Source organism: Ictidomys tridecemlineatus, chromosome X (genome assembly GCF_052094955.1).
Source record: "Ictidomys tridecemlineatus isolate mIctTri1 chromosome X, mIctTri1.hap1, whole genome shotgun sequence".
In the NCBI taxonomy this organism is placed as follows: domain Eukaryota; kingdom Metazoa; phylum Chordata; class Mammalia; order Rodentia; family Sciuridae; genus Ictidomys; species Ictidomys tridecemlineatus.
In genome coordinates, this window is record NC_135493.1 from 87,051,987 (window position 1) to 87,340,344 (window position 288,358).

The 288,358-nt window shown below is 39.1% G+C and overlaps 1 protein-coding gene across 4 annotated transcripts; it reads right to left on the reverse strand.

Moving 5' to 3' along the window:
* Positions 1-21,783: 21,783 nt before the first annotated feature.
* Shroom4 (shroom family member 4) lies at positions 21,784-230,484 on the reverse strand. 4 transcript variants are annotated; one of them, XM_040280777.2, is made up of 10 exons: positions 230,095-230,484; positions 119,234-119,385; positions 68,507-68,641; positions 63,716-66,188; positions 58,298-58,359; positions 36,943-37,785; positions 32,083-32,232; positions 31,049-31,229; positions 27,200-27,469; positions 21,784-26,285 (listed from the first exon to the last, which is right to left on the reverse strand). In XM_040280777.2, exons 1-10 carry the CDS (start codon positions 230,209-230,211, stop codon positions 26,016-26,018), a joined length of 4,653 nt encoding a protein of 1,550 aa, XP_040136711.2. In that variant the 5' UTR covers positions 230,212-230,484; the 3' UTR covers positions 21,784-26,015. The 4 variants fall into 4 exon arrangements, with proteins under 4 accessions (XP_040136711.2, XP_040136732.2, XP_013219889.2 ...); XM_040280798.2 differs by lacking the exon at positions 119,234-119,385 and having other exon boundaries at positions 230,095-230,483; XM_013364435.4 differs by lacking the exons at positions 119,234-119,385; positions 230,095-230,484 and adding an exon at positions 72,838-73,215.
* Between the last annotated feature and the right edge of the window lie 57,874 nt (positions 230,485-288,358).

A 288,358-nucleotide genomic window follows, 5' to 3' on the forward strand; every position in this document is an offset into this window, starting at 1 on the left:
TAATACAAACTCTCAACTGGGGTTTGCTTGATGTTTTTCTAACGATTACACTGGAGTTATTGTTTTTTCAGCAAAGACCACAGAGGTAACCACAGAGATTCTCACAACATCATATAAGGGGCAGATACTGTCAACATGATTTTTCACAGTTGATGTTAACCTTGATTATCTGGCTGAAGTAGTGTTTGTCAAGTTTCTCCACTGTAAATTTAATCTTTTTGATTCCATTTTATACTATACTCTTTGGAAGGAAGTCACTATATAGACTTAAAAAGTGGTGAACTCTGAGCCATCTCCTTGGAGGCAGATTGTCTACAGAAATTATTTTGAATTCTTCTGTATAGAAGACTTGCTTTCCCCCATTTCTTTATTTATTTGACCATTTATTTATGTTAATATAGTTATATATATATATAACTTTATATATGTATTATATATATTTTATACACAGGGTGACAATACAATATTTTGTTCCTCAAATTGCTCCAGCTTTGGGTATTGGGAGCTCTTTTGGATTGCCTCCTGTGTTCTTTAAAACATTTCCATTTTGAGCACAGAATTGTTAATCTGTACCCTGTGGGAGGGGGCATTTATGGTAAATCATTTATATACAGTTCCATTTGTCTTTAGTCTTGCAGTTTCTAGTCCTTTTCAAAATTACTTAAGTCAGCACCTCATTTATCCACAAATTTCAGCGAGGTTCTGTTATACATTGTAATACAGTTAAATTGTTTTATTACAATCTACATTCTATCCTGAGATTCCCCACCTTCCTTATTGACTTTAAAATTTTGCATGCATGAAGGTTTAAACTTTATGTTGTAAGGTTTTGTGAATTTTGTCAAATGAGTACAGTCATATATTTACCAGGGCGATACCATATAGAATAGGATCATGGCCTTATAACCTTTGTGGTTACCCAGTTAACTTTTGCTTCTCCCTAAACCCTTGACAAACACTCATCTGTTTAATCTCTTCAGATATCCCTATTCTAGACTATTATATAAATATGTAGTATGTAACTATTTGTTATGATGACATCACCCCTGCTTGGGCCACTAGAGTCAATGAGAATCTCTAAGAGAAGGAAAGAACTCTGGCCTACAAGAATAAAAAGCATTTTCTCTAGCCAATTGTTATTGGAGCTCACACTTGATCACTCTTTCCAGTATCACTGGGCCCAACCAGACTTCCAATTGATCTGGAGAAGGCATGAGCCTACTTTATTCACTTTCATCTAATATGTTAGAGTCAGGAGATGCCAGGTTTGGGTTGCCTTCTCTTGCTGACATAAGAATTACAAGATGCTGAACAGCTGTGTTATTCCTCCAATGCTGGAGTCCCTAGCCAGTCTCCCTTCTTTTTCCACCATTCAGGGTCCCCTTATGGTTGTCTCTTATATTAGCTGTACTTAACAGGAAGAAGCAGGGAGAGATGAATCTGTGCCATGTTGTCTGAATCAAAGTCTCTAGACCATTTGAATTTAATATCTATTGATATGTGAGGCTTAGGTCTTCTATTTTGTTTTTTTGTTTGTTTTGTATTCTGTTTGGACTCTCTGCTTTTGATTTCTCTGTTTTCTTCCCAATTTCTTTTGGGTTGCTTCAACGCTTCTTTTTTTAGAATTCCATTTTGATTCATATATATTGTTCTTGAGTGTATCTCTTCAAATAAATTTTTTAATGTTTTGCTGTAGGTATTTTATTATGCATGCATAACTTATCAAAGTCTATAGAGGTGTAGACATTTTACTAGTTTGGATAAGGTATAGAAACTTTATCTCCCTTTAAATTCCTGTGCTTTCTCTCATTTATATTTTTGTCAAGTATTTCCTCTAGATATATAAAAGCCACATCATACAACATTATAACTTTTATTTCATCCATCAAACATAATTTAGAAAACTCAAGAGAAGGAAAGTCTATTGAATTGATCCATATTTTACTCTTTCATTGTTCTTTCTTCCCCCTTGATGCTCCCCAGTTTTTTTTTTATTTTCTCATTTCTTTCACACTTCAGGGACTTACTTAAGCCATAGCACAGGTATACCAATGACAGATTTTCTTATTTTTTCCTTTGTCTGAGAATGTCTCAATTTCTACTTCATTCCTGTAGGATATTTTCACTGGATATAGAGATTGCCCTGCAATACTCCCGTTATTTTTTTTTAATTTTGTCTTCATTTTCCTTTGGAGTAGGACTCAAATAATTCACAGAGCTTCATATACTACAACACTAGAGGTATAATTCTCACTGTGTCCTGTGCTGTGTTTTAGGACTGCCTTCCACATATGAGAGGGTGAATACAGAATTATGCAAAAGTTCTATTTCTCAGCCCACTGCTTAAAGTGGATTAGAGGGGCTTGAAGATTATCGTTGAGATTTGAATAGACACTGATAGAATGGGAGAGAAAACTAAGAAGCAAAAAGACTATTCAGAGGTGTTGAGAAAAGAATCCATCATTTTGTGCTGGCTTCAATCTGTCTTGGTTTAATTGTTTTTTTTTCTTTTTTTCTTTTTTTTTTTTTTTAGAAGAGGGTAATTGGAGACAGTAGTAAAATGATAAGTTTAAAGAAAGGTTTTAAATTTTTGTTCTTGTCTCTCCTCCTGTTACCTATATAACCTACCCCTTTACTACAGAAATCAATAAAAATATCCCAAAGCACAATTACCAGTGTCTACATGTATATGCAGTATATCAGGACCACAAAAAAATTCATGCTTGGTTGAGTGGGAGATTTTTGAAAACAGATGAAGTCTTCCCTGATAATTAGGCATCCACTCCTCCACCCCTTGCAAATCGTCAAAGCTGGTCATTACAACCTGGAAACAATAACTCCTCTCAGTGCTGCTTCTTTCAAAGAGTTTCAAGATGAAACCTTTATCATAGCAGTTGCTTGCAGATTGGCAGCAAATGGGATTGATTGACATTTTCTGTGCTACCTGGGGCTTTCTTTTCTCTGCTTCTCAAACATGTTGAGGCTGACACTAATTAATAGAGATAAGGTAAATCACATATGCACTATCATAGGATTTAAGAAAATCAAACACAAAACTTCTCAAATCTTCCAGATTGAAGAATCAAATTCTCCACAAGGGAAAAAGTTAAATTGATAACAGGCTTCTTACTAACAACACTAAATACAAGATGACAATTACGTGATATTTTTAAAGAATTGGACCTATAATGTTTAATATGAGTTTGAGCCTACAATTTTATATTCACCTATTTTTTGTTTAAATCTATCAGAATAATAATAAAAAAATTCTGGTGCATGCAAGTGTATTAGAATAATAGACCTACAAAGACCTTCCCTGAAGAAAAATTTAAAGGAGGTCATCAAATGAGGAGAGAAAAATACAAGAGATGCTGCAAAAGACATGGGAAGCTGGATTGTGTGTGTGTGTGTGTGTGTGTGTGTGTTTTATCGTTGACTTAAAAAATTTAAAAATACTGAGCTGAAAGAAAAGAAAAAGTATACATCTACAATAATCCAAAATATTTTAATATTTTAAAACATGAGGCTGAGGGTGTAGCTAAGTGGTAGCAATATGTGCTTAGGATGTGCAAGACCCTGGATTCAATTCCCAGCACTACCACCATTAAAAGCAAAAACAAAAAGCAATTTAATGTATTTAAACATGATCAAAATGATGGGAAAGATATGGTAGATCTCAAAGGACACAAGAACATTTGCATGCTATGAGTGCTTGCATTGTAATGAGACAAGTAGAGGTGTTGAAAATTTTAATGGAATAATATAGTTAAATAAACATGGATACTAAGAAAATCGCAATAAGAACAAAAATAGAAGGCATCACTTGTAACCTGGAGAAGGCAATTCCATCTATCTGAAAAAATTGGTAAAGAATAGAAAACAAATGAGTCAAAAATGATTTCCAATATTTATTTCTTCTAAATGTGTCCAAAATATCTAGAGCATGGCTGTATAATGTCATCATTGGCTGAAGTGAAGTAGAATTCAGGCATTCAATGGAACTGAGAAGTTAAGGTACTGGGTCACATATCTGGATGGATCCATTGCCGAAAGTGAGAAAAGCTTGACACTTCTGTCTCTGGGTTTCCCTACCCTTATTTTCAAACCCTCTGTTTTGAGGGAAATAAGTGAATTAATTGATTTCTTCAGAGAAGACCATATGGGAAGAAGAATCTTCAGGAGAAATACCAGATCTCAATTAAGGAAGGACGTGGAGGACACATTTGAGTAAGAGTGCCTACAAGAACTATTACATTTGCATGGTTTGAGCTTGTTTTACTGTATAATAGTGGTATAGGGAGAACCATGGAAAGGCTTAAGAAGAGAGGAATAAGAGTTGGAAGAGAACTGGAGGAATTCATGATTAGAGTATGAGGGTATAAAGAGGGTAGGTGATGGTGTAGGAGGTGTTTGCCTTTGGGTATTGTCTGGATGGATGTAGATGAAAAGCACAGATGGTATTGGTTGCCCATGAACTCCATAACATGGCCTCAGATTCTTTTGTACCCAGAATGAGCTGAATTGTTAGGCAGTAAACAACCTGATACCAGTACCTCCAGAACACCACCACTAGTTAACTTTCTGTGGTTCAAAGCAGAGATAGAGCCTCTCCAGCCCCCATTTTTCTTCCATCTCCATCTCTTTTCTTCCTCTCATATCCTACTGCTCCCTCGCATCTCCATATCACATCATTACTTACTACCTCTGGACAATTAGGTGGCTAGACCAAATAGACCTACTGTAATCACTGGTCAACTCACAGGACTTTAGACAAAGGTCGCCACCTTGTGGTTGTAGGCCAAAATAACCCAAAATGGGTCTTGGTTAAAAAAATGTGTGACTTGAATTTAGGGTCTCAAATTTGAATGTGCATCAGAATGGCAGGGAGGGCTTGTTAAAACAGTGTGCTGGGATACACTTCCTTAGTCTCTGATGTAAAAGTTGTGGGCTGAAACTAAAAAAAACTAGCATTTTTAACATGTTCCCAATTGATGCTTCCATTATTGCTTCAAGTGTGTTGAGAACCACTACTTTAGACATCCCTCTTTGAGCATGCGCAGACCTTCATTTGGCCACCTACAAGTGGTGGAGTTAGAATTTGAACCTAATAGATCTGTTTGAATTAGGTTCTTGCTACATTTTTACCGGGAAATGCATGTGCTACTGCTTGGGCAACAGTCTTATTTGTTTCTGTGTTCCTGAACTGGATGACCACTTAATAGAGGAAGGAGTGGCATCCATTTTTCCTGCATGGATTAGATGTACCATGGTATGTTTAACAATTTCCCTACTGTTGGATATTTAGGTGGTTTCCAAATTTTCACAAATTTTAAACATTTTAAAGTTAACCCCTTTTTTCATAAGCCCCTCTTTTTCCATTTACTGATGACCTCTGATAGAATAAATTTAATGATGTTTTCTGATACCAGAAGCCTCTTTTCCCATGAGGTATGAGATGGGCAGGAACAACGGGCATAATGGGAGCCCAAACTCCAATTTTAACAAAAAGTACTGCTATTAGCAGAACTAGGTACAGGCTTCTATTCTCCTAGAGATAGCAGGTTAGCACAGGACTTGAATATTCATTGGTTAGTCATACAAATAAATGTAAACCGCTATGCATGAAAAGTCAACAATATGGTAGTCAGTGAGCAATGCTTAGAAATTTTGTTCCCAAATTATGTTAAATTTTCTAAAAATTGGCTACTGATATAGGATAATCAATTTGTTATAATTAATAATTTTTTGGCCATATACCAGAATTCAATGTATAATGAGGATTTGGGAGTTTGGTTTTAACTTTGGCCAAATATTGATTTTGAAGGCTGTCTAAGCATTCGGCCAAACTATAGATTAGGTGGACCTCTACCACCTAACTTATAGCATCATGCCTCCTTGTAGGGCAACCTTTGAAGTGGCTTTCATGACTTCCATGTCTTGGTATTCACACCTCTGTATACCCTTCCCCTTGAGTGTGAGTAGGATATGTGGGTTTGTTCTAACCAATATTATATAGCAAAGGTGGTAGGATGTTGTGTTGGTGCTTGTATTAGTCTCTTACTAGCAGACTTTAAATTATCTTTTTCTTTCTACTACTGTTTCAAAGAAGTAACCTGCTATAGGTCCTAAAGCACAAGGGAAGGAACTCTGACTGGTAAAGGTAGCCTTGAAGTGAATACTTCCCCAGTAGAACATTCAGATGAGAGTCTAGCCTTGGCCAAGACCTTGATTGAAGCCTCACCAAGAATACAGCCCAAGCTGTGTCTGCAGTCTTGACTCACAGAAACTGTGAGATAATAAATGTATGTGGTTTGGGGGCTGGGATTGTGGCTCAGCAGTAGAGTGCTCATCTAGCACATGCGAGGACTTGGGTTCAATCCTCAGCACTACATAAAAATAAATAAATAAATAAAGGTATTGTTTCCAACTACAACTAAAAAATAAATATAAAAAATAAATTTGTGTTGTTTTTATTTTTTATCATTTATTTATATTTGTGGTACTGGGGATTGAATTCAGGGGTGTTCTACCACTGAGCCATATCCTCAGTCTTTTATATATTATTTTGAGACAAGGTCTCATTAAGTAGCTGCAGGCCTTGCTAAGTTGTTGATGCTAGCCTTCAATTTAGGATCCTCCTGCCTCAGCCTCCCAAGTTGCTGGGATTACTGGCCTGTGCCACCACACCCAGCTTGTGTGTGGCTTTAAATAATTAAGTTATGGCAGCATGGTAAATACAAACATCTTCCCTTAGCACTTCCATCTCTCTTACTTGTAGTCAGCATTCTTCTTCTTTCATACACCACTCCTTCTACCTGGAATGTTCCTTCCCCTTCTTTGCTCCAATTATGCTTAACTGACTCCTTCAGGTTTTAGTTGAATTTTTATCACCTGTAGAAAGATTTCCTTAATCTTCATTTTGGAGATTTTTTCTTCCTTGAAAAAATTAAGTGGCAAAATTGACAAGCTAGTTTTAATCCATCCTCATAAAATGTGAAAAAATCCCCAATATATTTTTTTCTTGAAATAATAATGGAATTAATTAGCCCAAAATTAAATATGTATTTAAAGGTTATTTTGGTGAGTGTTAGGAATACCACATCTCAGACAAGTCTACTGTTTAGAATTACAATATACTAAACAATTATTTGACTTCTGATTTTTCGACTTTATAATGGTGCCAAAGTGATGTGCATTCAGTAGAAACAAAAATACCTCTAGGGCTGATGTGAGGAATTATTGATTTAGTCCATGTAAAGTACTTAAGACTGTGCCTGGAATAGATTAAACACTCAATGTATTGACCACTATTATACAAACTAAAGTAGGTAATAAATGAGATCTTTGGTAGAGCTGCACATATGGTAGGTCCTCATAGCCAAGGATTCCCTTCCTTGCTCACATTGCCCTATGCATCAGGTCAAGAGCTCTTCTAACTTATAAAGTAAGTAGAATTTTCTGGCAGACTCAATACTACCATCTGATGAGCACAATGTAATCTATTAGCTGCCTTAAAGTTGATTGCTTATTCTCCCAAGAACACACCTCATTTAGAGCACTAGAAAAAGAACTATAAATGTTCCTTATTTATGATGGTTTGACTTAGATTTTTCAACTTTGCAGTGATGCAAAAGTGATGAATGTATTTTTAGTAAAAACCATACTTTGAGCCATGTGTGATGGCACACACCTGTAATCCCAGAAGCTCAGGAGGCTGAGGCAGGAGGCTCTCAAATTCAAAGCCAGTCTCAGCAACTTAGCAAGGCCCTAAGAAACTCAAAGAGACCCTGACTCAAAATATTTTTTAAAATGCTGAAGGTGTGACTCAGTGGTTAAGCACCCCTGGGTTCAATCCCCAGTACCTAAATAATTAAATAAATAAACAAACCATACTTTGAATTTTACCTCTTTCCTTGGGTTAGCAATATGCTCTATGATCCTCTCTCATGATGCTGGGCTGCCATCAGCCATGTGATCATGAGGGGAAACGACCAACATCTACAGTGTGCTGTGTTGTTAAGCTAGGATGCTGAATAGATTAGGTGTATTGGATGTATTTTAGAATTACAACACTTTCAATTTATGATGAATTTATGCAGACATAATTTTCTTTATTTCCCATAAAAATATGAGGATCATCTATACTTGGATTTCTATTATTTAAATTTTTAAAAGACTTACTGGTTCAAAATTGATATAATATTGTTTCTGGCAATATAGTGGGTACACTTTTTCAAAATTTACATTACCTCTCAACTATTTGGACATTGTTAAGTTTTGTGGAGATAAAAATGAACAGTTCTTAAAATGGACATTTTTTTTGTCTTTTACTCTCGAAAGGAGAGATCTTTATTTTTCAACTGATTGGTAGATTTAAAACATATAGAACATATAAGATTTTTCTCTGCAAATTATTTTAGGAGTACTTATCTAAGTTTGAAAGTGAATATTAAAATATTATCAGTATGACTTCCAGTAGAAGTATTACTTTCATTGTTATGCTCATGAATATGGCACTGGTTTAGGTGAGCATATGATCATCGATCACACACATTTTAAAATGTCAGAAGTAATGTGTTTTGTAGAATAAAATGTTATTTTGTTAAAAGTTATTCATTATTACCCTATTCTATAGGCAGAACATAATTTACTGCCCCATTGTTCTTTGGATTGAGTGGCTCTAATCAATAAAATGTAAATAGATATGATATATAGAATCTAGGATGACTTCCAAGATTCTCATCTCCTGGTGTTCATGCCCTTGTACAGTTCCCTCCCCTTGAGTGTAGGTGGGACCTGTGACATTCTTCTTACAGATAGAACATTATGGAGTTGATACATTGTCATTTCCATGATTACATTCTATAAGATCTAACCTTAATAGCAGATTTTCTTTAGAGACTTTCCTTGACAGCTAGATGAAATAAGCAGTTGTGTTGTTACATTGCAAAGAACCATGGGGAGGCCTCTAGGAATTATGAACAGCATCTAGGAATTTTGGGCCACTGCTAGGCATTGAGGGTGGACTTTGTGACATGAATCCAGTCTTGATCTGACATTTTGCAAGTAGTCAGTACCCTCATTTCTACAACCACAAAGAAAGATCTCTGCCAACAACCTGAGTGACCTTGGAAGTGGATTTTTTCCCCAGTAGATCCTCCGTATAAAACTGCACCCTGGATGACACCTTGATTGCAGCCTTGAGAAAGCTTTAAGTAGAGGACCCAGTGAAGCCATGTCCAAATTTGACCCACCAAACCTGTGTGATAAGAAATAGGTGTTTTTCCATAAGAATGGTATCCTAATTAGAATCAGTTATACTCCATGTATGCATAATCTGTCAATACACACTTTGCTGTCATGTATATCTAAAAAAGAACAAATAAAAAAGAAAGAAATATGTGTTGTAAGCCACTAATTTTAAAGTAATTTTCAATGTAGCAATAGACAACTGATAAAGCAATCATGATATATCCCCTATCAGAGCAGAAGTTTTAAATATCCTCTTGTGGTTTGGCTTTGACTCCCAACAAGAGAATAGTGTGTCATTTTGGGAAAGTAATAGTTCTTTCCATTTCAGTCACTGAAGGAGAAGATCTGTAGAGCCACCTGAGCCCAGACAAGTCCAGCAAAAGGTATAGCTAGCCATTAGCTTCCATATAAATGTAAAGGTAGTGTTTATGGTTGTAATCCACTGAAATTTCAGGGTTATTTGTTGCTGCAGCAAAAGCTAAAGAATTTGGTATTCAAGAAGATATTGGTCATTTGGCTCTTAAACATCAAAGCCGATGACATAGCTGAACCTGACAAGCATATTTGGCCACATAATGAAGCTAAAGCGGAAGTTGTGGTTCATTATACCTAAATGAGCATGCAGAGCCTCATAGAAATGGAAAGGACACTGGAATCTATTAGAGTGACTTAAGTAGGAGAAGGAGTGACATAACCATAGTTGGCTTTTGGTAATATCACCATGGTTATAGAAAGAAGAATAGAGTGTAGAAAGCAAGAAATGACATAGAGAGAATAGATGGCAGGCTAATACTGTAGATCAGAAGATAATAGTTGTGGAAATAAAAGTAAACTGATTTGAGACATATTTAGGAGACAGAATTGGCAGGGCTTTGTGATAGATTATATATGGGAAGAATGAGAGAGGAGAATGTCCAGGATCACTCTAAGACTTCTGGATTGTAGTTAATTGAACAGATGTATCACTCATGGGAATATGAAGAACACTAGAAGGAGTCAGGTTTAAGAAGTGAAGATAAACTGTCCAATTTTGGACACATGGGGTATAATAGTCAGCTTTCCATCCTGTGATAAAGTATCTTGTCAGGAGGAAAAGCTTATTTGGCTCATGGTTTCAGAGATTTCAGGTCATGGTTGCTTTGCTCTGTGGTTTTTGGGCCTGTGGCAAGGCAGAACATCGTGGTGGAGAGCATGTAATGGAACAAAGCCACTTTAGTAGCTGAGAAGCAAAGGAAGAGAGAAAGGAGAAGGGACCAGAATCCCCATAGCCTTTAAAAAGCATGCCCTCAATGACCTAAGTTCTTTCCACTAGACCCTACCTCTTAAAGGTTCCACCAACTTCCAGTAGTGCCACAGGCTGGTAACCAAATCTAGCATATGGGTCTTTGGAGGACATTTCAAATTCAAACTATAACATGAATTTTGAGGTATCATTGAACCATCCAAACAGATATAAAGTTTTGGAGCTAAAAGAAATATGAACTGGAGAAATAAATTTGAAAATTGGCTTTATACAAGATATAAATTTGAAAATTAGCTTTATAAAATGTACCCATGGGGATGGGGGTATGGATAAATTTTGAGAGAGAGACATAGAAAAGAGAATAATGAGAAGAGGGTCTAGGACCAAGATTTAAGACATTATAACACTTGATAATTGTGTTAAGGAGGATAAGTCAGTGTAAAATTATCTCCAGAACTTTCAACCCATAGCAGAATCTTCATAAAATATTTCTGCCTGTATTTCTGAAGTGACCTACATGCTAGGGGCACTGTTTTAAGTGCTCATGGTATACATTAGTTTCTCCCTTGAGGAAGTTTTCAGTCTAAAAAGCAAGACAGAAAGTATAAGCAATGATCATACCTGAATATGATATACTGCTATAGTATAATAAAGGGATATTTCTGAAGGGGGTAGTTTCTGCGTTGACACCATAGTATAAGCTAGAAATAGCTCAATGGGGAAATCCTTGGGAAATCAGTGAAGGTGGGATGATTGTCAGGCAGAGATCAGCCTTTGAGAAAGTACACAGGGATGAGGCTGCATGACGTGTTTGTCGAACCAGCTAGAGCTAAGGGTCAGTGTGAGAAGGTGTCAGGAGTAGTAGCTGGAGAAGTACAGGAGGCAAACCACTAAGGGCCTGATGGAAAGGGTAGGAACTTCAGTCAACAGCAAGGCTAATTAGAAGGAGCCACACTGGTGTGCCATTTGGGGAGCCAGTTGGAGCATCTTGTGTCTCTTGTATCCACAGCTTGGAACCAAGGAGGGTGTTGATAAAAGAACACCAGGTCACAGAGTGAGAGCAGAGTTGGTTTAAGGGGTTTTGAGTGCCTTTCCAGCAAGGTCCAGAAGACACAGGGTCTTCCTCATTCTGAAATTGTTTCCATACCAGGAAGGATTTAGGTTAGCTTTTGTCAAATCAGTATTTGTTCATAAAAGCTTTTATTAACTCTCTAACTCTTATGACAGGCTCACTTGATAAAATAAAATAGCTACCAGCATGCGGGAAAGTGACCAAAATTATGTTCCAAATGCAGTGTTGTTCAATTTATTCACCATCTCATTAGTCTTCTCTGTTTGTCTCTCTTCCCTTTTACTACTGACCATTTTTCTAAAAGATAAGGGTTCCATATCTGTAAAAGGTGCTTAAATATATAGTCATTTATGTGACTTTTAAGCAGTAGCTATTTAAGCTTAGCCCACATAAGAGATTTCTCCCAATTAGAAGTTATCATTTGTTGTCTCCGCTAATGAGTTGAGTCTGCTGCTTCGCCTTTATCAAACTGAAAAATGAGAAACCAACGTACAAATTGTTATATATTGTTTTAGCACTTTGATTTATTCACATTTAACCGAATGCATTTCCAAGTTGGAAAAATTTTTCATTCATGGCCTTTTCCCAAATTATTTCCTCTGCAAAAATTATAATCAACTCAGTACCCGAAGAGGCAATTTCCATTAATTATCCCCTTTAGATAGAAAACCAGTAGCTGGGAAGAAAATGGGAATTCAAAGCCATGCTATTTTACTCAGTTAACAGCAGTGTGCAACTCCAAGATGAAAGCCATATTTAAGAGACTTAAATTAGCAGTTTATAAACAAATTTCAAAATACATGACACAAATCCTATTATTAGAGGTCTTACATTTATGATGTTATGTCCTGAGGTTTACATTGCCCAGTAGGGGAGAAGCTTTTTCAGATCTTTTAGCCATTGGCCATGTTTCATCCATATGCAGGATGGCAGGATTTCCATGTGATGAAAATTGGTTTCCTGTATCAAGAGTGGAATTCAAGCTGTCTAAACTGTCTTCGAGTTGAACTTCTTTAGTGATAGTTTGTCATCCCATAGTTGTTAGACAATTCTTAAAAATCTCAGTATGAATTCCATTGAGTTAGAAAATAAGAATAACTGTGGTGAAATTTTTATTGTATAGATTTGAGGTGTACAACATGATGTTTTTAAAAAATATTTATTTTTTAGTTGTAGGTGGACACAGTATCTTTATTTCATTTTTTATGTGGTGCTGAGGTTCAAACCCAGTGCCTCATGTGTGGTAGGTGAGCACTCTACCACTGACACAACTCCATCTTCACAACATGATATTTTGTTACACATATCTATAGTGAAATCTTTACTACAGTCATGCAAATTAAATATCCATTTCCTCACATAGCTACCTTTTTTTTGGTACTGGGGATTGCACTTAGGGACACTTGACCACTGAGCCACATCCCCAGCCCTATTTTGTATTTTATTTGGAGAAAGGTTCTCACTAAGTTGCTTAGGGTCTCGCTTTTACTGAAGCTGACTTTGTACTTGTGATCCTCCTACCTCAGCCTCTTGAGCCATTGGGATTACAGGCGTGGGCCAGTGCACCTTGCTTATCTTTTTTATTTTGTTGCAAGAGCATCTGAAATCTACCTTCTTAGCACAGTTCTAGCATACAATACAGCATTATTAACTATAGTTCTCTTTATTTACATTAGATCTCTGGACTTATTCATCTTATGTAAATGAAGCATCCTTTGAATAAGATCCCCCTGTTTTACCCATCTCCTCATCCTGGTACCTACCATTCTACTTTGTTTTGATATATTCAACTTTTTAAGATTTCAGATATAAGTGAGATCATGCAGAAAGAATTTTTCTTTCCATTTCTGACTTATTTTACTCAGCAAAATGGCCTCCAATTGCATCCATATTGTCACAAATGGCAGGCTATTTTCAAAGAGACAAGGAAAAGCCATGCACGGTGGCTCATGCCTGTAACTCTGGTGGCTCAGGAAGCTGAGGCAGAAGGATCCCAAGTTCAAAGCCAGCCTTAACAATTTAGTGAGGCTCTAAGCCACTCAGTGAGACCCTGTCTCTAAATAAAATACAAAAAAGGGCTGGGGATGTGGCTCAGTGGTTAAGCACCCCTGGGTTCAATCTCTCGTACGAAAGAAAGAAAGAAAGAAAGAAAGAAAGAAAGAAAGAAAGAAAGAAAGAAAGAAAGAAAGAAAGAAAGAAAGAAAGAAAGAAAGAAAGAAAGAACAATTGATGTTGGCAATGGTATAAAGAAAAGAGAACCCTTATACACTGTTGGAGAGAATGTAATTCAGTACAGACACTTCAGAAAACAATATGGAGGTTCTTCAATAAATTAAAAGTGGAACTACTGGGGCTAGGGTTGTAGCTCAATGGTAGAGCACTTGTCTAGCATGTGTGAGACACTAGGTTCAATTCTCAGCACCACATACAAATAAATAAAACAAAGGTCCATTGACAATTAAAAAATATTTCTAAAAAATCTACCATATCAACCAGAAATCCCACTTCTGGCTAGATAACTCAAAGAAAGGAAATCAGTATCTTGAGGAGATATCACACATCCATGTTCATTGCAGTATTATTCTCTGGTGAATATTAATGTAAAATATTTCATTAATATAGTAACAAAGAGATTTATGAAGGGATTGAATGTGTAGCTCAGTGGCAAAGCACTTTCCCAGCATCAAAAAGAGAGGTAGGTAGGAGATTCATGAATTTAGTCTGTTCCTAATAGCTGTGGAAATCAAATTTTAAATATTTAACTGCTGTACTGAAGTAAAAATACAGTGAATGTATTTTTTATATAAAGTGTTATATAATTGCATATTTATGCTTCTCTATCACTTTCATTAGGATGGAAATTCCATGACAGTGGGTCTTTTTCTATCTTGTCCACTTCTGAATATCTGAACCATAAAACAATGCTTGGCAGATGAATGAATGAATGGCATTACACATTTACATTCTCTTTGTTTCAATTAAAACAGCAAACATGATGCCATAATTTTAAATTTCTATTTAAATAAATTAAAGCATTTAAAAGTCACTGTTGTAAAGATTAAATGGGGGTTTTGTTTAAAAATACCTTTTTCAATAGAGAACAATTACTATTTTAAAGATCAAATGAAGATTTTGGTTTAAAAATGTATATTTAGACAGAAAAATAGTAGAAGAAAAGATATGTGAAAACACATAACCCCAGGGTAGGAAACTCAATAGGACTTAAGTTGACTAGAAATGTGAAGATGAGATTGAGGAGGAAGAGAGAGCTTTCTTGAACTATCCTCAAATTGGGACCCACATATAAAGTAGGTAGTTTTTTTTTTCCCCTATTGCTCTGAATGGCGTTTTCTTTGGAGTGTAGGCAGTCATCTTGCAGGCAGCTAACAGTTTGCATTGTTCTCAGATGGGCATATTGATGATGGCAGTATTAAACTGCCAGAAAATTCTTACTATGGGGAACTATGTAGTTTGTAACATTTTATTTGCAAGCTCAAGGAAATCTTGGTTTGGTGTACAGATAAAGGGTGGGAAAGGAAGGGAACTATCATCTGCTGAGGACCTGGGACATGTCCAGCCCTACCAAGGACCTCATTTGATTCCTACTTCACTTTTTAAAAAATTAGTTATTGATGGATCTTTATTTTATTCATTTTTATGTGGTGCTGAGAATTGAATCCAGTGCCTCACACATGCAAGGAAAATGCACTACCACTGAGCTACAACCCTAGCCCCACTACTTCACTTTTATGACAACAGTTAGCATTCATTGAGTACTTTGTGCTAGGTACTGTCCTTGCACAGGCTTTGTCATGGATTAACTCAATAATTCCCAAAAAAATCCAAGGAAGTAAGTATTTTTTTCATCATTAACTGACAAAAAAGGTCACCGGGGTACAGGGAACTGACATAATATGCTCCATGTAATACAACTCATGAGTGTTGGATCATGTATGCAAACCTAGGTGGTGCAGGTTGCAGTGTCCAGACTTGGAACTGACTCTATAAGAGAAGGATTAGTATTCTCATTATTACAGAGGATCTAAGGCTCTATAAATAACCTCCAAAGGTCACATTAACAGAATTGTCTGACTTCAAAGGTGAGGATGCTTTACTTTTCCTTATATTGTTTTGCTTCAATCTCACCTTAATAAAAACAATATATCTGGCAGCTAACATTTATCAGATACTATATGGAAGGCATTAAGTGGTTCATATGGATAATGTCATTTAAACTTCATAGTAACATTTTGAGGTAATGTTTTTATTGGCCTCCTTTTATGGATGAAGAAATTAGAGAGGAACCAAGTAACTTACTAAGGTGACATACTTAGTAAGGCAAGTTGGTGGGATCAGGATTCAAACTCTGGCTTATTTGCCTAATAAGCTGAAGTTCTTAACCACTCTACCACAATACCTGACTAGAAAAATTGTCCCTCCTCCCCAATAGGTTCCATACTTCCTATTCCTGCCATAATCATGACAAAGTGCTGAAACTCTTCTTCCTTCTTGTGTTGTTGAACTTGCTAGGTCTGCAAGGGGAGGGAGATAGTGACAAGCTCACCCCCCAAATTAAAATGCTATTAAAATTGTAGCTTTTGGGCTCAGGAATGAACTACATGTTCACCATCAATTCAGATTTTTAAAAATAAGAATGAGATTCATAGAAAAAAGCAATGCTTTAAAAAAAAAACATTAAAAGCCAGAAGCAGTGGTGCATGCCTATCATCCTAGCTACTCAGAAGGCTGAGGCTGGAGTTTGAGGCCAGCCTGAATAATACCATAAGACACTGTCTCGGAAAAAAAAATTGAGAAACAATTTACACAACATTTAGCATGCCCATTTAAAGTGTGTAATTTGGGCTGGGGTGGTGGCTCAGTGGTAGAGCACTTGCCTAGCATGTGTGAGGCACTGGGTTTGATTCTCAGCACCACATACAAATAAATAAAATAAAAGTCAATTAGCAACTAAAATTATTTAAAATAAATAATTAAAGTGTGTAATCCAGTGGTTTTTAATACATTCAGAGAATAGGGCAACTATGATGACAGTCTAATTTTTGAATGTTTTCATCACCTTCAAAAGAGACCCCATGCTCATTAGCAGTTACACCTCATTGTCCTATTCCCCCAGCCCTTGACAACCACTAATCTATTTTCTCTTTATAGATTTTCCTATTTGTGATATTTCATATAAATTGAATCATATAGTATGCAGTATTTTGTAATTGACTCCTTTTATTTAGAATAATATTTTTCAAGGCTTATCCATATTATACCATGCTTCGGTATGGATAAAGATCCATATTTATGGCTGAATAATATTCTACTGTATGGACATATGAAAGTGTGTTCATCTATTCCTCAGGTGATGGACTTTGGGTTTGTTCCCACTTTTTGGCTATTATGAATAATGTTGATTTGAACATTCATGAATATTTTTTGAACATTGGTTTTCAATTCTTTTGGGAATATATCTTGAAGTGGAATTGCTGAGTCATATGGAAACTTAACATTTTGAGAAACTGCCAAACTATTTTCCAATGTGGTTGTAATAATTTACATTCCTATCAACGATGTGTGAGTGCTACAATTTCTCTTTGTCCTCACTGACACTTGTTATTGTCCATGTTTTTAGCCACCTGAGTTTATGTGAAGTGGCATCTCATTTGAATTTCACTATGAACACTTTTCCATGCCTATTATTTTAAAAAGAATGTCTGTGGCCTCCTCAAATTCATATGTTAAAGCCCTAACCCCAAATGTGATATTTAGAGATATGGCCTTTGGGAGGTGAGGTAATTAGGTTAAGATGAGTTACAAGGGTGAGGTCCTTATAATGGGATTAGTGCCCTTATAAGAAGAGGAAATGATTAGAGCCTCCCATTCTCTCTGCTATATGAGGACATAGCAAGAAGGTGGCCATCTGGAAGCAGGATTCAGGTCCTTACCAGACATGAATCTGGTAGCACCTTGATCTTGGACTTCCCAGCCTCCAGAACTTTGAAAAACAAATGTTTGTTGTTTAAGCCACCCGATCTATGGTATGTTATGACAACACAAGCAGACTAAAACATATACATTATTTGCAGAGATGTCTATTGCAACCCATTGCCTTTTTTTATTTGGTTATTTTCTTTTTTATTATTGAGTTGTAAGAGCTTACAATAGCTTCTGAAAACAACTCCATTATTAGACATATGATATGGATATATTTCCACTATGTGATCTTCTCATTTTCTTAATAGTGTCATTTGAACGTGAATATTTTTAATCTTTATGTACTCCAATTTATTATTTATTTGTTTACAAATATTTTTTGTTGTTGATGGACCTTTACTTATTTATATGTGGTGCTGAGAATCGAACCCAGTGCCTCACACATGCTAGGCAAGTGCTCTATCACTGAGATACAATCCCACCCACTCCAATTTATTTATAGCCTTTTGTTACTTATGCAACATTGCTTGACTGAATGTCAGAAAGATTTACTCCTGTATTCTTTTTTAAAATTCTTTAATTTTAACTTTTACATTTAGGTTTATGGATTCATTTTGAGTGTATTTTTGTGTGTGGTATATGGAAAGGATCCAACTTCATTTTTTGCAAGTATATACCCAGTTGTCTCAGCACCATTTGTTCAAAAAGTATTCCTTCCCTGTTTTATTGTTTCAGCACCCTTGTTGAAAATTAACAGACCATAAATGTGATGGTTTATTTCTGGACTCTCTATTAATTTCCATGTCTTATTCTTGTGCCTATACAACATTGTCTTGATTACTGTAGTTTTGCAGTAAGTTTTGAAATTGAGAATTGTGAGCCCTCCAATTTTGTTCTTTTCAAACATTGTTTTGGCTATTCTGGGTCTCTTGCAATTTCATATGAGTTTTAGGATGAGCTTGTCAATTTATGCAAAGAAGTCTGCTGGTATTCTAATAAAGATTGGATTGAATCTGTAGATCACTTTGGGGTATATTATTATCTTAACAATATTAAGTCTTCTGATCCATGAACATGGGATGTCTTTTCATTATTTAGAACTAATTTAGCAATACTTTGTGGTTAGCAATGTAAAAGTTTTACATTCTTTTAAATTCATTTCTAAGTATTTTTTGATGCTATGGTAAATTGAATTGCTTTCTTTTTAAGCTTTGCATTTTACTTTTATTTTTAATTGACACATAAGAGTTGTACATATTTATGGTACATATACATAAAGTGTGACATATATAATGTGTACAATGTAATGTATCAATGACATACGTTATGGTTTAGGTATGAGGTATCTTCTAAACACTCATATGTGAGAAAATGCAAGAAAGTTTAGAGGGGAAATGATTGAGATTTGAAAGCCTTAGCCTAACCTGAGAATTAATACCCTGATAGGCATTAACTAGGTGGTAACTGTAGGCAGGTAGGATGTGGCTACACGTGGTAGGTCATTGGTAGCATGCCTTTGGGGTATGTATTTTGTCCACAGTGAGGGAGGCTCTCTCTTTGCTTCCTGGTGCCATGTTCCTAGCTGCTTTCCTCCACCACACTCTTCCACCATGAAGGCCTGCCTTACTTTAGGCCCTGGGGAATGTAGTCAGCCATCTAATGGACTGACACTTCTGAAACCATAAGCCCTGAAATAAACTTTTTTTCCTCTATTTTGATTATAGTAGAAAAAAAGCAACATGTATACAATGTATAATGATCAGATGAAGGTAATTGGTATAGCTATCTCTTCAAATATTTATCATTTCTTTTGTGGTGGGAACATCCAGGGATTTTGTTTTGATTTTGTATACTGCTATGGTTTGATCGTGTCCACCAGAAAGTATGAGTTGGAAGCTTAATCCTCAATGCAACAGTAATGGAAGGTTGGGACTAGTGGTAGGTGTTTAGATAATGAGGGCCCTACCATCATGAATGAATTAATAGTTATTATAAAAGGGATTGAGGTGGTAAGTTCAATTTCTTGCTTTCTCTAACCCACTCTTTGCTCTTCTGTCATGGCATCACATAGCAAGAAGCCATTCAGCAGATGCTGGCCCCTCAAACTTGAACTTGTCAGCCTCCAGAACCATGAGGTATTTTTCTTCATTATAAATTATCCAGGGCTGGGGATGTGGCTCAAGTGGTAGCGCGCTCGCCTGGCATGCGTGCGGCCCGGGTTCGATCCTCAGCACCACATACCAACAGAGATGTTGTGTCCACCGAGAACTGAAAAATAAACATTAAAAATTCTCTCTCTCACTCTCTCTCCTCTCTCACTCTCTCTTTAAAAATAAATAAATAAATAAATTATCCAGTCTTAGGTATTCTGCTACAGCATCACAAAATGGACTAAGACATATATTAACCTTGTGTCCTGCAACTTTGTCCTGAATTTATTTAGGCAGGTAGTTTCGAGCAATATGAGAAAATCAAGAATGTGTCTGGATTAAGCAAAGAAGACTGTGGTAATAGTTACCATGTACTGAATATGCTTGTGATAGGTCAGTGTTTCTCTACCATCAATATGCAAAGGAATCTCCTGGGAATTTAGTTAAAATTGAGACTGTTATCACTGAGTTTGGGGTAGGGCCAGGGATTCTGCCTTTGTAACAACTCCTCAGTAGATAGTAGCTTTTATTATTTTCAAGCTTAAACAACCTTGCTATGCAGATATTAATGTTTCCTTTTTACTGATAAGAAAATTATATTGGAAGCTGAGCAAGTAACCCAGTTCATAGAATAGGCAGAATAATGATTTGAATATAGTTCCTTCTGATGCTAATGCTGGATTCTTTCCTCTATCACACTGGATAGCTGGAGTATGAGAAGGACAGTTGAGAAATGAACAGAGTGTGGGTTACGAAAAAAATAAGTTTTTAACATCAGAGCTGCTGCCTAGAATACATTTGGGTCTAAATGTACTTTCAGGTATTCTGGAGAGCTGATTAGATCCTTTGCTCTCCAGGGAGCTCAGGTGAAGTTGTTAGACTAGACAACCAGCTAGAAGTAAGATGATATTAGCAGACAGAACTCAAGATTGGAAGAAGTCTTGAAGGTGGTTTATTTCTGATCAGGTTAGACTCTAGAACTGGAATGTGTATACTGCTGAGATTACTGTTATTATTGAATCTTCAATATTGAATACTGAGTGTTAGGTTATATTAATTATAATGGTGTCATTGACTAATGCTATAGTTTGAATATAGTTTCAGTTTGTCCCCTAAGGGTTCGTGTGTTTGGAGCTTGGTTCTTAGTGTGTGGCAACAGAGGTGGGGCCTAGTTGGAGATCCTTTGGTCATTGGGATCATGCCCTCATAAGGAATTACATTAACTTTTATGGGACACCTGATCATGAGAGCACATTATAAAAACATGAGCCTTATCCAGGCATAGTGGTGCATGCTTGTAATCCTAGTGGCTGGAGAGGCCGAGACAGAAGGACCACAAGTCAAAGACAGCCTCAGCAACTTAGTGAGGCCTGAAGAAATTCAGTGAAACCCTGTCTCTAAATAAAATATCAAAAAGGGCTGGGGATGTGGCTCAGTGGTTAAGCACCCCTGAGTTCAATCCCTAGTACAAAAAAAAAACAAAAACAAAAACAGGAAGCTGACCCCTGATTCACTGTTTGGCATCCTGATGTGATGTGATCTCTCTGTTACATGTGTTCTCACTACTGTGGCACCATCCACCATGAGGTCTTCACTAGAGTTAAACTGATGCAAATATCATGCCTTTGAACCTTCTGAACTGTGACCTGAATAAACCTCTTTAATTTGTAAAGTTACCTATGCTCATGTATATTGTTATAATAATGGAAAAATGGACCAATATAACTACCCAAAGAGCAAGAAATATATCAGTGAACCAAAGGACAGAGCTTGTGGTCCTGAACTTCTAAGTTGAAAAATGCCTTGCTTCAATCTTGTTGTAACAAGAGAAATTGACCAATGGCATAAACTCTGTGTCTCCTAGTCAAGTTGTTCTTAGAATAGATGTCTAAAAGCTGTTCCTTTTAAAAGGCTATGTCAGATCCTGCAATTTTACTAGGGATAATATATGGTATAGCATCAATATCATCCCTAAGAGCTCAAAGTAGAGGTTTAGGAATGTAGGAGGGCTCTGCTTGTCAAAGCTCTCTATGACAGACAATAGATAGGTGATCAAATTCCTTTGAGATACTTCTCAGCAGAATATTAAGGAATTTTCATAACCTGAGTCAAAACACATGAGACAATTATTTTTTGTCCTTAGCACCTTTTATTAAAATATGACCCTTGATGACAATCTGGCAGGCATATCTATGTCAGCCAAGAAGGGAGTGGTGGAGGACACAAATATAGAGACAGTAAGATTCAAAACAATAAGCTTCACCTGGGATTGATCCCCCCACAGTTGTACAACAAACACTGATTCTTTATCTATACAAATGGCCCATGACCCACCCACCCCCTAAAGATCTACTAATCTTCAAATAGTACAATATGCTGTTACAGAAATATTATTGGCATAGGCAACTCCTCTGGCCAAGACAGCAGGAGTTGCCAAGCTCCAGATGGGTGGAAGTAGCCAGAAATGTGCCCAGCTTCCTCTGTCTGGGGCCTGCTACTGGCAAAGCAGCACCCTCAGGGAGGCTGGGGTTCAGGATGTGGCTCTGATGACCTGGGGAAGCTTTTTGGCACATGAAGTTAAATGGAAAACAGAATCTGAACCCAGCCTTGAAAGAGCCATTTCATCTTTTCACCCTCTGTCCTTCCTTCCTTCTCCTATTCTCTCCCATGCTAGGGCTTTATTTTCAGTATCTCTGTCTCATTCTCTTGGACTCCACTTTGGCATCTACTTCTAGATCCTGGATGAGTGTCCAGCTGTGAGACAACAGTGGGACTCACTGCGGGAGATTCAACTATCCAGAGCCCTGGGGATGAGGGAAGTAGAGGGGACAACTGATAGTAACTCATATACTGGACTCCTTTCTGTCAATCCACCATCAGCTTTCCTTTTTCCCCATGGGGGGCAATGTAAATATTTGAAGGGAAAGAGCAGAAGTCAAGACCAATAACTGTCTTTGGGGATACCCTCTGGCCTGTCTTCCAAACTGCTACCCCCTCAAAGGCCTTGGAAGAAGGCTGAGCCCCTTACACTAAGAATAGGGGAGAACTATTGCATCTTAGATAATACTGGCAGCTTTGTAGCACTATCTCTCACAAGGGGACTGCCATGGCAGGCAGGTGCTATATGCCAGTGTCTGTTTAGTAGTTCACCTTTATCTACTAAACTTCTACTGCTCAGTAGAGTTTGGGGGTTACTTTTTAAGTACTTTGGGACCTATGATTCTATGTGAAAATGAGCATCCTTGTGTTCTCATTCCAACTCTAGAAACTAATTTGAGGTGGGATGTGGTACAAAAAAAACAGTGTTAAGGTTGGGGTTGTAGCTCAGTGGTAGAGTGCTTACCTAGGATGTGCGAGGCCCTGGGTTTAATTCCCAGCACCATAGAAACAAAACAAACAAACAACAACAACAAAAAACAGACTTAATATTTTTGGTATCACAAAATTAAGGTAAAACCAAAGTAATGATGGCTAAAAAAAATAAAACACACACACACACACTCTCTATCACACACACACACACACACACACACACACACACAAACACACTAGCTATGCCATGGTGACCAGTTAAGTTGACCACTTTTTTCCCTGGGTACATACTTCAAATATCTATTCCAGATGGGCGTGGTGTCGCACACCTGTAATCCCTGTGACTCCGGAGGCTGAGACAGGAGGATCGCAAGTTCAAAGCCAGCCTCAGCAAAAGTGAGGCACTAAGCAACTCAGTGAGACCCTGTCTCTAAATAAAATACAAAATAGGGCTGGGGATGTGGCTCAGTGGTCGAGTGCCCCTGAGTTCGATCCCCAATACCCCTGCCCCAACAAAATATCTATTTCAGCCAAAAAATTTTGTAATGATGGAACATATTGGCATCATCTCCTAATAAAAGACATTTCAACTGGGCTTACTATTTACCTAGGGCTTCTGTTTCATTTTGAAAGGTGGCAATAATGGCCTATATTCAAAGCACTCTCCCAAATTTCTCAAGTTTCACTTGGGTAAATCCAGTCCTTTAAAAGCCATCAACCCTCCTGAATAGAGTAGAATCTTCCACCAGAGGGGAGAATGACAAGGTTGACATTCTAACAGTGGTCTTGGCATTGGCAGCAGTACTAAGAGCATACCCAGGTCCCCACATAAAGGATTACCACCACCCCCAGGATACCCTCCTGGCCAAGATTTTCCTATTGTTTTCAGACACAATGTAGAGGAAACGGAAATTAGTAACCAGTATTTGTAACAGCAGCAAAGTTCCTTGGCAAATTCTTTGGTTGAGTGAGGTACCCCTGCTGCTACAGTTAAGTTGCAAGGGCTCTGAGGAACTCAGCAGTAACAAGATGCCATGGCTTGGCTGGGATGGGATTAGATGGGCTGTGTAATGCCAAGGATTGACCCTAGTTAGCAAGCAATGGGGACAATGATCTGGGTAATAGGACACAGTTTGGTTATAATTCCCTTTCTGCCATTGCCCAATGACTAACTTTTCCAGGGTAGAAGCTGGCTACAAGTCTCAGGGCCTTGGCAATAGCAGCAACTTCAGTTCTTTGTATAGTAGTCCCCCCTTATCTGCAGTTTTACTTTCTGTGGTCAACCATGGTCTAAAAATATTAAGTGGGAAATTCCAGAAATAAGCAATTCATAAGCTTTCACTTGTGTATCATTCTGAGCAGAATGATGCAATCCTGCTACATCCTACCTGGGACATACCTTTGTCCAACATATCCACACTGTATGGGCTACCCTCCCTTTAATTACTTAGGAGCCATTTCAGTTATCAGATTGACTGTTGCAGTACTGCAGTGTTTCTGTTCAAGTAACCCCTTTTTAATTTAATAATGGTTCCAAAGTGCAAGAGTAGTGAAGCAAAGGAGACACCAGGGCATAAAACAAGGAAGATAGATTAACTCTGCTACTATATGGCAATGCTGTAGGAAGTATAGGAAAAAACAGTACATATAAGTTTTGGTTACTACCCATAGCTTCAGGCACCCACTGGGGTTCTTGGCACACAGCCTGCAAAGATAAGGATGGATTACCTTTGCCTAAGATCCTGGCTGGATCATAATTTGTTCCCAGCTATCATAGTCTGGGTTCCCTGAGCCAGGTCACAGGCTGAGATAAAAAGTTGTTAGAGGAGTGCCTCCACCCATCCCATGACTTGGAGATGCTAGAGAAATGGGCAATTATTGTTAATTGGGGGAAATTTCTTTGGTTTCAAATATTAGCACAAAAAAAAGTTGAACTGTGCTGGGGTATGCTAAGTTCATGGTCATCTAGATTTCAAAGGAAGAACATGGGCAGGCCATGGTAGGGTAGCTAGGAGTTCAAAGGAAGAACTCCATTCTTAGACACTTGTAGCTATGTGGGGAAGAATTCAATGCCTCAGTACTTGCTTACCTAGACTCAGTCTGATCTGCAGAAAATGCTCTTCTTCCCCTCTTTTTCTTTCCCCTCTCTAACTTCCCTCTCCTCACCTTATTAGTTCAAAAAATGAAAAAAAAAAAACAACAATCAAGACATGAAAATAAATACAATCAAAAGGTCATTGAAAATATAACAAGAACCCTCTCCCCCAATAATGAGACCTATATCTAGAAGTCAACTGGAGTAGCTACTAAAAGCCCATAGTGTGAAGTCCTGGAATAGGCACCTGGAACTCCCAGTGATACAAGGGCAAGACCAAATATGAGGTGATAGGCCTAAGGTCTGAGGACAGGAAGAAGGCCTCACTAGTCAAGGATGAGAGTAGGCCTCTTCCCCTCAACTAGCTTCTAGGAAAGATAGAAGTGGAGCCAACTGGTTTAAGCCTGGCTTTTTCCTGAGGGCCACCTAAGAATGCCCTACTTTTGCCCATCTTCTGTCACATACAATCCCTCCTTCTATACCTCCCACTACAAAGCTTGGGTGAGGCTCTGAAAATGGTGGTAGATGAATACCCTCAAGTCAGGCAGTTCTCTGTGGGAGATGACTGGGCCCTAAGCCCTGGAGCACAATGGAGCTGCACAGATGGGTGGGGAGTTCTTGGTCTTTGGTGTGCGGGTACAGAGAGAATAAAGGCACTTTGGTGATTCTGTGGGCAGTGAATGCTTGCCCACATACACTGTGGGAAGGAGAATGTGGTTGTGTGATCACACCTTGCCGCAGCTCCCTGCAGAAGCTTGATGATCCTCTAGGGTCCCCGCACTGGTTGGGACCACTGCTAGGGAAGAAGCAGTGAGACAGAGCCAGGGTAGAGGGCTGGGATGAATCACTAACTTGTTGCTGTTTACTTGTTAACAAACCACTACTGAAGATCGAAAGCACTTCCTTCCCACTGTGGCCAGGCAGGGATGCTGTGGCAGTCTGCTAAGAGAATTAGAAATTGCTGGGCCCCAGGAGTAGGCTCTCCCTGAGACATTTCAGCTGCTCTTCCCCAAGCTTGATCTTCTCTTCCAGCTCTCGCTGTTCAATGATAAGAGCAGATTTCATCTTGACAAAGTGCTGGTAATCTTGGAGCTGATCCTGAGGCAGGTAGCGGGAGACCATTCCAAACACCAACTTCTCCCGGCGGTCCACGTGCTCCTTCAGCTCCTTGGCATCTGCTAACTGGCCCGTCAGCTGCTGCTTCTTCTCTATCAGAACCAACTGGAGAAGCAAAGGACCAATTAAGTGCTCTCCTAATTATCAGGCATCTGCCTAGCAGTGCTCACCAGGGAGGCAGCCACCAAGCAGCTACCCGTTCTGCTAATTGATCACTCCTAGATTTCCCAATGTAAAGGCCACCGCCATAGAAATGCCTTTCTCTCCTGTAGCTGGAGGAGCACAGACGTCACAGCCAATATGGAGAGGGGGATGTGCTAGAACCTCTTTCCTTCTCTAAGGCTGTCTTTAATCTGTGAACTGTTACTGGGCTTGGCAATCGGGGAAGGCTCTAACAGAGCAGCCTCATGAACCATCACTGTGGTAATGCTTTCTCTATGGCATGTGCCTCCATTTGAGTGGATGTGCACATGTATATGCATCCCTTATTGTGGTGATTTCAAAGCCATTTATATAGAGAAAGGTGCTGCAGTTTGGTTCAGGAATGGACACAGTGTGTGACAACCTGTGAAACTGACAGTCTCTCCATCTCAACTGCTTGATGAAAACTCCCTTTCTAACTCTAGAGAGAGTGAGGCAAAATTGCTGCTGCTGCTCCTGCCATTACCACCATCACTACTACTGGCAGCTAACACCAACTCGGTATTTACCCTGGATTGCCTCAGTATTTAACATGGATTATCTAACTTCATCTTCACAACAACTCGACATGGCAGGTAGTGTGTTCACCTCATTGTACAAATGAAGAGATTGAGAGAGAGTGAGGTTAAGTACACTGTCCACAGTTACACAGCTAGTAAGTGGTAGAGTTAGAATTGGGGGACACTTGAAAGCCAGTGCTCACACTGCTAACATTCTACTCTTCTGCCTCTCATAATAGCCAAACACGAAAGAGAGAGTCCTAAGAAGAAACACCTGGCATTTCTCTCCATCCATATCCCCCAGGACCCCCATTCTACCTTCTCTTGATTGGCCTCTGAATCAATGCTGTTGAGAGCATTCTCCACCCGGGCCAATCGTCCAGAAAGTGACAGCAACAGGTTGACCACTTTGTCCAGGTCCCCAATAAACAAGCGGTATTTTTCAAACTCATTGGATTTGCAGACAGCTTTTAAGTTAGCCTCCACTTCCTCCCCAAGGGCAGAATTGGCATTCACATCCTCCAGCAGCCCTCGCTGTGCCTCTCGCAGGACAGAAAGTTTTCGACCAATGCTTTCAATAAGCTGTATCTAGGGGAGTTAAACAGGAGAAGACCAATGATAAGCATGGGTACCAACAGAAACGGATCAGAGCCTGTCACTCTTATATTGGGATCCACATAACGGATGGTAGGCTCTACCCCAGTCATTGGAAACCAAGAAAATCGAAGCAAATGGTGAGCAATTCTGGTGCTCTGGACAGGCATCTGCTGTCCCTGTCTGATAGGCATCTCCATGTCATCATCAGATTTCTTGGCATTAGACAAGTGCTACCCAAGGGCTAAGCCTTATTTGCTCAATGCAATTGAACATTTGTTGAGACTGTTTGATAAATAGGAGTGAGGTGAGATGTTTGTGAGATCCTAGGTTGGAAAAGCATGTGTCGTCATTTTTGATCACTTCATTCATTCTCCTTCATTCCACTGAAGTATCTCTCTGTTTATAGCACTGGGCTAGGTCCTTGCCCCCACAGCTTGGCTTTTGTGATGGAGCTGGGAATGGAACAAGGGTCTTGTGTATACTAGGCAATTGCTCTACCACTGAGCTACATCCTCAGCCTAAGATCCTTCTTAGGTTGGTTGGTTATTTTTTTATCATGTGCTAGGGACAAAATCCAGGGCCTTGAGAATGCTAGGCAAGTGCTCTGCCACTGAGCTACACTCCCAGCCCTTTATGTTGGCTTTCGAGGCCTTTGGATAGGAGTGTACATTCTGGAGTCACCATGACATGGTTTGACTTCTAGTTCTGCCACTTCCTAATTGGAACCTTGGATGAGTTGACGTTTATGAACTTCTCTTTATCTGTGGAAGTTGTGAGGATATTTTCAGCACCCATTTCACTGGGTGGTAATGAATCCGTGAGATAATACATGCAAAGGGATTAGCACAGAGTAAGTGCTCAATAAAATCTAGGCTGCTGTTATTAATATTATAATACTTCCATCTTGTCCCCCCCTATCATTCTAATTTCACTCCTCAAAATCTTTCAGGATTAGCTCCTCACTGTTCTCTATGTTCCCCATATTTACCCCTGTGTTCCTTTGATGCTTCTATAGTTCTAACCGCTCATTCTTCCCCTTGGGTATTATGATTTTTTTTTTTAGGGCCCAGCTTTTCTCCCACCTTCACTATGGAAAGCCCTTCTCTGGGAGCTCTGGAAGGATTCTTTCAATGATCTTCCTCTCTTTCTTATTTTTTATCCAGAACTCTCAAGTTTTCTAGAATTACAACCCTTCAGAATAATTTGAAGTTGTTCCTGTGGTATGTCATGTGTGTGAGTGTGATCCCAGTTCTGGGACCACAGGAAGGCAATATAGAATTTTATAGTTAGAGACACTTGGATTCCAAATCTACCTCCTCCAAATTTCTGACCTTGAGCAAGATACCTAATCCCACTAAGACTTCTATTTCCACATCTACAAACTGAATACGTACTCCCTGCACCTGGTTGTTGTGATAGCTGTTGAGATAACAGAGGTAAAATATTTACTATTGTGTCTGGAACATGAAGTGCTCAATGCATGTTAATTGATGCTGCTGTCACTGCTGCCACCACCACCACCATCAGCAGTAGTAGCATCACTACTACTATAAGATCCCCTAAACTAAAGGAGACTCACCTAGCTTTAAGCTTCTGACAGGCATATAGGCAACTCAGGTCACCTGTAGCTTTTTTAGAGAGTATTGCAAGTGGTTAGGAGTATGCACTTGAGTGCCATACTACTTGTGTTTGAACCTCAGCTTTGCCACAAAGTAATGGTTTGAATCTGGAACAAGTTACTCAATCTTTCTGTGCTTCAATTTCCCCATCTAAAAAAAAAATAGACTAACCATAATACTCATCTCATAGAGTGGTTATGAGGATTAAATGATTTTACATGTTACCTGCTTGGAATAGTATCTTGCATGTAGGAAGCATGCTTCAGTGCTTCTTTTTAGTATTATTCCAGCTCAGGTATTCTGAGACCATTGGCTTCCAATTTTCTAGAATGTGTTCCTCACTGGTCATTTATTTAGAGAGGTCCAAGGTGACCAAGACTAAGAGAGTTTCCTCTGGGTTCTAGAGCCTGTTGTTATATTTTAGAAGTGTTCAAAAGGCAGGAGATGATGATTTCGTCAGAAGTGTTATAAGTGTGCATTGGGGGGGAAATTCTAAAACCCACCAGGAACTGGGGATTGGTGATGTGAATGAGGCAACATATGTAGATATCAAAAGATTCGCAGGTATTGTACCATTGTCTGCACCTCCACATAAAACACAATGCCAGGGACACTTAGAAAATCACCTACCCACCCCTGCTGACAGGCTCTGATGGGTGGAAGAATGAAGTGGAAGAGCCTTTTGTTTCTCAGCACTAGGACTCTGCAGCCTGAACCTCAGCCCTAGGGAAAATGCAGTATGTACAGCTGTGGAGTTATACAGACCCAGCCATAGATGGCTGTTTTTCCTCTGTGATATTGCAAATTGGTGACCTTCCTCACCTTTCTTCCTCAGAAACAAAAAAACTATCCAAGCCCACCCACAGTCACTTCAAATCATTGTCTGTTGTTCTGTGCTTTGCCATTTCTGATCATCGCTATCTTCTCCTGGCTAGACTTTTATTAGGTTTGCCCCTTGACAGGCCAGGCCCTGAGTAAGCGTGGAGCAGCCCTGTCATGCTCAGGGAACATGGAATCAAAGGAGCAATCAAACTTCGATACCAGCATGCTTCCATTTTTTTTTCTCTGACATTTGCTTCAGATGGGAAATTGGAAGGAGGACTTTTGCAAATGGCCCTGTACCTTCCTACAGGTCATGTCCTGAAAGGGAAATATGGGCAGAAGAGCAATTTACATTGAGTTCACATGTCCACAAAACGGTAAATTGGGCTTTTTGAGGTTGCCATGGCAACCCTATTTGCTTATGAAATAAAATGGGTAAGTGCAGGGAGGGCAAAGTGATTCCAGGAACTTGATTTAAAAACTAGGCTAGTGGTATTTAGAGGAAGAAAAGGAGGTTTTGGAACAACAACAACATCATCTCCATTTATCTATTTTGTATTTCTAAGAGATAATTGACCATCATTGCAAATAAATACCAAAGTCTGCCAGCCTATAATTTCTCCTTATTTTCCTTAGTCAAGTCTGTTCTCTCTCCCAGAAAGTTACACAGAGAATAAAAATCAATGACACTGCCATTGGCTAGAACTCACTGGCAGAAACCCTTATGTGCCCTGGGCGTTGAGTTATCTACAAGGCTGACTTAACTCAGAGGGGTAGCTTGGTAGAGCACAAATCCAGAGTCTTGACTTGAAGTCCTGTATCTATCATTTAGAATATAACCCTTGGGAAAATCAATCCCCTAGCTGATTAAACAACAACAACAACAAAAAGATAGCAATTCCTATCTTATATGATGGTCTTAAGGATCGGGGAGACTGATTTGATTACTATGACTGCTACGATTTCTTCAATCAAAAAGAAGCTGGAGTTGGATCCATGAGAAACCCAGAGAAACTGTTTGATTTCCATACTGAAAATACAGGAATGAAAGTTTTAGAGGGCATAGAGAAGCTGGTTACCCTCCAGATACAAATGTTAACAATCCCTAGGGCATACTAAGAAACTTTACCTTTTTTTGAGCCAGTTCGTGATCCACTTCCTCCTCTCCCAGGCCAATTTCTGCCATCTCTGGCTGGTCTTTCAACTTGTTCAGCAGCTCTGCTTTGGCCACAGAAATATTGTAATAAGCTGAGTAAGAGGTAGGGATTCCTGAGGTGCCTGGAGGAGGTGAGAAGTGCTGAAACTCTTGTCTGTGGAAACAAAGAGAGACCATTTAAGCAACTCTGTTGAAAAAGACTGCTGATCTTTCTACTTCCTTAATTTACCCATCTGTAAAATGGGACCCTGCTTCAGCAAAGAGTTGTAAAAAAAATGGAATAAAATGCACTGTTCATATGTAAATAGGCCATACAAGGGCTCTCTGGAAGCCAAGTAAAGGCATACTTTAAGAATATTCTTAGAAGGCTATTTCTATAACCATCATTTTAGCAATTAGGAGGACTTTAGAGATAATTTGGTTTGATCATTAACACCCTACTAAAATCTAGAAAAAAACGGCAGGCCCCAGAAGCTCTGGGCTTCTGATCATGATTCCTATTGGTTCATGGCCCCAGTGGAAGGGAGAGATGGTGGAGAAGTACCTGAGACCTTAGCTATGGGTCGTCCAAGTCTGTTGGCCTCTGTACTAGCTATTCATGGATTCCCACCCACTCTGGGGCTCTGTCTAATCAACTTTCTTACAAAGGTGTCCTATGGCTTTCCTGGATACTCTCATCATTTCTCCTTTCCTGATGCCACTCCTATTTGAAATACTCCCTCCATTGCAAATCTCCCACAGCAAAGAGGTCACCTATGACCTTGGCAGTGGTCACTATCTTCAAAGCTGGGGTTAACACCCCTGCAAGTGACTTATCATGGCCAACCATATCTCTCATGAGCTCTTCTGAGACTGCCTGCTATAGAGCAGCCCTTTGGCCTAAAAAGAAACATTATCTCTCCACTTCTACCATATCCTCAATGGCCCCAGCCTCCTGCATGGCTGTAGAGTGCAATGGGGAGAAAATGGAACCAGTAACACCCAGGAACTTAAGTAGAGGAGCAGACCCTGTTGTTTTAGGTTCACCAAAGCCTGCAGGGCTGGGGTGCTGCTTCTCAGAGCCCCAGGCCATGAAAGCAAATTTCTCCTCAGGAAAGAAGTAGCGTTGGTTCCATGCTGGATTAGGTTTCGACTCTTCTGCCATCGAGACTTCTGGTCTGGTGGGAAGAACAAAAGAGAAACGCTACAATGTCGGGTTTCTCTGATGGAGCAGTAAATAATTCTGCCTAGGGTTTCTACAAGGGGGAGGCCCACCCTCATCATATATATTCTCTTTGCCTACCAGCCACTCTCTCCCACCACCTGTCTATGTCACTACCCCTTTGCTAACCTCTAGCTGTTTGAAAGGGAAAAATAGGAGAAACTCATTAGTCATTTTTGCAGCTATTTGCAGCTCTTAGATAAAGGTCAAAAATAATGGCTAAAAGGCTCCACAGCTATTTACTGATTCATGCTATGCTGTCTCCTAATTTATTGCACAAAAGAAACTTTGGCATGCCAATATTCCTCATCCTAGGGAAATTCATTTTACATGTAGGGTTTCAAGCTTATAACACTGATATAAGAACAATGCTAGCTAATAGTCACACAGTGTTTACCATGCGCCAGAAATGGTCCTAAGATAGATACCACACATATGTACACATGTGTGTATGCATACACACATGCACACACACATTTGCACATATAGATATATAACTGAATGCTCATCATAACCATTTCATAGATGAAAAACATGAGGCACCAAGAGGTAAAGTAATTTTTCTCAAGGTCCTCAGCCAGTAAACAGCAGAACTGGGTTTGCCCAGGCAACATGAATCTAAAATCTGTGCTTTTAGCCATTATACTATACAGGCAAAAAGACAACTTGACATCTTATAAAACCGTATACGTAAGGAATTTTCTAATTGAAGTTTATTTTTGTTAACAGAGAAAAGAGAACATTCTAGGAGGAATAATGAAAATATGAACTTAGGGAAGTCCTATCTGTGAAAAAAATATTAGGGCATGTGTGAAAGTTCTGAGTCAGAAATTATAAAAGAAAAGAAAGGATGCGCTAATTGGGGACACAGTCCCTCAGCAGACACAGCCCTGCATCATATTAAAGTAGATCATGTTTCACACTGTGCTCTAGGGTAGCGCTCCTCAGCACCTCCATGAATAGGGAAGGAGTTACAGGAGATGTGTGAGAACATATTCAGAATTCGAAAGTGAACATCAAAGCAAAAATCAGAGTCCTTCCACAGAGCCCTGGAAGGAAGTGCAGAGAGTCCCTAAAGCAAGATATACCTACCCTTGACTCAGAGCCATTAGACGTTACCAACATTTGATAATTCTGCTAATTTGCTTCTGTGTGTGTCGCTGATATTTTTAGTTGAATGGTACATGGGTTACAGAGACATAGTGGCTTAGCTTGGCTGAAATGTCCATGTGTTTGTTTGCATTTCAGAATAAAATAGTCTACATGGACTTGCCTTTAATACTATGCTTCCTTACAAAATTGTAAAGCTGCTTCCTTACAAAATTGTAAAGCTGCTTCCTTCTGGTTAGCACTCTCTGCCATCCTAGAGTCTGGAACAGCATCTCCTTCAAGAGCCCAGAGATCCTGGGATGAAGAACCCAGGGAGTCTGGTTACCTGTGATCTTGTCATGAAGTTCTATCATTTCTCTGGGCCTCACTTTTCTTGTCTAATAAATGGAGGAGACTCGCTGTCACTACTCCCTAGGATCATTCTGGAGATCAAATCAATCAATATGGTGAGGTTACATCTTGATAAAGTCATGGTACATTGAAAATATCATAAGTTGAAAGTGTCTTGAATACACCTAATCTACGGAACATCAGAGCCTATCCATGCAGTACAGCATAGTCTTGTTTGTTCCCCATGTAATCACGTGGCTGACTGGGAACTGCAGACACTGCTGCTGCCCAGCATTGGAACAGTATTATACTGCATCTTGCTAGCCTGGGAAAAGAAAATCAAAATGCAAAATAGGAAATACAGTTTCTGTTGAATGCATATTTTTATTTGCACCATCATAAAGCAAATTATCCTAAGTCAAATCATCCTAAGTCAGGGACTATCTGTCCATGAAAATGCTTAGGATACTGCTGGGCACATAGTAAACAGGCAAAAACTGTTAGCTATGTTGGGAATGACGCTCTTCCTTAAATTTCCATTACTCACAGAATCATCAAGAATTTATTTTTTGCAGCCAAAGCTAGGACTATAAGCAAATATATGTATGTATGTGTGTGTGTGTGTGTGTGTGTGTGTGTGTGTGTGTGTGTGTATATATATATATATTTTTTTTTTTTCCCCTTGTATCCCACAGTCAGTAAAGAAAAGTCTCCAGCCAGGCACAGTGGCACACACCTTACATGCCTGCAATCCCAGCAGCTCAGGAGGCTGAGGCCCGATGATCATGAGTTCAAAGCCAACCTCAGCCAAAGGGAGGCCCTAAGCAACTCAGTGAGACCCTGTCTCTAAATAAATTACAAATGGGTCTGGGGATGGGGCTCAGTGGTCGAGTGCCCCTGAGTTCAATCCCTAGAACACCCTACCCCCAGAATCTCTGGACCAGTTTATAAGATCTGTAGTAACATCTCTGGGTCCAAAGTGCCTTGGTGAATGAAGGTACATAAAAGAGGATGATGGAGGTCCCACAAGTACTGCTCTACAGGAGGGAAGAGGGTCTCCTGAAGACCTAGATGACTGGAACAATAAGTCCTCCCTAGAGAGGTTGTTGAAGAAGATAAAATACTCACAGGTTTTAGAATCACATAGATCTAACTTTGAATCTTTGCTGTATAACACCAAATTAGTTAGTCCCTCATTTGCTAAGCTTTTGTTTTCCTATTTGTCAAATTGGGATAATAATGGCCAATAGAGCTATAGGGTGGATTAAATGAAATAATGGACAGAAAATGCCTAGCAGTGTCTAGCACATAGCAAATGCTTAACAAATGTTCAATCATTCATTTAGTCATTCATTTACTCATTTCTTCTGAAATGCTTAACCAGCACCTATTATGTGCTGAGCTACTTTCCCTTCTCCCAGCTCTGATGAGTAACTATTACAGTAACTTTCTACAAAGTGTTTTCTAGCTGCAATAAGTATGCTGCCCAACTAGACAGACATTTTGAGAAGCAGCCACATTGGGACCTGATAAGGGATTCTCAGTGCCTGGGAGCCAGGCCCTGTACATGCTCTGTGTGTGGCACCTTGGACTGGAAAATTGCTCCAACACCTCCAGATAGCCAAGTGTTATGCTTTAGATATGAGGTGTCCCCCAATGGCTTATGTGTGAGTCAATGAAAGAAGGCTTAGAGGTGAAATGATTGGATTATGAGAACCTTAACCCAATCAATGAATTCATCCCTTGATAGGGATTAACTGAGGGTAACTGAAAGCAGGGAGGGTGTGGCTGGAGGGTGTGTGACATTGAGGGTATGCCTTTGGAGTGTGTATTTGGTGAGCTGAGCTTATTTTCTTTCTGCTTCTTGGTGCGCATGTCCAGACCTGCTTTACTCTACCATACCCTCCTGCCATAATGTTCTACCTCACTTTGGGCCCTGAGGAATGGAGTCAGTTACCTATGGGCTAAGACCTCTGAAACCATGAACCCCAAAATAAACTTTTCCTCCTTAAAATTGTTCTTGTCAGGGGCTGCAGTTGTAGCTCAGTAGTAGAGGGCTTGCCTGGTATGTGTGAGAGGCACTGGGTTCAATTCTCAGCACCTCATAAAAATAAATAAAATAAAGGTCCACTGACAACTAAAAATTATTTAACAAAAAAAAATTGTTCTTGTCAGATCCTTTGGCCACAGCAGTGAAAAAGCTAACTAAAACACCAAGTAACAAGATTTGTCTGTCAATCAAAGACACAATAACAACGTACTTCCAATAACAACATGTCCCTAGCAAGTTCCTGCTATAAAGGATTTAAGGAAAGCACTCATAAGATATCTACCTCCTGGCACACACCTCTTGCAAGAGTGTGCATGTCTCCCCTCAGGAGGGCAGGAAGACATGAGAGCCAAAGCACTGAGCAATGGTGGTCCTGGGGTTTTGCTTTGCTGCTAAAAGGACAACCAGGCACTGTGGGGTATGCAAACGAGCAATGTCACAGTGCAGTTAGCAGACACTGGAAGTCCTGCTCTCAGACCACATTCCTACTTTGACCTCCCTGCCCAGTCAACCTAATTACCACCTGTTGCCCACCAGAGCAAATATGAGGAGGCAGGGAAACAGAAAGGGGAGAAAGTAGAACAAAGAATGCACTTAGCTGTCATAAGGACAATGTACTTAGCTGACATAAGGGGCTGGGGACAAGTGCCCAGCCCCAGGAATACCTTTGATGATAGGGTTGGGGGAAGAATTTATAGGTGCAGGCTATTTATCCTAAAGTAGAGGCAGGTCAGGTTGCCAGAAGCTGGGCTCTTGTTCTGGAGAGCAAGTGAAAAAAAAAAAAAAAACCCTGAACCAGATGTCTGAGAAAGGCCTAGTAAAGGCAAGAAGGGTTTCATGGCTTCAGGATCAGGGCCCAGATACTGATGTATATTTTAAAGAAAAACTGAGAAATAAAGCAGTATTTTAATAATGATGTAAGGGATAAGAATGTCAACAACTCTCTTTTTCTGAGCATCTACTAAGTGCTAAGCATGTATCTGTGTCCTTCACATAAATTATCTTAACATTCACAACAACCATAAGGAGCAGGCATCATCACACCCATTTTCTAGGTAAGAAAACTGAGGCTAGTAATAGTTTCCTTTACCTGCCCAGTTGGAAAATGGCAGAGATGGAATTCAAACTAATGCTGCCTACTTCTTCAGGGACCCAATACCTTTCACAAACACTTACTTGGGGGAATCAGTGGCCTCCTGCTCTGATGTCCTCCAAAGTCCACCAACACCATAATAGCAAGGGGGCTGAGCCTGCTCAGGTTGAGAACCCGGGTGGCCTCTTATGGGAGGCAGGAAATTACTGGAATGGAGAGCAAAGGCCTCTTGATCTGGGAGGCTTTGTGAAGCCTGCCTTGAAGCCTCCCGGTGACCAAGGGGTTGTGGTTGTTCTAGGACCTCCTCAGGATTGGGAGCACAGGAACCAGTGGTTTCTGAGCTGAAATACTGGGGTGGCAGCTCTTCTTCCACTTCTTCTCCCTCTTCCTCTTCTTCTTCCTCTTCCTCCTCTTCTTCCTCCTCCTCCTGCTGCTGTTGCTGCTGCTGCTGCTGTTGTTGCTGCTGCTGTTGTTGCTGCTGCTGTTGTTGTTGTTGCTGCTGCTGCAGCTGCTGCTGCTTCTGCTGCTGGGCTGCCCGGAAGAGCCTGTACTTCTCCCAGTTTGGAGGAGGAGGGCGAGGAGGAGGAAAGGCCTTCTTCCTGGCTCCCAGAGGATCTGGCTGAGTCTCATCCCCTTTGCTAAAGAGCTCCCTTCGAGGCTGTCCCCAGGCCCGGGTACTCTGGGGCTCCAAGCTGATGTGACTCTCTGAGAAGGCCCGGCTGCGCAATGGGCGGGGCATGGCGGCCAGGGAGCTCCCCTCCTCATAAACGGAAGTTTCCTCCGTTTTTTTCAAGGCCTGTTTGAAGTCTCCAAGGAGATCAAGAGAAGAAACTGCTCGATGACTTGATAAATCCAGTGATGGGTTCTGGAGGCAAGGATGGAAGGGGGTTGCCCATGGGAAGCTAGTCTTGGAATGAGCCATTTCCCTGCAAAACAGCAGATGAAGGTTAAGTAACATAAGCATGTGGTGGACAGGTCCACAGTTTGGATGCCATTACTTATGTAAATTTTAAAAAATATTCTTTTAGTTGTCAATGGACCTTTATTTTATTTATTTATATGTGGGACTGAGGATCCAACCCAGGGCCTCACATATGCAAGGCAAGTGCTCTACCACTGAGCCACAACTCCAGCCCTTATTTACATTAAATTTTAAATGGCTACAAAACACTGCAATATGTGTAAGAACTATAATAATCATACTACTAATAACAACTTGTAACATTTATTGTGCATATACTAAGTATCAGGTAATATTTTAAGTGTGTTTCTTATTTTAATTTAATTAACCCCCATGATCAGCCTAGGTGGTAGCTATTATTATCATGATTTTACAGAGGGGGAAACTGAGACATGGACAGGTCAAGTCACTTTCCTGGGGCCATAAAATTAATAAGTGGCAGAGCTAGAATCTGAACTTAAACTGTCTAGCTCCAAAGTCGAGATACACACATACTACCTCAGTTTGTTTATACCACTTAGATTGGATAGGCTGTGTTCTGGGATTTACAAGACTATTTATCCTGTCTTATCTGTTGTTTTTGTGGATTTTTACATTATGAAGATTTCAAATATTTAGAAATGTACAGAGATTGCTATAATAAATAGCCACATTTCCAAGTACCACCCAGAATTAGCACGTTTGATATTTTTATGCATGCTTTGTGCATTTTTCTCCACAAATAGAAATAATATGCTTTGTGTCCAGTCCCCTGCCCCTCAAGATGCAACCTATATCATGAATGGGATGTGCATACTTTCCATATTCTTATATTTGTAACAAAAAACACACGCAGGTCATTCATACATTTCTGTTCATTCATACGTTTGTGGCTCAGTGGTTAATCATCTCTGAGCTCAATGAGTTTTATAATATATCCTACTGCATTTCCAATCAGAATTTTCAAAGCAATTTTCTAATATAGAAAATTCTCAACTTCTATTTTTTTTTTACTTCAACTTTTTTTTTTTTAACATTGGGGATTGAATCCAGGGGCATTTTACCACTGAGCTACATCCCCAGCCCTTTTGTTATGTTTTATTTAGAGACAGGGTCTCCATAAGTTGCTTAGGGCCTCTCTAAGTTGCTGAGGCTAGATTTGAACTTGTGATCTTCCTGCCTCAGGCTCCCAAGTTGCTGGAATTTCAAGGTGAACACCATTATGCCTGTCTATTTTTTTTAAAATATAAACTTGCAAAAAAGGAAAGGATGTTAAAGAATGTTCTGCTATAGAAGAAATGGGAAAGGGGATAAGTAAGTCATCAAGCATTTTACAAGACAACAATGATTGAAAGTGTGTTCTTGACAAACAGAACAGTATAGAAAGACCAGAAACAACAAGACCGTCTATCAAATCATCATATATGTGTAATCTTCCAAAACAAGGAGCTAAAGAAAGACTATTTAATAAATGTCTTTGAGAAAACTGCAGAATGGCGCTATTTGGAGCTAGACCACTTATTAGACACCAAAATAAATTCAAGCTCAAGAGTTAAGGATGTGTGCGTTTATATAAATTTAATGTACTACATATCTGATGTGTGTATATATATATATACATGTATAAATATTATATGAATATATATAATATACTTATAAGGAAAAACTATCAGAAAATTAAAGACTACCCCTTGTGAGGTGAAATAAAATTCTCATAAGTGATAGAAGAAAATCTCTAAGGAAAAAAGTCCAGGTTTATTTGAGTGAGTGTCAAATGCCAAACTTCTTTAAAATAAAGAGTGACCAATGTTTAAAAGACATCTTTTTGACTTCAGGGTATAAAGAGTTAAGCCCTCTAAACTACAGATCGGGTTTCCTGCTTCAGCCTATGAGAAAATAGCCATCATTCTAAGTCCTGCCCAGTGACAGGAAATTCTGTCATCAGACAGAATATCCATTCAGTGATCATAATGAAGACTAGGAATATTTTTTTTAAAAAAGTAATAATACAGCCACATGCAGTGGCACACATCTGTAATCCCAGTGGCTTGGGAGGCTGAGGCAGGAGAATTGCAAGTTTGAGGCCAGCCTCAGCAACTTAGCGAAGCCCTAAGCAACTTAGCAAGATCCTGTCCCAAAATAAAAAAATAAATAAATAAGGGCTGGGGAGGTGGCTCAGTGGTTAAGTGCCCCTGAGCTCAATCCCTGGTACCAAAATAATAATACTAATAATACAAAATAAAAAGATAATACACATAATGAATGATAGCCAAGCTCAGACAGAATAGAAAGTAAAATGGCCTTCATTCCCCTTATCTCCAGCCCCCATCCTGGCTAGGTGTTTGTTCACTTGGATCAGAAATTCATATCCAGACATCCCTACTGTTCTCATTTGGGCATATCTCCCAGAAAAATAAAAACCAAAAGTAGTGAGTAGAAAGTAAATGATGACAAATGAATATCAAGCAGAGAGGCCTTTCTTGATTAGCTGATCTAAAATAGAGATGACTAATCCTTAATCATCCTTATTCTACTTTGTTCTTTCTCAGAGCATTTATCACAGCCTACTGATATTATATTACATACTTATTTTTACTTGTTTATTTTGGTATTCCACTCTCAAACTGAAATATAAGCCCTATGAGATCAGAGATCTTGTCTGCCTCATTCATCTGGTCTCTAGTGCCTGGCACATAGTAGGTGTTCAATAAACATTTGTTTAATAAATTAATTACTGCCAAAACTTTAAAATGCAAGTCATGATATTCATATCATAAAAAGTTGAATTAAAGGAAAAAGAAATGAATAAGACAAAGAAGGACACTATAATGTTAATGACTATAACACATGTAATATATGATGAAGATCTAAGTACCCTGAATCTTCTTTTCATTTTCTTTTTTTCTTGTCCTTCTTTCTTTTCCATTATTGTAGTACTGAAAATTGAATAATGCGGGGGTGTTCTACCACTGAGTTACATACCAGCCCTTTTTTTGTTTTTAATTTTGATACAGGGTCTCACTAAGTTGCCAAGGCTGACCTTGAACTTGCAATCCTCCTGCCTTCCAAGTTGCTGGGATTATAGGTGTGCACCTGTGCATGGCAATATTCTGAATCTTTAAAAAAAAAAGATTATTTTTAAAGAGAGAAGAAAGACTAAAAACAGCGTCAAAATTCATAAAGCAAGGCTGGAGTGTAGCTCAGTGGTAAAGCACTTGCCTAACATGTGCAAGCCTCTGGGTTCCATCCCCAGCACCTCACAGACAAAAAAATCATAAAGTAAAATCTATATAAAATGCTAAAATATTAAAAAGCAGAAACAAAATGTAAGATGGTTCTATTTAAAACAGACCACAACAGTCAAAAATCAAGATAATGGAAAAATCTAAATTTCTTCATATGCTAAAAGCAAAGACTATAAGTTTTTTCCAAAGGCCCATGGAATACTTTTTAAATTGATGTATATTGAATGAGAAGGTGGAAGTAGTACAGGTCATATTCTCTAATCACAATACAGTAACACTGGAAATTACTAACACGACACATGTGAAAGTAAAAAAATCTCCAACGTATAGAAAGTAAACAAGAAAAAAAAACCTTCCACTTCAATCAAAGAGGAAATGTAATATGAAATTGCAAAATGCTTATAAGGTAACATTAACAAAAATATCTAAAGCTGAAGGATATGGTGAACTAAACGGTAGTCTAAGGAAAGTCTGTAGCCTTCAATACTTGTATTAATACATAATAACAAATTAAAATAAATGAATTAAGTATTCAACAAAAGTAGTTAGGAAAATCTCAAAAATAAAGCTAAATCAAGCAGAAAGATAATAAAACTAATGGCAGAAATAATACACAGCAAAAGACATGAACTAATAATGAAAGCCCAAAGCCAGTTCTTCAAAAGAAAATATAAAACAGGAAAAAAATTGTTAATCTAATTTTAAGAAACCCAAACACCCAAAATGTAAAATGGAGAAATTACCACAATTATAGAGTAAATGAAAGAATAAGTGAATACTTTATAAAAACTTAGATTGAGTTTCTAGACAAACAAAAATTACCAATACTGATAGAAGAAAAGAATATCTAAACCCATCAGTTATTGTAGAAAATATTGATAAATTTGACCCCCCCAAAAATAGCACTTTTATTAATTCTACCAATTTCCCCAGAACACATACAATATAAAAATTATATTATATACTTTCTAGACCCTGGAATCTTGAGAACAGAGGAGACAGGTTCCTGTATAATATTCCTGGTTTAACATAGCCAAACCCAACAACTACAAAATATATAAAGGAAAACTAGAGACCAATCTCATCTAAGAACATTGATGTAAAATTCTTAAAATACAGCAGAGATTGCAGGAGGATGTTAAGAATATAATGTATCATAAAATATAAAGCTCATCCTAGAAATAAAAGACTGCTTCTGTACTAGAAAACCTATTCATATAAATGACAACATTGATAAATCAAAGGATAAAAGACATAAAACAATCTCCCTAATCCAAAAATATATTTCAGGACAATTCAATACTCTTCCAGATTAAGAAAAAAACCTAATAGGAAAATAAGGCTATTTCCTTAACACCATCATTATCATTATACATTTTTTGTAAATATTTTTTAGTTGTAATTGGACACATTACCTTGATTTTATTTATTTATTTTTATATGGTGCTGAGGATTGAACCCAGTGCCTCACATATGCAAGGCAAGCACTCTACCACTGAGCCAAAACTCTAGCCCCTCTTTATACATTTTTTAAAGACAAAAGTCAACATTGTACTTAATGGCAAACTACTAGATACATTCCCATTAAAATGGGAACAAGGCCAAAGTTCCCACTTTTCCCACGAGTATTTATATTATTCTGAAAGTACTAGATATGCAATATAAAATAATAAATAAGTAAACATTGGAAGAAGGGCTATGTTATTATTATGTATAAATTATAAGATTGTTTACCTGGAAGTTTCATGAGAAACAATTCCAAAACCAATACCAATAATAAGAAAATTCAGTAAGGTGTCAGTGTATAAAATTAATCTATAGAAATCAACAACTTTCTTATATGTGCAGCAATCAGAAAATATACTAGAGGGAAAGATCACATTTACTACAGCAATTGAAAAGATAAAATGCCTAGTAATAAACCTAAACAAGAAATATGCAGGAACTATATGCAGAAAACTCTACATCTCTGTGGAGGGACGTAAAATAAGATATACATAAATGAAATAACATACCCTTTCCTAGCAATATGATTTTATATTGTAAAGATGTTACCTCTACCTAATAATCTATAAACTTAAGAGAAACCCAATAAAATTGTCAACAGATTACATTTTGGAACATCATTCTAAATTTCATATGGGAAAATAAAGTTGTGAGAACAGCCAGAAACAGTTGAAAAAATAGTGATGGAGAGAACAAGCCCTACCTAAAATACGTTCTAAAGTTACAGTGAATAAGGCAGTCTCATAAATAGAAAGATATAGCTATGGAATAACACACAGACCCCAGAACTTGGAAGTAAACCCAGATATATTTGGGAAGTTAGAGAAACTTCCCAATAAAACTTGTGATAAAGGAAGCACTTCAAATAGTGGGGGAAAGATGGATTAGGCAATATTATTTTGAAACAACTGGGTAACCATTGGGAGCCAAAATAAGGTGGAATCCTCTTATTACTCTTTACAACAAAATAGAGTTCAGATCATTGAGTCTCAAATGTTAAAAAAAAAAAAGTCACCATGAAGTTTCTAGAAGAAAAGAAAAACCATGGGAAAACTTTAAAATTATCTTGGCAGGATAAGCTGTGAGACACCAAATAAAGAGGCAATAATGGAAAGTTGATAGATTAGACCTCTTAAAAATTAAAAATTGATGTTCAGAAAAGTATCATGAACAAACTGAAAAGGGGATGATACACTGGGAAAAATATTTATAACATATACAAGAGGAAGTGCCCTTACAGTGTGAAACACACTTAACAATCCATAAAAGGAACCAACAACTCAGTAGGGAAATAGTTCATGGAAAAATGAGGACGACTTATAAACATATCAAAGGTATTCAATTTCACTTCAAGAAATACAAATACAAACAATAATGAAACATTTTTAATAAAAAATAAAGAATTGAGGGCTGGGGTTATGGCTCAGCTGTAAAGCACTTGCCTTGCATGTGTGAGGCTCTGGGTTCGATCCTTAGCACCACATAAAAATAAATAAACAAAATAAAGCTATAAAAAATAAAGAATTGATAAGGAAACACGTGATCTCCTACATCACCCTTGGGAGTCTAAACTGGTGTAGTCTCGGTGAAGCACACTTTGGTAGGCAAAATGTGTGTAACCTTTCAACCAGCAATTCAACCATGAAGGATTTATCCTACAGATGTATTTTAACATGAACACAGAGAGATATTCATAAGGTTATCCACTGTAGCTTTCTGTGTGCTCACAAGAGACTAGAAACATTCAAAATGCCTTTTTAAAAGGGAGGGCTCCATCTGACCTCCCTGATAGAAGAGGCACTAGAAGAAAGCCAAGGAAAAGATTAAACCCTTGGTAATCCAGGAGTGCACCATTAGAAAGCTCAGGTGACCCCACGTCAGGGTGAGGGAATGACCTATATGCATTATATTATAGGTGTCCATTGGATTAGACAAAGAGGAATGAAGGGAAGGGAGGGGGAGGGGAATAGGAAGGACAGTAGAGTGAATCAGACAGAATTTTCCTAGCCTTGTATTTGAATACATGACCAGGGTAATTGCATCAGGTACAACCACAAGAATGGGATCCTAGTTAGCATAATTTATACTTCTTGTGTCTGTAATATGACAAAATAAACACTACTGTCATATGTATCTCAAAAGAACAAATAAAAAGAAAAAAGAACTAGTTAAATAATATAGGGAATACCTGAATATGAAATGCTACATAACTATTAAAATAAGGCAGTGGATCTATATGTGACTTATGGAACCATCTACAGAACTATCACCAAAATGAAAAAGCAACATGTAGCAGAGATATGTCAAGATCATTGTACTGTCTAGTGTAACTAATTAAAACAAATTTAAAAAGCCCCCAAAACAAACAAACAAACAAAAAACATGTAGCAGAGAAAACAATGTGTGGTATGAATGTGCAGCTAATTTTAGGAGTGCTGCCCCCAGATGTTGCTCTTGGAAAAGAGAATCTGGTGGGACTAGGCATACTGGGCATTCCCCCACCCTGACGTGTGGTCATCTGACCTTTCTGATGGTGCACCCCTGGGTTACCAAGGGTTTAATCTTTTCCTTAGCATTCTTCCAATGCCCCTTCTATCAGGAAAATAAAGAGCTTTGGGAAGATGGTTGATGTGGGGACATTTGATAGAGCCATCCATCCATCCATGGGAAAGGCCAATTAATGTGAAAACTAGGACCTAAGAGGCCAAAGATTTCTTCTGGATTTACATAAAAATGAAGACATCTTCCCACCCTACTCCAGCTCTAAATCACCTCCAGCCTTATTTTTCAAACTAGGTCCCAACCACTGTTTTTGTTGTTGTTGTTGTTGTTGTTTGTTTGTTTGGCCAGGTTCTTGATTTTCTAGTCTATAGCAAGTTTTTACAGAATCTTAATAATTACTTTTCTCATATTTCTTGCATTTAAATACATTAGGATATTTTTACCTATAAGAAATTGATAAATAAACTACCATCATATGTTGAGGTTCATGTTCAGAAAATTCTTTCTGGGATCAGAGCATGTTCCAAAAGTTGGAAACTATTGGTCTGGGTTAGCAGTTCCTAATCTAAGTGACTCCTAATCATTTGCCTAGAAAGATTGTTTAAAATGAAAATAAATGGGCCCCATCCCTTGAAATTGGGATTTTTAAACCTCTGTAGTGGGCCCTGGAATTCTGCATCTTAGAGAATTAACACATAGGATTCTAACATAAGTGGTTCAGGGACCATATTCTGGAAATACATGTTGATCTGGCCCAGATGATCTCATTAGGGTGGTCCTTCCCCTTCCTGGAATCCTACTTTCTTCTGCCATCCTGTTCTGCATGTCTCTGCAATGTTGAGGCTGGCCCTACTCAGACAAGTGAAAGGGAGAGCGTTACTTTTAACTTTAGGGTTGACACTGATTATAGTAATTTTCAGGTTGCCTTATTAGAGCCCCGTGTCTCCAAAAACATCACACTGCCATAAATCGGGGTATCAGATGTCCCTAGAAAGGCACATTGTTTTCTTTCAACTGATTTTGAAAAGGGTCAGTTTTATATACCACTGACACAGTGGTAATTACCTAAACAAGACACCTTTGAATCTCTAGCCCAATGGATCTTCTTAAGCTGAAACTTGATTTTTATTATCTCTCTCTTTTTAGTAGGTAAGAAGAGTGAACAAATGAGTCTATGGATAAAATCCTTGCTAATGTGGGCCTCCTGACTAGGCAGAGCTGGGAGCTGAGGTCTCCCAGTTTCTTAAATATTGAGCAGGGTTGAATATTAACCAGGGAGCAGTGCGTTACAACTTCCTTAACAGAAGCAACGAGTGGGCTTGAAGCATAGAGCTGTAAAGATTACAATTTGCACAACCATAGGCCATGGACTTCCCTCTAATAATAAAGATTGTACTGTCATTTATTAGGCACCTTGCTATGTACCCAGCATCATTTCGAGGTCTTTTTATAGAGTTAATCCTCAAGGCAGTTCTGTATTTTACTGAAACAGAAATAAGTACCTTGCTCAAGGTCATGCAGCTTTTGAGTTATGGAACCAGATTTTAAAATTCTACTGGAATTCAAACTCCAGTCACTCTGACAAAGTGTCCTTTCTGCAGGACTTTGACCCACAGGCTTCCATTGGCATGCATTAGGTTCAAGCCAAGGGCATCAGCCTATGGAGGTTCCACTTTGAAATGCTAAGGACTCCTAAATACACAAAAATTGACAAATTGACAACACTTTGGAACCGAATAAGGTTATTCTCCCTGGAATGGAAGGCAGAGAGTTTCATTGAAAGGCAGGCACTGTGGTTTCTTCCTTCTTACTATGTGTGGAAAACTGTGTTAGACACTTCCATGCATGTATTTCAATTAATCTTTACAACAACCCATTGAAGTAGGTTCCACGATTGGGGTACTCCAGTAGGTGCCATTATTGCCAGTTTGCAGATGAGAATTGTTAGGCTCAGAAAGGGTAAATCATTTTCTCAGTAGGTAAGAAGCAGTAGTTTCCAGACTGGAACTTGCCTTGTCTGGCTCTGAGGGAAAATCCCACTGAAGCAAGAACTCCTGGGGTGGAGCAAAAAGGTACTTGCTCCATTAATCCCCAGGTGTCCATGAAGACTTCAGCTCCTCCCTGAACAAAGGGGAAGAAGCATGAAAGATAAATAGGAGAAAGGGCTTTGTTGACACCAGCAAAGAGTCTACATCTCAAAAACAAAAGCAGATTGCCTGCCAAGGCTTGGGCTGTTCTCTTCCTCTTGGCACAGGCTTCATTTTCTTCTGATGAATAGATTTTCCCCTTCTGTTAAAATATTTTTTTGGCCTAATAGTAATTGAAAATGAAAACCAATATTTGCAGAGACTAAAAAAAAAAAATCTCCTCCTGCCTCTTCCTTGCCCCCTTTGAAGTTTTCTTGTTTGGAAATTTTATTTTTAAACCACAATAGCTTGGCATTCCTGGATTTCAGTAGCAAGAGCACAGAGGGCCAGTCCCTCTTGCCTTTTCCTTCTCTCAGCAGTCCAAAGATAAGACTGCTCCAAGAGAAACAGCCACTCCCAGGTTAATGCTGAAGGAAATATTTGTAAGATTCAGGAAGTGAGACACAAGGAGGCTACACAAAGAGGGGAGGAGGACCCAGAGAGCTTATTGCTGTCATCTCTCTTCGCCCCTGGGTTCACAGAACTTCCAGTAAGGAATGATGAGTCTGGCAACAATAAATACAAGTGGCAGATTCTCCCTGAGCATTTTCCTGTCCTCAAGAGATTGGTGCAAAGTGCTCTTTAAGAGACCACAGAGGTCTTTGCTTTATTGGACATTTTCCAGGTGAAGATTAGCTCCCCATTCCCCAGTGACCCTCATCACTATTTGTCATCAAAGTATCCATACAGATAAAGTTACTAGGATAGAGAGTAAACATGCTTCTTTGTGAATAATGGTACCAAAAGGCAAACTATCTGCAAACTACTGCTGATGATGGAAGTAAAGAAAAATGGAAAAGTTGAAGAAAGTGATGGTTCTGAGCCAGAGAATAAAATGGTTATTGGCATGTGGGGGTGGAGGGTACCATATCAAAGCGGTGGTAACAAATTTGGAGTTTCACAAAGGTCTAGTGAGGTACCACCTCAGAAATGTCAAAGTTCACGTGGATTTAGATAAATAGAGGTGCTGATTGATGGGAGAATTCTAGCAAAGTGCACTCTTGCTAGCAGTGAGATCAAGCATGTCTGGTAAGTAACACTGTCTATCATTGGTTTGGGGATTTTTTTTACAAAGCCCTTAATCTCTAACTTCCCAGGCCTAAATTGAACCAAGGAAGACTGTTCTTCTTCAGATTTTCTTTTTTATTAGGATTCTCAGCTTCTTGACATGTCCCTAAAGAACATCATGTGCATTCCAGGCCAGCTATTTATATTTTATCAGATTTTTTCCTGAAGCTACTATCAGATTCAACATGTGCTTTAGGATTTAGCTTTTGGGGGTTAAATATGATTACAAATATCTATTTCTGTGTAAGACCCTATATTTGTATAACCACCACTATTAATGGGTCTTCTATCATGATGCTATTAGTGGCATCATGATAGCATATTAGATTGGCAAGCCTTTTCTATGATCAAAAAATGGCACTGCTAAGAACATCTTTAAAGAAATTATTTTTCTCTTTTAATTGATTTCTTTAAGGGTAAAAGTAGGGGAAAATATTATAACACTTGTTACATGTTTCCAGATCACCCTATAGGAAAGCACAACCTGTTTCCTCACAGCCTTGCCAAGGAAGGGTTTTATAATTTCTATTTATCATTTCTATTAATTGTTGATCATTTAATGAGAAGGTCATGGTACCTTGAAATTGCTTTGTATTTGCACTATTTTAATTGCTACAGGGGTTGTACTTTTCCATTCGATGATTTTACTGCCTTTATTTCCTCACATGTCAATTGACTGTTTATTTTCCTTGCCCACTCATGAATCCAAATCTTCAACCCAACCTTCTATATCTATAGCCATTCTTTATGCTTTGGGGACAGGCAATTGTTATCAGTGACATTGATCTCAGACATTTTCCTCATTCTGCTGGTTAGCTTTTTATTTTATTGTTCAAAGGTTTTGGTTTTTTTGAGCTTTTATATATATTTTTATATATTTGAACCCATCCATCTTGTCTCTGATGATATCCTTCATTTAACAGACACAAAGTTAACTTCCATCCACAGCTGGAATAAATAACTATTCCACTGGTAGACCTTCTGGACAGTATGTGCTATGGATCTAACTAAGGCAAGTGCTATTTAAATTATTTATTCTCCATATTGATCTATAAAATTTCCAAAATTTATGAAAGAAAGAGTGATTGCTTTCTCACATTTAGCATTGCATCCACTGTGTTTTATATTCTTAAAATAGCTCAAATCTATTTCTAGAATTATCTTTTTATTTTACTATTTGACTTTTTAACCCAGTACAATATGTTTTTTTGACCACTGTCACTTTATGATAGGGTTTAAAACTTGAGATGGTAAGTCTACCATCATTACCTTTGGTATTCTGGCCCACTCCATCCAGATAAATGGCACTATGAGTTTGACAAATCTATAAAGTATCACATGGTGATTCTAATGTTAGTGCATTACATCTATATATTAATATAGGGAGGATTGTATCATTACTATATTTAGTCTTCCCAAAATGAAGCAAAGTATAGTTATGTGTTTACTTATATTGTTATTTATCCAATTAGATTTTTTTTTAAAAAATTCTTTTGTAGTTGTAAATGGACAGAATGCTTTTATTTGTTTATTTTTATGTGGTACTGAGGATGGAACCCAGTGCCTCACACATGCTAGGCAAGCACTCTGCCACTGAGCTACAGCCCCAGCCTGAACATTAGATTTTCATAATTTTCCTTGAAAAAGTTTTGTGTGCCCAATGTTATATTAATACCCAAGTATTTAAATTCACTTTGTCATATTTGTGATGTTTTTTGTGCTTCTATAGGTTGGTTACCTTCTTCTCAGGTGATAAAGGAATCCTGGGAAGTGTACTCTTCCTAATGAAATCGGATTCAAATCTGAATTATCCATTTTCTTTTAATCAATCAGTAAATAATAAATATGTACTCTATATTCCACACTTGCTCATGATTTAGTATGACAAAAGGGACAAAGAGAACCCTCGACTGAGAACTGAAAAGAAAACTAGGCAGAGTTCTAGTTTTGTCACGTACTTGCTGTATAAACCCAAAAGTAATGGACTGTGGAGTCAGATGCCTGATTGACCTTGGGAAAGTGATAATTATCTATTTGTGAGTCAGTATTCTCAACTGAAATACTGGATCAATAAACAGTAACTATCTCATGGGGATAAATAATAAATAATTCATATAAAATATATATGACAGTGTCTGACACATAACAAACACTCTATAAATGTTAGCTATTATATTTGTTCTTGTTGTTAATAATATAATAATATCTTTCCCAAGACTGAGTTTCCTCATAAGTACAATGGGAAAAATAAGGCTTAACTTCACAATGCTGTAAGGATTAACTGTGTCCTACGAATATAAAAAACACCCTACACGTTTTAATGTTCTTTGCAAAGTGTGAAAAAAAAGGAAATGGAAAGAATCACAGCAGGCAATCATAGGTAGAGAAAACCAAGAGAAGTAATCCAAAGAATAATTTCTTTGGGCTTTTAAACACATATACTTATATAACTTTTTCTCCCAGTAAATCTACTCACCACATTTTCCCCTCCTGCTAATATCAAAATGATTTTGCATTCTCTGCACACAAACCAAATAACAGTGGAGAGAGACAACCAAGAGTGTAATACCTGGAATTATCAATTCATTGCAGGCTTCTAGGCAGAGAGAGTGGCTCAAGATTATACATTTGATTTTCCCACCTACACCCATCATTCCAGTTGTGACGGAAATGACATAATAATTGTTAAAATGCATGTGTGTGGTGGGGAGAGAGCGTGAGGGAAAATTCCTTAGAATTTTTTTCTCAAAAATGTCATCTCTTGCCTACACCATTCCAAGTCCATCTTGTCTTGCCTGAGATATTGAACTGTCATCTGCCTCTTCTATGTTAAGTAGCAATACTTTTCCCCTTTCTTTTGACCTTTCCTTTCTGTTTTTAAACTTAATGCAGTTTTGAAGATTCTGACCAAATCTTCTCTTAAACTAGTGCTTCTCAAACTAAGCTTGTATCACAATTGTCTAGAGGGCTTAAGAAAACACAGATTGCTGCTCACATCCCCACTTTCTGATTCAGTAGGTCTGAGCAGGGCCTAAGAGTTTTCATTTTATTTTTTCCCTCAAAACAGCTCTTTATTAAAGACTGAGTTAGAACTCTTTTTTTATTTTTGGTAATATTTATTTATTTTTGCATTACAATTCTTAATTTTTTAACAAGTTCTTGGGTAATATTGAGATCACTGAGCCTGGAAACACATTTTAAAAATCACTAAATTAAACTCACATGTCCCCAGTTTTCCCTTTCTTTCTCTAGTCAACTTTTTTATTTTTAATTTTTTTTAGTTGTAGATGGACACAACACCTTTATTTTGTTTATTTACTTTTATGTGATGCTGAGGATTGAACCCAGTGCATCACCCATGCTAGGCAAGTGTTCTATCACTGAGCTACAGCCCAAGCTCTCTAGTCAATTTCTTTTGAAGCATTTTTAATGTTTAAATTTATTGTTGTTGTTGTTATTATTATTATTATTATTATTATTTGCCAAGGCTCAAATCCAATGCCTCACACATGCTAGGCAAATGCTCTACCACTAAGCCACAACCCCAGCCCATAAGTGTCTTTTTAAACATTCTTCATTTAAAACATTTTTTAAAAGTACACAGTAAAACATCATATTATTAAAATCAGAGAAAAGAAATGAGGTCCCTCCTACATTGTGGGTGGGAATATAAATGGTACAGCTGCTTTGGAAAACAGTTAGTTCCTCAAAAAGTTAAATGCAAAATTACCATACGGCCCAGAAATTCAACTCCTGAGTGTACACCAAAGAGTTGAAAACATGTCTACACATAATCCTGTATATGAATGCCTGTAATAGTAATATTCACAATAGCCAAAAGGTGAAAACAGCCCAGATGTCTCTTAAGGGATGAATGAACGAACAAAAGGCTATCTAACCATGCAATGAAATATTAGTTGGCAATAAAAAAGAATAAAGTACTGAAACATTCTATAACATGGATGACCTACTACAGCATCATGCCAAATGAAAGACATCAGAAACCAAAACCCACATTTTGTATGATTCCATTTATGGGAACTGTACTGAAATGGCAAATCTATAAAGACAGAAAGCAAATTAGTGATTGCTTGAGGTTAAGGGTTTACATGGTGAGTGGCTTCAAATGGGTATAAGGGATCTGTTTTACACTGATAGAAATGGTCTAAAATTGGATTGTGGTGATGACTGCATGTCACTGTAAATTTACCAGAAGTCTTTTTATTTTTAATTTATTTATTTTTTAATTGGTGCATTATATTTATATGTAAAAGTAGAATTTACTGTGAGATGTTCATATACACACATAGTATAGTTTAGTTAATTTCATTCTGCTGTTTCTCCCCTTTCCTATCCCTTTTCCTTCCCCTTTATTCCCTTTCCTCAATGCCACTGTTCTCCCTTGTATTTTCATAAGATCCCTCCTCCTCTTTTTAAATCATTTTTTCTCTCTAGCTTCTGCATATGAGAGGAAAACATTTGACCCTTGACTTTCTTTTTTTAGTTGTTTATTATTATTTTTATTATTAGTTGTTCAAAACATTACAAAGCTCTTGACATATCATATTTCATACATTTGATTCAAGTGGATTATGAACATGGATGTGTAACAGATGTGATTCTGCGATCTGTATATGGGGTAAAAATGGGAGTTCATGACCTTTGACTTTCTGAGTCTGGCTTATTTCACTTAGCGTGATGGTCTCCAGTTCCATCCATTCACCAGCAAATGATATAATTGTACACTGAAAACAGGTGAAATTATGATATGTAGAGCTGTTTGCATTTCTTCTTTATGCTTCACCCTTATAGACAACTGTGCCATCAGCATTAGCCAACCCCCCCAAATCAAATGCTGAATGATTTCTCTGATTTCAGGATGCTGATCCATAATATACTGCATAGGGGAGGGGATTAAATGAACTCTAGATAGGGCAAAGGGGAAAAGAGGAGGGAGGGGAAGGAAGAGGTCAGAGGGGTAGGAAAGATGGTGGAATGCAATGGTCATCATTACCCTTAGTACATGTATGAAGACATGAAAGATGTGACTCTACTTTGTGTACAACTAGAGATATGAAAAATTGTGCTCTATATGTGTAATATGAATTTTAATGCATCCTGTTGTCATATATAACAAATTAAAATTTAAAAAAATTAAAAGAAAATAACTTGTGATTTCATACTGTCAAAACTATTAATGGTCATCTCTATGTTCTATGATGGTAGTACATTCACAGATTTCTCTTTCTATTACTTCTACTGCTTGATCCTTCAGTTTCCTTGTCTGGCTTGTCTCCCTCATCCTACCTGCTGAGTACTCCCTCCAAAAAAGAACTCACTTGTATATCTCACTAACTTCAACTACAACATATGCCATTTCTAACTTACTTTCCCCACCAAACTAGCTCCCATTTATTGATCGCCCCATATATGTTAGCAACTTTCTCTAAGTCACCAGAGATCAGAGTTATTTTAGACTTATCTCCTGTTTCCTCCAAAGCTCTAGTCACCAAGTTTTTCTCTGTTTATCTCTCAAAAGATGTTACACATTTGTGAGCAAGTAATCTGAACAGACAATTCTCAGGAAAAGCAATACTAATATTAAACACATGAAAAATGTTCAAAGTAGAATGATCAAAGTAAGTAAATTAAAATAGTAATAGGTACCATTTACACCTATTGCATTACAAAAAGAAAATTTTCAATGATGGCAAAATTTAGGGGAAACTTATCCTCATATATTGCTAATGGCAGTGTAAAAACCCTTCCTGGGGAAAGCAATTTGGTGAAATCTACAAAGAACTATAAGAATGTTCATATTCTTTGAACTAGTAATCCCAACTCCAGATAATTGTTTTTAATGAGATAATTCAAAATGAGAAAAAGGCTATTGCTATTCAAAATGTTTCTGCAGCATTACATTATAATAGCAAGAAATTGGAAACAACCTAATTACCCAACAATTTAGGAATGATTAAGCAAATTAGAACACATTAAGCTGGTGAAATATTATATAGCCACTAATATTGAGGGAGTCTGTATAGCAGCATGAAAAATTGTTTGCCATACTGCATAATGCAGTTTGGTCGGGGAAATCAGGCCACAGGAAAGCACATCTACATAGTTATTATAACCATGCCAAAAATAATCTCCATACCTATAGATGATGCAGGCAGGGAAATGAAAATAATCAGAGTGCTAAGGTGGTAGGAACAAGTCTCCTTATTCTTCTGTTTTTAATTTCCTGTAATATTGTTTTCATCAAAACAAACTTTTTCTCCCCAAATATCTCACATATTTATCTATGTCTTCTGCTCCGTTTCTATTGTATCTGTACTTCCCCAGTCTAAGCCATGCCACACTCTTCCATGCCTGTATCATTGCCACAACTGGTCTCACTTCAAGCCATCTAGGCTGCAAATACTGCCAAGTTCCCTAAGGTACCACATTTATGAAGTCACTTACCTGATGGTTGATCTTCTAATTAATGTTAATTCATTAAATTTTTTCTAGTGCTGGGGATCAAACCCAGGGCCTCTTGTGTGATACGCAAATGCTCTACCACTGAGCTACAGCCTCAGTCTCTCAATTTATTTTTTAATCTGATACATAAAAACATAAAAGTACATATTAATGCGTGCCATGCAATGTTTGATACACATACGCATTGCATACTGTTGAAATCATGTTAAACGTAGCTATTTCCTCAAACATTTATCAGTTCTTTATAATGAAAACCTTCCAAATCCTTTCTTGTAGCTTCTTGAAATGCACAATTCATTATGCTTATCTGTAATCACCATATGGTGTAATAGTACCCCAGAATTTCTTACTCCTATCTAACTCTACCTTAGCACTATTTGTTGATCGGTGATCTTTAATTGCGCCCATGTTTGTGATCCTATCTAGTTCTGAAGGGCTACCCCTCCTGGTCCAAGGTTTTACTAGTCACCTTTCTTATCTTATTGCTGCTGAAGTTCCTCTTGCTTCTCCTTAGTATCACAACTAAAACTTGCCAAGGGTCTCTAGTGCCAGATTTTGTTCTCAAGAGTTTACATATATAAACTCATTTAAGACTCAACAATCATTTGATTAAAGGTACTCTTATCCCATTTTGCAAATGAGGGGAGAAAGAGATATATAGAGAGAGAGAAGAAGGAGGGAGGGAAGGAGGGAAAAAAGAGACTGGGAGAGGAGGGGAGGCACTTGTCAAGGCCACATGGCTAGTAATTAGAAGAACTTGGATTTGAACTCAGGTAGGACTAACTGAAGGCCAAAACTCAACCAGTGATGTTGTTTCTTCCAACATACTCTGCTTTAGTCTTCTCTATGGGCCTTTCATCCTGTAGTTCCTAACCTTCAGTTTCTTGGCCTTATAGTGAATTTACACAAGGCACAATAATACTTATAATGTACTGACCCTTTAACATGTGCCAGGAGCATCTTGTTGAAACCCTGTATTTTACAAGGCTTCATCTTCCGTCAATTGTGTAAGTAAAATCTGGGCTTAAGTATGAGCTTGCCTCTTTCCTGCCTGTGAGACATTGAGTAGATTACTTAGCCTCCCTGAACTTCAGCTTCTTCATCTGAGTTAGTATTTCTCAAAGTGTGATCCCAGGACCAGCTGCATTAGCATCACCCCGAGAGCTTGTTAGAAAAGGAAATATTGAGCCTCATTCCACACCTGCTGAATCAAACTCCCTGAGGGTGATGTCCAACTAGCTCCCTGTTTTTCTTTAAAAAAAATATTTTTAGTTGTAGATGGACATAATACCTTATTTATTTCATGTGGTGCTGAGGATCAAACCCAGTGTCTCATATGTGCTAAGCAAGCACTCTACCACTGAGCCACAACCCAGCCCAGCTCCCCATCATCATTCTTCAAACTCCCCAGGTGTTTTCTGTCTCACAGTCTCAAATCTGGGACTCGCGGTCATAGTGTAATAATACCTACCTGGAAGAATTGTAGGGAACATAAAACATTACATAACATGTGTTATTCCGTTCATGGCTCATAGGTCGTTTTGCAAGTGGTAATATATTATTATCATCATTGCTGTTGAACTTTCAGTGGATTGGTCTTCCTTGCTGAAGCTGTGAGCAGGTCCTATGTGTCTTGCTGCTCTTTCACTAGTATTTCCCACCTTGCCTACCAAAATTCAGAATATACGGCAGGTTTTAAATAAAGTCCTCTTACTTCATTTCACTAGGCAGCAAGAGAACCATTTCAGAGAATTACTGTCATGCACTATAGTGTCTCTGAAGCTAGACTGACTGGATCTAGTCAACTTACTAGCTGTGAGACTTACTTTGTTATGTCAAAAGGAGAAACTAATAAGTACCTACCCCATAAGGTCAGAGAGATAAATACTGGTAAAATGCTTTGAATGGTGCCTAGAACAAAGAACTGAATTTAAGAAATGTTAGCATTATTGTCAGACACAGAGAATGTGGCTATGTCCATATCTAAGACATGGTCTTCCCTCTCAAGGGTCTCAGTCTAATATAGGAATCTTGGCAGGCTTGCTAGATTGAAGTGATTTCCACAAGGACATGGTACAAGTCAGCCTAGAGCTGGAGAATCAAGGGTATCCCCCCAAATCCCACAGAATCTCCACCCAAGACCTAGACCCCTGAGAATGATACCAGGGATCTGTTTGAAAGGTTTTCTTAGGGGTCCTAATTGAAGCAGGCAGAATGGAAAAAAGCATGAGTTTCGGGCCATACAAACATTTGTTTGAAATCTAGTTCCATCACTTGCTAGCTCTGTAACCTCAGCTAAGTTATATGACTTTTCTCTGGATCTCACCTACAAAATGGGCAACAAAAGAAACTATGGTTGTCAAAAGATTCAGTCCAGTGCTTTGTGCTTAGTAGATGATCCACATATATTGGGTTCCCCAATTTCCCATTGCCAACCAGAAAACGAACAGGTTTCCCAGACTTTGGAGTCAAAGAAAAAGCAAAATAATTCCTAACCATGCCATCAAATCACAGGGAATAATACAGAAACCTAGAATGAACTCTAGACTCTTCAGGGATCAGAAGCCTTAGATTCTAGTCCTCTCTCTTGGTACCTTCACCTTGGAGAACAGAGCACAGCTTGTACTCTTGTTTATTTTGGAGTTCGAGTTAAGAATCAATACAATTTAAGTGCCCTTTGTATCATTTCAGTTGAGAAAAAACTGGCTGAAAGAGTATGTGAAATTTTTACCTAAAAGAGCTTTAGCCGGGAGATGGCAACTGCCTGTATCTCATAGTGACTTAGGGCAGTCACTTAGAGCACCTCATCTCTAAGGAACATGAGTGCCCGGTGCCATGAGCCCCATGTTACAGTGGTAGACTTTCCACACTGGGCATTTTTTTCCTTAAGGAAAAGCAGCTCTTTTCTCTTTATTCCAAACCACATGCCCCATTCATAAAAAAATATCCCTGTTTTCCTCCAGGAATTATAACCTACAGTCCACATGATCTGGCCCCAGACTTTTAATGAGCAGACTTTAAGTTTTCAATGAGTCTCATTAAAAGAAAGGTGGCAGAACCCAAGAAACAGGTGCCCCAAACAACTGTGGGGCAAAGGCACCACAGTACCTAGACAGTCCTCCCTCCTCTCTGCCTGTTCCAACTGCCCCACGGCCAATGTCAAGGCAGGCACAATTTATGCCTTCACATTTCTTTCAGCAGTTTTATCCCAAATGTCCTTGGACATGGTGAGGGCTGCCTCAGGCCTTTAAGCTAATGGGCATAATGCCTCACAATATACTACCTGACTCCTCTGTATTCCAAAATGTTCTAGCACACAATCGGTTCTGTATCCAGCTATCAGGGGGTTGGGGAGCAGGCTGGATTACATCTCTGGCACCAAGTCCTTGGTGTGGATACCAGACCAGTTTCCTCAAAGGAAACTAAGCACAATGAATGAAGATCTTAGCAATTTCTGTTGAAGCCTCAGAGGCACTAACTCATCCCAAATCCCTGAGAGGTCACTTACCTCCCTGACTGGCTGGTCTTTCTGTTTCCTGTTATTGATTTCCATTTGTCCCCAGGAAATTCCTGCAAAGCAAAATTCTGATAAGTTAAGGAACTCTGAACAACCAGGTAGCTAGATGGTTTCAAAACAGTGAGGCAGTCAGGACCTTGTCCCTGGCCAGGTCACCGCAGTTGGTATCATCTACAGTCCTAGGCAGGCTACTGAAATATGTACCTGGAAGGCTGCCTTTCTATCAGGAGGCCTGCTGAGCTGCTGCAGGCATGCAGAGACTCAGAGAGCACTCAGGGACCTGAACGCTGTAGTCTAGAAATACTGCATTTCCCTCTTTCTGCACTCCCTCCCAAACCACCTTGAAAACCAGTTTAGCATGTTTGCTGTTTGCTCTGGCTCTTGCCAGCATTGAGGGATGGAGGTCTTTTTGTTTATTCTCCTAGATGAACCTTCTTGCTCCTCCTGCCTCTTCCAATACAGAAAGCATCTTCTTGGAAGCTCTGGCCTTGAGTGGGCTTTGAGGGTGGGAGCTTCTGCTGCACCAACCCTCCCCCAGGGTGGGCAGAGGGAGGCAGGCATGCCAGCACACCCCTGTCCTGCAGAGGCTCTTTTTCCTCTGCTCACCCAATGGCAGGAACTGAGGTTGGCTCATCTGTGGGGAATATAAATGTCAGATGCCATCGTCCCAACTCTACAGGAGTAGTTTCTACACTGGACTTTTTTTTTCTTAAGGGTTATGACCAAGCAGCTATTTTCCTCCCAGGCCAAGTCATAACGAATGTGCCATTTGTTTAAAAAAAAAAGTCCCTGTTGTCCTATTCTAACTCTAAACAGAATGCAAAATTGCCTTTCAGGCCTGTCCAAATTTTGTATCCAGGACCCAGGGCCTAGACTCAGAGCTTGCTCAATGGGGATGACAGTTTTCCCTAAACATCACTGATCTTCCAAATTCCTTTTTCCCAACATTATCATTATTAGTCCCATTGAAAATTTTATTACTTTTGCCCAAGTAGGCTTCCCTTTTGGGGTTCAGACGCCTGGTAAAGTAGAGCAAACATAGTTCTTTGGTGTCAGACATATTGGCTAAGACACTTATTAGCAGTATTATTTGAGGGAAGTTCTGCCACCTCTCTGGAACTCAGTTTCCTATCTGGCACATAGGGATTCTGCTATCTAGTCTTGCTGGGTTGCCAGAAGTGAGAATTAAATGAGAAGTACAGAGAATACCTAGCACAGTGGTTGGCATGTGGAAGGTTTTGGATGTTAGTAGTCACAGATAAAGATGAGGTTTGTTTCCTGGTTCTGGCTTTTTAAAAGACCAAAGCAGTCCTTACCCATATCAGGGATATCAGAGAATCTCTAATCACTTGTACCTCAGACTGTGCCTCAACAATCTTGTGAGATGCCCATATATATACCATATAGATGCCAATAGATACCACAATTTGTTCAGCCACAGTGGGAGGTAGGGCTTCCTGTCCATACCCTGTAATATGTGATCAGATTATGGAGGAGCAGTGTGGCATACTTAGGAACTTGGCCTCTGAAACTACATAATATGGCTTCAGATCCCACACCTGCCCTTCACTAGCCAGGTAACTTCAACTTCTCTCTGCATTTCCCCAGCTATCTAGTAGCAAAAGAGAACTTATTTCTTAATTGCTTGAGGTCTCAATGAGTTGATACATCCAGGGCACCTGGAATGATATATCTGGTGCCCAGTGGGCTCTCAAATATCACTTACTACTATGTCATTCAAATCCCATCTCTGCCACTTCTGAGATGTATGACCTCTCTGAGCCTCAGTTTCCTTTCCCATAAAATGAAGATCCTATTATAAATTATCTCATACTAGTATTAAGTGAAATCATCTAACAATGTATGCAAAACTAACTGGCATGAGATATGGGATGTGAATGTGTGCTGTTTGCAGTTCTCCTAATAACACTGAATAAGAGCTTATTAGCACCCTGACCTTCTCCAGGGGCAGAAGGAGCAAGATGTCAGATCTAACTTCAGAGAGCCACCACAACTACCTTTGTCACTAGAGCTGGAGTTTCTTAACTCAAGCTGCAAGTTCTCCCCAGGTCCTGCATGGTTGGGGTAGAAGGTTTAGGTGGCAGGGATAGAAATAGGCACAGAGTAACTCCTAGATAGCCAACCATGTGTTTGAAAGGCTAACGTCTAAGCAGACCTGCTTGACCAGTCTAACAGGCACTAGGAACCCAATGTGTCCCTCACCCCCAAGGACAAAAGGAAAAGCATGGTATAGGCACAGGCTCACCTACATTGCTGCTGCCAATTCTGCACCTGCCAATTACACCTCCTTTCCTTAAAGAGTCACTGGTCTTGAGCTGACATCTCTACAGCCACCATCTCCTCACTTCCTGCTTGTCTTTGGCCCCTTTTCTCTATCATCAACTTTGTGAGTCCTTCTTTTAGCCAAAATCTCTCAAGCTAATCCAAACTCTCTCTTTACCTTAATAGCTGCCTTATAAGTTAATCACTGTCTGGCAGTCACTGTTCTAAATGCCTTACACACATGACATCATTTAATCCTCACCACCAACTTTTGAAGTAGGTGCTGCTATGGACTCCATTTTGATATGGGAATGTTTAGGCACTGTGAATTCTGGGGAGGGAATTTGAATCCAGGAAATCTGGTTCTAGCTTCAGGACCCTTCTAGTTCCTCTTTTCCTTTTTTTCAACATTGTGAATATTTTGAAAAGCTGAAAGGAGTTTATAGTGTATAGAAAGCACGCATATACTCATCATTTTGATTTTCCAATTAGCATTTTGCTACAATTGCCTTATTGTATCTGTTTATTCTTCTATCCATCTACCAGTCCATCTTAAATTCTTGATACATTTCAAAGTAAGTTACAACAATTTCATTCCCCCCAAATTTGAAAACTTAAATGAAATGGACACACTCCTTAAAAGCCACAAACTACCAAAACACACTGAAGAAGAAATAAATAACCTAATTGATCCTATTCTATCTGTGAAGTAAATTAAATTTGTCACTTAAAACCTTCCCACAAAGACAACACCAGGCCCTGATGGCTTTGATGATGAATTCTACCAGACATTTCTGGAAGAAATATTACCAATTTTATATGAACTCTTTCTGAAAATATAAGGGAAGATAATACTACCCAGCTCATTCTTTAAGGCCAGCATTACTTTGATACAGAGACCAGACAAAGGTTTATCAGTCTAAAATCCCTGATAAACACAGAAAAATCTTTAACAAAATACCTACAAATCAAATCTAGTGACATATAAAAAGGATACTACATCATGACCAAGTGGATTTTATCCTGGCAATGCTACATTAGTTCCTACTTTAAAAACCAATCAACATAATTCACCCATACCAGTATACAAAATGGGAAAAAAAATATATGGTCATCTCAATAGATACAGAAAAAGCTTTTAAAAATATCCAACATCTGCTCCTGATAAAGACCCTCTGAAACCAAGAATCAGAGGGTATTTCCTCAACCTGATTAAGGTATCTACAATAAAAGTATATAACTAACATTAACAATGAAAGATTAAGAACAAAGCAACAATGTCTGCCCCAGCCACTTCCTCTAAACACTGCATTGGAGGTCTTGACAGTGCAATAAGGCTCCTTTCTCCACCATGAAAGGGCACATGTTGGAAAGGATGATATAACATTCTTTCCATTCACAGATAACATGATTGCTTATGTACAAAATATTTTATAACCTACCAAAAAGCAACTACAATTAATCAGTGACTTTGGCAAGGTTGCAGGACACAAGACCAATAATTGCATTTCTATAGGGTAGTGACAAAGAATTTTCAATTGACATCAATAAAGCAATACTGTTTACAGTAGCATCAAAACCCATGACATCTTAGGGACAGGTATAACAAAATATCTAAGATTTCAAAGCTATAAAAAGACTTGTACATATCACTATACTTCAAAAGCAAGTTTGATAGTCACTTATAATATTTTTTTAGGTAAAACTTACTTCCCATGACAGGCACAGATATTAAGTGCACATTTTTTGAGTTTTGGTGAATACACCTGTGTAACTCTAAACTTTATCTAGTTATAGATAGAACATGTTCCCATATCCTTTTCCAGCCCATTGCTGAGCCATATCCCATTTCTAAGCCCTGCTATGAAATTTTCCCCTTAGGAACAGCTATCAGAGAACTTCATATAAAAGAAATTGTAGGGTCTGTACTCTTTTGTATAAGGCTTCTTTCTTTCCTGAAGTTCCTTTCTTCAAATAATACATATTAAGCATTTTCAAACATTAAAAGTCATTTCAAAGGTCTGCTATGAACAACAATTTGACACAGGAATGGACTTCTGGTTTAACAGCCAAAATGTGTCACTAGGGATGTCATGGGGGAAGGAATCTGGCAGTGAATGGGTGGGTAAGGACTTAGGAGGTCCTCCCAGAAGAACCCTGGGGGATGGTAAGGCCTTGTGTTAGAGTGATAGGTCATGACCAGGGCAGAACACCAGACAGTTTAGACATGGGTCTCCAATAGACACAGTTTAGACCTGGGTCTCCAATTTTGCAGCATCAAATAATTTTAAAATAGGAAATTAAAGGCAGTTAGTGCTGCTCTGTATCATGCCCTGGGCCTAGCACTCTATAAACTGCTCTTGGGTTCTCCTCAGAATGGATCCATGAGGCAGCCATGATTTTCTTCTGCATTGGAGATGAGGTGATAAGATTTTTCTTACTACTGGAAATAAACATTATTTTCCCTTTTAAAAAAATCATGAAACTTAGCCAGGTTCTGTGGTGCACACCTGTAATCCCAGTGGCTCAGAAGGCTGAGGCAAGGGGATAGAGGTTTAAGACCAGCCTCAGCAACTTAGTGAGGCTTGAGCAACTTGGCAAGACCCTGTCTCAAAATAAAAAAAAATAAAAAAGGCTAGGGATGTGACTTAGTGGTTAAGCACCCCTAGGTGTGACCCCAGGAGGAGGAGGAGGAGGAGGAGGAGGAAAAGAAGAAGGAAGAAGGAAGAAGGAAGAAGGAAGAAGGAAGAAGGAAGAAGGAAGAAGAAGAAGAAGAAGAAGAAGAAGAAGAAGAAGAAGAAGAAGAAGAAGAAGAAGAAGAAGAAGAAGAAGAAACAGCTTCAAATTGTGGTAGCTGAATGACTCACTTAAGGTCATCCAGATTCCAATTTCACAGGATAGAATCCCAGTCCTGTTCATTTTGTGAACCAAAAGTTACTGTATCTAACTCTCAAGATGCGCAGGTGTGTTAAGATGTTGGTGGCTAAGGGTCTTGCCCAAGGTTACTAAGTAACCATCTGGTGGAAACAACGGCTATCTCATTACCAGGAATTACAGCTATCATATTTTCAAGGTTCTAGTTTCAGACAATAATGAAGTTCACCCACTCTAGAACCAGGTCCTCACCTGCACTGGTGGCTTCCTGGGATTCCAAGCGTTGCCAGGTGCCAAGCTGCTGTCCTCAAGAGTACTGTGCTGAGGATTATGATAGCAAGCAGAACACCGGATACACTGGTGGTGGTGGTACCTGCAGTTGTAGCAGTTGGACATCATATTTCTCTTTAGCAAGGCGGGACAGATTTCCCCAGAACAATAAATGCAAGGGTCATGGACTACAGCTCCCTGAACACTGCAGGAGTAAGAGCAGGTCCTGTGGTAATCAAAATCACCACAGTGCAGTGGCTTACAACACATGGAATTTTCTAGACCTTTGCTTGCAAAGCATTCTGAGTAAGTAGGAGTTTCTGACTGAAGGGGTGACATGGAATGAAATGGTTGATCTGTGGCATGATACGGTTGTTCTGTGGAGTGATATGACTGGTCCATGGGATGGCGCCTCAATTCCCGATAGCTGGAGCTCATTGACTGAAAGTTGGGGTCTATAGGTTTTGGTCTCTGGCTAAAAGTCTTGTTGCTCTGAGTGGTTAAACCTGGCAAATGAGATGTGGATAAGGATTTGCTGCTCTCTTCAAAGAACCTTCTTCTGTCTGCAAAGGGCAAAAGGATGGCTTCCTCCCCAGCTTGGACAGGAGAAGTCTTCAATTCCTTGTTGTCACCTGGGCTGGAAGGGCCTTCCATGGCTAGTGCCACATGTGGCTGCAGGTTATGCTCTGGAGACCATCTCCAATGACCTCCATGGACTCCATGATGAGCATTTGCTTTCTCAGAGTCTGAGGATGTGTCAGAGGCTTTCCACCAGGAGTTTAGGCCCAAAGAGGACTGGCCAGACCTCCGGCCAGGGCTTTTTTGTCCCTCCGGGCCTATCCTAGATTCGTGGCTCTCAGGAGCTTGGCTGAGGCACTCTGAAGACCGAGCCCTGAGTATCATGCTTTTGTTGAAGAGTTTATCTCTGGGGCTAGGGGGTTTTTTATATGAAGATAGAAGAGCTGAGTTAGAGGCAGGGAGTGGAGGACTTTCAGGAGGCTCCTGGGTCTCTTCCACTTGCTCCTTAGTGTCACACAGCTGTGACAAGGGGCCTTTGCTCTTCTGAAGCTGAGCCTTCCTCCTCTGAATTTCATTGCGCAGATTGGTAGCGAAGCGCTCACTTTTCCGCCGATTCTGGATTGAGCGACCCCGGGGACCTCCACTTCGCCTACCGCCCACCCGGCCACATTCTTTGGGCTCACTGTCCTCTTCTTCAGTTGTCTCTTTGCTGCTAGCTACTTTAGCACTTGAAGAACAATCTCTGGTTTGAACGATAGAGCCAGAGGCAGAGGGCTGCTGGCTGGCCAATTCACTGCCTGCTTTGCTTGCTCTGCTTGGGTCTAAGAAACCTTGTTCTGGAGGGTGTCCATCAGTCTCTCCATGTGTACAACTGCTTTGGCTCTGATGTCCTGAACCCAAAGGCCTATCTTCCATTGGCCTGGTTTTTCTTTCTTTGCTGGGCTGGTCCTGGGTTCCTCCTGGAGGGGAACATGGAATTTTCTTCCCTTTGTGGCTGTTGTGCAAAGGGGACAAAGTCCACTGGTGTCCATCCTGCCCAGTGGGAAGCTCTGTCCCTTTGCTGTCCCTGGAATCGAGGTGCACATGCTGCAGGTGGGATGCCAGCAGCTGTTCAGGGGCACTGTGGCGATGCCCTGTGGGTCCTGTGAGGTGTGGAAAGTGGCCAAAGGAGGAAGTCTTAGGTAGCTCTGCTGAAGCCTCACTGAGTGGGCTAGAAACTCTGCTGGAAGCTTTCTCACAGGCTTTGGGGGAACCAAGAACATTGGCTGAAGCCTCTGTCAGTAGATGTTCAGAGCCCTGCTGGCTGGCTTCGGGAGACTGGCTGAGTTCACAGTTCTGATGGCCCTCCTTTGTCATTTGCTCTTGTCCACTGAGGCAGCAGAACCTGTTAGGGTTCCTGGGAACCATCATTGTCTCTAAATTCACTTTCTCCTTCTGTTGCAAGGAATCCACAGGCTCAGAAGCCCTGCTCTGCTCTCCATTGAGAAGTTGGGCTCTGGAGGCCTGAAGACTGTCCCGCCTCACTGGAGGTTGTGGTGGGCCCCTGACCCCCTTGGCAGACCCTGGGTGGTGGCCTTCCTGTGAGCGAGACGACGTCAAATGGCCCCCGTTGGTGCGCTGGCTACCTCCTGAGGTTTCAGCCACATTAGGCCGGACATTGGGGACCTTACTTGGCCCTGGGCCTTGTGTGATGCAGTCTGTGGAGGTTGGCTCCTCTGGCCTGAGGGAAAGAGCACAGTCAGATGCATTTGAGCTGGCCGAGAAGGAGCTATAGGCTGAGTCACGTTGATTGGGGTACATGTTCTGGTCAATGGGCAAGAGGTGGCCCTCATAGGTGGCTTGGCCTGGTTGCTCCAGGCTCTCCATGCTGCCAATAGAGCTGCTTTTCTCGGTGCTACAGTGCCGGGAGAGGGGACACCACTGCACACACACGTCACTGTAAGACACAGGGTACACTGGTTAGTTAGCCGAGCCACCAGATCCCTTTACTACCTTGGCCAGCCCTGCCATTAAAGAAGGCAGGCATCCCAGAGCTACCCATGTCACAAATGAAAGGGCAATAAAGCAAAAAAGTGAAATGCAGAAAAAGATGGATAGTGGAGTGCCATAGGGAGGGACAAAATGACATATAGAAGAAAGATGAGCAAACATCCTTACAACTAAAAGTGGGAGAAAAACATGGGGGCTATGCACTATTTCTTTGCCATGAGTAAGTCTGGAGTTACTTCTGGGTTGTCCCTGTCCCTTTGGAATCTGTATATGGCTCTCTGCCAGGAGACACACTCATGGAGTATCAGCATTTAAAAAGGGCCCTAAAGGGTTGATTCAATTTCAGTCAGACCATTTCATAAATCAGCAGTTCTCAAACTTGAGTGTGTACCAGCATCACCTGGTGGGTATTATTACCACACCAGCCGCTGGGCTTCATCCTTGAGTTTTAGGTCTGGCTGGATTCTGAGCTAAGAATTTCTCAGGTGCTGCTGATATAAGACCTATGCTTTTGAGAACCACTGATGTCTATAAAGCAAGCCCTGCAAAAGAAAGTACTATTGAGAAGGTGATTTTGCCAGGATCACCTAGCTCTAACTAGTGGAATAGACTGGAAGGAATTAGGCATTCCCCTATTCTATTATTATTATTATTGTTGTTATTACTATTACTTTATTAGGTGCTAAGGATGAAATCCAAGGCCTAGCACATGCTAGGCAAGTACTCTATCACCAAGCTATAATGACAGCCCTACTCCATTCTTTTCTGAGGACTTACAATATGCCAGGTACTTTACAATAGTCCATTTAAGCCCAATGGAAGAGATTGCTATCCTCTGCTTTACAATTGAGAATGCAGAAGCTTAGAGAGGTTCACTAAGCTCTTAAAGAATCAGATCTGCAATTTGAATCCAGGCCTCTATGAATTCAATGTCTGAGATCTCTGATAATCTCTTTTAGACAGGAATAAGAGTAATATCTATATCAGTGGGTTGTTGTATAGATGAAATCAGATAATAAATAACACCTCAGGTGCCTAGCAAGGGTTTGCTACAAGGCAGTAGTCACTGCCTCAATTGTTGTTATTATTATCAGCATCCTCTTTACTACCAGTATTGATACCAGGGTGGCCTCTGCCCAAACATTACTCCCTCATCCCTTACAGCAGAGCCAAACCAGGGGGATCAAGGAGCGGACACGATCTTGAATTTTAAATGCCATTTCCCAAACACATAGCCAAACAGAGCCAAGTCATGCCAGTAACTCCTTTGACTAGAACCCAGGGGTTGCAGGCTGATTTCAGAAATGCTGTTGCCCAGAAACCCACAGCTGAGCAGCAGCACACGAGAGCCTCCGTCAGTGTCTCTTAATTCTTGCTTTCTGCCTTGCCCCTTAGTCACTCTGCTCACTTGTACTCTGGGCTAGGAATCCATCAATTTCTTGTTGGCAAGAGAACTTGCTGCCCACCGCACCACCCTTCCTGCTGAACAAAACCACACCCCTACTCCAACAGGAGCCAAGCTCAGAATATGTTTCGGTATATTCTAGAACAAACCTGCCTCTGCCCTGAGCCCTTGACTTCCAATGCCAAATAAACTCACTGAGTCGGGGAAAACTGTTAGTTTCTCTGAGCCTCCTCAACAGAAATTCCTTCTTGGAGGGAAGATTTAGTTGCAGAAAGGAAAAAGTAGTTGAAAGCAACACTTTGGCTCTGAGCTGGTCAAAAAGTTGGCTGTGTCCTGAGCAGCTGCTTCAATAACAACAGACAACACTGAGGTGCCTGTATCAAGTGATATTCCAGGCAGGTAGGCCTTGTTATCAGGGAGGTCCCTGTTTTGGAGACTTTGGCCCCATGATCAGCTGATGGACTAGGTGGAAGCCCCAGTGTATCATCATAGATAGAGAAGACCACCAGAACAGAACTGTGGGGTCCTTCTACATTATGAGAGCAGGAGGATGGAAGGAATCAGAGAGATGGACTGAGAAAGTGCAGCTAGTGAATAGGGTGAGAAGCAGGACAGTGTGGTGTCTCCCAAGCCAAATGAGGCATTTCAAGGAAACACTGTCCAGAAGGAAAGGGAGAGCTCAAAGCCACAGAGACTTAGCAGAACACTGGGAAAAGAAGCCAGGTATTCTGGACTCCCATGCCATTTCCCATTGTACTGCTCTTAGTTCTAAAACATCCAAGAGGGACCAGGTCAAAGGAGGGGGAGTGGCCAGGCTGTCCACACTCCAGCACACCTTGAAGGGAGGGCTCTAGACTCACCTTGTGCTGCAACCAGAATGCCAGGACAAGCTGAAGGCTTCAGAAGGGAAATGCATGGTGGTGGCCGCTTCAGGGCATCCCTCCAGCAGCTTGGCCACATGCCATGAGTGCGGCCTACTGACAGGGGCGTTTCTCCTGCAGTGAGAAAGCGACAGGAAGTTGGCTAAGGGAACCAGGGCTGAAATCACTTCCCAGGCAGCTTTCGCCCCACCCCCTCTTTCCCTTCAGCGAGGTAGAACATCTTGCAAGGAGCTGGTGTGGGAATCTGAATGGCCCGTGTCAGCCCCCAGTACCGAAATCTTCTTTATCCAGTGGGTGACCCCTGGAGAAACAGCATGGCAGCTTCACAGGGCTGTTTTCTTCATAGGAATATCCTAAGTGTTTCTCATAGTGCTGGGCATATATAGTAGATGCTCAATAAATACTTGTGGACTAAATGAGAGCCAGTGACCAATGAACAGTGAGCCAAACTCCACTTCTTTTTGAGGGGAAACATCAATCTGGCCAATCTTTCCCTTTTTCTCTGAGAAAGGAAGAGTCAAGTGACTGAGATATCTGAATGGATCAACACTGCGTGCTGTGGATTCTCCAATTTTTACTCATTCATTTAATAAGCCCTGTTGCATGTTTACTTACTGTGTGGCATGTATGTTGCTCTAAGGGTACAGATATGAACGAAAGTTCTCTTTATCCTAGAGAACTTATAGATTTGTGAGAGACACAGACCTCAGTCAAATAAAACATGGTAAAGACACTGAGAGAGTGAAAGATGAGATGTGCATGGAGCTGAGACACTTGAATTTGTAGGGAAAGTGGTGGCAGGGAATCCCAACTCCTGCCAGGGGATGGAGGACAAAGTGGTCAACAGCACAGCATTAGGCTGGCAGAGGAGGCTGGCTACCCAGCTGTCAGGAGTGAATAAAGGAAAACAGGTCTGAGGCGAAGGCCCCAGGTGCAGCCTGGGGTTTGCCAGGTACCTGAGGCTACAGCCACAAATCTCGCACTGACTGGCTTATTCAGGACCTGTCCCTGTCTCCTGGCATACTTCACATGAATAGATGCCATTCTTGAAAGTGGGGAAGAAAATATGCAGGGTATGGTTAATGCAGAGACAGACAGACAGACAGTTCACAAGAGTAAATGATAGAGCAAGAGTCAGGAAGATACTTCAGATAAGGGGGAGAGAGGAGAAACCAAATGTCAGAAAGGGAGAAAACTCTGAGAAAAGAATGTAGAGGAAATACATAGTTGAGAGAATACTACAAAGAGAACCAGGTAGTATTCTCTCAACTATGTATTTTCTCTACATTCTTTCTCAGGATGATAGATTATTTGATAAGTTATTCAGTCATTATTTACTAATTTATTCACATTCACTGTGCTGGGCTCCATACAAGGCACTCATGGTACAGATCTAAATAAGATACACATTCCTGTTTTCATTCAACTTTGTTATAGAGTAGGATAAATCAGCTCTCTACTTTATAGGGCAGTGGAAGATTGCAACCTAGCTAGAAATGTCCCTCCCCACAGCAGAAAAACAGAAGATCCAAGTAGTGTAAGGCTAAGGCCTGGAGAGGGAGTCCTGGGAGCATGGTCTTACTCGGAGTATATGGATTGAGTGCTAACAGGCCAGACCCAGAGAAAGTGGTACACAAGGAAGGGCAGAGAAAGTTGGTTGACAAAGATGAGAGCCACCGGTCAGCAGCAGTGACCTTGACTATCCTGTAGTCAGATGGTCAATAAAAATTCATCAAGCATCTCCCAGTAATGTTCCTGTGTACTACTACGTCTCTGGGCTATGCTTTTAGATACTAAGGCTGTAGTGGCCAGGGCACCTGTCCCATTTGGGGCCCTTTTTCCACATCCTAGATTCCTGAAATTTCTCTGGGTCCAGGATATATGGATAGTCAGCCTTGCTACCTCCTTTTCCCTAACTGTCCACCCCTCGTACTGAGTTCTACTGTGTCTTCTTTTATGATGTTTCTCTAATGCCCCTCCCCTCCCCCTCCGTCTCCCTCTCTCCCTCTCCATTCTCACTGTGACCCTTACACAGAATTGCACCACTCCTTCCAGAATCCACCACCACCACATCCTGTTCCAGTTCAGGCCCTTAGAATTTTGTGTTCAAACTACTGCATCCGCTTGCTAGCCAGTCTCTTTGAGTTCCACCTCTGGTCGCCGCTTTATGACCATACCACACTGAATACCAACTGAATCAAGGGCATTCTCCTACTCAAGAATCTTCCCTGGCTCCCTATTTCTTACACTGTCCTGCCTCACATTTAAACTGGACTAGTTTTTCAAAGACTATTTTACTCACCCAGCTCAACCTTTCATGTCTACTCCAATCACACACACTCTCTCCCTTTCTGATTCTGTGCCTTTAACGTTAATTTTCTAGTAAAATCTAGTACAGACTCAGGAGTTGGACCACCTTGATTTGAATCCCAACTGATTAGTTTCTGAGGCATTAGGCAAGTTTCTTCACTTCTTAGAATCCTTGTTTACTTGGCAGTAAAGTAGAAATACGAGTATCTACCCGCTGGGGTTGTTGAAAGATCAAGTAAGAAAATGTATGTCAAGTGCTTAGAACTGGGTCTGGCCAGCCCTTCAAACAATAATAGTTATCACTATGACCGTTCCCCTGCCTAGAGTGTCCCCTCCCTTTTGTTAACCTAAATCCTACCTGTTCTTCAAGGTACTGCTCAAGTGCCATGTCTTCCTGGGAGCTTGTCCTGAGACAAAAACAAGTGAGAAGGATCTAGATTCAAATCCTACCTCTAGAATTTGAGATGTGTGATTCTATGGGAATCACTTGAATCATCTGAGCTTTAGTTCTCGGATCTAAGAAAGGGAAAAATAATCCTTACCTGGATAGGTGACTGGAGGGATTAGAGAGAGTATTCTCCAAGCAAATGGGAAACAGCCTGGTCCATAGCAAACAGTCAGTAAGTACTAGGTACTATAATAATGGTTATTAGCTCAAACTTGTCCTGATTGGAAGCTCAAGAGAACTCCCACAAAGGGCACCTCGATTTAATCATCTACTAAGGTTTTGCTATGACACTCCCTTGCCACACTTTGAAAGGTAGCTTACAAAAGGAACCTTGGGATTTCTTCAGAAGTAGGAATAGTAGGGGCTTTGGAGATACTAAGAGAAAATGAACCGATCAGAGAAGGAAAATTTTAACAGAGGGAATTGGAGCCTTCTAACCTTAGTTTGGGAGAGGAGAGAAAACTTTGTCAGGTTTTGGCTTATTATTCCTGATTTGACTAAGCTTAGAATTAGTCCATGTTTATATTCAAATCCTAGCTATGTGACCTTAGGCAAGTCATTTCTCTGAGGTGCAGATTCTTCCTTTTGAGGGAGGGGATGCTAGGAGAGCAAACACTTTACCACCAAGTCATATCCTTAACCACTTGAGTGATATTCTTTATATATATTTTTTCAGTTGTCAATGTACCTTTATTTTATTTATTTATATGTGGCGCTGAGAATCAAACCCAGTGCCTCACACATGCCAGGCAAGTGCACTACCACTGAACCACAACCCCAGTCCCTGAGTGACAGATTCTTTATCCCTAAAATGGGGAAAGTGACCATCTCCTTCTTATGAGTTATGATCTGAATTAATTGCAATCCCGGGTGTGAAATCAGTACCTGAGATAGATATTTTATAAACTTAAAACAACTCACAGAGGCCATTTATTGAACAGTTATGATGTACCAGACACTAGGAACAACAAAGACCTTAGCTGGATTATTCCTCATGCTAGCCTTATATGGTAAGAACTATTATTACCCCATTTAACAGATGAAGAAACAGAGATGCATAAAACTGAAGTGATTTGCCAAGAGTACACAGCTTGTAACCAGATGAGTTGGGATCAAGACTCAGATCCCCTAGCTCCTATTAAGATACCACACAACCCCTCCTCCCCAAAGGGGTCTGACTAAGAAAGCTTGTATGCCCCAAACCATTCCCTCAAGAAGCAGTCAGAAAAGGGACGTCTCAGTAGTCCTAGACTGGAAACCACCCCCTCCTGGGCAGTGGGGAAGGCGGGGATCATGAGAAATGAGCAGAGAGGTAAGACAATTCCAACCACCCACCGCGCAGCCCAGACCTACATGTGGGGGCAATGACCTAGCACTTACTCTTTCCCCTAAGGCTGGCTCAGACACTAGCATTGAACACACACTCTATCATTCATTACACCAAAACACCTTTCTTAAGGAGGCCAAAAGAAAAGAAAAAGGCATTAAAGAAAGAAAGCAGAAGAGAAGAGGGGTGGTGGCCTTGGCAGCCATGGCTATAGGCTGTACCTACCATGAAGTTGCCCAGAGCGGAGAGATGGCTTAGGAGAGAATGAGGTATCCAGCTAGCTCAGACTCTCATCGACAAACCCCGCAGCCGGTGTCCCTTCCTTAACTGGGACCCATCTGCCTTCCAGTTAAGACCTCCTGGGATGAGGAGCCATCAGGCCAAGATCCTGAATGTGGTCCAAGGGGCTCAGACACAGTCAGGTCCCAGTTGCAAGAACAGGAAGGAGTAGCACTGAAGGCAATGTGTGGTCATCGGCCTAGTTGGGCTTCAAAGTGACCACAGCCTTAGGGAACGAAAGGCAGTATGAAGAGCTAGATAGGAGTGAAGACAGTGCTCCAGGAACTAGCCAGGAACCCTGGTGGCAAAGGGAAGGATGAAAGGCAGTTCCAACAGCATAAACAGGCCCCCTGTTCCCGACTCCCACCTCTTCTGAGCCCTGGTCCACCCCCTCCACAGCTCAGAGGCCAATAAGGAAGCTGGGCCCCCAGCCACTGCTAGAACTCAGGAAAGGAGCAAGGAAATGATGTTTGGGAAAGATAAAGCGGGTGTCTAAAAAGAATTTTTAAAAATACACGTAAGTGAGAGAGAAAAATACCCCAGACACATACACTTAAAAGAATTCCTGAGCTTCCTGGACTGAGTTGACCCCACCCAGTCATCTCTGTAGGTCTTCAGGGTCCCAGAAAAGGAAAGCTCAGATCAGCCAAGCTGAGCAGCCTCCAGGTCCAGAGAAATGGCACCACAGCTGATTGTCTAAAGCTGGGAGCAAGTGAATTAAAACCTTTCCAAGGTGAAGGTCTTGCTGAGAAATAAAGCCTTATGATCATTCTGGGTCTTATTTACAGGGTCTGCATTTCTGTACGAACAAACCCCAAACAAAACAAAACAAAACCTCAATTTCACACCAGAGACTCCAAGTCCAGAAAAGGTGCCCATTAGCAATGCTGAAATAGTGGCATTTGGGGTCAGTATTTGTGGACCTGCCATAAATTTACTCTGACCTCTGGCAACTTGCTCCCCCTTCTCTGGGCTTCTGTTTCCTCTCTGAAAAATAAAACATTGAACTTAATCATCACAAATGACCCTTTCAGCTACAGCATGCTATGATGCAGTAGTCCTGAGACCCAGCCTGGGGCTCCAAATTATGTTCTCATTGACCAATACACTAGCCACAACTCAGAGTGCTTCACATGGGTTTATTGCACCCTTTAATCCAGGCTAAGGCATCAGAATTTAATTTCTCTTGAGAATTTAGAGTTAGGGTTTTCCCTTCATAATGTTTCTGATCCTACTCCCATTTCCCTTGGCCTCTAGCCCCAATTCCAGTAATTTCTGGCCCCTGAGAGAGCTTACGCAAACTCCCTCAGGACAAAAAGTATGCTAGGCCCTTTCCTCTCTGGGGAAATCATGTCCGGAGGCCCCTTCTCCTCTCTTCCCTGTGGACCTCATAGAGAAGTCTAGGTTGACTTTTACCAACTATATAGGAGTACTGTATGAAGGAAATTTTGAGGTTTTGTGGGGGCATAGGGATCTGGCTTGGTGCCTCATCTCCATCATTCACTAGTTGTTTGGTCTTGGACATGACCCAGAACCTCAATTTCCTCCTGTGTAAAATACACCTGGCATGTGACAGGCATGCAATAAGTGGTATCTGTTATTAATACTACCTTCTACCAAAAATAACAATGGGCAAGATACTGTATTTAGTAAGAAAATGGATATCTTCAATCCAGAGATAGAAAAGAAAGGACTACTTAGGAGAAAGAACTTGTCAAACTTTCATGGGCATGTGGATCACTTGGGTGTCTTGTTAAAAGACAGATTCTGATTCAGCACTGGAGCTCAAACTCTGACTTTTTTTTTTAACCTCAACCCCTTTTCTGCTCTCTCTCTCTCTCTCTCTCTCTCTCTCTCTCTGTGTGTGTGTGTGTGTGTGTGTGTGTGTGTGTGTGTGTGTATGTGCTGGGGATTGAACCCAGGGCACTCTACCACTCCCAGCTCTTCTTATTTTTTATTTTGAGATAGGATCTCACTCAGTTGCTGAGGCTGGCCTCAAATTAGAATCCCCCTGCCTCAGCTTTCCCAAGTTGCTGGGATTACACGTGTGCACCACTGGGCTGGGCTTCAGGTTCTTCTTTCTAATGAGCTCCAGGGTGGTGGTGGTACTGCTGCTACTGCAGCCATAACCACATTTAGAGTGGCAACATACTAAGTAATAAGCCTTGCTCTCAAGAATCACCAGGCCTGGGTGCCCAGCCTTCCCTAATCTTTTCATTGCCAAGTGCCTTCCTCCATCCTTTCAGTAACCTGGCCCATGCAAGTGCATGCTTGATGAGGCTTGCAGAGCCCCATTTCCTAATAAAATAAAGTGCAATGAGTTTGACAGCAGCCTGACCCTGTCAGTAGCAAGGTGAGGCTGAAGAAATAATACCTGGAAACATATGCCTGTTGATGGAACTGGCTGAGAAGTTCCTGAGGTGAAAGGTGTCAATAAGAATCCATCAGATTTAACTGGAAGTTTCTGGGAAGGCAGGATGGAATATGGGAGATTTGGGCAATCTTCAGATGAGGTGATAGGCAAGTGGGCACAGACAGGATATACTCAAGAAATCCTTGTGTAAGGGGAGAGTTCTTGGACAGCAGTTAGACCAGTTTAGGATTGGGGGAAGAGGCTGGAAGATGGCATGGGGAGAAAAGGAGCACTCTGCCACTTAGCAGAACTGAGTTCCAGACAACGTGACCAGGTATAACCTCCTATGATGGGGACAAGGTAAGGATAGCTGCCTCTTTCCTAAGCACTCCAAGGATAAGAACTTGGCATGTGGATGGAAGAGGGTGGATGTATGCCAGCAAAAGTGATGGATCCACCATAATCAACTCCCAGAAGAGTCTTTGTAAAGTTACCTTGAGAGGTTAGGAGAGGAAGGTAGAGCAACTCTGGAAGGAGTCAATCTCCAGCAGCTCCTCTTGGCTGTTTTCCTGATATCCTCTGATGGTACCACTTGTCTCTGAACCTGGCTTTCAGTGGACCTCTCAAGAGACACTTATTGGGAGAGAACAATCAGAAAGAGAACCAGAGCTCTGCACAACCCAGGGCAAGAAGAAAATGTAACCCCTGTTACTTGGGGCTGTGCTTAGCAAGAAGTCTGGGCCATAATGGAGTGTGGGCTCTTTCCGCTTTTGAAAGTGTTTGGATAAGGAGAAGCACAAAAGAGTATCCTTGATTAGCTCTGTTTACTTTCTGTGACTCTTCCAGCCTCCCCCCAAAGAGCACATTCCACCTGCCCCACATGAAGGAGCCTAAGCTCATTCTGGCCCGCCTGGCAGGAAGGGAAGCCTGCAAACAGGCGGAGGGGACAGAACAATGCACAGCTTGTTTATCTAACAGAGGAGGGGAAAAGCTGCTTGGTCACCATGGAGGGACACAGAGCTCTGAAGGCCCACCCCCACTTCACTGTTGGCTGGAAGACCTTGAAGCCTGGTGATCCAGATACCCTTCCTTACTATACACAAAAACCAAGGGGGAAATTGTGTGTGTGTGTGTGTGTGTGTGTGTTTGTGTGTGTGTGTGTGTGTGTGTGTGTGTGTGTGTGTGTGTGTGAGAGAGAGAGAGAGAGAGAGAGAGAGAGAGAGAGAGAGAGATTTTAAACAGAACTTTCAGGACAATGGCTGGTGTCATTCTGGGAAAGCTATAATCTGGGACATACGAGAGATGAATACATTTTGGAGAAGGGGATTTTGGTACTCAGTTCTACCTTCTCATCCCCTTCCCTCTGAATAGACAGGTCAAGTTCTTCCATGAAAATCTGCTGGATCCTCATCTACACCTTCCACCTCAGGATTCATCTCTGGCTCTAAAGAAACCCAGATAACAAATAAGAATAAGTAGGGAATCTTGTGATGAAAATAAAGACCCTCTGATTGTTAGAGCACGCATAGCAGGAGGGTGTTTTCTGACTTTCCAAGAAAGGAGTGATCACTTCATCTGACTGGGGTCATTACATTTGACATTCTGTTTCTATTACTCCATTTATAAATGGGAATAAATCTTTATTCCTTCCTTCCTTTCCTTATTTCTTTTTCATTCTTTCTTTCTTTCAGTACTGAGAATGGAACCCATAGATACTTTAACACTGAGCCACATCTCCAGTCCTTTTTGTTTTTATTTGTTTATTTTGTTGTGTTTTGAGGCAAAGTTGCTGAGGCTGGCCTTGAACTTGCAATCCTCCTGTCTCAGCCTAAGGAGACCACTTTTTCCAAAGAAGGTTGGAAGGAAGTAACCATACAGATGACTTAGGAGAGCTTTGCAAATTCTGAGAACTAGAAAATGCATAATAGTTTAGAAACACAGTTCTTGTAATTCATTTTTCCTGTAGGCTAGTGAGTAATTTGTAGGCTGTTTGTTGTTGTTGTCATATTTTGGGGGGTACTGGTTATTAAACCCAGTGATGCTTTATCAATGAGCTACATGCCCAGTCCTTTCATTAAAATGTTGATACAGGGTCTCTTTGTTGCCCAGCCTGGCTGGGTAATCTTACTGCCTCAGCCTCCCAAGTTGCTGGAATTATAAGGCATGTTCCACTGTGCCTGGCACAAATTTGACATGTAGACAGAGGAGGGCGGGCATGTGCAAGCAGGAGTCATGGATCAACATGTTTTTCTAGACATGGTCTGATGAAATATACCCACCATTGACTATTTCTTGTCAATGGCCCTAAAAGCAAAAATATAAATGCTGCAAAACTTTTGCAGCTTCTAGAAGGAAGGGGATCAAATAAAATCTCTGAATAATGAAAAAGGGCTTCCCCTCCCCCACCTCTCCAAAAACTAGGGAGGGTGGGATTGGAGCTCTGTGGCAGAGTGCTCACCTAGCACTGGGTTCAATCTTCAGCACCACATAAAAACAAATAAATAAAATAAAGATATTGTGTCCATCTACAACTAAAAAAAATCGATACTTTAAAAAGAAAAGCTAAGGATAAAACATGAGAAAGCTGAAAGAGACTTCAGAAGAGCATAATGGAATAAAAGCATCAAGTACACGGAGAACCATCTGATTTAACAGATGACCTTAAAGCTTTTGCCATGATACCCAATTTCCTAAACCAACTCCCAAAGTGATAAATAAGGTGGAGGCTGTTTGTCCTCCAGCTTGGTTGCTACCAGTTATGTTTATAGCCTCCCTTGGGAAGGAGGCAGCAAGGGATAATACAAACTTTCCTTTCTTCCTCCTTTAGGCCCATTGTTTTCTTCAGCTCACACCCAGTGTTAGACACAATGTTTCAACCATCTGATGGAATCTACAAAGGTTTCCCCAGAGTCATTTCTCAAAGTCCTCAGCACTACTTCTGGCCACTCCCGAATCATCTCTGTTACTAAAGACATGGAACGCTAGAGTAATAGCCAACAATGGCTAAGACCCCAATTGAAATAAAAGAATCTACTTACTCTGCTTTGAGCAAATATGATAATGAGGACAGGCCAACCCTCAGCAGAGTTGGATAACCATGAGGAAGATGGCCATCAGGAGAGATGAGATTGGTGAGATACCTAGGCATATCATGGAGTTTTCCAAGACCAACGAAGGCCATCAGTTTGAATTGTATTCTCAAGGAACTAGGAAGCTGTGGGAGGTTGTTAAACGGGGCTAACATGATCTACGTTTTGTAAAGATCTCATTTGGCTGATGGATTTGGTAAAGGTGGAGAGGGATAAGAATAGAAACCAGGCAACAAGTTTAAAAGGTTCATGTAGATAAGAGAGAATGGTGGTTTGTTCAAAAAAGGTAGAAGGAGGCATAAGGAACAGAGGTTTATTAATATTAGGGATATTTTGAAGAAGTAGTGCCAACAGCATTTATTAATGGGTTGAATGTGGAGAGTGAAGAAAAAAGAATAACTATGACACTAGGGTCATCTGGCATCTGTACCTTCTTAGCACAGTATTCATTCCCGAAACTGAGTCATTAGTAGCTCTTAAAAAAAAAAAAGAAAGAAAGAAAAAGAAAAAGAAAGTTGGCAGTCATTGCTGGGGTTTTTTTTTCTAAGCATTTATGGAGCTTCTATCTACATGTAAGGTGCTTGGAAAGGTATTCAAGAACACATCAAAATGAAGAAGTTATCATCTCTGTGCTCAAGGAATTTATAGCATAAAAGGGGAGAAGAAAAAGACCTAGATAACCACTAAACAGGAAACAAAGTCAAAAGTTCCAGAAAGAAAATGCTAACCAAAGGAGAGTTCAAAGGAGAATGCATAGCTAGCTGAATCAAGGAAGGCTTCACAGAATCTCCAAGCTAATTTTAGAAGACTTAGTACAATTTCAACTAGAGAAGACTAGGAGAGAGATCCTGCCAGGTTTACATGAACAAAAGTGGGAAAGGCAGGAATGTGCTGAAGGAAGAACATACTCTTTCTATAGGGCACATAGGAAGTAAAAATAGAATGACTCAAGAACATGGGGACCTTGAGTTATCAGGTTGAAACACTGGCTTTTTATTATCCCATAGGCAAGAGACAGGCATTGCAGGTTCCAGAATAGGAGAGAAACAGAATGAAAAGCAGAATTTCATCCAGGTTTATATATATATATATATATATATATATACACACACACTGGGGATTGAAGCCAGGGGCACTTAATCACTGAGCTACATCCCTAGTCCTTTTTTTTATCTTTTAATTTTGAGATAAGGTCTTGGTAAGTTGCTTAAGGCCTCACTAAGTTCCTGAGGCTGGCCTCAAACTTGCAACCTCGTACCTGAGCCTCCCAAGTTGCTGAACTGACAGGAGTGCACCATCATGCCCAGCTAGAGATGTGTTTTAACAAGTTTTTATATGATTCTGATGCACTCTCAAGTTTGATAACCATTACTCTATTGTACATTTTAGAACAGATATTCAAATGGCTTCTTCAAAATACTGGCAGAGGCTTTGACGTTGGTGGGTTCTGGCCTACTAAGATAGGCTGGAAGCCTCCCTTCAATTGCCAATACTACATATATAATACAGGACAATATCTTGAAAGGTACATGGGATCCCTCAGGGGAGGGCATGGATCTCTGTATGGTAAAGAAGATTCTACAACCAAGAAGGCAATTCCTGGGTCACAGATACATTTGTCAGGGAGAAGTATTGAGCAGGTAAGCAGGTAAGGTTGCTTTGGATCCATTCCCGAAAGTGGAGATAGTTGAGTTTAAATTCAATTATTTTTTTTTGAGTACTGGGAATTGAATCCATAGCTTGTCACCTGGTAGAGAAACTACCATATATGTGCTTCCCCTGTGAGGTATACCCTCATAAAGATTCTTACCTGATTCCACAATATTTTGCATGAACCTCTGCAAAATGTCCCAGCCTGAGGCATTCACATTCATAAACCTCTAGTTCTTCAAGCTTTTAGGTCCTTAGTTTTGTTTCTTTCTTTTTACAGTTTTATTAAAGTTTAGCTAATAAATAAAAATTGCATTTATTTATGCTGTACATGAAGCTTGAATACATGTGTACATCAAAAAAATGCTTATCAGGCTAATTAGCATATCCATTACCTCTATTGTAGTTTAGATATGAGGTGTCCCCCCAAAGCTCATGGGTGAGACAATGCAACAAAGCTTAGAAGTGAAATGATTGGGTTATGAGAGTCATAACCTAATCAGTACATCCACCGACTTGAACAGATGAACTGGGTGATGATTATAGGGAGAAAGGGTGTGGTTGGAGGAGATGGTTTCCTGGGGCCATAACTTTGGCCTTTATATTTTGTCCCTGGAGAGTGAGAGTTCTCTCTCTGCTTCCTGGTGGCCATGTTCTAAGCTGCTTTCCTCCTCCACACCTTTCCACTGAGATGTTCTGCCTCACCTCAGGCCCAGAGCAACAGAGTCAGCTATCTATGGACTGTGACCTCTGAAATCATGGATGACAAACTTTTCCTCTTCTAAAATGGTCCTTGTCAGGTCTTTTGGTCATAGAGACAAAAAAACAACCCCACATAGCTACTGACTAAAACAACACCAGAGAGCTACTCTTTTTTTGTGGTGAGATTATTTAAGGATTACTCTTATTAGCAATGTGCAAGAATACAATACATTATTATTAACTATAGGCACCAAGCTGGATATTAAATCTCTAGAAATTAATCATTCTGCATGACCAAAGCTTTATATCCTTTGACAACTACATCCCCATTTCCTGGTCCATCCCACCTTCTGGTACCACAATTTTATTCCTATGAGTTCAACTTTTTTAGATTCCAGGTATAAGAAAGACCATGTAGTATATACCTTTCTGTGCTTGACTTATTTCACTTAGCATACTGTTCCTTAATTCCATCCATGTAGTCACAAATGAAATAATTTCCTTCTTTTTAGAGGTTTAACAGTATTTCATTGTGCATATATATCACATTGTCTTTATTTGTTCCTCGGTCAATGGACAACTTAGGTCAATTCCATATCTAGTTATTGTGCATAATGCTGCAATAAACATAAGAGTGCAGATATCTCTTCATGATACTTACTTCATTTGTTTTGGATACATTCCCAAAAGTGGAGATTGCTGAATTTAAATTCAATTATTTTTTTTCAGTACTGGGAATTGAATCCACAGCTTGGCACATGGTAGGGAAGCACCCTGTCACTAAGCTACATCCTCAGTCCTAAATTCTAACTTTTTGAGGAACCTCCATACTGCTTTCCACAGTGGCTATACTAATGGACATTGCCACAAAGGTTTCCTTTTCTCCATATTCTCAGGAGCACTTGTGATCATTTTGATAGTATCCTTTTGATAGTAGCCATTCTAACAAGTGTGAGGGGATGTCTAATTGTGGTTTTTATTTGCATTTCCCTAATTATTAGTGACATTGAGCTTTTTTTCTCCATATTCTTTTAAGAAATGTGTATTCACCTTAGAAAATGGAAAGATCTCCTTTGTTATTGGATTGGCACAATTAATATTGTCAAAATGACCATACTACCAAAAGCACTATACAGATTTAATGCAATTTGAATAAAAATCCCAATGACATTCCTTGTATAAATAGAAAAAAGCAGCCATGAAATTCATTTGGAAAAATAAGAGACTTATAACAGCTAAAGCAATCCTTAGCAAGAAGAGTGAAGCAGGTGGCATCACTATATCAGACCTTAATCTATACTACAGAGCAATAGAACAAAAACAGCATGGTATTGGCTCCAAAATAGACTTGTAGACCAATGGAACAGAATAGAGGACACATAATTAAACCACATAATTACAGTGTCTTATATTAGACAAAGGTGCTAAAAACCTATATTGGAGAAAAGATAGCCTCTTCAACAAATGGTGCTGGGAAAACTGGAAATCCATATGCAGCAAAATGAAATTAAACTCCTATCTCTCACCATGTCCAAAACTCAACTCAAAGTGAATTAAGGAGCTAGGAATAAAACCAGAGACCCTACATCTAATAGAAGAAAAAGTAGGTCCAAATCTCCATCATGTTGGATTAGGCCCCGGTTTCCTTAATAAGACTCCTATAGCATAAGAAATAAAATCAAGTATCAATAAATGGAATGGATTCAAACTAAAAAGCTTCTTCTCAGCAAAAGAAACAATCAGTGAAGTGAATAGAGAGCCTACAGAATGGGAGCAAATTCTTACCACATACACATCAGATAGAGCACTAATCTCTAGTAAAGAACTCAAAAAATCTTAATGCCAAAAAAACCCCCCAAATAACCCAATCAATAAATGGGCCAAGGAACTGAACAGACAGTTCTCAGAAGATGAAATAAAATCAATCAACAAATATATGAAAAAGTGTTCAACATCTTTAGTAATTAGAGAAATGCAAATCAAAACTACTCTAAGATTTCATCTCACTCCAGTCAGTGTTGGTGAGGATGTGGGGGAAAAGGCACACTCATACATTGCTGGTGGGACTGCAAATTCATGCAACCAATATGGAAAGCAGTATGAAGATTCCTTGGAAAACTTGGAATGAAACCACCATTGACCCATCTATCCCACTTCTTGGTTTATACCTAAAGGACTTAAAAACAGCATATTACAGGGACACAGCCATATCAGTGTTTAAAGCAGTACAATTCACAATAGCTAATAACTGTGGAACCAACCTAAATACCCTTTAGTAAACGAATGGATAAAGAAACTGTGGTATACATACACAAAGGATTACTCAGCATGAAAAATAATAAAATCATGGCATTTGCAGGTAAATAGATGGAGTTGGAAAATATTATGCTAAGCAAAATAAGCCAATCCCCAAAAATCAAATGCCAAATGTTTTCTCTGATATGTGGATGTTGATCCATAATGGGGGTAGCAGGGAGCACAAGAGGAATTGAGGAACTTTAGATAGGGCAAAGGAGAGGAAGGGGATAGGAGGGGGCATGGGGGTAATAAAGTCAGTGGAATGAGATGGACATCATTACCCTAAGTACATGTATGAAGACACAAATGGTGTGACTCTATGTACAGCCAGAGACATGAAGAATTGCTTTCTATATGTGTACTACGAATTGACATGCATTCTGTTGTCATGTATAACAAATTAGAATAAGTAAGTAAATTTAAAAAAATTAAAAAGAAATGTCTATTCAGTCCTTAAGTTCATTTTTTTTTTTAACTCTTAATTTTTTTATTGTTGGTCTTTCAAAACATTACGGTTATTTATATGCTTGCCATTGAATTGTTTGTTTTTTAAAATATATTTTGGATACTAAAGTCTTGTATAGTTTGCAAATATTTTCTCCCATTTCATATGCTGTCTCTTTGTTGATGCTTTCTTTGTGATATTTTTAGTTGGTGATTATCTCATGTGTCTATTTTGTCTACTTTGCTTTTGTTGCCTGTACTTTGGGGGTCATATAAATAAATCTTCACCAAGACCAACGTCAAGTTTTTCCATAGGCTTTCTTCCAGTAGTTTTAGTTTCTGATCTTAGGTATTACTTTTTAATCCATGCTAAGTCGATTTTTGTATAAGGTATGAAATATGCATACAATTTTATACTTCTGCCTGTGGCTTCCCAATATTCCAAGCTCCATTTATTGAAAAGACTTTCCTTTCCTGGTTCTGAGTTCTTCATAGCATTGTTTAAAACCAGTTGATTGTAAATGTGTGTATTTATTTCTGGGGTCTCTATTCTGATTCATTGATCTACCTACCTGTTTGCTTGCTTTCATTGCAGTAGCAATACTGATACTGGGGATTGAACCCAGGTGTACTTTATCACTGAGCTATAGCCCCTGACTTTTTTTTGACAGGGGATCTCATTAGGTTGCCCAGGGTGACCTTGAACTTGTGACCCTCCTGCCTCAGCTCTCCCTCCATTGTTGGGATTACAGGAATTAGGAAATGAAGGAAAGCATTTAAAATACCATGATTCAAGAATAAAGGGGCAGATTTGAGAATTGTCTAGTCTAAGAGGTAGAACCAATAAATCTTGATACCTTCTACAGTCTGAATATTTACATCATCCAAAACTTACATTGAAACTTAATCCCCAATGTCTTATGGTAATGATATTTGGAGGTGGGGCCACTGGAAGGCAATCAGAATTAGATGAAAGGATAAAGGTAGGGCCCTCTGATTGCATTAGTGGCTTTATAAGAAAGATACCCAGAGACACAAAATCCATAGACTCTCAAGTCCCTTATGAAAAGTGGTTTTTAATTTGCATACAACACACACACAACCTCCCATATGGTTTAAATCATCTCTACATGGCATATAATACCTAATATAATGTGAACACTATGTATATGATTGCTATACTATATTGTTTAGTGAATAAAAACAAGAAAAATGCAAAGAAGAAGAAGAAGAAGACCTAAGCTCTTTCTTGCCATGTGACACCCTGTGCCAACTCAGGATTTTGCAGAAAGTTTTCACCAGCAGGAAGGCCCTCACCAATGCATCCCCTTGACATTGGACTTTCCAGCCTCTGAAACCATCAGAAGCAAATTCCTTTTCTGTGTGAATGACCCAGTCTGTGTCATTTAGTCATAGCAATAGAAAATAGATTAAGAAGGTGCCTGATCTGACTGCTGAAGGGGTAAAGGAGAGAGTCCAGAGGTTCAATCAAATTTCAATCTTCTTAGTAAATGACTCAACCCATCACCCTCACTATCAGAAGAAAAGTGGGGAGGAAACTTAGTTCAGTTTTGGACCAACTGATTTTTAAGCATTTCTTTGTTTTAAAAGTCATAACAAGCTATTCAAGCAGTAAAAAATACATAAAATGAAAAAGCGGTTCCCCACACTCCAAAGGAACATTTTTTAACCCCTGAGCAGAAGTATGACATAGTATAAAGAACATAAGCAGACTCTCTAAAGTTGAACTCACAGTTTCTAGCTGTTTGGCATCTTTGTCTCAGTTACATTATCTTTAAAATGGGAATTATAATAATAGCACACACAAAAAAGAATATCATAATACTGTTTAGAATCTTGCTATTTGTGCTTAACAATATATTTTAGAGATAACTTCATATCTGCAGATACTTTTTCAAAAATTCTAATAACTGCATAGTATTTCAGTGTGTAAATTTTAAAGAGTTTTATTTAATGTTTACTATCCAAGTAATGAATACTGAGATTGTTTCTAATGTTTTGAAATACAAAAAAAAATGCTTCAAAGAACACCTCTGTACATGTCTTTACAAACATCTCTGATTGTATCATTTAGATAAAGTTCTACAAATGGAACTCTGGCTTAAAAAGTGTATACATGTAGGATAAAATCTACTAAAACCCAGAGAGGTTATGCTAATTTGAATTCCCACAAACAATGCATGAGAGCAGTGCTTTTCAAACTTTCATGAGCATGCAAATCAGCTGCATCTCATTAAGATGCAGATTCTGGTTTATTAGTCTGGGGAGGAGCTGCATTTCTTACAAGTTCTCATTTGCTCACATAATTTGATAAAGCAGATATCATTATTCCCATTTTATTTTATTTTATTTATTTAAAAAAAGATAAATGACAGCAGAATGCATTACAATTCTTATTACACATATACAGCACAAGATAAGGAAACTGGGATGGGGATGTAACTCAGTGATAGAGGGCTTGCTGAGCATGCAAGAGACCCTAGGTTCAATTACCAGTGACACTAAATTAAATAAACAAACAAACCAATAAATAAATAAATCTATGATATGTACTCATTATATACCCAATATCAGTATTAGTAACTTGCTGAAAGTCATTCAGTAGATAGGTGATTTGACACCAGATCTATTATATACCAGTGGCTACATGTAATAGAATGATAGCACACTTACTTCTACTCTACTTCACCACGGAAATTTTGCTCATTGGAGAAGAAGAAATAAAGATGCTCCTTAACTATTTTCAATCTGTAGGATGCTCATTCATCTTGGAACCATAAAAAAGCATTGGGGGGCAGGGGCTGGGGCTGTAGCTCAGTGGTAGAGTGCTTGTTTTGCATGTGTGAGGTACTGGGTACAATCATCAGCACCACATAAAAATAAACAAATAAAATAAAGATATTAAAAAATGCATCATGGAAGTGGAAGGATTAGGAGCCAAGCTACAGTGAAAAAATAGGTGGTAAGAAAGTAGAGACAAGTGTGTAAGAGTACTTTTAAAGAGTCTAAGAGGTTTGGAAGAAGAAATGATTGGTTGAAATGATTTGGAAGAAAATGATTGGTTGTTGGAAAAAGATGAAGGGTAAAGGCAGATGACATTGGCGGGGGGGATGCAGTGATTTCCCAAAGATATTTAGGTGGATTTTCAACTAGTTTAGATTATGAATAGCATTCTATGGGTCTAGGGCAACCTCTAGACCTGATCTCTCACCTAAACCCCTGCAACTGCCAGTCACATCTCTATCCCACCAAGTGTCTCAAACTAAAAACAAAACACTGAAACCAAACAATAATGAAGAGTTAGCCTACTTTTTCCTTATTTATCACTTTGTTTTATTGTGTATTTGTTCCAAATTTGAATTTGTTCCAAATCCTTAAAGATCTGACTGGCTCAAACCCTGTAGTTATTGTTTATTCCTCTTCTTCTTTAGCCTTTATATTGAATTAATCACAAAGTGGTGGCATTGAAATACCTCCCCCTAATAACCAACTCATTGGAATAGCCTCACTTTTACTACTGCCTACTCTATATAACCAACTGTGTCACATTCCCTTCCTCCATTCAAACCAACCCACTCCAATTTTCCACATGTACAAATTTCATTTTTATTCACCAACTTACACTCCTCCAATGGCTTCCCATTAACTGCTATGTGAAGTTTGCTTTTATAAACCATGTAGAGATTGAACAAATTTATTTCTTATTGATCCCTCTCCATAAACCTTAAGTTGAATGAGCATCCTTACTATTTCTCAAGACTAGATTTCTCTCCACCCTCTCTATATGCCTTCCCACACACCGTTGAAGAATCAGTCCAAGTATCTTGTCTTGTTCTCAAGCACATTGATGTTTTCTTCCTTCAATTTTCAAAATCACTCGCTGCTGGTACCACTCATTTCAATAATCCTCTACTTCTTTGCCAAACTATTTTGCCTATATATGTCTTATCTGTCTCAACTAGAGCACTAGATCAGAGTATAATCCTGCTGTGAACCCCAGTACATTGCTTAACAAACCTGCTATTCACTCAAAATTTATTAAAGCAGTGAAATTGTTTTGTGCATTTAAAAAGATCTTTGGTGAATTAATTTTTGGAAAATATCTACTTTCTTTTTAACTTTCAAATGCCATATTAAGGATAATGAGGACTGGGGTTGTAGCTCAGTGGTAGAGCACTTCTGTAGCATGTGTGAGGCCCTGGGTTCCATCCTGAGCATCACATAAAAATAAATAAAATAAAGGTATTGTGTCCATCTACAACTAAAGCTATTTTAAAAACAGAACAATGATGCACATTCACTTGATATATACCCAGTATCAGGAACTGTTCTAGGTATTTTCTTATGAAGTACTTATTACTTCCCAGATCCCTGTCAGGTGGGAATTATTGTTCTGAATTGCCATGGAGAGTCTATGAGAAATTTAATGGCTTGTTCAATATGTCTACTACTTCCACTGACTACCCACAGCTTACATTTAAAACCTCCAAGTCCCTCGTTCCATCCTCTATAACAGATTCCCTTCTTTTATTTCTATTTTTTAAACAGGGTCCCATGGTTCTTAGTTGGATTATAAAGATTATTTTTTATAGTTTTGATGTAAAAATTCTGTTTAACAAAATAAGTAATAATTAATATATTCATATCTCGAATATTGTGTCTAATTACAGTTATTATGAATAATTAGAGAAAGTATCTTTGTGTCCCTGAAGTAAACTTGTGCCATAATGCAAAGGGAGATGAGATGCAGCAGGGTGCTGTATTAACATTCATAATTACGCATCTTATGTTCCAAAATGAATTGTTGTTTGCCATCAAGGGAAAATGACAATAGTAAGAATTATGACAAAAGCACATAAGGTTAATCAACATATAATTGACTCTCAATTATGCACATATTAGATGTTTTCTTTCATTGATGTTTTGATCATTTAGAAACACTGTAAACTAATCTACTAAAATATATTTTCCTATTAAAGATTCATGAAATAAACACAAAAACATAAAATGAATTAACTTTTATGACACATAATAGCTATATCACTTAAGGGAAATTTTGTTCCACAAACACAATAACCTACACATAGCAACAGTGACACCTTTTCCAGTGATATTTGTTCTGAAAGACACACATACACACACACACACACACACACACATATAACACACACACATGCTTTGGGGGCAATTGAAACCTATTGGGGAAAAATACTAGATTAAATACTATTATTTAGGCTGGGTGCAGTGGCACACACCTGTAATCCCAGCAGCTCAGGAAATTGAGGCAGGAGGATCACGAGTTTAAAACCACCTCAGCAAAAGCAAGGCGCTAAACATCTCAGGGAGACCGTGCATCTTTGTGTCCCTGAAGTAAACTTGTGCCATAATGCAAAGGGAGATGAGATGCAGCAGGGTGCTGTATTAACATTCATAATTACACATCTTATGTTCCAAAATAAAATATAAAATAGGGCTGGGAATGTGGCTCAGTGGTTGAGTGCCCCTGAGTTCAACCCCTGGTACAAAAAAAAAAAAAAACCCTATTATTTAGCTAGGCGTGGTGGTGCACACCTGTAATCCCAGCTACTCAGGAGCCTGAGGCAGGAGGATCAGAAATTTGAGGCCAACCTGGGCAATTTTCGAGACTTTGTCTCAAAATAATTAAAAAAAGAGATGGGGATGTAACTCTGTGGTAGAGCACCCCTGAGTTCAGTCCACAGTATTATACACACACACACACACACACACACACACACACACACACACACACAATTCTTTCAGTATCTCCTAACACATACATTATTAAAGATAGTACACTCCAAAGAAACAGGAAGGATTCAGAATACAAACAACAATATTTTCCCACTTACTGAGACTGACCCAGCTTTAGGTCAGAGAGAAAAAAAAAAAAAAAGATGCCTTCATCCAACAGATGGCTACTAAATGTGGTTCATGTAAGCATCCAGTGACAATCAGTTCAGTTGTTAAGCAAACCCACACCTTAACCCTCACCTCATCCAAAAGCCAATTAACTTGGTTCATTCTTCTGTGGAGACTGGCAAACATCCCAGGTCAAGGCAAAGCTACAGATAATTGAGAAAGACTCAATTATCCTCACAGACCAATTTACAATTTCTTTTGCTCTAGGCTGTACTAGTGGCCAAGGTTTCTGCTGAGGATAACACTCACAGGGTAAGGCAAGGGAGAAAACATGCATAGCCTATGGATTTTCTTTTTACTCATAAAAGGATTGCTAAAAAAACTCAGCTAAACATTCAATTAAAAACCTCTGAAAATATTACTGAGAACAGAAGTAGGTAGGTAGGCAGAAACCAACTGAGGCATTATAGAGACAGCACACTAGATATGAAGTCAGAAAGAGTTGGCTGTGAGATAGCAGACAAAATGTCAGTTTCTATATTTCTTTGCACCTCCATATCCTAATCTGTAAAATGGGGATATGTTCATCCCCATCTCTCACAAGAGAGCTGTGATGATTAAATGGGATGATGCATTTGAGAACTACTAGCACTGAATCAGAGCCATAGTAAGTGTTGTGATGGAGGGATGGAATAAATATTCATAGAGTGTCTATTAAATCTGAAAGTATTCAGGGTTCTGGCTGAGCCCCTTCAGTGTTGTATGGGAAGACATCTTGAAATACTCCTTTATTCTGAATTCAGATCACTAAGGAGAAATTAGTCCATCCTTTACTGGTTTAAACATTCTTAAACCAATAGTTGGATAAAGGCATGATACAGCAGTATTTCAGTGAATTGTAGAACTTATAAGAAAGGGTTCTTTTCATAGTGGAGAATTACTATGGCATATAAGGGCCTTCTAGCAATTCTTCATGTTCTGGAGGATTCATCCTAATAATGATTCTGAATTACATATAATAGATCTGCCATATTCCCCATAACTTCATGAGCACCCTTCTCTCACTCACCTTTAATAACTTCCCTTTATTAAAAATCTGGTATTTCCAAGAAAGTACTAAGTAGCAAAGAATCTCACATACACACACATAAGCGTGCTCTCTCTCTCTCTCTCTCTCTCTCTCTCTCTCTCTCTCTCTCTCTCTCACACACACACACACACACACACACACACACACACACACAATGAAATGGTGTACGGGAAGAAAGAGAGAAAAGAAAGGAGTGTACAAGAGAAAAACTTCTTCTCTTATATTTTTAGTTGTAGATAAACACAATAAGTTCATTTTATTCATTCATTTTTATATGGTGCTGAGGATCAAACCCAGTGCTACACACATGTTAGACAAGCAGTCTACCATTGAGCTACAACCCCAGCCCAAGAGAAAAACTTCTTAATCTCATAAATATGCATGCACCAAAATCAATTTTAAATTTTTGTTCAAAATGTTCCATTCTCTTGGAAGGCCCATGGTTACCTTAAGAAATCTCTGAAGTGCAAGGAGTGACAACTTAAAGTGAGGTGATCTTCAGTGTGTGCAAATTAAAATGAAACCATTTTTATAATGGAGAGAAAGAGAAGGGCAAGTGATTTTCTGCTCTTTTCTCTAGAAAAAAAAACTACCCTATAGAACTTCTGAAAGACCATTCAAAGGCATACATTAACTTTATACTTAACAAAATTGAAGGATATTCTGCACCCTCATCATAGAAAAAAAGGGGAGTAATATATCTTTGCATTAGGAGCCAGAGACATAATCATTTTTAGCTGAACGGGGATGCCAGAATGGCCAACCAATGCTTTCCCTTTGATTAGCTGGAAAGCAATCAGTGCACTCCTGCTAGATTGGAGCTTTCACTCAAAATAGAAACTGGCCTGAAGTCCAGAAAGCTGGCAGTCCAGAGACAAATCCCCAGAAGGGATCTTGACACTGTACTAAGATCCAGAGTTGGCATGCTCATCAGGACCCAAGTTTAAGGCTGAAGCTTATAAAGAAGTTGCTGAATAATAAAGATTCTCAATATCCTTAGGATTCACATGTTTCTTTCATTAGCTAAAAGAAACAATTTAGGCATTTAAGGTTTGCTTCATTTTGCTATTTTAATAAAGATACTTGATTTTTGATAAAGGAATTTATTTAATTTTGAATTATAATAGATAGGGGAAGGTGATATGCATAATTTTTAGGATGGGGCATTAATGAGACTTCTGCTTCTGGGAAAATGGAAGTGAACTTTTCCTTATTCCTTCCACTAATACAACTAAAACCTTTGTACCTTATAAATAAACATCTGGCTTTCTTTAGGAGAAAGTTGTTGCAAATCACATATTGGACAAAGGACTAGCGTTTAGAATATGCAAAGAAATTGCAGAACTCAAAGGTAGAAACAAACAATCTAATTAGAAGGGTCTTAACACACATAAGACTTCTATTACTTTAAGAATACAGACCAGCCTAGGACCTTGGTTTCCAGAGAATAGCAAAGTGCTAAATTCTGTAGGTTTTCCTTTTGCCCTATATAGTCCATATTTGGAGCTGAGAAACAGATTTCAAGCTGGAAATCTCAGTGGGCAGAGAGCACAAAGGCTCTAACAAAAGCTTTACTCTTCAAAATAAGGGAAAGAAGGAGGGGTATGGATTGGATATCATAAAGATATAGAGAAGATCATTGGATTAGAAAAGGGAGATGAGAAAGAGGAAAGAGGGACGAAAAGGGGAGGAAATGTGTAATCAATTTAACAAAGCAAAATCACATTAGATGTGTTTATAAATGTCCAAAAGGGAATTTCACCTTTATGTCTATGTAGAAAGCATCAGTCAAAAATAAATAAATAAATAAATAAATAAATGAGTAAAAGGAAGATCAGTAGAGGAAGGAGAACAGAGGGAGGGAGAAGAGCAGGGAATGTCTGTAGGGAATGCGTATGGAAATGGAACAAACTGAATTCCATGCATGGATGATTTTTTTACAATGAACCCAATTTCTACATATAATTATAATGATCTAATAAAAAATCATATATATATATATATATATATATATATATATATATATATATATATATATATATATATATATAAAAGCCTGACCCTCCAGAGAACCAGGAGAAGGATAGCCTCACAAAACAGAACACTGTTAGACAATAGCTGTACTCTAGCCAAATGCCAGAGAAAAACTGTGGCTTAATGCCACTCATGACAACAAAGGTTGAGCTGGGAGTGTGTATTTCCACTCCAGCTTGGCTGTAATGATGTGCCCCCAAACCCACCACCACCCCTAGGTATTTACAGAAAAGACTGAATATAGAGACAGGACATTCATCCATGACAGGTTGTAACAAGCCTTCCCCTACTCTGAGTGTAAATGGAGAGCACATGGGGAACCTGGACATTCACCCTCACCTGGTAGGAACAAGGAGCCTCCTCCCTCTCACTGATGAGGTGGTGCTAGAGGAGGCCATACAGGGAAAAGAAAAGTGGCACTCCTAGCAAGGGAGGAATCAGTAGGAGACTAGAAGGAACAAAGAGCCTCCCTCCTTGGGTGTCAATAGATTTCAAGTGCAAAACTTGAACTTCTACCTCAACCTGGAAGTAATGAGGCAGTGGCCACATCCACTACCAGGGCAGTGTCAGAGGAAGCCAGCTAAAATGGAAAGTTTAGATATGTTTCATAGTCTCATAACATAATAACCCAAAGTCCACATTTCAGTAGAATATCATTCATCATTCTCCAAACCAGGAAGATCTTACACTGAACAACAATTTAGAAAGATAATCAATAGATGCTAACACCAAAATGATAGAAATGCTATAAGTATTCGATAGAGCAGCCATCATAAAAATGCTTCAATGAGTAGTTACAGCTCTGTGTGAAACAAATGAGAAAAGAGAATGTCTCAGCAAAGAACTTGCATGTCTTAGCAAAGAAATAAAAGAAATAAAGTGCCACCCAATCAAAATTTTAGAACTTAATAAAATATTCAAAATATACTTAATAATTAGTCTCAATAGAAGAATGGAGGGAACAAAGAAAAAAGAAATCAATAAACTTAAGGGCTGGGGATGTGGCTCAAGCAGTAGTGCACTCGCCTGCCATGCCTGCGGCCTGAGTTCCATCCTCAGCACCACATACAAACAAAGATGTTGTATCCGCCGAAAACTAAAAATAAATAAATATTAAAATTCTAAAAAAAAAACAATTAAAAAAAATAAACTTAAAGACAGAATAATAGAAATTACCTAATATAAACAATGGAAGGGAAATAGATTGGAAAAATGAACACATTCTCAGTGTCTTTGGGACTGCAATGAAAGACCAAATGTTCATAAATACAAGAGTGCTTGAAGAGAGAAAAGAGAGCAGGGCTAAAAAATGTACTTGAACAAATGATGCCTGAGAACTCCTCAAATTTGGCAAAAGACATTCTCAGATGAGGAAAACTAACAGAATTCATTACTGGCAGACCTATTCTAAAAGAACAGCTAAAGGAAGTTCTTTAAACAGAAAGGAAATGACAAGGGAATGTTGGAATATCAGGAAGAAACAACATGGCCAACCTCTCCATATAATATATTAATCATATAGTGAGTTTCATTGTAGCATATTTGTGTATACAAAAAAAAAACATAATTTGATCAATGTCACTCTCCAGTACTTTCCCTCCCCTCCCCTTGATCCTTTCTTTTCATCTGCCCTATTGGTCTCCCTCTCTAATTTCATGGAGTCCTTTTGGTTTCCTTTTCTCCACCTAGTTTCCACACATCAAAGAAACATATACTACTTTTCTGAGTCTGATTTATTTTGCTTAACATAATGGTCTCCAGGTCCATTCATTTTTCCGGAAAATTTTTATTTATGACTGAATAAAACTCCATTTTTTTGTGTAAAACAATACTTCTCTTGAGTTTTCTAAAGAATTATGTTTGATGATGGAAACAAAATTTTATAGCACATTTGATGTACCTTTAAATATATGTAAAGGAAATATTTAATAAGATTTTATTATAAATGGGGGAGCATACAGGGGTGTAAAGGGAGATAAAGTTTCTACACTTCATTCAAACTAGTAAAATGACATCAATAGAATGATAAATAATATGTTTGTTATAATATCTATAATAGTCAATAAAATCTACATGAAGAGATATACCTAAAAACACTATATATACAAAATCACTAGAATTATAATTATTGTTTAAAAAACCCTCAGCAAGGTGGGAAAAGAAAATAAAGAAAAAATAGGACAAAGGGAAAACAAAATAAAATGTTAGAATTAAGCTCTAATATACCAATAATTACATTAAATATAAATGGTCTAAATGTACCAGTTAAAAGACAGATTGGAAGAGTACCTTAAAACACAACTATATACTGTCCAAACTATATACTGTAAATAGACATTCACTTAAAATAAAATGTGAAGGTTTAAAATAAAACAATATAAAATATATGATGTAAATTCTAATAAAAAGAAAAAATAATGGCTATATTAATGGCAGATAAAGTAAGTTTTGGAGTAAGGAAAATTACTAGGGAAAGAGGTACGTTGCACAATGATAAAAAGGATCAATCCACCCAGAAAGCACAAAAATTCTAAATACCTATCCATTAAACAACTAAAAAATATGTGAGGAAATCCAGACAAAAATGAAAGTAGAAATAGACAAATCCACAATTACACAGTACTTGGACCTACTTTTTCTTCTATTAGGTGCAGGGTCTCTGCGTAGGTCCTTAATCCACTTTGATTTGAGTTTTGTGCATGATGAGAGATAGGGGCTTAATATTGTTTTGCTACTTATGGATTTCCAGTTTTCCCAGCACCATTTGTTGAAGAGACTACTTTTTGCCAATATGTTTTTGGCACCTTTGTCTAATATAAGATAACTGTATTTATGTAGGTTTTTCTGTGTCATCTATTCTGTACCATTGGTCTTCATGTCTATTTTTGTGCCAATACCATGCTGTTTTGTAACTATAGCTCTGTAGTATATAGTTTACGGTCTGGCTGGATATAGTGATGCCACCTGCTTCACTCTTCTTGCTAAGGATTTCTTTAGGTGTCCTGGGCCTCTTATTTTTCCAAATGGATTTCATGACTACTTTTTCTATTTCTATGAAGAATGTCACTGGTATTTTCATAGGAATTGCATAAAATCTGTATAGTGCTTTTGGTAATATGGCCATTTTGATAATATTAATTCTGCCTAGCCAAGAATATGGGAGATCTTTCCATCTTCTAAGGTCTTCTTCAATTCCCTTCTTTAGTGTTTCTTTTAGTTTTCATTGTAGATGTCTTTTACTTCTTTTATTCAAATGATTCTGAAATATTTTATTTTTTGAGACTATTGTTAATGGGGTAGTTTTCCTAATTTCTCTTTCAGTTGATTCATCACTGACCTATAGGAACACAAGTACTTGGAAATTTCAATGCCCTTCTCTCAACAATGAATAGAATTACTAGACAGAAAATACATAGGAGGTAGAAGAATTCAACACTACCATTTACCAACAAAACTTAAATAACATTTATGAAACATTCCACAAATTGTAGAATGCACATCATTTTCAAATGCTCATGAAAAATATGCCAAAATAGACTACATCCTTGTCCATAAGCAAATCTTAAACAGTTTTAAAATTAATTAAAACATATACAGTACTTTTTCCTACTACAGTGAAATCAAAATAGAAATGAACATTTGGAAACTAAAGCAACATTTCTCTTTTGGTGCTAAGGATTGAACCCAAGGCACTCTACCACTGAGCCACATCCATAGCCCTTTTTCATTTTTTATTTTGAGATAGGGTCTCACTAAGTCACTTAGGCCTTGCTAAAGTTGCTGAGGCTGACTTCAAACTTGCTATCCTCTTGCCTTAGCCTCCAGAGGTTCTGGGGCTACATGTGTGTGCCACCATGCCTGGTACTAAGCAACATTTCTAAGTAATCTGTGGGTCAAAGAGGAATTCTCTAGAGAAATCACAAATCATATTATATATATATACATACATATATATAAATGAAAATGAAAATACAACATATTATAATTTTCAAGACATAGCCAAAGTCGTGCAAAAAGGAAAATTTGTAGCATTGTTACTATATTAGAAAAGAACAAAAGACACAAATAAGTAATCTAGGCTCCCACCTCAAGAAATTAGAGAAAGAAGAGCAAAAGAAACCCAAAGCAAGCACAAGGAAAGAAACAATAAATATGAGAGCAAAAATCAATGAATGAAACTAACACCAAAATTACAGAAAATCAATGAAAAAAAAAACTGGCTCTTTGAAAAGGTCAATAAAATTGACAAAATTCTAGCAAGACTGACAAAGGAAAAATGAGAGATATATAAATTATCAATATTAGCAATGAAAAAAGTCTATGACAAAAGACTGTAAAGATATCAAAAAAGACCATAAGGGAGTATTATGCACAATTTTACACACACAAATATGACAATTTAGATGAAATAGACAATTATGCCCTTGAATAATTGAAACCTAATACACCTTGTTTAATATGAAATAGACCATTTGAATAGGCCTGTAACCATTAAGAAAATTAACCCAGAAAGATAGAATGAATCAGACAGAACTTTCCTAGGTTTATATCTGAATACATGACCAGTGAAACTCCACATCTTGTACAACTGCAAGAATAAGATCTTGATTAGAAAAAGTTATATTCTATGTATATATAATATGTCAAAGTACACTCTGCTGTCTTACATGTCTAAAAAGAACAAATAAAATAAATTTAAAAAAGAATTTTAATAAAGGAAATTAACTCAGAAGTTAAAAACTCATACAAGGAATCCTCAGGCCCAGATTGTATCCATGGAAAATTCTATCAAAACATCACACTGTATCCCCCCAAATATGTGCAATTATTATGCATCAATTAAAAACAAAAAAAATTATTTTCTCTAGTAATTTTCCTTACTCTGAAAAAAAAAGAAAATTGCTAAAAAAAATATTAGCACCAATTCTACATATCTTCCAGAAAATCAAAGAGGGGAGAACTCTTCCCAAAATATTTTGTGAAGTATTACCCTGATGTGAAAACCAGACAAAACTGTACCAAAAAAAAACCCTACACATCTCATAAATAATGACATGAAGAATTCTTAAGAATACATTGGGGAGCCAGGGTTGTGGCTTAGTGGAAGAGCACTTGCCTAGCATGTGTGAGGCACTGGATTCAATCCTCAGCACCACATAAAGATAGATAGATAAATAAATAAATAAATAAATAAATAAATAAATAAATAAATGTATTGTGTTCATCTACAACTAAAAAAATATTTTTTAAAAAGAATATATTAAGGGGCTTGGGTTGTGGCTCAGTAATAGAGCACTTGCCTAGCATGTGTGAGGCACTGGGTTCAATCCTCAGCATCACATAAAAATAAATAAAATAAAGGTATTGTATCCATCTACAATTAAAAATATTTTAAAAAAGAAAATATTAGGGAATAGGATTCCTCAATCCATGAAAAGAATTAAATAATTTGGCAAAGTGGAGGTTATTTCTGTGATGCAAAACAGATTCAACATTTGAAAAACAGTCAATTGTGATATACCTAATCAGCAGGCTGAAGGAAACTTACAGGATTTATCATATTCATACATAACAAGCATTTGACAAAATCCAGCATGCATTCATAACAACTCTCAACAAACAGAGAATAAAGAGGAACTTCATCACTTGGTAAAGAACATCTGCAAAAATCCTACTGCCAGCATCACATTTAATGAAACACTGACTGCCACGTGATGGCCACCTTTCCTATTCTTATTCAACATAGTACTCAAATTTACAGCCAGCAAAGGAAGATAAGTAGAACCAATGAAAGGCATTCAAATAGGAAAGGAAGAAGTAAATCCCTATTTGCAGATGACTTGTGTCCAAAAACCCAAGGAATCCAAAATGAACAAAAACAAATAAAAAAGAAATTCCTAGAACTAATAAGTTCAGCAAGATTGGATTATACAAGATCAAACATAAAAGGCATTTATATTTCTATACACGAACAATGACATGTAGTAACAAATTAAAAATAATACTATTTGTAATTGCTGCAAAGAAAATAAAATAGGTGTAAATCTAACAGAATATGTATAAGAGACATATTCTGAAAACTACACAATGCTGATGAAGGAAATCAAAGATCTAAATAAATAGACACACTGTGTTCTTGGATTAGAAGACTTGATGTAGTAAAGGTATCAATTCTCAAATTCCCATATATATTTAATGCAATTATAATAAAATTTCACCAATATTTTTGTACATATAAGCACAATTGTTCTAGAAAGGAGTCAGTCTATTCAATTTTAAGAATTATATACCTATAGTGATCAAGACTGGGTGATATTGGTAGGGGGTTATATACATAGGACAATGGATATATACATAGAAAATAGAAAACCCAGAAACAAACCCACATAGATATGCCCAATTTATTTCTGACAAAGTAGAAAACTAATTCAACGGGAAAAGATAGTATTTTCATCAAATGGTAGTGTAACAATTAGACAACCACAGGCCTGAAAATGAAACTTGACCCAAGCCTCATACACACACACACACACACACACACACACACACACACACACACACATCAAAAACAGATCATGGACTTATTGGAAATGTAAAACTATAAATGTTTTGGAAAATATAGGGGAGAATATTTGGTATCTGAGACTTTGTAAATAGCCTTTAGCTGTGATCTCAAAAGCATGATCCATCAAAGGAAAAATTGATAAATTGAATTTTGCATTACATCATTTATTATTTCAGTAATTGTTACTATAGACTATTTTGTGCTAGGTGCTGGGATTTTAAATATAATTAAAATGCATTTCAAGGAATATATAGCCTTCAAGGAACTATTAGTTTTTCAGTGAATGAGATGCCTAAACTCAGAATAAGAATGAGATGTGGTAAGTACATAGAGAACTGTATCTCTGCTGTAGGAATGAGGAACACTTTATAACACATGGAGAGGACCTGTACCAATGAGTAGGGGCTCATGAGGTAAAGGGGGGGTGGTGGGAGACTATTCCAAGCAAGAAAGAACAGTATCTATAAAGGAAGAGTCATGAAAGAACACTGTATTCAGGGAACAGCTAAGATGTTCATAGAGGCTAAAAGTATGAGATTTGAAAGAAGACATATTTTAGATAGAATCAATAGAATTCAGTAAATGATTTGATAAAGGTGAAGTGGATATCTGAGAGAAGACTGGGAATCAAGATGCTTGTCAAAGTTGTACTTTAGGAGACCAGGACCACTAAATGTGATGAGGAACAGGAAAGGAAGGGGGGTTGTTTTTCTGAGTGGGGACAGTAGTAAGACATGTTGAGTTTGAGGTAATTGTTTTTACAAATAAAAATATCCTACAGAGAACTGGTAAAATGTGACTGGTATTTATAAAATAGTTCTGGGCTAGAGATGGAAGTGCAAGAGACATCAGTATTCACTTAGCTGAAGCTATGGGAGTAAATTATATTACATACTCAAAGGACAGACAGAAGCTGGGTGTGTGTGTATGTGTAAGAGACAAAAAGAAATTGATAGAGCAAAGTCCAATATTCTTTTTTGACTGCTTGCCATCCAGTCTCCGCAGAGGTAGTTTAGATTCCCCTCTATGCATTAACATTTAGAGAACTCTGGCTTGAATAAGACAAAGAGATGAAAAGGCTATAGTTCATCCATTTCTCAGCCATTGCTGCCAATTTTTTTCTCTTCTGTCTCAGTAAGGCATCTCTGGGGAGGTAACAATCTGCTGAAGTCAGTAAAGAAAATTCCATAGCTTTCATTGGTGAATTATCACTGACTATAGAAAGTGACTTGGAAGTCCTTTAGAAGACCTAGCTAAAATCCCTTCTGTTCCAAATGATACTATTTCTTCTTGTCTTTAATGAAGGAAAAAAAAATCAGATACCCTTTTGCGTGTATTACAGAACTGTGTGTTTCTGGTATGGACAGTACGGGAAAATAGATTTTCAAGAAAAATAAAGTGGCTGATTGGAGGTCTTAGGGTTGACAGGGAAAAATGGGTGGTTAGAGGAAACTGTGAGACTCAATTCCTGGCATTCAAGAAAAATTGAGGTGGTTTTTTTTTTCTACAGGATATTTTTTTAGTGCTTAAATGCAGTTATTAAATCACTTCTTGCCAGGCTTGGTGGCACATGCCTGTAATCCCAGAGACTTGGGAGACTGAGACAGGAGAATTACAAGTTTAAGGACAGCCTAGACAAATTACCTAGATCACATCTCTAAATTCATACATACATACAGGCCTGGGGATAGAGGTCAGTGAATAGAACAATTGCCTAGCATGCACAAGCCCCTGGAGTCTATCCCCATTACCACACACACAAAATAAATTTACAAAATTTGTCTTACCAAGCAAATTTATAAAGATGTATAAAGAATCCATCACACAGCTTATTTAATCTTCAATAATTATTCTTCAATAAATAAGCCAATCGATTTAATGTCCAACATTATGAAATGAATTAAGTTGGCATTTTTGCTTCGCTCTGTTTGTGTTTTGTTCAACTGTCCGTGGCAAGTGGCTATTTCTAAGGGTCTGAAAACTTTATCTCTTCAGGTCAAATAACCTTGATTCTTTTCCAAAGGCTTCATCAGAATGCCTTTTCTATCCATTTGTCATTTTATAGTACTTCCTTGATAGCTCACCAAATTCTCTACACTCATCTTTAGTTGTTATGATAGGATCACCTTAACTCTGTGATGAGAAACTGTGTCTAAGTATTTTTCAAAACATTCTGTTCCGTGAAAGGGATGTGAGCTCTTGAAAAAAACATCTCAGAGTTTAAAAAAAAAGTGTCAGGGACTGTTGTGAAAGGAAGTGAGCTGCTCTGGGATATTAATTAAGTCCAGTTATTGTATCCAAATTAAACTGGTGTCTCCTAACTGCAACAACAACAACAACAAAGCAGCAAAGTGGAAGGAAGAGAAGAAATGCATAAGAGAAAGCTGAAAATATCTCCTTCTTAAGGAAAGAGAGAAAAGGGATTTTCATCCACTTAGTGGTATCACTTCCTTAATGAAGCTATTCTTTTCTTTATAAATTCTGTCTGGTGGGGAAGGACAAAAATAACAGTGGAAGGAAATCTGACAGCATCAAGAGACTGAACAGGTGAATGCAGGGTTTCCACCTGGTTAGCTCCAATGGCCAAGGCTAAGGGAGCAGCTTATTTGTGGCCAATACAGTGTGAATGATAGTTAATCACTGACAGAGGCAGACTCAGGTAATTTGGATACTGAGCAAGTTCCAAGGATAAAAACATGCTTTTAGAGGAGCATTTTGATTTTATTGAATTGAGACCTGGGGTGAGTTGATAAAAGCAAAGTGAAGGAGTATCATACCAGGTAGTGCCTTAGTTGTTTATTATTTTCAAAAATTCCTCTAAAATTGCCTGCAGCTGTTGGTTAATGTCAAGCCAAGCTGTTTTAACATCAATATCTATGATTTTTTTAAAGGAAAGGCATAATTTTCTCTCTTTGTGATGTGATAAAACACAAACAGAGAGTTTGACTTGTCTGAAGAGATCCAGTCTGGCAGAGGGGAAAGAGAGCTAATACTTCTTAAGATGCTAAATTCCCAGGATCTTATCTACATGCTTTCATTTCATTCTCAGAAGAAATCACTAGAAAGGAAATGAGAAAACTGACTCAGAGATATTAAGGAACATGTCTAACCTATCTCATCTTATATTGGTGTTCCTAGGTGCTCTCCTCAAGGTGTCATTAATTCATCAGCTATTTATTTATTCATCAAATACTATATTCCAGGCACTGGAGACTTTTACTAGATATTAAGATCTTAACTTTTTGGAGTGGACCTGTCCCTGTTGAATTCATCAACATTTGGGGAATCCTCTCTTTCAATATATTAGCTTCCTGCTCTACATTCTATTATATGCCTAATCAATGGCCATCCTTTTTGATGCATGCCTGTGGTCAAACCAAGAATGAGTCATTGAACAGGAGGAAAACAAACAAAATGATCAACCAGTCTTTTCCCTGACACAATCAACCAAATTAGTGTAGGAAAAAGCTATTAGGTCACATCCAGTCCATCCCTCTAGGGACAGAGCAAAACCACTCCTTGTATTATGCTACATTATTTCTCAACGACATTGTCCTGTCTAATTCTAAATAATTATAAATGACTCAGCAGCAGGGTTTCCACTATTTCCTCTCAAAGATTAGCCCACAATCCAGTAATTTTCAGTGTCAAGATGGTTTCTCTGATAGTCAGCTTAAACAGTGCTTGTCTTGATTTCATCTAATTATGCTCTGATCTACCCTGTTCCCCATTCTTTACAATTCTTCTTTTGTTGCTGTATTTATACTCTTGAAATATAGCTACATGCCTAATACACCAATTCCCTCCCCTCTCCACCATGGCTCACTGTTAAGTTACCCTCAAGAAAGAAAGCCTCAACCCCACACAACTTCTAGTCACCTAAGTATTTTTTCACCTAGGCAGAAAAACACCAACTAATTTCTTATACTTCTGGGGTTAGACCTTTCAGATACCTAACTATAATATTAGGCAGAGAAGCTGATGTCTTGAGGCTACAGATTGTGTTGAACTACCTCTTGTCACCTCCATATTTCTGCTCCTCTAGGTTATAGGAACACTTCTTCCATGTTTTTTTTTTCCTACCACATGTTGTGAGAGTAGCAGAAAAGATCCAATTTTATCAAAAGAACATCTTAGGAGATTGTTTCTGGGTACACAAGTCATTCATTCACTAATATTCAGCTTTTGCTAGAAACAAGCATTGTCATCCCCTGTAAAAGTCATTATGGTTATACTATGTGCATCTGGCATGTTCTTCTTCCTCAAGGAATTTACAGTGTAATAAAGAAGATATGTATGTTTCTCTCCTCAACTTATCCCCTGGCACTTTTCTTTCTTAAAATAAGTGTTGGGTCAGGTGCAGGGGTGCATGCCTATAATCCTAATGATTTGGGAGGCCAAAGCCAGCCTCAGCACCTTAGTGAGGACCTGTCTAAAAACAAAATTTTAAAAAGAACTGGGGATGTAGCTCAGTGATATAGCCCCCCTGTATCCCCAATATGTCAAACAAAGTGTTGTTGTGGTAGCTCAGTGGTAGAGCAGTTGCCTAGTATGTGCAAATCCCTGGGTTCATTCCTCAGCACCCACTCCACAAAATAAAGTTTACATTTACAATTACTCACTTTTATTCATTCTTCATTAAAAATAAATCTCTGCTCCTAATGTTTTAAGGAAGGCTCACCTGCCAAAGTCAACAGATAACCCCTGAATTAGCACACTCAATAGTCTCTTTTCAATATTACCTGGCATGACTACAGTAATATTTAACACTATTGATTGATGGAGTGCTCTTTCTTTAAATCCTCTCTCTGCCCTTGCTTTCCACAATACTACTCTCCCATGTCTCTTTTCTCATCTGTGATTGCCCTTTCTTTTTCCTTTTGCATATCCTTTCTTTCCTCACTCTCAGCTGATGGCCTCCCCTTATATTTGAACATAAAAGAGAAGCATAGAGAGGAGAATTTCCTCCTCTTTCCATCACCGTTTCACCAACTTACTCAGCCTTCCATCTTCACAATGTGGATGAATTGTCCTTATTCTTAGCAAAGTTCAATTGGCCACTTGCACTCTAATCTTCCCAAGGACCTTGCTGTGCAATTATTCCTTCTTTTTTATCCCATCAATTTCTCCCTCACTCCTGAATTATTTCCATCAGCAATCAGATATTTAATATTTGTGATTTAAAAGAAAATTTCTTGGGGCTGGGGTTGCAGCTCAGTGGTAGACCACTCATCTTGCACGTGTGAGGCCCTGGGTTCAATCCTCAGCACCACATAAAAATAATTAAATAAATAAAACAAAGGTATTGGGTCGAACTACAACTAAAAAATAAATATTAAAAAAGAAAATTTCCCTTTTTTTAAAAAAATGAAACAAATTTAATCCTTGACAAATAAAAGTGTAGATATTCCCTCCAGTTGATCCTCCATCTAATACTCTATTTTTCTATACTGTTTCACAATGAAACTCATACTGTCTTTACTTCTTCACTCCTGCCACCATTCTTTCAAGAAACTATCTTTTCAGGCTTTTGTCTCCAACATTCCAATGTCAAGATTACCAATGACCTCTGTGCTGTCAAAACCAATAGTCAGTTCTCAGAATCAATGTCTCACTAACTTTTCACACTGATGACGACTCCCTCTTTCTTGAATCAGTTTCTTCACTTGAATTGTGGGACACACTGCTCTCTTTTGCTTTTCCTAGCACTGAACTGGTCATTTCTTAGCTTGTTCTTCTAGTTGCTCTTTATCTGCCCTCTCTAAATATTAGTATGTCCCATGGCTGAGTCCAAGGAACTCTACTCTTTACTGTTTACGCTTAACCTATTAGTGATCTCACCTAGTCTCAAAGCTTTGAGGATTAGAAGTTCACTCCAAAAGTGTGTGTATGTGTGTGTGTGTGTGTGTGTGTGTGTGTGTGTGTGTATTTAACCTTAACCTATTTCATGAAATCTAGATTCCTTTAATTTATTACTTAACATTGGCATAGATAGACATCTTCAATTTAACATGTACAAAACCAAACAATTTGTTCCCACCATCAGTCAAACTTGTTCTTCCTCTTTTCTTTCCCACCTTAGTAACTGATACTATCCAGTTATTTGATCCAAAATCAAGGAATCTTTTAATTCCTTGCCTACTCCTGCTCTATCACAACCCTGGCTAACTCACACCTTATCCATGAACAAATCCTCCAAATCAAATTCAAAATCCAACTACTATTCACCATCACTATTACTAAAATTGAAGTCCAAAAGGCTTCAGAAGGATCATGGCCCCAAGTGACACCTTGATTTCAGACTTCTCGCTTCTGCAATTGTGAAAGAACTTGCATTGTTTTAAGGCATCCTGTTTGTGGAACTTTGGTATGGCAGCCCTAGGAAACTAATACAGAGGTGACATAAAATAAGAACTGAATGGAGTCCTCTGCTTTAAACAAGTAACAGGTCACTGGTAATGTTGAACAATTCCTTGAGGAATACGATGGGGGATCATGTTAGATTGTCACAGGTTGTGTGAATGGGAGATTACAGAGTAGAACCAGTGAATGAAGACAGCTTCTCAAAGTAGTTTAGCTGGGGCTGGGGCTGGGGCTCAGCAGCATCACACTTGCCTGGCATGTGAGAGGCACTGGATTCAATTTTCAGCACCACATATAAATAAATAAAATAAAGGTCTGTCAGAGTAGTTTAGCTGTGAAAGGAGAGAAGAAAGGGCAACAACTAAAAATGAACATAGGTCCAGGGAAAGTTTTCAAAATTGGAGCAAGTTTGTAGACTTAAGGAAAAAACATAGGGCAAATGGGATAACAGGCTGATAATATCTGAATAAAGGAGTAATAGCAATTAAAGGAGAATACTTTCTTTTTTAAGCTATATTTTCTTGGTGCATTATAATTACGCATAATAGTAGGATTCATCATGCCATTTTTGTACATGCATATAACATAATTCAATCAATCTCATTTCCCAGTATCTTCCCTTTCCATTCCCTCCCCCCCGCCATGATTCACTACTATACTCTATTGATATTAAAGGAGAAATATTTCTTAAGGAAGTGAGGGGGAATGAGTTCCAGGACATAGAAGAATAGTGTATATCCAAATGAGACAATTAACTCTTTTAAGATATAGCCCTTTGGGTTCCAGGAATATAAGGATAGAAAAGAAGTCACTTAGAACAATCTATATGGGGTAATAAATGCTTGGATGAAGTATTTGGACTTATTTCTGGAGGCAATTGGGGCTTTTTTTGAGAAAAGGAATGACATGACCCAAGCTAAGCACAATAGAGATCTCACAACTCATGAGGTTTACCCGAAGCACAATTATTGCTGATTGAAATAAATACTGAGATGTACTTTAGGAAGATTAATTTGGCAGAAGTGCAAAGAATGGGTTGGAGGGCATCCAGACAAGAGGTAATGAGTCCCTGGCAGTAGCAGGAAGAAGGCAAAGGAGATTGATGGGATGGATATTAGAAATGCTGCAGAGGGAGCTCAGAAAGGACTCAGGGATTGTTGGAGATAAAAAGAGGGAACTGAAGAGAACCCTACAATTGTAAGCTTGACTTATAGGGACGGGAATGATGCCACATACAAAAAATACAAATATCAGGACATTGGTGGGTAAGAAGTATTGCACACTTGGGAAGTATGGAGCTTAGGAAGAAGAAAACGGGGAGAGATCTGGTAGTCTCCTATAACCAGGGGAGAGGTGAAATATTTAGAAGTAAATCAATCAATAAAAGAAGGGTTGGCCAAAGTAAAAGCTAAGGTAAAGAATAGAATCACAAGTCTACTTTAGGTAAAGAAAGGAGATGTTTTCCTCAAATGCAGGAAAGCTTCCTAGAGGAGGTAAAACATTTGACACATCCTAGAAGTGGTGGAAAGCAAGCTGGACCTGTGCAAATCAGATGCTACTGGTTCTAATGCTACCTCTGTCATTTCCAAGCTGTGTGGACTTAAGAAAATCCTTCCTCATTCTAGGCCTTAGTTTTATCACCCATAAAATGGAGTCACTAAGTACGATGTTTACAGAGACCTCTTTTAGTTCTAATAATACGTTTGCCTTTGATTGGAGCTTTGACTTTGGTGTATAGCTAGTTGTTGATTGGCAGAGTAGAAGAAAACATTCTGGGTCAAAGAAAAACATAGAAAAGGCAAAGAAAAGATCTTGGGGTGTCACTCAGTGATAGGTCACTTGCTTGGCATGCATAAGGCCATGGGTTCCATCTCCAGTGCATACGCACAGAGGGAGGAGGAGGAGGAGGAGGAGGAGGAGGAGGAGGAGGAGGAGGAATAAAAAAGGCAAAAAGGTACATTTGACTTATTTCACTTAGCATGATAGTCTCCAGATCCATCTATTTACTGGAAAATGTCATAAAGTCATTCTTCTTTATGGCTGAGTAATATTCCATTCTCTCTCTCTCCCTTTCTCTCTCTCTCTCTCTCTCTCTCTCTCTCTCTCTCTCTCTCTCTCACACACACACACACACACACACACACACACACACCTCACATTTCCTTTCTTAAAAAAACAAAGGTTGAATGTTCTCTTTGATATGTGGAAGCTAACACACAAAAAGGGAGGAAGGGAAGAATAGAAGTTCAGCGGATTAGACAAAGGGAAATAAAAGGAAGGGACAGGAACTGGAATAAAAAAGGCAGTGGAATTAATTGGACCTAACTTTCTTATGTACATATATGACTATACCACAGTGAATCTCACCACCATGAGATCAACAAGACTTGGAGCCTAATTAGTATAAAATATGTTCCATGTTTATATAAATATATCAAAATAGACTCTGCTTGGGCTGGGGTTGTAGCTCAGCAGTAGAGCGCTTGCCTAGCATGTGTGAGGCACTGGGTTTGATCCTCAGCACCACATATAAATGAATTAATAAAATAAAGGTTCATCAACAACTAAAAAATAAAAATAGACATTACTGTCATGTTTAACTAAAAAGAACAAATAAATTTTAAAATGTTATGAAAGAGAAGTAAATTATTTTGGAACTAGTTTTTTTCACAACTGGAGCTATCTAACCTAATTATTATTCTTACTGACAATTATTAAAGTACTATGGGGTTGACAAAAAGAACTGGTCTATGTTGTCAAAAGTGCTGGCCATTAAAAATCAATGCATACAGGTGAAGTATCATACTCCCCCTAAAATCAGTCCTGAAGGATAAGCACTGCCTTCCTTTTATTTACCCAGGACAAAAGAAAACAAAAGGTATGAAATGGCTACTCTGTTTCAGGTAATTTCATATATTTACCTACAAGTAATTTCCCACGAGGGCAAGATTTGCTTTAAAATCTGTTGCATTAATTGCTGTATCACTAATACCTGAAATAGCACTCAGTACCTAGTTGGCACTCAATAAAAGTTTTTCAAATTACTTGAAAAAATATATGAATATAATCTCATTTACTCTTTTTTTTTAAAGAGAGAGTGAGAGAGAGAGGGGGACAGAGAGAGAGAGAGAATTTTAATATTTATTTATTTTTTCTTAGTTCTCGGCGGACACATCTTCGTTTGTATGTGGTGCTGAGGATCGAACCCGGGCCGCACGCACGCTAGGCGAGCGCGCTACCGCTTGAGCCACATCCCCAGCCCTCATTTACTCTTTATAATAAACTGGCAAAAGAGGCAATAGTATTCTCATAATACAAATGGGAAAAAATGAGTACAAGTGCTTATGTAAATTTGGTTGAAATCACACAACTAGTAGGGGTCTTGCTGGGAACAATACAACAGATAGTGATCTACATGTGACAGGAAAGCATCTGTCTTTTTCTCCTTGGTATCTCAACAGCTAACTCAGTATTGAGATTCCAATAAGATTCAAAAAATACCTTGTGAATAGAAACAAACAAGAAAGCAAGCAAGCAAATGCATGCTTGTGTGAACCCAAATAATATCCAATTTTTTTCTACACCAACCACATCATGGTCCAAATTTAAAAGAGTAATTGAAACACGAGAACTCATCAATTTGCTTACCATGCTTTTTGGCTGAAATACTCTGTGATTTTTTAATTCTTTCTTACTTGTAGACCAAGATGGCTCTTTCAGGCTTTTAAACTTTTAGATAGAGTCACAAGATCTCTTTGGAGAATGTTTTACACCAAGGGGCCAGAAAACTTATGTGGTAAAGGGCAAGGTAATAAATATTTTAGGCTTCAAAGGCCATATGGTATCTGTTGCAAGTACTCAACTGCCACTGTAGGGTAAAAACAGTCACAGACAACTCATAGATGGATGAGTATTCCCATGTTCTAATAAAATTTTATTTGCAAAAACAGATGGCAGGCCAGAACTAGCCACAGGCCATAGTTTACCTATCCCTGCTTTTTAAAATTACTTTGATTTTTCTACCCCTTTTCTTTCCAGTCCTTGTCTAACATTGTATCAACCCTAAAGCTCCCCCTAACCCATGACAGAACAGCATCACTCGTAATAAGTTTTAATCATTTCAGCCTTTCTGTTTAATTGTAGATAGCAGGACTAGTATGACAACAACTGACAGAAGATAGCATGGGAGGTTGGCAGTTGGCCAGGACAAGGTTCTAAGGTATGGCAATTCCTTTTCATAATCTTCATGCTGCTCAAAACCTGCTCATCAGGTACACACCATGAAAGCTGTATTCTTGCTTTTTGTTCAGTACACCCAGAATTGATCAGACACTTAAAAACAATCTCACAAGGGGCTGGGGATATAGCTCAGTTGGTAGAGTGCTTGCCTCAAATGCAAAAGGTTCTGGGTTCAATCCCCAGCACAACAAAAAAAAAAAAAAAAGAAAGAAAAGAAAAAAAATCTTACAAATAACAATACTTATAAGAGAATGAATGCAATGCTAAATGCCAATTTGGATGACTGAAAAATAGAGTCATCAAGTGAACCAGTTACTCATAGTTCCTACATCCCTATATGAGGATACAGGCAGAAAAGTCCTGAATCTTTCCTACTTCCCTATCAGGATGTATAAAATAATAATTTCTGAGTCCTTCCTGTGAGCCATACAATGCACTGCATCCTGGGGACATGACAGGGAATAAGGAGCAGTCCTTCCCCTCATGGTTCTTCTAATCCAAGTGTCAGAAATATTTTTCTGTAAAAAGCCAAATAATTAATATTTTTAAGCTTTTCAAGTCACGCAATCTCTGTCACAACTACACAACCTTGCCGTTTTAATGCAAAAGCAGCATAGGTAGTAAATACATGAACAGATGTGATTCTTTTTCAGTAAAACCTTATTTATGGGCACTGAAAATTTAATTTTACATAATTTCACATATGACAAAATACTAACCATTCATTTATTTTTCCCAATCATTTAAAAATATATTTAAACTTAAACAACAATTTTATAGCAGGCCATATAAAATCAGGATGTAGGCTGGCTTAGCCCATGACTATAGTTTGCCAAAATTTGGTCTAATGTAGTGGGGAAAATAAATTTAGGAAAAAAAAAAACAAACTTTGGTGCTATGTGATAAAGGCTAGAGGTAGACAAAGGTCACCTACATCAACCAAACATGTCAAAGAAGATATCCTAGAAATGACCACCTGAGGCTGAGTCTGTAAACATGTGAATGTTAAACCAGGCATGGTGGCAGCAGCTCAGGAGACTGAGGCAGGAGGATCGCGAGTTCAAAGCCAGCCTCAGCAAAAATGAGGCCCTAAGCAACTCAGTGAGACCCTGTCTCTAAATAAAATACAAACTAGGGCTGGGGATGTGGCTTGAGTGCCCCTGAGTTCAATCCCCTGTACCAAAAGAAGAGAAAAAGAAAATGGATGCTCTAGGTAGAAAGGAGAGAATGAAAAATGAAAAATAACAGAGATGATAAACAGTGTGATATTCTGAGAGAATGGTTATTACTCCAGCATAAAAACAAGATGTGCTAGATGAAGTTGCAGGCGTGGGTAGGAAGGAGGACATAAAATGACATATATTGTGTCTCTGGGCAGTGAAGGCCACTGACAAGTTTTCAGCAGGGGATTGATATAATTGAATCTGTGTTTTGGATTCATCTCTGTGGCAAAACCTTGGCAGACAGATCTGAAGCAGCTGAGAGGTGACTGAAATAGTTCAGGGGAGAGATGATGAGGGCCTGAACCAGGGCAGTAACAGTAGAAATGGAGAGAAAAGGATGGATTCTAGAAATGTCTGAAAGATAAAATCATCATGGTTCAGTGAGGGAGAGCAAGGAGTCAGAATGACTCATAGGTTTCTCATTTGGATGGCTGGGAGGAGGAGGGTAGCAGTAACTACTATGGGTGAGGGAGAGAGTTTAAGGGGATATATAACAAATTCAGATTTATATACATTGCATTTCTATTTTCTGTGGGTTTTCCTATCTACCTGCTGAACATATGAATCTGAATTTGGACAGGAGGAGATTGGAATGAGAGATATGGCTATTATCACAGAAGTGATAGTTAAAATTATAAAGTGCATGGGGTACCTTACATTAAATGAGTAGAGTCAGGAGAGTCATGGGCTATAATGGTCAAAAGGAAGATTATAGGAGGAAAAATATTTGAGATCTTGATGATATAGAAGAGTAAGTATAAAGAGAATGAGGTATGAGAAAGCCAGATGGAGAAAGGTTGTTATCAGAGAATCGAACTTAATTTTTCTCTATTGATTCCTGAAAATTAAGACCTATTACCTCAAGGCAGTACTTCTCAAATGGTCAGTGTTTTGCTAGAAAGCTTATTAAAGACAGTGTGAAAGCTGGCCCCGTGGCACATGCCTCTAATCCCAGCTACTTGGGAGGCTGAGGCAGGAGGATTCTAAGTTTAAGGCCAGCCTCAGCAGTTTAGCAAGGCCCTGTCTCATAATAAAAACTGAAAAATACAAGGGATGTATTGGCAGAGCACCCCTGGGTTCAATCCCCAGTACCACAAAAATGAAACAAAAAAATCTAAAACCTGCAATGTCAGAAATCACCCCCAGAGTTTTAACTCAGTGTGTCTGTGAGTCTGTGCTGTTGCCCAATAATTTGCATTTCTAGCAAGTTCCTAAGTGATACTCAACAGTGTGTTTCACTTAGCAACTTGCTAGGGAAACTTACCAGGGCTCTAAAATTCCAATTGTATGATATATATTAACTTCTCTCTTATGCAGCTAAAATGCTCCAGTTACATATCATCCTTCGGAAAAGTGAAATGATAGTCACAAATTATTTTCTGTACTCTGATGCAGATGAAGAACATTGATTGAGAAAGACGGGAGGTGTCAGGGGTCCATGAAAGCAGGGACCATAACTTACATTGTTCATGATTGAATTACCAGACTCCAACATAGGTCTGACATTCAATAAATATTTCTTGACTCAAATATTGGCAGAGACCATGACACAGTCAGGGGAGTGAGCTGCTGACATAGGTTTGCTCACTGAAGTTAAGATCAGGCCTCCATAAAACTATAAAGTTTGGAACTCTCTACAGGACACTGAAATCTTTCAGTATGACAGCTGAAACTGCATTAGAGAAGATGACATTGAAGCAGGTGCCAAAGTATAAAATGGGAAAATGACCCAGAGGCTGATAGGTGACATGACAAAGATAAAGCCTGCTCCTTTGAATTTCAAAAGTGAAAGGAGAGCTGCAGGTGGTAGAATACTGGCCTAGCATGTGTGAAGGCCTGGGTTCCTTCCCTTGCACTGCAATAAATAAATAAATAATAGCGAATGGATCTTACATGAAGGTAGAGCAATGATTATTTGGAAGTTGTCTATGAAGAGCATGACTAAACCAGGGAATGTGACTATATTTTTCATTAAATATGTCTTGCTCTTTTTAAAAATAATATAACACAGTGCCATAAGACTGTCTACACATCAAAAATTACTCATATACATGTTTTTCTGTGTGGTTTTGTAATTTCCTCCATAGACATCCTCTTTTTTGTCATGCATATTTCTTCTTCTTTTTTCTTGTTTTAAACAAGGGATTGAAACCAGGGGCACTTAAGCACTGAAGCTCATCCCCAGCCCCATTTTATATTTTATTTAGAGACAGGGTCTCACTAAGTTGCTCAGGCCTCACTAAATTACTGAGGCTGGCTTTGAACTAAAGATCCTCCTGCATCATCCTTTACAGCTGCTGAGATTACAGGTGTGCACCACCATGTCCTGCACATATTTCTTCTTAAGGACATTCCCCCATATGTTGTGTGTTTGGTTGCTATTGTGAATGGGGGGTATTTCTTCATACAGCTTCCAAACTGGTTATTGTGTTCTATTGTTGACTTTAAATTTGTGCTTCTTTGACTTCTCCTTTGAACTGCTTATAACATCTTGCAGTTTCCTCATTATAGTTTAAGAAAATCTTTAATATATGTTCATTTTTATATCTGTATGAGTCAAAGTTTTACCCATTTTAAAAATATTTTAATACTTGCCCTGGATTGTTATTGTGCTATATTATTGAAATAGATTTGATAGGATATCATTTATAGACTTTGCATGTAAATTCAACAAATTAAATATAATATTCTCTTTTGGAGCAGTCTGTTGAGTTTTGGAGTCAAAGTAATGCTTGCTTCACAAATATAAGTTTGCTGGACTAATAATAGGGGATTGAGGGGGAGAGAGGAGGGATAGAATAAGGGAAGAACAGAGGAATGGATCAGATCTAACTTTCCTATGTACATATATGAATAAATCACAGTGAATCTCACCATCATGCATATCTACAAGACACTAACTAAAAAACAACAACAAAACACTAAAAGTAAATAGCAGAAAGATGAATAAGAGTAGATGGAAGGAAATGGTGAGGGGAAAGGGAAGTACTGGTGACTGAATTAGAACAAATTATATTCCATGCCTCTATAATTATGTCAAAATGAATCCCAATGTTATGTATAACTAAAAAATAAAAATAAAAAGGAAAACGAAGACAACTACCAAAATATGTAAATAACTCAGGCACATTTTCAAATCTATAGCATTTTTACAGAATTGCATTTAGGTATTCATAGAAAATTTTAAGGAAGGCATGAATAAAAAATATCTGGGCCTAATGTATTTTTTAAAAATTCTCTTCAATTATTATTACCAATGTTTCTAGTTTTCAATGTCAATAGTTTTTATTAGATATTTTTAAATTTCCTGAGATTTTCAAATTTACTAAGGTACAGTTATAGTGTCTCTTTCAATTCAAAAATGTTCTTTGTTGTTTTATTGCATTTATCATTTAATTTTATTTATAATTCATCTTTGTTTTCTTGATTAAATTTGCTGGAAGCTTATCTATTTAATTCATTCTCTCCAAAAAGAATTTAGCCCTTGGCTTCATACTATATTGAATTCTTATTCATGTAATTTTATTCTTCATTTTTAATAAAATATTTAAGGATATGAATTTACTTCTGAATACTAATCTCAAAGTTTTGATATGTCATGATCTCATTTTCATTATTTGTATTAGTCTGCTAATGTTTATTTGAGCTATTACTAGCATTTAAATGTGTTCTGAAATATTCAAGGAACCAATGATTTTTGTTTAAATTTGTAAACATTGTATATTATTATCAAGGCCAATGTGCTTTCTATTTTGAAGAGTTTGCAAAAGTCTTTGTGGCATATGTGGTCATTTTTAAGAAACTGATTTCCTTAACATTTTAAAAGAGTTCTGTATGCACTACCTGTTAAATACGTTTTTTGAAACTTATTAGATTGAATGAATTATGTCTTTCAAATGTTCTACATATTTATTTTCAGTCCACGTTGTCATAGTTAAATCATGTTAAAGTCTCCTAGACATTTCCATATTTTTTCTTTTTTGCACTGCAATGCTTCTAAATATTCTTTACATATATAGATGCCATATTTTGCAAAAAAAATAGTTCATGAATACAATATCTTCAAAAATGGCCTGTATCTTCTATCAATATAAAATGAATCTCCTGAGAATAACATGATCATATGATTATTATTCCTGATATATTTCTTTTCACATAGAGAAGTGACATGCTCAGATGCCTATTTGGAGAATGGATTGATTGGAAGGAGGTGAGACTGAATGCTGAGAAGCCAGTGGGAAGGCTCTGAAAATAGTTCAGGTGAGAAATCGTGAGCGATTGAATTAAGACGAAGGCAACAGAGAGGATTTTCAGCAGATTAAAAACATCAAGATTTGAAGTTACTTGGACTGCAGGGGGTGAGGAGAGAGAAGAGTTGAGGTTACACCTAGACTTCTAACTTGACCATTATCGAAAAGGCAATATAGGAGGAAGAGCTCGGTCGGCTTTTCAGAATAGACAATTTTCTGAATTTCGTTCTCTTTATGTTCATTCTCAAAGGACTCAAGCCCAGACCTAAGGCTCAGTTTTGGGTCTTGTCAGTTGATTGCTTACTCAAAGCAAAGTCCCTCTACCTTTGTACAAAACACTAGGATGAAATTCATAAATTACAGGGAAATCACACTTGTTTAATATGCTAACAGCTCTTTCATAAATTTGAGGGGAAAAAAAAAAAACAGACTAAACGAGAAGGAATTAATTTCCTATGCCATGCCCAGGGTAGTCCATATGTGAAGGTTAAGTTTTCCACAAGAGGGCAGCATCACCTCATAAATTATGCATTGAACGCCTCCACCAATAAGGGCTGAGGTGGGGAGCAGAAAGGGTAGACAATGTAGGTTCAGGGAGCCATAAGGCCTGCCACACTATGAATAATCAAAGCCCTGTTATCTCCAAGGCCATAATTATCACCACTCCTAGGCGACTGGCAGTGGCAGATGTTGCTACCTCAGGGGGAAAGAAGACATGGAGCTTGCCAAAGGAGGATGGTTGGGTGAAACAAGGAAATCATCACACTCCTGTGACTGGCTCAGAAGCTATTCTGGATGGTGCCCATACTCCCTCCAAGTGTATCTCTACAGCCAGCATCTCACAGGGGCCTGTATGTCTTGTTTAGGTCTTTACTGCCCCTAATGGTTTCCTAGCAAATTACACTCTCAGTAGGTTAGGTTGCAAAGCATACTATGGTTCTGCTATTTGATCCATTTAACAATGTTTGGTTACTCCAGTTATGCTCCTTTATACCCTAGGGAAAGGAATGGAACTGAAATTCCCAGAGAAACCATTATGTAAAAGGCATTTTGTAAAAATTGTCTCATTTAATCATCATAATAATACCATTAAACTACCAATTACTATTTCCCATGTGACTGAAACAGGAAGTTGCATACATGAGTCTATGGGACTCCAAAACAAAAACTCTTATTAAGCTTCCCATCCAAGTTCCTCAAAAAACTCAACACATAACCACCAACTGACCCATCTATACCACTTTTTTGATATTTATCCAAAACATTAGTCAGAATACTATAGCAATATATTCATACCCATATTTATAGCAGCATAATTTATAATAAATAAATTATAGAACCAGCATAGATATTGTCCAGAGACAATGGATGAAGAAAATGTTTCTCAGTTTCTCTCATTCTTTCTCTCTCACTCTCTCTCTCTCTCTCTCTCTATATATATATATATATATATATATAGATAGATAGATAGATAGATAAATAGATAGATAGATAGACAGATATAAACATGTGGCTGTGGTGGGGGCAATGGACTTTTATTGAGCCATATAAATGATATTATGCCATTTGCAAGAAAATGGATGAAACTGGAGAAAATCATGTTAAGTAAAATAAATCAGACTCAGAAAGTCAAAGGTCATATGTTTTCTTTGTTATGTGGAAGGAGAGGAAAAAGGAAAAAATGGATCTCATAAAAATAGAAAGGAGAACAATAGAGCAGAGGATGGAGATCAGAGGGAGGGAAGAGGGGAGGGTAAGAGTCTGAAGTTGATCAAGTTATGAGTATGTATGAATATGACACAATTAATTCCACTGTTATATACAATTATGCATCAATAATTTTTTTTCAAGATCTACTTCTTCAGGGTGAGATGTTGGCTCAGTGGTAGAGCACTCACCTGGCATGGGTGAGGTACTGGGTTTGATCCTCAGCACCACATAAAAATAAAAGTATTGTGTCCATGTACAAATATATATATATATACTACCTCTACAATAAATCTCATTTTAACTTAAACCATGACTAATCCAAGACTAAATCCATGATAATGTTATTGCACAGTATAAAATGTTATTCAGGTACATACATGTATAGGCATAGCTTAATTTTACATACTAGAAGGCAATACAATCAATAGCATGCTATATAACCTCTCCTTCTTAACCTCAAACCATTTTCCCCTAAGTATTCTCTCTTTAGGATAAATAATTTGGATATAGGAACATGAGATCAATGGAATAATTGAAGAAAGTTCTGGTTTTCTAGTTTGATTGGCTCAGGGATTTATGGCCCTGGTCATTGAGATAAGCTTGGATAGATAAGATAATGTGTTAATTTTGAGCATGCTGTGTTTGAAAGGCTTTGGAGACACCTAATTATAAATGTCCAGTTGGAAGTAGCTTACGTCATTTGAGACACAAGAGAGATAGTCATCCACAAATAGATACAAATTAAAGCTAGAGGATGGGGTGAGACTTTCCACAGTAAATTAATGAAGTTAGAAAGGGTGGAACTGGGGAAAACAGCAGCATTTAAGGGACAGTCAGGGGAATAGCATGTAGTAAGAGCCTGGTTAAGAAATGGACAAAGAGGTAGGAAAAGAACAAAGCATCAGGGTATCTGGAAAGTAAGAATTTCCTAAAGGAGGACACAATCTTGGAATTGATGATATCAAATGGCATGCAGAAATCATAGTTGATGAAGACTGAAAATAATCCATTGTCTTTGACAACTAGGAGATGATTTGTATATTTTGACAGAGTTGTTTCAGTGAAGTTCTGAGGATGGGAAGCTAGATGGCAGGTGAAGAGGTGGAGACAGTGAATATAGACTGAGTTTGAGGCTAAGTTTGAACCAAAGGAGAAAGATGGGGCAGTAGCAGCTAGAACGAGAAGTAGGATCATAGGAAGATGCTTTTAAATTTTTTCTCCAATAAAAATAATTAAGATAAAGGACTTAGGCATATCTATCTCGAATAAAGGAAACCATCCACTACAAAGGGAAAAGCCTGGGCTGGGGTTGTGGCTCAGTGGTTGAGCACTTGCCTGGCATGAGTGAGGCCCTGGGTTTGATCCTCAGCACTGCATAAAAATAAATAAATAAAATAAAGGTATTATGTCCATCTACAATTTAAAAAATATTAATAAAACAAAACAATAGGAGAAGTCTGAGTGCCAGTAATACAACGTAGAGATGCAGCAGCAAAATGAAAAGCCATGGGACTAGGGATGTGGCTTGGTGGTCAAGTGCTTGGATAGCATGTGCAAGGCCCCAGGTTTAATGCTTAGTACTGAAAAAAAAACAGTCACATAGACTAAGCATAATGACTGTATCCAACAAAGTGCTTCCCTTCCTTCTGCTTATGTCTCTGCACTTACCTGGAATGTCTCCCTTTCTGATGGTTTCTTATTCAGATTCTGCCTGCCCTTTAGCTCAAAGTTCACGTCCTTTCTAGACTCTTACCCTATCAATCTAGTCTGAAGTGATCTCCTTTTCTTCTTAACAGCAATTTCTATCTGAACAATCCATTTAATGATCACATGCCACCCTGCAAAACCTCCTTTATTGCTTTCTTTAAAAAAAAAAAAGTATTGCTAATCAGTTGCTCATATATGTGTCTTTTCTCCAGTTTTAGACTGTACAGTCCTCAAGGGCAAGGTTTCTATCTTAGAGTTTGCCACAGCCCCCAGAGTGCCTACCTTGAGTGGCAATATGGTCTCTTTCACATTCTGTGTATGTCAAAATGAACCCCATGATTATGTATAGTATAATGCACTTAACAAAAAAAAAAACCTCTATTGATAATGTAGTGGAACAGTGGCAGCCTGTTATGAAGGACATGGAAAAATGCTGTCTGAGGTAGGCCCTAAGTGCTTACTGAGCAATTTAGTCCTCTGGTAGTAAATAGGGAAACTGAGTCTTGCAGAGGCACAATAAAGTTTCTGACATGATATGGCTGGTATGTGGCACTGCCAGGATTTTCACCAAAGATCCTTTTTCTTATGCCAGTCTGCTTTAGTTGTCCACAAAAGTCTGTCCATGTGATACACCTTTCTCTTTGATGATAACAACAAAGATGTGACTCTATTGAGATTTTCATACCAACCAAGTATTTCAGTGACCTCTGCACCTGTACCTTACCTCCTGACAATCAGCTTGAGGATCCGGAAGGAGCCTTTGATGAGGATGAGAGCTTCTTGGCGGGAGCCATACAATGGAGTGCCATTGATATTCACCAGCTCATCACCAGTCCTCATCTTCTGGGACAAGGCTGCCTTGCCTCCATCTTCAATCTGTGTTGCAGAGAACAAAATAGAAAGCAGGTGGTGAGGGGACTTCCTCCCCATAATTCTACTTCTTGGTTCCTCCCAATCTTGGAACTACAGGTAGGATAGGGAATGGCTCCAGGAAGCTTCTGGGAGCAGCTGAGTTGATCATAGGCAATTATTTACTGAAAGAAACGCTTGGGCAAACCTTTAAAGAAGGAGTCAACTCAGAAATAATGCAATCCCTGCCTGGAGGAATGAACAGTCCATCTGGAAAAACAAACACTTCTAAGCCGTGTGTGGAGTGCACATGTGTAATCCTAGCAGCTTGGGAGGCTGAGGCAGGAGGATTGTGAGTTCAAAGCCAGCCTTAGCAATTTAGCAAGGCCCTAAGCAACTCAAAGATACCCTGTCTCTAAATAAAATATAAAAACAGCTGGGGATATGGCTCAGTGGTTAAGCACCCCTGGGTTCAATCCCTGGTACAAAACAAAACAAAAATAAACCCTGCTTCTAAAACAGAAAATGACATTTGGAAAGAACCCCAGAGTATGGCTAAAGTAGAAACATGGCACTGAAAAATGCACACAAAATTAGAACCAGATGAGATAGGCTTCAATGAAATTTGGCAAGTCCTTTCCTATCTTTGGGAAGGCTTTGAAGTCTGATAAACTTGACTTTGAATTCTGACCCTACAACTTTATAGCTGTGTGATACTAAGCAAGTTACCTAACACCTCTGTGTTTCAATTGCCTCATGTGTGACGTGTAGATAATAAGAATACCTACCTCACAGAGGGGTTAGTATTGGAAGTGTCTGAGAGCATTAAGTCTTTACAAAATATGATCTAAGATTATTATAATAAGTGGGTTGACTAAAGCCCTTGAAGGTGGCTCCCAGCTGAACATTCTGCAAATGCACTTGCAAATTCAAAATATATGACGTAGGTATGAACAATGCAGCTGCTCATTTATCTACATCTATTCAAATGTCTAGCATAGTGCTTCCAATCCTGGCACATGTAGGCATTCAGTAAAAACTGGGAATATGGGTATTTATTGTTCTACCATAGCCCACAGATTTCCATGGACCAATCTCAATGAAAAGGTTGTCAAGCCAGGGCCAATGAAAGCAAAGCCAGAAGTAATAGTTATTTGGGTAGGCAAAAGCAAAGTAGGATGTCCCCCAAGTTTTCTTGCTATGGCTAATTTTATATGTAACATTCCTTTTAACACAAAGATGACTTCTGCCTATTACAGTATCAATTCCGTTCATGGTGAAAGCAGACATATATTTATTAACTCATCCCTCAAGTATTTAGTGAGCTTTTATTATGCATAGAACAACATACAAAGTGCTAGAGATACAGAAATAAACTCTTAGCCTCAGAATTACTGTCTAAAGTTTATGGAGATGGTCGGGTAAAATAAAATCCAAAAAGGAGCTAAAGATGATTAAGTCAAACAGCCCTTAGGGGAAAGTTTATTTTAAAGGGGGCAACTAGGGCTCATCTTCACTGAAGGTGGTATTACACTTACTTCTACTCTTGTTCTAACTTTCCTGTCAGTCTTCTGTAGCATGTCCCCAGTCTATCCTCATACCCTGGAAGTTAGAATATTGCTGAGTTTTAGGTTGGCCAGCTCATGTGTAATTTGGCAGATAAGATCTGAGTGTAGAGAAAAATGCTAATTCAGGATTTTTAAACCCCCATCAAATAAATTGAACTTCTGGGTTAAATCACAGACTTGTTCAATGTATTACTGCTAACCCAACATTTTAAAAAAATTAACCTTTGTCTGAAAAATCATAGGTTGACTATGTGACATTAAAGACCTATTTGAAGACATATATGTATGGCCCAGTTTCCAGTACAAAGATAGATAAAGATATATATATCTTTATATATAGAGAGATATATGTGTACATACATATATGGAAATACACACACACACACACACACACACACACACACACACCTGGGCCTGGGCTATATATGTATATATATATATATATAGATAGATAGATAGATAGATAGATAGATAGATATAGATATAGATATAGATATATAGATATATAGATATAGATATACATATGTATATATATACATATATATGTATGTATAGCTTTGTGTGTATATATACATAAATATATCTATATATACACATACATTATATATATATATATATCTCACACATCTGGGAGATATATATATATATATATATATATATAATATATACACATACATGCATATATGTATATATGTGTATATGTTTGTATGTATACAACACGTATTGTTGTTCTGGCACCTGGGCCACGAAAACAAAAGCAAGCCAATATTGGTAAATGGGGAACAACTCTCAGCAAATTAATTAGGATTATACTCTTACTTCCATTGCCACTATCAGTGTTACTTCACAGACACTGCTGCCTGCTGGGAGAAAAAAAATAAAGGGTAAAGGAAAGCAAAGTGCGGTACTTGAATTTCATAAGTTCTATTTGAATGACTCATTACTTTGGCATCCACAGAAGGCCCTCAGCATCAGGCAGAACTTTCAACATGGATCAGCCATTTGAAAGGGCTTCCTGAGGCTAACAAAGAACCATAAACAGAAGTCTAACTAATGAATGCTAATAGATTTTCCCTGTTGATGTACATTAGCCTTAATTCACTCTTACCCATTTTTTTTTATTCATACAACTCAATTATCCATATTACTGTTACTCATAACAAGTCTTTCCTTCAATATGTATTGATATTAAGTACTGCCTTTGGTTAATTAAGCACTAGGTTACATCAGCAAGATCTCTGTTTATTCTCGGCCAGAAAATGAAAGAGGGAAACCTTTTAAACTAAAATGCTTAATTATTGCTGCGGTGAAAGCTCAGACAGTTGCTTTCCCTACTGCCACTTTAGCTGCCACTACCTGAGATCTTGCAGAAATTCACTCTTGAATTATAGCCACAGGTGGACAGTGCCCCTTTTTCTGTTCCATGGCCCTTCTCAGTCACCAGCAGCATCTTCCTCAGGATGGATATGTTGAGTATACTCATGCTTCTCTAGTACAAGCATGAGCCAGCAAATTTGGGGTACTCAGCACAATCCCAGAGTCCAGAGGATCCAGATCAGGAATGAGACTCCATTTGGTGGGAGATCCCTAGGAACTATATACCACAAGCTAGCCCTTTTCCACATTAGGGTATTTATTGAGTTGTACAAATGACTCCATACTCCTCCAGGCTTTTGAGTCCACTTTTACTGCTCACTAGTCTCTCCACCCCCCCCCTTCCTGTTACTGTTTGGCCTTCTGACAACTAGTTCTCCAGGTCAGTGGCTCACCACACATTTGTTTATATGGAAAACAAAGCAGATGTTCATGTTTCTAGCAAGGAAAAAAGAAAGGAAAGAAAGAACAAATAGCAGGGGAAGAGGGAGGGAAAGAAGGTATATAAATATAGATATGGATACAGAAACTGATATAGATATTTCTATAAAAGGTTTTATTTTCCCCTTCGCACCACTCTCTAACTCTGGCTGGGGCCCAGGAAAGGTGTGAATCAACTCACTTGTTGAAATTAACATACCCTGCTTGTAGGGCTGTGTAATATCATATGATGCTGTCAGTTCAGTGAGGCTGGTCAATTTTCCAGCCCTTCCTGAATCAAACCTTCAGGGTGGCTATCCTGTTTCATTTGAAGTGCTGTGACTTCTCAGATTAGACCCAGATGCACTAGATTGTCAGTATAAACACATAGCACAAAGCTCAATGTAAACGATGGTTAACTTTTGCGTCATTTTGGATTATCCAAGTGATCACTGGGCTAGCAGTGAGTGACCCAAGTAAATGAAAATTGATTGCATTGAGGGCACAGAACCAAAAGCCAGATGGTGTCTGGAAGGCTGGAAAGAGATGACTGACCTTGGACAAGTCCCTTTCCACTCTCAAAGCCTCTCTTACCCTTACTGGTAAAACACAGGGGCCTGACTAGATGATCTCTTGGGGGCACTGACAGCTCTATGCCTTTGCAGTTCTGACATTCAGTGACCTGTGAACAGTTAGCAAAGTCATGCATTATCCTGCTGCTGACACAGATAATCCGGGATTTTCTCCCCATTGTACTTTGCTTTTACCCGTGTTTCACTCCTTCAAAACTGACTAATTAACATCCATCTCTCAACTCCCCTAGGTCTTTATCCATTGTTTCAGAGTGGTCCACCAAGGTTGGAACACTTAATAAGGCATGTTTGGAACAATGAGAGAAAAAGATTCTTGAAGCTCCATTTTGTGCTAATGAGCTGGTGATTTGGAAATTTTTGATGGGTCTTCAATGAAGCATGAAGTACTCTGACGGCTGTCAACAAAGTGACAAGTTGGCCCCTTGAGAGTAAAGGCAAAGAAAAATGGGCTTAGCAGCATTTACTGGCTTCTTAGTAGCTTTTATTTTATCAGATACAAGCAGATACTTGCCTGGTCTTTAGAATAACCTTGGAAGATATGCAAAAGAAAAGGAAAGAAATATCAGATCAGGTTTAAATTTTAAAAATGCTTTTAGTACAAGGAACACCAGTTGCAATAATAACCAACAGGTATTTAATAGTTATTACACCAGTGTAAGGGTAGCATTAAAAATCAATGACATGATATTTCTGCTTCCTACTAGAAATTTGTCAGAAAAAGTAAGAATCAACTGAAACTTTCTTTGTCAGTTTTCAGAGGCTCTGGCCAAATTACCAGCCCATACACCTACCTCTACAAGCTTGTTTTTCATGTAAAAAGGCAAATAGCATAATTGTTAATTGATGTAGAAAAAGTTCACCCAGAGTATTACAGATCTATTGCTTAAAAAGTGTGAGTGGGTGTGTGCATGTGTGTCCTCTGAGTGCCTTTTTAGCATTTTTGAAAGACTTTCAAGTTTTTAATACTACTCTAAAAACATGTTCAACAATTTAGCCTTTTCTTGGAAATCAATAAAGAGAAAATGTAGAGATAGGGATAAGATGGTTTGGGGAAGTTTAACTGTTAGAAGTAGGATCATGAGAGAATGGATAAAGACCTTTCTCTTTCAGAAATTTAATGGAAAATCTTGAGTGAACCACAGACAGGGTGTGGGGAGTGGGGGGTCATCTGTTTCTGATCTGTCCTGTCTCGTCTGTTGGTATATCTTAGAATCTCTTCATGCTAGCAGAGATTAATCGGGGTGCCCTGAAAAGGGGAGATACGGGCTTTTAAACCCCTGCAATCTCCTTGCCATGGTTTTCAACACTTTGATTCCAGGTTGTAGACACTGGCTGCCCTGACTTGTCTCTGTAAGCAACTCCCTCCCTTTAAAAAAATCCCTCTCAAATTTCCCTTTAAAGCACTCTAGGTTAAAAAAAAAAAAAAAGACAAGAAGCTCTGTTGCTCCTAATCTTCCCTACTTTACTCTAGCTTCCCAAAAGGCAAAACAGAAAACAAAAATGACCTCTTAAATAAACAAGAATTCAAAAACAATAGCTAATGAAAAAGATGTGAGTAGGCCTAGATTAAAGCAGTAATCCTGCATGTAGATAGAGCGAGGAGAGAGTATGTAGATGGATACAGAAGGAGAAGCCATTCTTTCCTCTACCAGCTAAGATGTCCACATCCTACAAGGAGATGCCCCAGAGTGTAAAACTCTGGGGATCAGGCCCAAGAACTCCTTTGCCCTTGAGCCACTGGAACTTTCATTGGCCCACAGCATGACCTACCCACAGACAGCACCTTCCTCTCCAGCTGCTTAATCACCATCTAGTTTACTAATCCTCACAACAAAGGCCCTCAAAGCTCTGAATCATTAAATTTCCCTGGGGATTAACCCAAGTCAAATTCTAAGCATCTTTGCCAAAAACTCAGTCAGCCCAGAGCCAAGCTCAACTCTAGGAATTTGGTGATGAGGGAAAAGGAGCCAAAAGCACTGTCCCTAAGTCAGCAACCAAAGGCAAGTTTGTCTTTGCTCCTACCAAATCACATAGTCCTGTGGTCTCCATAAGCCAGGCAAGGGGACACAAAAGTAAATGCAGGGCTTCTTCTATGGTTCACAGTAGTGTTCATTGGAGTCCTGTTTTATATTTTGTCAACTCTAGCCATTTGTTTACCCTAAAGCCTTCTGCTGATATTAATGTTGTCAGTGTTTGTCACAAATATCAGTCTTTGGTGGTTTAGGACAATAGTATCCAGAGTAGGGTATATATATTCCAGGCTATGCACATGATCTATTGGCACCACGATCCATTGGAACTTCCATTTGTCTAAAAATTTTTAAATTAAACTTTATTAATATTTGCTATCATTAGAATAAAATTCTCCATAAATAATAAACAGACATATATACATATATATGGAATACATGTTCATGTTCAAAACATTTTTACTGACCATAAACTTTTACTAAAAAATTGGCCAGATCATAGACCAAAATGAGAGGGCTAAAATCATAATGCTTTCGTTTTAACTCTCATTCATTTTTGGCACTGGGGATTGAATTCAAGGGTGCTTTACCACTGAGCTACACCCCCTAGTCCTTTTTATTTGTTTATTTTATGTTTGACACAGGGTCTTGCTAAGTTGCTGAGGGCCTCACTAAGTTGCTGAGGCTGGCCTGGAACTTTCAGTCCTCCTGCCTCAGCCTCCTGAATTGCTGTGGGATATAGGAGGAAGCTACCACACTTGGCCCCAATAATACTTTTAGAGGAAAACATAGCAGCATATCTTTGTGACCTTGCTGTTGGACAGAGATATCTTGGGCCAGATGCAAAAGATAGTAACCATAAAAGATATATTGGCTCATCTAACCAAAAAATACCTAATTAAGATTGTCACTAAACAAAAGAATGAAAAGATAGTTTTTGTCTATTATAAATAAAGTTGCTATGGACAAGCAAATCTTTTTTAGACTCAGGCGCTTCTTTCTCTTGGGTATCCCTAAGTGTGGAATTGCTGCATCCTGGAGGAATGGTACACACAGTGGTACATGTCTGTAATCCCAGCTACTTGGGGGGCTGAGGCAAGATGATTGTAGGTTTATGCCAGCCTAGGCATCTTAGTGAGACCCTGTCATGGTTTTTTTTTTTTTTTTGTATCAGAGATTGAAATCAGGGGTCATTAACCACTGAAACATATCCGCAACCCTTTTTATTGTTTTCGTTTTAATTTTGAGATGGAATCTCACTGAGTTGCTGAGGCTGGCTTTGAACTTGAGATACTCCTGCCTCAGTCTTCCATGCCACTGGGATTATAGACATGTGCCACCATGCCCAGTCTCCATGAAAATTTAAAAAAATTTATAAAGGGTTGGTGCTGGGACTCAGTGGTAGAGTGCTTGTCTAGCATGTGTGAGGCACTGCATTCTATTCTCAGCACCACATAAAAATAAATAAATAAATGGCTCCTCATCAACTAATAAAATATTTTTTTAAAAAAAGTGAAAAGTCAAGCCAAAGAATGGGAAAATATTTGTAATAAATATATCTGACAAAGGACTTATACTCAGAATATGAAAAGAACTACAAATCAATAAGAGAAAGACCAATAGCCAATTAACAGTTGGCAGAAGATTTGAATAAGCACTCCATAAAGAAGGTAGCCAAATGCTCAATAAGCATATGAAAAGGTGCCCAATATAATTTTTCATCAAGGAAATGCAATTTTAAATCATAGTAAAATATCATTACCTATCCACCAGAATGTCTAAAATTACAAAGAGTATTGGCAAGAATGTAAAGCAATTTGAACTCTACATTGCTGGCAGGAGTATAAAATGATACAACAACTCTGGACTGTATACTTCCTCCAGGATATAGCAATTCCACACTTAGGGATACCCAAGAGAAAGAAGCGCCTGAATCTAAAAGAGATTTGCTTGTCCATAGCAACTTTATTTATAATTGACAAAAACTAGGAATAACCCACTTGTCCATCAAAACATACATGTACACAAAGTGGCATACATACTATACAGCAATTTAAAAAACCCAAAATAATATGCATGCAACAAAATGCAAGACTCTCTAAAATATGTTGCCGGGCATGGTGGCACATGTCTGTGATTCCAGCAGCTCAGGAGGCTGTGGCAAGTGGATCACTAGTTTAAGGCCAGCCTCAGCAAATGAGTGAAGCTCTAAGCAACTTAGTGGGATCCTGTCTCAAAGTACAAAATAAAAAGGGCTGAGGATGTGGCTCAGTGGTTAAGTGCCTGTGGGTTCAATCCCAAGTACCAAAAATTAATAATTAAAAATAAATAAATAAAATATTATGTTGACTGAAAAAAGACAAGACTGTAGTATGATTCCATAGTTTAGGAATATCAAGAACAGAAAAAAATTGATGTTGAAAAAGCTAAGAAGTAGTCAACTATGACCAGGGTAGACTGATTGTAGAGGTCCATGAGGAATTTTTAAGGGATCACTGGTTACATGGGAATTTACACTAAAACTTCATTGAGATCTGTGCATTTTACTGTCTATAACTAATTTCTGAATTGAAGAAAGAATTTAAACAACAAAGTCCTCTATACTATGTAGATTATATTTCTGCAAGGCAAAGCATTTCCCTTCAAGATAAACCTCCACAATAGGACTCTCACCATTTCTCTCTACTTTGAGACAGTATTCACCCCACCCCTCCCCACAAGGTGGAAGCTTTCAGTAAGAAGCAAAAATGAAGATCAGCACTTCATTTGCTTTACCTGCCAACCAGTAAAGGTCAAAAGTTTTGTTTTGAATCTCCAACCACTCTCTATCTTGACACAGCCTAAACACAGAATCAGTCCTCGCCCAACGTTGGAGCCATGTACTGCGGCTCCTCCTGTCTATCCCAGATACGGCTCTTTCAGAGTTCCTGACACCCAATTCTACAAGCTGAACTTCATCAGGCCATTGTCACACAAGCAACTAACTATCCCGGGCATCCTTACTGTCCCCTTAGTGCCTGTGCTTCTTGGCTGTCAAATAAGATTGGACCTTTAGTGCTACAAGTGATCAAAGAATCTTACAAAGCTGATAGTGGGGGTTCAGGGTGACTGCAGTGGATGAAAGCCAAGGAGAGGTTAGGCAGAATGCTAGGGTCTTTGCTCCTGACTTCCAGAGGCAGCTGTCGGCAACAGAGTTCACTATAAGCAACCATGATATGCTCTTTCGAATAGGGTTAAAACAGTCTAGGGCAAACCAGAAAGCCCATAATGCCCTCTAGCATGAGCACAGCACTGGATGTTGACATAGTGGGTGAGCCTAAGAGGCTGAAAGAGCAACAGTCTCTTACAAAGCATCCAATATAACAACCCTGTCGGCTGGGAATGTAGCTCATTCTTGACGAGCCTGTGCAAAGCCCTGGGTTTCATCCCCCACATGCACACGATGTGCACTTGTGCACGCATGTATACACACACACACACACACACACACACACACACACACACACACACACCCCAGAAAAAAAATCCTATAAAGAGGACATATCAATTCACTGGCATTTTTGAACTGTGCATAATGCCCAAATTAAAACAAGAATGCGTGTTAAATCCCACTGGATTACTAGAGAGAGATGCAAGTAATACTGCTTGGATTAATATAATCTTTATTTCTCCAGTATCAACCCATTGTTGATTTGAAAACTATCCTTCAAGTTGATCAAAACCGTCGTTTTAATTTGCCAGTTGGCTGTGAATGAGTTAGATACAGCCTTCCAGCCCAAGAGGATGTGATTAACTATCTGGAATCTGAACTATCCCAAAGCCAGGTTCACTGAATAACTCATTACTGGTTCCCTGAAGCCATTTATTTATAACCCATTATGCAAAAAGCCAAAGACAGTTTCTAAAGAGTGCACATATCCAACATTAGTCACTTCTGACTGGAAAAGAACCAATGCACTGAACACCCTTCAGGGGAGGGGGGATAAAAAGGCTGCCTGTGGAAATCACTAGCCTGCTCTGTTGCCTGGAAACTGCTTGTCCACCTTCCTAGGTACCCGTGTCCCTCCACCAGATGTGGATGAAGGGAGATTAGGCTTGATTTCTATTTCCCAGAGATAGGCGCCCACGTTCCAGTCCCAGAACATTGTTTGCCCCTGTCCAGGCCCTTTTACCACAGTAATGATTTGAATCTCTGGTCTTCACTTTGCTCTTGATCAGTGGAAAATGAAAAAAGAAAAGAGGCTTTTAACTTCCTCCCATCCTTCAGAATGACTAATACCAAAGCAAACAGCTCCCACAGAAATAACCTACCAAGGCAAAGACAATAACAGTGATGTCCTTTACTGACCCCAGGACAGATCCACCTTGAAATTAAGTGCCCACGGCAGGCTGGGGCTGTAGCTCAGTGGTAGAGCGCTTACCTAGCATGCGTGATGCACTGGGTTCGATTTTCAGCACTGCATAAAAATAAATTAAATAAAGGTCCATCGATAACTAAAAAAATATTCTAAAAAAGAAAGAAAGGGCCACTGTTGCTGCTGCTTTCACATCGTGCTGCAGATCTGGGAATAAGTGAGCCATCCCCCTGTCTGTTCCAAGCATCCTGTTTACATGGTGACAGAAAAATGGAGCACCATCTCTTTCCCGCTTAGCAAGACCCTTAGCAAGACGTGTCAAATAACAAAATAAAACTGAGCTTCCACAAATGGGGGGAGAGAGAGAGAGAGAGAGAGAGAGAGAGAGAGAGAGAGAGAGAGAGAGAGAGAGAGAGAAGGAGGAGGAGGAGGAAAGATGCACTCAGTTGTTTATATGTTAACGGGGAGGGGGGGATAGGGACTTTTATAGTAGAGATCATTTTCCCCTTCCAATGCCAGGATTAGCTTGAGAAACAAATGAAGGAGGGGTGATGTGCATGTGAATTAAAGACCTGGGTGAGCAGTGCAGAAGCCATTCAGAAAGGTATCAGACTTGCTGTTTTAGACTACGCCTGGGTGAAAAGTGAGAACTTGATTTTTAACTCCTGTCCCTGCTCACTCCCACTTCCCTAACCTCAAACACAAGAGTAGAGCCCTGCCCCTTGTCCTAGGATGGTGGACTCTCTCTGACAGCAGGCTGCACAAATGTTGGCACTGAGGGTCTTCTTCACAGCAACATCAGTCTGCTGCTTTTCCTCCTCCACCAAACAAATCTTCCTCAGCCCTCTCTAATCACCACACCTCTGTATGTGTTTTCTCCTCCACCAAACAAATCTTCCTCAGCCCTCTCTAATCACCACACCTCTGTATGTGTTTTCTCCTCCACGTATGCCTCTCTTCTGAGCTTGCCTGTTTTTCTATGCTGGGATAGAACCCAGGACCTTGTGCAACGTAGGCAAGCACTCTACTACTGAGCTACACCCCCAGCCCTATGCTTGCCTTCTCTACCTCTTCCTACTCCCCCACACGCCTCTGTCCTCTCCCCTGCCTCTAGTCCTTCTCCCTAAGTCTCCTTTGGGCAGGCTTCAACCTCCCCTCTCATTAAGATCTGGCACTCACGTTCACTAATTAAATCAGACAGGCCGAGGAATGATTCTTGCAATGTCAAAAGCAGCAGGTCAGAAGCTCTACATGATCTGGCCATGCATGCCTTATTGACCTCCTTTTCCTCAATCCTCTACCCCTACACCTCCACCCTCCACACACTGAAGTCAGATTGAAATTTCTCTTCTTCAGAAAGATCAAGCCCATCTCCATTTCAGGACCTTTTCACTTGCTGTTGTCAGAGCTGAGAATATTCTTCTTCTAGATTCTTATGTAGTTCAGTTTATCATTCATGTCTCAGCTCAAATTTGCCTTCCCTGACTTTCTCTCTTTCCCCCATCCTTGTCTCCATCACTCTCTATCACATTACCTCCATCATAAAAATGTATCACCATTTTGTATGATCTTGTTTATTTCTACATGTTTCCTTCTCTCGGGATACTTCAATTGTAATGGGGGACATAGTCATCATAGCTCTATCACTGGCATCCAGGGAAAAATATCTGTAGTTGCTCAATAAATATTTGTTGAAATTAGAATTAGAAGGGATCACAGAATATTATCCTATCTGCTTGCCTGATTCTGGACAAGTAACACATTTTTCACTTTGTTGATAAAATAAATGAGGTTCAGAAATGTTACACAACTTGCCCAAGATAGAATAATTATTAGGTCTATGCAGCCATGACAAAGCCTTTCACTTTCCCATGGGTATATGGCTCTTCATGATCCTTGATTAGCAATGCAAAGAAGTTCTTGCAGAAGAATTACCTGAATATTTTTTAAAAGCATTGTTATTATTGGCTCAGAATATTCTAGAATAATTATCCTTAGGCTAAATATTCTCTGCTTGTCAGAAGGTGCCCAGAGGTAAGGAATGAAGCCTTTAAGGAACCTTAGATGCATGGCAATAATACCTTGTGCCCAGATATGATTCTCCTTAGTTGTTAACATTCCGAGTCTTAGGAAGTTAATTTAAAACACACACAAGCCCTTACAAACAGACCATGAACACTGGGAGATTTAACTACTCCCAGCAGCTGGGAATTCAAAGTAACATATACTCCACCTTCCTGTGTACAGACATTACAACAGGCCCTTTCAGTCTACCATCCCTGAAAACTTTAAGAGCAAATCCAGATGATGGGCATAAACCAGATTCGAAACTGATTGCTTGGCCAGTTTCCTCAGATGCCTAAAAACGTGTGTGGCTGTGTGGGTGTCAGAGGGGACCCTCCGTGGTGTTTGAACAAGAGTTTGCCTTGACCTTACTTCTTGGAACTACAATTCCCTTCTTAAAGACTATTGATTCACTGGATTTAGAGTTTATACCTTCGTGATTTAATGTTTATACCTTTGTGAGGCTTTCCATATAAACAAATTCACAAGTCAGAAAAAAAAATCCTTTGTCATGCCAGGTTTCCTGATTTGGGGTTTGGAAAATATGGCCACCACAGCACAGCTGAAACAAAAATAGTCTAAATATCTGTAGTGTGCATTCAGCACTAATGGACAATAAGTGATAGTGAAGTTTTGTCAGGTCTGATTCAGATTACCTGTGGCTGCTGTGAATTATATGGAATTACACCGAGTTTAATGGTTCTCTGGCAATTTGCCTTGGCCCAGAGCCAAGGCAGCTAATGCTTCAATCAAACTGCTCTCTACCCCCACCCCAAGAGTTTCTGTTCCTAAGTCTGAGTGCATCTGTGATGAAGCCTTCAATGACACTGTCATACAAAGGCCAAAGCACCCCCCACAACCCCCAGAGGTCTCTTTCTCTTCTTTCTCTATGGTGTGGTGTGTTAACTGCTCCTGTAGCTTTGCTGAGACAAACTACCTGGCTAGCCATTATGAAGAGAAGAGTTTTTTTTTTTTTAAGGTTTGATTAAAACAGAAGAGCCAAAAGTGAAAAGATGAGAACAAGACAAATATCTGTTGGCGCTATCCTTTTCATCTGCAGTATCATCAGCTAAACCAACTCATCTTGATCCGCAGGAGCCCTGGAACTACCCTGCAGCTCAACAGAGGTAAGACAGCAGCCCTCCTGAGAAGGAATGCATTCCCCACTAAGGGCAGGGAAAACTGACTGACAAGGATGATCCCATTGCATGTCGAGTTACACCCCTCACCCTCTTTTAGGAACCCAACTAGCCCTGAGGCTGGGATTCTGCCTCAGCTTGCTGGCATCGCTTACACAGGGTTAGGACAGTGGAAAAAGGCCAAGTGCACAAACAAAGGCCAGAAAAGTCCTCAGCAAACTTGCAAAAGAGGCATGTGCAACTGTGAGATGTGATCAATTCTGGGCCAACACACACACACACACACACACACACACACACACACACACGTGTTTCTCTCTCTCTCTCTCTCTCTCTCTCTCTCTCTCTCTCTCTCTCTCTCTCTCTATCAGTCCCTGTTCACCCCCGTCCCCCACAATCTCTCCTAAAATCTCCAGAGGCGTCTCAGCACTAGCACCTCCTGCTCTTTGACTAAGGTGACTCTTAACTGATTCCAAAGTCCCATTTACTGGCTCTACTAGGGAGAAAACTCATTTTAAGAGACTAGCTGCCATCGAACCAGCGGGAGGGAAGGGCAGAAACCACAGGATTCCTACTCTGCACTGATTGCCACTAACTCATTTCAGCTGCTAAGGGGAGGCCCTGTTGGGGGAGCCGGGAGAGGAAATGGGTTCCATGTACAGTCCACTTTAAATTGCTCACAATTGCATGCTCGAAAATAGTCTCCACTAAACATTTAGCATGCCCATTAGCGCCAGCCATAAAGCTTTAGGCTTTGCTACACTGTTCGCCCAGATTGCCTGAGCCGCTTCCCTATGGCAAAGATGATTAAACGGCTGGCAAGTCAGATCCACGCAGGAAGGATAAAGGAGCCACAAGGATGGTTAAACCTGGACCCAGGAAGGATGGTTAATATGACTTTTAAGCACATAAAGGACTTACAGGGTAAGAACCAGCTGTTCTCAATTTTGATTGAAAGCAGAGCAAAGGCAAAGAAATTGCAATTGCAATGAGAGAGGTTGATGTTAGTAAGAAGGAAGAACTTCCTGCCAAGGACAGTAGGTAAATATTCGACCGAGTGGTAGGTCAATGAAGGCTATGGTATTTCTTTCTTTGGAGTGGCTCTTCTGTTGGGCTATGTCTGTGTGGTCCTCCCAGAGCATGGGGGAAGGAAGAAAGAGCAGAAGTTACAGGTCCAATTCAGGCTCTTTCAGCAGCCAGAATCTCTTCTTTGTAACATTCCAGAGTCTGTAAAAAGGATCAGTGAGACACAAAGAAAGAAGAAACAAGCAGCCTGCTGCTGATCTCACAAGTTGAGATTCACCCCACCTCCCTAGCCTTCTCTATGACACAAGTTTTTGTCATGGTCCCCGCAATATCAAGAAAGAAAGTAAAGACTTGCTTTTGGCTCCCTGGGGTCCCTAAGCCATGCATATGGGAACAATATTTTCTGAACCCAAAAGCAGGGCATGGTCTGACAATTATATTTATGGGGACAAGAGGATAGAATATGTGAAATCAGAGCTGTCCTGGGAAATCTGGGACGTATGGTATTCATAGCCACATATTATCTTTTTCTGAGGGGTCCCAACACAGGAGGGAGTTAATTAAAACTGTGCCATGTGGTTTGGGGCCTGGGTTCTTTCCTTGTCTGCAGCAGATCAGTCAGGACTGTGGAAAGCTAGGGCTGTAATAAGCCCAATGCAAACTGAAATTCCTTTTTGCACAAGTTGGAGAAAGGGGTAGTTGATGTATCCTTCCTAGCATTCCTCCACTCTAAAATGTATCGAGAGGGCTGGGGCTGGGGCTCAGTGGTAGAGCGCTCGCTCGCCTAGCATGCATGAGGCACTGGGTTTGATTCTCAGTATCACATAAAAATAAAAGATATTGTGTCCACTTAAAACTAAAATATTAATATTACAAAAAGAAAATATAGCAAGAGCTAAGGGGCAATGTTTGTTCTCTCTTACCACAAATATTGCCATAGGTTATAGAGGGACAATATATAATTGGATTCAAGGGATTCCATTCATTCACTCTTTTCTTAAGGCAGTGGTTCTCAAAGTACAGGACTTGGACTGGCAGCATTAGCATTTCCAGGAATTTTTTTTTTAGAAATGTAAATTATCAGGACCTCCTTTAGGCCTACTGAATCACAAACTCTGGTGGAGGGGTCAGCCATCTGTGTTTTAATCCTTCCAGGTGATTCTACTGATTGTCAAGTGTTAAAATCCTTGGATTACATGTCCACCTGGTAATGTTCACATTGCCAACCAGCAATGCCACTAACTGAAAGATCAGAATCACAGGTATATTTGGTAAGGGCAGGTATTCACCCATCATTCTCTCTGTCAACTCAGCCTACAATCTCTCTCAACATCCCTGGATCATGGAATCATCTGACTTTTACTGCATTCCAAATTATAGTTGGCCCTCCATAGCCATAGGTTCCATATCAGTGAATTCAACCATCTGTGGATCCAAAATAATTTGGGAGGGCTGGGGATGTGGCCCAGTGGTAGAGTACTTGCAGAGCATTCATGAAATCCTGAGTTCAACCCCCAGCACTGCAAATAATAATGGGGGGGTTGTATTCATCATGTACAGACTTTCACTTTGTCATTATTACCTAAACAATATGGTATAACAACTATTTACACAGCATTTACAGTGTACTAGGTATTATAAGTAATCTAGAGATGATTTAAAGTACATAGGAGGATATGCATAGGTTACATGTAAATACTACTCCATTTTATATATAAAAAATGAGCATCTGTGGCTTTTAATATCTGTTGGGTGGGGGGTGGTTCTGGACCCAGACCTTCATGGATACCAATGTACAAAAGACCTTTCAGGTTCCTCATCTAAATGCTATTAAGTCACATACATTCCTTTGAGTGTTCTGTTAATCTTAACATGATGACTACATCTCACTCTGAAAACCAATCCAGGAATATTTAATGTATGGCATCATTTTTAGGTGGTGCTGGGGATTGAACCCAGGGCCTTGTGCATGCTAGGAAAGCACTCTACCAATGAGCTATATTCCCAGCCCACCAGCAGCATTATTTTTAACCTTTAAACACACAGAGCTGAAAGGCATGTGCTTTCCCAGCTGAAAAGAACAGCCACTTAATGCTAGCCCTTATGCCTTAACTAACATTAAATCACAATGAAATAAAACAATTATCCACGGTTTCACTTCTGTTTAAAGTGATAAAGTTAATTACTATAATCAACAGGTAACCTTTCACAAATGTCTGCTTAAAAGGAAGCAGGAAACACTTCCAGGTGAGATTTATCAAAGTGAAGGGCACTGAGGAGCAAATCTTGTTATATGCCACCTGGTTCTCTCTGAGAGCACCAATCAAGGAAGGAAAAGAGATCTCATTACATACAGTCCCTATGTTAGAATTGCTGACGTCTGAATGCCACGCCAGCTTCTGGCTCAGTTAGGGAAGTCACACATCATGGGTAAAATCAACACAGGAAGGAAATGTCTGGGGTGATGGCAATGTTCTATATATTGATAGAGATTTGGGACACACTGATGCATGCTGTGTCAAAACTCACCCAATGGGCTGGTCGAGGTGGCATACACCTGTAATTCCAGTAACTCAGAAGGCTGAGGCAGAAGGATTACAAGTATGAGGCCAACCTCATCAACTTAGCAAGTCCTTAGCTTAGGCAACTTAGCGAGACCCTGTCTCAAAATAAAAAGACAATAAAATAAAAAGAATTGGGGATGTGGCTCATGCGTTAAGCATTTCTGGGTTCAACAATCCCTGGTACCAAAAAGAAAAAGAAAAACCTCATCATTCACTTAATACTTGTGTATTTCATTATCTGTAAATTTTGCTTCAAAAAAACTGAACACTTTTTTTTTGTAGTGGGGATTTAACCCAGGGCTGCTTTACCACTGAGTCATATCCCCAGCTGTTTTTATTTTTTTATTTTGAGACAGGGTCTTGCTAAATCGCTCAGGGCCTTGCTAAATTGCTGAGGCTGGCCTTGAACTTTCTATCCTCCTGCCTCAGCCCCCAGAGTCACTGGGATTACAGGCCTGAACCACCATGCCCAGCAACACTGAACTTTAGTGATAAACATGCTGAAATTTTTATGAGGACCTGAACTGCTGTTTTCAATTTACTTAGAAATGTGTCAGAAAACAATAGGCACTGATGGATGGAGAAAGGAAATCAATAGATGAAGAGATCTGTGATAAAGCAAATAATAGTGAAATATTAACAGAATCTAGGGGCTGAGTATATGAGTATTTAACATAAAATCCTTTCAGTATTTCTATATATTTGAAATATTTTATTATAAAGTGTCAGAAGCATAAACAAGAAAAGCAACCATTTGGTTTAATAAGACAGAACTTTCATTCACTTATTCATTTCTCAAACAATATGTATGGACTAGTTCAAATACTGACTATACTATTGAATAGCAGCATGATCTTGGGCGAGTTACTTCATCTGTGCAGCACCTATTTATCTGCTAAATGGGGAGAATAAGGCCTATCCCACAAGGTGGCCATTGTTGGAATTACATTTAAATTGTTGAGCATTTAATGAAAGCTATCTTGAGTAGGGAACTCTCAATAAAGTGCTCTTATTCATGTCCTGTTGGAATGCACAGGTCTGAGCCATGGAAATCCTTTTGTGTGAGCTTCAGCTTAATTGCTGAGTACTTTTTTTTTTTTATTGGAAATTGTTTCCAGCTTGGCCAAGACCTTGGCTTATGGTGTATGTACAGCATTCAAATGTTTCTACTGACTCCCTGACATTCAGTGAAAGCACTCAAGTTTGGTTTGCAAAATCCCCTTCACAAACAAACATAAAACCAGAAGGAAATTTTTTGAAAGAAATGTAAAGCAAAATTGAAGAAAAAGAGTGAAGCTGGATTGTGGTCTAAGGTAGCTCTCTCTACATTCAACATTCATTGGAATCCGCCAGAATGCTTGATCCTCAGTTCTCTCTCTCTCTCTCTCTCTCTCTCTCTCTCTCTCTCTCTCTCTCTCTCTCTCTCTCTCTCTCCACACACACACACACACACACTTTCTCCCATAGCTCTGGCATCTTTTGCATTTTTGAAATGATTCCCAACAACAAAAAAAGGGGAGCCTACAATTTGGAAAACATGCTCATTCCCTTGTGGATTTCCTTTTCAGTTCATTTCCTAAAATCTGTATTTTTCCCCTTAATGTGGATCTCATCATTCATTAACTGGTGTGAGAGACGTGAAGCATTCCCTTTTTTAAAAATCAGGATGATGCTCCTCTGTCAGTAGTCACGTTTAGCTTTGATAAGTCCCCTAGCTGGTTAAGGGTAACAGAGAAACTGGCTGTGTCCTCCAGAAAAATACTATCAAAGTTTGGGCCCAAGGAAGCAACTTAAGGGCAGGCAGGTGGGTACCTGCTTCAGGTATCTGGGTAAAGCCCAGAAACTGCCAAAGAGCAGAAACTCCCCAAATGGGCTCAGGACAGCTAAGCTCTATGTAGCACACACAGGAAGCCATGCCCACAAAGAACAGCCAACTTTTTCATGATCAAATCAAATCAGGATGTAATTAAGGCATTATAGGGGGCAGAGAACCTGGAGAAGCAAAGATGTCTTACATGAAAGCAATATTAAGCCAAGTTTTGTCACTTGACCTCAACACCTACTATTGAGATTGGCTTCACAGATTAGAGGCTACAGACTCTCTCCCCTACCCTCACTATTCAGGCCCTGTGCAGCTTAGAGAACTCATAGGGTTAATGAAAATAGCACTTGAGAATACTAAAGTATTGCTTTCTATTTAAAGAATATTTGCCATTTTAAAAAATACAATTTAACCCTTTATAACTTGAACTTTAATTGACAATGTTAGATGGCAACACCAGACAGGGGATTGCAACTTTCAATATAATAGGATATGAGAGACTCCATTGCTAAATAACGTTTTCTGAAAAAGTTAGTACATGTGCCTTAAACCAATTTTTAGAGTCCTGGTCTTCTGCAATTTCCAGATGATATGCTACAAAAGATCATGAAGCAACTTCAGATGATCCTGTTCTGCCAGTGAGGGTCAGTGTTCAGTGAAATTTTGAATCCCTGTTCAATGGAGAGGCTTAGTTTCCCATTGCTTATTAGAAGCTCTAGGGAGCCTGTGTGCGTTTACCACAACAGATGGTGGGGATGAAGAAAATAATAGCAGTGTGCTATATACCTGACAATCACTGAGAGTGGATTTTAAGGGTTCTACCACAAAATTAATAAGTATGTGAGGCAATGTGTATATTAAATAGCCCTATTTAGCCCTTCCACATGTATACAGATTTGTAAACATACTGTTATACCATAAGGACACACAATTTTTGTCCATTACACATAATTGATTTATGCCTGTAATCCCAGCAATGAGGGAGGCTGATACAGGAGGACTGAATGTTCAAGGCCAGCCTCAGCAAATAACCAAGGCCCTGTCTCAAAATAAAATTTAAAAAAAAGGACTGGGGATGTAGCTCAGTGGTAAAATGCCCCTGGATTCAATCCCCAGTACCAATAATTTAATTAATTAATTATGACCCCTGATGTGGCTTTTCGCATTTTCTTTCAGGATCCCTACCACCAGCCTGCTAGGAAGCAAGTCAGATATGATAACAATTTCCATCTAAGACATAAGGGAGGGCTGGGATTCTGGCTCAGAGGTAGAGCACTCGCCTAGCATGTGCGGGACCCGGGTTCGATTCTCAGAACCACATTAAAAAAGGCATTGTGTTGTGTCTATCTACAAAAAAGATAAAAGATTCTCTCTCTCTCTCTCTCTCTCTCTCTCTTTCAAAAAAAAGACATAAGGGAACTGGTTCAGAGCAGCTGACTTTCTCAAGTCCACACACCTAACCTGATCTCAGTAGATATTCTGAATCTACTCATTTGTTCTCCAGTGCCCATGAAAATTTTGATGCCTACGAGGTTTTGTGGACTTGCTAGGTAGGTTCCTGTCTCCAGCTAGACAAAAGCAAGGCAATGATTTGCCCTAACACTCACTGACAACCATTGTGAACAGCAGCATCAATCAATCTTAAAGGCCGCCCTTAGGGACAAGTGTTCATGCCCGGAAGGCCCTGAATGCCAAACCCCGCAAAACCATAATACATATTGAGGCCTGCCCTTTCCTTAGATTTCCTGTTATGTGAGATAATAAATTTCCTAATTTTTTAAGCAAGTTACAGTTTGGGTTTTCATTCTTGCAGTCTAAGTCATACCTAATGTCTTAGGTCTGCTTCCCTAGGCAAACAATTTTTTGAAAAAAGGACTCAGCCTCCTCCAAGTCTGGCCTTTTAACAGTACTCACAGCTTGGCTTGCTACTGTGGACTCTACTCATGGGGTTGGGAAGATGGATCTCAGATAAAGGATGTCACAGTGGTTCCTGAAACAAATGTTAAGTTGTGGCTGAAGGGACCACCAGTTATGAAGTCATGTTAATTGGTTGCAGAAGAAGCTGGCAACCAAATCAGCAAAGACAATCTAGTCTCCACCTCAGCCCCATAAGGTGACATCTCTCCTGGTAGTGCTGGGGGGAAAAGGGGGCAAGAACATTGACATCACTACGAACAGATAGTTCGAGGGCCTCCTTACACTGCAAGCTGACACTTCTCCAGAAGACAGCAGTCTTCAATTACTCACATTAGGGCAGCAGTTTTCACCCTCAAATCCCAAAGGCCTTTTCAGCTCTGTGGGTAAGGAAAAGTTCCAGAGAGATGACTTTATGTCTCAGTTCTATTAAACATTCATTGTGTGGTTGAGACACACTCTTGGAATATTTCCATTTCCTCAGTAATAGAATGGAATAGCACTTGTTCTTTCCCTATCTTCCAAGGACACTGGTCATGTGAAAAACATTCATGAGATCTGTATGAAGACCAAGAAAGTACTTTGAACCATCTTCAGGTCTGAACCTTGTAGGTGTTCACAGGATCACAGAAAGGATGGTCTCAACTTGCAAGCATCCTCCATGGTAAGCAACAAATATATATCGAGTGCACTATATATTGGGTCCTAAGCTGGGCTTTGGGACTACATTGATGTCCCTAGTCTCAAGGAGTTTCTGATTCAGTCAGAGATCCAGGTATATAAACCCAGACATAGCATATGAAAATTTCAATGATGTCAACAATGTGGAGAAAATTAGTAGGAGATGAAGCTTGAAAGATGGCCTAGGATAACATGAATCAGGAATGCAGAGGTAAACCTCAAAATATCTAAAAACCAGCCACAGCAGGAGCACCAACCAAGCATAATGGGTTCACATCAAATGCGGAGCATTGTCTTCCAGGCCCCCTGCTGTGATGGCTGTAACCCTTTAGTGGCTAGGTCCAGAGGTGGGGAGGAGGACAGCTGGGGTAACCGGAGAGGTCTCCTCCAGGAGGCTCAGAGAAACAGCTGTTACCAAAGCATCCCACCGTTTAATAAGAATTATGGTCTTATCAGTGCATATCAGTTGCATATAGTCCTACTTTAATGCCCTGTGAATGAGCATGACTATTATCTTGTGGGCATCCAGGAGCCCAAAATGTCATGTAGGTTGGAAAGAGCACTGTAGGAGCAGTCTGCAGGATGGATTGGATTACAGCCGAATAAAGTCAAGGGAACAAGTAGCAAGATGGATGATGGCCTGAATTGCTGCAGGGACAACAGGGCATGCATTTCTTTAAGCAGATCCCAAAATGCTTGCATAAATCCCCATCAATAAGACTCTTTTTGCTGTTATGCCTCCAGTTTCCTAGCCCTTTACAAACTTACACATTTACACAAGCACAAGTGCGCGCGCACTCGCGCACACACACACACACACACATACATACAGGTATGTGCTTCTGTGACAGATCCTGCTTCAGTATGCATATTCATCTAGTAGTTGGCAGGCTGTAATTATGGCAGGCAACAGGGCTGCCAAGAAAAATTCATTCAATACTGAGGTCATCCTATTCCCAGTTGCAGGAGAATGGCTACAGTAAAAACACCTGCCTTCATAATCCCAGCCTATATTTTGGATAGCCCACTTTACATTTTAAAGCACAGCCACACAATTTATCTTATTTGTTCTCTGAACAATGTCCCTAGGAGGTTGAAAAGGCTGGTACTATATTGCTCCAATGCATAAGTGGGAAAACTGAAGTTCAGAGAAGGGACTACTTGCCTAAGGTCACTCATAATAAGTCAATAGTGACATAAGGACCAAATGCATTCTGCCTCTTGGTTCCATGTTCCCTTCAACATTCTAAAGGGCTTCTTTCAGATACAACTTTACATCATTCTTATTCCCATATCCTGTAAATTAATACACATTCTATCCATTCTAATTGTTTTATTTTTAAATGTTTTAAATCTTTATTGGTGCATTATAATTACACATAATAGTGAGATTCATTGTGACATATGCATTCATGCACACAATAGAACAATATAATTTGGTCAATTTCTAATAGTTATTTCTAAGAGAATGCTTAGATGTACTCACCCCAAAGGCCATACTCAGGTCTCACCATCTCCTCTAGGAAGTTTTCCCCAGTAACTCCAGTTCCATAACTTCAATGTTTCTTCCTTTAAACATTTACTCCTTCACTTTAGTGCTTTATTCTCTCGTTTCTATTTTGAATACTCCATCTGTATCTTCTAGTCCTTTGGCTTCTCCTTCTCCTCTGTCTGCCTAGCACAAGGCTCGACACACAGGGGAACACTCACCAAAGTGTTAATGGATGGCTTGATCCATCAAAGGCTGCAATCCCCAGAATGCCTGCAATTCCCATTTCACAACAAAGCACTCTGAATATGTTTGTGTGTATGTGGAGGGGGGGGTGCATGCATGTGCACGTGTATACATCCAGTGACCCTCAGGGTAACTAACTCAATATTGTCAAAATGCAGCATCAGCACATAGTTATTTTACACTCCAGTAGGAATTGAAGCAAGGAAACTTTTTGCCCTAATTTTTCAAAATAAATACTGCTCTGTTTCCAAGTGATATATTTTTGACATGTTGTGTACATTTCTGAAATAGAGTCCAGATGAGAAACCAGCTCGTGTGTATGTCCATTACAATTTAAGAATGGTAGGTTCCTACTCATGGACAATTTCATTTCTGAAATCCTAATTGCAAAAAAAAAAGAAAGAAAGAAAGAAAGAAAGAAAGAAAGAAAGAAAGAAAGAAAGAAAGAAAGAAAGAAAGAAAGAAAGAAAGAAAGAAAGAAAAGAAAAGAAAAAGAGAAAATGTAGGTTACAGGCAGAAGTAAGGCCAACACAGGAGTGATTGTTAGAAAATTTCTTTGAGGCATGGGGGACATGACTTGGGAATGGGGAAGAAAAGTAGAAGGTACTAAAATTTCCTCTGTCTCCTCTCATACAATTCCACACAAACTTCTTTCTTTTCTTCTCTTCTTTTTTCTTCCTTCCTTCTCTTTTTTTCCCTCCTTTCTTTCCTTTCTGTGTGTGGTACTGGGGATTAAACCCAGGGGCACTCTACCACTGACCTACATCTCTAGTCCTTTTCATTTTTAAATTTTGACACACGGTCTAGCTAAGTTGTTGAAATTGGCTTCAAACTTGCAATCCTGCCTCAGCCTCTCAGGACACTGGGATAAAAGGTGTGTGCCACCCCATCTGGTCCCACATATATTTTGAAGGGACATGAAAGGAAGGCAGCTGATGGCTGCTCTGAAGAAGGCAGGACAATTGCAGAACACCCTAGACATGAGAGTGGCCAAAGGCAAGTAAACCCCAGAAGACTATTAAGTACAGGTCCCAGAGAACACCATGCACTTGGTTGTTTGGTGAGAAACTCCTCCTTAGGTGGCTTAACTAAGGGTGTTTTTCTATTTCTTTAATAATATGCAGCATTTTCCAATCGCCTACCATGTATCAGGTACTGCACTTGACGCTTATCAGTGTTAACCATTTTGCCCTGTTGGGATTCCTAGTCCCATTTTACAGATGAAGAAACTGAGATGTTAAGTCATTAACCCATTATCACCCAGTCTGACTTCATAATATAGGCTCTTCCCATTGCATCAGTCTGCCTTGCTGATGTATGTTCAGTGAGTTCTGACCAGAAGAAAGTTGAAAACCCTTTCCTAGAAAGTCACAGGATTCACAGAGACTCCTGATCTTAAATAACGAGTGTTATATACTCTCATGGAGTAAAAAGACCGAAAGGACATTAATTCTTGGCTGAAGGAGTAGCAGATGTAAAGGCACTAATGTGAGAAAGAAAGAAAAATAGGAAAATGACAAATAGTTTTGTAGGGTTACCTGAGGGTAATAAAATAAAACACCAAGGCAGAGCAGGTGAGGGTACATTAGAAAGGGTCTCATATATCATGTTAAGGAACATAGATTTTCTCCTGGAGATAACATAGACTGGAAGAGAGGAAATCATCAGATCAGATCTCTCATTTGGAAAGAGCACAGCGGCACCCACATGGCAGATAGTTTGGAAGAGGCACTGATTGGCTGCAGGGACAGCAGGCCTGGAAAGTATGGCATTCATCAAGGTGAAGGTCAGGGTAGACAAGCAGATGGAGGCTGGGCTCAGAAAATGCTGCCTTCAGAAGTGTCCCTGCAAATCAGCCTCAGCCTTTAGCCTCAATGTTGAGATTGCAGGCTTTGTAGCATCTAAAGGCTGCGTGTGATGCTTTGGCCTGAAAATTAGTAACAAGTTTTGTTTTGTCCTTTGGGGCCTCCTCATTTGTCTCCATTTTCTAAGCTGGCGGCTTTGTGGCTCCCCTGGGCCCAGCCTAGCCCAGCTGGCTGAGAAGAGTAGAGAGAAGTCAGGTAGGCTCCAAACAGAAAGGGCCCTGATTAGCACATGTTTCACATTCCCAAAGTTGCATGGCAATTCACAACCAAACCCTACAGAATTGTTTTCTGAAAGATTTGAGATGCATTCAAGGCTTCTTCTCTTTCTTCTTCTTCTTCTTTTTTTTTAAGTGGATTTCTGGACTGCAGCTATTTTCTCTGTCCTTGACTTAAGTAATAGCAGAGAGAGAGAGAAAATGAGAGTTTATAGAATGCAGAAAAGATATTTCGAGAGAGGTCCAGGGGAAGGGGAAACTCCAGTGTGGGGGCCCACAGCACTGTTCAGGGACAGCCAAGGAATGTGGCTGCTGGGGGTGGAGACTGGGTTGCAGAAGTCAGGCAAAAGCCTGTGTAAGCAAAGGGGCATCCCTGATACTCAGGCCAGCTCCAGCCCTTGGCTTGTTTGCCATCAGCACTCAGAGGGAATTTTTCTCTGTTCATAAGCACCTGCCCTGGACCCCAGTATAACCCTAAGGTGTGGATTCTCCCCATTAATCAAGAAAATTAAAGCATTAAAATAAACCAAATGCATTTCATGGGTTAAGGCAGCCAGAAATGCAGTCATGGGAAGTTAACCCTCCCAAAGAACAGCAGGGTCTTACAAAAACCTCCCAGGCTTCCATCTATTTCATTTCCAGTTGAGAAACTTGCTCATGTGTATGTCCATCCCAGTCTGAGGATAGCAGATTCCTACTGATGAGCAATTTCATTTCTGAAATCCCAACTGCAGACAGAAGACTAGGAGAGCAGGTTCTATTTTATTCTTTTTTTCTCTCTCTCCCTTTAAGTCATCTCTCTTAAGATAATGTGTGCATGTCTGTGTTTTGTGTGTGTGTGTATTATATATATATATATATATATATATATATATATATATATATATATTTGTATATATATGCACAATTGATATATAGACATATATATACAAATCAATTGAAGTCTTCTGTTAATATGTAGCATGGAGGGAAACTTGGATCATCTTTCAATGAAATAGCTTTATTGAGGTATAATTTACATACCATGATATTACCATACCACAAAATTTATCCATTTAAAATGCAATTCAATATTTTATCTATTTACACAGTTGTACAACTATCACCACAATCTAATTTTAGAATATTACCATGACCCCCCCCAAAAAAATTCTTGAGATGATATACAGTCAGTCCGTGTTCCCACACCCAACCCTGAGAAACCATAAATCACTTTCTGTCTCTACAAATTTGCATATTCCTATAAATGGAATCATAAAGTATGTGGTATTTTGTGTCTGATTTCTTTTACTTAGCAAGTTTTCAAGGTTGTCGAGTTGTGGCAACCTTGAAATGGTCCGTATTTCAATTCTGTTTATTGCCCAAAATACCACATTTTATCTACCCATTTGGCACATGATGGACATTTAGGATACTTCCACGTTTTGGTTATTATGAAGAATGCTGCTACAAACATTCATGCACAACTTTCTATGTGGACAAGTGTTTTCATTTCTTCTGGGTAGATACTCAGAAGTGCTATATCATAGAGCAATTTTTGGTAAAATGCTGAGGAACTGCCAAAACTGTTTTCAAAATTATCTGTATCATTTTATACTCCTACCAACAATCATTAAGGTACCAAATTTTTCACATCCTCACTTGTTAACATCTGTCTTATTATAACCATTCTAATGGATAAATGGTATGTCATTTTAAATTTTGATTCCATTTCCCTGATAAATAATTATGCTGATCAGCTTTTCCTGTGCTTACTGGTCATTTGAACATTTTCTGGAGAGAGATGTTGAATTATTCAAAGTTTTTGCTCATTTTTAATGGTTTCCCTTTTTATTATTGAGTTGTAAAAATTATATATATTCTGGATGCAAGTTCTTTCTTAGATGTATTGCAAACATTTTCTCCTGGCATATCAGTCATTGTGAGAGGCAGGATAACAGCATCCATAGACTCTCATGTTCTAATCCCTGGAATTTGTGAATATGTTACTTTCCATAGCAAAGGGGACTTGGTAAATGTAATTTTGTTAAAGGTCTTGAAAAGAGGAGATCTAATCACATAAATCCTTAAAAACGCTGGACCTATCCTGGCTGTGATCAGAGGGAGATGTTTTTACAAAAGAAGGATCAAAAAAGATGCGATTTTACTGGCTTTAAAGATGAAAGACAAGAGCCAGGAGCCAAGGAATGTTGGTGACCTCTAGAAGCTAGAAAAGGCAAGGAAACAAATGCCCTCTAGAGTCTCCAGAAAGGAGTGTAGCCCTGTTTGACACATTATGTTTAGCCTGAGACTTGCTCTGGTTTTGAATGTTCCCATCAAAACTCATATTAAAATGTAATCCTCATAGTGATAAATTGAGAGGTGGCACTAATAGGACCTTTAAGAGGTGATTAGGTCATATGGGCTGTCTCATGAGTGGATTAATCCATTCATGGACTAATAGGTTAATGGTTTATCTTAAGAATGGATCTCTATAGAGAGTCTCTGCCAGCAAGAAGGATATCACCAGATATGACCCTTTGACCTTGAACCTCCCATGCTCCAGAACCATGAGGTGAATAAACTTTTATTCTTTATATATTACCCAGTGTGTTATGTTTAGTTACAGCAACAAAAAATGGATTAAGACAATACCCACATCATATTTCTAATCCATGGAACTGTAAAATAAAAATGCTATTGTTTTAATCTACTAAGTTTCTAGTAACTTATTATAGCAGCAATAGAAAACTAAGTTGTCCTTTCAGTTTTTATTTCAAAACACAGATGTTTCAGATTTTATTAAACCCAGTATTTATCTCTTATTTTCATCACTTATGCCTTTGGTGGTATCTCCAAGAAAATCATTGCTTAGTAGAACTTCCAGAATGCAGACTTAGAGAACTTGATGAATCCTTTCTCCAGAGAAATAAGCATTTGGCTAGTGAAAATTATATTTAAAAACCCAATCATTTAAAATCTCTGGAGGGCTGGGATTGTGGCTTAGTGGTAGACCTCTTGCCTAGCATATGTGAGGCACTGGGTTCAATTCTCAGCACCACACATCAATAAATAAAAATAAAGGTCCATTGACAACTAAAAAATATTTTTTTTAAAAAAGTCTCTGAAAATTGTCCTAATGGCATATGAAAAGTAAAGAAATGTTGATTCAAATAAAACGATTGAATTCTGATAGAACATTAGGAGTCAGTGACATTTGAGACATGACTTGTTCCTATCCCACCTCTAAGTGTTCTGAAAGCTCTACTCCAGAAAGGCATGGCTATGTGAAGGAGGGAATTCCCTTTATCCTGAACTCTTAATCAGGGCTTAAACCCAGACTAAGGTGAGTGTAGGGATTCACTCCAGGAAGGGCAGGCTGCCAGCATCTCCTATCCTCTCCAGCCCTTTATTATGGAAGTGCAGTTCCAGGAAGGTGCAGCTGAAAGGCCTGGAGCTCTTTTTCCCCCTCTTTTCTCCCACTCATAATATGAGCACTTCGCTCTAGGCAAGGAAGGATGACACTACGACTTGACATAGGGCACATATCTCATACTGGAAAGTGCAAGCAGAAGATATCAGGAGCTACTGTCCACCTCTCAGGACTTGTGCCAATGGTGTCACTCCAGAAGAAGCAGGCTACTATTGTTTCCCTCAGCTCCAGTGCAGGGATGGAGAAGTTCTGCTCAGGGAGAAAAGCAGATCATAAAGACAGAAGGCAGCAGCAACTCTGCCTCAGGGGACTGACTTTATTTGGAACAGAATGTGGAGAAGTTTATGTCTAAGGGTGTTTTCCATCAAAACATTTCCATTGTTTTCCATCAAAAAACAACAGAAGCCTGCTCCTAGAGCACACCTGTATCCCAGCACCTTGGGAGGCTGAAGCAAAAGGATCTCAAGTTCAAAATCAGCCTTAGCAAATTATGTACTAAGCAACTCAGTGAGACCCTTTCTCTAAATAAAATACAAAAAAGGGTTGGGGATGTGGCTCTGTGGTTAAGTGCCCCTGAGTTTAATCCCTGGTACCAGAAAAAAAAAAAAGGTGATCTGGTAAGCAAGTAAGAGTGAGCTGGCAGCTCCATGATACTAATGAAATGGCAAACTGGCCAGAAGTTTAACAGTGATAATCAGAAAGAGACAGTTAACTCTGCAGAGCTGCTCCTGGGTTGCCAGCCTGGAAGTGTGTGGGTGCATATACTAGGCTGCATTCACTCAGGCAATCTGTTTGGGAAGGGAGGCAGACTTGAAAGTACTCTCCAAGCCACACACAAATCTATCAGATCAAGGGACTTAAACACAGCCCCTGATAAAACACTGGCTGAACAATAAGCTATTCTGACCAAGGGGCTGCTCCTAGGAATCCAGGCTTTTTAAAAAAAATCACATTCATCCTTAGTGGTCTGGAACACTGTGTGCATGCCTGAGGCTGCACCCTCACAGAAAAGACCAGAGAGAACATCTGGCTAAATGCAGGAAAAATCATAAACACCCTGAACTGTGAAAACAAACTCCAAACTACACACACATTCAAAAGTAAGAAGTCAAAGTCTAACTGGCTAAGGGGAGCGAGCACAGTCTTTGACGAATAAATGGTTCTTGGAGACCTAAGGGTGACCCCCTAGGAAGCTAGGCTAAAAGACAAAAACAAAGGAAAAAAACCTGAGCATGGATATCAGAGGCTGCACACTGTAGAGGAAACAAACTTCACAGAATCAGTCCAAACAAGTCATCAAAAATAAATAAATAAATAAATAAACAGATGACCAAACAAACAACAACAAGTTCTAGGAGCGTGCATGGTCAATATTTCAAACTGCTACACAAGCTCAGTGGTAGAACATGTGCTTAGCATGCACAAAGCCATGGGTTTAAACCCCAGCACTCCCCCAAATAAATGGTGGGAAAAATCTACTATGTGAATTAGAGATGTGGGAGAGAGTTCACATATTACTTAAAATGTCCAGTTTTCAAAAAAAAAAAAAATCTCAAAAAATCTTGTTTCTTGAAACAAACAAGAAAGAATTATCCACATATAAGAAAAGAAGCAGAAAACAGAAAATGCTTTTAAAAAGAAACAAAAGTTTGGACATACCAAAGTTTACAAACAGGGTGTGTGTGTGTGTGTGTGTGTGTGTGTGTGTGTGTGTGTGTCTGTGTGTGGTGCTGGGGTTCCAACCAGGGCCTTGGTCATGTTAAGCAAGTTCTCTTCCATTGAGCCTCACCCCATCACGGCAGGTATTGTTAATATGTTAAAATAACTAGAAGAAAACATACCTAAAGAATGAAAGGAAGATATAATAACAAAAACTCATGGAGTAGAGAATACCAATATGGAGACAAATTATAAAGAAAACTATATAGAATTCTAGATTGAAAAGTACAACTACACAAATGAAATATTCAGTAGAGGGGCTTGAGGGTAGATTTGAGCCAGCAGAAGAAAGAATTGGTGAACTTGGAGACAGATGAATAAAGATTATATAAAATGAAAAGCAGAACAAATAATGGAGAAAAATGAACAAAGCCTTAGAGAAATGTGGGACACCATTAAGCACACCAACATATATGCATACTGGGATATGAAAAGAGAAAGACACTCAAAAACATATTAGAAGAATAATGATTAAAACCTCAAACTTATTGAACAAGACTAATTTTTAAATTCAACTAGCTCAACAAACACAGAGCTGGGGATGTAGCTCAGAGGCAGGGCACCCCTGGGTTTACTCCTTAGTATTGCAAAAATACACACACACACACACACACACACAGATACACACACATACATATTACTATAAACATATAGTTTATATACACTTTTGCAAAAATGTTTTTAAATATTAATATATAGAGATATAGTTTTGTACTATAAAAGACATCACCAAGAAAGTGAAAAGATACCCATGGATTGGAAAAAAAAATTTTATGTGATGCTGGGGAATGAACCCAGAGCCTAGTACATGATAAATATGCACTCTACCACTGAGTCACACCCCTAGTTTCAATGTGGTTTTAATTTCCCTAATGATTAGTGATGCTGAGCCTGTCTTCATGTATGTTTTGGCCATTTGTATGTCTTCTTTTGACAAATATCTATCCAAGTTGTTTACACATTTTGTAAAAACAGTTTGTTCTCTTGCTATTGAGTTATTTGAGTTCCTTATATATATTAGACATTAAACCCTTATCAGATGTCCAGCTTGCAAATATTTTCTCCCACTTGTGTCGGTTGTTTCTTTATTTTGTTGATTGTTTGCTTTGCTATGCAGAAACTTTTTAGTTTGATGCCATCCCATTCACCTATTTTTGCTTTTGTCATCTGTATTTTCAGGGTCAGACCCCAAAAATTATTGCTCAGTTCAATGTCCTACAGCTTTTCCCTTGTGTTTTCTTCTAGTAGTTTTACAGACACAGGTCTCTCATATATCAAACGAATCAGTGTTGTTAAGATAGCAACCATCTCCAATCTGATTTACAAATTCAAACAATATCAAAATCCTAACCTTTCAAAATATTTTTAAGGGATGATCCTAAAATTAATATTGAAATAAAAGGATACAATGTAGTGAAGATAATCTTTGTGTGTGTGTGTATGGTGCTGGGGATTGAACCCAGGGCCTTGTGCATGCCAGGCAAGCACTTTAACAAAAGAGCCATATCCCCAGCCCTGTGAAGATAATCTTGATAAAGAAATTCAAGTTGGAGGATTTAAACTTCCTGATTTCAAAACTTACTACAAAACTACAATAATCAAGACATTGGGTACTGGTATATATAGATATTGAGATCAATAGACTTGATCTCAGATTCCTAAAAGAAACCCTTAAATTTATGGTGAGCTTTTTTTTTTTAACCATATGGTGCATGAGGGTATAAATGAAGGAAGAAAATGACACAACTCAGTTGATGCAGAAAGATAATTTGAGAAAATCTAACAAACTTTCAAGATAAGACACTCCACAAACTTAGAATAAATGGATACTTTTTTTGTGGTACTGGGGATTGAACCCCACAGGAACTCTACCACTGAGGTATGGTCACAGCTCTTTTTATTTGTTTGATACAGAGTCTCCCTAAGTTGCTGAGGCTGGCCTCAAATATGAGATTTTCCTGCCTCAGCCTCCTGAGTCACTGGAATTACAGGCCTGCTCCACTGTGCTTGATGTAAACTTCTTGTTCTTTTTATTTTCTTCTTTTTTTTCTGATGGGAACATCTTAAACTTGATAATAGACATCTATAAAAAAATTCACAACTAACATCATACATAATGGTAAAAGACAAAGTTTTCCCTTATTCAGGAACAAAACAAGAATATCCACTCTTGCCACTTCTATTCAAGTTTGTTCTAAAAGTTCTAGACAAGGTAGTTAGGCAAGAAAGAGAAGGCATCTATTCACAGATGAGATGATCAAATACTTTTAAAATCCCAAGGAATAAACAAAACTATTGGAAATAGCAAAAGGAATCAGCAAATTTGCAGGATAAAAAAATCACCATTTAAAAAATCTTCATGACCTTAGATTTAGCAGTTGATTATTAGAGGTGACACTGAAAGCACATGAAACAAAGGGAAAATAGATAAATTGGATTTATGTGTCCATTTATTTAGTTTTAATTTTATTACAAAATTTTATACTTTTTAATGTATGCCTTATACTTTTGTTAAATTTCTTTAAAAATATTTATTTTTTTAGGTGTAGATGGACACAACACAATACCTTTATTTTTATGTGGTGCTAAGGATCGAACCTGGGTCCTTCCCGTGCTAGGCAAGCACTCTACTGCTGAGCCACAATCCCAGCCCCTGCTTTTGTTAAATTTAATTCCTAAGGTGTTTTGTTTTGTTTGTTTGTTGTGTGTGTGTGTGTGTGTGTGTGTGTGTGTGTGTGTGTGCGCGCGCGCACATGCTGGGTATTGAAGCCAGGAACTCATACATGCTAAGAAGGTGCTCTACCACTGAGTTATACCCCCACTCCAATTCAAAAGATTTAAGCTATTCTTGGTAATGCTACTGTAAGTAGAATTGTTTTCTTAATTTTATTTTCAGATTGTTCATTGCTAAAGCTGTAATCAACAACACCTTTCTGCATGAGTTCCTTCATGCTTATTCTAAAGTCATCCCCCATAGACTATAAGACTATTTTAGAGCCTGGTAAAGATAGAGTAAATAGGGACCCTTCTGCTGGAGTGACAGTGCTGCCCTATAAGTCTCTGAAATATCTGAAAAACATCAATCTTGTTTCTGGACCTGAGAATGGGGAAATGGGACTACCCACTTAGTCTCCTACAACTGCCACTCACAGTTGGCAGTATTAGTTTAGGGTACGATCCCCATCTTAGGAGTGGGGCTGGGCAGGAGAAAGGAGCTCCCAGTCTTGTGGATCATATTCAAAAGAATAAATCTTCAACACTTTTCATAGAACTAGAAGGAGTGGAATGAGGGTCATGAGCACTTTGTTCATCCTGACACCAGGAGCTGGTGAGAAATACAGCCCCTATCTTCTTGGCTTCTAAATATTCTTCAATATAAAGCTGGGGGAAAGAATGGGAGCAGGTCTTGGCTCAAATGTCACAGATACCAATTGTTATTACCTATATTCCACAGATTTTTCTAAATAATCCTCAATTTCTTGTATGACCTTAAGCCAATTTATAGACACTTCAAATAGTCATTTTTGATCAATTTTTATTACCAATCTAATGTTATTTTTACCAGTAAGAGAGTCTGCTGAGTTCTGTACACAAGAATTTAGTTTGTCACAATTATTTATGTTAATTCAACACATATTTAGCATGCACTTTTTATGTACCATGTGTTATACGCACTGGGTTGGTTTTAAGGAATATGTATTAAGATATAGCTTATATACATTCAATTGCACATATTTTAAATGTACAATTCAATGAGCTAAGATATATATATATATATATATATATATTCCACCACCATAATCAAGATGGAAAACATATCTATTGACCCCCAAAGATGTAAACTCTTTGTATTGCCCCCCAAAGTTCTTTCTACCCCTCTCCAAGCAAACATTGATCAGCTTTCAGTCCTTAGATTGTTTTTTGTACAGTTTTTAATTTCTAAAGCTGGTTGGTGATAAAGTTTATTTTTTTATCAAGGGTCTCACCCCAACCACATTTCTCTTTTCTCATGAAAAAAATTAGGAATTTTCTATTTGCCTCCAGGTCAAGATTTCTCAAGGGAAAACAAAGACTCCAACCACCTCCTTCCCCACAAAATGACTAGCTCACCAGATTTTTGAAAATATATTTCAGGACATCCAAAAGTGGTAGCAGCATTTCTCTCCTATTTAGGTTGGTAAACTCAAGTCTTTGCATTTAAGGATTTATGAGTCAGAGCATAAGAGGAACCATGAGGGTTCTTCCCTTACAGTTGCAAAGTCCCCAAGGTTGTTTTTACTGACTTATCATAAGTACCACCAAGGGATTTAAGCAACCCAGTGTTTTCCTGCTGCACTGTCCTTTGCATGAATGATCAGCAGAGTCTAAGGGACTCAGGGTGACTCAGTTCCTACAGAGACTTAGGTATTGAACCCCCCAAACTATGCACATGCCATATTTCCTTTCACTTTTTATTAGAGAAATTATAACTGTAGCTCCAAAAGACTTAGCTGCTTTAAACTGGGACTGATCCTAAGGATATGATTTATTAACTGCCTACCATGTATCAAGTACTGGGCGAGGTGGTACAGAATTGTTAACCTTGCTTAAAATACAAAGAGTCCATAAAAATGGCGTCATTATTTCTCAATTTACAGAGGAGAAAGCTGAAATAAAGTGAAGTCCAAGGACTTATTCTAGATCACACATCCAATGAATGGCAGAGGAGGAATTGAAACTGAGATCTGACTCTGAAAATACCCTACATCCATTCTACCATAATATCAGATTGCCAAGCTTAGGGATTTCCCTCCACATCCCACACCCCTCTTATAGAAGAGAATTCCCACAGCATCACCTTTCATGAGTGTCACACTGAGTTCTACCTGGGTCCTTGTATTTTTGTTGCTTTTATGCAAACCTACCTCACCTTGTCAGAGGAATTAAAAGCTCCAATTCATATAAATGCCCCTACCCCCACCAGAAAGAATAAGGAAACATCCAGAAAACCCATGAACAAATTCACATTCAATCTGTGATTTTTGACTGTTTACATGTCAGTGAATCATAAAGGGTAGTTTATATTCAAAACACCCATGACTGGTATCTTGCGATATCAAAATAAAGGTTCTCACACCTAGTTATCTACAGGACTCTAATTCAGTTATGTGGTATCAGAAATTGGTGAAAATTCCAACTGAAATATGTTTAGAATTTTACAAAATTGAGGCCATTCTAGCATCTTCCAGTTTGTGCTATAGCTCATGCAGGACTGCCATTATCTAAAGGGATTAAACAGAACCAGGCTACTTGGCACAAGCCAGAAAGAATTGAAATTCAAAGTAGTTACTGACTCTCCTCAGTAGAGGGCAGCGGTGGGCAGGGCAAGACTGACAGGAAGAGAAGACATTAACTTCTTTGGTGTACCCACTAAGTGCTTAGATAAAATGCTTAATGCTTTATAAAATGTATCTCATGGATCCTGACAATGACCCTTGAAGGAAGTCTTATTAAAGGAATTTTTCCCCAAAGAAGTTAAATGAACTGAATACAGATCTGGTGTCCTCCAATTCAACTATACCATGCTGCTTCCTGAGAAGTAGTAATTCCACAGTCCCATAACTGGGAGCTTATCCTGATGAACTAAAAGAGAAAGCACACCTAGAATAAAGTAGGTCCCACATGTGGTGGGATTTTCAAATATCTGGGCTGTTTGGACAATGGGAAACATTTAACAAAGGTAACATGTGACAGTTATAAACTTTGGAGCCAAAGACAAGATGAAAATTATCTAGAAAAATTGGTTCAGAGGATTGGAACTCTGATATGTGGGAAAACAGTTAAAGGACCCGGAGAAAATTAGAGCAGATTGCCTGGCACTGGGAAAGGTGCTCGTAGATGTTGAAAAAACTAAATTTAAAAAAATGTCATTAGGGGGCTAGGGTTGTAGCTTACTGGTAGAATGCTTGCCTCGCATGCATGAAGCCCTGGGTTTGATCCTCAGCACCACATAAAAAAATAAATAAATAAAAATAAAGATAGTGTGTCTACCTAAAACTAAAAAAGTATTTTTTTAAAAAAATGTCATTAGGAACCTAACATTATCTTTAAGTATTTAAAGGGCAATTATTAAGAAGGTATAGGCTGTTTTGTGTGGTTCCCAAGACTAGGATTGAGGTCAGTTAGAGATAGATTTTAACTCCTTAAAATGAGTAATCCTCTAAAAGACAAAAAACTCTAAAAGAGAGAGCAACTCAAAGCTGGCATGATTGCTTTGTGATATTTAATTGTAAAGACAACCTCCAGGAACCCTTCCTAACTCTAGGAAGCTTAGATTTTGAATTGATTAGGACTCTTCACTCTTGTCATGTGAAGGTCTTAAAGCTTCTCGAGGAACAATTGGCTGGTTGTCAACACTTAAGAGCCAATACGTTCAGACCATTAGAACAACTCTCCTGAGAGGAACTTGTCCACAGTCTCCTAAGAGATGATAGGAGAAATTCTGAGACTGTCTCACCAGAGGGAGCCAGTGCTGTTCCATTGGAATCAGTGCATCAAACCAATTTGTTTGAAGCCCACAAATATACCTTTTACCCAAAGAAACACTATCAAAAATGTAATCATTGTATTAAATAAGAGATCCATGGGCTAGGGATGCAGCTCAGTAGTAGAGCATATATTTAGTATGTATGGGGCTCTGCCTACTACAGGAGGAAGATGAGGACAAGGACAAGGAGGAGGAAGAGAAAGAAAAGGAAGAAGAATCACTATGAAATACACACTTATAGGGTATGATACCAAATAAAGCCTAATGATGATGGAATTCAAGAGTACATAATAGTAGCTATATCTGAATAAATAATTCAGCCACTCAAACAGCATTTATCTGGCTCAATGTAATGTATGACAACCTCTGTTCTGGCCAATGGAGATAACAGAGAACATGATTCCCACCTTTAAAAAGGTCACAATTTACTTAAAAACAGAATACTACAGGGACACAACCACATCAAAGTTTATAGTAGCACAATTCACAACAGCTAAATTGTGGAACAAACCTAGATGCCCTTCAGTAGATGAATGGATAAAACATTGTGGCATATATACATAATGGAATATTACTTGGCAATAAAATCATGGCATTTTCAGGTAAATGGATGGCATTGGAGAAGATAATGCTAAGTAAAGCTAGCCAATCCCCCCAAAACAAAATGCTGAATGTTTTCTCTGATATAAGGAGGCTGACTCATAGTGGGGTAGGGAGAGGGAGCATGGGAGGAATAGATGAATTCTAGATAGGGCAGAGGGGTGGGAGGGGAAGGAAGGGGGCAGGAGGTTAGCAAGGATGGTGGAATGTGATAGACATCATCATCCAAAGTATATGTATAAAGACACGAATTGGTGTCAACATATTTTATATACAACCAGAGATATGAAAAATTGTGCTCTATATGTGTAAATATGAATTGTAATACATTCCACTGTTATAAATAAATACATAAATACACAAATAATATCACAGTTTAGTAGGGAGATAACCTTATAGATAATTTATGCCTAATAGGAGAAAATACTAGAAGAGAGATCTATACAATAGGCTGTGGGACAACAGAAAGTAGAGATGTAATGAGAGAAAGGTTATATGGAGAATACATTCTTTGAGCTGGACCTCTGAAGAATAGGTGAGAGTTTATCATGTAGAAAATGGAAGGGGGCATATCTACCAAAGGGTACAACATGTACAGAGACAGAGGTGGGAAGATCTTGGCATACTCAGTTTAGTTGGTTAGGGCACATGATGTATGAGTACATGGGTAATCAACTGCTTGGTGTTCTTGCTATGGGGAATATTCTCTCTAAAACTAAACTTTGAGCGAGCTAATCAATTGTTGTTACTCCCCACTGGCTTCCACTGCCTTTGCCACTAGAAATCTGGTTGTTTGAAGACCTCCAACATCTCTCTGTCTCTTGAGGGCTGTCAGATTCACAGTGAACTGAAATTGAGCAACAGGAAAGCTTGTTGAAGACTTCAAATTGACCATAATCCACCAACACAAGAGGACAGACATCTCATTTTCTTGGCCTCCACCAGGCAGTAATTCCAGAAGTGGAATGATTGGTATGGACGTCTTTGCTAGAATCTATGGCTAGTTCTGCCTGCCACGAGATCTTAACACTGACAGACCAGAAAGAAGTGTCACCTATGCCACCCCACCTGACCAACATCATCAACAAAGGGCCTATGCTTTTATTTCTAATGGAAAGTGTCCAAAAGACTTCAGAAATATGTCCTGACTGCTAGTATTACAGATCTTCCTCAAGGGATAAACTTCTGATTTTGAGAGTAGCAACCTTAAAATGGTTCAAAGCCATAAAGAAAAAAAATGGTGTCATTTGCAGGAAAATAAATGGAACTTGAGAACATCATGTTAAGTGAAAAAAGCCAAACTCAGAAGGTCAATGGTTCTATGTTTTCTCTCATATGTAGAAACTAAAAAGGAAAAAGGAAAAAAATGTGGTGGTGGATCACATGAAAATTAAAGGAAGATCGGCAGAGAAAAGGGACCAGGGAAAGAGAATATTATTGGTCAAATTATATTGTGATATTGCGTGCGTGTGTGAATATGTGACAACAAATCTCACCATTATTTACAACTATAATGCACCAATGAAAATAAGGGAAAAAAGACTGGTTCCAAGAGCTCCTATCTCTACTGCTATGTCTCTTCTGAAGCACATAAGACTGAATTATTTCTAAGAGTGAATCTGCATTGACCTCAGCTGATTTTAAGAGCTGTAAGGGAAAAAATATTATCTATAGTATTCATCATTCCTTCATCATCCTCAAGCAAATGATCAGGTTGGAAAATAGTAGACAGTAGTGAAATGCTAGGCATTTAATAAAAGCTCTCTAATCACAGCATGATTAAGCTTGTCCTGAAATGGGCTTCTAGATGATGTGACCATTAAGACTTGTCAAGCCATTGTTATGTCACTCCATATTCAACAATAGGAGTCTGTCTTACTCAGTGAACATAGGAGAAAAATTCAAGATTTGCCTTCACTATCTTCACCTATGTTTCATAAATAATACATATTGAAAAATGCATTTTAGTGTTAAGTTATACCTATCTTTATTCATTTTTTATCAAGACAGTTGGTTTTGTCAAGGCCTAAAGAGGCAATGATCAAATTTTGCCACTTTAATTGAACTTATGAAGTCTATGCTGAACACAGTCCAGAACATGGATGGATCCACATGGTACCACTACTTTGATCAACTGTGAAATTGTTATTCCAAGGGTACTGTGACAATAAAGCAACAGAACAATGAAACCTTTATCTTCTAGAACTATCAGGCATTGAATCCTCAGCTGCTTCTCCTGGGGAAACAATAGAAGACTAGTATTTTTCCACTCACCAGTAGAACTCAGAACTAGTTTGCAAAAGGTTGTCTCTGTATCACTGTGACAGAGAAATGTTAGCTAAAGAGCTAATGATATTCTGTACATCAGGAAGAGCCAGGGTTTATTGTCAGATTTTGGTCCAGATTTGTTTCTACAGTGATTTGGAGGAAAGGAAGACTTTTCTTTAACAACAGTGGGCTGTATTGTTGATAGCTCCCTGTCTAATTTTCCAGCTACCAACATGCCATTAATCAACACCATCAGGGAAATATCAAGGCTGTCCTGACCATGCCAAATATATGTTGATTGACATTAATATTTAAGAGAACAGAAAGAGCAGTGAGAAAAATGGGCTTTGGAATAGCATATCCAGGTTTTAATCTCCCTACCCCTCTCTAAGCCAAATAAATCCTATGAGTCTTAGTCTCCAAAAATATAAAATGAAGAAGATGCTATCTGCCCCACAGCATAGTCCTAAGAATATGTAAAGGGCTTGGCACATTTCTGTAAATGAATGTCACCTCCCCCTTTCCTTTCTACTATCCCTACATCTGGTAAAAACACAGGATGTTCTGATCAGGTGTTTACTAAATCTTAACTAAAAATACAGGGAAAAATTTTTGTTCCATGCTTTTGGTGCCCAATATTAGAAGGATTCCCAGTGTTGATCTCCCTCCAGCTTTAAAGCCAGTTTTAGTTACTCCTGACTGCACATGATTCTTCAAGACAGATTAAGGCCTTTGGGAAAGGTGGTCCATAAGCACTTCCTATTTTGACAGAGCACATAGGGTAAATCTCACCCATACCTTAATCCTAAGGAATGTGCCATTTTTCTCCCTCCCTCCCTCCCTCCCTCCCTCTCTCTCTCTCTCTCTCTCTCTTTCTTTCTTTTTGTTTTTTTTTTTTTTTTTTTTTTTGGACATACTAGCTTAGAGCCACATCTTCTCTCTGGGGAAAGCAGACAACAGATAATTTGGCATTGTGTCTGTTTCAAAGCAGCAAGATGGCCACCTGCCTTACATTTCTGATGATTAACCACATTAGCCAGATTACCATTATGATCAGGCCAAGGGGCTTCTGGGAAGTAGCCCTCCTAAAAAGAATCTACTCTTCCATCCCTCCTTGCCTTTGTACTCTGAAAGTTTAAGAAAAGGAAATGTGCCTTCCCCAAGGGCCCTCTTTAAAAGCAGATTTCTAAGTCTTCAATCAAGAAAGACTACCTAAAGCCTATGACAACTTTGATAAGACCTTTATGTGAGAAAATGAATTTAAAATATTGTCTTCCAGGGGCTGGGGATGTGGCTCAAGCGGTAGTGTGCTCGCCTGGCATGCATGCGGCCCGGGTTCGATCCTCAGCACCACATACAAAGATGTTGTGCCCGCCAAAAACTAAAAAATAAATATTAAAAAAAAATTCTCTCTCACTCTCTCTCTCTCTGTCTCTCACTCTCTCTTTAAAAAAAAAAAAATATTGTCTTCCAAAGGAGAAAAAACTCTAATGGCCTTTTGAATCCTTCCCTTTGCCAGACAGTCCTTGCAACCTCAGGGAGAGTCTCCATGGAAATTGTCAGGTCAGCTTAGAGTCTAAATTCTAGCTCCATTAATTTATGTGTCTTTCTTCTGAGAGGATAAGAAGTAGGAAGAATCTTGTTACTTGATTATGCCAAGATATACTTCTGGGCTGTAAACTCACCCTCCATCCCTTATATAGCTGACCCAAAATAGCACATACATAGTCCCCCACATAGTCCCACACCCTCACAAACATACTTACACATTTCCTAGACTATAGAGGAGAGACAGGGAACCCTGGAGAGATGGAATGTTCTAGAAGAAGAGACAGCATGATGGAGGAGAGCAAAGGATAGGGAAAAAAGAAATCATTTCCAGGCTAGTAGCTAGTTTATTGGTCTTTTCTCTGGATTACTAAAGGACTTGGATGGTAGGTGCCTCTTCTTTTCATACTGCTGAAATCCCTATCCTTAAATTACTTCCTGCTCAGTTCACACCCACTCTGCAGAGGTCTGACCTTACTGCCTCAGAGAATGTTTGCAGAATCAAAATGATGCCCTACTTAAATAAGTTGCCATCCCCAAATCAGTGGAAGAGACTTTGAAGGAGCTTAAAAGACTATTAATGTTACGCTAGGTTTTAACCTTGTGATTGAAGCCTATATAAAGACTAATTGAAAGAACAGCCTTTGCAAAACAACTGGAATGAGCTCATTCCAGTTGATGGACCTTTCTTCATAACTTCACAGAAAAGTATCAAATACAGTTCAGTAACTCTTGGAACAAGGGCTAAGAACTGAGCTATCCATTACAGTAGCCACCCACGAGTCACATGTGACCACAGAGCACTTAAATGTGACTAGTCCAAATTGAAACATGATAGTAAATTTAATAAACACACCAGACATCAAAAAAATATGAGAAAAGAATGTAAAATATCTCATCAACAATTTTATATTGATTATATGTTCAAATGTTATTGATACATTGAGTTAAATAAATTATTAATATTTACTTCCCGGTTTCTTTTCATTTTTTAAATGTAACTACTTGCAACGTTAAAATGGCATATATGTTGTACTAATTATATTCCTATTGGTCAGTGCTGGCCTAGCCTCTTTCCTATCACACAGCTGATACTCTGTAAGTAGTCATTGAAAGAATAACAGAACAAAAGAGGCAGGACCCTTAACAGAAATATCAAAGAATGGTTGGTTCAGCCTTTGGTTAAATCCAACACCCTTCCACCTCCTCAGTTTCCAAGCCCAAAATGGGGAACATGTACTGCCCACACTTTTAATATGACCCTTCCAAGTCCCTTTTACTAATAACAAGCAGATTTTGCTCTACTGTTTTTTTGTTGCATTGATGGGGATCAAACTCAGAGCATCACACATGCTAGGCAAACACTCTGCCTCTGAACTATACCTCCAGACAAGATTTGATTATTTATTTATTTATTTATTATTTGTGATGGGGTCTTGCTATGTTGCTTAGGCTGGTCCTGAACTCCTAGGCTCAAGTAATCCTTCTGCTTCAGCCTTCTGAGTAGCTGGGATTACATATGCATACCACCACACCTGGCAGATTTTGCATTTTTAAAAGATTACACACACATATGGATACCAGGGATTGAATCTAGGGGCCCTTAACCAATGAGTCACATCCCCATCCCTTTTTATTTTTTATTCTGAGATAGGGTCTTGCTAAATTGCTGAGGTTGGCTTTGACCTTGAGAGTCTCTTGCCTCAGCCTCCCAAACCACTGGGGTTACAAGCACCACGCCTGGCTTAAAAGAGTACTTTTAAAGGAAAAGGCTATATCCACATGGTCCTGACTCATCTCATAGAAAGTAAGCATTTTCCTGAGATCATCTCAAATATTGAAAACAAAAAGAAAAGACCATTGCTTAGAATATCATTCGTCTTCTGGGATTAAATAAAATAATTCCCACTCTATTGAATTCAGTGAAATATTTGGGAAAGGGAGCAGGTGAAGTATTATCAGCCTATTATGGTTATTGGGAATGATGGGAAGTGGTATAAGAAAATGTTAAGTGTTGTTCACTTGACATTTCCAGAGAGCATGATTCCCCTTTCCCTCAAGAAGGTCTAAGTGTCTGACATATAATTGAGCTTGGGACTTAACAAACACTCCCTGAATCAATGAATAAATAATAACACAAAAAAGATGCAGTGTAGTATAGTGGAACAAGCACAGGATTTATGGTTGGGGAAAACTGGATTTAATTACTTGCTTTTCTTTATACTAGCTGTGTATCCCAGACCAACCTAGTTAACTCCTCTAGCCAAAAGGGCCTATTTCCAGCAGTTCATTATGAGGATTTAATAGATTAATGTATATAAATAACTTATAACTATACCTGGCTTATAGTAAATGTGCAATAATTAGTAGCTATTATACCCAAAGACACTGAAGAGGGCTTCCCAAAGCAGTGTTACACATCTCATCATCCAAGTGACAACATTTGTCCTTACATAATTGCTAATGAGACCCTTAGTTAGGAAAAAAACAAACAAGAAGTCTCAGTGTTGTTCCCTCATGGATCTCTGAGAAGAGGTTTGCTTTTATGCAAACAAGCCAAAGAATCCATCCATCCATTCATCCATCCATCCATCCAATAGTTATTTATTGAGCATCAAAGATTGTTCTAGGTAATGGGGATGCAAAAATAAACCAAACAAGAAAAGGATTCCGCCGTTATGGAGTTTTTTTCTAGTAAAAATAAATCCTAGCCTTGTTTGCAGATGATTGCTCCAGTCTTTTATATTCCCTGATTTAATTTGAAAACAATTATCTTCAGAGATAGCATTGACTTCTCAATATGGACAATTCTAGGCCTAATCTGAAGCATATAAGGAATGTAATACTCTATCAATCTCTGTCACCCTTTCAGAATAATCAAAAACTTCTGGTCAATTCATGTAGTTCCTATTTGGGGCTCAAATGTATTAAAGGTTTGGGATTCCCTCCTCACACCATGCATGCATCTTCACTGTCTTTCTGCCTGCTACTCACAGAGATGGTCCAAGTATCTTCCAGCATGCCAGACACACTATGAGTGAGATATCCAGAACTTGACCACTAGAAAAGTGTATTCTCTCACTATCTCCACTACTAGTTTTGCCCTGGGAGTTACCACAGTGCAAAGAAAATAGCATGGACTTTGGTATCAAAATCACAAGAATTAAACTCCTAGCTGTGCTGTATCCTGTAACTTTATTAAGACCATTTTAATTCTTTAAACCTTCATCTCCTTCCTATAAAATAGGCATCTCCCTCACACAGTTCTGGGAAGGAGTAACCAAAGGGCACGGTGCCTGGCACAGAGTTGGTATCCCAGAAGCATTATTTCTCTTCTTCCAAATTCTTTCCAACCAACTTGGGTGATATTTCAGACAGTGTGGAAACTTGTTGGTGGGATTAGGGCAAAGCAATTGGCTGAGTAAAGGGCTCACATTGGTTAGTTTACCAACTTTGGATTCAGTACTATCATGCTAGTAACTTGAAACTGGCTATGGTCAGAGTATATTCACTAAAGAACCACAAATTAGGTTTTGTTTATTATTTTCTTAGAGAGCTGGTTTACCATCACACCACAGCTTTAAACCCCAAGACACATGAAAAACTCAGAGACAAAGAAAAGGCAATTATGCACTTGTCATTTTGAAATAAAGACCTTTCTATGAGCTGAGCACAAACTGCTGTGAAATATAGCAACTCAGTATTTCGTCACAGAATTTGTTTGTGGCATGTTAAAATTTCCTATTGCTCTCACTGGGCACAGTGGTGCATTCCTATAATCCCAACAACTTGGAAGGCTGAGGCAGCAGGATCACAAGTTCAAGGCCAGCCTTGGCAATGTAGCAAGACCCTGTCTCAAAACAAAATAAATAAAAATAGAAAGGGCTGGGGATGCAGCCCTGGGTTCCATCTCCAGTGCTGAAGAAGTTCCTATTGCTCTGTAAACGTAAAAATCAGCATCATAAGACCTCTAAAGCATCATCACAGGGTCAAGTACACAGGAGAAGCTCAGTAAACATCTGTTAGTTGTTCAGATGAGCCCAGGAGAAATTTTTTGCCACTCTACATCAAAGAAACAGAAGCAGAAATTTGAGGAAAACATTCAGGGTTTGGAAATGAAATAAGCTTTAGGAGAAAAGAGCTTTTGGAGAGAAGTGAGAGCCTAAGTCAGAATTCTGTGGAAGAAAGAAGTTCTGGAAGGGTTATCAGGCTCAAAGGCAAGGGAAAGAAGGAGCACAGAATCCAAAGGAAGAGGTCCAGGGGAGGGTATGAGAAGGGTACATGGAGGAAACTGACAAATAGAAAAAGGTCCTGAAACGGTAACAGGAATAGGAATTTTGGAGTTACACTTCAACTGGGAAAGAATTTTATCATTTATTTTGTTTTGCTGGCATTATTCTTCAAAAATCATCATGATTATTATTTTCTTAAACCACCAAATTTTAACAGTCTTATTAGCATATAATTCACATATGATAAAATTCACCCATTTATACTATAAAATTTAATGAATTTTAATCTTTTTCCAGAGTTGGACGAGTATCACCACAATCTAATTTTAGAACTTATTCTTCATCCTAGAAAGAAATCTTGTGCCATTTCCTAACACCCATTCCTAACACGTAGCCCCAGGCAGTCACTAATCACTTTCTGCCTTTGTAGACTTGTCCTATTTGCATATTAAATATAAATGGAATCATATAATATGTGGTCTTATGTATGTTCTGGAGGTTCATCCATACAGTAGCATACAACAGTACTTTCTTTCTTTTCATTCCATTATATGGACATACCATATTTTATTTATTCATCCATTGGTTGATGGATGCTTGGAGTGTTCTACTTATTTGACTAATGGGAATTCTGATGCTATAAACATTAATGTACAGGGTTTTGTTTGGACATACATTTTCTATCTCTTGGATATACACCTAGGGATGGAACTGCTGAGTCATATGGTAACCCTGTGTTAAACATTTCAAGGAAATGCCAAACTGTTTTCCAAAGAAATGTACCATTTTGCACTCCCACCTGCAAAGTATGAGAGAATTCTAGTATTTAACTTCCTCAACAACATTTGCAGTCTGTCCTTTTTATTATAGTCATTCTAGTGAGAAATAAGTGTTGTGTCATGATGGTTTTGATTTTCATTCCCCTAATGATTAATGAGTTATTTATTCATGGGTTTATTGGACATTTGTATATATTCCTTGGAGAAATGTCTACTCAAATTCTTACCCTGCTTTCAAAAGTGTGGTTTGTCTTTTTATTATTGACTTGTCAGGATTTTATATTTTCTGAATACAAATATATTATGAGATATATGATTTCTAGTTATAGTCTCCTAATCTTTAGAGTGACATTTCACTTTACTGAGTATATTTTTATTTATTTATTTAGTAATAGGGATTGTTCTCAGGAGAGCTATATCACTGAGCTATATCCCCAGCCTTTTTTTTCATTTCTTTTTTTAAGACAAGGCCTTGCTAAATTGCCAAGGCTGGTCTTGAATTTGTGATCCTCCTGCCTGAGCCTCCTGAGTTGTTGGGATTTCAGGCATGTGACACTAACCCAAATTTTAAGTCCAGGTTATTATTCCCTTCCTTTTATCATTCATGCTTTTGTTGTGTCTAAAAAATATTGGTGTAACCTAAGATCACAAAGATTACTCCTATATTTTCTTCTAAGAGTTTTTTTAAAACTTAAAAAAAATTTAGTTGTTGACAGATCTTTATTTTATTCATTTATTTATATGTGGTTCTGAGAATTGAACCCAGTGCCTCACAAATGCAAGTCAAGTGCTCTACCACTGAGCCACAACCCCAGCACCTCTTCTAAGAGTTTTATAGAATAGTTCTTACATTTAAACTCATTATACATTTTGAGGTTTTGTTTTGTTTTGTTTTTTTATGTATGGTGTGAACTTGAGCATCAGATTCATTGTTTTGCATGGATAGCCTATTGGCCAAACATCATTTGTTGAAAAGACTATTTCTTTCCCTTTGAAATTTCTGACAATTTTGTCAAAACTCAGTTTATCAGTTTATCATAAAATGGCTTATGTACTAAGATAGATATGTCTGAGATCTCAAATGATTTCCTTTATTTATGTCTTTCCTTATACTATTGGAACACTGACTTGACTGCTACAGATTTGTTAAAAGTTTTGAAATTATGAAGTATAGGTCCTACAACATTTGTCCTTTTAAACACTACTTTGGCTCTTCTAGAGCCATTAAATTTCCATGTGAATTTTAGGATCAACCTTTTTTTTTTTTCAAAACAAAAAAAAAATGTCCTCTAGGGTTTTGATAGTGGTCATGTTGAAGCAGTAAACCCATTTGGAGATTACCACCATTTTAATTTTAATAATATTGAGTATTCTTATTCATAAACATGAATGTCTTTTTATTTATTTAGGTCTTCTTTCAATTCTTTTATTGATGTTTTGCACTTTTCAGTGTACAAGCTTTGTGCTATTTTGTCATGTATATTCTAAATTATTACGTTTTGATGCTATTGTAAAATGTTTTAATTTCATTTTCAGATTGCTCATTATTACTTTAAAGAAATAAACCTGATTTTAAATGCTTTTATTAGTGGATTATGGTTATACATAATAATGAGGTTCTTTTGGCATAATCATACATGCATAGAATAATTCACTCCATTTCAGTTCCCAGTACTTTCTCTTTTCCTCTCCTCTTCCCACCCCCTACTCCCTTTCTTTGACTCTTCAGATCCTTCTCTATTTATATTTTTAATTGGTGCTTTATAAATATACATAAAGGTAGATACAATTGATTTTTGTGTTGATGTTGTATCCTACAAACATGATGAACTTATTAGTCACTGTAGTTTTTTAGTGGATTTCTTGATTTTCTATTTACAAGATCATGTCATCAGTGAATAAAGACAAATTAACTATTTTACTTATTTAATTGTCCTGGTTATAACTTTCAATACAATGTTAAATAAAATAAACTGGTAAGAGAAGACATTCTTGCCATGATCCCGTCTTTAATGGGAAATATTTTAATCTTTCTCTATTAAGTATGACACTCACTGTAGGATTTTTGTACATCCCTTTAGGAACTCAAGGACATTCCCTTCTATTTTCAATTAATTGAGAGTTTTTTATGAATGGATGTCAGGTTCCACTAAATACTTTTTATGCATCTATGGAGTTCATCATCCTGTTTTAGTACTTTATACTAATAATGCAATATTTACACTGTTCGTTTTTTGGATGTTAAACAAGCTTTGCATTCCTAAGGTAACTCTCACTGGATCAGAATATGTAATCCCTTTTATTTGTTGTTGGATTCACTTTGTAAGTATTTCGTTCTGGCATTTTGCATTTACATTCACAAGAGATACTGGTTTATAGTTTTCTTGTGATATCCTTGGTATTGGCATCAAGACAATACCTGTATAATGAGTTCAAACTTGTTTCCTTCTCTATTTTCTTGGTTGCTACTAATTCTCCTTTTAATATTTGGTAGAATTAAATAGTGGAACTGCCTGGGCCTGACTTTCCTTTGTGAGAAGATTTTAGACTATTAATTCAATCTCTATACCCAGTATGATGCTATTACGATTTTTTATTTCCTTAAAAGGGATAAAAATAGGAAAGGAAGAAGTCAAACTTAGTAGATCCAAAAAGATCCACCAAAAGACTTCTAGAGCTAATGAACAAACTCAACAAAGCTTCAGGTTATAAAATCAACATACAAAAATCAATTAGCTTTCCTATATACCAATAATGAATCTGCTAAGAAATAAATCAGGAAAAAAATATTATTCTTAATAGCATCAAAAAAGTAACATACATAGGAATACATTTAACCAAGGATGTAAAAGACCTCTACAATGAAAAACTATAGAATATTGAAGAAATTTATTGAAGAAGACAAGAAGATAGAAATACCTTCCTTGTTCATGCACAGGCAGAATTAATATCGTTCAAATGTCCATACTACCAAAAGCAGTAATACAAATATAATTCAATCCCCATCAAAATACAAATAACATTCTTCATAGAACCAGAATAAAAAAGTCCTAAAATTCATTTGGAATAATAAAAGACTCAGAATAGCCAAAGTAATTCTAAGCTTAAAAAGCTATGCTGGAGATATCACAATACCTGACTTCAAATTATGCTATAGAACTATAGTAACAAAAATTCCATGGGACTGGCATAAAAACACAGAGACCAATGGTACAGAAGACACAGTGACAAACCCACACATCTATAATCATCTGATCCATGAAAAAGGAGCCAAAAAATACACATTGGAGAAAAGACAGCCTTTTTAACAAATGATACTGGGAAAACTGTTTATCCATATGTCAAAGAATAAAACTGGACTCTTATGTCTCACGCTGCACAAAAATCAACTCAAATGCATCAAAGACCTAGGAATAAGATCAAGAACTATGCAAGTCCTAAAAGTAAACATAGAATCAACATTCCAATATACAGGCACAGGCAACAACTTTCTCAATAGGACCACTAAAGCTCAGGAATTAATGCCAAAAGTTAATAAACAGGATGCATCAAATTAAAAAGCATCTGTACAGCAAAGGAAACAATTAGGAATGTGAAGAGAGAACCTACAGAATGGGAGAAACTCTTTGCTAGCCCCTCTTGGAACAGGAGTGACTAAATATCTAGAATAAATTCCAATATCTAGAATGTTTAAAGAACTCAAAAAATTAACACCAAAGCCAAATAACCCAATTAATATATGGGTAAATTAACTAAAGAGATATTTCTCAAAAGAAGAAATGCAAATGGCTAAAACATATGAAAAAAAGTTCAACATCATTAAAAATTAGAGAAATGCAATCAAAACTACACAGAGATTTCATCTCACTCCAGAACTGTTGATGATTATAAATTAGTACAACCACTATGGAAATCAGTATGGAGGTTTTTCAAAAGAATAGGAATTAGTGGGGGGGGGGGGCTGGGGTTGTGGCTCAGTGGTAGAGTGCTCACCTAGCATGCATGAGGCACTGGGTTCAATCCTCAGCACCATATAAAATAAAATAAAAAATAAAGATGTTGTGTCCACCTAAAAGTAAAAAATAAATATTAAAAAAAGAATAGGAATGGAACCACCATATGACCCAGCTATTCCACTCCTTTGTATTTATCCTAAAGAATTAAAGTCATCATACTACAGTGATACATGCATACCCATGTAACAGCAGCATGATTCACAATAGCCAAACTATTAAAACAGCCTAGATGCCCATTAATGGAGAGATGAATAAAGAAAATATGGTACATATGCCATATTTACAATGGAGTTTTATTCATCCATAAAGAAAAATGAAGTTTTGTCATTTTCAGGAAAATAGATGGAACTTGAGATCATTATATTAAGCAAAATAAGACAAATTTATAAGATCAAGGGTAGTATGTTTTCTTTCATATGTGAAAGCTAGAAAGGAAAATAAAGGTAGGAGGATCTCATGAAAATTGAAGGGAGATCAGTAGAGAAGGGAGACCAAGGAGAGAGAGGAGAAGAGGAAAGGGGAAATAACAGGGAGTAATATTGGCCCAATTATATTATTATATTGTTTGAATATACAAGTATGTAACAACAAATCCCATCATTATGTATAACTATAATGCATCAATAAGAATATGGGAGAAAGATGTTATGCTTCTTCTTGTACAGTTTTGGTAATTTGTATTTATCCAGGAATTTGTCAAATTCATCTATGGTATCTAATTTGTTGGCACATAATTTTTCATAATATTTCTTTATAATCCTTTATTTTTCTGCAAGTTCAGAAATGGTGTTCCCTCGTGGTTCTCTTTATCCATAATTTGAGTCTTCTTTTTCTTTATCGGTATATTTAAAGGTTTGTGAATTGTCATGGACTGAATGGTGTCCACACAAAAGTTTTATGTTGAAACCCTAACTCCTAATACTTCAGAATGTGAACTATCTGGAAATAAGGCCTTTAAAGAGATAATTTAAGTGAAAATGAGGGTAGGTTGTAATTCAATCTGACTGGTATCCTTATAAAAAGAGGAAATTTGCACACATACATACCAGACACATTCAAAGGCACTGTGAAAAAAACAGGTGAAGACACAGAGAAAATGCGGTCACTTACAAGCCCAAAAAGAGTGGCTTCAACAGAAACCAAACCTGCTGACACCTTGTTCTGTTACTTCCAGCCTCCAAAAATGTGAGGAAGTAAAATTCTATTGTTCAAATAACACAGTGTCTAGTAGTTTGTTATGGCAGCCTGTTTTAGTCAATTTTGTGTAGCTATCACAAAATATCTGAGAGTGGACACTTTATAAAGAGAAGAGGCATATTTTAAGCACTCAGATTTGGAAGGCTGCCACATGTGGCAATAGGCCTTATGCTCTATCATAACATATGGCCAATGGCATTTTATGGTAAGAGTGCACAATGGAAGTGAGTGGCACTTGCAGAACAAAGAGTGAGGGGAGATGCCAGGCTCACTTATAACAGCCCACTCTCTTGAGTACTAATCCAGTTCCATGTGAGCTAGAATTCCCATAAAACACATTAATGCATGCTAGAGCTGGTAACCCACTGATCTAATCACATCCCACTAGGACCCACCTCTTAAAGGTTCTACCACCTCTCAAAATAACCATACTGAGGACCAAGCTTTCAGCTCATGAGTCTTGGGGAGACAAATCACATTAAAACCATAGCACAGCCATAGCAAATTTTTACAACAATTTTGTTGATATTTTCAAAGAACCAATTTCCAAGGGGAGGCTTTGTACATGCCTGTAATCCCAGTGGCTCAAGAGGCTGAGGCAGGAGGCTGAAGCAAAAGGATCACAAGTTCAAAGTCAGCCTCAGCAATTTAGTGAGGCCCTAAGTAACTTAGTGAGACCCTGTCTCTAAATAAAAAAAAAAAAAATGAACAGGGCTGGGGCTCAGTGGTTAAGAGCCCATGGGTTCAATTCCTAGTACCAGAAAAGAAAAAAACAAAATAATTTCCAATCTCGTTGATTTTCTATGCTGTTTTTCAGCTTCCAATTTCATTTATTTCAACTCGAATCTTTATTATTTTTTCCTTCTGCTTTTTTTGCACTTAACTTTGATCTGAATTTCCTAGATTCTTAAGGCAGAAGATTAGATTACTGATTTGATATTTTAACAGGCATTTATAGGACTAAATTTCCACATAAGCATTGTTTTTGCTGTATCCTGTAAGATTTGCTATTTTATATTTTTATTTCATTTATCTTTATGTATTTTCTAATTTATCCTGTGATTTATTCTTTGACTTATTAGATATTTAGAAGTGTGTTATTTAATTTCTCCATATTTGTGAATTCCCCAATTTCCATCTGTTGTTGATGTCTAATTTAATTCTATTGTGATCTAAAATTTATTTCATATGGTTTCTACTCTTTTAAGTTTGTTGAGACTTGTTTTATGGCCTAGCATATGGTCTATCTTGGAGAATGTTCCATACACACTTAAAAAGAATGTGTATTCTGCTGTTGTTGGCTGAAGTGGTCTACAGATGCCTATTAGGTCTGCTTGGTTTATTGTGTTGTTCAAGTCCTCTATTTTCTTGTTCAGCTTCTGATTATTTTAACCATTACTGAAACTGAGAATTGAAGTCTCCGAATTGAAGTCTCCGAATATTATTGTTTTTATAGTTTTATTTTGTTTTTATTGACACATAATAATTGTGCACATTTATTGGGTATAATGTGATATTTTGATATATGTGTACTATGTGTAACAATAAATTTAGGACAATTATCAGGTCCATCACCTTAAAATTTACCATTTCTTCAGCTGAGAACATTCAAATCCTCTCTTCTGGGTATTTTGAAATATCCATGATTATTAACTATAATTACCTATTTTGTAATAGAGCATGGAAATTTATTCCTCTTATCTGTTACACTCTATCTGCATTATTGTTGAATTGTCTTTTTCTCTTTTTCATTGCGTTAGTTTTTCTATCATGTATTTTAGGCCTTGTTATTTAGTACATATGTATTTAATATAGATTATAAATTTCCTGATTAACTGACCCTTTATCATTATAAAATGTCCCTTTTCATCTCTAGTAACATTTTAATCTTAATATCTATTTTAGATGACATTACTATAGCTACTCCAGCTAACTTACAATTGCAGTTTCCATGGTATATTTTTTTTTCATCATTTTAATATTAACCTATTTGAATCTCTTTTTTTTTTCAATGCTAGGGATTGAATTCAGATCTTTTGTATGCTAGGCATGTGCTGTGCCACTGACGTATGCCCCCAACACCCCATTTATAACTTTGAATTTAAAGCATGTCTCTTTTAGACAGCATATATATCTCAGTTTCCAATCTGATCATACCTTTCTTTTCATTATAATATTTAGTTCATTCACATTTATCATCATTATTAATATGGTTGAATTCATATCTGCCATTTGCTATTTGTTTTCCATGTGTCACATTTGTCCCTCCTTTACTGTCTTACTTTATATGAAATGGATATTTTCCAATGTTCCATTCAAATTCCTTTATTTAATTTTAAACTGTACTTTTAAGGTTATTTTTTATTTGTTGTCTTAGGGATTAAAATACATAGTTTGATTTACAGTAATTCAGTTTTATACTAATTCTAGTAAGATATAAAAAGTTTGAATCCATCCCATTTATTGATTCTTGATTTTATTTCTTGCACTATAAGACTTCTATTAAGGAAGTTGGGGCCTAATCCAACATGATGGAGATTTGGGCCTACTTTTTCTATTAGGTGCAGGGTCTCTGGTTGAATTCCTAGGCCCTTAATCCACTTTCAGTTGAGTTTTGTGCATGGTGAGAGATAGGAGCTTAATTTCATTTTGCTGCATATGGATTTCCAGTTTTCCCAACACCATTTGTTGAACAGGCTTTTCTCCAATATATGTTTTTGGCATCTTTGTCTAATATGAGATAACTGTATTTATGCTGGTTTATCTCTGTGTCCTCTATTCTGTACCGTTGGCCTACAAGTCTATTTTTGTGCCAATACCATATTGTTTTTGTTACTCTTGCTCTGTAGTATAGAGCACTAATCTCTAGGATATATAAAGAACTCAAAAACCTTAACACCAAAATAAATAAATAATCCAATCAATGAATGGGCCAAGGAACTGAAAAGACACTTCTCAGAAGATGACATACAGTCAATAAACAAATATATGAAAAAATGTTCAACATCTCTAGTGATTAGAGAAATGCAAATCAAAACTACTCTGATTTCATCTCACTCCAGTCAGAATGGCACCTACTAAGAATACAAACAGTAATAAGTGTCGGCGAGGATGTGGGGGACTGCAAATTGCTGCAACCAATATGGAAAGCAGTATGGAGATTTCTTGGAAAACTTAGAATGGAATCACCATTTGACCCGGCTATCCCACTCCTCGGTTTATATGCAAAGAACTTAAAAATAGCATACTATAGGGACACAGCCACATCAATGTTTATAGCAGCACAATTCACAAGAGCTAAAGTGTGGACCCAACCTAGATGCCCTTCAGTAGATGAATGGATAAAGAAATTGTGGTATCTATATACAATGGAATATTACTCAGCATTAAAAGAGAATAAAATTATGGCATTTGCAGGTAAATGAATGGAGTTGGAGAATATTGGTTGATTTCCTTTTCATTTAAGTACTTTGAACATGTCATCCCTTTTCCTTCTGATCTCCATTACTTTTTTCTGATGAGGAAACAGCTATTGATCTTATTGTGGCTCACTTGTATGTGATGAATCTTCTATTTTTCTTGCTTCACCCATGATTTTTTTTGTCTTTGACTTTGGCCTCAAACATTTTATCTATAATATATCTAGGTGTAAATCTTTATGCCTTTGTCCTTCTTGGAGTTCTTAATGTTTGAGGGTTTTATTTGTTTATGCTAATTTTTTCCAGTACTGTACTGAACTTGAACTCAGAGCTTTGTTCATGCTGGTCAATCTTTGAGGTTTTTTCATACATACATTAATATGTTTTATCGTGTTTGGGACATTTTCAGCCATTATGTCTTTAATTTTTTTCTTGCCCTGCCCATTTACTCTCTCCTCTCCTCTAGGACTCTACCATGTATATATTGGAGCATTTAATGTTGTACCATAGGTTTCTGGGGCTCTATTCATCTTCTTTTTTTGTTCCTCAGGTTGTATAATGTCTAATTACCCATCTTCAAATTCACTAATTCTTTTTTCTTCCTGCCTAATTTGCATGCAGAGGCCCTCTAGTGAATTTTTTCTTACTTCAGTGGTACTTTTCCAACTTTCATTTGTTTTTTCCCCATAATTTCTATCTCTATTGATATTTCCTCTTTGATATAATATTCTCTCACTATCATATCTCTTTATTTTATTTTTTAAAGAGAGAGAGAGAGAATTTTAATATTTATTTTTTTAGTTATTGGCGGACACAACATCTTTGTTTGTATGTGGTGCTGAGGATCGAACCTGGGCGGCACGCATGCCAGGCAAGTGCACTACCGCTTGAGCCACAGCCCCAGCCCCATATCTCTTTCTTTTAAATAAAATCATTTAATAGCTTGGGAGGTTGAGGTATGAGGATATGGAGTTCAAAGCCAGCCTCAGCAATTTAGTGAGGCCCTAAGCAACTCAGCAAGACCCTGTCTCTAAATAAAATATAACAAAGAAATGGGGATATGACTCAGTGGTTAAGCATCCCTGGGTTCAATTCCTGGTACCAATTTTTTTTTCCTTTTTCTTTTTTTTTTTTCTCCTTTCCCTTTTTTGTAGTTAATTTTTTTTTTGGTGTTGTTCCTTTATTTCTTTGAAAATATTTATAGTGGCTCCTTGAGAGTGTTTCTGTTTGTCTGATAGGTATATCATTTGTACCTTCCCTTCCAATGTTGTTTCTATTTCTTGTTTTTATTAACTATAATGGTCACATTGTTCTGATACTTTGCATGTGTTACACTTTTTGTTTAGATGATATATTGTAGAAACTCTAGATTCTCATTGTCCCCATCAGTCCCACCACAGTGCTTGCCTGGATAAAGTTTATAAACTCTAATTCCTTTGCATTGTGTAATCATTAACATTACTGCTCAGTTTTTACACCTTGGTTGGTTTTATTTTGTGTTGTTGTTGTTCCATTTTTTGTTTATTTACTTTTCCTACCTCAGAGTAGCTCTTCGGTCAGCATAATTGAATGTTCAACTAGTGATTAATTAGAGGTTATTCATATGCCTCCTAAACTCTAAGGCTTCAGAATTTGATGATAGGTCTCTGTGGTTAACGCAATGCTTTTAAATTATTTTCATATTCAAGTAGTGACTAGTAGCTCTCAGGGACCCTCCATGGTTAATTTTGAGTCCATGCAATGTGGCACATGTGCACACCTTCCTAACCCCAGGGATAAGTATGATCTTAACAGGGCTCTCTCCAGGGCTCCTCTTGCTAAACCTCTGGCTGGTATGCCCCTTCATTTTGTTGTTGTTGTTGTTGTTCCAAGTTTCATGGAACTATTAGTTTCCTATTAGTTACTCAACATGCAGATCTCTGTTATTTTTGACAATGCCTTCAGGAATGAGTTCTATGCTGTTCCAAATAATGTCAGCTAGAAGGTAAAGAAGGTAGCTCCAAATTCTTGATATGCCCCTCCAAGTATGGAGCTTCTACCCTCCAAGTGATGTCTGCAGAGTGGAGGGACCTTGAAAATGCCAGCCCCAAATAGAAGTCCCATAACATGAAGCTGAAAGTGGGAAAAGAAAGATCTCGGCTGCCTGTCCCTCCCAGGGTGAAACTGTGGTCCTATGACTGGGAGCTGGGAGTAAAGCAAGCCCCATCTTCTTGGCTATATCTACCCAGAGTAAAGCTTCCACAATACAGAGGTGGGGAAAGGAAGAGGTGATGACAGCTACCTAGATGCATATCATCTTTATTGAAATTTAGTAGATTTTCTTGAGTACATTTTTCTCAATATATTCAATACTTCAGATATATTTCATAGTCTTTAAATGGTTGCTTTCAATAATTTTTTTTACCAGTTAGGTTGCTTCACAGGGAAGAGGGTACATAAAGCTTTCCACACAGCAATTCTGGCTCCCAAAGCACTGGTTTTTAAGCTTTTTTGTTTGTTTGTTTGTTTGTTTGTTTGTTTTTGATACCAGGAAATGAACTCAGAGACACTTAATCACTGAACCACATCCCCAGCCATTTTTATATTTTACTTTGAGACAGACTGAATTGCTTAGGACCTTGCTAAGTTGTTGAGGCTGGCTTTGAACTCCCTATCCTCTTGCTTCAGCCTCCCAAGCCACTGGGATTACAGGTGTGCACCACCATGTTCTGCTTTAAGCTTCTTATTAAGTTTTTCTGGTCATCTGAAAATCAATCCATATTAAACTTTGCAGATAGCCTGGTTCTACTTACTAAAGATTTAATTTCTACACTATAGGCTTCATATATGTAGACTAACATACACAATGCCCACAATAATAAGAAAACTTCACCAAATAATCCAGTGAATGTTTATCTGAATGGCCATAATCAACTGTGTGCCTTATGCATACTGCCCCTTTACTTTTCCAGCAGAAAGTGAGGCTGAGTTGTTTTTCCATAGGTGTCTCCTCTAGCTACATGAACTTTATTCCTTCAAACATCAGACACTTCATTTCATTTATCTTGATGGACTCACTCTAAAATGTCTCCTAAGTAATGAACACAAAAGGCAGATGATTCTAACTATTTGAAAGGGAGAGTAGAGGGTTGCTATAAAGGGACCAGCTGCAATATATTTTTAAAAATCACAAACTTTGTCAATTATAGAGAGGGACCAGACATTTTAATACACTTTATAAAGGGTAGAAATGACATTTCCAAGGATTCCAAATATCAAAATGGTACACATATCTACCTAACTCCCTCTTCAGAAAACAGTCTGCAAAAGAGATAACAGCTTTCCCAGTAAATCAGACTGCCTACTCTGATCAAGGATCTGTCATATAAGCCTTCTCTATACCAAAGCAAAGGAAGAATAAATGCTTCCTCTTGACATCTAAAGCCCACTTGAAACTGGCCCAACCTTTGTTTCCAATCTTAGTCTTAACTGTCTGCAAGCTTGTAACTTTCTCCAACCACATCCATTTCCCTTTCTACTTCATTTCCCCTAGTGTGTTCTCTTATTATTCTGAGAGTTGAGGACAAGGACTATGTTTTGTCCAACTCTATCACCAGCACCCAAAGCAAGGCCTGGCAGAATATTCACTACATGCTTTTTGAATGAATGAAATCCTGGCATCTGAAGACCTTTCTTGTCTCAGCTGGGAATACTCTCACAATCCTATAAATTCCTACAGCTTCTCTCTCTCTCTCTCTCTCTCTCTCTCTCTCTCTCTCTCTCTCTCCCTCCCTCCCTCCCTCCCTCCCTCCCTCCCTCTCTCTCCCCCCTCCCTCCCTCTCTCTCCCCCTCCCTCCCTCTCTCTCCCCCTCTCTCCCCCTCCAGTACTGGGAATCAAACTCTCAGGGCCTCAATGCATAACAGGCAAGTGCTCTACCACCTAGCAAGCCCCTGCTCCTGACATTCTCGTGATACCTGCTTTGTTATAATTGCTTAAATATCTGTCTTATTATTGCCACTACCATCCTTCCCCTTTTCAGAGAAAGAGGGAGAGGGAGATACAGAATGACAGACAAATGCACACACATACACACAGAGAATCACAGACTTGGAGAGCATGGATTTTGTCCCATTAAAAAAAGAAAACTTTCTTGTAGTACTTAGCACAATGTTTAGCACATAGGAGGAGCTTAAGAAATATTTGCCAAATTGAATTGCTAAAACATTTGGATATCAGTATGGAGATTTTACTTTAGATCCATACCTCATACCATACACTTCAATAAATTCCAGATGGGCTCAAGAATTAAACACAAAAAAGAAAAAACACCCTGGGGGAGTAGGGAAGACAGAATCACATATTTGTCCCAGCTGTGGAGGAGTGGTAAATTTCTGAATATTGAAAAATGAAAGAAACATCAGAGACAGGATGGATGGATTTGAATACATAAATGTAAAAAAGAACACTTTTGCATAGTGAAATATGATAAAGGGCACATAAAATAAAAGCAATAAAATTGGAAAAATATGTGACAAATATAAATGATAAAACTGACTATCCAAAATAGAAAGAATGGCTGAAAATATATAAGGTCAATGCCTACGTTTTATTTGAGAAGTGGTGAAAGAAAATGAACCAGGAAACAGTGAGCAAATTATGACACTAAAAAATGGAAAGCCTCATTAAACAAATAATGAAACAAAGGGGGGAATATACTCACATACCTATTAAACTAGCAAAAATGTAAAAAATGATAACATTCAGTGTTGCAGGGCTCTGTGAAAATACACACACTTACGCAGTTTAATCTTCTGGGAATACAATCTGGCAACACATGATAGGATCTATAAAACAGCTCGTACCTTTTGGCCTGGTTATTATACTTTTGGTAAGATACCAGAAAGCAATAATTCTAAACAGAAGAAATGCAATTTGTACAGAAACCATTCACAGCATCACATTTTATAAGAGTGAAAATTTTAGAATAACTTAAATCCCCAATAATAATAAAACAGCTAAGCAAAATCTGGCATATTCATACCACAATCTTAAATTTTAATGTAGAATGCTCTCTACCTATTCCTTATTGCCAGGTCTTTGCTTTTGTGGTTTCTCCATCCTGCTTGTCAAGTACCCATCTGTCACACTGCCAATTTCTGGAATAAACTACCTTCTCAAACCCACCCTATCAGCCTCTCCCAATTCTAATTTGTTGCTGTTATTTTGTTATAACTGATGAAATAGCTGCCCCCCCCCATTAAATTAAGGACCAGTGCCAGGTAAAGTGGCACATACATATAGTACCAGCTACTGGGGAAACTGAGGGAGGAAGAGAGTCTGAGCTCAGAAGTTCAAAGCCAGCCTGGGCAACATAGCAGGACATTGTCTTGAAAGAGAAGGAGAGAGAAAAAAAGAGGGGGGGGGGAGGAAGAGAAGAGGGAAGGGAAGGAAAGAGAGAGAGATAAAGGATCAGTGAGTCTCTCTAAAGTCAAGAGATAAAAGCTCCTTCTTGTACCATGGGCTTTTTGGCAGCTGTTTCAAAATCACAGAGCCTTTTATTTTTCATTATTAACGTAATCACTGGGGTCCAAACTGTGTTCTGAGTTTCAGGACATGCAGGCATTACTGAAAATGATTTTGTCTTAATCATAAGCTCTTGGTAAAGCTGTTTGCATTTCACAAACACGGCATTTGAACAAAACTCTTCTAGTTCAAACTAGAAATATGTCCATATGGAAACAGCTCTGATCAGAAAAGATAGCATTAAACTTTATAAATTATAAGTTTTGAGAATAGATGGGGCCATGTTATGATGAAAGAGAAGCTCAGAGATAAGTAGTAACAAATTCATGTATTAGAGGCATGCTTGTTATGCCTATTATCAACAAAAATGCATTTATTTAAACTGAGGTCTCCTTAGTTTATTAGAGCTTATTACAGTTTCAAAACAATAATGGGATTGAATCTCATGAAAAAATTATAAGACAGTGAAAATTACACTGTCTTATAATTCTCATCAAGGGCCCAATCTCAAAATCATTTTTTTTTGTAAACTGTCATGAATCAGAGGCCATACATGATTAGCCTTCAAAACTGATATCAAAGCAGGGCCCAGATGCAGACCCTCCCATGCACATGTTAAAGCCTCTTTTTTTTTTTTGTGAAAGACCTGGACACCAGCCCTACCAAAGAAATCAGTGTACACATTAAAGGAAACTGAAAACACATAGAAAGGAGAACATTCTTTCTAGGTGGGAAAAGTGATCGCTGGCAATGTAAAAGAATGATATGTTCACTTTGAGCAGAATAACCAACAAAACAAAACACTCAGAGGAAACTTAAGCTGTGAAAACTTGGCCGTGATGACAAGAAGATTTAAAAATAGTGAAGAATTTCCCACCTTGGGTCTGCTCCCTAGATGGGTTGGGGGTGTTATGTCTGCTAGTGTGATGTTGAAAACAATCATCCTAAGAATTCTGAAAAAAAAATAATGCTGAATGACAGCCATTCTTTGAATTTGGTCATCCTGTAGATGGCTTTATTTCATATATGTGCAAACAGCATCCATGAATCTAGAGATCTTTTTTTTTTTTTTTGGTACCTTAATGCTTTGGTCAGCAACAAATAGTGTATACACTATTAATCCAACTTTAATGGTTTCAATGATTCCCATATGCTGAGCATCTGAAATAAACATGCAGTGCAGGTTGATGGGTAGGAAAAGGAAAGAACTCATGGAACCTCAGAGGCAAAACCCATTTTCAGAATCCAGATCTGCTGAGGTCTGGCACCAACAGTCTGGTAAACATTTATATGAATTAGGTTGGCAGATTGATAGATTTCTCATTATAGAGTTGGTTTTCTTGAACTCTCCGGAAACTGGAAGAGAACATTTGGATAACCATCATACCAACAGCAGTCCAGGAGGGTGAGACCTGAAGGAGATGTTGGCTGAGCCATTTCCTGAGCAGATCAGAAGGGAATGATTTCAATTATTGTCACACAATGGGCCAGATGCTCCCTCTTGCAGTAACCTAACTATTCTCCCAAAACAAAGAAGAAAGGAGGGAGGGAGAGAGGGAGAGAAGGAGAGAGAAGAAGAGGGGATGAAAGGGGAGCTGAGAGAAGGAAGAAGGGAGAGAGGCAGGAAGAAGGAAAGAAGGGGGAGAGGCGTTATAATTAAGTCAAAGCAAGGATTAAGAACTGTAATAAATATAAAGGTTACTTTTGCATAAAATGAAAATAGAAAAGGTCGGTTCAGGAAATGTTAACACACTAGCTCAGTTACTCTCAGCTCATAGGCCTGAGTCATTAGGCTTAGCAGGCCCATGGAATAGTCCCATAGCTTTGTGGCTTGTGCTTTTATGAGGCATATCTGTCCTGGTGGCAGCTAGCAGACTGGCAGGGCTACAAACTGGCATGCCCTCAGGTCATAAACTAATTATGGCACAATCATTCACTTGTTCTAGCCATTCTGCCAATTACTTCATGAGTGGAGAGGGCGGGACCCTTGTCTAAGGCCAGCTCTGGAAATAAGACCTCCCGGGCCTAAGGCTTCCTTCCTGTGGAGTTATAGGCGAGTCTGCAGAGTCATCATGGGTCTCAATGAGACTAGCAGTCTATCCTCCTACCTTAATAATCCACACAGCAATCACTATGGGTCTATGATATACAAGGCCCAGGGAGGAAATGTGACAATAAGGAAAACAGGGACTTAGATTCCAGTGGACTTGGGAAAGATGGGAACCATTCAAAAGTTTCGCTTTCCTTAAAGCCTACCTGCACATCTCCAATTCCAAAATTTCCTCAATATTAGGGCTCTTTCTGAATCTAGAAACTACTTTAGTCTTCTGAGTACATCCCACTTATTCTGGGACAGAGGACGGAAGATGTTTCCTTTCAGGATCAGTGTAATCTTCCATCTTTTCCTTGATGATGTGGGATGAGTTTCCCTGTTCTCCAGAGCCACAGTTCAATTAAGGGCTTACCAAAGCCTGCCTGTCACTGTCCTCCAGCACCCCTCCCCTTCCCCCCAGGTCTGCCCCACTGCACTAACATTCAAGGTTCCTGACAAAGGACACACAGATGAGACATGGCCCTTGACACTCCCATAATCACACAGCCGCAGACTCACAAATAGCCTCAGGAGCCAAGCATGTATATGCAGATATTCATGTAAACACAAGAAAAGGTATGCACATGGGTTTGCTTACAAACAGAGTCAGAAGAGAAAGTAAACAGACTGAGGAGGGTGGTGAAATTTCACAGCTCAGTGAGCTGGAGACCTGGCTAGAGAGGAGGATGAATGAATAAGTCTGAAATCTCCACAGGGCACTGTTTTTCAAAGCAGGAAGCATACACACAGTGAGCAGCAAGAAGTGATTTGCTGGGAGCAGGGAGGATAGATTTGTAGAGAGAACCTGGGAAACAATTTGAGGATCAATAGGCCCCATCAGTGTAGTATGCCAGTGATTTAACAGTATTATAGTCAAGGTCCCAGAGTGAATCATTTCCATGCTCATTACTGCTTATGGCAAACATCACCCAAGTCAGACACTGGAGGTTCAAACAGCCCCAGCTCCCTGACACACATCAGTGAAAACATTCCTGCCAGGAGCACCCTTGGTAAGATGGAGCCTGGCCAAACACACAGGCATCTGTTCCCCCTCCATGGTCACATACTCTCCCTCTGCCTTTTCCCTTCCTCCAGGCCCCCACAGTCTGTTTGCATTCCCACACCTGGCCCCACCTTCCAGCAGAGGCCAAGAGCATCATTCCTGGACTAGTGCCCAGTCTTTGAAGTCAGAAAGAATGCAGCCTGTTAGATGAGGAGATCCAGATTCAAGACTTCTCAACATACACTTCCCCTCCTCAACAATGCTAACAATAAAGTTACACTCAAGAGGCACTCTGGCTGCTAGAAAAACAGGAAGCCAGAGGAGTGGGTGGATGAGTCTGTCTCTCTAGGCTAGCCTAAGCCGGGTGGAATGGTAGGCTCCCCTGGAAGGTTGAGGCCCTTCACTTGAAGGTGTGACCAAAGTAGCCTTCAAGTGGGTACTGACCCACCAGCCTTTCCTTCAAAACGGCTTTCTCCCAAATCCTTCCCCCTCCCCCCTCCCCCATCCAGCACTGCCACACACAAAGAAAGTAGCCAGGCCCTCAGGCTGGGTTCTCTATAGAGTGCAAGCAGAACAACTCACTCACAAGCAGCTCTGAAGGCTTCCTTGTGCTACTGGATTCAAGTGCTTTCCTAGAATCTGAGGTTGGCAAAGAATGGGTCTGAACATTGCTTGGAAGCAGTTATCCTCATTTTTTTTTAATTTTTAAAATTTACTTATTTATTTTTTGTGGTGCTGGGGGTTGCATCTAAGGCCTTGAACTTGCTAGGCAAGCATTCTAACACTGAGCTACACACATCATCAGTCCTGGAAGCAGTCATCTTTAAAAGCAATTGTTTCCCTTCAAGGTTTAATAAGAGTCTTTTTTTTTTTTTTTTTTAATCTCGGGACTTTGGGGGAAGGAGTGGAGATGTAGATCATTTAGAAAAAAAAAAAACAGTAACTACTCATTCATGCATGAATGTTTATGTAGGTATATTTTACAGGAATCAGGGAAAAATCAAGTCTTCTGCCCTCTTTCAGCCCTTAAGGTCACCAATGTGCCACACCTGTAGCACAGACTGTTGCAATGCAATAACTCCTACTTAATAGCACTTGACCATTTAAAAAGCATCTTCCCATTCATTATCTTATTTAATAAAGATTAACATAGTATGTTCTGTAATTCATGAAGGGGGTTAAAGTGTAGTCTCTTTGATTTAGTAATTATGCTTTTTCTATTAATAAATCTTAGTAGAATAATCTGATAAGTGTGTGAAGATGTATACACACAAATGGACACTATTGTGCTGATTGTAATAGGAAAACATTGGAAGAAAAATGTCAACAAACATCATTGCTTTTAATGACATGGGAAATGGTAAAACTAGGAGAGGAGATAAAGTATATGACAACAACAATAATTGTAGCCAATGTTTATTTATTATACCATGGGTTTTATGTATACTTACATTTAATCTCATACCAACACTATGAAGTATACAATATTGTCCCAATTTTACAGACCAGGAGAATAAACCAAGGCTTAGAGAATTTAAGGGACTTCCCAAGGACACATAGCTAAAACGTGACAAAATCAGGGTTTGAACTAAGGTTTCTGTTCACTCTATAGTTCGTGCTTTTATGTGCTGCTTTAGCACCTCCCTCCTCTTAAAGTGCTCAAAGCAATGGAGCAAAGTCAGCTCTTACACTTGTGAGTACTTAGGCCAGAGACACCTGATTCACATTACAACTGTTTCTTGCTTAAAATAAGATTTCAAGCAATATGCAGAACCATCAAGGCCTGATGTCAAAAGCATGAAAACTCAGCAACAGGCACACTGAATGTCCCTTAAATCACAAAGATAAAGAGAGCCCTTGTTTGATCAAACTTTTTCTTCCTCTATCCATACACTGTTTTGTTGAGTACCTATCATATGCCGGGAACTGTGGGGTTACAGAGGTGAATATGAGCAACTTTCTGCCTTCTGACAGAGCACACTCTGGTCTCCATTGGGATAACATTGCAGGCCTCCTCACTGGAAAGGTTTACTTAAGAAACAAACTCTAGGTTGAAATGTGACCAGTGAACAAAGGACCGCAGCAGGAAACTTGGCAAGACAGGAAAAAGGCAAATTCTTCTTCTTTTCTTTTTTGTACTGTGAATTTAACAGTACCAGGGACACTCAACCACTGAGCCACATCCCCAATCCTTTTTGAGACAGGCTCTCACTATGTTGCTGAGGCTGGCCTCGAATTGGTGATCCTCCTGTCTCAGCCTCCTGAGTTGCTGAGATTACAGGAGTGAGATACTATGCCCAGCTTAAATCCTTCTTGACTACACTTTAGAAAAGCAGTTTTTATATGGCTCCAATTAATCAAAACCAGCAAATATTACTGAGCAATGACTCAGTACTACTGCTGCTACAAAAAAAAAATAGCAGCTGACATTTTATTAAACCCTTACCAGTTATGACAGAAACCAGGCTAAGTGTTCTACATACAATATAAATTTTCACAGCCACAAATCTATTAAAATGGATTAAGGTTGAGGCTTAATATGAAAACAAAATGGAACAACTGCAACACAAAGCCTCTAGAATTCTCTACGGTTCCCCTATTCACCATGAGGAATTTGATGGGCATCTTAGAGATAGAATGGTTTGAATACCTAGACACCTATAAAAACACCTTCCATTTGATCCTTTCTTTAGTCCATCTTACAACTTAATGAACTACTATAAAGGGTTCTATATATATATATATATATGTAGTACTCTCTTGTAATTCAATGGCTTCTCTGGGGCAATTTCATTTATTCATGCTTTTTGTCTTGTGTGTTAATTTTAGTGCCTGACTTAAAGGGTGAAACAGATCATCCTGATGCTATAAATAATATATGCCAAAGAAATGATAGAGGTTGCCTAAGCTTCATAATAACCCTATCATGGAGGTGCCCATTTTATAGGTTTGGAAACAGCATTCAGAGAGGTTTATTTCAGTGTGATAAGGCCAAAGTTTAAACCCATGTCTGACTGGTAACAAAAGCTATGCTCCTTATACCAGCTTCATGAGAGGTACAAATGGATTATATCTTTGCTAAAAAGCAATAATCAGGGCACAGTGAGCAAGAAGGACATGGGGGATGATCATGAAGGCAGAGCCAAAGGAAAGTAGTGAACAGGAAAATGATATTATCAGAGTTGAGCTTTAGAAAAATTAACCTGATGGTGGTGTTATAGTTTGCATCTGGAATATCCCCCCAAGTCTTATATGTTAAAGGCTTGTTCCCCAATCCTGAAATGTTTAAAGGTGGGTCTTTTAGGAAGTGATTGGATCATGAAACTCTAAATTCATCAGTGAATTAATCCTTTTGATGGATTATTGACTTGAATGTACTACTGGGAGGTGGTGGTAACTATAGGCAGGTGGGCATGATTGAAGGAAGAGGATCACTGGGGGCATACCCTTGAGTCCTGTATTTTGTCCCTGGCCCCTTCCTTCTTGCCTCTTCTCTGCTTTATGGCTGCCATGAGCTGAGCAGCTTTCCTCTGCAATGCCCTTCCACCATAATATTTTTTTTAAAAAATTTATTAGTTATTGATGAACCTTTATTTATTTATTTGTTTATATGTGGTGCTAAGAATTGAACCCAGTGCCTCACACATGTTAGGCAAGTGCTCTACCACTCAGCCACCACCCCAGCCCCCCACCATAATATTTTTGCCTTGGACTTGGCCAACCATGGTCTGAAGCATCACGCCAAAAAAAAATCTTTCCTCCTCTAAATTGTTCTTGTTGTGTATTTTAGACACAGTAACAAAAAAGTGAGTAACAAAAGTGGTGACACCTGTACAAACACAGTATCATCTCTCTTTTGAGGTTGAATATAGGAAAGGAAACTTGGCCTATAGAACAAGCCTGTTTTGCTGGTGGACATCTCCAAGGTATGAGATATCCAACTGTACATCACTTATCTCTTTTAATTCTCAATCTGAGGTTTGACAACTACATTCATGGAGGTGATACAGGGAGCTAGAACCCAGGTTCCATGTCACTGTATAACTAAATGTGCTGGCCTCAAAGTTTATACAGAAGAAGATGCCCAGCCTCCCTAGGGTCTCAGAATAGTGTCGAGTAGCAACTGCACTTGTGTTGATATGTTCAGAATGTGCTATTTTCCCCCAGAAACACCTGCATCTAATCTCAGAAAAGACATGAAAACAGGGCTCCTGAAAATCAAAATGCCAAGGACCATATACAGTTCCCTCTTCACCTAACCTAAGCCAATCTTGTGGAGGTACTTTTCCACACAAGATCTGGTATCCTGTCCAAGGAAGACTAAGGAGTTTCTCTCATGCCTACTTTCTGGGATGCTCAAAGCTCAAGCATGACAACCTTCACCTACCCAGTAGCCCCTTATAACCAAAAGGATTTGAAGTACCTTGAAAAGATTTTAATGAGCTGGGCCCAGTGGTGCACTCCTGTAATCCCAGCAGCTCAGGAGGCTGAGGCAGGAGGATTATGAGTTCAAAGCCAGCCTTGGCCACTTAGCAAGGCCCTAAGCAACTCAGTGAGACCCTATCTCTAAATAAAATATAAAAAAAGGTTGGGGGGCTGGGGATATAGTTCAGTTTGTAGAGTGCTTTCCTTGCATGCACAAGGCCCTGGGTTTGATTCCTAGTACCAAGAAACAAAACAAACAAACAAAAAAGGTTGGAAATGTTGCTCAGTGGTTAGCACCCCAGGGTTCAATCCCAGTTTAAAAAAAATTTAATGAAAGTTCTGAGCTGGGGGGCATTGCTCATAGTTAGAGCACATGCTTCCACAAAAATCCTGGGTTGGATCCCCAGAATCCAAAAAAAAATCAAAGTTCTGATGTTAACAGAATCACAAAATTAAAAGAAATGTTTAGCAGAACCAGGAGAAGATGTTTTTACTTAAAAATCAAAAACTAAAAAGTATTTTATTAATACATGCTTTGGTGGAATATTCAAACTTGCCTTGAGCTTCCTAGAGCTAAGGCACAAAGGCAAACACTATAGATGTCAAAATTTTGATATGATAAAAGGAAATAAGCTAATTTGTCAGAAGGCAAAATGTTGGGGTCACTGAATTATACACATAAATTAGATCATTTTTTTTTAAGCGCAAAGGCTGATCTGTTAAACTTCATTTTGGGAAATATATTTTTGACATAGAATCATTCCTTTAATTTACCATAATGCCTTTACTCATCTTGCCCTTGTGAATAATCCTTCTCTTTTTGCTCAGTTGCTTCCCAGTGCTCTTACTGAGGTGCCTACAAGCGAGCAATGTCAAAACACCTCTGATGCTGCAGTTTGGGATCTGTTCCAAGTTCATGGATGCTTGATTGGGACTTCAAAAATGTTGTATCTAGGGCTGCATGTAGAGTTCAGTGGTAGAGCATTTGTCTAGCACGTGCATCACCCTTGGTTTGATCCCAAGAATAGCAAACACCAAGAATAATTTTCTTAAAACTGGATCTAGATAGCAGAAAAGATGACAATTTGGGCCATGGATATTTTAGGACTACGGTGGTATCAACTGCCTTAATTCCTTGCTCTTTAGTAATGGCTAATTATGGGCTCTGGATAGGAAAGCCAATGATTTCTAAGGGGCTTTTTCATGTCTGATGGGTCAGAGGTACAAAGGTAATCAACAGCAAGAAAGGCAGGCCCAGTTTGGATCAAAGATCATGCTCAGGCTGGAGATATAGCAAAGTGGTAGAGTGTTTGCATAGCATGTATGAGGTTCTAGATTCCATACCTAGTCCCAATTTTTTTTAAAAAAAATATATACTCAAAAGAAGAGGGTTAATCACTAGATAGTCCAGCTTTCAGGAACAGTGTTGGAACAAAGACTCCAAAGCACAGAGGAAATTTTGATTTGATTTGGAAAGCCCCCAAACCCTTCAGTTGACCAAGAAGCAAAGCGATACTGAGGCAACTAGAGAGAAAGAAAAGACCTTGGAAAAGGGAGTTTGGGGGAACAGAGTTCTGGGAAGCACCATTCTAAATAGCCTGGTGAAAAGGACATTTTTACTTATTCCTGTTAAGATCCCAACATCTGCCTCAGGAGACAAATAAAATGGAGATATTGTTAGGAAGCAAAGTCTTACCAAGGTGTGAAATGATAGGGATTTCTGATACTGAGCAGAAATCCCAGTCAGAAAAGTAAAAGAAAAAGAAAATAACCATGGACCAACTAGTCATATTAATATGATTTTTTTTTACCTAACCCTGTGACCTAAATATAATGGTCATTTGACAAGTGAGGAACCTGAGGTAAAGGGAGTTACTTAAGAAATTGCTCAGGGGTACTTGGCTAGGACAGAGAACTTCCTGCCTTTGAACCCATATGTTTGTGGCTCCAAAGCTTAGAATCTTTCAACTCAATGGCTACTGAACAGAGCCAGTCCAGCACAGCAAAGGAACCAGCCCCCCTAACACTGATGGGAGGGTGCATGTGAGTGCCAAAGTGCCTTTGCTTTACAGCCTAGTGCCAGATAAGAGCTTCCTCCCTAAAGTAGGGTTTATCAGCATTGGATTTCTAGGCTTCCCTAAATTCCTATCAACTTTATTCTCAATATAGTTCTTTCCATATGTATGTGATTATATATATATATATATATATATATATATATATATATATATATATATTCATTAAGTATATTTTAACTTTTTTGTCTTTTCTTTTTTTGGAACTGAGGGTCAAACCTGGGGCTTCATGCATGTGAAGCAAGCACTTTTCCACTGAGCTACATCCCAGTGCTCCCCGCCACCCCCTATTTGGTATGAGGGATTGTACCTAGGGGCATTCAACAGCTGAGCCATATCTCTATCCCTTTTCATTTTATTTTTCTCTTTTATTTTGAGACAGGATCTTGCTAAGTTGCTTAGGAACTTGCTAAGTTGTTGAGGCTGGCTTTGAATTTGTGATCCTTCTGCCTCAGCCTCCCAAGCTGCTGGGAATAGTTTGACCTTTTATTTAAATAATACCTAATAATATTCATCATAGTACTAGGTAGTACTTATTAAGCACAACTTTGTGCTGGGCATGGCATTAAGGATGTAATGGCTCATGCCACTTTTTCACATCAGAAAATCTCCATATAAATTATACTATCCAAGGGCTGGGGTTTCGGCTCAGTGGTAGAGCACCTGCCTGGCGCATGCAAGGCACTGGGTTCAATCTCAGCAACATATAAAATAAATAAATATAGACATTAAAAATTATACTATCCACAATTTACAGATGAAGAATTAGACTCAAAGAGGTTGAATAACTTTATCCAGGTATGTTAGTGGTGGAAAATCATACCTAGCACTATTAAGGATAATTATAGTGCCTATGCATTCAACAGATATTTGTAGAATAAATGTTTAGTTGAAAACTATCCAAATAAAGAAGTTGAATAATTTGCCTAAATAATAAAACAAATAAATGACAGAATTCCAGTTTAAGTCTCCCTGCCTACAGATTCATATTATACTTTCTATCTCTTTGATATAGAAAAATCACAGAAAATATGGATTAGTAAAAAGAAAAAAAAATCATCATTAATACATCTGCTTTCCTCCACAGATTTTCAAGCTATATAAGCTGGTGTTTTGATTTGACCTGTTTCTTCATTATCCCACATATCTCTATAGCCTCTTTTCCCAAAGAGCCAATAAGCTCCTTGCAGGCAGACCTAAGCCTTCCATATTGTTTTTCCTCCCTGCTTTACCTGCACCTTAGTGTAGAGCCCATTCAGTAGACATATCTGTTGCTGATGAACCAAAGTGAAGAGACCTAAGATCAATGGTGACATCAGAATGTAGCAGAATTTTCCAAGACATGAGTTCCTGAACCTGGAGGCCCTTTGAGAGTTCACTGCATAACATGGGACAATGAAGAAGCTTTGGTAACTTCAATAAACCCTTAACTGACCTCATCCTTTATTAAAGCATTAAATCAACCAGTTGTAAAACAGTAAGACTTTTAAAAGAGTTGATAAGGCTTGAAAGAAATTATTAGATGCTTGGACAAGGATGTGTGTACAAAGATGAATGCCATAGTATTATTTATAATAGCAAAAAAATTATAAAAAAGAGAGTAACCTAAATGGTTAATTTCAAGAAACTGGTAAATGACAATGTACCCATTAATGGGTAATTATTATGCAGTAATTTAAAACTAACTTCTCAAAAACAATTCTAATGACAAGGGGGAAAAGCCATAATGAATTAAGCAGGAGAATTAGAAGGAAGGATACAGACAATATGACCAGGTAGCATAATCTCAATTATAAATTACTTTTATAATCAAAATACATTACTCTAATAATGAGAAATCAACTTTGTAAAAATCGCAGTGAATACTTGCAATCCTTTTCACCATGTCTTTTCTCTTGTAAATAGGTTTGCCTTTTTTTCAGACATGTTTTAAGTTGTGGTAACAGTGTCTCACTGTCATTTGAAAATGGGGGTGAAAGAAACTACTAATCTCCCATAGTTAGTGGATTGATGAAATGAAATAATGGATGTGGAAGTGATTTTTTTCAAACATTAGAGAGTGCTTCAATTGGAGCTATATTGAAGAGATCCTAAGTGTGCTGAATGAAGTTTTGGTGTTTTTCAATAATCAGTCTCCCTTGGATACAGGCCTTCCTGCCCATTTTCACTGTCAAAGTCATACTCTAGGCCTTTATCTCTTGTCACATGAATTTCCACACCATTTTTATCTGGATCTCCTCATCGCTGCCTCCTTTACCTACTCTCCACAACGTATCAAGAATCATTTCTCTGACCTTATGAATCCTTTGCTCAGGCTCCCACAGAAACTCCTATGTACCCTTCACAGATTTTAGCCAATTCTTCTATGACATTCTCCATCAACCATTCCAGTCCACATACAACCTGCTCAAAAGCCTTCAATATGCCCATTCTTAACTAGAAATGGCCACATTACATAGTAGAACTTGGTGCATGGTATCTATTGGTAAGTGGCAGTATGATATCTTCCTACTCAAAGTATGGTCTCATCAGTCTCACCTGGGAATTTGTTAGACTCTGGCTCCAGTCAGATCATTGAGTCAAAGTCTGCATTTAAGAGAACCCTATAGGTAATTTGTATGCACAAAGTCTGAGAAGCACTAAAAATTGGCAGGTGAAGCAAAGTATTGGCAGCTATAATCAATCTTCAGATTTATTTATTCTTTCCAAGTTGTCCCTATGTCTCTCTTATGTGTGTTTGTCCATCTCCTGAGACGGTGAGACCATTAAAAATTCAGGATTAGTGGTGAACACCCATAATCTCAGTGACTCTGGAGACTAAGGCAGGAGGATCTCAAGTTGGAGGCCAGCCTCAACAACTTAGGGAATCCCTATCTCAAAATAAAAGATAAAAGTAAAAAAGGGTAGGGAGGTGGCTCAGTGGTAGAACACCTCTGGGTTCAAGCCCCAGTACTGCCCCACACACAAGAGTAATGCTATGGTTTGAATATGAGGTGTCTCCAAAAAGCTCCTGTGTTAATGTGGGAATGTTCTTGGGTGAAGTGATTGGATTGTGAGTGCTGTCACCTAGTCAGTCCATCCTAGTTTGAAAGGACTGACTGGGTGGTAACTGTAGGCAGGTGGGGTATGGCTAGAGGAGGTGCATCACTAGAGGTATGCCCTGTAAGGGTGCATCTTCCCTGTGGCCCCTCCCCCTCCCTGTTGTATTCTTCACTACAACCTTCTACTAGGATGTTCTGCTTCATCTTGGGCCAAAAGTAATGGAATTGACCCACCATGGAGTAAATCTCTGAGCCAAAATAAACTTTCCCTCTTCTAAGTTGTTCTTGTCAGACATTTTGGTCATAGAGAGGAAAAGCTGACTAATATAAATAGTAAGATAATTCTCTCTTGTCCCATCTTTGCCTCCAACCATTCAGGAGGCCCTCAGTAAGTGCTCATCAACAAAAAAGTAGTTTGAAAGACCATATTTAAAAGTAACCATAATAAAACTGACTTAAGATAGCATAGTCAATAAGAATATGGAATCTGGAGCCTATCATCCTGAGATTAAAAATCATTTTCCAACACTTTCCAGCTGTTTGACTTTGTGCACGTAACTTAAATATGTGCCTCAATTTCCTCATCTATGAAATGGGTTTATTAATAATACCCATCTTAAAAAGCTGTTGTGAGAGTTAAATGAGTAAAGAGATGGGAAGGGTAAAACAGCATCTAGCACAGTTATCATTATTTAAGTTTCAAGTGTTATAAATATTTCCTTAGAAGATTAATTATAGGAAATGTTTCTCAAAATTTAGACCCTTAATAATGATGACTATGGAATTGCTTCCATGAAAGACTGTGTGATGAAAATTTAAGTAGTAGTCTTACTGAATTCTCGTAGCTTCTTGAAGAGACTGATGGTAGTCTGGTTTACTTATGTTGTGGTGATGGGGATGGAACCCAAGCATCACACATGCTAGGCAAGTGTTCTACCACTAAGCAATGCCCTTAGCCTAGTTTTATTTTTATAGAAGGTGAAGTAGACAGCTAGAGTTGAATTCAGGTCTAAAGAGCTCCAGTGTCCATATTCTCTAATGGATATAAGAAAAGGGCATTACAGGCCACAGAGGAAAGAAAAAGTTGGTGATTTTTAAGACATAATACAGAATCAGGTAAAAGTTGATGATTTGACTATTTGGGGTGTCCAGAGTTTAGAAATGCAGGATGTGTCTTTGTAAGAGCTCATAAGCTGATACAATTATTAAAGTGGCATTGTGAATATTGCATTCTGCAACCTAAACATGAAGTGAAAAGTTAATGAAGAGCAAGACAAGGATAATCATCTGGGCTTCTGGGACTTTCTCCTTCAGTACTCCAGGTCAAGAAATGGTTAATGGAAACTTCATCCCCAGCTATCTAGGCAGCCTCAGGACAGGAAATAGGCACAGATATTGCTATGCTGGGATCAGGAATGCTGGAACACACAGGAAGAAGGAGGAGAGTTCCACAATGTGCCTCTAACTTTCCTCTCCTGTGTATTCATTGCTATCTCTGGTCCTTCCTTCCTACCAAGGGATTCACCCAGTCACCAGCATCACCACCACCAGTTAAGGCAAACCACACTCTGCTCTTAAGAGAAATCAGAATGGAATATTTCTTGGATTCAGGGCCAGAGCTAGGAAAACAGTTTAATGTCTCTTCTGCCATTCAAAAGACTGGGATAAGGATGGGGAATGGCAGAAGAGACATATCTGGATTTCTCAGCATGTTGTTTGGCACATGATTGGGGACCTCTTCATATATGTGTTAATTAATAAATCAATTGGGTAAACAAGTAGCAAAAGAGTCTTAGCCCCATGTATGAAATCAAGGACAGGGAAACAGGTTCAATTCTCTGTAGATACAAGTGAGAGATTTTAACCACCGAAATGAATATGATAATTTTTAGAAGTCAGCCAAAAATAGGTAGAGATCAGAAGACCTAGAATCACTAATATGAGAATCAAGGAAAGGGCAAGAAAGTAAGAAAGGGGAAACAAAGTTTGCATTGCAACCTCAAAGAATGCAGCTGAAAATGAATTGGTGATGGCAGTGATAAGATTGCACTTGAAAATTTGAATTTGAAGAGCTAGAGAAACAAAATTGAGGTCTATCATTCAGATAGACATCATGAAAAATTCTATAAGGGAAATCACATAGCATCTAAACACTGCATTTAGTCTCCAGGCTGATTAAATGAGAACCTGAGCTCCACCTGCCAAGCCTCATGTTTCACACAGTACCGCATCCATCTGAAGAAAGCAGAGTCTTGTAATTGGCATAAAAACACCTTTTGAGGTAGTGGCTGCTCATAGTCTGTGTCCTCAGAGAGTCCCATATTAAAAAAAAAAGACTATGGCAATAAATATTAAATTGTTTACCTCAAATAGATCCAAATATTTCATCTCTAGCTCACTGGATCTTTTTTTCAAGAACATGCAGCTGAATATTATAAGAGTTTTATGTCATTACCTAAAAATCCTAAGCCCTTGCAGAGTTAAAATCTTTGGGTAGTCAAAGTTCTCCAGAGAAATGATTCTAATAGGATGGAGATAGATTCATAGATAGATAGATTGATTGACTGATTATGAGGGCTTGGCCTGTGTGATCATAGAGGCTAAGAATACCCATGTTCTACCATCTGCAAGATGGAGGCCCGGGAAAGCCAGCGGTATGGTTCCAGACCAAGCCTCAAGGCCTGAGAACCAAAGGAGCTAATGGCACAAGACAGTCTGAGTCTAAAGTCCCAAGAAATAGAAGCAACTATGTCAAAGGCAGGAGAAGATGGATGCCCCAGATTAAGAAAATAGAGAACTCATCCTGCCCTCACCTTTCTGTTCTGTTTGGGTGGACTGCATATGGATTGGATGATGCTTACCCACATTGAATGAGAGTGGAACTGCTTTTTTTCAGCCTAAGGATTCAAATGCTAATCTCTTCCAGAAAAGCTTATATAGACACACCCAGAAATGATGTTTTACCAGCTATCTGGGCATCCCTTAGCCTAGTCAAGTTGCATAAAACTGAACATTACAACCACCATCCAACATATTTATTAGGCCCCATATAACATTCAGAAAAGGAAAACAAATATCAGTATTAGATTTCCTAAGGGTCAATTCAAAACTCTTCACTCTGCAGATGGAGGAAATGAGACTTAGAGAATTATAGTAACTTTACCAAGGATAATAGACCATGGACTAACAATCTCAACTGTAGACTATAGGGTGTTTTATTTTATGTGAGTTAAAAACTGATGGGGAAAGGCTAGAGCAGGGTGAAGTTCCCTGAAGTTGGAAATGATGTATCTTTTCCAATTCTGTTGGATAGAAGTGAATTATCATCTCACATAGTCACTTTGCCGAGGCAAAAAAAAAGAAAAAAAAAAGAGGTAGAGAATGAAATACCCTGTTTCAGAAATGGGACCTTTATGTATACCAGATGCCCAACATTGCTTACTGAATGCATATATAGTTTAGGAGAAATTGGGAGATAAACAGGGGCTTATTCTCTGTGTGCAGAAGCACTGGGGGCAATTTATTTTATTTTATTTTTTTTTTTTATTTTTTAGTGCTGGGAATTGAACCCAGAGCTGCTTTACCACTGAGCCACATCCTCAGCCCTTCCTAATTTTTGAGATGGAGTCTCACTAAGCTGCTGAGGGCCTTGCTAGGTTGCTGACGCTGGCCTCAAACTTGTCATCTTCCAGCCTCCATCTCCAGAGTCACTGGGAATAACGGTATGCACAGCTGCCCTTGAGCTAGGAGCAATTTAATAGTGAAGCTATTGAGATTCCTCTTGTCCTCCCACACTTAGATCTTAATTAGACTTCTCTAGTATGGGCACAAGTCTCTTTCCCTTATCTTTATCCCGTTAACTCTCTAGTTACCACAGTTAATTCGAGATCAACTGGGAATATTATTTTCCTTAGCAGAAGCATCATAGAATCCTTCACTCTATACCAATTAAGCTATATCTAAGATACAGTAGGATGATAAGAAGAAGAAGACCAGACTGGCATACACATCATATTTCTATTTTTCTGAAACAATGCTATTCTTTTACTCTACACTTGCTGTGTTTCAAATGTTTTCCCCCAATTTTCATGAGTTAGAAATTTAATCCCCTAATTTATATGTTACTAGCACTTAGAGGTAGGGTCATTGGGAGGTAATTAGGGTTAGATAAGATCATGAGGGTGGGGTGACCATAATGGGGTTAGTGGCTTTATAAGAGAGACCTGAGCTTCTACTGATGCCATCCACCATGTTATGACACAAGAAGACCCTTACCAAATATGGACCCTTGATCTTGGGCTTCCCAGCCTCTAAGAGAAATATATCTCTTTTCTTCATAAACAACTCAGTCTCAGATAAACTATTGTATCAACACAGAATAAGATAACATTCATCACATAAATAGAGCTGAAGCCCATTGCAGGTTGTGGGTGGGCAGGCAGGATTGGCAGGCAGCTGTATAAATATGTGTATATTTCCAGTGAGTGCTCTGGTTAAGAGGACCAGAGATGGGAGTACAAGGAGCAGGGGTGGTTGGACTCTTCAGGAAGGCTCTTGTGTGACTGCTGTTACTTATGATTTTATACTGAAAGACCAAAAGGCTTCCCAGATTCTTTAGATACAGCCTCAGGGGCTTAGCAGGCACGAACATAAGGTAATTAATGTATTTATTTTAGAATGGGATGGGGGAGGATTGTTCCCCTGGAAACAGGGACTCCAAGTTATCTGTTCTAAACAGGAAAGGGATTTGGAAGTCACTGTAGACTGTTTCCTGAAGACACCAGCCCAATTTGCTATTTCAGCAAAAGCAATTATTGCACTAGTGAGTTCAGGAACAGAAATAAAGAGAGAATATGCTCTCTTCCCTCATTCCCTCACTGTACCCTGCCTTCAATTCCTTCTGAGCAGTTTGCTCTCACCTGGAATAGCATGTACAGGTCTAGTTACTACATCTCAGGGATGATGACATCAAGATGGAGAAGCTCAAAGAAAAGGCTTCAAATGATAAGTTTATAATAAATAAAATAAATCTTATATAATTAGTAAACCTAAAGAACACAGCACACCAAAGGCTTAGAACAGCCTGACTATATAAATCTTGTTTTAATGTTTGAATGAATGATGACAGAAACCAAGTAGGAAATTAATGTCAGTGGGACATTCCTTATTATGGATATTGTCTTTTTGAAATAGGAGGAGGGCCCAAAAGATGAATGGTTAGGGGATATAGATTCTGCCAGGTCCTTTACTGAGAATATCATCCACCTTATCTCATTTAATCCTTAAATAACTGTATGGTATATACTATTATGATCCCCGTATAACTTATAAGGAAACAAAGGTTTAAGAGAAGTTACACAGTAGAAACAATTTCAGTGTCCCTCATCAGATAAATGGATAAAATGTGATTATTTTATGAACACGCAATGAATAGAATAGTATTCAGCCTTTAAAAAGAAGAAAATCATGCAATGCCAATGTGGAAGGACATTAGGGACATTATGCCTAATGAAATGTTAGTCACAGCAGGACAAATACTGTATGACTTTGCTTACTTGAAGTATTTAAAATAGTCAAACTAATAGAAGAAAAGAATAGAATGGTGGCTCTCAGGGCTTGGAAGGAGGGGAAAATAGGGAGTTGCTAATTAATAGGTATAACATTTCAGTTTTGCAAGATAAATAAGTTCTAGAGATCTTCTGTACATCAATGTGTCCATAGATAACAATACTGTACTGTATACTTAAAAATCTGTTAAATGCATAGATCTCATTCTTACCATACTACAAATTAATTTAAATAAAATACAATGTGAAGTTTCAGAACATAAAATTATGCACTGCTAGTGCAAATCAGGATGGAGTATAGATTAGAAATGAAGTGAAATCATCTTCATTTGTAGATGATATATGATCAGTTAGGTAGAAAACTCTAAGCAATCTACAAACAATTTACTAGAATTAATAAATGAAATTAGCAAGGCTGCAGGACATGAAATCAGTGGACTTAAATTGAACATATTTTATATAGCAGAAATAAATAATCAAAAAGTAAAATTTAAAAATATAGACCATTTATAATAGACCATTTCATAAATATGAAAGTATTTAAGAATTAATCTTGCAAAAGATGCCCAAGACCAGTAAAGTAAAATTACAAAACATGGCTGAGATAAACTAAAGAAGATTTTAAAAACTAGAAATATAGACCTTGTTCTTTGATTAGAAGAATCAGTTATATTGTTAATTCTCTCCCAAATTGATTTATTGATATACCTCCACCTAATCATAATGCCAACAGTCTTTCAAAATGGTAATTGACAAGTTGATTCTGCTTGTAGATTTAATTAAGAAAAACAAAAGACTATGTTCACACACAGACTTCTCTGTGAATATTCATAACAGCTTTATTCACAATAGACAAAAACTATTTGTAATAGCCAGAAACAATGCAAACATTAAACAACAAGTGAATGGATAATCACACTATGATAGATGGAATTTTACTCAGCAATAAAAGGGAACAAACCCTTTTATTGATATACATATATAACATGAACAGATATAATTATGCTGAATGAAAGAAGGTCAACAAGAATATACTATCTTATTCTATAGATATAAAATTCTTGAAAATGCAAAGTAGTATAGTGATAGAAAGCAGGTTTGTAGTTGCCTGCAGTTGTGGAGACTTGATTAGAAAGCAGCACAAGGAAATTTTAGGGTATGATAGATATATATGTTTCTTGTCTTACTTATGATAATGGTTTCACAGACATTGTCAAAACTCATCAAATTTTATACATACATGTGTATGTAGTGTACATCTTTATTTTTATTGTACATCAATTACAACTCATTACAGATGAAAAATTATGTCAACTTTACCTTAATAGCATAGTGAATATAGTTGTCAAATACAATAGATTTCCCAATCAAATAAAAATCAGTATCCTGAATGCTGTCAACAAGATGGCAGAATAGGTATTCTTCTACCTCAATGAAAACACCAATTCAACATCAAAATATGAACTAATTTCCTTTGTAAAAAATACTATGATAAATACATTTTACCATTTCAACAATTTTTAAATGTATAATTAACATGTAATACAACCGTCACTATTGTCCATTTCCAGGTTATGTTTTATCTTGTAAACTTGAGACTCTACATCATTATATAATACTTCCTAATTTTCTCTTCCTCCTAGCCCCTAGCAGCCACTACTCTACTTTATGTCTCCATGAACTTGACTATTCTAAGTAATTCATATAATGAAATCTTGAATTATTTGTCTTCATGTAATTGACTTATTTCACATTGTATAATGTACTCAAAGTTCATCCATGTTATAACATCAGAATTTCCTTCTTTATTAATTAAGGCTGATTAATATTCCATTGTATATATATATATATATAGATATAGATATAGATAGATAGATAGATAGATATACCACAGTTTGTTTATCCATGCAGCTGATGATGAAAATTTGGCTTGCTTCTACCTTTTGAGTATCGTGAATGATAATATTATGAACATTTGTTTGTAAATATCTCTTCAAGATTAGGCTTTCAATGTTTTTGGTACATACACAGAAGTACAATTGCAGGAATATCTTAGTAATTCAATTTTTCACTTTTTGAGGAACTGCTATAATATTTTCCATAGTAGCTGCAGTATTTTATATTCCCGCCAACACTGTGCAAGGGTTCCAATTTCTCCACATCATTGCCACTATTTATTTTTATAGTAACCACCCCAATGGATGTTAGGTGCTATCTTATTATATTTAGTGATGTTGAACAATTTTTCATATGATTATTGGACATTTGTATATTTTCATTGAACATATGTCTATCAAGTCCTTCAACAATTTTTAAATTGAGGGTTTTTGGGGGGATGAGTGTAGACATACTTTGGGCATTTCTTATCATGATTTTAAAATATATACTTCCACTCAATAGTTTATCTTGTCACCTTTTTGATAGTTTTATTTGAAGCACAAAAGTTTTACATATTTTAAAATTTTTATATTTTATTTGTTTATTTTCATGTGTTGCTGAGAGTCGAACCCAGTGCCTTACACATGCTAGGCAAGTGCTCTACCACTGAGCTAAAGACCCAGCCCAAGTTTTACATTTGATGAAGCCAAATGATCCATTTTTTTGTTGCTCATGAATTAAGTATTATAGTCAACAAATCATTGCAGCTGGCCCCCAAAGAAATCAGAAATTAAAGGAAAGACTATAGGTGAGTTTGAGACCAGTCACACCAAACTGGTAGAGAAATTTGAAACACCCTCTCACCATAATCCATACCTACTGCACAATGTAATATGATTGGTAGAAAACCCCCCAGATTGCAGCTTCTACCAGGGAAGTGAAAGAGTTGGACCACATATCATCACTCTGACTTTCCCAGGGGCTGTCCAGACCCCCAGAGTGCGTCTGTCTTGTTTGTCTTGGAGTGCTGATGGGAGTGAGCATATTCCAGCCACCTCAGGAACAGTGAGATCAGACAGAGTAGTTTAGCCTGGCAGTCACTGTAGACTCTCCCCCCAGCTTAGCTCAGAGCCAACAGATGAAAACCTCTAGCTCCTAGCTTCTCCCTAGGGAGTGAGAGTGGGACTACATATCCAATGTCCCAAACTTTTGGGGGGATAAACAAAGGACTGGATTCTGTCTTGTCTGTCTTGAAGGGCTGACAGGACCTGGCAAACTAACAGTCTTAAGACTAATGTGATCACAGATGGCAATTTATGCTGGCAGTTACCCTAGCCCCACCAATAGCCTCGGTACACAGTAAATGGGCAAAAAGCCTCAGATTCTGGCTTCTCTTTGGGGAGGGAAAGAGATGGACAATATCTAATGATCCAACTTTTTAGAGGCTGCCCAAGGGATTGGCATCAGTCTCATTAACTCTGAGCGCTAATCAGACTTGGCATACATTTGATACCTAAAGGCCTCTAGGGGCAAAGAATGCAGGTTGGACTAGCATAAACATTTGAAAGGCCACTAAAAATCTCTAGCTGAGCTGATTGATGAGGGTCTTTTCTGTACTAGGAGAGGTATCTGTTTGTCTAATGAGCAGACACTAACAGAAAGAGTCAAGGAAAGTAAAGAAACTGCAAAATAAATCTCAAGCAAAGAGACAAATCTCCTGAAACCATCCATAATGAAATGGATGATTTACCTGACAAAGAGACAAATATAAAAAAATTACAGAAATAATGGGTCTAAAGAATATAATAACTGAAGTAAAAATTCACTAGAGGAGTCCAACTGCAGACCAGATCAAGCAGAAAAAGGATCATCAAATTCAAAAATGAATGGAAATTATCCAGTAAGCAGAACAAAAATAAAAAAGAGAATGAAATAGAATAAAGATGAAGAGATTTATGTTACACTATCAAAGGGACCAATATATACATCAGGAGAGTTCAAGAAGGAGGAGAAAGTATTCCAGAAAAATTATTCAAAGAAATAATGGCACCCAAATCCCCAAATCTAGGAAAAGAAATAGACGTCTAGAAGTAGGAGCCTCAATGAATGCCAAATAAGATAAATTTTAAAAATCCACACTGAGACACATTATAACTAAACTTTCTAAAAGCAAAGACAAAAGAGAGATTTTTTTTAAAAAAAATAGCAAAATAAAACAACGTCTTGTATACTAGACAACTTCAATAACATTATCAGTATATTTTTCAGTTGAAATCTTGCCAGCCAGAAGGTAGTCGGACATATATTCAAAGTGCCAACGAAGAATACTATACCTATTAAAACTGTCCTTCAAAAATAAAGAACAGCCAGGTGAAGTGGCACACACCTGTAATCCCAATTGATTTGGGAGGATAACAAGTTCAAAGCCAGCCAGGGCAACTTACTGAGACCTTTCTTGAAAATAAAAATAAAAAATAAAAACTTGTGGGGATTTAGTTCAGTTGTAAAGCACCTCTAGGTTCAATCCCCAGTAGATAGATAGATAGATAGATAGATAGATAGATAGATAGATAGACAGAAAGCTGAGACAGTTCATCACCACCAGACTTGCCTTAAAATAAATGTTAAAAGGAGATCTTTGAGTTGAAATGAGAAAACATTAAATATAAATATAAAACATATGGAAGTATAAATGAATCAAATAATATCAATACAAAAAATCAACAAACACAAAGGGAGACATAAAAAGAAACAACAGGACAAAGAAATATAAGATAGAAAATAATGAACAAAAATGGCAATACTAACTTTTTTTCTAGCAATAATTACTTTATATGTACATGTTTTAACTCTCAAAAAGATATTGAGAGATTAGATATGGATTTAAAAACAAAACAAAATTTAACTACAGATATCCCTTGATTTCCACAGGGGATTGGTTCCTGAACCCCCATGCATACCAAAATCTGCAGATGCTCAAGTATGTTATATAGAACAGCACACAATTTTTACATAACATATGTACATCCTCCCACTTAAAATCAGCTCTAGATTACTTATAATACCTAACATTATGTAAATACCATGCAATTCATTGTTATAATATTTAAGGAACAATGATAAATAAAATCTGCTCATATTCAGCACATGATTTTTTTTTCTGTTTGCAATACATGCTTGGGTTAATTTGTGAATGCAGAACCCATGGTTCTGGAGAACTAGCTGTAAATGCTGTGTTCAGAGACTTGCTTTAAGTTTAAGAACATACATAGTCTGAAAATCAAAGGGATGGAAAAAGATATTCTATGCAAATGGTAAGCAGAAAACAGCAGGTGTAGTTATACTTTTATCAGAAAAATAGGCTTTAGATCAAAATCATCACAAGAGATAGACATGAAAATGACATAATAAAAAATGGTTAATTCAACAGGATATACAACAATATTAAATATACATGCACATAACAAAAGCCCACCTAGGGCTGGGGCTGTAGCTCAATGGTAGAGTGCTTGCCTTCCATGTGTGAGGCACTGGGTTCAATCCTCAGTACCACATAAAAATAGATAAATAAAATAAAGGTACTGGGGCTGGGATTCTGGCTCAGTGGTAGAGTGCTCACCTAGCACATGTGAGACGCTGGGTTTGATCCTCAGCACCACATAAAAATAAATAAATGAAAATAAAGGCCTGTGTCCACCTACAACTAAAAAATATTTTAAAATAAATAAAGGTATTATGTCCATGTACAACTAATTTTTTAAAAAAGAGCATACATAACTATATAAGCATTGCCAGAATTAAAGGGAGAAATAGCAATACTATAATAGTAAGAAGCTTCTATATCCCACTTTCAATCTTGCATGGGATATTCAGATAGATAATCAAGAAGGAAAGAATGAACTTTCAACAGCTCTATAGACTGAATGGACATAATAGATATACAGAATATTGTACCTACCATGGCAGAATATACATGCTTCTCAAGTGCACATTCTCCAGGATAAATGGTTTTGGTTACAAAATAACTATTAACAGTGAAGAAGGCTGAAATTATATCAAGTGTCTTTTTTAACCCAAATGAAATGAAATTAGAAATAAGCAGCAGAAATAAACATAAAAAATTCATATATATGTATGTGGAAATTAAACATATTCCTGAACATCTAATGGGTCAAAGAAAAAATAAAGAAAGAAATTAGAAAATATATTAAGACAAAATAAAAATAAAACAGAATATAACAAAACTAGAGGATGCAGCAAAAACAGTAGTAAGAAGGAAGTTTATGGGCTGGGGATATAGCTCAGTTGGTAGAGTGCTTGCCTTGCATGCACCAGGACCTGGGTTCAATCCCCAGCACCACAAAAAGGGAGAAGGAAGTTTATAGTAATAAATGCCTATGTTAAAATGACTTCAAATAAATTACCCAACTTTATATTTCAAGGACTAGAACAATATGAAAACAGCTAAACCCAAAGTTACTAGTGGGAAGGAAAGAAAATGGTCACAGAATAACAGACTAGAGACTACAGAAACAATAGAAAATATTAACAAAAATAAGAGTTTGTATTTTGAAGAGATAAAATTAATAATTCTTTAGCTAGAATTTAAAAAAAGGCCAAGGCTGAAAAAAAAAAGCCTGAAAGATTGGCATTAATTCTTCTTTAAACATTTGGTGGAATTCACTAGTAAAATTATTTTATCTTGGAGTTTTCTTGTAAGGTATGTTTTGGAGGAGAGAGGGAGAGTGATTCTATAGACTGCCTTGCTCCCCATTTTGTTCATTTTTTTTTGTGGTGGTGGGGGTGGTGGTAACAGGGTTTGAACCCAGGGATGCTTAAGAACTGAGCCACAGCCCCAGTCCTTTGTTATGTTTGATTTTTGAGACAGGGGTCTCACTGAGCTGCTTAGGGCCTCACTAAGCTGGAGGAGGAAACATTTCCAAACTCACTTTATGAAGCCAGAATTATCCTAATACCAACCAGACAATGATAATACAAACAAACAACAGCAAGAAAAAGCTACAGGCCAATTTTCCCAATTAAAAGTGATAAAAACCCTCAACAAAACATTACCAAACTGAAATCAACAGCATATTAAAATGATGCTACACTATGACCAGTGTGATGTATCATGGGATGCAAGGATAGTTCAACATATGTCAATAAATTTGATACACACTTTAACAGAATGAAGGATAAAAAAATTGATCATCTCAATAGATGCAAAATATTTGACAAAATTCAACTGTCTTTCATGAGAAATGCTCTCACTCAACAAGCTTATAAGGAAATTAAGAAAACAATTCTATTTTTGATATCATTAAACAAAAATAAAATATTTAGGAATAAACATAACTAAGGAGGTGGAAAGCTTGTACACCGAACACCAGAATCCATTGAAAAAATAAGATATAAATAAATGACAAGACATCTCATGTTTTCGGATAAAGAACTAATGCTTTTCAAATATCCATATTACCCAAAGCAATCTTGTAATCCCTGTCATATTACTAAAAATTCAAAATGACACTTTTTCATGAAAATTGAAAAAAAATCTGTAGAATTCATAGGGATTTAAAATCACCCTGAAGAGCCAAAAATCTTGAGGAAGGAAAACAAAGATAAAAGCATCACAAACCCTGATTTCAAATTATACTACGAAGCTATAGTAGTCAAACAGCATGGTACTGGCATAAAGTCAGACATATAAATCAATGGACCAGGATAGAAAGCCCAGAAATAAAATCACCCATATGGAGGCCACCAGTGATTTTTGACAGGGTACTAACGCTATACGATAGGAAAAGGATAGTCTTTTCAACAAATGGTACTTGAAAAACTGGATATCCACATGCAAAAGAATTAAATTGGAACCCTTTCTTACACCATACATAAAAATCAACTCAATATGTATTAAAAAGTTAAACATGAGACTCACAACTGCAAAACTCCTAGAGGAAAGCTCCTTAACATTGATGTGGACAATTATTTTTTGAATGTGACATGGAAAGCACAGACAACAGAAACAAATAAATAAACAAACAAATGAATAAGACTACATCAAACTTAAAAGCTATATAACAAAAGAACAATTAGGGCTGGGATTGTGGCTCAGCGGTAGAGCACTTGCCTAGCACTTGCGAGGCCCTGGGTTCAATCTTTAGCACCACAAAAGAATAAATAAACAAAATAAAAGTATTCTGTACAACTAAAAAAAATAAATATTAAAAAAAGAAAGAAACAATTAACAGTGAAAAAACTGCTTTTGGAGTAAAATGTTTGCAAACCATTTATCCCTAAGGGGATAATACCTGAAATATAAAAGGAACTTATACAATTCAATATAGTAAATAAAGAAAATATTCTGATTAAAAATGGGCAAAGGCCATGAGTAGATGCTTCTCCAAAGAAGACATACAGCTCTATGAAAAAATGTTCAATGTCATTAATCATTAAGGGAATGTAAGTCAAAACCAGAATATGGTATTACCTCACACCGGTTATGATAGCTATTATTTAAAAAGTAAGTTAGATGTTGGTGACAATGTAGAAAAAATAGAGAAATACATTCCCACTGTTGATAAGAACAGAGTAGCAATTATGGAAAACAGTATAGAACTTCCTTACAATATTAGACTAAAACTACATATGATCCAGAAATCCCACTTCTGGATATTTATCTAAAAGAACTGAAATCAGGAAATTAATTTTTTTCAGTTATAGATGAACACAATACCTTTATTTTTTATTTTTGTGGGGTACTGAGGATTGAATCCAGTGCTTCACACATGCTGAGAGACATCCCTAGCCCCTGAAATCAGGATCTTGAAGAGATATTTCCCCTTCCATGTTCACTGGAGCATTATTCACAATAACCAAGATGCAGAAACAACATAAATCTTCCTCAATGGATGGATGGATGAAGACAATTTGATATAATACACAATAGAATGTTATTCAGGAAGAAATCTTGCAATATAGATAAATCTGGAGGACCTCAGGCTAAGTGAAATAAACCAGTCACTTAAGGAGAAATAGTGCAGGATTCCACTTACAGGAGATATATAACATAGTCAAATTCGTAGAAGCAGAGAGTGGAATGGTGGTTGCCAGAGGGTGAAGAGAAAAGAAAAATAGAGAGTTGGGCTGGGGTTGTGGCTTAGTGGTAGAGTGCTCGCCTACCATGTGTGAGGCCCTGGGTTCAATCTTCAGCACCACATAAAAATAAATGAACAAAATAAAGGTATTGAATAAAACTAAAAAAAATTTAAAAAAGAAAAATAGGGAGTTATTCAATAGGCAAGACACTTTGGTTGTGCAAGATGAGTAAGTTCTAGAGATCTGCTATACAACATCATTCGTGTAATTAATGATACTGCCTTTTACACTTAAAAATTTGTTCATACATCTCATGTTAAGTGTTCTCACTACAATAAAGAAGTAAGATGAATGTAAAATTTTTAACAAGTCATATGATTACTGCTGTCGTTTGGATCTTGAGTGTTCCCCCATAGGCCCATGTGGTAAAAGCTTGGTCTCCAGCTTGGCACTACTGGGAGGTGATGAAAGCTTAAGAGGTGGAGCTTAGTGGGAGGTCTTTAGATCACTGGGGGTGTGCCCTCAAAGGGGATTTTAGGATGCTGGCTAGTTTCCTTCCTTCCTTCCTTCCTTCCTTCCTTCCTTCCTTCCTTCCTTCCTTCCTTCGCATTTCTTTCCTTCCTTCGTCTACCTCTGTGTCTCAATCTCTCATGTCCTGGCTATGGCCATGAGAGGAGTGGTTTTGCTCTATCATGTACTCCTGCCATGCTGTGTTACCTAGGGACCAATGCAATGGGGCAACCAATTCTAGACTGAAACTTCTAAAATGGTGAGCCAAAATAAATATTTTCTCTTCAAAAGTTGATTATCTTAGGTATTATTTAATGTTAACAGAAATCTGCCTATCCCAAATATACTTTCTAAGTTTCATTTATTTACTTATATCTGTAGTATTAGAAATTGAATCCAGGGGCACTCTACCATTGAACTACATTTATAGCCCTTTTTATTTTTATTTTTATTTTGAGACAAGGTCTCATTAAGTTGCAGAGGCTAGTCTAGAACTTGTGATCCTCTTATCTCAAATTCTTGAGTTGCTGGGATTACAGATATGTGCCACTGCATCTGGATACTTTCTGAAATTGAAAATGAAAAAGTAAAGATTGGGAAAAAATCAGTATCCTTATTTTGTAGTCAGACTTTACCTAGCAGGCACAATCCATTCTGGAACAGAGGAATATATATATATATATATATATATATATATATATATATATAAAACATATATGCATATATATTACATATATGCATACATATTACATATATGCATACATATTACATATATACATATATAAAACATATAAATAACATATTTTCTATCTATTTACATATATATGTTATATACATACATATAATACAGAATGGAATGTTATTCAGGAACATTCCATTGTATATATATTATGTATACATCCATATGTATATACATGTATATATGTGTGTGTGTATGTATGTGTATGTATGTATGTATGTATGTGTATATATATATATATATATATATATATATATATATATATATCCTAGACCCTTCTAAGAGAGAATATTGTTAGTAAAAACAATAAAGAGTCATGAAGACTGCATGCACTACAGTAGCTAGTACCACCCTTCTGAAGAAAAGATTTCAGGTGTGAGCTAAAAGAAAAGAAGAGAGGTTACTAACTTTGGCTTTCTTGGATGATGAAATTAATGCAGATCTACCTGGTTCTAAGTTCTTCAATAGTTAAAAAGAAACCTTGAGTATCTTCTTTATTTTTTCTTTTCATTTAAGAAGTCATAAGCCTTATTCAAGAGAGTAGAAGAAAAATAAGACGTGTGGTTCCCATATGGTTCAGGAATAATCACAACCAGTCCAAGGCTCCCTTAAAGAGTCTGATGAAATATATGAAGGGAGAATAAAAGGGGGCCCTGTGAAAGTTGTATGGGGTGGGGTGGGATTGACAAAGATATTATGGGGCCAGAGAGAGAAATCAAGAGCATATTTTTGCTTTGCAGAACCAAGTTAGGGACCCTTAGTTAGGTGGCTTATATTCATGTAAAGTGCCAGCCAATCCATCAACAGAAAAACTTTAAGTACCCACTAGTGATTTATAGTTAATGCTTAGTGAACTGGAACACTGCAACTGGAACTACTTACATTTTTCTGACTTCTGAAATGTAATTAAATTGGTACACACAGGGAATTAACAACAATATCATGATCCTTTAGAGAACGATGTGTTACCCACTGAATTAGTCTGTCTGTCTGGGTAGTAAATCATGTTCTTGTCTAACATACTAGATAAGCATATCTCACTCAACCTGAGAACTTGGCCAACCTCAGCTAGAAATCATTTACAACATACAAATGGGAAACCACAATCAGTATGAAATTATGGCAGGAAATACAGGGAGAGAAAGAAGACGGAGGAAGAGATGGAAGAGGAAGTCCTGTAGAATACTGTATTTTAAAGAGGCACAAGACAAGGACGTTTTCTGCTTCAAAAGAACTACCCCCCATACCACACCTCTCCCTTTCTCCTTCCCCTTCTTTTTGTTTCTCTCTCTCTCTCTCTCTCTCTCTCTCTCTCTCTCTCTCTCTCTCTCTCTACACACACACACACACACACACACACACACACCATTAAATTCAGTCTTTAGATTGAGTGATGAAGTACCTAGCTATCTTATGTTTAAAAAGCAAAATTTATATCAGTTCGTCTAGAGCATAGTAATAAATGTTAAGGAAAAGGGAGAGGGTAGATCAGACTGCAGATACAGAATGTAATAAAGTTTCTCCTTTTTTATGTTGTTCCTCATTAACTCTGAGAGAGAGAGAGAGAGAGAGAGAGAGAGAGAGAGAGAGTGTGTGTGTGTGTGTGTGTGTGTGTGTGTGTGTGTGTGATGTGACTATGGATAGCAACATCTGAACTGTTTTCTGGCCTGTCACTTTTGGAACCTGGTAACCAATGTACAACCCACAGGGCAAGGACAGAAATGAATTTAGAACCTAAAAGAAACCTTAGATTCAGGAAGAGGGATATTCATACAAACTTAAGATATGAAGTAATCTCAAGTCTTAACAGAAGTTCCTAAACCTTTACTCTATTTGTTAACTAGTCTTTGGAGCACATTTGGGGTAAAAAGCCTGATCCAGTGGTTTATATCAGGTATAGGCTCTTCCCTCAAGGGGTGGCATATCTCATGTAGGATATGAAAGGAGCATACAGAAGTCACAAGAACAAGGTGTGAGCCTGGGGTGTGGCTCAGTGGTAGAGGATGTGTTCAGCAAGCATGAGGCCCTGGGCTTGATCTCTAGACCAGCTTAAATAAACAAGAAAAGAAGTTAAAAAGGAACACGGTGAGCATCATAAGAGAAGTGGAGAAAGCTGTAAGGATGTTATGGAGGAAGAAATGAAGGAAGAATGAAGGGATGGAAATTAGGGTAAAACATCATTAAAAAGGAGTGCTATTTGTGATGGGCCTCAAAAATGTATAGACTTTAGCCAGGTAGAAAACACTAGAAATGTGTTTGAAAGACTATGAGCACTGAGTATGTTCAGGAAATAGCTTTCATGTTGGAGGCGCATACTGCATTACTGTGGTGATGAGCATGGGCTCTGGAGATGGACTTTCTAGGTTAAAATCCTAGTTCTGCCATTGACTAACTGTAAGGGTCTAGGTAAGTCATTTGAATTTCCACATGCTCCTTTTTTCTTCCTCTGTCAAATGGGGAAGGATAAGAAAAGCTTATACGTGGTTGCTGTGTTGATTTAAATAATACATGTACAATCACATAGAACAGTGTCTGGCATCTGATAAATATTCAATCAATATCAGCTGTTTTATTGGAATAAAGTGCAAAGAAATTAACCAAGATGTAAGGCTGGAAGAAAGATAGGAGCCATACTATGAAGAACTTGGGAGGCCAGCCTTAAGGGGTTTGAACTTAAACCAAGATAAAGGAGTTTCAAACAGTAGAATATCATGAAGGCAAATCAATTGGTGTCCGTTTGTGGGAAGAGATATATAACAACTCACTACCTGACAATACAAAGGGTTGATTGTGAGAGTGCTTCCTGTCAATGGAAAGGTTCAAGCACACCCCTGGTTGACCAAATTCTGAGTATTACAAATGGTGCTGGGGAGGTGAGTCAGTGTAGGTCAGTGTGGATGGCCTGCTTCTAAGAATCCTTTTCATTTTAAGTTGATTTAAGATAAAGATTCTAGGAATAATATGGACAAAAGATTTGTGCAAGGCACTAACTAGCAGGAGCATAGAGTCATACCAACCCTTCAAGTGAGAGAGGGCAATACAGGGAGTGGCAATAGCAAGATCTGGGGGCATGCTCTTTGGCAAGATTTCTGATCTAGAATGCCAGAAGTGATAAGAACTTCAGAGATCAACCAGTCGGTCCAGCTTTCTCATTGTACAGACAGGGAAACTCAAATTTTCAAATAGAGGAAGTGACTTACAGGATAAATTAAAAAGGGGTGAGCCCAGAAGCAGGGAAGCCAGCCAGGAATCCAGAAACCCAGACATAAAGTAATAAGGGCTTGGGAGAGAGTGGGAGTAGCAGAAATTGGAAGGAAGGGGGTGGATACCAGAGCTGTTCTAAAGGAAGAAAGACTGACAGGACATGGTGATTGACCGGATATAGGGATGAGTAAGCAGTGACTCCAAGATTTTGATCTAACTGAGTGGGAGGTAGGGAAGCCAAGGACACAGCCTATTTTACAAGGGGAAGATAACAAGTTCCGTTTTAGACATATTGGTTTTTAAAGTTTAAAAAAAATGTTATTCAAGAAGACATTGTCCATCAGATGGTTAAGAAGAGTAAGAGTGTTTATATGTAAAAGTGTAAGCCTTTGATTAATGGTGACTTTGATGTGTGTGTGTCTGTGTGTGTGTATAAGTTTATTACACACACACATGCACATACAAAGAAAGAAAAACAGAGAAGAAAGCAAGCAAGAAGCTGAACTCTGAACCTTGGGAAATACTCACAGTATGGGGAGAACAGAGGCGATTGATTCACAAAAGGAAATGGAAAAACACTGAGAGAGGGTAGAGAAACAAGACAGTTCAATGTCATAGAAGGCATACTGGCAGCAGGTATTGAAAAACATCAAGTCAAAATGGTACATTGGAAGCAATGCCAATGATGAGCAACAGCAAGGACTGCTTAAATAATTAAATATGACACAGCTGTTTAAAAAAAAATGGAAGTAGGTCCAGATTCCAGATGCAATCGTGTACGCCTATAATCCCAGCAGCTCAGGAGGCTGAGGCAGGAGGATCTCAATTTCAAAGCCAGCATCAGCAACTTAGTGAGGCCTTAAGCAACTTAGCAAGACCCTCTATCAAATTCAAATATAAAATAAAAAGGACTGGAGATATAGCCCAGTGGTTAAGCACTTCTGGGTTCAATTCCCAGTACCAAAAAAGAAAAAAAAATGGAAAAAGAATTCCCTCTATTAACAGCAAAAGATACATAAGTGGAAAATGGGGGGAAAAGTGAGATATGGAAGATTGTTTTAGCATGCTACCTTTTGTAAGAGATGAGATAAAGAATCTATGTTCACACCAGGCATTATGGCACTTGTCTGTAATCACAGCCGCTCAGGAGGCTGACACAGGAGAATTATGAGTTCAAAGCCAGCCTCAGCAGCTTAGCGAGGCCATAAGCAACTCAACAAAACCCTGTCTCTAAATAAAATATAAAAAAAGGGTTGGAGGCAGGGGTTGTAGCTCAGTGATAGAGCGCTTGCCTAGCAGGTGTGAAATAATGAGGTCAAGCCTCAGCACCACATAAAAATAAATAAAATAAAGGTATTGTGTCCATCTACAACTAAAAAAAATTAAATAGGGTAGGAGATATGACTTAGTATTAAGCACCCCTGGGTTCAATCCCTGGTACAAGAAAAAATAACAACTATGTTCACATTTGCTTGTATATGTGTACAGACTCTGGAATGGTCCTTTAAAAAAAATATACAAACAGGGGGAGTTCAGCTAAGCAGATGGGAGACAATGATGTGCAAATAACTGGAATCTATCTGTTAATACTATGTAACTTTTGAGCCATGTAAATATATTACCTATTCAGCAAATAATTGGAAAAAATAACACAATTGTGCAGAAAAAACAAGGAGGAGAAAGACAGGGAAAAGGCCAGTAAGTCTAGCCTTCAGGAAGACCTCAGCAGAAGCCACAGTGCACAAGATTAAGGAAGACACAAGCCATGAGGAAACAGAATATGAGCACATATGTATGTGCATGAGCATACATGACATGCCTATGTATAATGCATAGATCAGCCTCTCTTTTGTTGTTTTGGTTTTGTTGGTTTTGGCATAGTAGTGTACTAGGGATCGAACTCAGGGGCACTTGACCACTGAGCCACACTCCCAGCCTTTTTTACTTTTTATTTTGAGATAGGTCTAGCTAAATTACCCAGGCTAGCTTTGAACTTGTGATCCTCCTGCCTTGGCCTCCTTAGTGGCTGGGATTACAAGTGTGTACATCAGGCCTGACATCTTTGGAAGAGTGCAAGGAATTGGTAACAGTTGCTGCCTCTGGAAAGGGAACTTAGGTGGTTTAGGGTCCGGAACAAAGAAAGACGTGTCTATTTATATATTTTTAATTTTGTTCCATGAACATTTATCACCTAGCCCCAAAATAACATTTTAAATAAATAAATTGTGCTACAAAGAGGGGAGGAGAGAGGAAAGGAGGGGGGATGGAAGACAGGGACTTACCCTTAACTTAAAATTTCTGGGCCAAGATAGGGAAGGTAAGCAGGATGGGTCAAACCCAGTGTTTTGTTTATTGCTTAATCCCTCTGTAGTTTGAGAAAGCATTGGGAAGGACAGATTCCCTAAAAATCAGATAAACTGAATTTTAAATACCAGTTCTGCCAGTTATGATGTTGTTAATGAATTTTGTCAAGTTATTCAACTGGCTTAGTCTCCATGTCTGTATCTTAGAATACGGACACTACTAAGTGCCATTCATGCATTATATTATTGTACAATAATATAATATTATTTTTCCTGAGAGTCTAATCTCTGTCTTTAACAAGCTTTCCAGGAAAGCTTTGAAATAATTGGTCTGTGAGACTCTCCTTTGTCCAATGCCATGACACCAAAAAACATGGTCCCAGCAGTAGTTTGTAGTGGGATTAGAAAAAGGAATATGAGGCATAAAAAGAGATCTTTCAAACATAATTCCAAGGTATAATGAGGCACGCATATGATTTAGGGTCGGGTAGAGCCGGATTCAAATCACAGCTCTACCCTTTACTGGTGTGTTACTTTGAATACATTATTTTGCCTTTCCTTTTTTCATCTGTAAAAATAGGAATATATAAGGACTGGGGTTGTGGCTCAGTGATAGAGCGGTTGCCTAGCATGTGCAAGGCCCTGGGTTCGATCCTCAGCACACCACATAAAAATGAATAAATAAAATAAAGATATTGTGTCCAACTAAAAAAAAATATTTTTTTTCAAAATAGGAGTACATAATTTCATTTACAGTAATGACGAGAAGATGAGAGATTGTGCACGTAAAGTTCCCAGAAAATAATAAGCACGTAATTAATGGTAACTTTGATCATCCTCAGCTTGGAGTTAAGGCTTCTAAACACACAAAAACAGCAATGCCAATTTCCTATCGTGCATTTCCATTCCCTTGCCCCTTAGAACCAGCCCTCAAAACATGAAAGCACATCAGCTATCCCTTTGATTTTTCAAGCACCTATGAGGTCACCCAAAGAATTCCCTCCTGCCCTTTGAACCTTTAATTCCTTCTCAAATGATTTACTGGCTGCCTGGCCTCCAAATGACCATGCTAGCAGCCATGTCCTTCCTATCAGAGTCTCTGTCCCTTTGATAACAAGAGTGCCCCTGATGGGTTTTACCATTCACACACTCTTGGGAGCATGCTTCTAAGACAAAGTTTTCAGCTTTGGAAGGACTTTCATGGAAGAATAAGAAGCAAGTTAACATTTGGCCTGCAAAGACAGAATCATCTCTTCTTTAAGATTGTCTCACATCCTCTGTATTCCTTTCAGAATTACGTGATCCTAAAACAAACAGGCACTTTCTAGGGTCCTTTTCCAGGCCTGCTCCAAAATTTCTTTCCAGCAGTAGACTGAACAGGAGGAAACTAAGACAAGCCGCCACAGTGTGTTTTCTAATCTGTCACAGTACTCCCAATGTGAGTTTGAACATTATAAATCTCAACCTGTCCCTTTTAGTACCCTAACGTAACCTAATTGACTGGTACAGAGACAGTCAGCCACCAATGAGATTAGACCCCATTAAGAACGAGAACAGAATTAGTCCCTTTTGGCCCTTCTTGGCCCTCTCATCCTTGAGTAAAATAGTGAGTAAAGGAATGTCATGGTCAAATAATGAGGACACTTAAGGCATTAGGTATAAATACCAGACAGTGAGTCACATCCAAGGCCAGTCAGACAGAACACGTTAGGGCTTGATTAAGCGAAAAAAAGTGAAAACACACACACACATACATACACACACACAGTATGTACAATTAAAGCTACCAGCTCTCAGTTGAAGCAGTGAAACACTTGAATCAGGCACAAGACTTACACTACAGCCACCCCAAACACATAGCAACAAGTGGGGTGGCTGTTGTTTTAAAAGTCTCACAGCAACGCTTTCCAACAGCATGGGGAATGTTGTAATCATCTGCCAGAAAGCCTCTCCCACTTGCAAGCCTGGAGAACACAGCTCAAGCCCACAAGCTGTAGCAGCCAGGCAGCCCCAGGAACAAGCAGGTAAACCACCCCCATTCTCCACTGCTGCCATTACCTTTCCCATCCAGGGTTGCAGCTGGGGTCCTTTTCAACTTCTGCCCCCACCATTATTTTTTCTGTGTTTCCTCTATCTTTAGCTCACATGTGGGTGCCATTCGTGGCTCACCCCACTTATTTGAAGACATACAAAGACTGGGAAACTTGACTAGTAAGTTCAGATCTTCAAGTTACATCCTCTAATTTGGTGTTGGGAGTAAAAAACCGGAAAGATTACCCATTACTAGGTACACACACATTTTTAAACCTTTATTTTTATTTATTTTTATTGGTGCTTCACACGTGGTAGGCAAGTGCTCCACCACTAAACTATAACCCCAGTCCTAGATACAAAATTTTTGCTTCACTCTTCCTACATATTCTCTTAACCAGTGACCCATTCTGGAGAGCCTCCTTCATGCCAGTGCACACATGTCAAGGATGGTGAAGACATAAAGGATGCAGCCACTGTCCAGTGAGCCAAACACAAGGCAACCAATGGATCCAGAGATAGCTGTTGGAAAATGAGAATTCTGGCATTCCAAAGAGGGAGCCATCACTTCCACCAGGAGGGGTGGAGATGATGCTCTTGAGGCTTACAGCTGGGGCTTGAAGGCTAGGCTAAAGGGGGAGCACTGAGAAGAAAATTGATGGCCTTCCAAGGACACAGTGTGCAGCCCATCACTCACTTAAGGGATGGGAACATCAGAGGGTAGACTTTCCCAGGTGACTTGGAGGAGCATAGAGAAAACCTGGGGCCTGGAAGGAAAGCTAGGAAGTAAGACTAGAGCCAGATGCAGAATGGTCTGTAAACCAGGCTAAAGTACTTTGGGCTCCATCCTCCAGGCATCAGGGAGCCATTAAATAATTTGGGGGTGGGGGAGGGGACGATCAAAGGAAGGAAAAGCATTGAGGAGGCGACTACAGTAGTGTACTTGTTCCAGAAGGAGGCTTCTTCCTGCCTATCCCAGCTCTTGCAAGATCCTTCTTCAAAGCTGCCCTTTCCCATCTGAGCTCACCATCTCAGAGCTCATTACTATGCATCTCTTTTGAGTTGGGAGAGATATCAATGACATTTTTTATTCCGAATAAGACTCCCAATGTTGTGCTGCAGTTGGGTCAGGGAATTTAAAAAAAAAAAAAAAAGGAGATGCTTCATGTGCATCTCCCAGTTTAGCTGGAAGGAAGTATGGTGTGTCATCTCCATCACTGCAATAGCATCAGTTGGCTTGGTCCCCTGGGGTCACTGATCTCTAATATCCCAACAGAGCAGGAGGGAGAAAAGAAAAAGAAAGAACAACTGCCAGCATAGGGCAAAACCTGATTGTCAAGGGCTTTTCTGGGGCCTGTTCCAGATCACTGTCACTTTACAGGCTTAGACTAGAGCTCAGCCTTAAATTAGGCTCCAACCTTGGGGATGGGAGATGGAAGGGCCCCACCTGGGTCTTAGCAGTGGGAATTAACTCTCCCTGATCCTTAATTCTTTTGGCTTTTATTAGTGGCTGGAAGGGGAGAGGGATGTAACCCGAACCCTAATGCAGCTGAGAAGGGCTAAGAGCCAAAACCTTCCTTAAGCAGATACAGTATGTGCAGGGCCTGGGCAGGTTTCAGAACATTGCACATTTTTGCAGCCAAAGGCATGGGGAAAACTCAAAATTACACATTGAGCCCTTTACATTCAGAGTGGGACAGTTATCACTCTCCCACCCAGGCTCACCCAGCAGAGAGAAGTTAGCAAGCTGGTTCTTAGAAAAGTCAGAGCCCTCAGGCGATCTTTTTTCAAAAAAAAAAAAAAAAACCCAGCAGCTAGATATTCAAATCAATTTCATACACAAATTACAAGCTATTTCACTAGGTCTGAGATCAGTAGGTAAATGAACTTGTGTGCCCATTAGCCTTCTAGTAAAAAAGTTTTGTTTGGTCTACAAGGTTATAGGGAGTAAATTTAGACCAAGTTCCATAGCACGAATACCTTTACAACATTACGAATTTTAGTCCCTGCCCACACCCCAATGAGCCCCATAAAAAAACAGGTGATGCTGTACAGCAGTAGTAACAGATCTAGAAAGCCAACCCAAAAAAATGAGGGGAAAAGAGAGAAATGGACTGCTCCTCAAATTGATAGGCCCATTTGCACACAAAGCAAACCTTTCCAGGCAATTTCTTGTATAAAGGATAGTAGTGCTAGGGTTTGGGTCAGATAATCATTCCAAACTTGCAAAAAGCCTCAATTCAAAAGCAATATTTTCCAGCCAGATTTGCAGCAAATGAATTCATAAAGTAAATCCCCATTTCCTTCCTATTTTAGTGTGGTGAGGATACCACCTAAGGCCATGAAATCACACTTGCAAGTTTAACAATGCTTTTTAAAAGGTCACATTACTATTAACATTACTATTTTAACAACATTAACAATGATATTCACAGATTAATACTACTAAACTTTGTGGACAGTATAAAACTTCGAACAATGAAAATGCAACCCAGACTTGAAACTCCAGTGGTTTGAGGTTTGCCTCACCAAGCCACCACATTTTGTTTTTCACATAGAGAAAACAATCCTTAAACATCTTGGCAAGTCAACTGATGTTTTTTAACAGCCTCAAACCATTTTAACATTTCAGTCTGAAGTTTGGCATTTTGACAGTTTCTTCTACTTTTTTTTTTTTGATTGATTTTTCCACTTTCCCATTACTTGCAAGTTCTAAGATATATGAAAAGAACTCCAACTAGCAACACCTCAGCTGACTAGGCATCCAGCAGATGGGAGGAGATAAGGAGACAAACTGTGGCCAGGAAGGCGCATTAAATAACAAAGCAGGCCTGTTTCCCATGTCTTTGGGGCACGAGATTGTCTGGCAATTAACTAATTTCCACAACAATCAATAGATTAGTAAATTGTGTGTGCTGACCATTATGTTCCTAAAAATAATGACTTGTTGTTTTAACAGATCAGTGTCCTTAAGTAAACAAACATAAACCCTCTCCTCCAGGCCTCTAAATGCCTTTGGGACTATTTAGCTTGATTGTTCTACAGACACCTCAGTCTCAGAAAATCCAAAATTGAACCAAAACTGGGTCCCCTTCCCAACCTCCGTCATCACTCAGAGCCTTCTAGATTGAAAAATTGGCTTCATCTCTGATTCCTACTTCTTCATTTATTCAGTGGTATATATTATCACTCACCTCTGGTAACTCACTAATGTAGAGCAAGACAACACTTTCTCAGGATGACTGATTCCTTCACATTGTCCCTTCCTATCCATTATTCCATTCAGATCTTTCCTCATTCAAGCACTTATGTGACTGGTCCTATGACAGGTACTTTATTTTTAATATGTTAATTATCAAAACAACAAAAAAGGGCCACCTATTTCCAACCAGCATCCATTCTACAGCCCAGTTTTCTGGGTTCTCCATTCACAGTTGAATTCACCTAACTCTGCATCCAATCATTCTACAACTGTCTCCATTGACTCACTTTTCTATCCTGCTGCACAAGTAAGATGGCATTGGGTAAATTATCTAATCTCATTATGCCTCAATTTCCTCATCTATAAAAGAGGATTAATAAATGAGTGTATACACACACACACACACACACACGCACACACACATATACACATATATATAAAATTAGTCCTGGCCCATCATATGCACTATAAAATTATTTGTTAGAATTAATAAGGAGCTGGGGTTGTGGCTCTGGTGTAGAGTGCTCATCTAGCATGTGCAAGGCCCTGCGTTTGATCCTCAGCACCAAATAAAAATAAATAAATGAAATAAAGGTATTGTGTCCAACTACAACTAAAAAATATTTTTAAAAAAGAATTAACAAATAAAAGCAACATCTATGGAGCTCTGTGCTAGTTTCTTAGGCCATAGAAAGAATAGCTCCTCTCCTACAACAGGCCTTCAATAAAATTAATGAATAATAAGTGAATAAATGAACAAACACAACAAACTATGTCCTTATGCTGTCAGTTCAACGTGGGGTGAAACAACTGGCTTTAGACTCTTGTCTGCATCTTTAGGATATGTAGTGCTTATTGTTTTTGCAATGAACACCCTTCTTCCTCCCCAACCTACCTAAATCCCATGTAACCCTCCAGGCCCAGCTCCAATTCTTCTTCATTTTCCCACAAATCTCCTAACCACATCAACCCACAATGAAATCTCTTCCCACTGAATAAAGGTTGCTCTTAGATGCTATCCCATGGCTTCAGCACTTAAAGCTTTTGTTCCCTGGGCTTGCAATAAATACCACTCTTCAACAAACCTGTCATCTCTTTGAGAATCCAGGGACCAGTTCTTCTATGGTGGTCATCTCTCAAATTCTTTTACTTTAGGGTTAGGCACTTTACAAAGTGCTCAACAAATCTGTGTTGACTGGTTGGCTGACTGATTGACTGATTGATTGATTGATTGGAGGCTTAATCAAGAGCTCTTAGGACAGCCAAACAAGGTTTAGCATAGCCTTTTAAAGTGCTGGCTGTTTGAAAATTAGCCAGAAATCATATCTGGTCTTCCTCCTTCTGGCAGCTGCAGACATCACACTAAAGGTGTCCTGCTATTTTACACAACTCCCAAAGATTCGGTAACTTGAAATACTGATTTTTTTTAGTTCAAAAATGCTCTTAGTAGAATTTCTGTTCAATAAGGGCCACCTGTGGAACACTTTATTTTTTTTAAATCACATCTCTATCATTTATATGCAATAAAGGATAAAATGAATCTCTCACCCTATTGGACAATGGTATGTTTTATTATCTTCATTTTTCAAATAGGGAAACTGAGAAATGGAAATGACTTGCCCAAGGTCATGAAAGTCTTGAGTGGCAGAGTTAAAAGGAAACTTCAGATCTTCTGAGGACTGGGGGTGTGGCTCAGTGGTAGAGCTCTTGCTCATGCACATAGAGGCCCTGGGTTCCACCCCTAGCACTGCAAGGAAAAAAATACACACTTTGGGTCTTCTGAATCCTAGCCCAGTTCTTTTACTCTGATTTGAGAATTAAAATTTTAAAATGCTAAGGAGTGATTATTGGTAATATTAGCAGTTTCTTCATTAAATTTCATATGCCCACTCCTCTCTCCCAGTTTTCTCTTTCTCTAACTTGTGTTAACATGGTATCATAAGAAGAATCTGGAATCTGGAATCACAGAGAAGTAAATATGAAGGCCAGGGACGTAGCTGAGTGGTAGAGCACTTGCCTAACATGTGCAAGTTCCTGGCCTGAATTCTATCCCAGCACTGCAAAAACAAAAATAAATAAATTTGAATGCCAGCTCTCCCACTTACTGAGTGACTTCAGGAGTGTATCACCCCTGAACTTCCATCCCTTCATCTGCACAACTGGAACATCAATATCTACTTAAAATTTTTTCTGTAAAAATTGAATGACAGTTCACAAAAAACATCTAGAAGCAGCCATATGTCCCACAGAGCAGGTCTACTACCTCTCTGATCACACCATGTCTAGGCCCTGATCACTCTTTGGGTGCAAGAGGTCACTGAGATCCAACCCAAACTAAATGGCCTACACTCTGTGAAGATTTAGAAGTTTCCAGATCCTCCCATGATCCACTTTTCAGTCAATTATCCTGATCCTTCTTGATTGCCAACTGAAATCAACAGAACACCAAAGTCTCAGTCAATTCCTCCAAAGAACATGCAAGAGTCAGACCCAATACTTCCTCACCCCCTGAGGCACCAAATGTCATCACTCACTCTCCATCAGAGATAAGATGCCATTAAGAGCCACCTACCTGTACATTTCAGGGGGTTTTTACCTAAACCAAACACAAACAAAGAGAAATGGAAAACACAAAGACAGCTCAACAAAGCAAGGCTTTAGCTTGTCATCCTCTCATAAGCAAAGATGGGGCTGCAGCCATGAGCCTCTAGCCCCTTTCCAGAATAACTAGTCAAACCAGCTTTACTTCTAGTTCTACCTCATCTCACCTCCAACCCCCTCCCTCAAAACAAAAATCAGTTTCTGATAGACCGTGAAAGGCAGTATAGGAGAACCATTCAAAACGTCTCTGCCAGAGGCTCAGGAAGAGAGAAGACCATACAGCAAGACTCTGTTGAGTGACATTTGGGTGGGGGACAGAAGATCTCACAAAGGGTCTGTTCGTCACTGGGCTTAACCCTTGATCCTGTCAAATGAGTCCCACCTCCCGCATTCCTCATAGATGTAACATTAAAAGACTTGAGTGAAAGTTAACAGACCATGCCATGCCTGAGAACATACCAGGAAACAGCCACTTCTTGAAAGATAGGAAGCAGTAGTGTGGAGAAGAGAAATGCACTGTGAGAATTGCCTACTTACTGTCAGTCACCTCCACACTTCCACAGCCCAGACCAAGCAAGGACCTTGGAGCCCTTAGCAAGCCTTCAATAAAACAGAAACTTGCCCCATGGAGGGTCTGAGAAGAAATAGGAGGGTACATAGAGGCACAGGGACATGCTGAGATTATTCTTCAAAGTGATAAGAGACCATAAGGAATGTGAAATGACAATGGTCCTGTCCTTCACTGAAACAGGATAGAAAGCAATGCAGTGTGAGAAAAATTTCCCTCTGATTCTGCTGTTATTTCCTGTGTGTTTGCAATACCCATCATCTTCAACTTTGTGAGCTTCTCTATCCCCCCCCAACCGGAAGCATGGCCGAGCCAAAAGGGACATAGCTGGTAGAGCAGACTAGAAGGGCACACTGTGACCAAATTAGAAAAAAAAAAAAAAGTTGGGTTTTGGACAGAGGGAAAGGCAGCCAATGAATGAACAAAGAGTCAGTGGCACTTGAATGAGAGTCCAAAATGTAGGCCTCAAGCAACTGGTGTGGGTGGGTGGGGGCTGGGAACTAAAGACTGGACATGAAAGAACAGCCTAGATGCATGGAAAATGTGTTTCTTTTGCCACAAGACAGTGCTCATTCTGTGACATGGCCATCACTGAAAGAGGAGGGTGTGGAGGTGAAGTCAAAGAGGAGAGGTTAGCTCACTTTGAGAGATCCAGTCATTTTGATCCTTGCAAATTCAGTGCCCAGCCAAGATGGCTGTGTGCCCAAATAAACATGCCAGTGTGATGTGAGGAAGAACGGATCATCCATTGCAACATTAATGCACATGACAATCTTTCCACTTGGCCTATTTACACTGGATGGGGCTAAGGACTGTAAGGAGACAAACCTCTCCTCCATGCAAGTCCTTAGAATATAAAATTTAGCCAGGAAAAATAGTATCTCAACTTATTCATCAATGAATTTTAATTGAAGTCTGCCTAAGGGAGTAGATCAGGGAGCACCAAGGAGGAAATATTTGACTCTTTAGAAGACAACTGCAAGTAATCTTAATACCAATATAGCTAATATAAAAAGGTTACTTACTGACTACATGATAATTCTCAGGTAAACCTGGATTTCAGTTTCTGGGGAAATGTAATCTTGCATACACATCTGGTTCCAGCATCAAAGATATGAGCACCTTGGGCACGGATGATAGTAGAAATCCCAAGCTCACTCAGATCTGGGTAATATAGCTATTTAGAGAATGTGTGGTCTTTAATTTATGGATGGATTATTTTCAAAGAATAACTTTTGGTAAATAAGCTTGAAGTATGAATATCCTTCCTTGTAGACAGAATATTATAAACAATGGTTAGGTTGTGTAATTTCATCAATTGTACCCTATGAATTAAATAGGACTCTCCAGAATTGTTCTGAAACTAACCACTATAAACTGCCATGTATCTATGAGGATTTGTTTCCTAGACTTCAATTCTGTCACCCCTAGATTCCTCATCATTCAAAAATAGTGAGGATAAAGCCCTACTCCCATCCACTCCCTGATCAGGGCTTTAGTAGTAAAGAAAGGTATTTTCCCAGCTCCGGTGACAATTGGTACATGTGGGGACACGAACAAACAAGGATATCTGTTCAAGCCCTTCAGCAGCAGTGCCTCTTGTGGGCATTCTAGATCCAGATGGGAAACCCCAGAATCTCAGGATTGAGGAACCTTTGTAATTGCAGGAGCCAATGGCAGTATGCGCGAAGACAAATACCTGACAGGGCATGGGGCAGAGAGAGCTGTCTCCAAAAATCCTACATAGGGACTCTGTACTTTGGAGACTGCTTATATGTCACATATGGTTAGCATTTTCAATCTTGGAGACAACTATTTTTCCCAGAAGGGGAAAATTAAGTTCAGAGAGGTAAAAAAAAAAAATCTGGAATTCTGACTTTGACACTATTCATTAAATGCCACTTCCTTCTTCTATTATACAAATTCCTCCTCTGTAACTTAATAACCTCTTTGTATAAACATATATGCTCATTGAAGTCCAGGCTTATGTCTTCTCTCTCATCTCTCCTAGAATGTTTCTGAAGGCTGGCCTTGGGTAAGAGAAGGAAAAAATCTAAAATGTGATCCTCATGAAGCTATTATGTGGCAGCCCTCTAAGGCCCATGTAGAGTTCTCAGGGGAGTATGTCTTGGTGGCAGCATAGGTACTTTCACCAAAAGGTTTTGTCTGACACAGAACCCCCAGAAAGAGCCAAAATGATCTTCAGCTATATTTTTAACAAGAATGGTCCAGGACTGGGGGTGTAGCTCAATGATGGAATGCATGTTTAGTATGTATGAGGCCCTGGATTTGATTCCCAGCACCAAAAATAAAGTAATTTTGGTCACTCTCCTTAGTTATTCCATTTTATTCTGTTGTAGACTCCATAATTTAAGAAGAGTATGGACAAACTAGAGTTAATCTAAAGAAGGAATCAAGAGGGGAAACTGAATCCCAGATGCCCTTAGAAACAGTTGAATAACTGGAGCTCTTAAGCCTAGAAAACTGAGATAACAGGTCGTCATCTTTGTTCTTAGTTCTCTCAAGGACTGTCCTAAAAGAGAGAAAGTCTTTGTTCTGTGTGGTTCCAAAAGGTAAAGCTTGGACCCATGAATGACAGACAAAGAGCAAATGATTTCCGTTCAACCTAAGGATGTCACCCACAGCCAAGACTTTCCAACAACGAAATGGACATGCTTAGAAGGGAGCAAGTTCCCCTATGACCCCACTGGAGAACAGGCTTCGAACACTATAACACAGGTTCCAGAAACGGTCTTAAACTAGGTAACCCTGGAAAAGCTCTCCTCACTCTGAGATTCTCCACCAAGAATAGCACGAGTGTGAGTTAGGTGTGTCCTTTAGCATTTGGGGGTGAAGGGCAGGCACTGAGAACAGCCCTTTCATGAAATTTCTGTGGTTCTTTATTAACTTTCAGATATGGGTCAGCATCTTTTCCCCTGTGGTTCTGAAGAAGCCAAACTATAAAAACCATGATGTTCCCTCCAGTCAATCACTCCAGAACTACCAATCTCAAGTTCAAGTGTCTGCTTTCTCTTAAAAAAAATCCTGGGGAGGGGGTTGGAAAGAGGAGGAAGAGAAATCATTTTAATTATTTTAAGGGACAATGCTCAAGTGTCTTCCAGCTGGAGTTGAATTATTTTCTTTGTCCTAGGTTTTGGAGAGGGAAAACCAAGCTTGACCTTTTTCACTTCAGGGAGAAAATTAGGGATCTCAACAGGGTGCCAGGTGCATTATGCATAACAGGTCAATGGGGCCTAAAGTGGTAGGTACCTAAGGGTTAGCCAAACATACCACCCACTGTTCTGACATTCTGTGTCTCTCTGAATGGATTTCTATCCCATGCCCCCGGATGCTCTCTACTTTCTAGGAGAAGGCAACAGTTGAGGAACTGAAGCAGTTGACATCTTTTCTGATTCTAGAGGCAAAGATGATGAGGGGATTCATCTACCAGGCTGGATTAAGCTTCTGAGAAGTACATCCCATGAAGTTCCCTTTGTGAGTGTCAGGCCCTGGTCTGGGGCTGTGCCTGGTCTGTTACACAGCTAAGAAGGTCTCAAAGGCACAATCACTGCTCACAGAATACCATCTCTGAATCCAACAAGAATGTGAAATCGCCACCAAATGTACTACTAGCCACGAGGCAATCTCAATCTGATAGTTCAGGTTCTCTTCTGAAGCCTCTTTGGGAACTTCTAGAAATAAGGTCAGAGTGGGGAAGGGAACAGGGCTTAAAAACACCTTAAAGATCATAGCCTGCCATTGTCCTGGGCTAAGGGCAGCAAATAGCATTAGGGTTTGTCTAATTCGTTTTCACAACATCTGTGATAATAAAGATGGTTAAGATATGCTCACCATCACTCTGCAAACAGAGACTTGGATGTGCAGGAGGTGAATCTTTTTTCCCCTCCTGGATACTCCCCTACCCACCCAATTTTGTTCCAGGGCAATAACTAGCTCCCACTTGCTTCACTGTGCCAGGTGGAGACACCTACCAAAAATGGACCAGGACAATGGTAAATGTGGAGGGTGGGCCCTTCTGTCCTCCCCAGTTTTCCTCCTTATCTTTTCCCTGCATCCCCATCCTGGTTTCCACACTTTCTTTTCACCACCCTCAGTCAACCTCAGGACACATTCCTAAGAACTTGAAATTAATATTAGACCCCATACTACAATTCAGCTACTCTGTCCATCTGTCCATCTCTCGCTCACACAAACACATGCATACACACATCACAGGACAATACCACCTGAGTCCCCAAGGCCTCTGAGATGCCCTATGTGACGCAGAACCATTGGTTTCAGAACCTTGCAAAGTTCAGCCATCCTCCAAGGGGTCTCTTTATTCCAACGCAGGGAGTCTACTTTCTGGATGACTGTCTACCCTGTAGAGGAGGAACCCTGGGTAACAAAACGTGATTAGTAGAGAATCTCCATTTCATCCAGACAGGCTCCCTGAGTTAATGAGGTAGTATATAATACTAACCAAAATGAATTAATAATGCCCAGGTTACGGGCCCAATTCCTTTGTGGGTCATGTTTCTCATACTCATTAGCATGATCTCACTAGAAATGCAACATATGGAAAATTCATAACGCCATCCCTTAACACTTAGGATAATCACTATTATACTTTTAACATTTCCTTTCTGTATCTTGATTTTCAGGAGACTATACAACTCTCCATAAATCAAGCAGCAGAATGCCCTACATTCAGGGAAATCATAGGAGCTAGTAGGAACTGAGGATTCCCCCAATGTGATCATTTCCTGGTCCAAAGATTCTTCCATGACAAATGTGAGCACATACACACCCCATGCCTTCTCTAACTAATCACCTTTTGTCAAATTCCTACACCCCAGATGTCTCTATCTCAAGTATGACACACTGTGCCAGATCCAAATCACTTTTCTTTTCCCATACACCAAAGAAGGTTTGCTGTCATTTTCCACCATGGTTCTTGCATCGTCTGTCTCTGTGTGACCCAAGTGATATGCAGTTACCAAAATAGTCCTCTCCTCTCCCCTGAGCCCAGACACCATCAGGGTATACCCACAACTCAGTCCTCACCTAGGAAGACATGGAAAGCATCACTGGGCTGGGAGGCTGATGGGATGGATGTAACCCTGAATGTTTTTACCCCATGCTCCCTCACACACTGCAGTCCTACCAGAAGAATCAAGAGACTCTCTGAGGGGAAGAAAACAAATGGACTTGGAGCCTGCCATTGATTCACTGAGTCATAGATCTAGGCAGCCTCAATCCCTGACTGCCTACAGTGTGGCTCTAAGAGACCAAGGAAACAAGGACCTGGAATCAGATTGCAAATAGTAACACTGTATGCAAATGAAACAAGTCATCTTCCTCACTCCTGGGAAGTACTTCTGGGGAAAAGAGGACCAGAGCTAGCATAATAAGTTTGGCTATTAGATTGTGGGGGTATCATTTAAGACCACCCATTTGAACTTCACTTTAGACCCGGGGCTGCTTAGGCCCAGGGAAGATAGGTGATATACCCAGGATTTCAGAACTGTAGAGTGACAGAGCAAGGATTAGAAGTCAAATTTTCAGTCTTCCAATCCATTTATATTTGTATTCCCTTCCAGTCCATACCCACCCATATGTGTAGACTAAGAAGGCTATTTTCAGGGAGAAAGCTATATTGTTCTGGAGCATAAAGGGGAACAAAGCAAAGGTGGAAAATGGAAATGGGATTCATGAAATATGCCACAGAGTGTCTTGCCAAGAAAAAATTACAGGCAACCATTGCACTGAAAAAATACTTTACCCTTTTCTATAATTCTAAGGCCAGTTACAGCTAGCTCTTACTTACAGTAAAAGCTTTTCTTACAGGAGTCAGTTTATTTGGGAAGAATGGGAGAACTGATTTTACCTGCTGGATATCCAAATCCATGTAATAATGAGTCTTCACATAATAGGGGTCAACCCTACATTCAGCAGAAAAGAAATCATTAAAAATACCCTGTGTCTCAACATATGAGGCACTTCCTCAACAGCTTGGCCAAGAAAACCCTCATCTATCCTCAAATAATCCCCCAGCCAGACCACAAGTTGCTGGCTGCCCCATACTTCATAACACCCCCTGTCATGCTCCTGCATGCTCACAATATAATCCTGGACCACAGCAGCAAGCAAGCTCTTAGGATGCCCCTCAGATTGGGTCAGCCCTGGGCAGAACAGAAAAAAGACCTCTCTAAGGTCATCTGTGGAAATTCTGTGGGTAGAGGGAGGAGGAAAGAAAGGGAGGAACTGCCAGCCTAGAGAGGGCCGCATATCCCATTGTGACCTTGGTAGAAAGAGAGGGGAGACTAGTGATTAGAAGAAATTCCTGAATGCTAGGATTCCCCTCTCCTAAGTGGGTTGTTTGAGACATGTGTGTTATTTTTTTTTTTAACTGTCTTACTTCAAAGAAGGATGGAAGGAGAATGAAAGAGCATGATGGTTGGTGACAAAGGCATTTCAGGCTGGTTAGAAATACATGACAATTATGAAGGAATGGGGATGAAGATCTGGGCTAGTTTGGGGAAGCTAAAGATCCCAGGGGTCCTTGTCCATGCTCCAGAATGTTGTCTCAGCATACCTCAGACTGCTCAAGCTGACTGGTACCACCTAGAGCAAACTCCAGGGTTGCCCCAAGGCCTGAAGGACCCCCACATCACAAGTTAGCCAGCAACTCTGATGGAAGGCTACAACAGTGGACATGGTATATAGGTGTGCATATGTGTTGGGGAGTCCTATTCACCAAACCCCTGCTGAGAAAACAACATGAAAAAGCCCTCCCCCACAAAAAAATCTTTAGCTACACTGATCCCCGCTGAGAAGCCACATCTACAATCTCAATTGTAATGTGAGTGGTTTGGAAGGAGGAGAGCTATTTGAGTATTTAAGAGATTTGAATATTTAACAGAAACCAAAACAACAACAAGAATCAGATCAAGTTCCTGAGGTTCCTTCACTTGACAATCTAGTGCCTCAGGGCGAGTGGTCCTACAAGTTACTGTTCCCAGTAACAGCCCCCGCTGCTCCCACCCACTACCCTCACTCCTACTCAGGGCGGCTTGCTTTGGGGTTCCTCAAGCACTCAGGAGAGCTACTCTCTCCTGTCCTCCGCTGCAACTTGGCTTCCAGCAGATCACTGCCTCCTAAAACAAACAAACCCTGGCGGCAGCGGCGGCAGCAGCTCCAGCACAGCTGCGCTCCATGGCGCAAAAGTTTCCTCCACACTTCTCAACGTGCAGGAAATCTCGCCGGCGCTGGGACAGGACTCTGGAGTGAGGGACAGGCCGAGCCCAAGCGGAGGCAGCAACGCCCCAAGAGCTGAATGGATCTGCGCGTCCGGCTGTGGGAAGTGAAGCTGACGAAAGCCACCCATGCCTCATCTCCGTTGCCACACCGGACGCCTGGCCCTGCAACCTGCCCTGGTGGGGCGGCCGGCGAGGGAGCCAAGAGAGCTGCCAAGCTGCACTGTCTGTGCCTGCAGCCCCTCGCTGTCCTGCAGGGGCATAAGGGCCTCCAAGGAGAAACCCCCAACAGCCTCCACTTCCTCCAGCCCAAACCGGGGAGTAGCCTCCCCGACGTGGGAGAGCAAAAGCTGCTCCAGCGCCCCCAGAGTGTGTCTGTGCGCAAGCCTCTAGCTCCGGGCCACCAGTGCTCTCCTCCTTGCTCTGGCCACCCTTAGGGGATGTCTGCGCCTGGGCTGCTGGCACGACTCCTCCGTGCTGCTCACGCCCCTCCGATGGGCTTTCACCCGGACTCGGGGCCAAGTCTCACAGCAGATCGGAGGGCCCATCCCGCGGAGCTGCGCATCCACTTGCCCATTCAAAGTTGGGCGCCGCTCGGGCAGAGCCGCAGCCTTACCTTAGACACCGTGAGCGGCTCGCAGTGTTCCAGACCCCCCTTAAGGGTAAAGCCCCAGGGCGCGCCCCCTTGCAGCTGCACAGGGACGTACTGGAAGGACCCAGGCCGGTTCTCCATCCTCGGCTCGCCTCAGGCGCCGCCGGGCTCCTTTTCCGCGGGGGCTACTTGGTCTCCGCCCCCAGCAGCTCCGCCACCATCGCCCTCCAGCGCTGCGCCACCCCGCACCGCCCCGCTCCGCCTACTCTCCCGGCTGGAGACGCTCGCTCGCTGCCCGAGCGCAAGGAGGAAATGACACGGAGCTGGAGAAAGGGGGAGAGAGGGGGAAAAAGGAGAAGGGGAAAAAAGAAAGAAAAGAAAAGAAAGAAGGAGAGGCGGAGGGATAGCGCATAATGGACCAGAAAACGGGGCGATGGGGCGGGGCGGTCACTGGGACCTCGCCTATAGGATCGCCGGGGAGGGGGGGCGAGGCGAGGCCTCACATCAATTGTTACATTGTTTCATTCAAGCAGCCCCCTCTTCGGTCCTCCTCTTCACTGCCGGCTCCCCGCCCTCCAGCCCGCCGGGGCAGGGGAGCTGAACGTCCTTAGTGTGGATGGCCCGCGCGACCGAGTGGGCTGGAACTCGGGTTTCCTGATGTGCGTGTTCCTGCCTTTTTCTTCTGAAGGTCCCAAGAACTGAGTCCTGGGAGGGTTAACAAGGCTGCTAATTTGCCTAGAGCGATGGAAAGGAAAGTAAGCAGGCCATGAACACAGTGGGGCTGTGTGTGTAGGCTGCACTGTGTGTACGCGCTAGGTGTGTGGGGACATTAGGAAACACTGCCCTGGAGCATAGTCTAAATAAAGGAGCACTTTGAGGATGCCCCCTGCCCGGGCTCACCCGCACCCTGGCTCAGCGCTGGCGTCTATGGGTGGCACTGTGCTTGTGCATGTCCCAGTCTCTGGAGGTCCTGGCACAGCCTTGCACTCGCCCCACTGAATGTCCAAGCCAGGAATCGGCAAACTTTATGACTAGCAGCATTGTCTCTAAACAAACCTACAGGAAAGAGCATCCATTGATAGGCTGGCCAATTAATAATGTTGTGCCTTTGGGAAGAATCAGCCTTTAGATAGGGTCCCAAATGTATCTGTTCGTGCTAGAGTCTGTTGTGTCTCAGCTGGGCTTCAGATCAGACCAAACAAAACAGCCACAATAACAGCCTCCAGAAGAGAATTTCTTACTGAATCTGATGCTAATTTCTCAACCTTGACCTGGGCAGGTCAATCTCCCCATGTTCTCTCTATGGCCACACGTGGGTGGTGAGTTTTTAAAGGACCTCACCCTAGCAGGAAAAGTGTTGACAAGTCAGTTGTGACTCAATGGGACGTTTTCACTCTCTCTTGCTTGTTTAGTGTCTTTCTGGGTTCTTGTGCAGCTTCTTCCTCGTGGCCAGCAAACACACAGTGGCCCCTTCCTTCCACAGCCGGCTTTCTGGGGTCAATCTTTCCACTCCCTGCCTCCATTTCTTCACCTGTCATTGCTTCTTAGACTCACTGCCATCTGCCCCGTGTCCCAGCAGGCCAGGGGAACTTCTCTCACAGGCTCCCCATCAATCCTTTCTTCTCCATCCCTGGGACTGTCTGCACTATATGATGCTGACCCAACTTTTCTTTAATAAAATGGCAGTTTGGGTAGCCCACTTTTTTATAGTTCTTAGAGGTGATTCACACGGGAAATCATCCTCTATCTCAGAGACTTTTAGACCTGAGAAGATATTCTTGATCGTGTTTATTCTTTTGCATTTTTTCCACTAAAATGCAGGGTTTTGAGAAAATGGCATCTCAGCTTATTGTCATTTTTTTTCTTTTCCTTTTTTTTTTTTGGCAGTGCTGGGAGTGGAGGGCCTCACACATGCTAGGCAAGTGTGCTCCACCACCTAGCAACACTCCCAGGCCCTGTTTTATATTTTAATTTTGATTCTTTTGGTGCTGGGAATTTAAACAGCTTGTTGATTCTTAATTGTAGGCTAATTGTATGCTCACCTGTGACACAGCATTTGCTCTGACCTAGCTTGAAACCAAACTTTTTTTTTCCTTTCTGGGATAAGACTCTATGATGCCATTCAGTAGAACTCAGCATGTTTCAGCCCTAACATATTGAAATCTGTAAAGTTCAGTTTACAGGATATGTAGTCATCACTCAAGGACTACTAGAATTATATGTCTAGACTAGAGGAAAGAGATTTGGAAGAAGGAGACACACATGTGAGTCCTGGCCTTGTCACTACCTAGATGGGTGACCTTGGGCAAATCACTGAGCTAACTTTTCAGTCTCATTTTCTGCATCTGTAAATTTTAGCTAATAAGCCCTGACTTGCCTACTCCCGGCCTGTTGAGAGACTAAGATAAAATAAAAAATCCTCACACCCTTATTATGAAAGGAGGCCCTGCCTTTCCCTCTGCCCCATTTTGCTGTGCTAGCGGTAGAACCAGGGCCTCAAGCATCGAGGTAAGTGTTCTACCGCTGAACTATAATCCCAGCACCTGAGCTATCCTTTAACCACCCATTTTCACTCCAAGGCTTACTTGACAGTGCTGTCTTATGTTCTTCAGCTTTTCCTTTTCATCATTATAGCAGAAGAACATAAATTGCCTAGCTCCTTGTGCAAACAGCACGAACTAGTAAATATTTTGTACACAGAATTGGTGAGATCATCTTGCTTCGTTACTGATAAAAATCACTGCTGCTAGCAGGCACCTCGTCCTTCCTTGGAAGTACAATTAAAAGAAACATGATGGAGCAGAAAAAAGAATGCTGAGTAAAACTTGGGATATCTGGGTTCTAAGCTGGTTCTACCATTAAGTATTGTTTGGTACCAAGCAGGTCAAGCCTCCCCTCTGTAAACTGAAGGGGTTGAGCTACTTGATTTCTCCTCCTCCTCCTCCTCCTCCTCCTCCTCTTCTTCCTCTTTTCCCTCTCTCTCTCTCTCTCTCTCTCTCTCTCTCTCTCTCTCTCTCTCTCTCTTCTCTCTCATTTTTGTACTGGGTGTTGAACCCAGGGGCAATTCACACTAAGACACAATCCCTATCTATCTATCTATCTATCTATCTATCTATCTATCTATCTATCTATTTATATTTGAGATGGTCTCACTAAGTTGCTGAGGTTGACCTCAAACTTGCAATCCTCCTACCTCAGCCTCCCCAGTCTCTAAGAATACAAGTGTACACCTCTGTGCCAGTGAGATACTGAATTTCTTAAGTTCCTCTATAGTTTTCAAATTCTGTGACTACTTTCTGGTAAGTGCATGAATATAATATATATGCAAACAAAGGTTTGATGGTGGAGATGAGCTCAGTGAGAATAAAGTAACAGAGGATCACCAGTTGGCTGGTGTATTTCTCCTACATGTGCCCATACACTAGAGTCATTGGACAGATGATGAATTCACTCAAAGTATGTTAAATTGCCTGTGGATAGTCCAGTATGCAGGTAGAAATAGGAAACTACATATATGCAGAGGGGTAGTAATTGATAATACATAACGATCAAAGCAATTTGGAGTAGATAATCTCACCCAGGAGCCAGGCCTATAATCCCAGCCACTCTGGAGGCTGAAGCATGAGAATTGCAAGTTCAAGCCCAGCCTAAGCAATTTAGTGAGTCCCTAGGCAATTTTTACAAGACCCTGTCTCAAAATAAAAAAATAAAAAGCACTGGTGATGTAGCTCAGTGGTAAAGTGTCCTTGTATTCAAAACCCTAGTACCAAAATGAATAAATAAAATAATCTCACCTAGGGAAATCAGAGTGAGAAGAAAGAGGGGATTTAGGTGGACTCTGGATTGTTTAAAAATGAGGAAGGATAACAAAGAATCTATAAAGGAATCACCAGAGGAGGTAGGTAAAAGGCCCATCAGCAGAAACAGGGAGAAAGACATAAAACTGGGCTGGATACTTCATTTTAAAAGTCCTCTCAAGAGTCTTTTCTTCATTAAAAATCGACTGACCAGTTTGCCTTTGGGGAAAGAAGAGGACTGAAATAGAAGTCCTGTGAACTCTTCAAAAACTTCCTATTTTAAATTCAATTTGAATATAATTTCCCTCATAGCAGGGCCTCTAGCTCCTTTCTGAACCAGGACCCTTTTGAGATTCTAAAGAAAGTTACCAGCTCTCTTGCCCAAAGGCCACAGCTAAATACATAGAGGCCCTGGGGCTACAGAGCTCAGTGGCAGACATTCACTTGCCCTGCAGGCATGAGGTGCTGGTTCCATCCCTGGCACCAGAAAAAGGGGCCCTTCCCCACCAAAAGAAAAACACCACCAACAAAAACCCCACTACATAAAGTTCTGGGCTGGGACTTGGAGAACTAGCTGCAAATCTTGACTTTAGTAAAAGGCAAGGTATATTTGTGTGTGTTTGTGTGTGTGTGTGTGTGTGTGTGTGTGTGTGTGTGGTGAAAAACAGCATGATGTCTACCCTCATACACTTGTTAAGTATACAGTATGGAATATAAACTATACACACATTGGCATGCAGAGCAGGGCTCTAGAACTTTCCATCTTGCCTGATGGAAACTCTACTCACTGCACAGCACCTCTCTGTGTTCACCTCCCTCAGCTACTGGAACCAGCACTGTAGATTCTGCTTCTGTGATTATAATTACTTTAGATACCTTGTGAAAGTGAGGTCATGTGCTCTTTCTGCACCTGGTTTATTTCACTTAACATCGTCCAGGTTCATCCATGTTGTTGCAGATGACAAGAGTTTCTTTTCTAAAGCTCTGTGCTTGCGCGACCTTTTCTTTATCTAATTGTCTTACGATAGGCACTTAGGGTTTTCCAGCTTTACTGGTGTGTAATCAGCAAATAAAAATGTATACATTTACAATATACATTATGATGATACATATATGTGCACATTGTGAAATGATTACTGCAATCAAGCTAATTAAAATCCATCACCTCATATGGTTACACGTGTGTGTGTGTGTGTGTGTGTGTGTGTGTGTGTGGTGAGAACACATAAGATCTATTTTCTTAGCCAATTTCAAGTACATAATATGGCTTATTGAGCATAGTCACCATCCTGTACATATATCTTCAGAACTTACTTATCTTATAACTGATAGTTTGTACACTTTAAGGCAGACATGGTGGCACATGTGGGTAATTCCAGTGACTTGGGAGGCTGAGGCAGGTGGATCACAACTTAATGAGACTTGACTGTTACACAAAGAAAAAAAAAAGGTAGGGATATAGCTTCAGCAGTAGAATGTCCCTGGGTTTAATCCCCAGTACTGAAAAAATATTTTTATCCTTTTACCCATTCCCCTGTGGAGCTTCCTTGGCAATTTGAGTGTTGGTGCATCCAGACTATTTCTAGGCTAGTTGGCTCTTCAGGCAAAAGAGAACTCAGATCACTGTTTTGAAGGGTGGAGCTTAAAATAATTATATATATTTAAGGTACTGGGATTGAAGCTCAATGGTAGAGCACTTGTCTAGCATGTGTGAGGCACTGGGTTTGATTCTCAGCACTGCATATAAATAAATAAAAAATAAAATTCATCAACTAAAAATATTTTAAAGATAATCATATTTAAAAAGCACAATTAATTATAAATGCTATCTTATAATTAATGATTATTAATATTGACATTACTCTGAAAGGTAAGCTGGAAGTAGTATTAAACTGATATATAAATATAAGCCAGGTATGGTGACACATGCTTTTCATCCCAGTGACTCATGAGCCTGAGGTAGGAGGACTGCAAGTTCAAGGCCAGCCAGAGAAAATTAATGAAATTCTGTCTCAAAATAAAAAAATAAAAAGGACTTGGCATATAACTCAGTGGTAATGCACACCTCAGTTCATCTCCCAGTTCCACAATATATAAATAATTTTCATAAAAAATATTGCTAGCCCAGGAAAAGGTCAAAATTCAAAATTAATGTCTTTCACTTTCACATCATTGTAAGTTGAGGACTCTCTATATTCTACTTGGGTAAAACAGAAAATAAGCACTAAACATTGTGACTAGGTAAATTACATAGTGTATTGGAATAAAAGTAATAGGTGCTATGGGAAAAAAATAGAGCCGAACACAGAATGCATAAGTGGTTTTGGTGTTTGTTTCCAATCTCAAGCAGTTTTCCAGGAGAGACCTAATTAAGAAGGTGACATTTGAGTAATTATTTGAAGAAGATACAAAGGCCCCCAGGCTAAGGATCAGTAAGGAAGACAGTAGGGCAGGAGCAGGTGAGCAAGAGGAAGAGTGGTTGGGAAATGAGAATGGAGGCGTAAGAAGTTTGGCTGGGTTTTGTAGATTAAGAATTTCTCCAAGTCTTTGTATAAGGACTTGACGTCCCAAATTAGATGGGACCATGTAGCCTTGTAAGCAGAGGAGTGACATGATTTTGAAAGGTTCATTCTTGAAGCTAAATTGGGCCTAGATTTCAGGGCTCACAGGTGGAAAGCAGGGGCACAACAGTGGACCATTCCAGTAATATATCCAGACCACTCTGTTAGTGAAGCAGATCTCCTTAGAAATAATAGCAAAACATATTCTTATGTTTTTTATTGATTTTGGTGCTGGGAATGAACACCAGGGCTTCAGACATACTAAGTGCCCAACCACTGAGCTACATCCTACCCCCCAAAGTGTTAGTTTTTAGTCTCCTCAGTTGGATCTATCAGACTATTCTACTTGGTTTTCTGGGGCTCCTGTTTCTCCCCTTCTCCATTTATTTTACCTTGCCCAACAATTATCTCGACTCATCTGGATATTTCTCACAGGGAGGAGATCTGGGGCAATGATAGTTGTTATTGGAGAAGGAAATAAGAGCCTAACATTGCAGATTACATGGGAATAACAGCAAGCTCCTCCTTCCCAAATACCTATGTATCTCAGAGTGTGTTGCAGGGGGTGGGTGCAGTAAAGTAGGGTGGTCTCCTTAGAACTGCCCTTATCTAATTCCTCGGGAATTTTTCCTAGGGTGCAAGAAGATTTTTGGTGAAGGACAGTTTCTTTTTAGTTATACAGGACGGTAGAATCCATTTTGATATATTTATACAAGAATGGAATATATCTTATTCTAATTAGGATTCTATTCTTGTGGATGTACATGAGAGTGGGATTCAGTGTGGTGTATTCATATGTGTACACAGGAAAATTATGTCAAATTCATCCCACCATGTTTCCTTTCCCTACCTGCCCTCCCTTCCTTTCTTTCCCCTTTTGTCTAATCTACTGAACTTCTGTTGTTCCCTTCCCCACCATTTATTGCGGGTAGCTTCCACATATCAGGAATGGAACCACAATTTGTCCCAGCTATCCTGCTCCTCAGTATATTCCTCTGGATGTAAAATGAGCATACTACAGTGACACAGTCACATCAATGTTTATAGCAGCTCAATTCACAATTGCCAAGCTTCGGACCCAGCCTCAGTGCCCTTCAACAGATGAATGGATAAAGAAAGTGAGGACAGTTTCTTTTGAGTTAAAGCTAGTATAACATTAGTTTGAAAAATAGTATAGCCTGAATACTATCTTGGTGAAATAAGTTCTTACAAGTATATACTGCTGAAGAAATCTGGACTGTATGTTTCTCCTTGGGTAACTTTATGGAAATGATTCCTGTTGCAGAAATATATCATTTAGATCATCCTATGCTTTTACCCATTCAGAAAATACCCATTGTCTGTGGACTCTTAGGATCTATGTCTTTCTAATTGGTTAGAGACTCTAAGTTCAGAGCCTCTACATGCTCTTCATCCTTCTTGAGCTGAGAAATCTAGACACTGTGTGTGTCTGTGTGTGTGTGTGTGTGTGTGTGTGTGTGTGTGTGTGTAAGAGGCTGCCATGTGTGATAGTTGGTGCTCTCAGAGAAGGCTTGTTGGAACAAGTGTTTGTTTGTGTTCTAAGTTCACACTCGTGTCAGCTCAATTGGAAATCCTTGATGTGCCCTTGGATATACCAATCCCTTGCTACAAATTCAGCTGAGCTGTGATGAATATTTGCCATGAATATCTGTGGTGAATATTTGCTCTCACGCAGTTTCTGCCAGTGACTGACTCTTGCTCCTGTCAAGGATGTGACAATTAGATAAACTTCTCAGATCCAATATGTAGGCTGGAAGATGGCCTCTTGGTGACTTCCTGTGAGCTGTATGTTCACCAATCTGTTCTGCTTATCAAATGCTGTTTCCAGTGAGCCATTACTCCTTGGTAATCCATAAAAATGTTTTTGGTACATATTAAGCTTTTACCTTGACTCCTCCAGAGGTAGAAAGAAAAAAAGTTACACACACACACACACACACACACACACACACACATGCCCTTTTCCTTTCAGAATGTTTCTGTCATGTTGCCCTCCTATAGTGATAGAGAAGGCCCACAAATTTATTAAACGATTGAACAAAATTCAACCACCACAGCAGTTTTGGTTGAAGCTCTAGAGAAGTACAAAGCTGATCGTCAAAAAATTATTTGTGGTGTCAGGGACACACACACACACACACACACACACAAGCACATACACTATGCACATATCCAACAACATGTAGGAAGTAAAAATGGGCACAGTGACACACAACTGTAGTCCCAACTACTTCAAAGGTTAAGGCATTGAATCCCTTGAGTCCAGGAGTTGAAGCCATCCTTGGAAATGTAGTGAGACCCCATTTCAAAATACATGAATAAATAAATAAATAGATAGATAGATAGATAAATAAATAGGAGTTGAGACATGAGTGATGCATGATAAATGGATAGGCAGATAAATGGAAAAAAAATGGGGAGATCGAGTGTTTGTTTTACATCCCTTGTCCTTTATTTCCCAGTATCTAATAGATAGATAAACATAAAAATATTATTCTGTTACATTTTGATAGTTTATTTTTATGCTAGACTAAGTAGAAATGAACATACTTATGAAATATTGGCTAAAGACGAAGCCATTTGATCTGGCTTAAATCCAGAAAGTCCTAGCCCAATGAATAAAGAATACCAAGCGGCATTTGTTCAGGAGTCTGATGGGCTTTGGAAAAAGATGACTTTCTCCAAGTGTTTTCTTTGGGGGATGTGATCACATGCCTAGATGTGCACGTATATACCTCTCTGTCCCTGCAGATCAGTGGACAAACCTGCACATAAGATTTATGTTCAAACTTGAGGATGTCTGGTTCCTTTTCTGAGGTCTGCAGCTCACAATGCTAAAGAAAGAGGTTTCCAAATCCTAGAACAATTGTCAGCAATCGCCTTGAGATATTTCCTTGATGTTCTAATATATAGGACAATTCCAGTGTTTTATTTTTCCCCATTGGTTTACAGTAAATTTCAGAAACCTGGATATCATATTTAACCCTTCCTTTTCTCACCGTGTATCACGAACATTTGCATAATAATCAAGTTCTGTCATTTCTAGTCCTAACTTGGTTCTCAAATCTATTAACTTCTTCTTTGCATGCCTACTGCCACCCCATCATCCTTTCACACCTAGACCATTTGAACATCTTCCTAACCAGGTTTCCTGATGTATGCAGTTCTGCCCAGATTCTTCCAACCCATTTTTCACTTTGCAGCAACAACACTCTATTTCTAAAGTACAAACAAGCACACACTATATGTCACACCCCTGTGCAAAATTTTGCAATGGTTCCTCATTGCTTACTAAATACAATCAAAGATTCTTTCTATATAGCCAGCACTCATTCCCCAATGCCACCACCAACCCTGTCCAAACTTCGCCTCTTGACACACACTTGCCTCTCTAGAAGTGCCAAATTATGAGCGATTCCCCAAGAACAGCCTATTTTCTTGTACCTCATGCTACACAAGTGTTCTACCACTGAACTACACCCCACAGCCCTGTATCCTTATGCCTTTAATTTTTTTCTTTCTGTCTGGAATATTCTTCACTTTAACCTTATCCATCTGGCAAATCCCCACTCCTTTTTCAAGTCTGCACAAAGTTCGCAGTTACAGAAGGAACCTTCTTTGATGCCCTTAGAAAGCCTTAGGCTATTCTTTTTTGATGCTCCCACTGCCCCCTTTATATGTCTCCATTATGGTCCTGATCATATTTTATTGTAATTGTCTCCGTATGTGCATGTGCGCATGTGTTCATACACACACACACACACACACACACACACACACACACGGCTGGATGTTCCTTGAAGAAGGAAGCCATGTCTGATTCTTCAATATGTTCCACAGTATCTAGCACAAGGAGACTGTTATGGTTTGGATGTGAGGTGTCCCCCAAAAGCTCAAGTGTGAAACAATGCAAGAAGGTTCCGAGGAGAAATGATTGGGTTGTGAGAGTCTTAACCCAATCAGTGAATTCATCCCCTGATAGGGTTAACTGAGTGGTAACTGAAGTGGTAGGGCGTGTGTGTGGGAATTGACGTGTGGCTTTGAGGTTTATATTTGTTTCTGGAAAATGGAGTCTCTCTGCTTCCTGGTCATCATATGAGCTGCTTTCCTCTGCCACATTCTTCCTCCATGATGTTCAGCTTCACCTTGAGCCCTGAGGAATGGAGTCTGCTGTCTATGCATTGAGACCTCTGAAACTTTGAGCCCCAAAATAAACTTTTCCTCTTCTACAATTGTTCTCCTTGGGTCTTTTTAGTCACACAATGAAACAGCTGACTAAAATAGAGACCTTAACATAGTTGTTACTCATTGAACACATGAACAGGGGCTTAGAAGATCCAAAGCATTTTTAGTTAATTGAGAAGAAACTTCCTGGATGGTGTGTTGATATATCTCTTAATCATGGAATGGGAGATGAGAATTTCCCCACCTATAATGGCCAATAGGACACCTCAAAGAGGTTCCCCTAGTGGCTCAAAACCCAAGAAAAGGATGCTGAGACTGACCAAACTCCAGACATTTACCGACACATGATACTTGAGAACTAATAACAAAATGAGAATATGTAAAAAGTTGGCTGGTTTACAGGGAATTCTCACTGTAATCTCTCTCTCTCTCTCTCTCTCTCTCTCTCTCTCTCTCTCTCTCTCTCTCTGTGTGTGTGTGTGTGTGTGTGTGTGTGTGTGTGTGTGTGTGTATGTTAGTGGGGATTGAACCAGGAACACTCTACCACTAAGCTACATCCTCAGCAGGTTTTATTTGGAGACAGGGTCTTGATAAGTTGCTGAAGTTGGCCTCAAAATTTTGATCCTTCTGTCTTAGCCTCCCAAGTTACTGGAATTATAGGCATGTGCCACCAGCAATCCTCTTTTCTGAAAATAGTTTTGCATTTAATGCTTTGAACCTTTTTTGTGCCTCCATGGTGCTGGTGATCAAACCCAGGGATTCCAACATACTATGCATGCCCTCTGTCACTGAGCTATCCCCAGCCCACTGTCATCTTTTTAACAGCATTTTGGATACTCCAGAAATTGGCCACTGCCTGGCTTTCCAGCTTTGTGTCTCCCTGCTCTTTCTCTCACTCAATTCTCTGGCTCCACCAAACAGCTTAGAGTATCCCTTTTCTTGCGATGTGCCTCATGTTTCTGCTCATGCTCTCTGTCTGCTTTTGCTTAGGTAACTCCTACCAACACTTTAAGACTTAGCTCAGACCTTACTTCTTCCAGGAAAACTTCTCCAACTACACAACATGCACACACATACACGGAGTCTAGATGGATATCTATATGAATCAGGACTCTTGGTTGCAAGGGACAGAAATACAACACAAATAAGCTTAAGCCAAAAGAAAGGGATTGATGCAAATAAGAAAAGTTCAAGGCTAACTTTTGGCATGGCTGGATCCAGATGCTCAAATGATGTCATCAGCAATCTTTCTATCTCTTGGCTCCAATTTCTTCTATGTTGACTCAGTTCTTAGGCAAGCTCTCCCACATGATGGCTGAGATAGCCACCAACAGCTATAGATATGTATCTGTCCACTTAGCAACCTCATTGGAAACACTGACACATTTTCTCAATAATCCTAGCAAAAGTTTCAAAATTGAGTCCATGAACCAATTACAATGGCCAGAGAAATGGATTCCTCTGATTGCTCATAGCTAGGTGATATAGCCATCTAGGTGGGATGCAACCTGTTATCAGAAGAAAACGGAGTGGGCAACAAAAGCACTATTTACTTGTATTTAGCCCCATGTTCTTTTCTCCGATGAGACTGAATCACCAGTACTTGTGTGTGTGTGTGCGGGGGGGGGGGGTACCCTCCAGTAGACTGAGTTCTTATGCCTATTTATCCCTGTATTTCTAGAGACAGTATAGGGGTTGGCTTTTAGTAAACGTTCTAAATCAGTGAAGGATGAATGAATGGCTCTGCTGTGCATTTTTAGCAGATGATTAAATTACAGGGAGCCATACTGAAGGCCAAGTCCAGGCAAATTTGATATTTAGACAAATTAATAACATGACTCTATTGGTTAAATGCACAATTGTTACTGGGTTCCATGGTAAAGAGGCATAAATAGTGAATGGGTCATTCAGCATTTCAAAATTATGTAATAAATGCCTTCTATGTGTCAGGGGCTGTGGTAGACACCAAGATTAGCCTCTGTCAATTAATTAACCCTTTCCCATTAATGAGAGTCAGTATAATACAGTTATTGTGTGTGTTGGCTCTAGGACCCTGAATTAAAATCCTAGCATCTGTATTTACTATTTCAATGACCTTCAGCCAGTTACTTAACCACTGTGCTTAGTTTCCTCTTCTTCCAAATGGGAATAGTACTTTTTTAATATTTATTTTTTAGTTATAGGCACAATATCTTTTGTTTTTTTATTTTTATGTGATGCTGAGGATCGAACCCCATGCCTCACGCATGGTAGGCGAGTGCTCTACCTCTGAGCCATAACCCCAGCCCCAAGGGAATAGTACCTTCCATAGAGTATGTTGTGAGGATTAAATGTAGCAGTGGATGTGAAACATTGAAATATCAAATGTTTAACAAGTTAATTCTTATGATTAACTATCAATAGAAGCTCCTTTCTACCTAAATATCACTTTACCTATTATACTTGACCTGAGGCAAGGCCCTGGGTCATGGACTTCAAATTGAGTTTAAATACAAGTTCTGAGCTTTAAGAAAAGAGCACATAATAGAAAAGAATGGAAGCTTATCTGAGTCTGGAAAGGTCATATTTTAACATAGAACCTAGGATCTTGGCTCTGTTAGCATAAAATGATCATGTTCGAGGACTGGAGGTGTAATTCCATGGCAGAGTGTTTACCTAGCATGCAGGAGGCCCCGAGTTCCACCCCCAGAACTTATCTATATATCATATATAGAGAGATATGATCCTGATATATGTATTATATATATATATATATATATATATATATGATCATATACCTATATATCTGTATCTATAGATACCATGTCCCAGTGGTCCAATAATCCAAAATTTAAAGGATACAGAGATGGAAGAAGTAGTCTTTTATTACAAAGAAGTGTTAGCATTCCACAAGGGCTAGAGGATGACTTTCTTAAAGCCCAACATTGCCACTGCTTGTTGCTCACTATGATAATCAGAGTATAAGCAAATTATGTGGCTGAACAAGGTATGGCAATAATATATAATCATTCTAAATCAACCATTTGATGGAGACATGATGATGTTTGTAGGCCAGCAGGTCTTAGATGGAATGCAAGCTTTCCTCTTTACTGACTGTTGCATATTGGGTAATAATAATGGCCACAGCTCAGATCCTGAGGACTTACTGAATGCCAGTCACTGCTTAAAGCACTTGCATACATTATTTCCATTAGTTCTTGCAAACAATCTTACATGGTAAGTTTTTCTATTATCTTCTTTGACCAGTGGAAGAAATGAAGGGCCAGAGAAGTTGTGACTTGCCTGAGGTCACATAACCAGTGACTGGGGAGGCCAGCTACCCAACCCAGGCACTCTAGATCTAGAGCGCATGCTTTTAACTACTACTTGTATTGCCTTCCAGCTCTGACCCTTAGATTCCTCATCTGTAAAATTGACTTGATTGTATGTACCCACCTGATAGGGTTGGTCTGCAGATTCAAGATAAGCTTGGGGGAAGCACTGAGCACAATCAGGGAGACATGGACGGTGTTCTCTGAATAAGAGTTGTTATTTTGCCTCTCCATTGTCCCTAGGAGCATCAGGCCTGGAATTTCCTTCCTTTTTGCCAGTGCTATTTCCTGATTCTACCTAGTTTGAGTATAGTTTTTGTGTGAGGGAGGGAGGGAGGTACCCCAGGGTTAATTACAATAGATGAAACTTTGATGCTGAGCATATTTCTTAGCCCACCCTCAAACTCTGATTCTTCTGTTTTCTCATTACACAGGCTACTCACCATGCTGGCCCATGTCCCTTAACCTTTCCACTGGGGCTCCAGCCAGGCTGGCCATATTTTTACCTGTCATCTCATTATGGAAAAGTGGATCTGAAAAGGACTGAATGGCCAGCCTGCTGGGAGAACCTGTAGACACAAATGTACCTGAAGGGAATTTTAAATTGTGGCCACTTATTTCATTCTTTATTGGTAATTTCTCTTTTCCTGACACCTTCCACTATCTTGAGGATATACCTAATCACAGAAACAGTAATGATTAAAACTAAACTAAAGGGGCTGGGGATGTGGCTCAAGCGGTAGCGCGCTCGCCTGGCATGCGTGCGGCCCGGGTTCGATCCTCAGCACCACATACCAACAAAGATGTTGTGTCCGCCGAGAACTAAAAAATAAATATCAAAAAATTCTCTCTCTCTCTCTCTCTCTCTCTCTCTCTCTCTCTCTCTCTCTCTCTCTCTCCTCTCATTCTCTCTTAAAAAAAAACTAAACTAAAAGCATAAAGAAACAGTGACTGAAAACCTTATTCACCGATGATGAGCTTGCACTCTCACAAATGCAATGCAAATACATCCAGTCCTATTGGAAAGCAGTTTGGTAATTTGCATCAAAAGCCATAATTATATTCCTGCCCTTTGACACTGCAATCTCTCTCTGGGGATTCTATCCAAAGGACAGACTATAGCAGAAGGAAAACAAATGTCTATAGACACATAGATTGTCAATGCAGTATTACTTTTACAAATGAGAAACTGGAAATAATCCAAATGTTAAGCAACTTGATATTTATAAGGGCCAATTGGTAAATGAAATAGGAAAGATAAAAGGTTTACTTTATAGTATTGCATGCATGAAGCAAAATGCAAAAGTGTCTTAAGTGTCTACAATTTAGGACTATAGAAAGTGAAAATTCTTGCTTACATTAGGAGACTGAGTCAATGTCTTTAATTATTCAAGTCAGAATTAGAAAAAATATGCATTTGGGTAAATGGTGAGGAGTGGGAAGAATCTGGAGAAGAAATTTCAGCTTTCAGTCCCTTGACTCTATTTCTTGACCATCATCTTAGAATTACAGCCATCTAAGAAACCATCTTAATTTTGTCTTTAACCCAAAAATATATGGAAGCCATACCTACTCAGTTAGGCTTGCACTCCCCAGACCTTAATTTTCCCCTTGCATTGTGGTAGTGGAACAGAGCAGAGGAGCAAATATACTTCCACAGTCAATCTGACACTGTCGGCTTGTGACCTTAGTAGGTTATTTTAACTCATCTAAACCAAGGCTAAGTTTTTTTTATTTGAATAATGGGGCTAACAACTGACTTACATTTTGGGGCTTTTGTGAGAATTGAATAAGTTAAGGCATGCAAAGTCCTTAGCACCATATACTGTACACTGAATGTTTTCCCCCATCCCAATTCAGATGTGGAAACCTAATCCCCAATGTTAGGGGAATACACAGGAATACAATGAATACAGAGGAGGCACTTTGTGGAGGTGATTAGGTCACGAGGGTGGAGCCTTCATGAATGGGAATAGTGCCCTTATAAAACGAGGTAGGAAAGAGCTTGCTTCACCTTACTGTGTTCTCTGCCATGTGAGGACACAGCAAGGAGATGGTCACCAATGAACCAGACAGTCTTTACCACATAGTGAATCTGTCAGCAAATTAATCTTGGACTGTCCATTCTCCAGAACTGGGAGAAATAAATTTCTGTTGTTCATAAGCCATCCAGTCTACGATGTGTTTCATGGCACCCCAAACAAGCACAGAGTATGTTGTACCATGTACTGGTTTGGCTACAAAATCAGAACAATACTAGCATTTATCTCATAGGGCTCACTGTGGTGAAGGGGAAGGATAAATGTCAAGTGCCTGGCCAAATAGGTGCTAAATGTATGGTAGCTTGTCATCATCAAAATTGCTGCACTGTGAAGTCTCTTCCAATAACAAAATTAATGGATGAGCTGGGTTTGGGGGCATATGTTTGTGGTCCCAAGTTACTCAAGAGACCAAGGCAGGAGGATTACAAGTTTGAGGCCAGCCTGGGCAACATAGTTAGACAAGCATCTCAAAAAATGAAAAAAAAAATATTAATGCTAGTATTAATACCAATCAAACTGGTTCCTGAAGAGATGTACCTGGCAAAAATTTCTCAGCCAGACGCTGTGGCACACACCTGTAATCCCCGTGGCTTGGGAGGCTAATGCAGGAAGATCACAAGTTCAAAGCCAGCCTCTGCAAAAGTGAGGTGCTAAGCACCTCAGTGAGACCCTGTCTCTAAATAAAATACAAAATAGGGTGTGGATGTGGCTCAGTGGTTGAGTGCCCCTGAGTTCAATTCCTGGTACCAAAAAAATATATAGTATTGTCTCTCTGTCTCTACAACTAAAATTTTAAAATTAAAAAATTCTCTAAACAAGCAATATGAAGTGTGGTGATCTGAGGTCAAGGGGTCCATGAGATGGTGACTTGGAAGGGAAAACACACAGAATAAAGCCAAAGCTCTTTTAAAAATCATGAAGAAACTCTAAGTAAGCAGGATGATTAATGCAGATTATAAAAATTCATGGGACAGATCCCAAAGGAGTATACAGAAAGGTCAGAGGCAAATCAGCTAGAAAATCTTTTAAGCAATCTTGAGGGAGCCAGGTGAAAGTGGGAGGTGTGATCTGAGTACAGAAAAGAGAGACTAATGATGATAGCCTAATTTCTAGTCTATAGTTAGAACTTACTATGTGTCAAGAATTGTGTTAAATGATTCATGTACATTATAGAACTTTCTCTTCCTTATTGTCCTTTGAGGTTCATTCTTATTATTACCCCTATATTGTGGTCTGGACCCAGGTGTACATGACTGTAAAACCATAAATCATACCAAGTCCCAAAAGAGTGGCTCCTGGAAATAAGTCAATGAATCAGGTTTAGAGTATCCAAAATGGAATTCATCATCTTTTCCCAGGGAATCCATTGTTCATTCTGTGTACTGTGTGATCAGAACACTACCAACTACCAAGTCATCTAAGTAAAAAATATGGGAGTCAATCTTGAATTTTTATTCTTTTATTGAATCAGTCACTAAGGGGTTACAATTTTGCTCTCTAAATATTTCTTAAATCCTTCTTTCCCTTTTTATTTCCTGTAATCCAGGTTCTCATCTTCCCTCACCTGGACCTAGTCTAGCAACATACTCTCTGGATTTTCCGCCTCTAGTTTTTTTTTTTTCTTATTTGTTCTTTTTAGTTATACATGACAGTAGAATTTATTTTCACATATCATATATGCATGGATTATAACTTCCCACTTTTGTGGTTGTAGATGATGTGTGGAGTTATACTGGTCATGTATTCATATATGAACATAGGAAACTATGTCTAGTTCATTCTACTGTCTTTCCCATCCCCACTCCCCATCCCTTTCTCCACCCTGGTGTCCAACCTGGTGAACCTCTTCCCCAACCCCACCCTGGCCTGCTGTGAGTCAGCATCTGTATATCAGAGAGAACATTTGGTCTTTGGTTTTGGGGAACTGGTTTATTTCACTTAGCATGATAGCCTCCAATTCCATCCATTTACCTGCAAATGCCATAATTTCATTCTTCTTTATGTCTGCCTCTAGTTTTGACTTCCTTCTAATTATCCTAAAAACTGTAGTAGCATAATTTCTGTCTTCTTTTTTTTCCAACAAAGAAACCTTTCTAAGATGCAATCTGATCATATCATTTCCCTCCTGAGAACTTTGTTATGCCATAATTATCCTCTGAATGATGTCAGTGATCTGACTTTCCATTACCTGAACGGGGCCTACTTCTCTGATTTTAATTCCTGCACTCCCCAGCCCCTGAAATTCATGAAGTTCCTTCTTACATACCTCAGTAATTCGTGCTCTTGTGACTTTGCTTGTGTCTTTCCTTCTGTCAAGGTCATTGTGCCCATGTCCTTTCCTCTCAGCTGCTGAGTCACAGCTTATGCCTCAGCACCTCCAGAAAGCCTTCCCCAATCCTTGTCTTTGCTAAGTGACATTCCTTTACCCTCTGCACCCCCACCTCACGTCTGATCTCTTACTACAATAGATTGAAAAGATACTTGTGGTTATGGGTCATGCCTCATTCATTTCTACACTCTTCAAAACCTAACAAGTGCTTGATCCATATTTAGGTCTATGCATCTACTATGTGGCGATATTTAATTCTTGAATAGTACTCACCAGCCCCTACTCTATCTTGTTTTTCTCCATAGAACTTATTGCCATCTGTCATATTTCACATTTTACTCATTGCTTGTCAGGCTTCCTTCACTACATTTTTAACTCCATAAAAGTAGGGATGTTTGTATTTCATCATTGATGAATCCTCAGTGCAAGCAGAAAGGCATGACACAAAATAGATTACCAGCAAATAGTTTTTTCTTGTTTGTTTGTTTGGTTTTTTAGGTATTGCAAATTGAAGTCAGGGGCACGCGACCACTGAGCCACATCACCAACACTATTTTGTATTTTATTTAGAAACAGAGTCACACTGAGTTGCTTAGTGCCTCACTTTTGCTGAGGCTGGCTTTGAACTCATGATCCTCCTGCCTCAGCTTCCTGAGATGCTGGGATTACAGGTGTGTGCCACCATGCCTGGCTAGCAAATAGTTATTGAATGAATGGGGTATGTATGCACTCTCAATGCATAATCTTATTTAGTCCTTATAACAATCCTGCAAGGTAAGTACTAATAGTATTCAAGTTTTTACTTTATAGGTAAACAAAGCAAAGCTTCTCATCACTGTGCATAATTAAAAAGATTTTGAGTAACAAAGATGATTGGCTCAGATCAGAGTTGGAAGATCATGCCTAGTTTTGCATTGTGTCATGCAACAAAAATGTCAGATTACCAATTAATGTCAAATTACCAATTAATAAGTGAATCTTGGTCAAGCTCAAAAGAATAGAAAGACTATGAAGTCCCTCCACAGATATCACATATTCTACAGATAGAATCAGCTTTGCAACCTTAATAGCTTATTTTGTATCTTCTGTTCTAAGGAATATTTGGGGGACTTCAGAGGATTTTCATAGGAAAATTCTGAGGCATGGCCATTGCGGTAATGGTACAATTTTTATAGACTAGCCCTTAAGGATTTGTTGAGAAAAATTACTTCATAGTACTGAGAACTAGGGTGTCTATTGTGTGGCCTCCTTAATTGTGAAACACCTACCTCTATAAGGGTAGTTGAAAACCAAGCACTTCGCAAAAGGTCTTCCAAAGCTGCTTCTAGTCATGGTCTAGAATTTCATCATTGTGTATGGAAACTGATCAATTCTCAATGAAGGTGACATACCCCCAGGACCTTTTAAGTCAATCTCAAGTTTGGCCTCTGTAGTTCCTCATTTCAGCTCTGGCTTCTTATAGCCCATTTGAGACTCATTTTCAAGTCTCTATAGACTAACTGCATTTAGTCTAGATAAACTAGAAGGGGAGGAAAGCATAGGCTTAGGACAGCTAGCAACTCTCCTATGTATTCTTGCTTCTTTTATTTCTTCAGGGGGGAAAACTTTCTTGAAAATTTCTAAAGTATGACAAAATAATCTTTTCTCTGCATTCATTCCTCTCCCAAACAAAAATATCTGATATCTGGTGAGGTATGGTGGCACTTGTCTACAATCCCAGAGACCTGGTAGGCTGAGGCAGGAAGACTGTGTGTTCAAAGCCAGCCTCAGCAAAAATGAGGCACTAAGCAACTCAGTGAGACCCTGTCTCTAAATAAAATACAAAATGGGGATGGAGAGTGGCTTGGTGGTTATTTGCCTCTGAGTTCAATTCCCAGTACCCACCCCGCCCCCCCCCCAAAAAAATATATATATATTACACTTTGTTGAGTGTTTTTCATTTGCATAGGACAGTTTAATCAACAATCTTTTTTTCCAATTTTTTTTTGGTACCAGGGATGAACCCAGAGGTGCTTATCCTCTGAGCCACATCCCCAGGTCGTTTTGTTTTTTACTTAGACAAAGGGTCTCACTAAGTTGCTTAGGGCCTCACTAAGTTGCTGAGCCTAGCTTTGAATTTGCAGTCCCCCTACCTTAGCCTCCTGAGTCAATGGGATTACAGGAGTACACCACTACACCTAGCTCAGTGATCATTTTATAATGGAGGAAATGGTGCAAGGGCATATAGTTTGTTGAAGACCATGCAAGTAGAAAATGGTAGAATCTGCTTTGTGAGCTTTAAGCAAATCCAACTTTTATTGGACATCTCTACTTGGATATCCCACAGGCCCTAGAGGCTTACAGTGGCTTAAACTCAATTCATCGCCTCTGCCCCTCCACTAAAACCTATTCTCTAATTCAGAGGATGGAGCACTTGTATCTACTGGTGTTCAAGTCAGTCACCTTGGATTTAACCTTGACTTCCTACTCCCCTAATGTCTCTTGAATATTGTTCTCTCCTTAGTAACCACTCTGAAGCATTATTTCTTCTCATATTAACTGATATGCAGACTTCTTTGCTAGCTCCACAACCATCATTTCTATCCCACTTCATTCTCTGAGCCATGGGGACATTTCTAATTCACAAATAAGATCAAGCCATTAAAAATCATCAATAAATTAAATGCCTTTAGGCTAAATTACAAATTCCTTAGTTGGCATTACATTCTCCTTCCCTTCTCTTCTAGTCTCTGCCACAGATCCTGCATGTTGCTGAGTGAAATTTTGAGTTTCCTGGAAGGAATATGAATTGTGGTAATATTTATTGGCACCTATTATGTGCCAAGTGGTGGCCTTTCTTGTAATTTAGTCATCATCAACTATCCTATGTGGTAGTGGCTGTCATCATCCCAATGTGACAGATGAGGAAACTGAGATAGAGAGAGGCAGTTAATAAGTGGCAGATTTGGGACTTGAGCCCAGGCAGTCTGGTTCCAGACCCTGTGTTCTTAACAAATACCCTAATTCTCTGTTTTCTTTCTATCTGCCAAGAGTGTCCTTTCCCCCTTCCCATTGTTCCATAGGTTAAACCCTTCAGGGCTTAACTCAAGAGTCTTGGAAACAATCTCTGAACTGTCCACATTCCTTTGCTACCTCTGTTCCCTACCCCTGACTGAATAAGGTATCTGTCATCTGGCTTCTACTGGAACCTGTGCATACCTTTAATGATAGCACTTGACACACAGCTTACATGTCTGTTCAGGAACTTCTTGAGGTCCAGAGGCTTGTCTTAGTTGTCTTTTATCCCAGCATGTATGTAGCACAGTTCCTATCATACAATAAGTGCTCACTGGCTCATTTTTCTTCTGGAAGATCTCTCACAAATAATTGGAGTAGGTTCATATTTGTCAAAACAAATCCACAAGTGAAATCATTCACTATTCTGGAGCCCTGAGAATATCCATAAAACCAAGCAAGAAGGCCATCCAAACAAGATAGAAAAGATCATAAGCTGTATTTTTTATTGTGTATTCACTCATTAATGGATGGAATATTCTATATATGTCAGTTAAGTTCAAGTTATTGATTGTGTTCTTGAGTTCTATAGTTTCCTTGTTTAGTTTTTGTTTGTAAGATCTACCCAGAGGTGAGAGAGGTGTATTAAAATCACCCAGTATTATTGTGTTGTGGTCTATTTGGTTCTTGTATTTGAGAAGGGTTTGTTTGACATACATAGATGCCCCATTGTTTGAGGCATAGATATTTATTATTGTTATGTCTGGTTGGTGTATGAATCCCTTAAGCAGTATTAAACGTCTTTCTTTATCCCTTTTCACTAGCTTTGGTTTGAAGTTCACTTTATCTGATATGAAGATGGAAATCCCTGCTTGCTTACGTGGTATATGTGACTGGGCTTAACTCAAGAGTCTGGTACTTTTTTTCCCCACCTTCAGTCTATGGATGTCATTTCCTGTAAGATGAGTCTCTTGAAGGTAACACATAGTTGGATCTTTTTAAAAATCCAATCTGTCAGTCTATGTCTTTTACTTGATAAGGTAGGCCATTCACATTCAGGGTTATTATTGAAATATTATTTGTATTCCCAGACATTTTGGCTTATTTTTGGTTTTCAACTTGACTTGGTTTCTCCACTGATTAGCCATTCCTTTAGTGTAGTTTCTCTCTTTACTGATTTTTATTGTTTGCTTTGCATTTACTCCTCCTGGATATTTTGCTGAGGATGCTCCATAATACAGGCTTTCTCACTGTAAATTCTTTTAACTTTTGTTTATCATGAAAGGTTTTTATTTTGTCATCAAATCTGAAGCTTAATTGTGCTGGATATAATATTCTTGGTCATTATCAAGAGTCAGGGCTTGGTATATGTTGTTCCAGCATCTCCTGGCTTTGAGAGTTTGGGTTGAAAAATCTGCTGAGATACAAATCAGTCTCCCCCTGTATATGATCTGATTCTCTCTTGAGGCCTTTAAGATTCACTTCTTATTCTGTATGCTAGGCATTTTCATTATAATGTGCCTTGGTGTAGATCTGTTGTAATTTATTACATTTGGTGTCCTGTAAGCCTCTTGTATTTGGTTTTCCAATTCATTCTTCATGTTTGGGAAATTTTCTGATATTATTTCATTGAAGAGATTGTACATTACTTTGGTTTGAAACTCTGTGCCTTCCTCTATCCCATTAACTCTTATATTTGGTCTTTTGATGCTGTCCCATAATTCTTGGATGTTCTGTTCATGGTTTCTTACCATCTTTCCTGTGTGGTCAACTTTATTTTCCAGATTTTATACTTTGTGTTTATTATCTGACATTCTGTCTCTCAAGTGATCTAGTCTGTGATGCTTTCTGTTGAGTTTTATGTTTGGTTTATTGTTTCCTTCATTTCAAGGATTTCTGATTGTGTTTTTTTTAGAATCTCTCTTTCTGGATGTAATCTTTCCCTCCCTGTATTTGCTCCCTTATCTCTTTGTTGTTGTGATCAATGGTTGCCTGTACTTTCTCTTTTCTTTTTTTCTTACCTTCCCCAATCCCCTTTTTCTACTTTATTGGTCTTACTTCTATTTATTTTTTAATTGGTACATTATAGTCATATATAAAACTGGAATGCATTGTGATGCAGTCCTATAGTCACAGAGCATAATCTGGTCAGTTTCATTCCCTAGTTGTTCCCCTTTCCCTCTCTTCCTCCTTCCCCTTGGTTCCTGCCTCTACTCTACTGATCTTCTTTCTATTTTTGCAAGATCCTCTTTTTTAATTCCCCTTTTTCTCTCTGGCTTCCACATGTGAAAGAAAGTATTTGACCCTGACTTTCTGAGACTGGCTTATTTTACTTAGCTTGATGTGCTCCAGAACTCTATTGCTCATAAATTTTCTCAGGGTGTGGTGTCACATACCTGTAATCCCCGTAGCTGGGGTGGGGGGTGAGGCGGGAAGATCACAAGTTTGAAACAGTGATCCCCAATCCCCTGCCAACAAAACTATTTTCTCACTCTATCAATATATCAATGTATCATCTATTCACACACATAACAGTTGATGCTTCCTGAACCATTTGGAAGTTTGTTGTATGTATCATGTATTTTTATATATGAATACCTCACTATTTTCTTATATAACCTCAGTATATTTATTGCCATCATTAACATTGGTATGATACTTGAATATAATCTACTTTCTACATTTCAAAAAATACATATTTCATATTCCAATTGTAGCAATTAACTGTCCATTATAGCATTTTTATTCATTTGTTCCTGCCAATAAAGGATCCAGGTTATGAACAGGTATTGAATTTTGCTATTATATATCCATATCCTCCTCTGATATAGAACATTTCTATAGCATTTCTTTGTCTTTCATGACATTGACATTCATTGTAGAATAAATCTTCCCCACTGCCTTTAAAAATATAATGTTCTTCATTTGTGTTTGTCTGGTGTATCCTTTGTGTTAGTTTTAGGTTGTGTGTTCCAGGCTAGATTGCCACAAAGGTGATGTTATTGTCCATTTTAGGGGATTATACATGGAGTTCCATAATGTCCATGTGCCCCTCATTGTTTATATTAATTTTATTGATCCAGCCAATGTGTTACCAATCACTTCACTGAATAGTTACTATCTTGTCTCTTGTTTCCATAGGAAGACACACAAAGAACTGGCAAATAACCCAATCCTTACTAAATGACCCTAGATTTCATATCCACTGGTCCTTGCCAGAAATGATCTTTACCATGATAGTTGCAAAATGATTTTTCCAACTCTAGCACACCCTCCATGTTTACCAGTCAGCCCTTGGTATTCTACCCTTTCTTCTTCCTTCTTTATTTATCTATTTATTACCATCATGAGCTCATGGATTCCTATTTTTATCAATGATGTATAATTCAATACTCTTCTTTAATTATTTTGATACTCAGATTGTTCCAATTTGCATACTGGAAGCCCCCATAATCTGGTTTCTGTGTCTTTGTGCCATGTCCCCATCATGGCATAAGAATATATATTCTCATCTTTTACTGTCATGCTCCAACTCTGAAATCAGTCATTTCTCTTAAAGAGTCCTGACTTCTTTTAGTGGGAAATAGCATTAGAGACCAAAATCTGGTGGGCACTAGGTTTGTTGAGCTTCACTTTTAAGAATAGATGATAGCACCTGTGGAAACTGGCCAGACAGATAAAATTCGTCCTACCTGTGGGGGAAAGAGAGGAGTATAGGGGTTAAGGATGTTCTCAAGAACATGCTCAGCTACTATCACAAACACTGGTGGTTGCTCATATGACAGTTTTACATGTTTCTCATGCTAAAAGAAGAAACCAGAATTGTTTCTGCCTGGCCCTGGAAAGTGAATTATTATTGGTTTAAACCAATTCTGGTAATCCCATTCCCATTCTCCTAGTGGGGTCTGCTCCTAAACAAGTGATCAGATGTGATTAGTGAAACCTTAGGGAAAGTCTATTCTGAGATTTCAAGAAAGATTGTTTCTCTGATGAACATGCAAGCCTTAGAATAAAATGGTGCCTTTTACCTACATTCCTTTTATGCTGCTTAATTGTTTTCATTGTAGGATGTAAGGTTTAGTGCTACAATGCCAATCTTCATTCACTCAATTCATTCATTAACTCAGTAAGTATTTATTAGGTGCATCCTATGTACCAGGCAATGTTCTAAGTACTGAAAAACAGGAGTAAACAATGCAGATGTAAGGCTCTGTCTTTGTGAAGTTTTCATTCTAGTGGGAGGGAGAAAACAAATAAAACAAGTAAAATATATAGAGATATAGATATTTGAGAAAATATGGAATGCTTCATGATTCAGATATCATTTTTGTAGAAGATTATGGTAATCTTTTCTATATTGTATCAATTTTAGGGGATATATATCATTTAAGAAAGGGGAGACATTGCTACATCCCTAGTATTATAGACACTGAGCAGAAAAAAGCAAAGGTCCAAGTCTTTGATGGCATCATCGAACTGCTGCATTAAGGAACCCTGGAACTGAATTGCTTCCATACTTCTTACCATGTGAGATCATGGAATGTCTTTATTGACTAAGTGAGAATTAGTGAGCTATCTATAGTCACAGCCCAAAGCACTGTAATTGATACTGGGATCATGAAGTTGGCTCAGTTGGCTCAGGATGTGAATATGGGGCCAGCTTTGTGATTTCAGTTGCACAGGATTTGGAAGATGGAAATCAAGAAGTTGAAACAAAAATCATCATTTTGCAGCCATCATGGTAAAGATGGGTTCATCCAAGGATCAATAGACACTAAATCTAAAGTACATTTTAATGAAGAACAGATTATAGAGTGTTTGAAGAGGGGCAAAGCTAAAGCACAGATGCTGCCAGTGGTCCCAGGAAGAAAATAACCTATCTGGAATGTTAAAGAGAAAACATAAAGATAGGAAATAATAGAGGTACCAGAAGAAGGGAGATTATTTGGAAGATGGGAAAGCACATGAGGTAGGAAGGCATAGCCTTCAGGATGAGAGGCTTGGGACAGTGGTTCTGATTTTTATGGACAGGGTCACTTTGGATGAGTAACTATCTCTGAGCTTAAATTTCCTGTTTTCAAAATGAGGGAGATGATTCCTGCCTTCAGAGACGTTGGAGAATTAAGTAAGCTAATTTGTATGAAGATGCCTTGGCATATAGCAGGTGCACATAGAACACCCTCCCTTCGTAGTAGTAGGGCCTGGTCAACCAAATAATAGTAAAAAGAATATCGAATGGTGGATGGATTTATGGACTCTGAGGTCACACTGCCTCAGTTCCCTCAGTTCCCAACCCAGCTCAGCCATTTACCAATTAGGTAATGTAACTAAGGTAAGTAATCTCTGGGTTTCAAGTCCTTTCATATCAAATAGTGAGAGTAGTGTGTCTACCTCAATTGTATTAAGGTACACTCTATAGGTTAGGTGCTCAGAATAGTGTCTGGTTGAGTAAGTATTCATACATGTTAGGTATTAGCATCAAATGTAACAGATATTTAAAGAAAATTATGAAGACCTGATGTTGTCTACTGTCCCAGAACTATCTCAGGAGAAATAACAATAATTAACAAATCCCAATTTAAATATCTAAAGGAAACCCGTCTTGTCCTTCATCAGAAACTCTTGGAACATATTAATTAGGTTTATAATACTAAATCTACTTTGTTACAAAAATTTTACTTCAATCATATTTTGGAAATTACAATTTAGCTCTTCACTGACTTTTTCTCCTGATTTAACATTGCTTCATATTTCCCACCTATGTATAATGCACTAGAATTATTCTGAATTTGAAGTGCTTAACCTGAAGTCTTTTGTCTTCTTTCCCAGACAAAAGATCTGAGACCTAATCAGGGTTTCATTCAGACTTGTAAAACCTTGGCTAAGTTTTGCAGGATTCCACTTGCTGGAATGTTCTTCCTGCTGGTGAACCAGGCCTGCCCTCTTATGACTTCCTCCTATTCACTCAAGTTCTGCCCTCAGGACCACCATCCAGACAGGATGACTCCTGTTTCTTGGCAGTTTCCTTTGCCTATCTGAATACAGCTTACTTTGCTACTCCTTACTCCCCAGACAGGCTTCTTATTCCTTATACCTTCATCTCTTTCAGTCAGTTCTTATCAATGCCAAAGACAATGCTTATCCTGATGCCTGAGAAGTATTATAATGAGGCAACTTAGCTTTCATTCAGACGTATAAAACCTTAGCTGTGTCACTTTTGCCTCTCTAAGACTTAGTGTATATATATATATATATATATATATATATATATATATATATATATATATCTTTTCTTTCTGATAATAAAGAGTATTTACATTCTGTGCCAAAATTTGGGGAACTGAGTTAAATCTGAATAATTTTGATTTTTTTCTAGAAATATCAAAGTGGCAATAATAGGTATGGTTATGCATACACTACAAAATATATACTGGATATATATCCAAAGGACTTGAAGTAAATATGTTGAAAAGGTTTCTGCCCTCCCATGTTCCAGCAGCACTGTTCACAATAGCTAAAATATGGAAACGACATAAGTGTCCATCAAGAGATAGAGAAACTATGGCATGCATACATAATGGAATAATATTTATTTAAAAAGAAGGAAATCCTGTGATTTGCAACAACATGAATGCATCTAAAAGACATTATGATAAGTGAAATAAATAAGCCAGCCACAAAATACAAATACTGTATGGCCTTGATTTTATTAGTAGTTGTTGTTGTTGTTGTTGTTATTACTATTTATTATAGTATTGGGTATGGACCCAGGGATACTCTTCCACTGAACTACATCCCCAATTCTTTCAACTTTTTAATTTCTCACTAAATTGCCAGGTTGTTCCCTTAAAGTTGTCATCCTCCTGCCTCAGCCTCTCAAGTTGCTGGAATTACAGGCATGTGGCACAACACTCAGCATGACCTCACTTTTATGTGCATTCTTAAAAAGACAAACTCATAGACAAAGAAAATAGAATGGGGGTTACCAGGGGCTAGGGAGTGTGAATGGAGAAAGGGGAGGTGTTTATAAGGGGGTAAAAAGTTAGGGTTAGGGTTAGGAGGAAAAAACCTGTGGTCATCTCTTGTATAGCATGGTAACTTTAGTCAATAATAGCATGTTGTATATTTCAAAATTGCTAAAAGAATAGATTTTAAGTGTTCTCACCACAGTGTCATAAGTATGTGAGATAATGGATATGATTGGTTTATCTTAGCTAACAAGATGTATATATAATGCCATTTTTCTTGTCATTGGTTATATTCTTAATTTTGCATATTTCATGGTTACCATTTTATCTTTAATTCACAAAATATATCAATGGCTCAAATGTGCTTCATTGAAGTATAAACACAGTGATGAAAATTAATAGCGACTGAAGGTGACATTTAAAACATGGATAATGAACTTCCCTTTGAGGTAAATATGGAATGCAAAGATACATGCATTTGGACAAGTAAATGTGTGCATAAGATGACTGAAAACAGGAACAGGAAACCCTCCAGAAATTAGTGAAGAGGAGTTAAAACAATGAATATTGGAATCCTGATTTATTTGGTGATCATAGTGTGTTATGAAACTTCATTCAACAATGCCACTATAGGTTTTATAACCTTTTCATACAAAGCACAGAGATGTCACTGTCATTCAGTCCAATGTCTATAGAAAAAGAACATATGCTTTTCCATACTAAATTGATGAATATTATTATTACAGGGAGATAACAGGCTTAAACTACGATGACATCCAAAAAAACCCCTACTTTTTCTTTTTTGCAGTACTGGACATGGAACCCAGTGGTATATTACCACTGAGCTATATACCTAGATTGTTTTTAATTTGTTATTATTTTTTAAATTTTCAGACAAGATCTCCCTAAGGTGCTTAGGGACTCACTAAACTTCTGAGGCTGGCCTTGAACTTGTGATCATCCCGACTCAGACTCTGTAGCCCTTGATATTATAAGTGTACACCACCACAATCAGCTTCTAACACTATTTCTATGAATCTATAATTAACTATGAAGTTGTGGTAACTATTACATTAACAAAAAGTTCAGCATGCATTTTGGGCACAAATATATTGTATAATACCATTGGATGACACAGTGCAAGAACAATTTATAAAACTTGAACATGCTGTGGCATATTTTCAGTTAAAATATCTGATACACATATGCAAGAGAATCACTACTGAACTTTTATTCCACTGTTATGGAAAAACCAGCCTACAAAAGAATACAACACCCACCTATTTAAAGATAATTTTGTGATGCTTGACAAAGAACAGGAAAAAAATCAAGGTGAAATCAGCTGACAAGCAACAGCTATGCATGTAACAAGGAAGAATGCTAAAGTCCCATGTGTAAAAGATGCTGTGCTGAAAGTCAGTTTATACTTAGTTGCCTTCCAAGAAACATGGGTGGTCAATAAGATCCCTCGTGACTTTGATTCAGTGTTGAAGAAAAGTATTGGGATTGGGATTATGATAATACAACCTCTATTTGAGTGTTCATCTTTTCATGATGTCAAATGAAGAAATGGGCAGTGAAGAACAAGTCTATCTTTCAACACTGATTTATGAGGACTAGCAAGGGAAAGATATATCCCCAAGATTTTTGACAGTGGAACATAAAGTATTTCTTCATAACAGTGATAACACCAGAAAAAAATCATCTGTATGAATTCAATTGAATTGCTCAAGAGGTATTTTGGCAATATATTCTACATTTTAAACAGCCTGAGCTTATCACTTCAGGACTTAAATATTAAATGATATGAGGATTTACTTGGGTAACTTAAATGTGGTACAAATGGTTTAATCACCAAGAGTTTGACTTGGTGATTTTTCTCCCTTATCAGAGAAAAAAATAGCATTTTTAAAACCACATCCACGTGCTGAAATGAAATAGGGAAAAAAAAACACCTTTCAGAGCTGAATACAACCAAAGAAAAGATTAGATCCATTTGCTAGTATCTTCCAAGTTGAAACATTTCAACCTTTCAGCTTGTAATTGTGAAATGTTTATCATCTTCATATCCGACAAAGTGTCGAAAGTAGTCTTTGGTGGAAATTGTTCTACATTTTCTAGTTAATGTTCTATTTGAATATAAATATCCAAGACTATCTGCCAAAGCCACCAAATCCTTTCTGCCATTCCCAACAACTTAAATTTGTGAATTGGGACTTTCTCTTTTAGTGAAAGTAGCAGGGAGTCTACAGAATCATGGCTGGAATTATAGGTATGTGCACACACACATCCATTAAAAGCTATAACTAAAAACAAGGAGGCTGATATTTACAAATGTGGTGATATATTACAAATAAATTATTGTTATTAGCACTACAAAATGGTGATTAACATTGATTGAATTTGGGTCCGGAAAACTTTCAATCCAGCTGAATCCCCCCATGTCTGAATTTCAGCTTTAAAAATTTCCTTTAATTTTTTCAAATCATAATTAATCAGTCCCCAGTACTTCCCCTTTCCTTCCCTGCTCCCTCTCCCCATACTCTCATCTACTCTATTGGTCTTCCTTCTATTTATTCATTGTTGTTGAAATTGGTGCATTAGAGTTATACTTAAAAATAGAATTCATTGTGATATACTCATACAAGCACATACCAAATTAGGTTAAGTGCATTTATGAATATATAAAAATGAACTCTACTATTATGTAGGACTAAATGCACTAATAAAAAATTTGCAATCAAAATGAAAATCCCATCCACAGTTAACATGTTCACCTTCTATCAGTTATGAATGCCTTACTGCAAGTGAATTTATTATGTCTTTTCCCAAGTAATTGATAGATAAGTATGCATTTTGATAGGGGAATGGGTGCAGTTGGGGAAAATAGGCCCAGAGAATAGGACTGTAGTTACCATCTAGGAAGCTATGAAGCAATATTGATGCCCAAGCCCCTTCCTAGACAAAGTCCCTGGGGGATTCCGTCATGGAGCCAGGGTTTAGCATAGTGGCCACTGGTCTACATGCCTCCAGCCAATTTTGTTTCATGTCAGGGTGGGAGTAGAGAGGACCTGGGCACCCAGTAGGGCTACAGAAGGGAAAGATACTGGGCAACAGAAAGGGGGAGATTCTGGGAAGAGAAGAAACACTAATAAAAGGGAGGGTAAAGGGGCCCTGTAATAAAACTGGTTGAATTTTCAGTTCAAATTTTATTCAAATTATTTAGTTCAAATAGAATACGTATGGTTTCTTCCAATGTTGTGGAGCAGTTTGTAAATATGTCAGTTCTTCAGGGCTTTCTAGGGGGAAGTAGCTAAGAAATTGAGCAGTAACCTCAGAAATGTATGTAAGCAAGTCCCTGCTTGAGGCACTCTTGTGGATGGATGGAATGCAGAGTGAACTCCAATAGGTGAAGGTGGGGGAAACACACTCACAAGAAAAACCATCCAAGCAGGGTGTAGTGGTGCATGCCTGTAACCCCAACAACTAGGGAGACTAAGGCAGGAGGATCACAAGTTTGACAGCCTCAGCAACTTAGCAAGACCCTGTCTCAAAATAAAATAAATTAATTAATTAAAAAGTGCTGGGGATGGGGCTCAGTGGTTAAGTACCCCTGGGTTCTATCCCTGGTACCAAAAATAAAACAAAAACAAAACTATGCAGACAAAGGGTTATAAAATTTTGTATGATGAGCATAAACCTAGTAAGTGGGGCATTTTGTCTTTCACTCATGGAAAGAAGAAGGAGAAACGTTAGAGAGATCACACAGTCTTTCTCTCCCTACTCCCTTGCCTTCTCTTAAGGTGTTCATTCTGGTAAGAGAGGGATAGGAAACAGGAGGGTGAGTTGTACTGATGCCTGGGATGAAGGCTGGAAGGGTTTTGATGCTGGATGAGAAGTGTGGGCTGACTTTCCAGGAAAGGGTTTCCTTCTCAAAGTGCGGAAAGGAGAAGGAAAGAAGGATAGGAGAAAGGGAACAAAGAGGTCTAATTGTATCCGGTGATTTCCTTTAAAATTGGACTTAGCCATGTGTAGTGGATGTGCCTGTGTTCTGGGTCCTCAGGAGCTAAGGCAGAAGGATCATTTGAGCCCAGGAGGTTGAGGACAGCCTGGGCAAACAGAGCGAAACCCCAACTCGAAGAAAAGAAAAAATGTTTCCCTAAAGTATCAGCTTTAAAGAAGAAATATTTATTCTAGGTTCTCTTAAGATAAGCCATATGTTTGATATAAGGGGTGGGGCCAAGGATTGTGCTTTTAAATCTTATTGAGTTCAGAATTTGCAAGTGACTCTCCAAAATCGCACATGCCCTCACCATTAACACTGTAGGCAGACCACCCTCTCTCAGCCCAGCCTTCCCAGTGGAGAGGCAGCTCCCACGGCAGCATGGGGGAGTGGGAAAGCGTCAGAAACACCGGCTTCAAATACCAGCTCTGCTCTCCTAAGCTGTGGGGTCTGGTGCTAGGTGCTCACTTTGCCTTCTTGATTTGAGATTTTTTTAATTTAATTTTTTATATTTATTTTTTACTTGTAGTTGGACACAATATATTTACTTTATCTATCTATCTATCTATCTATTTATTTATTTATTTTATGTGTTGCTGAGGATTAAACCCAGGGCCTCACATGTGCTAGGCAAACGCTCTACCATTGAGCCACACCCCAGCCCCTTTTTAAAATTTTAAACTGGAAAAATAACTGTGCCCAATGTTTTTGAGGATCAAATAAGATGATACATTGGAAAGTGAGATTCATTCTACTGTCTTCCTCATTCCTGTCCCGCACCCCTTCCCTTCATTCCCCTTTGTCTAAAACAATGAAATTCTTATTCTTCCCTCCCCACTGTTGTATGTTAGCATCTGCATATCATAGAGAAGATTCAAAGTTTGGGTTCTTTTTTTAATATTTTTTTTAGTTGTAGACACAATAACTTCATTTTATTTATTTGTTTGTTTATGTGGTGCTGAGGATCAAACCCAGTGCCCCACACATTCGAGACAAGCACTCAACCACTGAGCTACAACCCCAACCCTCAGCATTTGGCTTTTTGGGAGTGGCTTATTTCACTTAGCATGACAGTCTCCTATGAACATTTATGAATGCACCACAGGGAATCTCCACAAGACTGGGATCCTAATTAGAATAAGACTCACTTCGTGTTTGTACAAATATGTCAAAATACACTCTACCCTCTATCACTAAAAAGAACAAATAAAAATTAAAACTAAGATGATGTATGTAGTGTGCTAAGCATGTACTAGGGACATTTATAATTAGAATACCAGGTATTCAGCTGTATTTCCTCTTTGTTCTTTGAAGCACTGAAAAGCTCCTGTGAAGGTGGGACCCAAAATTAACTTAGACCAAAAATATGCTGAATTAGGAAACCACCACCATGTTCAATTCACAGCAAAGATGACTCCAGTTTGCAAAGGTGAGGCTTTCCTGGCAAACTATAATGGGTACCTCCTTTTGTGCATGCATAAAATCTAACCAGAGTCAATTTTCTTTATGTGAGTAAAAGAGGAGAATTTAAGAACTGGATGTTGAGGACCAAAGGCCAAGCTGTTCATTGAACAAACTTCACAGAACAGAGCTCTCAACATAGCTCTATAAATACATGGCAGTCCAGGGGTAGTCAATGGATGCTTTTAACAGAAGTTGTTTTTCTCACGATCAATCTCAATTTCAAAGACAATTTCCAGCACTGGGAAATCTGAAGTGTTCTATGTTAGAATTATCTAGTATGTAAACTTACCAAGTATAGTTTCTCTCCTGGGAACCATGTCACCTAGCAGACCTGGATGCTCTGTGGATTATATTACACTAAAATTGGCCAGTAATCCTTATCTCACCTTGGTATACGTCCGCCCCTGTGGGCAGCTTCTGACTTGACAGGCAGCCCAGGGATAGGGCTGCCCACAGTGATATACTACTGGCTCTCACCCACTCTCAAGAACTCATAATTAAATTTTTAGGAAGTTTGCAAGGAAGGTGTTCAACATGACCATCATTCAAAATGAACATATATAAACTTATGATTAAATTAAAGTAATAATTACTCATCATTTTTTTGTTTTAATACATGCTTACCTATCATTTTGAAATTATCTCTGTTTTATCTGCAAAGTGGAAATCCTAGATAATAGTATATCACAGAGCGTCTCTTCTTAACTGCACTCAGTGATAACACATTGGTAGCTTGAAATTGGCCATGTGGGATTATTTACAAAAAGTAAAGGGGGAAATTTTACTAATTAAGGCCTTCCCCTTAGAGGGGAACAACCTGCTCCAAAGAGCTGATTGTCAAATATTTACCAATGTACGACTGGACTCACCTTCCTTACATCTCTAAGGAATCTATCTCAAGGGGAACACTAAGAACTCTCTCCATATTTCTATGCCCCAAATGGTATTTCCTTGTACAGCTCTGTAATTGGCTGTTACTCCTCTTGACCTCTTTACATTCTCTCTGTCTCCTCCCTTCCATACTTTCTTCTAGTTTCTATTCTGTCTTTATAAAAGTATCTCTTTGTAGTTCTTCTCATTGAGGGCATATATTGGATTTATTTCTACCCTTTAAGCTTGTATAACCATGAGCTTCAAACCCTTTTAAATGCAAGGAAGGAAAGAACTTTGGTTTTCACTATAATTGAGTGAAAATATGCTGGCAGGGTTATCAATTCATACATTCATGTAAAGCTTTTTTTTGAGGGGTGGGGGTACTGGGGATGGAACTCAGGAGAACTCAACCATTGAGTCACATTCCCAGCCCCATTTGTATTTTATTTAGAGACAGGGTCTCACTGAATTGCTTAGTGCCTCACTTTTGCTGAGGCTGGCTTTGAACTTGCAATCCTCCTGTCTCACCCTACCAAGCTGCTGGGATTACAGGCATGAAACACTGCAACTCGCTCATTAAATGCTCTTTTAATCAAGGACCTCACTTATCATAATATCTGGGACTTCACTTATCATAATATCTGTAGACAAGTAATGGATAATCAGATATTATAAGTACTGAAAGAGAGATATTATGTAGTATTATGGGAAGCCAGAGGAGATAAGCAACTGAATTTTCTTGGTGAGGAAGGGGATTGGGAACAGTTTCACAGAAGACTTAACACTTGGATTTAGTATTGAAGGATGAGTACACATTCGTAGCACCAAGGAGGCATGGAAGGTGGATGTTCTGAGAATTGGAAACAAAGACTTGGTGTATGGGGGGATGGTAGGCATTGTCGTTAAAAATTGTCAAACTTAAATAAACTTGGCTGAATGAAGGAATTTAATGGAAGTATTAAAGAGGCCTTGGGGAAGAATTAAATATGAACTGGAGTATTTCTGAGAGTCTAGGTATACAGGAATGGAGTACATGGTCTTTTCAAGGTACCACAATATGGCTGAAACAGTTCAACTATTTTCTGTCTTTGTGCTCCAGATTGAAATCCTGAGAGAGGATGTGGTTGGCGTACTTAGTATTGCTCGCCCACCCATGACCTGGTTAGGATTGGCTAAAGCATCTTGATTGACAGTACCACCAAAATTGAACCAAAAAGGAAAGGAGCAAATCCCTAGAAAGGAAAATCATGGTGTAGGAATAAAAAGAAGTAGGAATGGATGCTGGCTGAACAACTACAAAAGATATCTAGCAGTGTCCTTTAATTCAAGTGGCATCTCCAATTGGACACCCTCCTAAGGTCTAGTTTCTGCTAACAAGCCCTCCCTCCAATGTATGCCCTCTACCTGGCAGCCTGTATGACGAAATTGGCACCTGAACTACAATAACATTACCTCCTCCGTGTCTTCTCACAGCCCTTAGGGGTAGTAGGCAGGTTTCTACAATTGCTAACCTCTGGGTGCCCTCACTTTTCCCGGTTTGGTCTTTTGACTCTCCCAACTTGTTCCCCCTATTGAATTTCAGCTCTGGCCAGGTATGGTGCTAGAGGTTTATAATCCCAGTGACTTGGGAGGCAGGAGGATTCCAAGTCTGAGAGTAACCTCAGCAACTTAGCAATAACCTGTCTCAAAAATAAGAAGAGCTGGGCTATAGCTCATTGTTAGAGCACCCCTGGGTTTGATCCCCAGTAGCAAAATAAAACAACAACAACAAAAAGCCACCGGGCCGGGAATGTGGCTCAAGTGGTAGTGCGCTCCCTTAGCATGCATGAGGCACTGGGTTCGATTTTCAACACCACATAAAAAAAATAAAGATATTATGTCCACCTAAAACTAAAAATTAAATATTAAAAAAAAAGCCACTGGAAGTAGCCCAGTGGTAAAGCACCCCTGGGTTCAATCCCCAGTATTACACATAATAAAGTTTCATCTATGGACATTTGTCAAAGACTGTGTTTTCTTGACTGGAATCATTCCTAGTCCCTTTGCCAGGGTAACTGCTGACACAAATCAGCACAGGGGTTCACTGGGCTCATAAGAGCCCACATATCAAGCTGCAAATAGGCTCTATCCAGTCACATATCTGGACTTTAATCTTTGTACCTCTAGTGCTGAGCAAGATTGGCAGAGGAGGCTGAAAACCCACAGTAGTGCATCAAGGGCAACAGAAGTAGCTATAAACTGTAACCAAACATTCACCAAGTTGTTGTTTTGTCCTAAAACTCCATGGGGGGTATTTTTAAATGACTTTTCCACAGACTTAGTTAATTATTTAATAGGCCTTTTCTTGTGACCTTGTCCCTTTTTGGGAAATAAATGCTTTGCTGCTGTTGTTTTAGAGTAGAACCATGCTACATTTTGGCCCACAGCATGTGTGTGGGGGGAGTGTGGTATGTGGGCTCTCGGGGAACCACGTGAGTGCAGGGGCTGGGGGTGCATGCCTATAGGTCTGGTGACTGCAGTTTAGACTTTTCATCTCTAACACTTCTAAAGGAGACCCCTGTCCCTGGACAGCGAGGCTGGGGAGTTCTGCTGACTCATAGAGCTTTTCCTTTCCTTGACCCCCTCAAGCCCATTTATGCAGAGGATTAGTCCTTATTGGCCAAGTGAACTAAGGGCCAGCTAGAGGTGAGAAACCTGGGTTCACAGTAGGGGAGAGCTGGGGCTTTAAACTCCTCATAATCCCCACTAGTCACTGCCAAAGTCCCCATGAAAGCATATGACCTGATTCAAAAGAGTATGATTGCCATGCAAATGGAGTGTCCCACCAGATCCCCCAGTTTGCCCTCACCCTGGTCATTTACAAGCTGAACAATTATCTGAACTTCTCCTACTAGTACAAACTTCTTTCTACTATGCCAGAGAATCATTTCTTTGGGATTCACTTGAATTTCCTACAGTCTTTGAATTAGGGGTCTATGGACTTTTACATGGCTAATAAGACTAGTAACCCTACCTCTGAAGAAGGGGATTAACCAAGATCTGTGTCCAGCCATAGCTGTTTGGTTTTATTTAGACTGTGATTCACTTAGGTCACTGGTGTAAGGGCTGTAGAGCAATTGTGAGTGACCATGAGTGTGTATTGCTGGGGAGAAGACAGGGAGCTATAAGTGGAAGTCAGTTCACTCTAGATGCCTGTTGTGGATTTCTCAAAGAATCCAGACATAGAGATGCCAGAGTGCCACAAAAAGGCTCCAGCTGCATCCCCAGGAAGATGAGCCATGTTTGGGGGCCACATGGTATTTTAGACCACAGGTTCTCAACTAGAGCTTACATCAGAATCACTCACAGGGCTTGTGGATGCTCTGCCTTCCCATAGAAACACTGAAAATCAAGAAAAAAGAACAGAACCAACTTTATCATAACTCTGAAAATCACGCTGGATGTAGTGGCACATGCCTGTAATCCCAGAGGCTTGGGAGGCTGAGAGCAGAGGATCACAAGTTTCAATTTAGCCTCAGCAAATGTGAGGTGCTAAGCAAATCAGTGAGACCCCGTCTCTAAATAAAACACAAAATAGTGCTGGGGATGTGGCTCAGTGGTTGTGTGCCCCTGAGATCAATTCCAAGCACACCACCCCTCCCCATGAAAAAGAAAAAAAGAATTCCAAAAATCAGTCAAAGGTTTACAACAACTAAGTGAATGCTCAGTTAAGAAAATCAACTTCGCAGTAGTAGGAAAGCTCAGTGGCATTTTGGTTTGTCCTTCCCTCATCTTTCCCTCTGTGTAGCAGCAGTCTTTGCCCACATTCCCCCTGTGCAGGATCCTGTTATTCCCTGGTTCTAGAAGGAGAGGAGAGACCTTTTTTGTAGACTCTTGAGTGTATCTGTCCTTACCTGTCTGGGGCTACACAGGATGGACACAAGGTGCTTATCTCTGTTTCCCTTCACTTGTATCTCAGGCTAAGAAGCATTTGCCATCACTTGAAAACATGGCAAGCTGAACTGAAAACACAGATTCCTGGGGCAAAGGATTGCCTGAGGTCTGGGGAGCCAAAGCTGGGGAAAGTTTCTTGGGAAAATTAAGGCATTTTAAATATATCGTGCATATCAGAAAGCCACAGACATAGCCAAGACAAAGCACAGAGGGATACATCTCCATGACCTTGCATTTGGTAATGCATTCTTAGCTACGACACTGAAACCATAAGCAACAAAATGAAAATTAGCTAAATAAGAATTTGTCAAAGTGACAAAGACCACCTAAAGAATGAGAAACAATATTTGAAAACCATATATCTGATCAGGGTTGAGTGCCCCTGACTTAATATCAAGAATATGTAAAGAACTCCTACAACTCAACAATATAAACAACCCAATTTGAACACATGGGAAGGGATTTTATAGACATTTCTTCAAAGAAGATATGTAAAGTGTAATAAGCATATTAAAAGGTGTTCAGGGCTGGGGTGTAGCTCAGTGGTAGAGTGCTTGCCTAGAATATAAGGTCCTGGGTTCAATTCCAACAGCCAAAAAAAATGTTCAACATCATTAGTCATTAGGGAAATGCAAATAAAAACCACAATGATATACCTTTTTATACCTACTAGGATGCCTATAAATTTAGAAAATGAAAAATTGTAAGTGTTGGAAAGGATGTATAGAAACTGTATAGAACCCTCATACATTGCTGGTGAGGATGTAAAATGGTTCAATTATTGTGAAAAGCAGTTTGTTAATTCCTCAAAAATTTAAAGTAGGATTACCATATGATCCAGTTATTCTCTTCCTAATACACATCCAAAAGAAAGAATATTTCAAACAGATACTTGTACAGCAATGTTCATTGCAGCATTATTCACAATAGTCAAAGAGTAGAAGCAACCCTAGTGTCCATCAACAGATAGAAATATATACACACTGAAATAGTATTTGGCCATGAGAAGGGAATGGAGTTTGAATACATTCTCCAAAATGCATACATATGAAAAACACTATGTAAAATAAGATAAATCCGATACAAATGACACCTTTTGATTTTGTCTATTGTACCTCAGTAAAGCCTTTTTTTAAAAAAATTATTTTTTAATTGTAGTTGGACACAATAATCTTTTTATTTATTTACTTTTTATTTATTTTTATGTGGTGCTGAGGATCGAACATGCTAGGCAAGTGCTCTACCACTGAACCACAATCCCAGCCCGATTAAGCCTTTTTTAACTTAACAGCTTATTCAAAACTAGTTTTGTTAAAGACTGAGTCTACATTAATCAACAAGATATATGATAGACCCAGTCTCTGCAGTCATGAAGCATCACCCTAATAAGAAAGATATTATTTAATCAAATAATCATGAAATCACTGCATAATTATGAACCAGGAAAAGTTCTATGAAGAAAAATTATGGGGAACTCTGAAAGTATGTTAATATGGAGTCTAGTCTAGTTTGGGCTTTCCTTAGCAAGTGACTTTTGGATTGAGAGTTCATAAATAAATAGGCATTGATTATGTATGGATTCATGGAGATGGAGGGATAGGAAGAGGGCAGATTTTCAGTATGGAGAACAGTTTATGCAAAGGCTCTATGGAATATAGAGTTGGGAATGTTTGAAGAAATAAAGGCAGGCCAGTGTGACTAAGGCACAGTCATTGGCAGAGATTGATAAGAGAAAACTCTGTGAAGATAGGCAGTATCAGATTAGGCAGCATTTTATAAATCATATTAAGGGTTTGGCCTTTATGTTAAGAAAAGTGTTTATCTGCTGGGTGTGGTGACACATGCCTGTAATCCCAGTGGCTTGGGAGGCTGAGGCAGGAGGATGAGAGTTCAAAGCCAGCCTCAGCAACTTAACAAGGCTAATCAACTCTGAGGCCCTGACTCTAAATAAAATACAAAATAGAGTTGAGGAAATGGCTCACTGGTTGGATACCCCTGAGTTCAGTCCCTGGTACCAAATAAAAAGAAGGAAAAGTGTGAAACTATTGCATGGTTTTAAAGAGAAGGGTAACAAGATCAGATGTAAACTTTGAAAGGAACACTCTGGCTGCTGTGTGACGAGTGGACTGTAGGACAAGAGGAGAATCAGGGGAAACAATTGGGGGACTCCTGCAATGAATGGTCCAGGCAAGAGATGATAGAGGCTTGGTCCAGGGCAGAGGTAATTGAGTTGATGGAACGTGGACAGATTGGAGGTCCTTTTTATCAATTCAGTGAAATAATGTATTTTGAGCAGTTATATATCCCTGATCTAGAATGATGACTTGTAGGTATCTGGCTTGTATGACCAGTGAATGGGTAGTCAATGTAAATAGAGGGAGAAGGCAGAGAGCGAGAGAAGGGAGTAGGGTTAGTAGCCTCCTGGGTGAAGAAGTTTGGTAATATGGGCGGAGTCAAGGATATGTGGAATGGCCCTAGATTAGGGCAACAGGGGTGAGAGGTGTGACCACAGCAGGTAGTCATGAAGAGGCCAAAAGTATTGGGACAGCTCAGAGTATGGAATGGGAGGCTGGTAGAAGGGCAGAAGAGATTGCTTTTTGTGTAAACATCATTTTTCTCAGAGGCTTACCTAGGGACATTTGGAAAAGTCACAAAGCAGGAAGGACTAGGATTAAACTGGATGATGAATCTGAATCCAAATCATAATGTTTACTGAGGCATTAGTACCTGCTAAGCTCTGTTCTAAGAACTTCATCTGGGCTGTGATTCCTCCCAACAATCCTAATAGGCAGTTGCTCTCCTTATAATCCTTCCACAGATGAGGAAACTGAGTCACAGGCAGGTGAAGCGACTTGTGACACTGACATAGCTAATAAGTAACAGGAGTAGAATTTGAACCCAGTTAGAACCCTGGGACCTAGCCTGGGGGACATGAATGGATTCTGGAGAAAAACATCCAAACTATACTGGGGGTTTCACCTAGGAAACACACCCTTGCCCTGTGAAGCAGTGTTTCAATAACAAGTGTTGAAAGCACAATGTTTAAGAGAGATTTAGATCAGAACCAGCATCAGTAAACATCAGCTCTCCTCAGATCTCACATTTCTCTCCCTCTCTCTCATCTCTATCTATCTATCCATCTGTCTATCTATCTATCCATCTATCTATCATCTGTCCATCCATCCATCTCCCTCCCTCTCTGCAGTTCTGGGGGTTGACTCCGAGGCCTGGTGAGGCAAGTGCTAAACTGCTGAGCTACACTCTCAGCCCATCTTGGGGTGTTTTGAATACCTGCTCCCCACCTTACAATACTGAAATGCATTTCTATCTTTTCCTTCTCTGAGCTGCTCCACTAACTTCCAGAGAAGATACTCCTTTTTTTCTGTACTGGGGAGTAAACCCAAGGTCTTGTGCATGCTAGGCAAGTGCTCTACGAAGGTCTACACCCACACCCCTTTTTATTTTATTTTGAAACAGGGTCTCTATATTTCACCTGAACTGGCCTCAAACTTACCATCCTCCCTCAGCCTCCTGAGTAGCTGGGATAACAGGTGTGCACCACCATATCCAACTAATACTTTTTTTCATTAGGATCCCCAAATGCCAACAGTCGTCCTGAGCATACCAGCTGCTTAGTTCAGAAAAGCCCCCGTCTTCCTCACTAGACAGGCTGCCCACATTGCCACAATGGCTCCTCACATTATCTGCACTCAACCCAGATGGACTGAGCCATGCCCCCTGCTGCCACCAGCTGTCCTCTTCCTCTCCACTTGCAGCACCATTGAGAGACCACCCAGACCAATGTCGAAAAAACCCAATCCTCCAAACGAGATTTGAAATACCTTGCTAATCTGGGTCCCAGTGGAAACCTCCACCTCCATTCCCCTCCATCACATTTACTAGTCCTTGTCAAACACATCCTGCCACCCCACCCCACCACACACACCTCTTGGAAGCCATTAGCTGTCTTCTTTCAGGTCAATTTCCCAGTTACTTTCTTCTTTTTGTTAGATTTCCTGGAATGTCTTCTTCACCTGAGGCTCATTCTGCCTGCATTTCTAAAGCCTCCGTCTTGGCAATTGATCCCAGAACAACTTCCACCAGACGAAGTGCTTGGAATTTGGTCTGGCTTTGTCACATCTCTGTTTAGGTAGGAGGTGTAATCCTTTCAATAGTCTTGCCATCTCCTTCTCCTCCCCCAGGTCATCTGCTCTTCTACAAATTGGCCATGGTCAAGGGCAAGACTAAACAGAGTTCTTTCTGCTCACATATATAGGGGCCAAGTGTCACTGCTGTCATCACCAGCCTTGCCTGCCTGCCTACCTGTACTGAAGCCTCTTCAGGAGGCCTGGTGTAAAGCACATATCCTAATTCAACATGAATCACATTCGTAAATTTAAGATTCTGAATGTGAGTCCAAAACACAACCTAACAGAGGTTTGTAAGGGATGGTAAAACTTAGCAGCAGCCTGAATTAAAAAAAAAGTTTGAGGGATTTTTTGGTTTTGTTTGTTTTTATTCTAGGGATTGAACCCAGGGTCGCTCAATCATTGAGACACGTCTCTAGACCTTTTTGTATTTTATTTAGAGGCAGGGTCTCACTGAGTTACTTAGGGCCTCACTAAGTTGCTGAGGCTGGCTTTGAACTTGTGATCCTCCTGCCTTAGCCTCCCAAGCTGCTGGGATTACAGGTATGCATTGTCTCAGCTGACTTGAGAGTTTTAATCACAGGATCTTCTGCAGTGTGATGTGGATATGAAAAGGCAGTGAGAACATATCTGTGTGATCAGAAATTTGTTACCCATAGCAGGTAATATGGTGGATTGCTTAAACATGACAGTACTTGACATTATGACCACACTGGATACTGAAATACTGAAATCACCTGGGCATGGTGATGCATGCCTGAAATTCCATCTACTCAGGAGGCTGAGGCAGGAGGATTGCAAGTTCAAGGCCAGCCTGGACAACTTGTGAGACACTATTTCAAAATAAAACATGGCTGGTGAGGGGCTAGGTTTGTGGCTCAGTGGTAGAGTGCTTGCCTACCATGTGTGTGGCACTGGGTTTGATTCTCAGCACCAAATTTAAATAAAGATATTGTGTCCATTTACAATTAAAACATAAATATTTTTTAAAATGGTTGGTGATGAAGCTAAGTCATAGAGTGCCCCTGTTTTCAATCCCTGGCAAAAAATTATTGAAATTATTTCATACTGATTGACATGTAGCACCATCCCCATATCCTCCTAGGGCCTCATTTGGTATCCCAATGACTCCCTGGACCCTGGGTCTCTCCACCATTCAGAAATAAGAGGGTCAGTGTCAGCCCTGATAGAAAACGTGTAGCTTCTACTTCGGTATTCAGCCCATACTGATGGGTAATGTCCGTGCTTTAATAAGTTATTAAGTATGCTGATATGCTAAATACTTGCATCGTCACCCCTCTATTCCATCCTGATGAGAGAGAACACACCAGTGGAAGCTGAGAGCAATAATCAGGAAAATCGCTTTACAAAAAGCAGCAATAAAAGCAAACCCTGTACTAAGTGCTTTATATGCATTAGATTATTTAAGCCTCATTATGACTCTATGAGGCAGAAACCAATATTGCTTCTTTTTATGCTGGAGAAATTGAATCAAATTGAAGTGAAGTGACTTGCTCAAAGTTTCACAGAGTGGGATTCAGACCCATGCTACCCAATCTTCCAGCATAAAAAAAATCAATAGAGACATGAAATAGATAAATGGCTACCCAGGATCTGGGTACTAGGGAGCAATGGCTTGCAAAGAGGTATAGGATTTCTTTAGAGTTGGAGTGAGGACAGTTTTCTAAAATTGACTGTAGTAAGTGTTGCCCAACTCTGTGAATGGACTAAAGGCATTGGATTGTACCCTTTGAATGAGTGAAGTGGATGGTGTGTGGATAATGTATCAATGGGGGGGTCTGGCTGGGGAGTAGGAATGGCAGAGTAAGCTGTGTTCATCTAAGTGGAGGACGCTGCCAGGAAGAAGGAGCCATCCTATCTGGATGGGGGTCCTGAGGGCAAAATTTAGGTGAGTAGGAGTGAAAGGCCAAGGTTCGTTGTCGGAGATTAAAATGCACACACACAGAGAGCAGTGACAAAGATGAAGCACTTTACTGCAAGCTGGTTTTAGCTTATATAGAAAGTGAGAGTTGGTTATCTTAAACCAGGAAGCTCCAAGGGCCAATCATAGTAAAGGTCAGATCATCACCTGCATAAGATTCATGGGGGGCACAAGCTGTCCTCGATCACGGAAGACGGGAGGACCAATTAGAAAATTTTCAAAACAACTTGTTATCCGCCCACTGGCAACTTGCCTGCCACCATGTTGCATTAGGGGCTCCTTATCTGAAAGGCCCAGGGAGTTCTAGCCGCCCACTGGCAATTTGCCCACCGCCATGTCTGAAAGGCCTGGGGAGTTCTCAGGGAGACTCCCAACAAGGAGGAAATCATAAGGGCAGGCCTGGCTCACCAGCAGGAAGAACGTTCCAGCAAGTGGGTTTCTGTGCCGGCAGAGGCAGGGAGCCTGCAGGTGCAGCCCAGTTCACTTGGGAGCTGGGTGGGGAGTGCTTGGCAGGAAGGCTGGGGAGGGGAGTTCCACGGCAAGTGGAGAAGGGAGGAAGGGGTGATCTGAGGGATCTTCTACCTGTGTCTGCTGAGGGCCTGGAGGGAGAAGGACTGCAAAGTGGGAGAGGTGGCCTCTCCAGCCCTTTGCATCTGACACTGGTGCTCTGAGTGGGCCCTGTCTGCCAGGTTGCAGTCCTACCTATTATCCAGGTGGCCAGGAGGAGCCTGTGGGGCTGAAGATGGGAGATTGGAACCTGTCTCCCTAAGACATGGAGTACTTCTTCAGCAGCAGTTAGAGTCCCAGTTCCCATGCTGGCCCCTTCCCCTGCACACTGTCATAATTCTGAGGTCCAGTCCTGAGAGCAGAATGGGCTCAGTAAGGCGAAGACTTTGGCTCTTGGTGTTATTGCCTCTGATTAAATCTGGGAAATCCTGTTCACTTCGTGGGGCTCTTCTCTGGGTTCTTCTGGAGTGTGCTGTGTTGTTGTGGATGTGGGAGAGGCGAGCAAGAGGGGGAATGTCCTTCAAGAGTCTGGGTGCCTGATCCTATTCAGTGGCATCTCAGGCCATCCCGCCTGGACATTCCTAGTCCCTCCCTGCCTGGGGTATGACCAGTCAGCATCATGTCCCCATATGTGTAGAAGATAGGCACCACTGTGCCGTGACACACTATAGCTGAGTGGTCCTTGTTGATGCCCCTCGATTGGGAGTGGCAGCTGATTCAGAACTGGCACTGAGGGTGGGGAAGGGAAGGTGTGAGCTTCCTGTTATAGCCATTCAGAACCCTGGAAACAGACTCCAACCCCTGTTTGTATGCAAACCCACAGGACATTTTGCCTCATAGTCTGGCCTGTGAGTCACGTGTGGCAGAATCACTTATGTTCCTTGTGAGAAATGCACTTGTCCAGGCCCCATCATAAATCAAATAAACCCAAATCTCTGGGAATGTGCATGCATAACAGGTTCTCTAGGTATTCTGAAAGAATGCTGAAGCATGGGAAACACTTCTGTAGGTACCTAAAGCTGAAATTTGAACTTTAAGGACTTTCTTGCTTCTATTCCCTGTCTCCCATTGTTGCTGATAGGAAAACAAACCCCACAGAAAATAAGTGAATTATCCAAGGTCACATAGTCCTCTAGAGACAAATCCAGAGAATTACTCTTGGTTGTTTTCTGGCTCACGTCTACTCTCTTATCAATAGAGTATCTATCCATTTAGCCAAACCTTTGTTTGATCAAAGAGCAAAAGTATCTTGAATAGGGGTCAGGTGTTACACTGCATGAGAATTATGGATCTGGAACAGACTGTGCTTATTCTAGCCTCTGAGCTTTTGCTCAAGCTCTTCTCTTGATTGCACTGTTCTCTTCCTTGACTCTCCTCCTCCTCTGACTTTCCCCTTTTCTATCTTCTCACATCTAACTCTACTTCAAGGTTCAGCAACCCAGTCCTCTCTGCCTTCCCGGAGTCCCTGAGCCCACTCATCTAGTTCTTCAGCATATTTTGTGTTGGAACCCAAGGGTTTGTTTTATATTTTCCTAATTAGAAATGACTAGGGCTCTCAGTCTCTTGGTAGCTACCATAATTGCCTTCTCCAAAGGCTAGGCCCTGATTAGGGGCTTAGGAAATCCAGATTGAAATCCAGATGATGAGCAGTGACTGCAGTACAGGCCAGTCAAGCAGCTAGCCACGTGGCTCTAGCAGGACAGCTTTGCTACAATCACATCAACACCACGTGTGACATGTAGCGCCTTTTTTACATCCAGTCTGTGGTCTCCTAGGTTTTCCAAACTGCACCAAGGCCTCTCCCAGCAACCCACTGGATCATTTGTGAGGCCCTAAATGTCCCTCTTCTAGTCGCTGTGGGCATACACAAAACAAGAAAATAATGTAGAAGTTCTGCTCTAGCTTTGCAGCCTGCAGGCACTTTTGTCTTCTGCCAGCCCAGGTGGTGCGCGATTTTATACTCCATGCAGCCTTCATTAGATCAGTCCCGCAGTCTGGTGGGTGCGTCACGGTCTCCCGAAGTTCCCTGCCTCCTTCATAGCCTCCCTCTCAAACCTTCTTCAGCAGTTTCAGCAGTAAGGGGCTCTGAGAACCCAAGTGGGAATTTTCCAGATAATTCATATTTTCCTTACTGTTAAAATAAATCATTTTGCACACTTGAACTCATTGGAGTCCTCTTGCCCTCAGTGAGGCTGGGTGCATGAGGCACTTTTCCTAAGACGTCAAAGGGGGTCCACCGCCTGGGCAATATTTAGCCACTCTCGCCTCTGGAAAGCCCAGTTTGCATAAACTGTAATCTCTCAGGCACTTTCTATTGCGGTAACGCAGGACGTTTTGAGCTCTGTGTGGTTATTTCCCTCCCCTTCTTCAGGGAGCCAGAGTTGCTGGGCTTCTCTTTGACTCCTTGTCTCTATCTCTCTTTGCCTCTCAACACCCCTCCCCCATAGAGTGCCAGGTCCTCATTTGTTCCATTCCTTGGTCACTTAGTGGAGACCTCAGGTGCCCTGCACAGAACCTTTTCCCAAGGCTTCACAGGTTCTATATCCTCGTCATGTTCCTTGATGTAATCTGGTTCTTTTTACGCCCATGGATTCTTCCAGCCATGTCCTGACCACCCCCTGGCCTCTTATAGGGTAGGTGCCAGATAACCAGCAGATTTGGGGGCCCACAGACAACACGAAGGAAGGCATCTATTTACAGAACACAGTGCTCACACATATTCAGGAGTTGTAGGCCACTTAGACATCCAAGACCAACCCAGTGGCCTTTTCCACACTTTGGGGGCAGGGGAGGGGTGCAGTTCTGCTCATTATGATTTTGAAGCTGAGCTACACTGAACTTAAACTTCAGGGCCTGAACTTAAACTTCAGGGCCTGAACAATGAGCTGGAATATTTGTTAAGTTTAGTTTTAGCATCTACTCTGTGCTGGTCAGGTAACAGGGCATTTCCATACATGTTGTCTTGTTGGACTCCCATGACAGCCTGGGGAGATGATATTCTTAGCCCTATTGGTATATGTGAAAATGTCAAAGTACAATAATAACATTATTGATTAACATTCATTAAAACTTGCAATGTACCAGTGTTCTAAGAACTATGTATATATATATGTTTCTATGTATGTATCATGTTTCCTTGTAACAACCATGACCTTGTTATTACAACTATTCTAATTTTATTTTATTTTTACTAGACTTTTTATGGTGGATTTACCTCTGGGTGCTTTACCACAGAGATGTATACCTGGCCCTTTTAATTAATTAATTTATTTTTAAAATTTTGAGACAGAGTCTCACCAAGTTTCTTAGGGCCTTGACAATTTACTGAGGCTGGTCTCACACTTGCGATCCTCTTGCCTCAGCCTACTGATTCGCTGGGATTACAAGCATGCACCACTACGCCTTTAAAATTATCCTGATCTTAAAGGGTAATAAACTGAGGCCCAGAAAAGATAAGAGATGGCCCAAGGTCACCCAGTCATTAAGTGACTTATTAATCAGGTAGTGCCTTATTTTGAAAAGAGGCAGCCCAGGCCACAGTATTTGTAAATACTATAATATTTGGATATAAAATGTTGAAATGTTAATTCACGCAAAGCCACAAAAATCATTAGATGGCAGATACTAGGCTGGACACTAGGATTTCTTTCTTGCTTTCCTTCTTTTAATGAAGTTTAATTGGTACATTATACTTATACATGTTAGTGGAATTAATTGTTACATATTCATTCATGTGCACAACATACCTTGGTCAATTTCATTCCTCAGTAGCCCCCCTTTCCTTTCTTTTCTTTCTCCTGCTAGTCCCCTTCCTCTGCCCTCCTGGTCTCCTTTCTAATTTTATGAGATCCCTTTTTCTTTTTTCTCTATAATTTCCACATGGCAGAAAACATAAGACCCTTGAAATTCTGAGTTTGATTTACTTTGCTTAACATAACGCTCTCAAGTTCCATCCATTCTTCTGCAAACAATATATTTTGTAGTATTTCTGACTCTGAATTCTGTGCTCTTTATAATACGTGTTCATTTATTCACAAGCAATAAACATTTGTTAAACACTACTGTGTGCCAAGCACTACACTATGTATGCATTGGGCATAAAATTGCTGCTCAAAAACAACTTGAACTCTAGAGAAGGAGGTAGGTCAAAGAACACAAATCAAGCTGTAGCATGGCTTTCATTCTTAGGATACCTATGTTCAAATACACCATCTAGAGAATAGCCATGGTGATATAAGTTCATTCTTTTTAAAATTGTTTTTGTAGCTGTAGATGGAAAGGATGCCTTTATTTTATTTGTTTATTTTTATGTGCTGCTGAGGATCAACCCAGGGCCTCACACATGCTAGGCAAGTGCTCTGCCACCGAGCTTCAGCCCCAGCCCTCAGTTCATTCTTGATGAGACTGTTGTAAGGAGGACTGAATGGATTTATGGGTGCTATGAACCTAAAGTGATGTCCAGTGATGTCAGAAGTATTAGATGCAGTTACGACAGGTTTCTCTGTTCTATGACAGAGTGCCAATGGCCAAGGGAAGGCCCACAAAGTAGTGTTTGAGGAACAGCCAGAGGACACCTGGATGGAGGAAGAGATAGGCAGGGTCCAGAGCATGCAGGGCCTTGAATTCCATGCATTAGGCCAAGATATATAGCAGAATGGGCTTGCACCAGGGGCTCTGAAGAGATAGTTGATCAGCACCTACATTTGTGCCACTTTTAAGGAAGACCAAGCTGGACGATCAACCTGTATACAGTCTAGTGCCCCCAGCTTGCAGCAAATGTTTTCTCTCTAGCTCAGGTTCACAAAACTGAGTAGCCACAGGGGGCCATCTGAACTCCTGGTCTGTTTTGAAATAAACTCAACCCTCCCTCAGTTGTCAGCAGCCTTCGGCTCCACCTGGCAACAGCTGCAGGTCTTCATGTCCCCAGGTAACCCCATGGCCTCAGGCAGTGGCCCAGGAGGAATGAGGGTATTGGACTTTTGGAGCTGACTTCTGTAGTTTGGAGAAGAGGTGAGTGGGGAGAGAGGGGGTGAGGGAGGCATGGCACCAGACTGCTGGGTAGTCTGAGACCAAAGGAGTCAGACCCAGGATCTGGTGACAGTGTCTTTCAAACACCTAGAGATGTTTCAGTCTGCCTCCAGGGATTGTTTTGTTCTCTATCTTGTTTTTTCCAAGGTCACCTGCTTTAGTCACAGGACCTGGGGACTCCAGGAAGAAAAGGAACAATCATTCCTCACATTGTTATAACAATCTGATTTAAAAACAACCCTCATATTCACTGGATTCTGAAGAATTCTTGGAAGGTGGGCAGGGCAAGCAATTGTAGGGTCATCATTTCTGATTTTTCAGATGAGCAGGTCAAGGCAAAGTGGGTTTGCCCCAGATTCCAATCCAGCACTGTCTGATTCCAAATGCAGTGATCTTTCCCCTAGATCACCCTATTGCCCCTAGGGAGGTGTGGCATCCATTCCCACTACTCTCAAATGTAAGCACACCATTTAAAGGTGCATTTGTGGAACAGATAGTGCAGTAAATCTAAGGAGACTGCTCTGATTTGAAACCTAGGTCCTGGGTCACACAGCCTTGGTTCCTAACCAACTAACTTATGGACACACCCCCAATCTCTTAACTGATAGCAAACAATTCAGAGCTTCTTGAAATGGAAGGTTGTTTTCAGACAGTTTCCTGCAAGCGCCTCCGCCCCCCACCCCAACTTGTTATCTCCCCCAAATAAATAAATAAATAAATAAAACAAAACAAAAAAAGAAGAATGCAAGTCTTTCCAGTTTAGAAGAGTTCAGCTCTTATCCTGACAACATTCAAATTACTAACAGAGGCAAAGGGAGTCATACTGATTTTTGCTTCTTTTGCCTTTGTGGGGAAGTCCCATTATTTGGATCCTATTAAGGACTGTCGGGGAAGATGTGGCCTTACAGGAAATGGGTTAAAGAGAGCTCTTTATATTTCCCAGCCAGGGCCAGAAGCTCTCTAGTACAGCTTCTTCAGCTTAGGCTTGCCTGCCCAGAAGCCCTGTAGCTCTTTGCAGAGGCCCATTCTGCACTGACAATGGGGGTGACCTCACTATTAATTTTATTCATTCATTCATTCGTTTAGTCAGTTGGTCAGATAACAAGTATTTATTGAGCACTGGTTTGTGTAAGGGACTAGCTATTGACCACACTGAGATCAACCTCCCTATAGCAAGATGATCACAGTGAAGACTCACACAAGAAAACAATCACAAGCTGCAATAACATGTTTTCTTGTTATTTGTAGATTTTTGTTGTTGTTGTCACAAAATAAATTTGTGATTGACACACAGTGGATGTTAGGAGTAGAATTGTGGCCAGCAGAGACAGGGAAGTTTTGGAGCCAGAGGAATGGAGAGAGGTTGGTTAATGTAGAATTGTTTTAATCGAGGTATACTCTGAGTCTGGGAGACTGAATGATGGGATCAGGAAAGAGATGTGCTTGCTCAGTATTGCAAACCCAAAGCTTCTAGGACCAGGTAAGTGAATCAAACAGGTGGACACAAGGAACAGCAGAACTTGTGCCAAACTGCAGGGCATTGTAATATAGAAAAATAAAACACCATGTGGTCCTAATAAACATGGCCCACAAGCTGCCAATCTGTGACCCCAGCTTAGACAAAGGAGGTAGTGTTTATTCTAAGATGGAAATGATAATAGCAAACACTTGTATAGAGATTACTGTGTACTAGGTACTCTTGTAAACAATTTAAATGTTTTAACTCATTTAATTTCCATAACAAGCCTATTAGGTAGGTACATTTATTAGCACTATTTTATAGATTAATAAACAGAAATCCAGAGAAGTTATATAATATGCCTGTGGCCACACAGCTAATAACACAACTGGAATTTAAATTTAGTTAGCCCATGCTCCAAACTACCATGTTCTTAGCATCTGGTAAAAGATGACTATTTGAAAGGTGGTCTAATAGTGGGAAAGTATGTCATGCAGACGTGGCAACATGTGCAAAGATGGAGGCCTGAAAAGTCTGAGAGATTCCAGAGTCTGTAAATAGTACAGTATTTCTGCAAGTACATTACATGTTTTGAGGTAATGATTGGGGGGATGGGTGGAGAAAGATAAGGAGAAGGAAGGAGAGAAATTAGTCCAGAAATAAAGACCAACATTACACTCATATGCCATGCAAAGGATTTGTTCATAGAAGAGACATTTTGAAGCACTTGGTATATGCCAGTCATGTATTATATTAAGGACAGAGATAGACCTGGGTGCAAGGGCTAGGGGTGTAACTCTGTTGCAGAGCACTTACCTTGCATGATTAAGGCTGTGGATTCCATACCCAGCAATGCAAAAATTAAAAAAAAAAAAAAGACCTAGGCACAAAGCGTTTGAGGGTTCAGAGAAGAGGCATCAAACTCCTCAGCATGAGGGAGTCTGGGAACAGAACGCTTCCCACAAAGTGATAGGATTGACCTAAGGGTTAAATGATGAGCAGAAGTTGGCTGTGCAAGGAGAATGGAGAGACCATTACAAAAAAGAGGCATCAGGGCAGCCAAAGGCATTTCTCAACTCCTGATAAAAATGGCCTTCCTCCTGGTCTCAAGTTTTCCTGTTCCTTTCTCTCCTTCCTTCCTTCCTTCCTTCCTTCCTTCCTTCCTTCCTTCCTTCCTTCCTTCCTTCCTTCCTTCCCTCCTTCCTTCCTTCCTTCTCTAACTCTCTCTCCCCCCTTCCCTGCCTCCCTCTCTCTCTCTTTTTGAGATGGGGTCTTGCTATGTTGCTCAGTGTCACAGTGGTTCTGAACGCTTAGGCTCAAAAGATAGATACATGCAGGACTGCACTAGGGAGTGATGCTACACCGTGTACAACTAGAGAAATGAAAAGTTGTGCTGCAATTGTGTACAATGGATCAAAATGCATTTTGCTGTCATATATACCTAATTAAATAAATTTAAAAATTTTAAAAAGAAAATAAATCAATAAGAATTAGTTATGAGAAATAAAGAAGAACCCTCTCAATCTGACATTACCCAGATTACAGTCACTGAAACTTCTTCCTCAGCCTCCCTGGTAGCTGGACTGCAGGTGCATGAGATCCTGCTCTCTTGCCTGGCTTCACCCTCCCTTTATCCTCTCACCTATTCACATATCACAGCGGAGACTTTGAAAAATGCCAGAGAAGAATCTGACAAGAGTTGCTGCACAGGACTTCTACTTTTTGTAAACCTCACAGAGGCACGGGGGCAGGGAGATAAAATTGGGGGTTAGAATAACTGAGTTTAGGCTCAGGCACTTTATCAATGTTAACTTCATTTAACTCCAATTATCACTTCAACATTGCCAACTTTTCTTTCCAATTCCTTTACCCTATTTTATAGATGAGGAAATGGAGGTTCACAGAAGCAATATTATACACTTGAAATACGGTTAGTAGGTGGCATGTTGTGGCATTTAAACCTAGGGGGTCCAAATCTGTGTTCTTTTGTTCTCAGCCTCCAAGAAACTTCTTTGAGCTGAGGGTTTACTAATTCTTCACAATGATAGCTAAAAATCATTTATTGCAACCTTGATCAATAATTCTAAATTGCTTCCCTCAACATGTCACTCTTCTGAGCCTTGGGTTCCTCAGCTACACAGCAAGGCAGTGGTGGAAATGACTATTGTTCACCAATATCCACTTCCTTTCTACTGTAAGTAATTCAAGGGTCTTGTACTTCTGTGCTCCCTTGGAGTTAGATGTGGCCTTAGGTCTTGCTGCCATATCTAATGAAATATGAGTGATAATGATGTGTATCACTTTTAGGATGGAAGCATTGAAAAGATAATGCTATTCTCTCTTTCCTTTTCCGTATTATTGGACAACATTCCAAATGGTAGTACCACCACTGATCTGGGTTTCTGAGTGAAGATGATATGTACCAGAGTCATCTACTGGCCAGCAATGAGCATGTAGAATTAAAATACATAGATATGCTGGGCACTGTGGTGCACACCTGTAATCCCAATGGCTTGGGAGGCAGAGGAAGGAGGATGGGAAGTTCAAAGTCAGCCTCAGAAACTTAGCAAGGCCCTAAACAACTCAGTGAGACCTTATCTATAAATAAAATACAAAAAAGGGCTGGGGATGTGACTCAGTGTTTAAGTGTCCCTGAGTTCAATCCCTAGTCCCAAAACTAAATAAATAAAATACATATATATATTATATGTTTTATATATATATATATATATATATATATATATATATACATTGTCTATCTTCCTCTTTCTACACACACACACACACACACACACACACTCACTCACACACATATTTTCATTAGTTGAAGTCATTGAAATTCTGAGGTTGCTATTATAGTCCGAGCAGTAGAGAAGCTAATGCTCTCTATCTCATGGAATTGTTGTGAGGTTCAGTAAAATAACAGAAGTGGAAGTGCTTTATAAACTCTGATTCTGGGTGCCCATGCAATGTATTATTACTTGTCAATACATTCCATGGAATATACTGAGCTACATTCTATGCAATATCCCTATGCAAAAAGGATATTTCCAGAAACTTGTATTTTGTTACATCATAGGCAGATATTTACTTGTTCGCATAGCATTCTTGTATGGGAGACTTCCCTTTTGTGGAGAAGGAGGGAACCAACCCTGACAACTGAAGGTGGTTTCTCAGAGGCTATAAGGATGTGACAATCAGCCACTCTGATCAAACTAGTTGCAAATTCCATTTTTTTTCTATCTAGGCTCAATGACTCAGTTAGAGGAACCCAACCCTACTCTTCCCAGATAGCAACTCTGCATTCTGTCTCTCGCAGTAAAGGCTGCTGATCCTAGGGCTGATAGTTTCAATCCAATAACCCCTCCAGAAGTGGACATGCAAGCATTGGCCTGCAAGGGCTAGTCATGACATTATCATGTGAGGGGGCTTGGATAGTTTATAACCATGGGAAGAAAACCAGCCCTTCCTCTGGCCTAGTAATCTCACTATTTGACCTGGTAAACCCACTCCTGAAAGTTGATCCTAAGGAAAAAACGATCAATGGAAAAAAGAAGATTTTATATATATATATATAAATTCACATACAGAAATACCTAAAGTCAACAATAGGGTGAGGACTATATAAACTTAATGTATTAGGAAAACCATGCAGAAATATGGAATTATATATTAGAGGTGAGAACACAGATGTGCTGGAAAGTCAAATCAGTAATTTGAGTTCACTTAATCCATAAGTAGTAAAGCTGAAGTTCAAGTTCAAGCAATGCAGCATCAGGATTTGCAGCTGCTCTAGTCTGCTAGGGCTGTCATTATAAAATACCATAGATTAGGGAGAGCATGCTTAAATAGCAGATACTTATTTTTTCATAGTTCTGGAGGCTCAAAATCCAAGATGAGTGTTTGGGCAGGGTTTAGTTTCTGGTGAGACTCTTTTCAAAAATGTTTTCATTGGTGCATTATAACTATACATAATAGTGGAATTCATTGGGACATATTCATACATGCACATTACATAATTTGGTCAATTTTATTCTCCAACACATTCCTTCACCCTCCTCTCCCCCCTCTCCTGATTCCCTTCCTCTCAGGAAGACTCTTTCTTGTTGGATTGCAGATGGCTGCCTCCTTGCTGTGTCCACACATAGTGGGGAAAGAAAGAGATCTTGTGTCTCATTCTCTTAAAGTGAAACAAGTTATCAGATTAGGGCTCCACCCTGATCATCTCCTTAAAGGCATCAATACAGAACATGGGGTTTAGGGATTTAATGGGGGGGGGGCACAATTCATTGTTTTGCCCCTAAGATTCATGTCTTTATAGCATGAACAATGTATTCATTCCATCTCAGCCACAGGAAAACTCTTAACTCATTCAAGTATCCACTCTAAATTCTTTTTTTAATATTTTCATAGTTGTAGTTGGATACAATATCTTTATTTTATTTATTTATTTTTATGTGGTACTGAGGATGGAACCTAGCACCTCACATGTGTGAGGCAAGCAGTCTACTGCTGAACCAGAACCCCAGCCCCATCTACTCTAAATTCTAAGGTCCAAAGACTCATCTAAATATCACTTAAGTCAGAGATGGGCTAGACTTGCGATATGATTGATCCTGAGGAAAAATTCCCTCCTACTGGAAACCTGTCAAGGCAGACAAGATCTGCACTTCCAAAATGTAATGGCAGGACAGTAATATGATAGATATTTTCATTTTAAAAGGAAGAAATAGTAGAGAAGGAAAGGGATAAAGGATCCCAAGTGAATCTCAAACCTAGCAAGGTAAATTTCATTATTTCTTAAAGCTCAAGAATAATCCTCTGGGTGGGAGGTATAGCTCAGTGGTAAAGCACGTCCTTAGCAAACACAAAGCCCTTGGTTAGAAAGAAAGAGGGCTGAGGGAGGAGGTAAGGAAGAAAGGGAGGGAAAGAGAGAAAAGAAAATCCTCCTCTTTGGATTGATACCACTGGGGTGGTGGGTGCTTCTACCCCCATGGTTCTGGTCAGAGGCTGTCTGAACTGTTAAAACTGAGGCGATGACCCCACCCTTTGAAACCAAGGAGGCACACCTATGATCTCTGTGTTGCCTTTGGGGTCATTCTTCCCTATTCTTGAAGAACAGCGCACATTGATAGCCAAATAGCTCTATGGTCTGGTTCTGTGGTATGTAAAAGGTCTGGCCTTCAGGAACAGGTTCCGTTCTCTTCAGTCTCAGCTGACAGTGTTTCTGCTGGTCTAATACCATCTCTGATCCTGATGTCTGTTAAAGTCATTGATTAAACCCATGAATTGCACTCATGATCTCTATATCAAATGGTCATTCAGGCACACACTTAGTGTTTTTCTTCAGAACAAGCTTTCTCATTTCTTGCAATATGGATAGGTAGAAAATTTTCCAAATCTCCAAGTTATGGTAACATTTTTTTTCTTCAATTCATCTGTGTCCTCTTACCTTTCACAATAAAGAATAAGGAGGACCCAAGGTATACCTTCAATACCTTGCTTAGAAACCTTGTCTTCTAATTATCCAATTTCATCATTCATAAGTTGTACCTTATACCAAACATTAGAACACAATTCAACTGCAGTGGTGCACACCTGTAATCCTAGCTACTTGAGAGGCTGAGGCAGGAAAATTGCCAATGTGAGGCCAGCCTCAGCAACTTATTCAGACCCTTTCCCAAATAAAAAAAAAAGATATCAAAGTCATTATACTGTAATAAATAAATTTTTTTTAAAAAGACTGGATGTAGCTCAGTGATAGAATGCATCTGGGTTCTGGGTTCAATCCCCAGTGCTTCAAACATAACCAAACAACCTTCCACCATCACAGAATAAACAAACAAAAACAACTAAGTCTAGTTCTTTGCCACTTTATAGGGATTAATTTTCTTCCACTTTCCAATAGCTTATTTCCATCTGGGACGTCACCAGAATCACCTATAATGTCCAGTTTACTAGGATGCACTTCTACTACCCAGTTCCAAAGCTGCTTCCCCATTTTTAGGTATTAGTAACAGCAGCACCCTAGTTCTTGGTATGAAAATCTTCAGGATTCTCTAGAAAAATAGAACCACTGGGAGATATACCTGTATCTGTATCTATGGCTATATCTATACCTGTATCTCTATCATCAGTTTGGTTTATATGATTATGGAGGCTAAGAAGTCTCATGCTCTGACATCTACAAACTGGAGACTCAGAGAATCAGTGCAGTTCTGATTCTTTGGTCTGAGTCCAAAGACCTGAGAACCAAGAGAGTCAATGGTGTAAGTTCCAGTCCAAGAAATGGCAGACTTGAGATCCATGAAGAGCAGATGTTTTAGGTTGAATCAAAAGGCAGGAAGGACAGATGTCCCAGCTCAGGAAGGCAGACAGGAGGAGTGCCCTGTAGCTCACAGAAGGTCAGCATTTTGGTTGTATTCAAGGTCTTCAAATGATTGGATGAGGCCCACCAACATTAGTGAGGGAAAGATGCTTTCCTAAGTCTATTTATCCAAATGTTAACTCACCACAAATTCCCTCACAGACATACCCAGTATGTTTGACCAAATGCATGAGCACTCTGTGGCCCAGTCAAGTGGACACAAATTAACATCAGGATGGGTTTAGTCATGGGGTATTTTCTCATGCCTGCCTTCCTTGACCTTGATAAAATGACCTTTTGTATGACTTTGTTAATGATTTTAGTGTTTACTTTTATTTTCTCAGGCTTCTAAAAAT

Excerpts from the sequence above, each read along its gene's own strand:
- Shroom4 (XM_040280777.2), bottom strand. The coding sequence starts at position 230,211 with ATGGAGAACCGGCCTGGGTCCTTCCAGTACGTCCCTGTGCAGCTGCAA. Across the intron at positions 58,360-63,715 it reads CCAGGAAGCCACCAGTGCAG|GAATTTCCTGGGGACAAATG; the intron begins GTGAGGACCTGG and ends TTTGCTTTGCAG. Across the intron at positions 27,470-31,048 it reads ACGAACTGGCTCAAAAAAAG|ATACAGCTTATTGAAAGCAT; the intron begins GTAAAGTTTCTT and ends TAACTCCCCTAG.